This window comes from Geotrypetes seraphini, chromosome 4, assembly GCF_902459505.1.
Source record: "Geotrypetes seraphini chromosome 4, aGeoSer1.1, whole genome shotgun sequence".
In the NCBI taxonomy this organism is placed as follows: Eukaryota; Metazoa; Chordata; class Amphibia; order Gymnophiona; family Dermophiidae; genus Geotrypetes; species Geotrypetes seraphini.
The window spans coordinates 75,277,382-75,565,739 of record NC_047087.1 but is presented as its reverse complement, the minus strand read 5'-3'; the positions used below and the strand labels follow the sequence as shown (position 1 = coordinate 75,565,739).

Genomic DNA, 288,358 nt, shown 5'->3' with positions numbered 1-288,358 from the left:
ACATCAGATATTCACATTTTCCAAAGCTGTCATAATCCAATTTACTAAATGCATTTTTCATTGTTTTCTGGGGGGAGTTTTCCCAATCACTTTGCTCCCAGTCTGTTTTACAGCTATCTTCTGTTTGCCTTCTCTTAAAACTTTCTTTCCTGTGTCCCATGTCCATTTTCAATGTCTCCTTTCATCTTTTTCTTCAATTCTACCCCATATCTGTCTCCAACATTGATATTTCCATTTCAGCTTTTTCCTAATATTAGTGGACAGCTATTTTAAGTTAGTCCAATAAAAAGGTTCCACCTTATGTTAATGTGTGTGTGTGTGTGTGTGTTACAACATAGGATAAAATATTCCAAAAATACAAAAACATAAATACAGAAAAAGCATCCAAAAGATATAAAATACAGAAAGTTCTACAGAAATAAAATGGCCGTCCAATTTAATCAAATCCATAGTAAGAAGGAGAGAGAGGTGGTAAAATAAGAATAAAATACAAAGAAGATAAAACAGAAAGAAAATACTTAAGTGCATCTGTCTAAACTTTGTCTGTAGCAAGTTATAGCCCTAAACTGTAATTGGGAAGCAGATTGTATTCTCCAAGGAGTAGTGATTAAGTCAATGTTTAGGGGCTGTCTTTGGCCGTAACAAACAACTCCAACTGTAAAAGCTCCATAAAAAATTAATTACTACCAAGGAGTTTAATGGCACACTTACAACGAATCCCACAAGTAAATGGTCTGCCTAGGGAGGTATCTTGTGAATGAAAAGGAATAATTATTTTCCTTTTCCTCTGTGGCACGGCAAACATCTGGTAGACCTGGTGTTACATCCAAGAAACATAGGGCTAGATTCACAAAGCAAACCGATCATGTACTGATCGGTTTGCGAGCCCTTTGCAACCCAATTTCCCTCCAACCCGATTCACTAACCTGTGTAGTGATCCCATCCCGATCCGTGCATGCAAATGAGGGGAATTGGCATGCAAAGCAGGAAGGAAGCGATTCACTAAAATAAAAAAAGCAACACCGACTGGGCTGGCCGATCCAAAGTAAGCGACTGCTGAGGACCAGTCGCCGAGGTCCTTTCCGACTGCCCTGCCTTCTGCCGCCCTGCTTCTCTGCCCCAATCTGCTCTCTGACCCGTCTCAGCCTTGATCTCCTGCCTGCCCTGAATCTCTCCTGCTGCCCCGACTCAGCCCTGATCTGCTCTTCCCCACACTGCGAGCCAGTGGTTTTAACCTGCGGGTTTAAAGCGGGTTAAAACCATGGGCTCACTGGGCTGTTTAAAAAAGTAAAAGTAAAAAAAAAAAAAAGTTGCGGCTGCTGGTTTATATTACAAGGCTGGACCCCAACCTGTATAGCTGACTGTGGTATATGCAGTGAGAGTTATTTGGGGGGGGGGGGGGTTTGAGGTGTTATCAGTTTGAGGAGTCAGGGATACTGTCATTAATGTTTGAGCGTGTTCTGTTGGTAATTCATTTATCAGCAGAGAATCCTGTACGGTTGGTACTATAGCAGCATTGAGCTTGTATAGGTTTGTGCGACTCACAAATGGAAGATTAGATTAGATTTATATAACAACGCATTATACACAGGCTTAATAAGTACCTGCCTAAAACAGCTTATAATCTAAGCAGCTACCTGGAATAGGAAAGAAGGGAGGCAATTCGACAACAGAGTAGCACCATTTAGGAATCAGAGTAGTAATGAGTAGTGAGTAGGGTTACCAGATCTTACGTATGTAAAATCTAGACCTTCAGACCCGCCCCCAAGACCGCTCAGTTCCACCCATCTCCACCCTGTTCCACCCACACCACGCCCCATCCTCGCCCCTAGCCCCGCCCCCCTCAGCCTTCTCGTCTTGGTCAGGGCATCCGCACATGTGTGCATGCGACACGATGACATGGCCATACACGCATGCATGTGACTTCACCATGTTGCATCTGCGCATGCACGGATGCCCTTCCCGACGCAATCTACTTTTCAAAACCCGGACATGGGATTTTTCCTGCATATATTTGTACCAATTGGAACAGTGACCTTTGGAAACATCGAATAATTGTATCTTGGAATGTAAGTCTGGGATATTATGTAATGATGCAGGAGATGGGAACCTCGCAGTAAGACAATGATGCAGTTCTATCCACGATTTTGGCAAATCTCAGCACTTAGACCCTTGACCAACATACAGATCTTTACTTATAGTTTTCTGATTGACATATGTGTTTACTCTGTCCTCTATATCATATTATATTGGCATTTTAATGTCTGCTAACACTATAACATACCTACATGTACTGTTATTAGCATTCAATGTATAATACCATTCTCTTTCTTGACATACTTTCCTCATTCCTCTTAGTTATTTGTATATTTCATTTCCTTACGTATTTATGATTTGCATACATTGATGATTGTTATAATGTTTTCTGCTCTTATAATTTCTACTACTACCACCTCTACTTTGTAATTAGATATACATGATGGGTATCTTCACCCGGCTTAACCTGTGCTTCATTGGAAGCTCTCTTTTTGTTTTTGTATTGTTATGCTTTCTAAAACCAATAAAATTTTCTTGAACTAAAAAAAAAAAAATGTCAAAGTTCAAAAGTACAATAATATAATTCACTCAAAGATAAAATAATCCATATTGGAATAAAATAATCCACATAAAAACCTAAAGGACCTAGTCCACTGAAGGCATGGGACCAGTGGCGTACCAAGGGGTTAGGAATTTTCCAGACCTGTCCGGCTTTGCATCCCCCTAAGGCTGCACCCAGGGTGAAACCCCCCCGTACCCCCCCCCCCCTTGGTATGCCACTGCATGGGACCCTTCAGTTCCTCCATTCTCTTTGCGGGCGGTCTCTACCCCTGATCACAGTTTTCGCCTTGGGGCTTGGGAGTTTTTTGTTCTTTCACTGCATGGGACCCAACACGGTCCGTGTTTCAACAAAAAGTCATCTTCAGGGGATTATTGCTTTGGTTTCAAGCAGCGTTTTTCTCACGACTCTCGACATATCAGTTGTTGAAACACAGATCATGTTGGGTCCCATGCCTTCAGTGAACTAGGTCCTTTAGGTTTTTATGGGGATTATTTTATTCTCATGTGGATTATTTTATCTTTGAGTGGATTATATTATTGTACTTTTGAACTTTGACATTTTTAATAAAGTCCATTTTAGGAACATCGTCACTCCACAGGGTTTTTTGGTTTCTCCTGTTTTCTTCTCTGTGGATTTCCTGAGGTCAATTTTCTTTGCTTTGGCACCTTTTTCTTTCTAACATTTCCTAATTCATTTGTTTGTCCATTACTTCCAGTCACTACATACTTTTATTTCTGCTTCCTGTAGAAACAAAAAGTCAAAAGTGTGACCTTTCAGCGACATAAGGCAAGACACGTCAAGAAAGAAGAATGCTTCTAGCTCAGGGAAGAGAGTGTCCTTCTGAATAAGTCACTATAGATATTCGGCTGTAGGGCTGCATTTAACTGGCAGTTCAACAGAGGTACACATTGAAAATATGACATACCTCAAGCTTAAAAGCAGCAGCAATTTGCTGGATTTCTTCTCCCTGGATCTGTGAGATTGGGATCAGCCACTTAAAGGCACCAGAAGAGGAAGCACATATATGAGAAGGCAAAACGGGATTGTGCTACTTAGACCAAAACACCTCCTGATCTTAGAAATGACAAGTTCACTGTTGGAAATAATCAGATTTAGGCTTAGGTTTATTTAAACTCTCTCCCCCCACCTCCTTTTACTCAGCTGCGATAGAGTTTCTATCATGGCCCAGAGCGCTAAATGCTCTGACACTGCTCTAACACAGTGGCGTAGCGAGAGTGGGAGGTGCCTGGGGTGGTGGCACCCCCTGCACCCTCCTCTCCAACCCCCTGCACCTTCTGCACCAACTCTCCCCCATTCGTTCTATGCCAACCTCCCCTCCCGCTCTTTCTGTGCTCCCATGCCACACTCGCACCTTCCCTTCCCACCTCTATACCTCTTTAAAATTGTCACCACCATGAGCAGCTTCTCCAGCCTGCCGCTTGCGCTGGCATTGGCTTTCCCTCTGACATCACTTTCTGGCCCTATGAACCAGAAGTGATTTCACAGGGAGCCATCGTACCTTCAGTGTATGTAATGGTGGTTTCTTCACCACAGCCTTCCCACTATCGATTGGTGTACCTCAAGGCTCTGTCCTGGGACTGCTCCTTTTCTCAATCTACACTTGCTCACTTGGAGTGCTGATCTCCTCCCATGGCTTCCAGTATCATCTCTATGCTGAAGACTCCCAGATCTACCTCTCAGCACCAAATATCTCTACTGAAACCCACATTAGAGTCTCAGCCTACCTGTCCGACATTGCCACCTGGATATCTCACTGCCATCTATATGGCTAAAACAGAGCTGCTCATCTTCCTGCCTAAACCCACCTCTCTGCTTCCCTCATTCTCCATCTCTGTGGACAACACTCTCATCCTTCCTGTTTTGTCTGCTTGTAAACTTGGGGTTACCTTTGACTCCTCTCTCCTTCACTGCCCAGATACATAATGTTGCTAAAATCTGCCACTTCTTCTTCTATAATATTACTAAAATCCGACCCTTCCTCTCTGAGCACACTACCAAAACACTTATCCATGCCCTCATCACCTCGCGCTTAGACTACTGCAACTTGCTACTCTCAGGCCTTCTGCTTAGCCATCTCGCTCCCCTCCAGTCTGTCCAGAATTTGGCTGCATGACTCATATTCCAGGAGAGCTGCTTTATTCACGTTACCCTCTCCTAAAGTCACTTCATTGGCTTCCCATCCATTTCCAAATACAATTCAAACTCCTTTTACTTACCTACAAATGCACTCACTCAGCTGCCTCTCACTATTTCTCTTCACATATCTCCCCTATGATACCCCCCCCTCCGTGAGCTCTGCTAAGCTGGTAAGTCTCTCCTTTCTGTGCCTTTCTCTTCAGCTGCCAACTCCAGTCTCCATCCCTTCTGCCTTGCTGTGTCATATGCTTGGAACAAGCTACCCGAATCCCTACAGTGGGCTCCGTCTCTGGCAGTGTTCAAGGCCCAGTTAAAAGCCCACCTCTTTGAGAGTGCTTTCGACTCCAAACTCCTCTCACATTGGGTTCTGCATCCCCAACTCTATATGTCATGTCTGTCTGTCCAAGTTAGATTGTAAGCTCTTCCGAGCAGGGACCGTCTATAAATGTCAAAATGTACAGCTCTGCATATGTCTATCAGCACTATATAAGTGATAAGTAGTAATAGTAATGTATTCATCCCCTCTCAAGCATTAGAGGTGACTTGCTGGGAGATCCCAAAGCCACCATGCAGAGGAACAGGAGATAGAAATTTTTTGCACATATATCCTACATCTGCAATGACCAGAAGCCACCTTTACCAGGATGAATAATAGCTCAGTTTCAATTGTATGTCTCACTTCTATGTTCTATGTTCTGGTAGGAGGTTGAGGAGCTAGATATATGGACCAGATCTAGGACTAACTAACAAAGATATTTGAGTTGCATGGCATAGGAAGTTGGGTATATGTTAGCTCCAATTGCTGCCAAAATAGTGCAGTTAATGGAGAGACAAGTATGGCTATTGCTGGATCACAACGTCCTTACCACAACCTTCTTCTACAAAGAAAAGTAAACACCTTAAGATAGATACCATTGTCCATAGGGGCAGGGATGCCAATAAGGGGACCTGTCCACCAAGGGGGCCCCCTGGTGCTAGCTATATGTGACCATGGTTTAAAAATAATTTTAAAAGTTAAAAAAAAAAAGCTCACCAGTGTTCTCTCTCTTGGTTCTGGGCCCAGGGTGGGAAGTCTTTAGATAGAGCTCTGGTGCTGGGAAACTTCAGAATTAGAAAGAGGCTGAAGGGGCAGCTTGGAGCAACGACACAGGTCCTGCTGTTTTAGCACTTCAAGCCAGGTAGGAAGAAGGTTCCAGCTAATTTCACTGGCTGCTGTGGCAGTCATAAGTGCCATGTGGCGGCAAAGCTGTGCGGGGGCTCCAGGGAAGCAGCTAATGATGGTGGGAGTTGTGGGACTCTGGTCAGTTGGAGGATGGGTCCCAGGGAAGCAAGCTGGCCTGATAGGCTGTGGGGCTGCATGACTAACGTGACCATTTATTTTTTTCATCAAAACGGGACATCTATTAATATTCATTCCCGCCCCCAATCCCATCCTAGCCCCGCCTCCAATCCCACCCTAGCCCCACCCCAATCCCACCCTAGCCCCACCCCAATCCCACCCTAGCCCCACCCCCAATTTCTTCCATTCATTTTTCATGTACACACAATATCTTATTTCATAATGGTAACCATAAAATTAAAAAAAAACACAAAGCACCCTATACGCAGAGAAAATGTTAATTATCATTTATATTTGGGGGGGTTTCAAAGATGTCACCTCAGTAACTATAGAAAAATAGACAAATATAGTGCAAAATATAGACAGCAGATATAAATTCTCAAAACTGACACATTTTGATCACTAAATTGAAAATAAAATCATTTTTCCTACCTTTGCTGTCTGGTGATTTCATGAGTCTCTGGTTGCATTTCCTTCTGACTGTGCATCCTTTTCTTTCATTGTTTTCTGCACTCAGGCCCAACAATTGTCCCTTTCTATTCCCTCCCTCCTTCCTTCCTATGTCCTTAGTGTCCCCAGCACTTCCTTCCTATGTCCTTAGTGTCCCCAGTGCCTCCTTCCTATGTCCTTAGTGCCCCTTTCTATGTCCTTAGTGCCCCAGCGCCTCCTTCCTATGTCCTTAGTGTCCCCAGAGCCTCTTTCCTATGTCCTTAGTGCCCCCAGCACCTCCTTCCTATGTCCTTAGTGTTCCCAGCGCCTCCTTCCTATGTCCTTAGTGCCCCTTTCTATGTCCTTAGTGCCCCCAGCGCCTCCTTCCTATGTCCTTAGTGTCCCCAGCGCCTCCTTCCTATGTCCTTAGTGCCCCTTTCTATGTCCTTAGTGCCCCCAGATCCAGTGTCAGTTCTCCTTTGTTCCAGGTCTCCCTCTCTCTCCCTCCTCTGTTATGATCTTGCCTCTCTCTGCTCTTCCTCAGGGTCTCTCCCTCTCTGTCTGCACCTCCCAAAGTCCTGCTTCTGCTTCCTGTCTTTTCCCTTTGGTCCAGGCCTTTATCTCTCTAGTCTTTCTTCTACTTACAATCCCCCTACCTTCTCTGCCTCTTTCTCTCCTTCCATCATCCCTCCTTCCTATGTCCTCCTCACTGCCTTCCAGCCTTTGTCCCATCCCCTCCCAAAAAACCTGCCGGCCTACCTCCCCCAAAGCCAGCCTGCCTGCCTGCCTACCTCCCCCAGAGCCAGCCTACCTCCCCCAGAGCCAGCCTGCCTGCCTCCCCCAAAGTCAGCCAGTCTGCCTGCCTACCTCCCCCAGAGCCAGCCTACCTGCCTAACTCCCCCAGAGCCAACCTGCCTACCTCCCCCAAAGCTAGCCTGCCTGTCTGCCTCCCCCAAAGCCTGCCTATCTACCTACCTCCCCCAAAGCCAGCCAGCCAGCCTGCCTGCCTACCTACCTCTTTGCTGCGCAAAAGCCAGCTTGCCTGCCTACCTCCTTCCCCCTACCATAGTAAAAAAAGCCTCCCTCCAGGCCCGACTTAAACTTTCCTCTGGTCCACCGCTGCTGCTCCTCTGCTTACCTTCCTGCCTAATCGCGCCTAGAAGCCTTCTTCCCGATGTCAATTCTAACGTCGGAGAGGACGTTCGGGCCAGCCAGGCAGTGATTGGCTGGCCCTGAACGTCCTCTCCGACGTCAGAATTGACGTCGGAAGAAGGCTTCTGGGCGCGATTAGGCAGGAAGGAAAGCAGAGGAGCAGTGGCGGTGGACTGGGGGGAGTTTAAATCGGGCCGGAAGGGACACTTTTTTTTTTTTTGGTGCGGCAGGAAGGGACAGGAAGCGATCTCCTGTCCCGTTGTCCCCGCGCACAGCTTCGGGACGCTGTCCCTGAAAAGTTTCAAGTTTATTAAAAATTTGTTTGACCGCTTAATCCAATTTCGAAGCGATTAACATAATAAAATTACACAAAAACAGATTAAACATATTAAAACAGGGAAGATAAATGACTTACACAAACATACGGCGACAAAAGGACCTTACAATAAATATAGGATAGGTAAGTCATAAAGGCTAAAACAGTAGGTTGGGTAAAAAATTGTCGAAAAAGGAAAAAAAGAAAGAGGCCATTTAACAAAAAGCGTCTCGGAATAGAAATGTTTTTAGTTCTATTTTAAATTGTTTTATATCTAATTCGTTACGGAGATTTATAGGCAGTAAATTCCAAAGTGAAGGGGCAGTGACAGCAAAGTTGTTGGTGAGTAAAGTATTTATTGATTTTAATGATGGTATAACTAAAAGATTTTGAGAAGTGGAACGAAGAGATTTTGTTGTTATGTACGGGATTAAAAGACTGTTAATAAAATCAGGTTGGTTATTCATTTTAGTTGTAAATGTTAAAAGTAAAGTTTTATAATTAATTCTGTATTCGATTGGCAGCCAATGAGCGTCGACTAAAAGAGGGGTGACGTGATCATATTTCTTTGCCCCGCTAATGATCTTAATAGTGGTATTTTGGATGATCTGTAATCGTCTGATCTCCTTTTTTGTGATACCCTTATAGAGGGCATTACAGTAATCTAAACACGAAATAACCAATGAGTGAATTAAAGTTTTCAATGCGGCAGCTTCCAGTAACTTAGAAAGGGAATGAATCATTCTTAATCTATAGAAACATTTCTGGACGACTGTGCTGATATGAGAATGATATGAAAATTTACTGTCAAGAGTAACGCCTAAAAGTTTTAAAGTTGAAACAATTTTAATGGGAGTAGATTCAAATTTCAATGGAGCCTGAAGTGTTGTACCTTCTTTTAACGGAAAGATCATTAATTTGGTTTTATTGATATTCAATGAAAGTTTGTTGACGTCCAACCATGATTTAATTTTTTCCAATTTGTGATTAATGAGAGCTAAAACGGGACATTTTGGGGTCCCGAAGCTGTGTGTGGGGACAACGGGACAGGGGATCCGAAAACGGGACTGTCCCGTTCAAAACGGGACTTATGGTCATCTTATGCATGACTCATGAGCCACATGACAAGAAACAAAAAGAAGACCCAATACTCCACAGTGAGAACAATCCAACGATAAAAACAAAAGACTGTGGATGTAGATATTCTGAATGATAACTTTTTATTCACTCTTTACACAGCATAGTCACACTTGGTACTTTTTTCATCTTTTGGTCAAGTTTAGCCATCAACCTGCATGCATAAGGTTGATACTACAGCTACTTTTATGCTATTTATAACTTATTTATTTATTCAATTTCTATACCGTTCTCTCAGGGGAGCTCAGAATGGTTTACATTAATTTATTTAGGTACTCAAGCATTTGTCCCTGTCTGTTCCGGCAGGCTCACAATCTACCTAATGAACCTGGGGCAATGGGGGGACTAAGTGACTTGCCCAGGGTCACAAGGAGCAGCGTGGGTTTGAACCCACAACCCCAGGGTGTTGAGGCTGTAGCTTTAACCATTGCACCACACACACCCCATAAAAGATGCGCTGGGTGTTGAACTCACAACCTCTGCAAGATCAGCACAGGATTTTAACACCTTGAGCTACACCACTATTTATTTCAGTTCACCTCAATCCCCTTTAGGACCCCTGAAGAAGGCGTGTTCGCTGAAATATGGACCGTGTAGGGTTCGTTTGGAGTGTCATATATATACTATAGACTTATACTTGTATTTTAATGTTTTTATTGCGAAGAGTGAATAATAAATCTATCTACATCCACAGTCTTTTGTTTTTTTATTATGAGCCACATGTGCACGACTAGAATGCATGTGTGGGAGGAAGCTGAGAGAAGCAGGAAAGAGAAGCCAGGGCAGAGTATGCCCGAGTGACTGACAACTGTGAATGCTAGAACTGGCCTGAGAAGGGGGTTGGTTACTCAAGTAATACCTAGGTTCCAAGTGAAGAAGGACACATAAGAGCTACACCACAAAAGAAGTACTTACCTGCAAGTTTCTGATTCCTGTGGTCCTGGTTCCTAGTTTTGGTGGTGAGGAGGCTAGCCAACACAAGACAACAGCGAGGCCTGAAGAAAGAAGGTTTGTTTTTTTCAATTGATTTTTTCTGTTAGTGTGCAACTTTTATTTTGAAAGAACATTGGGCCCCTTTTACAAAGCCGCGGTAGAGATGCTGTTGCAGTAAATGCACCAAAGTCCATTCAATTCCTATGGGCTTTGGTGCATTTACTGCGGCTCTGTAAAAGAGGTCCATTGTTTTGGGGATTTTTTGTAAAGCTGAGTACTCAAGCTACTTTTAACTCAGAGACACTTCACTTACCTTGGGGTGCAGTGTCCATTCCTATTCATTCCTGGTACCTAGGGATATAACAGTGGGAATTCATTTTAGCAAAAAGCAACTTGTTCTTGATGCAAGGTTTGGGGATAAGTAATTTAAGAGTCACTTATCTAATAAGACATATTTGGTGGCTTGTCTCAGCTGGTTGGGCCTGAAATAACAGAGAACACATATATTTAGTACTTCTCACAGCAGTGAATTTTTAAAAGGTTTTAAATTGAGATGCATTTTAACTCGCTAAATAGCTTTTTAATGTTTTAGCTGCCATGATGCTGTTTTAATATTCACTGTGCAATAAAAGTTTGCTTATTTTTAATTGCAATTTGTGTGGAGTCTCTTCCTGCCTAGTCCTCACAAGATTTCACCACATGCCCAGGTTACAATACTGGTTTTAAACACCTGTAGTGAATTTGGGTGGAAGTGTGCCTTAACTCGGGGAAAACTGACTTATCTTCAGCCGCTGTGATGACCAGTGGCATTCTTGCTGCTGCTTTGAGTCAAGGTAGTGCTGAAGCCTAGAAAAGCCATCCTGGGATCCATGGTCCTGCATTTCTCTCTCCTCCTTCCCTTAACAAGCTTCTCTCTGAAGGAGTCATCAACATCAACTCTCACATGCTGCTTACAGTTGACCCAGATGCCTCCTCTCTGCAGCATCTTGCCCCCTTCTCATGTAACTTCCTGATGGGGCAGAGGAGAGGTTTCCAGGTTAGCTTCAGGCAGTATGTAAGAGATGCTGCCACCGCTGCCAGAAAAAGGGAGGCAGGATCATGGGGAGACAGGAAGGCAGGGAGGCCAGGGAAGGCAGGGATGTCAATATTGTTTGCTTTGGGCCTGGCTTTGTCTCTCAGTAGCCCTAACACTATTTTAACTTTGGAAGTGTGAGTAGGATATTTTTAGTGCCTCAGGATGAGAAAAGCTATTTGAAGCTAGGTATTGTTGGTTTGTTATAATGAACTTTTAGTGAAGTGGAAGACAGAAGGGCAGGGATAAATGAAGTCGTGAGCTAGAATTCATTTTATTGATCAAATGCTAAACTTACAGAATCTTTACTGGTGCATCAAATTTTGAAAACTGATACTCATTCTTTTGTTAAAACTTATCGATTTTTAGGTAATTAAGGCTTCTGCTTCCTCCAGTCAGCTCCTGTATGTGGCCTCCAATCTAAGGTTAAGATGATGCAGTATAAATTTAGATCAATTTTTTTTTTTTTATAAATCTTTATTAATTTTCAAATGTTAACAGGCAATACATATGTATCCAGATATAGAACAAATCAGAAGAAAGCACCTTTAACTTACAGATATTTAAAGTAATCATTTTCCCCCACCCCTTTTCCTTAATCAATGATATAAATACATTTAATCTTCTAATATCCACTCTTATTTAAAGTAGTAGATCAATTTTCTAATCTAATAAACTCAAGATAGAAGCCATATTATGAGAGTCTGTATATATGAAATCGATAGGATTAGGAAACACTCTAACTACATGTGTTGGGGATTGGCTGAGCGGTAGACTTCAGAAGGTGGTGGTGAATGGTACCCCATCCGAAGCATCGGACGTGATCAGTGGAGTGCCGCAGGGATCGGTCCTGGGCCCGATTCTATTCAACTTATTCATAAGAGATATGACGCAAGGACTTAGAGGAAGGGTATCACTGTTCGCCGACGACACCAAACTTTGCAACATAGTAGGCAGATGCTTATTACCTGATAATATGACACACGACCTACTGCTACTGGAACAATGGTCAAATACTTGGCAGCTAGGCTTCAATGCTAAAAAATGCAAGGTAATGCACCTGGGCAAAAGAAACCCGCGTAGAACTTATGTACTAAATGGTGAGACCTTGATCAGGACCACGACGGAACGCGATCTAGGGGTGATCATTAGCGAGGACATGAAGGTTGCCAATCAAGTGGAGAAGGCTTCCTCCAGGGCAAGACAAATGATGGGGTGTATCCGCAGAAGTTTCGTCAGCAGGAGATCTGAAGTCATGATGCCGTTGTACAGAGCCATGGTGAGGCCCCACTTGGAGTACTGTGTTCAGTTTTGGAGACCACACTACCGAAAGGACGTACTGAGGATCGAGTCGGTTCAGCGAACGGCCACCAGGATGGTCATGGGGCTCAAGGATCTCACATATGAAGAAAGACTAAAGAAATTGCGGCTGTACTCACTTGAGGAAAGAAGAGAACGGGGAGATATGATTGAAACGTATAAGTACATCACGGGACGCATTGAGTCAGAAGATGATATCTTCTGGCTCATAGGACCCTCAAGCACCAGAGGGCACCTGCTGAAAATCAGGGGAGGGAAGTTTCATGGCGACTCCAGGAAGTACTTCTTCACCGAAAGAGTGGTGGATCATTGGAACAGACTCCCACTCCAGGTGATAACGGCCAGCAGCGTGACAGATTTTAAGAAAAAATGGGATACTCATGTGGGATCTTTAAGGGAGTAAATTCAGGGGGGGGATACTTGGAATAGGCAGACTTGGTGGGCTATAGCCCTTTTCTGCCGCTTTTTTCTATGTTTCTATGTTTCTATATCCCTCCTGTTATGTATGCCCTCCTAATATTTATGTGTTCATGCCAGAAAATGGAGGTAAAGAGAAAAATTTTAACTGACTTCACCCCTTCTATCCGCAAAACAAAACAAAGAAAAAATCCAACAAGTCTGCAGTAAAAGGCGAATACCAAAAACAAGAAAAAAACTGCAGAATAGAATGTACAAGGTACAGGAATCTTTATTAGAAAAACATACAAAGTTGTAATCCTTAAAAAATAGCTCTCTTATACATGGAATAAGGACCCAACACGGTCTGTGTTTTGAAGAAACACTCCTTCCTCAGGGGTCCAGGATATCCAATGTAGAGAGTGATACAGAAAACAACGTAGTAATAAGATCATCAAAATTTTCAAATCGGAGGCAAGAAATTCTATTACTGAGCTGCCGCACAGGGTGAATCCAGCTGCGGCAGCTCAGTAATAGAATCTCCTGCCTCCGATTTGAAAATTCTGGGTCCGTATTCCATGTATATGAGAGCTATTTTTTAAGGATTACAACTTTGTATGTTTTTTTAATAAAGATTCCTGTACCTTGTACATTCTATTCTGCAGTTTGTTGTTTTTGGTATTCACCCCCACTATAACATTTGGCACAGCAAAGAAACTTGCCAATAAACCAATATCAAAGCTAATACATCTACAGCTATCTAATATTTCTAAAGTCAAAACATTTCCTTGCTCAACAAATGTCAGGCCCCAGACTGACCCAGACCTGTCTAAGAAGGGATAACCCCCCCCCCCCCCTAAAACAATCATACCAGCCTGCCATCAGGACTGATTATATACAAAATATTCAAGTGCTGCATCCATATGGTTAAATTCTGAACTTGTCTGATAGGAAAGGAAATTAACAGGTAGTTAGGCCTGTATATGAGGGTCTACTGAAAAGTTCTCAGCCCAACTAACAAAGTTGGGGCAGTCTAAATCAAGGACTATACACTTAGGGCTATGTAGAGTAAACACGGTTGCTAAGACCATGCGAGTCGCTGTTGATTGATTTTATTGCCAACTGTGGAACAGAGTTCGATGTTCCAACAAGTTTCCATACAAATGAATTGCATGGAGGTTCACCATAATCCTGACTGACCAATCATTCTGAGAGCGGCTTTTGACACCTGCGCAGTGCCGGTTTGAGGAAGCCCGAACAGCTGAGTGGCAGGGGAAGCCCCAAAGCAGCCTCCTGTCACTCAGCTGTTGGGGCTTTTTTCTTTTCTTTTCTTTTTTTTTTATGACATAGATGTTGTGCATGTGTCACACTTGCACCATATCTGCCCCATTAAAAAAAGAACCCCCCGATGAGGCCCCTCTGCCAACACCACAACACTGCCAACACAGTGATTGGCAGGAGGGATGCCCACTCCCTCCTGTTGACGGCCTCTAGTCTTCATAAACCCTCGACACCCCCCAAACCAACACCCCCAACTGAAGATCGGCAGAAGAGATACCCATTGCCTCCTGTCATGGTGACCTCCCCACGTTGGACTTAACCCCCATGCTAGGACCCCCCCCAACTGACCCCTCTCCTCCTCTGCTCCCCTTCATAAAAAGAAAAATATCAGCAGGAGGAATGCCCACTCCATCCTTTCTTCCCCCACCCTCCCCGATTACAGTCCCGCCACCACCACAAACCCCATGACATCGCCGACACTGCGATTGGCAGGAGGGATGTCCTCTACAAAATAGTGGCTCTTCCCCTTCCCTGTGCTTCCTGGCTCAGGAATTCTATGAGCGTCAGAGCAGCATTGGAGCATTTAGTAGAAACTTCTACCGAGGCTTAGTAAAAGGACGGAGAGGGGTCACTTCATTAGGGACTCTGCATCTGTTCTCTGTGCCTACATGAATTTATGTAATTAGGATTTCCTCCCAGCCTGTACTGCTGATGCCGAGAACATGTCCTTGAGTTCTTTTGAGATAAGAAAGGCTTTCAAGTGAACCTAAAAAATGGCTCCCCCACATCAAACTCTCACTTTATTTTTCCTTTTATTTGTTCAACGATTGAATTCAACAATGAGAGCAAAACAGGTTGCCTGCTTGTACACTAAGCACAAAGGCTGTTGCACAGTACTTTTCTAAGAGCTCCTGATAAGCCACAGAGTTACTGGATGTCTTCAGGAATATGCTTTAGTTCTTTCAAATAATGAGATTGATCATTTAAATAGACCCTCAAAAGCATTCTGCGTTGCTGTATTCATGTTATTTGTAGCACATTCAGTGCTAGTGGCAGGGTCTCATTTTCAATTACTGGGTGTAATTGGAGCTGTGGCGTTGCCTGAACAAAATACATCAAGCAACTGTTAGCCAGCTTGTGAAAGTCAGCATGTTAAATAGATTAATATTTTTTTTGTAGAAGATAATGGGACATATCAGGTAGAATTCTAATCCCACACATTTCAGAATGAAGCTGTCACCATTATTAATTGTATTGTGCAAATGCAGCGCTCATAAACAGTTTTCTTGCTCAGTGGCCCGAGTGGTTGTGTGTTTAAAGCCACTGGAAAGCACTAATTATGTGACAAGATGTATTTTTTGGCTGCTTGAGAGGTTCATGAGATGTTTAAGCACTAGTGGAAATCAGCATAAAATGTTTTGCACAAGTCATTTTAACTATAAAATGTCACATCGCCACATTGTGGTTATGATATCAGGAATTTTTGTTCAGGATAAGGGGGAAGGAAAGAAAATAACAGAGTTCAGGGTTCCAAAGTTCTTAGTCCAGAGCTCAGATATGCCAGTGGAGATTTTGATGTTCACTGAAAAAGTATTTATTATACAAGGGGCTGCTTAAAAGTTGTCAGCCATGCAAGAAGATAATGATGTGGAGCAGTGAAACGTACAAATTCTTCCACACTTTTCTTGGCACTTGTCGTCTCATTTCACATCATTCAAATGAAAAGTATCAAGAAAAGTGTGGAACAACTTGCAAGTTTCATGGCTCCACATTATTTTCTTCTTGATTGGGCTGAAAACTTTTCAGCGGCCCCCTTGTGCCAGCTACATAAAGGACTCCATTCCTTCATCCAGAACAGAAACACCAATAAGGGCAGACAGTCTGGTCACTATGGGTTAAGCTGACAGGAGGGGAAGGAGCTGACATCAAGTTAGGACTGTACTATCGCCCACCAGGACAGCCAGAAGCAAACGACCTGGACCTGGAGGCCAAACTGAGGCAGGTGTGCAAAAGTGGAAGGGTGGTGGTTATGGGGGATTTCAACTATCCGGGAATAGACTGGGACATTGGGCACTCAAATTGCACGAGAGAAACTAAATTCCTAGAGGCAATAAGGAACTGTTTAATGGAGCAGCTGGTCACGGAACCAACGCGAGGGGATGCCACTCTGGACCTAATCCTCAACGGGCTAGAGGGACCCGCAAAGGAAGTGGTGGTACTAGCACCATTAGGGAACAGCGATCACAACGTGATCCAGTACAAATTAAACATGGGAACATCAAAAGTGAAAAGAACCACAATGACAGCACTCAACTTCAGAAAAGGAAACTACGAGGCCATGAGGAAAATGGTAGGAAAAAAGCTCAGCAACAGCTCAGGGAAGGTGAAGACCGTAAAGGAAGCCTGGACACTGCTTAAAGGCACAGTGCTCGAGGCACAAGACCTGTACGTCCCAAGGTTTAGGAAAGGGTGCAAAAAAAAATCGAACTAGAAACCCAGCGTGGATAACAACTACAGTTAAAAAGGCGATAAGCGACAAGAAATCATCCTTCAAGAAATGGAAAAAGGAACCAACAAAGGAAAACCAGGAAGCGCACAAAAGACACCAGAAAAAATGCCATCGAGAGGTCAGGAAAGCAAAGAGTGAATATGAGGAAAAACTGGCAGGAGAAGCAAGAAACTTCAAACCCTTCTTCAGGTATGTAAAAGGGAAACAACCAGCCAGAGAGGAAGTGGGACCACTGGACGACGGAGACAGGAAAGGAGCGATAAAGGAGGAAAAAGAGATAGCTGACAGGTTAAACAAATTCTTCACGTCAGTCTTCACCAGAGAGGACACATCCAATATCCCAGAACCCGAGGTGATTATAAACGGAGAACACGACAAAAGGCTGGTACAACTAGAGGTAAGCAAAGAGGATGTCCTCAGACAGATAGACAGACTGAAGAGTGACAAATCACCGGGCCCGGACGGCATCCACCCAAGGGTACTAAAAGAACTGAGAAATGAAATAGCAGAGACACTTCACCAAATATGTAACCTCTCCCTAAAAACTGGGGAGATCCCAGAGGACTGGAAAATAGCAAATGTCACGCCCATCTTTAAGAAGGGGTCAAGGGGTGACCCGGGAAACTACAGGCCTGTGAGCTTGACCTCGGTTCCGGGAAATATGATGGAAGCAATGGTAAAGGACACAATCTGCGAACACATAGAAAACAACGGACAACTGAAGGCGAGCCAGCATGGACAACTGAAGGCTTCTGCAAGGGAAGGTCGTGCCTCATGAACTTGCTGTACTTCTTTGAGGGAATAAACAACCAGATGGATAAGGGGGAATCCATAGACATTATTTACCTTGACTTCCAAAAAGCCTTCGACAAGGTACCCCACGAGCGGCTACTTAAAAAGCTGTGGACCCACGGGGTACAAGGGGATATCTATCGATGGATCAAACACTGGTTGGCAGGCAGGAAACAGAGGGTTGGAATAAAGGGCCAATACTCAGACTGGCAATGGGTCACGAGCGGAGTTCCACAGGGGTCGGTGCTGGGACCTCTACTGTTCAATATATTTATTAATGATCTGGAGACGGGGTCAAAATGTGAGGTTATCAAATTTGCTGATGACACCAAACTCTACAGCAGGGTTAGAAGCACGGAAGACTGTGAAGACCTGCAAAGGGACCTAACAAGACTGGAAGACTGGGCAAAAAAGTGGCAAATGAATTTTAACGTAGAGAAATGCAAGGTCATGCATGTAGGAAAAAAGAACCCGATGTTCAGCTACAAAATGGGGGGAACACTGCTAGGGGTGAGTAACCTTGAAAGGGACCTGGGGGTGATGGTCGACACATCACTGAAACCATCGGCGCAGTGTGCGACAGCTTCAAAGAAAGCAAACAGAATGCTGGGCATCATCAAAAAAGGTATCACGACCAGGACGAAGGAGGTCATCATGCCGCTGTATCGCGCAATGGTGCGCCCGCACCTGGAGTACTGTGTTCAATACTGGTCGCCATACCTCAAGAAGGACATGGCGGTACTCGAGGGAATGCAGAGGAGGGCGACTAAACTGATAAAAGGTATGGAAAATTTTTCATACGCTGACAGGTTAAAAATGCTGGGGCTGTTCTCCCTGGAGAAGAGGAGACTTAGAGGAGACATGATAGAAACCTTCAAAATCCTAAAGAGCATAGAGAAAGTAAATAAGGACAGATTCTTCAAACTGTGGGGAGCCACAAGCACTAGGGGGCACTCAGAGAAATTGAAAGGGGAGAGGTTTAGAACAAATGCTAGGAAGTTCTTTTTTACCCAGAGGGTGGTGGACACATGGAACGCACTTCCGGAGGAAGTGATAGGCCAGAACTCGGTACAGGGGTTCAAGGAAGGTTTGGATAGGTTCCTGGAGGATAAGGGAATAGAGGGGTACAGATAGAACTTGAGGTAGGTTATAGAAGTGGTCAGAAACCACTTCACAGGTCGCGGACCTGATGGGCCACCGCAGGAGCGGACCGCTGGGCGAGATGGACCTCTGGTCTGACCCAGTGGAGGCAACTTCTTATGTTCTTATGTTCTATAGCGCTACCAGACACATGCAGTGCTGTGCATTAAATATGCAAGAAACAGTCCCTGCCCAATAGAGTTTACAATCTAATTGTGACAGACACAAAGGACAAAAGGGTGAATATGATACTGTATATGCTGCTCAAGTAGAGAATTAGAAGGAGAATGTTGAGGTGGATAGGATGGGGACTATGGAGGGAATGACTAGCAGAAATAGGTGCTTTACAAGTAGGCTAGGACCTAAATGCAGTTTCAAAAAAGTGGGCTTTCAGCTAAGATTTTAACACCACTAGAGACAAACTCCCTCTTTTACTAAGGTGCGCTATGCTATTTAGCACACGTTAAATATTAGTGTGCGCTAAATATGTGCTAAACGCTAACGCATGCATGTTATCCTATGGACACATTAGCGGTTAGTGCATGTGTTGAATTAGTGTATGCTAAATCCATGCTAAAACGCTTAGCGCACCTTTGTAAAAGAGGGCCAAAGTCTGACTCACTGAGCCAGGCATGTTGTTCCAGGCATTCGGCACCGCAAGGTAGAAGGGGCGGAGTCGGGAGTTGGCTATGGAGGAGAAGAGTACCGCCAAGAGATACCTGCCTGATGAATGGAGTTCTCAGTGCAGAACGTAGGGGGAGATAGAGGAGAGATACTGAGGAGCTGTTCAGTGAATACATTTGTAAGTCACTAAGAGGAGTTTGAACTGTAGGCAGAAATGGATGGGGAGCCAGTGAAGCAACTTGTGGAGAGGGGTAGCGTGAGCATAACGACACTGGTGAGTATTTGTTCATTCAAATACAGTGGTGCCTCACACAACGAACTTAATTCGTTCCAGGAGCAAGTTTGTTATGCGAAAAGTTCGTTATGTGAAACGCGTTAAGCGCAGTGACTAACGACTGCCTGCAGTGCCTGCGCGGAAGGATGCAATACATCGGCAGCGATCGTGGAAGCTCGGGCGACTTCGTTGTGTGAAACGAAGTTCGTTGTATGAATCATGACATGCGAGGCGTTCTTTATGCGAGGCACCACTGTAAATATTACTGAATTTCTACATACAGTATTTTAGCTGTGATTTAATGTAGGTAAGACTCACTTTAAGCAGTTTCTGAAGATGGCTTTAGATCCAGCATGCAAAACTGCATAATTTGATCACCAGTAGCTTGTAAAGTTTAAAAAAATAAAAATCTGCCCCTAAAATTAGCACACCCCAATGGACAAGAGTCCTATGGGTAGGTAGTAAGCCGAATTGTCGGAAGAATTTGATACATCTCTTTCCCTGTAATCAATTCAAACTCTTTTTAGTTAAACCCTCTCTCTTGTCTCCCTCACTGCTTTCCTTCCCCACCAATCTCATCCATATCACCCATTCCTTCAGTAACATCATCTGTATCAACAGTTATTTTCTTCTTCAATCATATCACTAGAAACATAGAAACATGATGGCAGATAATGGCCCGTCCAGTCTGCCCATCCACAGTAACCATCATCTCTTCCTCTCACTGTACCAGCAACATTTTTATAGTTTTTCTCTATGATGCTACTCCATCGAAAGTAGCATTATATATTTAGGATTGGTCTTCAGTGTTATCACTGTGACGACTAGCTATGATTTCTGAGCTCTTGGGCTCATATTTTATAAATGGCACCCTACCAGTGCCAAAGTTAGGTGAAAAACGCCATTTAAAAGATGGTTTAATGTGATTTTCAAGGCGTTTACCAGCACCTAAAAAAAAGGTGCCAGAATCGCATCTGTGTAGTGCTTTATGGCGCCTAACACCACTGTAGGCGTAGCTAACACCAGAAGTGACATCAGGTGCTATAAAGCACCTAAGTAGGCGCAATTCACATCAAAGGTAGGTGCTGGAAATATAGGCCTTAAAAACCCTGGCCTACATTTCTGGTGTCTACTTTTGTCGGAGGTGTGATTCTCTAAACGGCGCGGACACGTGATTAATATGCTATCAGTGGCCTCTTTTAAGGCGGCGACCGACAATGGTGCCGTTCAGAGAATCTGGGCCTTGCTGCCTTGAGTGGAAGAGTAGAAAGTCTCAGTCTTTCTAGTCATTTGTCTCAGGCAGTACAGTTAGCAATCCTGCGCTAGGACCAGTGGATAGGACGGGGGGTTTGAGGAGTGAGATTAAATTCAGCAGTTTTGATGTCTTTTTCATATACAGTGGTATCTTGGATTACGAGCATAATCCGTTCCAGGAGCATGCTCGTAATCCAAAATGCTCGTTTATCAAAGTGAGTTTCCCCATAGGAAATAATGGAAACTCGCTTTGATGCGTTCCCCCCCCCCCTCGAGAACCGGCATTGCTCCCCTCGAAGGCCCCCCCCATGATCAGGCACCCCCCCTGCGATCCGGCACCCCCTGCCTCGAACCAGCACCCCCCCGCCACGATCCGACCCCCCCCCGACACGATTGGGCACCCCCCAGCCACGATCCGATCCCCCCCAAAATGATTGTGCACCCCCCCGACACGATCCTACATCCCCCCCAACACAATTGGGCACCCCCCTGCCGCTTCTTACCCTCATCTGGGCACTCTTGAAAATCGGCTTCCTCCTCTGCTGGGCCTTGAGCATGCTCAGATGCTCAAGGCCCAGCAGAGGAGAAGGCCGATTTTCAAGAGTGCCCAGATGAGGGTAAGAAGCGGCGGGGGGGTGCCCAATTGTGTCCGGGGGGGTCGTATCGTGGCGGGGGGGGGGGTCGGATCTTGGCGGGGGGGTGCCCAATCGTGGCAGGGGGGGGTCAGATCGTGGCGGGGGTGCCCAATCGTGGCGGGGGGGTCGGATCGTGGCGGGGGGGTGCCGGTTCGAGTCAAGGGGGGTGCCGGATTGCAGGGGGGGTGCCGGATTGCGGGGGGGGGGGTGCTCGTAAATCCTTGATGAATTAATCCTGCCCTGGGGCCATGGTGCGCCCTCACCTGGAGTACTGCGTCCAGCACTGGTCGCCATACATGAAGAAGGATACAGTACTATTCGAAAGGGTCCAGAGAAGGGCGACTAAAATGTTTAAGGGGCTGGAGGAGTTGCCGTACAGCGAGAGATTAGAGAAACTGGGCATCTTCTCCCTTGAAAAGAGGAGACTGCGAGGGGACATGATCAAAACATTCAAAATACTGAAGGGAATAGACTTAGAAGAGAAAGACAGATTGTACACCCTTTCCAAGGTAGGAAGAATGAAAGGACACTCTCTAAAGTTGAAAGGGGATAGATTCTGTACAAACGTAAGGAAATTCTTCTTCACCCAGAGAGTGGTAGAAAACTGGAACGTTCTTCCGGAGTCTGTTATAGGGGAAAACATCCTCAAGGGTTTCAAGACAAAGTTGGACAAGTTCATGCTAAACTGGTAAGACTGGACTCTTTTGAAGCACTGGTCTTGACCTTGGGGCCTCTGCGTGAGCAGACTGTTGGGCAGGATGGACCACTGGTCTGACCCAGCAGCGGCAATGCTTATGTTCTTAACCCACTTTACATGCCAAAAGTTAGGTATGATCACGTACACCAGTGCTTACACCTAGATATGCCAATCAATGCATACAACTGTATTGATAAATAGTAGTAGTAGTATTCTATAAATTGTACGTGTTATTTGGTGACAATGACCGTGGTCTACCCATGCTCCACCTACATGTACATACGTACGTATATGCACATAGCTACCAATTATTGGCATCAATGAATCATACAAGTGGATTGTACTTCTCTGCATCTGCTTATAGAACTGCCCCAATGGTCTTTACCAGTTTTTTTGCTCCACAAAGAATCAGTCCCAGGGAGAAGGGGGGGAAGGGAGCAGGGATAGAGCTCTGTTTGTTCGGCCTTCCCAAACATATGTTCTGCTTTATTGTATTTCATAATGACAGATTTACTGTACAGTATATCAGGTTCACAGCAAATTCTGCCTTGTAAATTCTACTATATAAAGCTATTAGTGGGACTGTAAAACCTAAGGAAGGCACTGGGGGTAAAAGCAATTAACTCTGATTCAGAGAAGCTCCTGGGACTTGTGAGTCTAAATTATTCTCTTCCTTTTGACAGGTCAATTTATCTCTTTGTTGATCCACTTTCAATATAGAAATAATAATGTTGTCTCTTATTTTTAACGCTTAACAAAGTAAATTAAGCTGACATTTGAAATATTAAATTCTAAAAATCACTAGGAACCTTTTTGTACAGAGATATTGTATAAATACAAAGGGCTCCTGTTACGAAGGTGCGCTAGGGTTTTTAGCACACGCACAAAATTACCGCACACTATAGCGTGCGGTATCTGAAAATCTACCGCTTCCTAAAAAGGAGGCGGTAGTGGCTATTGCGCTCGGGAATTTAAAACGCGCTATTGCACGCATTAAGGCCCTAGCACGCCTTTGTGAAAGGAGCCCAAAATCATCATAGGTATGATATTCAAAAGCATTTATTTGAATACTGGTTGTCATTATCTAGATATGTGCCTTAGCCACCACTTTGTCAATATTCAGTGTCACTATCCAGAGAATCCTGCCGATTATCATTAACACCTCAGTACTAGATGGATAGTAGTGCAGGGTGGTAAAAGGGCAGAACAGGAAATTATCTGGTTAGCTGAATTATAAAGCCTGGGGGCTCATTATCAAAAAAATGCAGACATCCAAAATGGCAAAAACGGTGCCTCAATTGGCTGCAAATTTGTTTATCAGCTATGGATCTGCATTTGCCATAATGCATGATGACTTGAGACATCATTATCTGTCAGTCTTCTCTAATGAAGGCATCCGCCCTGTCACTGTGCTCTTGTGTGTGCGATGTTGATGGGCGACCAGAATGACCTTGGCCGGTTACAGAGGGAAAGCCAACGTTGGCATGAGCAGCAGGCGGAAAAGTTGCTCGCGCTGGTGAAGATTGAAAGAGATATGGTGGGAAGGGAGGCCACGAGTGCGGTGTGAGGGGTAAGTAAGGAGTAGGGGGACAGAGAGGAGGGAGTGGGAAGAGCACCACTACCCTGGGTGCCTCCTACCCCCGCTACACCACTGCCTGCTTACTATTCAAATGTAAAACACATAAGGTATATATACAATTATGCTTCAGCTCAGAGAAGAGATGATTGTACTGTATAGTCTCTTTAAGAATTCTCTGATACAATTAATGGTTCCTTCAATAATAGCAAGTTTTCTAGATCCTGAGACAGCAAAGCATCACCATGTTGTGGAACGCTGTATTTGCTTTACACAAGACATAATGGGGCCTGTGTTGTACGAAAAGTTCATAGTTTGACTCATCTGTCCATAGATGGCGTGTCTTTTTAAATGTGAGCTATTATTGCTATATTTGGGTTACTGCAATTCTATTTATTGTGGAACATTAGAAAAGTTTCTTACTAGTTTGAAGCTGTTTCATAATACAACTGCTAAACTAATCTTTTCAGTTAGAAACTTTTAAAGGGCTTCACCTCTTTTGGGTAAATCGCACTGGCTTCCGATTAGATACAGGATTAAGGGCTCCTTTTACTAAGCTGTGGTAGCGTTTTTAGCGTGCGCTGCTGATTAGCGCGTGCTAACCCCCACGTTACATGGAAAAATTAACGCTAGCGGCATTGTAGCGAGCGCTAAACCACTAGCGCAGCTTAGTTAAAAGGAGTCCTAAGTTTAAGGTATCATGTCTAGTACATAAAACTTTATATGGTAATGCTCCAAAACAATTAATATCTCTTTTATGCATTCCAGTTAATTGATTTACTACAGAGAATAACTGAAGCTTTAAACTTCACTTTCCAACTATTTTTTGAGTAGTTAGGAAGAGTCTACTAGTACGATTGTTTTCTTATCAGGTAGTTCAGATGTGGAACAGTCTTCCTTTAGAAATAAGAATCCTGAATTCATATAGTATTTTTTGTAAAGTTTTAAAGACCTACTTTTTTGATAAATATTCTTAATATTTTAACTTTTTGTACAATATTTTTTAAATATACATGCTCCCCTTACTATAGGGTTTTTATTCTTATAAGACTTCTGAATCTGAATTGAAAAATAGTGGAATATAGGACTACTGACTATAACACCTCAAGGATACTTTCCAAAAGATTTGTTCTAACCTATAATAGTTCTAGGAAGATGATCTAATAGAATTAAGCGGGTACCTGTTCCCCAACCTTCTGTGTCTTTGAACCTTCCCCTTGTTTTATTTTTACTTTTATTTTTTTAGAATTGTATTTATGTCAATTGCTGTCAACCGCCTCCCTCCTTACATGTATTACTGTATTAGTAGTGAATGTTATGTTTGTCGGTTTTTATTATTTTACTTAATTTTGAATTTATGTACATCGCATTGGATTTGGATTATGCAAATTAATCAAAGAAATTAAATAAACTTGAAACTTGATTGGATTGGTGTTACTATTGTGTATCAGCAACTTCCACCTTGCTAATGTCCCATGAATCTCATTTTTGTCCAATGTCTTATTGTGGAATCACGAACACTCACCTTAGTTACAAGGGGTGCTGAAAAGCTCTCAACCCAACCAAGAAGAGAATGATGTGGATATAGTTCAATCAACGGTCTAAAACAATGTCTAAACATAGAATTTTGTTTCTGCAAATTGGCACTTAACAAACTATGAAACCACTCTTTTCAGTTACAGTGGCAAAATAATACTCAAATTTAAGGAAGTTGGTTGGTTGGACAGAACTTTTCAGCACCCCTTGCAGTTCTTTGGATGTTCTTCTGGTGTGTTTTGTAATTTCTCAGTTGGGTTGTCACTATGTTCTTGGAGTAATTTTGACAAACCAGACCCTACTGGGAAGATTCACGATTGTTCAAAAGATTAAATAAGGAACTAGTGGAACCCTAAATCATTTACTAAATTAATTTAAACTATTTAGTGGAAATTAATTTAGTGAAAGATTCACGATTGTTCCAAGTCTTCTATATTTGCAGTTAACACCTCTCATTGCCTTACTGGAGTTTCAGAGCTTCAGAAAAGGCGTTGCAACCATTTTCAGACTGATGTATTTCACCACCTTTTTTTTCATAGCTTCTGGAATTTCCTTTGAGCATGGCATAGTGTTTTTGTAGAAACTTTGTAGTGAATACTTCACTTTCATGATAAGGCTCAGTATATAGTCAGGTCTAGATTAAACAGGATTGGCTGCAATTAAGCCTAACTGTGTTCAATCAGCTGAATCAAACTGAATAAAATTTGGTCAGTTGGTCAAATGAGTAACTAAGGAGACAGTTACATTTTCATATGGTGTTAAATAATTTTGTTCCTTAAATAAATGAAGTAATAATTTAAACTGTGTTATGTGTTTACTCAAGTGCCCTTGATCTAATAGTATTTTGTCTAAGGATCAGAAATCATTCAGTGTGACCTATATGCAATAATTTGGGAAACCAGGAAAGGGGATTAATGATTTTCACATCCCTATAACTATCAGGATAAAATTAGGACAGAACATTTACTATCATAACATACTATCATGGGATGGGCCTTTGGCATCTGGCCAATCAGAATCTTAGGCCACTCCCAATGCATCCCAGAATGCATTGGGAAGGAGACCTAAGACTCCAGTTGGCCAGGTACCTAAGGCCCCTCCCATGATAGTAAGTTATGATAGTAAATGTTCTGTCCTAATTTTATCCTGATAGTTATAGGGATATGAAAATCACTAATCCCCTTTCCTATGGTAGGGACCTTAGATGACTGGGACAATTGGAGCGTTAGGCCCCTCCCCAGTGTAGACCAGAATGCACCTGGAAGTGGAAGAGGTGAGCCTGCTGGCAGGAGGGAGTGGACATCCTTCTTGCTGGTCATCTCCTAAAGGTATAGGGTTCAGGAGGTGTCAGGGGGGATGTTGGGGTGTGAGGGAGTGTCATAGTGTGTTGGGGAATTTCAGGTGAGTGTTGGGGTGTGTTAGGGAGTGTTGGGGAATGTCCGGTGAGTGTCAGGTAGGTGTTGGGGAGTGTTAGGTGGGGTTGGGGATCAACGGGGCTGGTGTCAGGAAAGAGTGGGCATCTTTCCTGTTGAGGGACTTTGAGGGGGTTTGGGGGTGGTGCCAGGAGAGATTGTGAATCCCTTCTGTCATGGACAGTGTCAGGTGGGGGTTCGAGGGTGACGATGAGAGGTATTGGGCATCCCTCCTGCCGGCCAAGTTCACAGGGGATTCAGGGGTTCCCTGCCACAACTGCTCAGCTGATCACGGCAGGGGGATTCCCTTGCCACAATCAGCTGGTGGTAAGGGATCAGGCATGATTCTCTAACTGGCACCTGTGACATGGGTGCCTGATAAAGAATCGGGTCAGTAGGCAGGGTTAGGCATCTGTCCCTTAGGGCAGACACAACTCTGTATAGGACGCTGGTGTGTGATTCACAGCCGCTTCTTGGGCGTCCTATACAGAATTTCCCCCTAAATGCATAAGTATCATCTATTATTTCCTCATTACCAATATATTTCATGTTTTCATTCTTATTGTCAAAAAATAAGCATGCAGTCAATGCAATGGAGAGAAATCATCATCCATCAGCAGTTATTAAATGCTGAGAAAAATGTCATCTAATGAATGACAATATTAAAAGAAACAAAAGTCAAATCAGAAATGCATTTGTAAGATAGTGAAATCCAGATTTTGAGTCTGTATTGGTATTGTCTCATCTACCATGGGGGGATGGGAAATTTGCATCTGTCTATTGTTTGTATCTTATGTGTGCAACTAAAGGGCAAGCAGGATAATATGTAGTATGTAAGCAATGTGTTAACCGTATAGTTTTATGCAATATATAAATTGATAAATAAATAAATAAGATAGCACAAGAAGTCACCAGGATCTGATGGTATCTACCCTAGAATTCTGAAAAACTTCAAAAATGAAATTGTAGACATTACTAGTATTCTGTGAGATATATTTATAATCGGCTAGAGTACCTGAGGGTGGCTAATGTAACAACAATGTTTAAAAGAGAGCCTCAGGTTTGATCAAAAAAATTCTGAATATTTGAACTTCATGTTAATGATATTCTGAAAAACAAAATTGTGGGCCACAAGGATAGATATCCTTTAATGCAGCAGAGCTAACATGAATTTAGAAAAAGAAAGTCTTGCCTTACAATCTATTAGATTGTTGGCTTTCTTAATTGTTGAATAACATGTGAATAAGGGTAAACCAGTTAAAATCTATGTTTTCAGAAAACATTTTCAAAGTTCATATGAGATTCTTCAGAAAATTAAAAAGTTATGCAATACTATATTGTTCCAAGATGGTGACATTACACTCATTTGTGTGACTCTCCTTCCTACCAAGGATAAATGGAAAGCTGGATCATGTTTATATGCATCGATGCCTTATGAAGCCAGTGACATTGGGCCCCATTGGCCCAAACATCAGGCGGCATCTTTACTTAAACACCCCCCCCAAAAAAAAAAAAAAACCACCCAAAACATCAGTTGAAGCCATGATGACTGGAGCAGGACAGGTCGAGAGCCTAGCTTATCTCTTGAGGTGGTTTATCTTTTTCCCGGTGAGAGGGAACTTCTGGAGACACCAGCATATATGGGATTTTTGACACCCACTGGATTGACTGCTTCTGAAGATGTGCAGGTGTTACTCAAAAACAAAAGGAATGGAGGAACAAAAATTTAAGCTATACACCTCGTTCTGTAGGTTTTTTTTAAAAAAAAAACAGTGATGTTTTAGAAGCTGAGCCGTATGTTCTGCTCTCTTTATGCCTGAGGCTTTTTCCTCCATTAAAGTTAAATTGTTTGCTGTTGTAACTAAGCAGTGGAGTTGTATAGCTTGAATGAAGGTACATATGATACAGAACAGAGCAAGAGGTAGAAGAATGCCTTTTTGTTTCGGGATGCCAAAGCTCCACCCCCAGCCCTGCCCTTAGCTCCACCCTCACCCTCATCCCCTTTCCTACTATCCCATAGTCATTTTCCCATGCTGTTCAGTATCTCTCTCCTTCCTTCCCTTCTCCAACATCTCTATCCTTCCCTCATTCTCAACCCCCATGATCTCTAGAATCTCTGATCTTCCCTTTCTCTCAAATCCCCTCCAGCATCTCTGTTCTTCCCTACTTCTCAACCATCCCATGGTATCCAGCATCTTTGTCCTTTCCTCTCTCTCACTCCCCCATCATAGTCTCCAGCATCCTTCCCCATAGTCTCCAACATTTCTATTTTTCCCTATCTCCCTTCACTCCTCATGGCATTAAGCATCTCTCGTCTTCCCAAATTGAGACATCCAGGTTTTACTTCCATTGCTTTAAATGGAAGTAAACCCTGGATGTCTCAAACCATCCTCCTTTTTTCCAGAGCTATATGGTAACCCTAGCTGCTCTTCCCCATCCAAAATCTTGCTCTTTCCCTCCTCTCTTCAGCATCTCTTTCCTTCTTTCCTTCCCCATTTGCTCCTGGTGTCCAGCATTCTCTCCCCCTTTCATCTCTCCCCTAATCTACCACCCCACTGCAGCCAGGCATTTATTTCCTTACCTCACTCCCTTGGGGCAGTGATTCTATCAGCTGCATAAGAGGCATCATGCAGCTGATTGGTGTGGGGCCTTGTGCATGTGCTCATGCTCAAGGCCTGCCTGTTTCTGCCCCTTCCAAACTTCCTGTATCAGAGGGAACAGAATTCAGCCAGCTGTGTTTTGCCTTTTTTGCAGCTGATAGTTTCCACTCTCTCGGGGATTGAGGTAAGGGAATCAACATCTTGCCAAGAGAGAGGCAGAGAAGAAACATTTTGGGGGTGCCATGGCACCTATGGATCCTCCCGTTCTGACAGCTATGGGTCAGAGAACCCAGGAGCACTGCAGAGGCACTGAGGAATGCAATAGAAAGCAGTGGCCCTATGTTAGTGAGAGGATCAGAATATCTTGATGGGAGAACTTCAGTCAGGACACAGCCAGATGAAGTGAATGCTGGAACAATGAGTACTGTACCTTATTTTTCTCTTTATGATCCTGTTGCTGCATTAAAACAACCTTCTGTGTTTAAAATTGAAGCTTTTTGGTTATCATTCTATGAAATGCAAAATCACTATCTGGCTAATGGTGACTCCGATTTAAAAATGAGGTGATTCAGCTTAGGCAAAAAGTGGCTGTTTTAGAACACAGAGTTCAAAAATGAAGGACCACCTGATTATTCATTGGAAAATGCATTCTTTCAAAAATATATCACACAATAGGAACTTGAATACTTATAAGTCTCTTACTATTACTCCATATGACATGTTTACAAAGTATGTTCTGGAAATAGGAAACATTCCGGATCTTCACTTTCCCCAATTTCTAAAATATATGTGTTATTTACTAGTAAGAGGAGAGAGGCTAATGGAAGCAGTAATGTTTTCTGGGCAAGTTGACTGAAAAGACTTTTGTTCCTGCTACTTTATTTGTACAATTAGCTTTGGAGTCAGAGATTGCCTTTTGAAATTATTCTTTAAAGTGCATCATCTACAATTTTTTGGGTGCAAGATTAACTTTTATCAAATATTTCTAAGGAAACACAGAAAACTACAAGCATTTTGTTGTTGTTGTTAAGATTTAAAGTTATGCATCTAGGGGCTTCTTGTACACTTTGTTTTCCTTGTAAATGTATTATGATATAAAAATATTAGATATGTATTTTTGAATCATCACAGAAGACAGTGTTTAACTCCACCAGAACTGTGATTGTACCTACTGGTATTTCCTCCAGTGAGACACGATTACTTCCCTGAGATTATAAAGAGCATGTTATGGTGTTTGCCATAATTTTCTGTTTTGTTTATTTTTCATATTATTTACACCCTAGATTGTAGACTAAGAAAAAGAATTATAAGATTTCTTTGTTATGGAATATTGTTATTCTAATTTTAAAAAGTTATGAGATAAAAAGCAATATTCTACTGTAGATACGTATAGATAACTGTTTAGTTTTCTTGTGGAGAAGGATAAATAGTATAGTGCCCTGGGATGCATTCTGGTTATTTATATCATAGATATAAATGGTCTTGGAAAGAGATCAACAAAGTTATTCAAAGTTGTTAATCATAAGTAGATTGTGAAGAGAGTGGGACAGAAGGATTGTGCATCTAAATAGTAGAATAAATTTAGTATGAACAAGTACAAAGTGATGCTTATAGGGAAAACTATGCCTAACTACATATATAGATACAAAATTCTCAGTCCCATATTTGGTCTCCATTCAGAACTTTGAAATCATCATAGACAATACATTGAAATCCTCAGCTCAGTATTTGGTGCTGGTCAAAAAGACAAACTCAACATTAGGAATTATTTGGAAAGCAAAACATAATAAAACAAAGATTATCATAATGTTTCTGAATCAATCCAGAATATGACCACATCTTGAGTATTGTGTGCAGTTCTGACTCCCTCCAGCATCCCCCCCCCAAAAACAAACAAACAAACCAAAACAAAACATAGTGGAATGAGAAAAGTTAGAAAGTGATAAGGAGGATGAAGCAACTCCTATATGAAGAGAGGGTGGCAAAGAAATGGCTGAGGGGGTATGATAGAGATCTATAAACTCATGAATGAGGTAGAACATGCAATTAGAGAAAAAGGTGCAAATTCTATAAACGACGTCCCGACTATAGGCAGCGGTAGGCCCCTATGGGAGGGGCCTTAAACATCTGAGTCAATCAGGGCCTTAGGCTCCTCCCCGGTATATCCCAGAATGCACTGGGAAGGGGAAGACCCATCATTTTGCAGTGGTGGGCCTGCCAGCCAGAGGGTGTATGCCTCCCTCTGGCCAGACCTTCATTTTAAAAGTATGGGGGAGTGGGAGTTAATTTTCTTGTTAGGGGGGATACCAGGTGAGGTTTCCAGGTGGGCAGAGGGGGGGTCACCGGGTAGCCAGGGGATACTTCAGGGGAGGCAATGCTTTGGGGGTTGGCAGCAGGAGGAATTGGGCACTTTTTCTTCCGAGGAATGCTTCAGTTGGGGTGGTGTTTCGTGGGGTAGCGGCAGGAGGAATTGGGCATTTTTCTTGCCACAGGCAGTTGGGAAGGGTTTGGGGGTTCTGGTAGGAGGGTGTGGGCATCCCTCCTGCCAGCCAACTTGTGTGTGTGTGCGGGGGGGAGGGGATCAGGGGTTCCCTGCCGCTGCTGCTCAGCTGCTCATGGCAGGGAGATTCCCTTGCCATGATCAGCTCAGTGGCAACACAATTCTCTAAATGGTACCTGTGACATGGATGCCAGTTAGAGAATCAGGTTGGATAGGCGGGGTTAGGCATCTGTCCATTAGGAAAGAAGCATTTCTATATAGGATGCCTGTATGCAATTCTCAAAAGTCGCTTAGGTGGCTGCTGAGACTGGGTGTCCTATAAAGAATTAGGTCCAAGATCTTTAACTTTTTCAAGATGTCTCCTGGTTTTAATACAACTTTTTAAAGTAGTATTAAAACCAGGAGACATCTGATTAAACTAATACTCATATGTAGCACATTTTAAAGAAATCAGAAAACATATTTGTTCACTCCAACACACATTTAAGCTGTGGAATTTGTTGCTTGGAGATGCAATTGAGTAAATTAGAAAAGCTGAGCTTACAAAGGGTTTAACCCAGTTGCTCCCAAACCTGGTCCTGCAGGCACCCCAGCCAGTCAGATTTTCAGGATATCCACAATGAATATTCATGAGAGTGATTTGCATGCAGTGCCTACTGCATGCAAATCGCTCTCATGAATATTCACTGAACAACTTTAGGAAAGGTGGAGATAAATACAGATGGAGTCAAATATAATTGTGAACTTATATTACAACTTTAAGGGTACAGTTTTCCAAAAGGCCTTTTGCCACATAAACAGAATGCAGGAGCTGCTTTTGAAAACTGCTAGCAAAGGGTTTCAGTGCAACTGAAGGGCTTATTTCCAAAACCCTCTAAGTCCAATGCAACTAATATGGACTTAGGAGGTTTTGAAAATAAGTCCTTTAATTGCAAAAATCTTTCCCTTGAGGTTTAATGGAATAATAGCCACCAACTTTCCAGCAAATGCTAATGCATTTAAGACTTGAGTGATCTTCACTTTGTGGAGCAATCCTTTTATGACTTTGTACTCTTTTCTTTTATTTATTAATTTAATAACTTCAAAAACAAGCATACAATGCTTGAATACAGATTCATTTGAAACCACATAATCTTTACAGTGAACAAAGTCACCCAAAAACAGAAATTTTGATTATTTAGTCCACAATTTCAAAGAGACCAAGAATAAGAAAAATAATAAAAATAAATTTACATATTTGTTAAGAAGACAGTATTGGAGAAACAAAGTCAGCAGCTGGTACATATCAACCTATAGATGAAGCAATTAGTTCAATCATAATTCGAACCCCTTCTTTAGCCACAGTAAAGTCCAGCAATTGCTTTGGCTCAAAAAAAAAGAAAATTTTTACCACTTAGTGAAACATAGCATTTTGCAGGAAATTTCAATATAAAAGATGCTCCCAAAGCTTAAACCTTGGGCCTATAAGCAAAAAATCCTTCCTTCTTCTCTGTGTCACTTGAGACACATCAGGAAATAAACAAATTGATGAGCCAAGAAATCGGTCATAATATATCTGAAATAAGTACGAAGAATTAAATCTCTATCATATTTCAAGACAAACGTCACTATGAGAGTATTTCTTTCAGTAATTACTTCCAAGGAATTCTCCAGAAAGTTTGTTAGATTCATATTACCACCAACCCCTCTAGCCATATCAGTGGAGGTAGAACTCCCTAATTTGTTCTCAATGACTAGATATTGAGCTCTCAAAATAGGTGGCAAATTCTCTGTTGGAATCATCAATATCTCTCTCATATATATCCGTACCATTTCAATAGTTGATACAACTGAAGATTTTGGAAAATTTAACATTCTCAAATTAATTATTTTCCATTGCTTATTTTCAATGAATTCTAACTTTTTCTGGATATAAGGCCTCTCTTTAATAATTTCCACCTCTAAAGTCTTAATTTGATTAAGCTGTTCTTCATGTTTTTTAATACTCTAACTGTGTTCTCATAGTGTTTTGCCTTGAGTGTCCACAGTGATTTCACAAAATTGTCATTGTTTTCTTCAAGCTGGAATCCATGACTTCAATAGCTTTCCACAGTGCGTCCAAATTGACTACGGCAGGCTTTGTCATCTCTCCAAAACAGATGGTCTCACTCCCCAAAAAGTGAGTTTCTTTGGTTTCCTCGCAGGGTGCCGATATCCGGGCTCCAACAAGGGAAACCTCCACCAACAACCTTTCCCCTGCTATTCCTCCAGAGGTAGACGCTGTCCTTTTCTCTTGGCAGAACTGACTTGTCTGTCTTCCTGCTATGCTCTTGCTTTCTGGTTGGAGGGGAGCCTGCCCCTGATCCGGGCTCAAAGAAACCCAATCAATACTGAGGACCGCCAAATAACCTGGTGTTCCTCCCAGAGCTGACAATGCCTCCATCGCGTGTCATGTAACCGCTCCAACAATGATTATCTGAATAAGACGCTTCAAGTCCCCGGCTAGGAACTTCCTTTCTGCTTCCTAATGATGGAACAACCAGCCAAGAAAGAAGAAAAAAAACAAAGGTAAAGTTCAGCAAGTAGTCAAGCTTCCATCGGGGTGGGAGTTCAGCACAGTGCATCCAACTTCAATGCCATCTTAGTCTAACCTTCTGGTGAATTTCTACTTTTTATACAATTGCTCTATGCATTAAGGCCTTACATGAATCTATATTTCCCAGCAGCTCCAATGGCTAAAATGGCTGCTATAAATTCTAGCAATAGTGTTACAGTACCACTGCTAGAGGTCAGCCTTCCATATATGGCTAAAATAGCTTCCATTATAGCTGGTGAAGCAATAGGGTTAAACGTGAATGAGGATCACTCCTGCCCTAGATACCCCACTGGACTACCAGTTAAGTAAGGTAAACCTGGGAGGAGGGGGTTCTGATCATGGGGAGATTTAGGAGGTGGGTCAGACCATGCTGGGGAAAGCAGGAGGGAGGAGAGTGCATCCAGCTACCTCGACTTCTACCTGGAAACTATGCAGGTGCCAGCCCCCACATAGCTACTATAAGTGACCAAAATTAGGACTGCTATTTATGTGGTCCTATTTGACTGCTTAGCTATGCAGGCATTGGCACTAAGTATTGCTGGCACCCACAACTGCCTGATTCTCTCTGATTCCATTCGCAGAATACTTCTCTCTAGCTCATTTTGTAAATGACCAGTTAGGGCTAGATCCTGGAACCAGCGCCAGTATCGACTGACACTTCCAAAACTGGTGCTAGTAATGTATTAGAATCGCGGCCATGTCAAACATAGGTGCCAGAAATAAAGGCCAGGGTTTTGATGGCCTGCACTTCCAGGGCCTATGTTTGCTGTGAATTGCGGCTACGGAGGTGCCTGAGAACGCCTAAGTTTATTTCCGGTGTTAGTCACGCCTTCTTTGACCTTAGGCACCCTTAGGCACCTTTTTTATTTGAAAGCTTCTATACCACTGCTAATGACTGGTGGAGTCTATACAGAGAGGTTTGTATGAGTTTTGTAATGATGTTACAACACATGAGCTTCTGTAAAGGTGTTACAATAGAGTTTGCGTTTCCTGGGATGGTTTTTTGGCATGTAAGAAGTTAGAAGACGCTAACATGCCTACATTTTTTTCAAAGCGAGCTGCGCTTTTAGTTAGTAATTTATTGTTGTTTGTAAGTCCCCTGAAGAAGGCAGTTTACACTGCCGAAACTTGGATCTTAGTCGGGACCTTAGTTTGTGTATTCCATTTGACAAAATAAACAACTATGTAGAGTTCCTCTACACTCAATAAAATTTCCATTGGTTGACTTGGACATCTCACTCACCTTTTCTGTTCGGGTGCAATATTTCAAGGCAAGGTCTCTCCTTTACTGTTTGCTACATGGTTTCATAAGAACATAAGAATTTGCCTCCGCTTGGTCAGACCAGAGGTCCATCGTGCCCAGCAGTCCGCACCCGCGGCGGCCCATCAGGTCCATGACCTGTCATGTTAATTTGATATAGCCCTATAGCCCCTTGTTTTTATCTTTACTCTTTCCATACTCTTATCTACCCTTATCTGTATCCCTCAATCCCCCTATCCTTCAGGAATCCATCCAATCCCTCTTTGAATCCCCGTAGCATACAGATATTATTAAACCATAATCAATACATTATTAAACTTTAATTAATACTTGTGCTTTGCTTTATATGGTTCAATATAATAGTGATGAGCTTTTGCATGTGTGCTGAGCACCACCTCAAGAGGAATATAATGATGTATGCTCAAAAATAATTTCATATTCTAAGAAAAAAGAGCATCCATGATGGCACTCATACAGAATTATACATAGCAGTAATGCAGTTTACTCTGAACATCTCTTGCAATGGAATGTTCTTTAGTGTGCCTTTGAAAATCCATTGTGTTTATGTTGATTTAAGTGAACTGACAAATTAACACAAGTGAATACAAGTTGATTGGCCACAAAGAAACAGGAGATACTATCTTCCGAAAAGGAAAGCAAAAACAACAGCAAAGGTGACCTGGGATGTTCAATTCCTTTATTGTATATTGAAAATCGATACGATCGTGTTTCGGTCAGAGGCCTGCTTTACGAGTCTGAGTGTTTGTTTAGATGGTTTTGAGGAATATCACTTAAAATGTATGGCTGTAGAAATTTTGTGATTCATGTGAAGGTTGGCTGGGGATGGTTAAAAGTGGTAAGGTACTTTATAAATTTTGGCTAAAATTCTCACCAACTATAACAAACACCCCCAGTCATGATGTGTATGTCAGCATGCACATGAATCACATACTTTCTACAGCCATACATCTAAACAAACACTCAAACTCCTGAAGCAAGCCTCTGGCCGAAACACGATCATGTTGAGTCTCACCTTCACTGTTTTTTTACAAGTTCATTGGTGCACATTAAAACACTATAGCATATATTTGAAAATGAATGAAAAAAATTGTGGCCTGTGCATACTGCTATGTGATACATTGAGCCTCTTATATCAAACTGCGCTGTGGGGAGCCGTGCTGAATGGCCCACGCTGCTCCCGACATTCATAGAGTTCCTATGAGCGTCAGGAGCAGCACGGGCCATTCAGCTCAGCTCTCTGAACTAAAAACTGCTAGCGCAGGTTGATAGAAGAGGCCCTTTGTGAAGCCCATATATATTCTCTCCCCAACCCCAATATTTTGATCAGCATTACATTAAAGTGATAGCTATGGTAATTAACTATTTGGACCAGATTTTTGCTGTGCTATTTTTATCCAGAGAGTTATCCAGTTAGGGGACTGAATATTACCACTAACCCCCAAATTGTGTATATAACGACTTGTTTTGTATGCATTAATTGGTACATACAGCCGAAATGAATGCACAACTGAATTGTTCAAGACCGGCGCCAATAATTGGCAATTAATACCTCATAACTTACGGTAATTTGGCATTAATTAGAAGTAACACACACAACTTGGAAAGTGAAATTCTATAAAAGGTATGCACCAGTTCTAGTGCATGAATCTCAAAAGGGGGCATGGCTAGGGGAGGAGCATGAGTGGATCTTGGGCATTCCTAGAATTTATGCACAGTGTTATAGAATACGCCCAATGCATGCACAAGTTAGGCACAGATATTTAGGCCTGGTTTTCCCTGGCCTAAATGGGTGTGCCTAAAAATTATGCAATCCATATACAGTTATAAGGATCTGGATGTAAATATGTTTGAGTATAAATCTACCCTACACTGTATCTTCAAGGACGCCTCAGCCCCACCACTCCACCGCTGTGTGATTTCTCAAAAAAACTGCGGGAAGATTTACATGGTGCCTCATCATTTGGCTGCCCCACTTGTATATCAAGTGTTTTTCTCAAATAGCATTTTCCCTGTTTCTCTTATTTTTAAATACTTTCGTTTTATAGTTATTTTAAATATGATAAATATAATAAATAATATAAATATAAAGTGCAATTGTACTTAGCTTAATCACAGCCAAACCTGATTGGTGAGGCCCGACTTTTGTACAGGAAGAGGCGGTTGGAGCATACCATGAGTGATTTCCTTCACTCGTCGGCACTCCAGCTGCCCTCTCCTGCCTCCCCTTCGCGGTCAGAAAATACTGCGAATGACCGGGACTGCGAACCGTGGACTGCGAATGACCGGGGAAGCACTGTATATAGAATCAGAACCCAACTGGGTAACTGAAAAATCCATCCAGGCTCTGTCCTGGACCTCTATGACACTACCCTTTATATATAAGAGCAGAACAAAGTTTGGATAAATTTAAGAGTACCGTATTTTCACGCATATAACGCGTGCGTTATACGCGTTTTTACCTACCGCGCATACCCCTCGCGCGTTATACGCGTGAGCGCGGTATACAAAAGTTTTTCTACATAGTTCCCACCCCGCCCGACACCCGATTCACCCCCCCCCAGCAGGACCGCTCGCACCCCCACCCCGAACGACCGCTCGCATGCGCTCCCACCCGCACCCGCGATCGGAGCAAGAGGGAGCCCAAGCCCTCTTGCCCGGCCGACTCCCCAACAATATCGGGCTAGGAGGGAGCCCAAACCCTCCTGGCCACGGCGACCCCCTACCCCCACCCCGCACTACATTACGGGCAGGAGGGATCCCAGGCCCTCCTGCCCTCGACGCAAACCCCCCTCCCTCCAACGACCGCCCCCCCCAAGAACCTCCGACCGCCCCCCCAGCCGACCCGCGACCCCCCTGGCCGACCCCCCACGACACCCCCACCCCCCTTCCCCGTACCTTTGGTAGTTGGCTGGACAGACGGGAGCCAAACCCGCCTGTCCGGCAGGCAGCCAACGACGGAATGAGGCCGGATTGGCCCATCCGTCCCAAAGCTCCGCCTACTGGTGGAGCCTAAGGCGCGTGGGCCAATCAGAATAGGCCCTGGAGCCTTAGGTCCCACCTGGGGGCGCGGCCTGAGGCACATGGTCGGGTTGGGCCCATGTGCCTCAGGCCGCGCCCCCAGGTGGGACCTAAGGCTCCAGGGCCTATTCTGATTGGCCCACGCGCCTTAGGCCCCACCAGTAGGCAGAGCTTTGGGACGGATGGGCCAATCCGGCCTCATTCCGTCGTTGGCTGCCTGCCGGACAGGCGGGTTTGGCTCCCGTCTGTCCGGCCAACTACCAAAGGTACGGGGAAGGGGGGTGGGGGTGTCGTGGGGGTCGGCCAGGGGGGTCGCGGGTCGGCTGGGGGGGGCGGTCGGAGGTTCTGGGGGGGGGCGGTCGTTGGAGGGAGGGGGGTTTGCGTCGAGGGCAGGAGGGCCTGGGATCCCTCCTGCCCGTAATGTAGTGCGGGGTGGGGGTAGGGGGTCGCCGTGGCCAGGAGGGTTTGGGCTCCCTCCTGGCCCGATATTGTCAGGGAGTCGGCCGGGCAAGAGGGCTTGGGCTCCCTCTTGCTCCGATCGCGGGTGCGGGTGGGAGCGTGTGCGAGCGGTCGTTCGAGGTGGGGGTGCGAGCGGTCCTGCTGGGGGGGGTGAATCGGGCGTCGGGCGGGGTGGGAACTATGTAGAAAAACTTTTGTATCTCGTGGGCTCTTATTAGACTCTATGCTGTGTCTTCCAGAAGGGAGGATATTTAGTGGGCAAGCCATAAGCTTCTAATAAAAGCATTTATGAGGGGGCGGTCGGAGGTTCTTTGGGGGGGCGGTCGTTGGAGGGAGGGGGGTTTGCATCGAGGGCAGGAGGGCCTGGGATCCCTCCTGCCCGTAATGTAGTGCGGGGTGGGGGTAGGGGGTCGCCGTGGCCAGGAGGGTTTGGGCTCCCTTCTGGCCCGATATTGTCAGGGAGTCGGCGGTCCTTCGGGGTGGGGGTGCGAGTGGTCCTGCCGGGGGGGGAGGGCAGGGCGGGTAAACGGAGAGTCGGGACAGTGCACGGAGAGTCGGGGAGGGCGAAAGGAGAGTCGGGGTGGCCAGAGGAGAGTCGGGGCGGGCGAAAGGACAGTCGGGCAGCATGCGCGTTATACCCGTGAGCGCGGTATACAAAAGTTTTTATACATAATATCGTGGTTTCTGCGCGCTATACCCGTGTGCGCGTTATACACGGGTGCGCGTTATCTGCGTGAAAATACGGTAGTTTAAAATGCTTTCTCTTTAAAGATGCCTACAATTGATTTATCCTATGCCTTTTAATTTATTTTATTCTTTTATATACTAAACTTTTCCCCATCTTATCCTTTTGTGCTTATCCTTGTTTTATTATTTTAAGAATTGTAATTTTTCCCTTCTATCCTTTTGTTATTACCCTCTTCCCCCTCCCCCCCCCCAAATTAGTTTGTCCTGTATGGTATATGTTTATTGTTCATTGTTTGTTTCAATTTTAGATTTTATTGTACAATGCTTTGAAATTTTATATTAAGCATTTAATCAAATTTTAATCAACTATAAGATAATTGCACTAAAAACAAGTATGGACCCAGTAAGTGGCACATTTGGATAAGTGAATACAGACCTGAATCTTGCTAAGACTCACAAATAATAAAATAAACAAAAACATGTCAATATTTCTTCTGTTATTGTCATTCCTGATGTATGTTTTAAGTTTCAAAGCTTTTTTTTTTTTTCATTTTGTTTTCATTTTCCAGTCCAGTATTACAAATTTTCCTTGCTACCAGGCATGAAATTATGTCTGAAATGAGAGAACAGTGATACAGAGGCTAAAACAGGAGCCGACGGTGATGCAGCTTAAAATGCAAAATGAGAGAATTTCACTAGCCCCACCTCACCCCCCTTTTACAAAATCGGCGCACGTTTTTTTGCGCTGGCTGTGGCAGTAACAACTCCACTCCTCATAGAAATTCTATGAGCATCGGAGCTGTTACCACCACAGCCAGCGCTAAAAAAATGTGTTACAGTTTTGTAAAAGTGTATGTGTGTGTGTGTGTGGGGGGGGGGGGGGTTAAATCACTTAGGCAATATCTAGAAATAAAAAAATCAATGCATTTTATGATGAGCTTTTAAAGGTAACCCTTCTTCTTCAGATTAGAAATAAGCAAATGGAAACTATCCCTGAAATGCTTTCATGTTTTCCTTATATATACTATTTACCAACATTTGCTTATTTCTGATCTGAAGAAGGGTTACCTTTGAAAGCTCATCATAAAATGCATTTAGTCCAATAAAAAAGGTATTACCTTTGTTTTATTTCTATATATTACCTTAGAAAGTGGACTAACACGGCCAGCACACCATTTCACTAACCTGCCCTTTTATAAAACCGTAGCACAGTTTTTAGAGCCGTCCATAGAGGTATAAGCTCCAACTCTCATAGAAATCCTATGAGCGTTAGAGCTGTTACCGCCATGGCCGGTGCTAAAAACCGTATTACGGTTATGTAAAAAGAAAAAAGGGGGGTAAATCACTTGGAATCCATCTTCAGGGCAGCTCCACTGTGACTGGGAGCTGCCCCAGCTGACTACAATGGCTGCAGCCACAAAGGAAGGAGTTGGAGCAGGCGTGGGAGACAAACTCCGCCCCCGCCCCCCCCCCCCCCCAACATCCCTTGTGGTGCTACTTTTAAAATATTTTCATCTTCAGGGCAGCTCCACTACTATTGGGAGACCAGTGCCATTCCAGCTCTTCTGCAGGCAGAGAAAAGAGAAAAAAGTCCCTATTTTATCCACCCTTCCTCAGCCCGACACTACTCCAGACCACTTCAACCCTATTCAAGGGCTTGCGAACACCGTTCCAGCTCTTCCTGGCCCATCTTTGCTCTACAGCAACGCAGATCGGACTTAACCTAGCCCACCCCAGATCACCTGAATCCTCATCAGCTCCAATCATACACTCAATCACACTAAAATCCATTCATCTGCCACTAACAACCACCAAAAGAGAAAACTACATCCTAACCTCCAAATAAGTCATCTGCCACCTCACACCCAACCACCCCTTGCCTCCTATCTTTCACAATGAAAACAATACCACAAAAACAATTGCAAACTATCTTATTGATCACCTTGCGCCTAACAAGCCGGAAGACAGCAGCATACATCTCCCTAATACCAATTATTTTAACCGCAAACAGAGTTCATCACCCAGCCAGGAGAATCATTGCAGACAGAAACATACACTACCAGACCCAACATGGGGGAGAAGACTAACAAACCCACCCAGGACCAATTCACACCCACAACCAAGATCACTCATCCACCCAAAAATGACAAACAATACTCAAACAGAATACACCACACTATCATGTGCCTGCATAAACATCAGAGCACTAGGCCCAAAGACAGAACACATAAGAGACTGGATAGAAACTGAGAATCTAGACTGCCTCTTCCTCACCGAAACCTGGCTAACCTCAGACTCGGATCTCAGGATAACTAAAGTTTGCCCGCAGGGATACACGATAAATGTGGTCTGGCTAAAAGCCCACTTTTTTGAAGCTGCTTTCAACTCTTAACTCACTCACCATCAGTTACCTTTACCCAATGTATCATTCCTTCTGCTAGAAACACCCCAACCCTAAGATGTCCTGTATGTCTGTTCAACTTACATAGTAAGTTAAATTTAATCATTTTCCCCAGTAGTAATTGATATCATGTACAAGCCAGCCTTGAACCTGTGACTATTTAGTTGGAAAGTGCTCACCTTAGAGAAGCAACTATTCTACCTCATCAAAATTTAGTATAGCCAGCCCATGCTTAGCTGTGTCTTGTGTTTCTGAATCTTTCCTGACTGGCTCAGCAGGAACATCAGGACAAGTTTGGGCCCACCTCGGAAGGTGTTTCCTATTGTTCTTATCAAGTTGAGTCCCCAAAATATTTATTAAACAAAACAAACATTTATGAAAACAAAATGAAAAACCTGCAAATTAAACAAACCATTAATTTATTTGCCTGCACAATCCTATAAAATATTTTATTCTTGTATTTTCAAGTCAATATTCAAATGCTGCAATCAGCATGTTATTAACTGCTAGCCACAACATTTAAATTTAATCTATACATAGATTGAAATATGTCAGTTTTAACAATTTACATCTGCTGTCTTTATTTTGCACTGTTGAGGAAGAAATGCAGAGTCTGGCATCGTGGGTTCCAGTTGTGTATATTAGGACTTTTATTTTGTGGTCCTGTATTTGCATAGGGTGCATTGATGACTAAGGCCAGGTGTTCTAGTAGGAATGAATGTCGAGAAGCACTATGGGCATCATGGCCCCAAGTAGGAAGATATTTGTCATCTCTCCTTCAGCCCTCCCTTAAAAATTAATGAAGATCATTACTCTATAATAACCTCAAGAGTTAGAGCCATGAGGATCCCATCTTAAAATCAAACCTGTGGCTTTATGCTATTTATGTTGCTATTTGTCCATGCCCAAAATTAGATGTAGGACAAACCTCTTGACCTTTGAAAACATGTGTAAGTGAACACAAAAGCTGTTTAAAATGTTTATGTCTGCAGGAGCTGATTCAGCGTTGTGTTGATTTTGGGAACATTTTCTGATTTGAAATTTTGTGTGGTGGATGTTGTTCAATATAGTATTTAGGAAGATCGCAGGGAATTGCTACTTAAAAAAGAACAAAAGTGAATCTTTCATCTGGCCACTGAGGAACCTATGGGTCATAATGCTAAGCTTGAATGGCATCATTTTTATTAATATCTTTCTCGAGACAAAAAGTTTGATAGCTTATAAAATCATTTTTCATTACTTTATTGTTTAACACATCAATAAGAACTTATTTCTACTTGATGAGAATTGTAATAGTTTATATAACAACACTATTATGATTCTTTTTTTTTTTTTTCATTCCGGCAATAGTTTTTCGTGATTATATCTCAGTGAAAACATTACTTTGAAATTGTAAGCTCTTTATTTTACAATCATAAATATAAAGAGTCATTTGGACTGTATTTTTAATACACATAGACGTATGTGTATAGTTTTTAAGAAGTGGTACCCTTTAATTTTATGGCACCATTTTGTATGACGCTGCTTGTTACGCTGCATGCCATCAACAATAAAACCATACTTTCTGGACATTCAGCCCTCACTTGAAAATTAATGAAGACCATTGCTCTATAATAACCTCAAGAATTCAAGCCATGAGGATCCCATCATAAACATCAAACCTGTGGTTCAATAAAAGACAGAACATGAAGAGAACTGCCATGTTTGTCATACACATACAGTGAGTAGGATTGCTGTCTCGAAGTAAATTTTAACCCATCTAATTTCTTTGTTGTTTGAAATATTCATTTTGATTTTGATGTATTTAAACACCAGCAAGAATCCTTTTCACCCTGAAGCAGTTTTTGACAGCGAAACACTGGCCATCATTGGTATTTTTGGATCCCTCGATCCCTTGAAACATTCAAGATATTGAAGGGAATTGACTTAGTAGGGAAAGAGAGATTGTTCACCCTCTCCAAGGTGAAGAGAACGAGAGCACTCGCTAAAGTTAAAAGGGAATAGACTCTTAATACGAAGATGGAGGTAATGTTGAGAAAAGTTACTAATCAAGTTCAGGTTTTCTCCAAGGAAGTAGTAGATAAATTGGGAAATTTAGATGCCAACATTGGGAATTTAGACAAACGTACACTCTCTTAGGGAAAGCAGATAAAGAATTTACAGACATTTATGGTGGCATCTACAAAAGATTCTTTGAATATTCATTATAAGTTAGAAATGAGTGAAAATCAGATTAGAGCAAGGAATCTAAGATTGGTAAATTTTCCACTGACCCATTTGTTATCCCCTGAGATACTTTTGAGAAGGTATCTCAAGGAGATACTTGGGGTAACTCAGATACTATGATGTTCTCTAACTTCTTTTATATACCTGAAAAGAAAAAATTTCCAGTAGAAGGGGGAATGGATCAATTGAGTGCTGTAGATGTAGATTTAACAAAATTTCTAGAAGATTCTCAAGAATTGATCCAAACCCAGGCTACTTTGTTAATTCCCTGTGCAAATAAATTAGATAAAACTTTAATCTTGAAATTTATTTCCAAAATAGAGAAGCAAAATTCTGTGGAGATAAGGTCTTAATATTTCCTGATGTGGCAAAGGCTACTCAACATAGGAGAAAAGCCTTTTTGGCTTTGCGACCTAAAGTTCTTGAAATTGGTGCAACATTTTTTCTTAAATTTCCCTGTAAATGTTTGTTGCATATTCAAGACAAAGATTATGTTTTTTGGGACCCATTTCAATTAGAATTATTTCTTAAGGGAAAGAAACAAGACTAGTTATTAGCAATTCTCAGTGGGGTTATATATAAGTGTAGTGCCATATGAAGGTATATAGGCTGTGAAGGGGGGAAAGTTTATTTTCCTCCTTCTATTCCTATTTTTTTTATTTCTTTATGTTATCTGAATTATAAGTGTTGTCTTCCTTCAATTGTGGGCTAGATGGATAGTGGTTAATTTGATTTTGGATGATGTATAAATTACTTTGAAATCCATATCTTATTATGTTTAAATGGATGTAATATGTTGGAAATAAAAAAAAAAGGGAATAGATTTCGTACAAACATAAGGAAGTTCTTCTTCACCCAGAGAGTGGTAGAAATCTGGAACGCTCTTCCAGAGGCTGTTATAGGGGAAAACACCCTCCAGGGATTCAAGAAAAGGTTGGATAAGTTCATGCTGGAACAGAACATATGCAGGTAATGCTAGACTCAAATAGGGCACCGGTATTTGACCTAAGGGCCGCCACATGAGTGGACTGCTGGGCATGATGGACCACTGGTCTGACCCAGCAGCGGCAAATCTTATGTTCATCTTTTTGACATTTTCTTCAAATATATCAAGGAGCCTTGCGAGTATGTGAGGAATCAGCTGTTAAAAAGATAAGTGTTTTAACTATTTGATACAGCTTTGAGTAACAAATCTGAACATTACTTAAGATCTCCCGGCTCTTGGTAATATCATAGAAGGTTTTTTTTATGCCGATGAGGAGGCACATTTTATAAGCTTGTGAAGACAACTGAGTTCCAAGCTGTGCCTTGAGGCTTTTTCTGTCTCTGATGATAACAACTAGCAATTTATGATTTCTTAATTTTGAGTTTTGAATGATTAAATGTATGTTTTTGAGGCAAAATATTGCTGGCATTTTGATCCCATCTTAAACCCCATCTAAATGCTTTCCCAAAGGACCATAAGGAGCTCACACAATTTTCATGTAGAGAAGACTAATTTTAAATGCCTGTTTTTTATCACGTAAAACACTACAAAAGTTGTTTATGTACAGTAATATCTTTTCCTATTATTTAAAGGAAGAGATTTATCTGGTGAAAATATTGTTCCTGACAGATTGCAATACTATCTGAGCTGACCTGAATTTTACAACAAAGAAATCATTCTGTTCTTTTCTATAATCAATTACAATAAAGTAGGAACTTATGTTAGGAACAGCTGCAAAACCAGCAGAAGTGATCTATTACAAAAGCAACCTTTAGAATTGCTATGTAATGTTGTTTTGATTAGAACCATAATTCTATAATAGAACACTGTACTGCAAACAGTGCACTTCTGTTTTTAAAACCGTACCACTCCCCAGTCGGTAATATACACATATAATTCACACTGAACAAGAAGGAAAGCCAACAATATGTTTCGCTTTTTAAAGCCAAACTCAAGAGAGTTATCCATTTTGGATTCCAGGTCTATTTTCACTATTATCATTCAGTAAAAAAAAAAAAGAGTACAACTGAGCCCACATAAAGGGTAACAAAAAACACAAAACGGAGTGGAGGAGTAGCGCTCTGCATCCAGATAACTTTTATTATTAAAAGTCTTGATTTCAGATGTCAAAATATACAAAGAACTGGCCAAAGTAAAAACAATTAATGTATAAAGGACCTAACATGGTTTGTGTTTTGGCAAACAATGTCTTCTTCAGGAGTCCTTCTTCCAATGGCCCAGTAGGTCCTTTATGCATTGATTGTTTTACTTTGGTCAACTCCTTGTATATTTTGACATTTGCAATCAAGATTTTTAATAATAAAGGTTATCTGGATACACAGTGGTACTTCTTCCATTCCTTTTTGTTTTTTTTGGTCACCATTATCATTCAACAGGGTCTAAGGAGGTTAGATGATGTCATGAAGGTGGGGGAATTCAGTAAATGGTACTGAAAGTTAGCTGCTAGGCAGATCTGCGCTAAACTAGAATTCTGCAAAGGGCATTTTTCACGAAGTACCCTTTGAAGAGCGCCTAACTTTGGGAACCACACTAATGCCTGCTGAAACCTGGTGTAAATGCTAGAGTGCAGTTAATGATGGTTGGCAGTGGCATAGTAAGGGGGGGCGGATCACCCTGGTGCTGTCAGTGGGGGCATTGTCACCTCTCTATTCCTCTCGCCATGCTTGTGCCCTCCCTTCCCTTTACCTGTTTAAAATCTTCATCAATGTGAGCAACTCCTCTAGCCTGCTGCTCACACTGGCCTGGCTCCCTGTGAAATCACTTCCAGGTTGTGGGGCCAGGAAGTGATGTCAGAGGGAAAGACAGGAAGTGATGTCAGAGGAAAAGCCAATGTCAGCACGAACAGCAGGCTGGACGAGTTGCTTGCGCTGGTGAAGATTTAAAGAGGTACAGGAGTGGAAAGGGAGGGTGCAAGTGTAGCATGGGAGCATGGAAAGAGCAGGAAGGGCAGAGAGGAGGTTGCGGGGGGTTGATGTAGAAGAAGTGGGGTGCAGGGGTGAAGGGGGGCAACACCACCACAGGCACCTCCTACCCTTGCTAAAGCACTGGTGGTTGGGTGCACAAATTACACTATTCTGTAACTGTGCTTAAATTTTGGGACTGCCCATGAAATTCCATGCCTCATTTTGAATCGTATGCCATAAAATGTAGGGATGCATGTTGTAGAATAGGGCATAGAGCAAATAAGTGCCAATTAACACCAATTACTCAGTATTAATGACTCATTAATTAATCTACATATGAATCTCAGATCCATACCCAAATCTGCATGCCAAAGTTTGGATGATCTATGTAGTATCTGCGAGATAACATCTGCTCACTGTACACTCTGATGACTACCCAATATCACACTGCATCACCCTTCCAACTTTTCAACTACTGTACTTCTACTTCCTTGTTCTGGATTCCCAGAGTTTTTTTTAATAAAGTAGTATGGTGAAGGTAATAAATAGAAACAAAACAAAAGAAAGGAAAATAAGGTGACATTTTGTAATTAGACTAACAGTATATTTTTTATAAGTTTTTGAAGGCAGAACCTTCTTCAGATCAGATATGAGCAAAAGATGACTAAAATATAAGAAGAGGAGGAAGAAACCCCTATGGTTTTCATGAACAAAAGCAACCCTATTTCCAAACTGCAGATCTGCACACATGCCCCTGAATTCTACAAATGGAGCAAAAATACTGCACATGGCCACAGTGCACGTGGCCATGGGGTGTGCCCTAAAGGCCTGCCGATACAAGAGATATCTGGGCAGAACTCTTGCTTTCCAGGGAGGCCAACATCATTAAGCACGCCTCATCCTATCTTTAACTTTAGAAAACTAGTTAAAACAAACCTCTTCAATCGATTTGTAACCAAGAACTCTTAATGCCTTACCATGAACGCTTCCTACACCTACTCGTTGCTTCTACTCTATGCTTATCACTTGAATTACTCCCACTCTACTTGTAACCGCCCTTCTCCAATTGTACTCAACGACGTCTTTGTAATTTCTTTTCGCTGATTGTCCAGCTCTTTTTGTTGTAAACCGCCTCGAACTACCATGGCTTTGGCGGTATATAAGAATAAAATTATTATTATTATACCCAAAGGGGCATGCTTAGCCCCTTAGAAGCCCCTTAAGAGCCCAGGAAGAGCCAGAACCCTTGATCACATCTTTACCTATTCTGAAGTACTCTTTTTCTTCTTTTAATTATGATGAAACATAAAGCATCTGAAAACCTGGCTTTTCTCCAAAACGTAAAGCTATCTATTTAAAATGTAAAGCTAGCTATCCTCTTCATAATCTCTAATTTCTTATTATGTCCTTCCCTCATTTATTGAATTTACCTGTAAACCATGCCGAGCTCTATCTTAATGGAGATGATGCGGTATACTAACTTAAGGTTTAGTTTAGTTTAGTTTAGTTTAAAGTGAAGATACAGGGCACTAGTACTTCAAAGTTGAAAGGCCCTATAGACAAACATGTGCATTAAAAAAATCCATCTCCTGCCTTTGATGTCTGCTTCTGGTGCTTCATTAAGTGATGGAGATTGTTCCACTCCCACCCTTCCCTCTACCCCTTTTCTTCCTAAAGGGGCATAATCCCAAGATGGAGTTGTTCCTATAGGAGTGTTATCTACTAACTTGAAAACAATTTGGGCTAGATTCACTAAACAAACCGATCGTGTACCGATCGGTTTGCGAGCCCTTTGCAACCTGATTTCCCTCCAACACAATTCACTAATTTCTCCTCCAATCCGATCCCAATCTATGCATGCAAATGAGGGGAATTGGCATGCAAAGCAGGAAGGACGCGATTCACTAAATTTACCGACTGGTTGGCCGATCAAAAAACTAGCGACTGGTGAGGACCAGTCGCATGTGCTAAAACCCTGCTCTCTGCCCCGATTCTCCTACTCTGGCTGCCCTGCTCTCAGCTCTCTGCCCCAATTCTCCTGTTCTAGCCACACTGCTCTTTGCTCTCTGCCCCTACTCTCCAGCCCTTCCCCACAGTATGAGCCTGTGGTTTTAACCCACGGATTTAAAGCGGGTTAAAATCAAGGGCTCGCAAAGTTAAAAAAAATAGTTTTAAAAAGAAGAAAAAACAGGCATGAAGGACCACCAGTGCATGCGCAGACCATCTACAGTCTAGGAAGATGGTCTGCGCATGCTCAAGGATCGCTCTCCAGCGATCCATGCGGTAGATTGGGAGCGTGCCAATGATCACCCCCCATTTGCATGCAAGCCTTTAGTGAATTTGTTGGCCTGCATGCAATCGGGCACAGATCGGACACAGAAAGGAGGTTAGTGAATCTAGCCCTTTCTTCATTAGAACTTCAAGTTGTTTGTGTTCCGACAGCTATGGTTTGTCCTAACTTAGCCTAGGCTGCTAATTAACCTCAAGATATTACTTTGAAGAATATTTGACAAGTATTTGTTAGGACTGGAGTGTATAAAGTCAACTATACCTCAGCTTTGTTCATTTTCTCAGCAAGCAGTTGACAAATTTCTTGATTTGGATTCAAAGTATTGTCAAGTAATACCAAACTGATCCAGATTTCTTCTTCAATAATTCATTTTCAATCAACTTCTTCAGTTTTTATTAAGTGAAGAGCTAATCTGCAGAGAGCTGCAAGTGCTGCTGGGAGCTGTTCACTCACTCTGAGTGGATTGTAGTGCTGAAAAGAAAAGCTCCCAGCACAGAGAGCTCAGAAAATAAGAAGCTCATTTAGGAGTTGGGTGATCCTCAGGAGAATGAATGCTGGCTTTGGCCTAACTCTTGGTAGGGCCCGAAGGTCACTGTTGACTGGCACTGATAGGGGGCCTGTTGTAGTAGAGTAGAGTAGCCAGGTTGACAAGGGGGACTGGTGGTGGGAGGGTCCATGGGGACCTATACACCAGCAGGAAAAGGGGCTGGAGATATCCTGGAGTGAAGTCTGGTTGTGGTAGGGTCTGTGAAGACCTATACACTGGCAGGAAAGAACAGCATAGCTGGCCCAGTAGATCCTGCAATTGAGGAAGGGACAGGCTTGATGACCAGCAGTGGGACCAATGAAGACAGATCCAGATGGTGGGAACCCAAAAGGCCAGGGAGTAGAGGGCTAGTAGTGGCCCCTTGGACAGTGGGAAAAGCTGATAGAATCCTACGCTGAGGGGGTCAGGCAGCTATTCAGCAGTAGGACTTGCAGGTCCAGTGGTAATTAGTGGAGAGACTGGTGATGGCACTGATAGCTGTCAGAGAGGACCCCAGCGGAAGAATTCTGAGAGACCCTGGGAACATTGGCCAAGATCTAAGAAACATCTGGCGGAGGAATTGGCTGGGATGGTAACAACCGTCGGAGAGACCTTTAACGACACCAGAAGCTGCTGAAGATCTGGAAAGTCAATACAGGGTCGGAAGAAGGACTCAGGAGAAGCCTAGAGGGGATGGATCCTGGGAGGACCAGGAGAATGAGGAGTCCAGGGAGGACTTCAGGATAATGTGGAGGTTGGGAAGACCTGGTTATATGTTTTAAGAACTGTGCATTTAACCCTGTTATGTTGTGTGCAAATTTAATCACATCACTCGTCGTTCCAATTTACAAATGATGTGGAAATTGAAAGGACGAGTGAAGTGATTAAATTTGCACCTTCAAAAACTAAGAATTTTAAATTTAGCCAAAGTAGTTTTTGCAGGAAGGGTGTGATGTGGTCACACTGTTTGCATCCCCCAGCAGTCATGTTGCAGCATTCTGAATTAGTTGGAGCTGGTACAAATTCTTTTTGGTTTTGACCAATGTACGAGGCACTATAGTAGTCCAGTCATGACATTATCATGGCATGGGTCATTGTGGTCACAGTAATTGCCTTTTTCTTAAATGAAGAGAAATTTCATAGTTACTACAAGTGATTTTTTTAAAAAAAACAACCTATTTTTGAAGGTTCTTTGAATTTGCAAGATCAAAGTAAGTGATGAATCTAGTGGTATCCCGATTCCTAACCAGTGATTTTAAGAGGGGTTCATATGTCCCTTAAAGTACTTTGAAGTCAGGTAACTGTTTATTTGTTTTATGAACCCACAGAATCTTGATGGATTCAGGCAGTTTGTTATTTTTGTTGTTGTTATAATGGCAATTTACTCAAAGCCATGGGTAGATCTAGTTCAGTGGGTAGGAGCATCTGCGCATTATTGGCATAGATATAGAATTTTGTGTCCATCAAATGCAGCAGCTCAGCTAGAAGCTTGAGGCAGATATTAAATAAAACAGACAATAGTATGGATTCCTGTGGTATTCTGCAGTTTAGTAGTGATGCTATAGCATCACTTGTAAAACAGAGCAAAATCCACCAGAAGACATTAAGAAGGTAATTTTATAAGTGGGTGCCTCCATTTAGTTACCTCAGTGTCATGGAGTGTAGCCAGATCTATAATTGCATTTGGTTGCACAGTTTAAATAATAGGAGTATGTCTATTACAGGCATACCTGTTAATTAGTGCTTATTAACACCAATTGTTACTACTTATCTCCAAGTACCTAGATATTGCTGAGACAATCTCTCCTACATGGATAAGTTCTGCTGAGTAATGGTAAAGTGAGACTTTTTTTTCACTCAGAGAATAGTTAAGCTCTGGAACGCGTTGTCAGAGGATGTGGTAAGAGTGGATAGCACAGCTGGCTTTAAGAAAGGTTTGGACAAGTTCCTGGAGGAAAAGACCATAGTCTGTTATTGAGAAAGACATGGGGGAAGCCACTGCTTGCCCTGTATCGGAAGCCACTGCTTGCCCTGTATCGGAAGCATGGAATGTTGCTACACCTTGGGTTTTGGCCAGGTACTAGTGACCTGGATTGGCCATCCTGAGAACGGGCTACTGGGCTTGATGGACCATTGGTCTAACCCAGTAAGGCTACTATTATGTTCTTATTTTCTGCACACACTCATTCCATCCCCACCCCCCACCCCCACAATATCCAGCAGACATGCTGATCTCACCGGCTAAATTATCCAGTGATATTCAGTGCCGGGCCATATCCAGTACTGAATATTACTGGATAATTTGGGGCAGCTTGGCTGCCCGGAGCTTATACAGCTTAGTCAATATTCAGCTGGTGCCTCATAAGAGCTTTGCATCTCCGGCTGAATATCAGGACGGCCACATAAGTTTTTCTTTTAAATAAAAAAAAAAATTAATCCCCTGAGCCACTTGCTATCTCCCCCAACCCGACCCCCCTTAATTAATCCCCTGAGCCACTTGCTCTCTCCCCCAACCCGACCTCCCTTAATATGCCCCCTGCCCTCACCCCCTTGGCCGCTACAAGCCTCCCAAAAACCCATCCATGCTTAGGTAAGCCCCTGGGCCTACTTTTGTCCCTGGTGGTCCAATAGGGGTCATGGGGGTAAAAGCACAGCTCCCTCACTTCTGCCCCTTGCTCTGATTACCATAACCTCTTGTGGCAGCTGTCAGTACGGCAGCTGCCAAAGTTAGGCACTGAGATGATCCATAATAAGCTAGTATTCTGTCAAGTGTACTCTGCATGGAACAACCTTTACAGAATACCAGTTTAGCATGCATTTCAACCTAACTTTGGGCATAAGCAAAGTTATGTAAATCGCAGTATTCTATAATATTGTACCTAAAGTCTAGAAACAACCCTGAACCGTTCATACCCTTCCATGGCCACACCTAGGGTTATCATATTTTTCCTCTAAAAAAGAGGATGAGTAGCCCCATCCCATCCCATCCCATTCCGCCCAAGCCCCGCCCCATTCTACCCGTAGCCCTGCCCTGTTCCACCAACAGCCCTATCCCGTTCGGCCCCCCAGCTCCGACCCCACACAAACCTTGTCTCTTTGGGGCTGCGTCTGGAAGGCATCTGCACATGCGTGGATGCCACATGATAACATCATACATTGTGTTGCATCCAGACTCACTTAAATGCCCTCCAGATGCGGCCCCAATGCTGGGTTTTGAAAACCCATCTGGATGCCTGGACAGTCCTTTAAAAATAGGACATGTCCGAGTAAATCCAGACTTCTGTTAACTCTAGCCACACCCCCTTTGGAGTTGCACACTATGAAATTAGGCATGCATGTTATAGATATGGCATAGAGCAGATCTGCATGTAACTGCTAATTACTGCCAATTCAGTGTTTGTTAACACCAACTATTGATTATTAGAGCCTAATTAGCCTTATTAGTTTGCACGTGGATCCTAAATCTGTGCCTAAATTTTGGCAGCCTATACAGAATCTGGCAATTAATTTGCAATAGTTAATTGAATGGGAAACTATTGGAACACCAACAATTAAAGCAAAGGCTTTGTAATTAACATGAAATAATTTTGGTGATTAACATATGGTAATTGCAACATTCAAGGTACTTTAGGGAATAGACTTAGTAGATAAGGACAGGTTGTTCACCCTCTCCAAGGTAGGGAGAATGAGAGGGCATTTTCTAAAATTGAAAGGGGATAGATGCCATACGAACATAAGGAAGTTCTTCTTCACCCAGAGAGTGATAGAAAACTGGAACGCTCTTCCGGAGTGTGTTGTAGGGGAAAACACCCTCCAGGGATTCAAGACAAAGTTAGACAAGTTCCTGCTGAACCAGAACATACACAGGTAGGGCTAGTCTCAGTTAGGGCGCTGGTCTTTGACCAAGGGCCGCCACGCGAGTGGACTGCTGGGCATGATGGACCACTGATTTGACCCAACAGCAGCAATTCTTATGTTCTTAAAATCTTCCCACGCTTTAGTAAATACGGCCCATATCTGATTTAAACATCAAGTATCCCATTTCATTATGTAGAAGGAATATATATATATATATATATATATCTCAATTTGATCTCAAGATAGTCAATCAGATTCAGGTAGATTGAAAGTTTGAATCACATGCACTACCTATATGGGCACTACTTCCGTGCTGAATTTTCAGTGCAGAAAAGCATTCTAATGGATGCAAGGAGCCAGAATGGGGCAGAAGCAGCAGATCTGTGTGAAAACACACATGAGACGTCTATACCAACCACTTGTCACATTTATTAAAACAACATTGATTGTCCAACAAGTCCTTAATCAGGAAAATCAAATGGGACTTCATTTGATTTTCCTGATTAAGGACTTGTTGGACAATCAATGTTGTTTTAATAAATGTGACAAGTGGTTGGTATAGATGTCTCTCTTACCTCTCTTATTTTTTTTTTTTTTGCACTTTTGTCTTATTCCAAAGCTAGCCTCCTTCTTCTGCTTTTGTTTGAAAACACACATGATCATTTTTTAGAATAGCGCATAAAGCCCTCTTTTACAAAGGTGCGCTTTGCATTTTAGCACACGCTAAATCAACGCATACGCTAACCGCTAACGCATTCATAGGATAACATAGTAACATAGATGACGGCAGATAAAGGCTCGAATGGTCCATCCAGTCTGCCCAACCTGATTCAATTTAAATTTTTTTTATTTTTTATTCTTAGCTATTTCTGGGCAAGAATCCAAAGCTCTACCTGGTACTGTGCTTGGGTTCCTACTGCTGAAATTTCCGTTAAAACCTACTCCCGCCCATCTACACTCTCCTAGCCATTGAAGCCCTCCCCAGCCCATCCTCCACCAAAAGACCATATACAGACACAGACCGTGCAAGTCTGCCCAGTACTGGCCTTAGTTCAATTTTTAATATTATTTTCTGATTCTAGATCCTCTGTGTTCATCTCACGCTTCTTTGAACTCAGTCACAGTTCAAAGAAGCGTGGGTTGAACACGCAGCTCCTGATTGGTAAGGCCCGACTTTAGTACAGGAAGAGGCGGTCGGAGCATATAGCGAGTGACTTCCTTCACTCGCCTGTGCTCCGGTTGCCCTCTCTTGCCTGGTCATTCATGGTCGGAAAATACTGCGAATGACCGGGACCGTGAACCGCTGACTGCAATTTGCGGGGGAGCACTGTAGATCCAGGAAAGCCCATTATAGAATGCTGTTCAGCGTTGAATTTTGATTTTCATTTACTGAATACAACCCGTAGTTGTACAGGATGCTTCGTATGGATTTTGTACTATGGAACATCACCATCTATATAATGTGGTACTCGTTATTATAATTGAATGGACCATCTCAAATTGAACTTATTTGATTCATGATAGCCAATTAGCAGTCTTGTCTTGATTGTTTATATTTATATATCTACATCTGCAATATTATTTGATATGCTTTCATTACTCTGTAATTCTCAGTTGTTGACATACCTCTTCCTGTTTTTATATATTAATACTTTTAGGCTATTACTTTGTTTTATAAAACCAATAAAAATATTGAACTGAAAAATACAAAACAGAAGGTGGGGTTAAGTTATAACCATAGGTATCAGTTTTGTGGACACATTGGACACTTGAGCACCACCCCGTATTCAACATCCTTCTTTAGTATGTCTAGAGCAGGGGTAGGGAACTCCGTTCCTCGAGAGCCGTATTCCAGTCGGGTTTTCAGGATTTCCCCAATGAATATGCATTGAAAGCAGTGCATGCAAATAGATCTCATGTATATTCATTGGGGAAATCCTGAAAACCCGACTGGAATACGGCTCTCGAGGACCGGAGTTCCCTACCCATGATCTAGAGAAATGAAGTTCGTCTTGTTTTTAGCACTCACAATCATTTTGACAAGTTAGCTCTTCTGATGACAGTTGCATTTTCCCTGTAATAGCCTATGTAGGCAGAAGTCAGAAAAGGTTGGATTGTTCACTCGGCTATCTGTCCCCTCCTCGGCCACCCAAAGTTTTTTGCTTGCTGTTTTATTACAGTGGGCTCTTTCTCCTTTCAGGTACATCTCTTACTCCTCTACTATAATCCTTTTGTTGATTTCTCATTTTTGTTATAAGATGCATACAGCTTCTGCTTTTTTTGCCATAGTTGTATTTACAGCTTATAAGTCCCACACCAAATTTTGTCTGGCTTATATAGGTATCTTAACCATGCTAAATATCATATATCCATGCTTTCAATGTCATTATCAATAACATCTTTAAATATCAAAGGTCTAAATAATGTGATTAAAAAGCGGAAATTATTGTCTTATATTGATGATCTTAAATCAGATATTATTCTGCTTCAGGAAACTCATCTCAATGAATCTAGCTCAAGAAAATTCTTAAACAAGGCTTTTGTGCGCCATTGTTTTCCCCTGCTCTGAATGGAAAAAATGGTGTAATTACCCTAATTAAACATCATCCATCCATCTCTATTTTATCTAGCTCTCATGATACTTATGGTAGATGGGTTAGTGCCAAACTTCCTATATCCAATCGCACATTACGCATTTTAAATATATATGCACCAAATTTAGATTCTCCTGAATTTTTTCATAATTTGGCCAATCATATCTTACAGGATCCCGACACCCCTATTATTATTGGAGGTGATTTTAATCTTATTTTAGATCCTTCCAAGGACAGGAAATCACATGCCTCCTACAAGAAACCAAAATCATGGTATGCATTGCATGATATTATATCCCAGCTTCACTTAACAGATCCCTGGAGATTGCAGCATACCGCCCTTGATCAATTTACGTTCTTTTCAGCGCCACACTCGACTTACTCCAGGATTGATTACTTTCTTGCCTCTTCTTCTATCTTACCTCACATCACCACCTCTGATATTCACTCTATCACAATTTCTGATCATGCAGCTATTTCCCTGACTTGCTCTTACTTTTCTCTTACACCTCGCAGTAGGCAATGGCGGTTCAACTCTTCACTCCTTGCTGAAAACCAATTCTCTGAAAGTATTACTGCGGCCATCCAATAATTTTTTCATTTTAACATCCCCACTCAGTCCAATTGGATCAACACCTGGGATGCCTTCAAAGCTTTCATACGTGGTACAATAATTCAATTTACTGCTAGACTCCACTCCTCTAGAAAACGAACCCTACGAGACCTTGAATCTCGCATACGTGAAGCGGAAGCTACCCATATTTCAGACATTACTGATATTACAGCCCTGACTACTCTTCGTAACCTTAGAATCCAATACAACTCTTTATTGAGTTCATCTGCTGCCAATTCAGTCTTCGTCCAAGCGGCTTCGTACTACGCAGAAAATAACAAACCTGGACATCTGCTTGTGAATTATTTGAAAAAATCCCAGCATAAAACTACCATATCATCCATTAAGGACCCCGCAGGAATACTTACTACAGATCCTTCAATCATCTCATCCGCCTTCCATAATTTCTATCAAGATCTTTATTCTTCAGAAATCACCTCCTCTGAAGCTAATCTCAATTCCTTCTTATCTTTCCCGCACCCCACTCTTTCTCCTACGGATTCTCTCTCACTTTCTTCTCCCTTCACTTCCCAGGAAATCACGGATGCCATTAACTCCATGGCTCCGAACAAATCTCCAGGCCCGGATGGCCTTACAATAGAATTTTACAAAACCTTTCTACCAATTTTACTTCCACATTTGCTTCCTTTCTTTCACTTCTTGTGCAATCAAGGTCATTCCACAGGCTCCTTTACAGAAGCTAATCTCATTGTCTTTCCTAAACCGGGTAAGGACCCTCAAGAGGTCAAAAATTACCGTCCCATCTCATTAATCAATGTAGACGCAAAAATTTTCGCTAAGATCCTTGCTTCTCGGCTTCAAACCGTACTTCCTCTGCTCATTTCCTCGGACCAATCTGGTTTTCTAAATAATCGTTACTCTTCTAATAATACCCGACTTTTGTCTCACATTATCCATCACTCATCTTCTCACGCAGATAGACTGGTAATCATGGCTCTTGATGCCGAAAAAGCCTTTGATCGTCTAGAATGGCCCTTCCTATTTCATATTCTACGTTGGTATGGTTTTCCTGATCCCTTCTTATCTATGATTAAAGTTCTCTACTCTCATCCCATGACACGAATTATGATAAATGGACTTCTTTCCCAACCCTTCTCTCCATCCCGTGGCACGAGACAGGGTTGCCCCCTATCTCCCTTACTCTTCAATCTTGCTCTTGAACCACTTTTATCTGCTATACGGAATGATTCTCGAATTGCTGGCTTTCATTACAATGATTTTTCAGTTAAACTCTCAGCATATGCCGACGATGTTCTTCTTTATGTTCATCCAGAATCTATTATCTTTATCCTTGAACAAATTAATCGCTATTCGGCGTTTTCTGGATACAAATTAAACATCAATAAATCTGAACTTTTACCTTTAAACTGTATAGATATTCAATCTGATTCTTCCCAATATGGTTTCATATGGTCCCCTTCTAAGATCAAATATCTTGGATTGTATTTTGGGCCCTCTCTCGACTCCACCTCACGACTTAACTCTGACTATATCTTCTCTATTATTCGCTCCTGCACTTCCAGATGGTCCCCCCTTAATCTCTCCTGGTGGGGTAGACTATCTACAATACGTATGATGATCACTCCGAAAATTAATTACATCCTCAGTATGCTTCCCTTTCTCTTCCCTCACTCAATTTATTCTCGTATTGAACACTTACTCACTTCCTTTTTATGGCAAGGCAAACAGCCTCGGATTGCACTCCGTAAACTGAAATGTTCTAAGGAGCAGGGAGGAGTCAATTTTCCTAGCTTTCGCGAATATCACCATGCATTTTTGATGTCTCAGGGCTCCTTATGGCTGAATGTTGAGTCTATGCGTGTAAATCCTACGTGGTTACCTTTGGAACTCTCTTTAGTTGATTCTTATATATTGCATCATGCTCCTGCCATTCCTCTTCCTCAATTGGCAAAACAAAACCCGATTATGTTAAGTACTTGGCAGGCGATCAATTATATTGACTCCCTTTCAAATATGAAATTGGCTGATTCAGTATCTGCACCTATCTGGCATAACCCCAAACTCAAGATAGGCAACGCGGTGATGGTTTGGAAAACTTGGCAACAGCGAGGAATTTGGCATATTTCCCATCTTTTGACTAATGACAAATGGATTACTTTTTCAGATATCATGGCCAAATATAACATCCCTCCCTCTCAATATTTCAATTGAATTCAACTCTACCATTGCCTTTCTGCGAGGTATCCTTCTCCAACTTCTCTTCATACCACTTCAGACCTACACTCTATAGCTCTTTCCTTCTCTGCATCCCATGGACAATCATCTAATTGGTATAAATATATACATTCAAAATGTTTCCCTGCAATTTCGGCTTCCCTGACTAAGTGGGATTTGGTGTTGCAATCTCCGTTAACTGATCGTATGTGGACGGAACTGTGGATTAGGATTTTTAAATCGCTCCACTCGGCCTCCCATAGACAAACTGCGATTTTTCTGTATCATCGAGCCTTCTGGACTCCGTCCAAAACAACTAAAATTAAGAGATCCACGGATAGTTCCTGTTGGACCTGTAAATCCTCCGAAGGCTCCCTACGACATATGTTATTTGATTGTCCCCATTTACAGATTTTTTGGTCCTCTATCTGGAATGTGATTACCAAACTTTTTATTATTAATGACCTCTTCACATTGGATGTCTTACTTCTGGGATCCTCGGCACTGTCCTCACCTTTATCTTTGTATCATGATCGTCTTTTGACCCTTTTGTTATTCATAGCTCTTTAATTAATTTTACAAAATTGGAAAGACTTCTCTAACCTCAGCCTCACTCATTGGTGGAATTCAGTATGCCTACATGCTAAATACGAGAAACATATGGCAGAACGCTCTAAGTCACTATCCACTTATGATAATATATGGTCTATACCAGGGGTGTCCAATGTCGGTCCTCGAGGGCCGCAATCCAGTCGGGTTTTCAGGATTTCCCCAATGAATATGCATTGAAAGCAGTGCATGCAAATAGATCTCATGCATATTCATTGGGGAAATCCTGAAAACCCGACTGGATTGCGGCCCTCGAGGACCGACATTGGACACCCCTGGTCTATACTAATAGACCATTCTACTCAAGACCTTTGAAATAATGCTTATGAGATCATTTATTGATATAACATCACTCATCAATTTGTTTTAATCTTTCACACTTTTCATTGGTGTTCCTTATCTGATGTATCTCAGGAATCAATATGACCCTCTCTCCATTTATAATGCCAGATTCTATTAAGCTTTTGTATTCTCTATGGCTTTACATACTAGACTACATTATGATACTATACATAATTCATGGTCCTGCCATCCTATTTATGTATTTATCTTGCAATGTACTAAGACCAGAAGACTGTGTTAGTTTTCTCATTATTATTTGTTGCTTCTATCCTTGAGTATCGATAATATTTCTTATTGTGATATGATGTACTGAAGGGAGCTGTCACTTGGTTTTTCTTGTTAGGCTTCCTCGGAAGCCTTTGTTGTATATTTTCTATTATATATCTATGAAATCAATAAAAATATTTTGAACAAAAAGAAAGGGTTGGATTGCATTTTCTTATGCGGGCATACAATCTTATGCGGGCAGCCAGAGCGCCGGCGAGTGCAGGAAATCACTCGCTGTATACTCCGACCACCTCTTCCTGCCCTAAGTCGGGCCTTATCCAATCAGGAGCTGCTTTGACACGCAGCTCCTGATTGGATAAGGCCCGACTTAGTGCTGGAAGAGGCGATCAGAGCATATAGCGAGTGATTTCCTGCACTCACCAGCGTTCCAGCTGCTCTCTCCTGCCTCTCATGCTGCCCTCTCCAGTCTCCCCCATGAAAAAACGTATTCGCGGTTTTCAAGATTCGCGGGGGTTCCTGGAACGGAACCCCCGCGAATATCGCGGGAGTACTGTACTTCACTATCGTAGGTCTTTGATTATGATTCAGTTTTTGTTTATTTTTGTACACATCCAGGGAGGGGTGGGAGGGGGGGCTATGTCTGTCCTAATTTTGACCTTTGAGTATTTACACTTGGGGTGGGTGGGAGGTTGAGAGGATATTATTCATTTGAATAGGGTAAGGTTATTGGGAAAATTTATCATTGGGTGGGTGGGTGGGTGGGATAAAATGGTTGGTTATGTATATTTGTAAGTTGAAAGTGCTTTATTGACTTATTATATGTTATATATTTGAGTATTGTACTATTGAAGCTTGGAAAATCAATAAAGAATATTTAAAAAATAAAAAAAAGAAGTGTGATTGCCGTGTTTTGTAATGAAATGAAAAAAGAAAAAAAATCCACAGCATGCAGCCCATATTTTCGTACAAACTAAAAAAGACAAGAGTCCCCAGCTGGAGATGGTCCCTTGGTGTAATGTGCAGATTAAACACCATCAGGGTTTTTTCACACACAAATGGTGAAGAGAAAAGCAAGGCGATTGCACTCAATCAATCCACATTGACTTTTCGGGAAAGCAGTTTTGCTGCTGTGTGGGATGAAAATAGAACAAAAACAGTCATTTTTAAGCATTACTAATAACCATTTCAATTAAAATTAATTTCATCTCTGAAGGCTGTTTTAATATGGTAATGAACTGATTCTCTTGGGTAATTAAGTGAATGATCAATTGGCAGTTATTAAGAAAATGAAAAGAATGTACTGCTATATTTTTTGTTAAATGTTTTTCAGCCTCTATGTAGGAAGCAATGGTGAGCCTTATATAACGAGAGCGTGACCCCTGTGATTTTTGCTAGTTACAGTAGAAACAAGATGTGACTGAATTTGCCCTCTGCACAATACTTTTCTATGAATAAGCTAATATTTTATATCATTGAGAAATAAAACACATGCTTTATCATACACTTTAGAAAGGAAAGAGATGAAAAATGGAGAGAGATTATTATAGGATCCATTCTGCACAATTCATGAACCATTTTTTTCCTCATATTGCAAAAGGGATATTTGAAGAAGCTGAGGGCGGTATTTATCTCAGTCATGTACAGGTTTCATCAGCACATTTCTGTTCCACATTTTTGGGAAAATGACATGATTTTTGTTCATGACTAGTCTAATATAATAAAATGCTAGGCCGTGCATGCGCACTAAAAAATCGTGTTCCCTGATCCGTCACGAAAACACGATTGCGCATGCGCGGGTTTTACGTCACCACTTGCTTGCGGCGGCTTTCAAATAATAAAAAAAAAAATTACACAGCTGCGGCGGCCTTCCTCAACCCTGCCTCTCACTGTGAATGGTACCGGCTCCTCTCTCGAACTGCACCAGGATCGAGAGAGGAGCTGCAGTGCCGGCTTTCAACTTAAAACAAAACAAAACAAAAAACCCAACTGGAGATCGCCGCTCTCACCCGGCTCCCACTGTGCAAACCCCCCCAACTGGAGATCGCCACTCTCACCCGGCTCCCACTGTACAAACCCCCCCAACTGGAGATCGCCGCTCTCACCCGGCTCCCACTGTGCAACCACCTCCCCAACTGGAGATCGCTGCTCTCACCCGGCTCCCAGTGTGCAAACCCCTCCCCAACTGGAGATCGCCGCTCTCACCCTGCTCCCACTGTGCAAACCCCCCCCAACTGGATATCGCCGCTCTCACCCGGCTCCCACTGTGCAAACCCCCCCCAACTGGAGATCGCCGCTCTCACCCGGCTCCCACTGTGCAAACCCCCCCCAACTGGAGATCGCCGCTCTCACCCGGCTCCCACTGTGCAAACCCCCCCCAACTGGAGATCGCCGCTCTCACCCGGCTCCCAGTGTGCAAACCCCTCCCCAACTGGAGATCGCCGCTCTCACCCTGCTCCCACTGTGCAAACATCCCCCCAACTGGAGATCACCGCTCTCACCCGGCTCCCACTGTGCAAACCCCCCCCAACTGGAGATCGCCGCTCTCACCCGGCTCCCACTGTGCAAACCCCCCCCCAACTGGAGATCGCCGCTCTCACCCGGCTCCCACTGTGCAAACCCCCCCCAAATGGAGATCGCCGCTCTCACCCGGCTCCCACTGTGCAAACCCCCCCAACTGGAGATCGCCGCTCTCACCTGGCTCCCACTGTGCAAACCCCCCCCCAACTGGAGATCGCCGCTCTCACCCGACTCCCACTGTGCAAACCTCCCTCAACTGTAGATCGCCTCTCTCACCCGGCTCCCACTGTGCAAACCCCCCCCCCAACTGTAGATCGCCGCTCTCACCCGGCTCCCACTATGCAACCCCCCCCCCCAATTGGAGATCGCCGCTCTCACCCGGCTCCCACTGTGCAAACCCCCCCCCAACTGGAGATCGCCGCTCTCACCCGGCTCCCACTGTGCAAACCCCCCCCAACTGGAGATCGCCGCTCTCACCCCGCTCCCAGTGTGCAAACCTCCCCCAACTGGAGATCGCCGCTCTCACCCGGCTCCCACTGTGCAAACCCCCCCCAACTGGAGATCGCCGCTCTCACCCGGCTCCCACTGTGCAACCCCCCCCCCCCAACTGGAGATCACCGCTCTCACCCGGCTCCCACTGTGCAACCCCCCCCCCCCAACTGGAGATCGCCGCTCTCACCCGGCTCCCACTGTGCAAACCCCCCCCAACTGGAGATTGTCGCTCTCACCCGGCTCCCACTGTGCAAACCCCCCCAACTGGAGATCGCCGCACTCACCCGGCTCCCACTGTGCAAACACCCCCCCCAACTGGAGATCGCCGCTCTCACCCGGCTCCCACTGTGCAAACCCCCCCCAACTGGAGAGGCTTTCACCCGGCTCCCACTGTGCAAACCCCCCCCCCCCCAACTGGAGATCGCCGCTCTCACTCGGCTCCCACTGTGCAAACCCCCCCCAACTGGAGATCGCCGCTCTCACCCGGCTCCCACTGTGCAACCCCCCCCCAACTGGAGATCGCCGCTCTCACCCGGCTCCCACTGTGCAAACCCCCCCCAACTGGAGATCGCCTCTCTCACCCGGCTCCCACTGTGCAAACCCCCCCCCCCAACTGGAGATCGCCGCACTCACCCGGCTCCCACTGTGCAAACCCCCCCCCCAAGTGGAGATCGCCGCTCTCACCCGGCTCCCACTGTGCAACCCCCCCATGGGAGGATGCGCCGCAGCAAAGTGCTGCACAGGTACTGGAGGGGGAGAGACATATCCCTTCTGCACCGGTACAAACATCCCTCCAGCGTTGGCAGTCGCTGCACGTTAAACAGGCTTCTTCGGGCTTTCTCCTGCAGTTGAGTCCCTCTGCCGCGTCACCGATGACATCATCAATGATGCAACAGATAGACTCAACGGCAGAAGAAAGCCAAAGCAGCCTGTTTAGCGTGCTGCGGCTGCCAATGCTGGAGGGAGGTTTGATATTAAAGTCATCTTGCTGGGAGGGTTGCAGAGTCAGCGGGGGTTGGGCTGGGAGGGGAGAGAAGCGTCTGCCTCGGGTGCTTCAGGCAGCAGCAGCGTTTACAATTTGCTGCTGTTGCTGGCTTCAGGCCTTCCTCTCTGGCCGGTCCTGCCTACTTCCTGTTTTCATGAAGACAGGACCGGCCAGAGAGAAAGACCTGACAATGAATTGTGAATGCTGCTGCTGACCAATGAAGTAGTTAAATGAGGAAAGGGAGCAGAGGGGGAGAGAATGGCTTGGAGGGAAGGAGGAAGGTATGCCAGACCAAGGCAAAAGGAAGGAGGAGATGGAGAGAGGCCATATGGGAGAGAGAGAGAGAGATGGAAAGAGAAGAGAGGGCAGTGAATGGAAGGGGCAACATAGAGGGTGAACAGTATTCTAGCACCCGTTAATGTAACGGGCTTAAAGACTAGTTATAACATAAAACCTTGATAATAGACTTGTAGACTGTTTATCAAAGAACCCCCCTTATTAAGCTCAGATACAGGTTTCTACCACAGCCCAGAGTGCTAAATGCTCTAAAGCAGTGTTCTTCAACCACCGATCCATGGACCAGTGCCGGTCCACAAAAATTTCCTTCCGGTCCACAGGGCCAGCACGTGCTTCAGGCCCAAAACAGTGTTCTTCAACTGCCGGTCCACGGTGTGATCGATGCGGTGTTATCTTTGAGCCAGCTCCCTCTTCCTCACTGATTCAGTGCACAAAGCCACGGGCAGTGGCTCCTACGGGCATCCTGCGCCTGAACCGGAAGCCTTCTCTCTGACATTGCAGTCTGGGGTCTGGGATCCGGGGTGGAGATTGGGTAGAGATGGGCGGGGTCTGGCCCACGACTTAGCCCAGTGCTCTTCAACCGCCGGTCCACGCACCGATGCCGGTCCACAGAATAATTCTTTCATTTCTGCCGGTCCATAGGTGTAAAAAGGTTGAAAAACACTGCTTTAAAGCTCATAGGAATTCTATGAGCGTTGGAGCAGTTTCGGAGCATTTAGCAGGAGAAACCTCTATTGTGACTTAGTACAAGGGAAGGAAAGGGGAGGGGGTAAATTGACTTCAATAATGATCTTTAACAAGCTTATAATTGAAAAAAAATTTAATTGAGAGATAGGAGCATATCATCTTACTCCTGTTATTCTATCTTATCTATCTGTTCCATCTTTGCTTATACCCTATACTGTCTATTAAAATGTTTTATTGTGCATTATGTTGTCATTGTAATGTACTTTGCTATACATTGTATTGTTATTTGAATATTTTTGTTGCTGTAATTTTCTGTTGTTTAGGTTTGACTTATACTTACTGTACACCACCTTGAGCAAATTCCTTTAAAAAGGCAGTAGATAAAGTCTACTAAATAAATAAACCAACCATAATAGTCCTCTGCCCTAATGCTGCTAATAAAGTCATTATTAAAGGTAATTGTCCTGGGTCCCTATGCTACAGGAGGCCCCAAGCCTGCAAAAATCTGAAGGAGATATGGAAAGGCATTTTCTATATGACGTCTATATCCGAGTTTAGATGTTTTGCAGAACACACACAAAAATCCAGTCGTGAACATGACCATTTTCAAAACAGGGAGACCTTTCATCTTTTTATTTCATAAATGGCCATTCTCAGCTGTGTTTGGTTTTTGAACCATTTTCCAGGGGTGAAAAAAAAGTGCAACAGAAAATCACATAAAATAAGCCATTGGAATGTAGGAGGGGCCAGCATTTTTTTTTTTTTTTTTAATTTAAATTTTTATTTTTCAAAATAAATATACAAAGTATACAAATAATCACTATAAATTTGCAAATATACATATATGCAAATATACAAAAGATAACTTAAACATGAAACAGACTAGTTGTACCTATCACAGTTAATAAGCGGGAAGATAGTATTATTTATAAGTCAATACAACCAGTGTCTCATGTCAATCAAATCCAGCAAGGCCAGTACATATAATTTCAGCTGAGAATATACATGATTTAGAGCAGTGTTTTTCAACCTTTTTACACCTATGGACCGGCAGAAATAAAATAATTATTCTGTGGACCGGCATCGGTCCGTGGACCGGCAGTTGAGGAACACTGGGCTAAGTCGTGGGCCAGACCCCGCCCATCTCTACCCAATCTCCACCCCAGACCCCGCCCCTATAATAGTACTAATTGCACCTTGCACGACCCGTGCCTCATCTGGAAGCCTTCCCTCTGACGTTGCAACGTCAGAGAGAAGGCTTCTGGTTCAGGCGCAGGATGCCCATAGAAGCCACTGCCCGTGGCTTTGTGCACTGAATCAATTAGGAAGAGGGAGCTGGCTCGAAGATAACGCCGCATCGATCGCACCGTGGACCGGTGGTTGAAGAACACTGTGTTGGGCCTGATGCACGTGCTAGCCCTGTGGACCAGCAGGAAATTTCTGTGGACCGGCACTGGTCCATGGACCGGTGGTTGAAGAACACTGATTTAGAGCATTTTTAATAGACTGGCTACACAGACATCCCAGCAGAGCAGTGGGGCACTGTAGAGGGCACTGCAGTGAACTTTGCATAACAAGGCCCAGGTATACATCTCACCATAACCCTCTTATAGTGTATAGTGAGCCCTCCAAACCCACCCAAAACTTACAGGACCCAACTGTACACCACACCAATAGCCCATATGTCTGTAGATGTCACCTCACATATAGGTACAATGGAATTTCGGTGGATTTTGAAAGCCTCACATACTCCACCATAAGTGTAATAGAGTGGGATATGGGCCTGACTCCCCATCTCTGTGGCTGACTACACCACCCACGAGGCTACTCCAAGAACCTGCTTGCTGCTCTAATAGGACTATCCATAACATCTGAAGCTGTCATATAGGTATATACTATTCCATTCACATCTTTGGAGTGGGGGAGGTGGTAGGAGGGAGTCAGTGATGAGACAAACCTACTGCAATCCCAGGTTTTGTCACAGGAAAATTTAGCAAAACATACAAACCCCAGTGCAGGAGGGCAGACTAGGTTAGAACCCATGACAGAGAAATAGCTGACTACCATATGAGCAGTGAGGATGAGTTTGACACAGAATGGCAGGACAGCCAGAAGCAGGGAAGGTTTGCCTCACCTAAGGCAGTGCCAAAACAAAGCAGGAAACTTCTGCCCTGCTAATACCTTGTGCCTGTAAGACAGAAACCAGAAAGAAAGTTTTTTCTCAGAGAAACGTTACAGGCTGAGGAAGGAAAGCCCTTCCCCCCACACAAGCCAAGGGGGTCTGGTTTTCCTCAGCTTAAAGAGAAGTTGAGGAGAGAGCTAGGGGAGAGACAGGAAGAATCTCAGAATGGGATGGAGCTTCACACACACCAGACCGCTGAGGTGAACAGCCCTGATTGGGAAATGACAGAGGAGAAAGAAGAGGTTAGCTTGACTCCAGATTCCCTAACCTCAGAGCCATGTGAGGCTATGATCTTTGAGGAGAGTGGTACTGTAACAGAATCTTGGCCAGAACAAATGGAGGTAGCCTGAACAAATGTGAGTTTGCTGGATGTTTTTCCTTGCTGCCTTTTTCATGTATGCAGACTTGTGGGTGCTCCAATTGAAGTTACATTTTTGGACTGTAAAGTTTTCTGCATTATCTCTGTGCCTTAAACCTAAGGAACTGGTTCTTTTGTTAAGCAGAGCAGTGGCTAAAACTTGGGCAAACGGTGAGCAAGTAAACTCAACCTGTTTTGTTTGATAGCAGAACTCCATGTGCAGGCACCAGCTGCTAGCTGTTGCCATGGCAGCCTCTTTGATTGCACTGAGCCCGCATGCTTCTGAGCAACGTTCTGAAAATCTCTGGGGTTAAAAGCTTGCCTGTTTTCACTGATATGTTTGTAACAGCCCTGCTAACCACCATCCCATTTTGATGAACTTTACCTTTGAGAGCCATTCTCATGTGTCTGCTGCATGAATGCCATAGGAAATGTCTTTGTGCCTCAGCAAGAACATTTTTGCACAGACTTCTAAGCCTTCTGTATTGCTGGTGTATGAACTACTGCAGTAAAACTCAACTTGAAGTACAGGACAGGTTGCTGCTTCTTTTACCACTCTGTAAATGGTGGAAAAGTTAACAAAGAATTGTTCTGAGAAAGCTATAAACATTCGTGAAGTTAGGCTCTGGTGAAGAGAACTATAGGGGGCTTACCTGATAAAATCCAGAGCTCGTGGCTGAGTTAAAGCTTGATTTGATAACAATACAAAACTTTTCTTTTTGTTGTATTTCCATGCTGACATTGAAACCTGTTATGAAATTAGAGGGGGTAAACCTTGCTTAGTGCTGCACAAACTAAGCCAATGTTATGAAATTTGATTTTGAGGCCGGTGGCCAAAAAAACCCCTACATCTTTCTTTTGCCATCCTGACTGTGTGAACCATTCATTGGAAAGATCAGATCTAGGTTGTTGCCTAAGGTTAAAAGTCCTGAAGGGCTTCCCTAGTTCCAGGGGGAACATGCCAAACCCGAGCAGCGTGTCATGACCCTGCTGTCCGCCATGCTCTTTGGGGGCACAGATGCGACAGTGACTACTAGGGGAGTGTGAGGGGAGTCATGCCTTCATTCTTCCAGTGGGCATTTGGTCAATTTGGGCACCATTTTGGCACTTATTTGTTGTTAAAACAAGTCTATCCCCAAATATATGTGCCCTGGACATTTTTTTAAAATGTTGTATTATTGCAGAAAAGCATCTAAATCATAAGCCTGCTCTAGTCTTGCCCCAACTACACCTCACGCCCGCCCCCTTAAGATTTAGACATGTTGCAGATGAATAACATAGAAATCCGTCTACCAAATGGGTTTTGAAAATAGCAAATTGGAAAGGCTTGCCTAGAAAAATGTCCATTTGCTCCTTTATGCCCCTGCTTGGATATTTTTCTCTTTTGAAAATGAGCTCCATAGCCTGTTGGTGTAGTCCCATTTAAAATTTCTGCCCTTGGCCCCTGCATGCATTTAACTCCATTCCTGGCTGCTAACCAGGGCAGGTTACCCACAGCCATTTTTTTAGCACAGTGCTCATGAGCCAGCATGGAAACAATGTCCTCTCCCTACATTGGCTTCCTGTTACAAAAGAAACTCAAGTAGGAGATGCAGCCCTAGACTAACCATAAAGCACCAAGGGAAGGGGAGCAAGCACCACAGAATATTTTCTCCTAGCTATCGTGCCCTTAACTCTTTCACTGTCGTCTGCCATATGCCCACACCCACTATCCAACATGAATTTCAGTGTTTTGTATGATGTATATGTATGTGTTTTGTTTGATGTATGTATGTGTTATGAATATATGATGTTTTGTTTCTTACAATAATATTTCTCAGCATTTATTGAATCATAATGTCTTTTCAGTTAAGCAATGGAAAGGCCAAGGAACACCATTGTTGGGTTGTATTTAGGTATCAGTTGGCCTTAATCTGGCCCTGGGGAAATAGAGAATGGCTATACCTTTGAGCACAAAAACTCACTCATGGATCTCTTGCTGGCTTTTTCTCATTTAACTGCCATTGAAACACACAGTAGCTATAGACACTGGTCCTGGCTTGCAGCTACATGCCACAGCCAGTGTCCATTTCATAAGCCTAGCTCACTGTATCACAAACTGTGTGCTGCGGCAAGATTCCCAGGGTGCCATGAGACGCAGGTGAGGAGGAGAGGCACCAGCCGACTGCCTAAAGGACACACTTGCCTCTTGTAGCGAGAGGCACATTCTGTAGGCAGTCAGCCAGTGTCTCTGCTCCTCACTGGCACCTCTCCTCCTCCAGCACCCCACCCCCACCCCACTGGCAGCTCAGGACCCTGTCTGGAGGGCCTCTGCATGTGCGCAGACGTCGAGGTGATGACATCATGCATGCACGTAATATCATCACTTCGAAGTCCACATATTTTCGGATGCCCGCCAACCATGGCCCCAAAATTAGTGTGCCGTAGCTTCCTGAGAGTTTGCGAGACATTGTTATAGCTGATGGACTCTATTTTTCGCTGCTAATCTCCTGAGCCCTCCAGCCTCTATTTCCGTGCACCTTTCTCTTGAGTTCCTCAGTCCTGCAGTACCTTATGTTATGGTTTATTTTTTATTTATTTTTTTATAAGAGTATTAATTCTGACAGTTACAAGTGCCTTGCCTCTGGAGAACATACTTTGTTAAATTGTTTGGGGATCTCAATCCTCCTTGTTTTTATAGTATATCAAATGTTTTATTGTAGACCACCTAGAGCCACGAGAGATGGACAGTTTTGATTGCTTTCAAATAAATTGCTGCTCTCTGGATGACATAACACGGAATTGGAGCAAAGGCTTGAAGAAGTGATTCTATTATTACAGAGACAGCATATATCATCTCTATAATATGATAGCGCAGAATATGTCAGCCTTCAAGCAACATATTTCAGACGCAGACGTTTGTGCTGCTACAAGTGATCATGGATCATTATTTATGCTCCAAGTCTACTTCTACATTGCAGATGTGAAGTGAGAACAGAGTTTCAACAGCTCAAACATCAGAGGAAATGAGTGTCAACTTCAGTCACTCAGAAGTCTTTCCCACATTCAATTAAGAACTTTGCTTAAGTTCAAACAATGAAAGTATAAATTAATCAGACGACCTGTGATGATCATGTCTTATTTTCAGCTACTGACTGACAGGCATGGCATGTGTTGCTTTCAAAAGTCAACAAGTTAAAATTTCCAACTACTGGCCCAGTCGCATACTAAAATCCCTGGACCTATATAGATGCATCAGTTCTACATTCAAACAAGTTTCAGGTTTTGAGAGAAATTATTCTCATTCAATCCCATCTCAGGATTGGATTGAGTATTCTCTTTCTTCAACATGTACTCAAGGTGAGTTACAATTCAGGTATAATAAGCAGCTCCTTACCCTAGAGAGGATTCATAATCTAAGGATATCATTTACTAACATGTTGTCCACAATTAATTTGTATTAATAAGCTTAAGTACAGTTTACACCAATCAAAATTCAGCCAGCAGTGGTCAGAGGTTTTTTAAATGCTGACCATTGTGGGAAGAATTAAGTGCCAATATTCAATGTCGGGCAGTGACTGAGCACCAGCATTGAATACTGACATTGACCAGACTCAGGCCACCAGCTCTTATGCAGGACCCTCATAAGGCATTTTAGTGGATCATGCAGCGCCACCCAACACCAGCTTCAATGCCCTCACTCTCACACTCAGCAACAGCTCTGATCCCCCTCCCAACCCACCCCATGCACAAGGATCGCACCCCTTCAATTTAGAGGAGACCTCGCCAGCCTACCTGACTCAGTGGTGGTCCAGTGTGGCAATGAGGGTGGGTGTGAACACCACTCACTCCTGCTCCTTCAGCAGCTCCATAGTAAAAATGGCCACCCTCGTCTCTAGCAGGAGTCTAGCAGTACTAGCAGCACTATACTTACACCACTAAAATAATAGAACAAGCATTATTTAGCATATGTTAAATCATTTTAATACATGTTAATACCACTTAACACATATTCTTAAATGATGCAGGAGAGGGTAAAGAGACTTGGCCAAGGTCATATGAAGAATTAATGATGAGAGAAGTATGATTTGAACCCTGGCCTCCCTGGGTCTCAGTCTTCACAGGATAAAACAACATAAGAACTAATATAACAATTTATTGTGTATTCCACCATATACCTTCCAGTTCAACATGGATAACGATAAAAGAAAACTGATCAAAAAAACAGAAATTAGAGTAATCTATACTATAAACAGAAACAGCATCATTAATTTCTATTTTTAGGTAACAAAAATTTCCTAAAGAAACATATCTTAAGATGATGTCTAAAAGGTTTATAATTATAATCAATAAATGCTAGTAACATAGCAGCAATTTCCTTATCTATTTATGCAGCCTTAAAATAAAACAATTTGTCCACTTGTCTCCATGCTCATATAGTGCTCCAGTCCCTGGGTTCTACCTTTAATGATCCCACTCACAGGAAATTACATCCGAGGAGCGGGATGCAGCAGAGGGAATACCCAGAGCTGGGCAAAGGCAGCCTGTCTTTATGATGCAAATTCAAGCATCCCACATAAATATTATAGGACCATAACATAACAATCAGCTTATATACCGCAGGACCATGAAGTTCTATGTGGTTTACAAAAAATGAGATATACAGTTGAATGGAAGAATTAGTTAACCAGGTATTTGTCAGTAGGTATTTTTTTTAGATTTCCCTAAATTCTAAGTAGGTACTAGAAGTCATGATCAATCGATCCAAATCCTTACCCCATAGAGCCGCTTAATATGACAAAAGACGTTGGTGATTTCTTTTAAGTTTACAACTTTTTACAGGTGGATAGACAAGGTTCAAATGCGAGCTTCTCATATGTTTATTAGTGGCGAAAGAAAAAAGAACAGTTAAATATTTAGATGTAAGAGCAATCAATACCCTGTAACAAAGAAAACCAAACTTAAATTTCACCCACGCTTCCACCGGCAGCCAGTGCAGTTTTCAAAAAAAAAAAAAAAAGGTGATGTATTATTTTTTTTTTTAGATTTGTTCATCGCTTTGTATTAAGATTAAGCGATTTATAAAATTTTAAATAAAACTTGAAAAAAAAATCTTGAAACTTGATATGGTCAGACTTTTTCAGTCCAAAAATCAATCTAACCGCGGCATTCTGAATTATGCATAATCGCTACATATTTCTCTGAGATACTGCCAAATAAGAGCAGGGAAAAGAATGCTGGCAGACAAGCAGGACATTAGGACAGTAGAAGAGGGAGCAGGAGACCAGACCAGAGGGTGGAGAGAGAAGGGGAGAGATGCTGCTGGGCCCTCAGGGAAGTGGCAGGAGAAAAGGCTTAACCATTTGATCAGGTAAGGCGCTGTTGGTGACATAGAGACTGAGGATTCTGTTGCCCTTTAACACTCGTGCCTTAAGCCAGTGCTTACCTGGTCCAATTGTTGTCTGCACTGAAGGTAACACAATGCTCTCCACTCCCAGCCCTAGCTTGGTATTTAGGGTGGGCACTCTGCTATCTCTTGTGACAGTCCGAGACCACCTCTCCACAAATGCAAAATCAGAAGCAATTGAAATGACATGCTGATGTATTATGCAATTGTTAAATTTAGATTTTCATTATCTTAGTAATTTTCTTCTCCTTTTTACTCATTTTTGATTGTTGAAGGTACAGCTATTTTTGTTAATATTAATGATGGCTCTTCTCTTGATAGAATGTATTAACCCAGTCAAGTGTTGTACTTGAAACCTCTTTGTGATGGCAGAATTTCTTTTGTCTGGTTAATTAAACAAAATAAGTAGTAGCCATAGTAACTCTAAATTCAACAGCAACCATAATCAAGCAAATTCATGACACACATACAGTGAATGCATTTATAATAGTATCAGCCCTGTACCTCTAAGTAGACTTTAAAGTTGGAAACCTTTCACTCAATTTAAAGAGGTGCATCATATTTACAGAGAAAGCATAACTTAATTAAGCAGAATTAATTGAAGACATAGAGAATATCACTCTACGAGGAGAAGCTGTACTGCTAGGGGACTTCAATATGCCTGATGCAGACTGGAACTCATTTTCAGCGACAACCAGCGGTAGCAGGAGGCTCTTAACCTCCATAAAGGGAGCACGTCTCAAACAAATGGTAACGGAGCCCACTAGGGCCCAGGCGATCCTCGACCTGGTACTCACCAACGGGGAAAGCGTTTCAGAGGTCTCAGTAGGAGATACGCTAGCCTCCAGCGACCACAATATAGTATGGTTCAACCTTAGGAAAGGCTTCCCTAGATCAAACACGAAAACAAAGGTACTCAATTTCCGGGGCACAGACTTCGCACGCATGGGAGATTTCGTCCATCAGACGCTGCAGGACCAAGCGGAGACCGATGATGTAGAAGCTAAGTGGTTAACACTGAAATCAACCATACATGAAGCAACTAGCCGCTTCATAAAATCAGTAAATAAACGACAAAGAAACAATAAACCCCAATGGTTCACCGCAGAGATCTCGCACCTCATTAAGGAGAAGAAAAAAAGCGTTTCTCTCCTACAAGCGCACGGAGAAAAGAGAGGCAAAAGTAGAATATAGGACCAGGTCTACAGCGGTCAAAATGGCAGTTAGGGAGGCAAAACTTCGAGTGGAAGAAATTCTGGCAAAAAACATTAAAAAGGGGGACAAATCCTTCTTCAGGTATATTAGTGACAGAAAAAGGAACACAGGCGGGATAGTACGCCTTAGAAGACCGGACGGAAGTTACGTGGAAGCAGATTCCGATAAAGCCGAACTACTGAATGAATACTTCTGCTCAGTCTTCACCTGTGAGGCACCGGGACACGGTCCCCAGTTGAAGGCAACACAAAGCACAGAAGACCCGTTTCAGAATTTTGAGTTCACACCAGGTGAAGTTTACAGTGAACTGGCAAGACTCAAGGTGAACAAAGCCATGGGACCAGACAATTTGCACCCAAGAATGCTCAGAGAATTGAGCGATGTCCTGGCGAAACCGTTGGCTGAGCTATTCAATCTCTCCCTAAGTAAGGGGAAAGTTCCCCTGGACTGGAAATTAGCTAATGTCGTTCCTCTGCATAAAAAGGGTTGCAGGGCAGAGGCTGCGAATTATAGACCGGTGAGTCTCACTTCAATAGTGTGCAAACTCATGGAAACACTAATTAAAAGCAAATTGGACACGATCTTGAATGAAGGGAATCTTCGGGATCCCAGTCAGCATGGATTCACCAAGGGTAGGTCCTGCCAATCCAATCTCATCAGCTTCTTTGACTGGGTAACAAGAAAGTTGGACTTGGGAGAGTCTTTGGACGTCGTGTACCTGGACTTCAGGAAAGCTTTTGACAGTGTCCCACACCGCAGGCTGCTAAGCAAGATGGAATCAATGGGGTTAGGAGAGACACTAACTGCATGGGTCAATGATTGGCTGAGTGGCAGACTTCAGAGGGTGGTGGTTAATGGTACCCTCTCTAAAACATCGGAGGTGACCAGTGGAGTGCCGCAGGGCTCGGTCCTGGGTCCACTCCTTTTCAACATATTCATAGGGGATCTGACTCAAGGGCTTCAAGGTAAAATAACACTATTCGCCGATGACGCCAAACTATGTAATATAGTAAGTGAATGCAGTTTACAGAATTATATGGCGCAGGACCTGCTTACATTGGAAAGTTGGTCCTCAACCTGGCAGCTAGGCTTCAATGCTAAGAAATGTAAGGTCATGCACCTCGGAAGCGGAAATCCATGCAGGACGTACTTCTTGAACGGAGAAACTTTAACTAGGACTTCAGCAGAACGAGATTTAGGAGTAATCATCAGTGCAGACATGAAAACTGCCAATCAAGTGGAGAAGGCTTCATCTAAGGCAAGGCAGATATTGGGTTGTATCAATAGAAGTTTCGTCAGCCGAAAGCCTGAAGTCATAATGCCGTTGTACAGGGCCATGGTGAGACCTCATCTGGAGTACTGTGTGCAATTCTGGAGGCCACATTACAGTAAAGATGTGCGCAGAATTGAATCGGTTCAACGGACGGCCACCAGGATGATCTCGGGGCTCAAGGGTCTCTCATACGAAGAGAGACTGAACAAATTGCAGCTCTACACTCTTGAGGAACGTAGGAAGAGGGGAGACATGATCGAAACATTTAAGTACCTCACGGGACGTGTCGAAGTGGAAGATGATATTTTCTTTCTCAAGGGACCCTCGGCCACAAGAGGGCACCCGCTCAAACTCAGGGGCGGAAAATTTCATGGCGACACCAGAAAGTATTTCTTCACAGAGAGAGTGGTTGATCATTGGAACAAGCTTCCAGTGCAGGTGATCGAGGCAGACAGCGTGCCAGACTTTAAGAATAAATGGGATACCCATGTGGGATCCCTACGAGGGTCAAGATAAGGAAATTGGGTCATTAGGGCATAGACAGGGGGTGGGTAAGCAGAGTGGGCAGACTTGATGGGCTGTAGCCCTTTTCTGCCGTCATCTTCTATGTTTCTATGTTTCTATAACTTGAAGTTTTATGTTTTATCCAGTGCTTTAAGTTAACATGTACATTAATATATTCTAACCATGAACACATTAACTAAAAGCTGTACTAGAGGTGGGAACAAGACAGGTTATGGGCAAAAAAAAAAATGGGTCCTGAATGTACATTGCAATTAATGCACAACTTTGGCTTCATTAGTTCCGTGTGTCATTTGCAAGTTTTTTCTTCTTTTTTTTTCATTTTGCTTTTATATATTTTTGTTTCAGAGAATTGTTTAAATTAAGAGTTGACTGTGGCTGTTTATCCTTCCTCCCCACCCCACCCCTGTGATTATACAACTGCGATTATTCCATAATTCAGCGTTAATCCCCAACAACAAATTGCGAGTTGGCTCCTCAACTCGAGTTTCGCTAACATCAAGCTTCCTCAGGAGGGGACACTGTTTTGGCCCATAATTTCAGGGAGACTAACAAACTGATATCTGCTTTCCACCTTAAGATCATGACATACTATCACAAGGGTTCTTCACCCCCTAAACTTTAAACTAAACTGAACTAAACCTTAAGTTTGTATACCGCATCATCTCTATAAAGATAGAGCTCGGCACGGTTTACAGGTAATTCAATAAATGAGGGAAAGGTCATAATAAGAAATTAGAGGTTATGAAGAGGATAGCTAGATTTACAGTTCCCTAGGTTTTTGCAGCTCAAATACATGAGCTTGTGTTTGCATTTATTTTCTAGGTAGTAAAGGCTCACATGCTATCCACTTGCTAATCACTTAGCACATGGCGATGTTGTTGCGCTAACCAATTAGAGCATAATGGGGTCCTTTTGCTAAGGTGCACTAACCAATTTAGTGCATGATAATCAATTTAGAGCATGCTAATTGATTTAGCGAGCGCTAAAGATTAGTGCACACTAAATGCTAAGGCACCCATAGTATATAATGGGCACCTTAGCATTTAGCATGGGCTAATCTTTAGCGTGCGCTAAATCGGTTAGCATGCCTTAGTAAGAGGACCCCAATATGCCTACTCTCTGCCCCAGACATGTGCCTAGCGCTAAAAAAAAATTAATTCTTTTTTTTTAGTGCATGGGTAGCACGTGCCAATCCCAAAACCATTACAAGATGCCTAAGTGCACCCCACAGTAGTACTTTTTAATCTGCAGTAAGCATGTATTAGTACTTACCATAGCTCAGTAAAAGGTCCCCTATATGGCCAGTCCTGGTTTAAATTTTCATCTCAGAGCACTGTTCAAAATCTAGGCATGGCCCATAGTCTCTCTCCTGGAACTGCTCGAGAGACTTAATCCGGACTCTTCTTGTGTCATGTTCCTAGCACTGTAAGTTCAGGGAAAAGTATTCTGGAACTCTTGTTAAAATGTTTTCCTTGCTAAATTCTCAGATTTACAGTTCAGAAATTGTGTACAAGTTTTTTATTACTATTAGAGACGTTTACCAAGCTTAACACACACATTCTGGTTGTCCAATTAGTGATCCAGTTCAGAAATTTGATGACACCATCTCTAAAAAAGTATAGGCTGCACCTTATCTTGATGCATTATGGAACCTGCCTCATGGTTTTCAATGGATAGAATCAGGAACTATAAATCCCATGCTGCTTTGGGGTGTAAATTGAAAACAAGCATTAGCCAAAAGTTTATTCTCTGGAACTGGATAACTTGGCAGGTGTATTTGATAGATTCTGCATGAAGTGTTTCCAGTGGTTTTTGGCACACTCACAGTAGATTCTTATGGAGGAAGTCAAAGAGGGTTTCACTTACCTCTTCCACAAAAAAAAAAAAAATAAATAAAAAAAAAAAATATATATATATATATATATTTTAAACTGGTATACTTTTCTGTTGGATGAGATCATAAGAACATAAGAATAGCCTTACTGGATCAGACCAAAGGTCCATCAAACCCAGTAGCCTGTTCTCACGGTGGCCAATCCAGGTCACTAGTACCTGGCCAAAACCCAAGATGTAGCAATATTCCATGCTACCGATACAGGGCAAGTAGTGGCTTCCCCCATGTTTTTCTCAATAACAGACTATGGACTTTTCCTCCAGGAACTTGTCCAAATCTTTCTTAAAACCAGATCAGCCCATTGTGTGCAATTTGAAAAGTCTTGTACCTATTAGGATCCTTGTGTTTATGGTATCCACATTTGCTCCAAAGACTCCTAAATATGTGGCTTTCAGCTATGTTTCATAGTCACCTGTTTTAAGATTCTAACTCCTGGTAGTACTGTCTAGGGGTACATATACTTTTGCTTTAATGCAAGTGGACTAGAAATGAAGGAGGATTGGTTGTGCTTTGCCATTATACACTTAAGGGCCTGATTCTCGAAAATGCATGACCCAATGGCAGGTGGTAATAGGTATCCTATTGCCATCTGACAGCCAATTGGGATGCACATTTTAAAAAAAAAATTCTCTGAGGTAGAACACTCACATTGTAGGCCTCCAGAGTGCATTTACAGAGACACGCAGCACATCTGCCTAGTGATGCTTAAGCACGGCCAAGGTGGGGCGTGGACATGGATTCACCTAGAAGTGGGCTTGGGCTATGCATCTATGTAGACACGATATAGAAGCCATAAATGTAAGCCTGCAAACCAGGACTGTACATGTGATTCTCTTTTGTATGTCAATGTGTGATTAACATATAATTGGCGGCCACTTCTTGGGCGGCTGCCAATGTCAGTGTCCAAAAGAGAATTAAATGATATATTTGGCAAATGCCATTAGAAAGGGAGTTACAATAATCAAGCTGACTGGTGACAAGTACATGGATGGCATCCTTAGTTAAGAGAGATCAAATAGATCTGATTTAGTGGAGGGCAAAAGGCAGATTTTAATGCTGGAGGCAATATGAGATTCAAAGGTATGTTCCATGTAAAAGTGTTGCTTTAAGAATTTTTTTTTTTTTGGGGAGGGGGGTTAGGCAAAGCGGTAATCTCACACATAGTGGAAAGATGGCAGCATTAAAATGGCTACTTATTATTCACATGCCTTGTCATTGCTAGGATTAAGAACCTTCCTAGTAGATGAAAGTTAAGACTTGGATTCAAAATAGCAGAGTAACTAGATGGCAACTCTGCTAACCAGGCAGTTCTGCTTAAGTTGTTGGACTCATATTTAGTAGAGTCCTCTCAGCTTTTTCATTTAGGCAATAGAATCAATCTATCAGTATCCTTACAGAGTTTCTAATCAAGAGGTGGGCAGCTACTGGACAGGGACTCTCAAGGCTTAATACTAGACAAAACCAATATGAGAACTAGGATTGTTGAAGGCAATTTTTAATGTTACTATGGGGCTGATTTTCAAAGCACTTAGACACACAAATTGCCTTAGAAAACTACGGCACTGTGTGTATCTAAGTGCTTTGACAATAAGCCCCTATATCTTCATGAAGTGCATCCAACACAAAAGGGCAAATAAGGATTATTGAAAGCAAAAATAGGAATCAAGTGCATGGCTGGAAAATAAAACAAGATTGCAGCAGCAAGGAATAAGTCCAAAGCAGGGCAGAAATATCCAAGAATGCTCTGGGCTGCTCCCTACAGGGCCAATCAGGAAACAGGAACTATGTAAGATTACCAAACATACAAGACACAGCTGGGAATGAGCTGGTGAGAGACAGAGATCTAAGTGGCAAAATTACTATGTCTGGTTCTCCAATCCAATCCAATCCTGTCACTGGTTAAAAAGATTTCCCATTATGCATATCCTAGTGCACAGTATTTACCACACTCTATCAGTTATGCAGTTAGTATGGGTACAAGTACAGCCTCCCCAAAATGAAGTAGTAAATATATCCACATTAATTACAAATAAGCAATGCATGGTAAAGAACTTTTCTGTGTGGTAATTGTAAGGGACATGCTAGGAACCCCCCTAACAGTTACACTTTCATACTGAGTGTGTTAATTTATGCTGTAAGTACAAAAATGTACTACACTTTTTTTTAATAATTCAACAATAAAGTTATTGAAGAAACATTAATCTGTTTGACAAATAATTTTAAGACTCAATAACAGTTCACACAAGGAGAGACAATTTCACACATCAGAAGGAGTGATACATATTCTCAAAACTGTAAAGAAAAAGTAGGAAGTCATCCTCGATTATTGAATGGACCAATCAATAGGATTCACCTGGTACTCTGCAGAACTACCCCCTTTCCTTCTAAAAAGAATTGTAATTGGGAGGGCTCATAAAACACATAGAAATTTTGATCTAAATAGATCAGTTACAGGGATAGCATAACTGAAATTTAGCCCCCAATGATTTCACATCTTTTTTCATTTCAAGGAACTTTTTCCTTCTTGTTTCCAAGAAGGAAGTGTTCTCCCTGCCTAAAAAAGACGGAGTGCTTCCCTATCTTGTTGGAACACAAATGTCACAATGTAATAACTTCTTCTTGAGAACTTTTTAATATGTTTGAAAGATCCATAGGACTCAGAGTTGTTGCCTGAGGTTGAGTCTCAGGGTCAGAAGAGGAAGATTTTTTTTGAGAACGCCGACAAGAAGGATATTTTATGTAAAGGTGGAAGTCCTTCATCCAGATATTTAAACACTTCTTTCAGAAATTTATAAAATGTTTCCTTAGGTGACATTGTCAATATCTTGGGAAAGTTCAGTAACCTAAGATTCAATTGCTTTGTAAAGTTCTCAAAGTTCTCTACTTTCCTCAACTTATCCTGTAATATACATCCAGATGAGGCTTGCACTTTTTGAATTGTATTTTACAAGGATTTAATTAACTCTCCCTATGACTTTAATTCCTCTTCAAACTTGTTAAGTTTAGTAGTTTGAACATGAACAAGAGGAAAATTTCCTTCGCATACCATATAGAGGGAGTCCATCGCTGTCCAAATAAAATCCAATGTAATCTCAGCAGGTCTCGTAAGAGGTTGAATAACTAAAGCTGCACTTCTTTCCACTGAGTCAATTGTCTCTTCTCCTGCCGAAGATTCTCCAGCCGAAGATTCCTGTGGAGCCGGCACACCAATAAGCTCCGGAGGCTGCATTTCTTCCACCACCGAAGTCTCTGCCAAAATTCCACTCTCGGCTGCAGGGGAGGGGCTGGTCCAGAAGGGCTAAGCGAAACTTCGCTTCTCAAAGCCAACACCTCCCTCGCATTCAGCTCAGCAGATTCGCCCCGAGGTGGAGGAAGACACAAAGCCCATAAGAACGCACTGTCTCATCAAGGTAGGAGCAGGTTGTCAGGCTGAAACAGCCACTCTACCTTTTCTCTTAGGCATCACACGAAAAAATTAAAAGTGAAAAGCAGGAGCAGTTCTAAACGCGTCCTACTACCAAGACGCCATGTACTACACTTTAATAAACAGGCCCTGAAATTAAGTTTTGCTGTTCCTAGATTTGAAGACTTTCCAGTGGCCCATAGATAACCCTGGCCAACACCCATTATAGTGCCTTAAATGTTAGACCTGTTTTTGGGTATATTTGATCTGCTGATTCAAAAAATGACACAATTTTTCTCCTATCAGCTCTAGTTTTTGAGATACAGAACATGTGCCATATACCACTCTTCACTCTGCTCACCCATTTAAAAATCGGGATATTTTAATCTATTGTTTAAATTAATATATTTTAAGCATGAAAGAAACATATTAAAAATTAAAAGAAAAGTGTACAACATGAAAATCTACTTATTTCATACCAAAAGAACAAGTTTATGATACAATCTTTCCAGTTAATAGACACACAAAAAGTTCCTTTTGTAATACTTCCGAGAGTGCAATCTGCCAGAATAATCCTGCATAAGATTCCAACAATAGTCTGCCATCATGTGTGTATCCTATCTTCCATAGTATCTGGCTTCCATTTTTTTTATGTCTTGGTAAAATATTTCACCTTGTTCTTCGCTTAAGTCACCAAGGTTCTCTGGAAAGTGATCTAAGTCAGTGCTCACCAACCCTGTCTTGGAGGACTACCAGCCAGTCGGGTTTTCACTATAGCCCTAATGAATAGGCATGAGATAGATTTACATATAATGAAGGTGACAGGAATGCAAATCTGTCCCATGTGACTCATGACTCATGTTACATCCCTGCCTGTTGAAATGAAAGAGCATATCCACTACTAATTGTGTGTAGTTGTCTGCCTTCTTGTTGCCAAGGAAGTTTTCACAACAAGAACAAATGAAGACCAGGCACATGATTTCATTTCATTCATTCATTGATGCTATAAAATGTGGATCATTTATAACTTGATCTGTGGACCATTGAAAATTTCTGCCTTCAGTTTTTCCATGATAAGTTCAGCTAACATATGCGCTATGAGGTACATAATTGAAATGGAAATACATCTAAAAATCCACCTAAATCGGCACTTGGATGACCTAAAAGACAGGTCGTACAAGTGCCGATAATCGAAACGGGTTTTAGATGTATCTAGAGGCATTTTAGGCCTTTTGACTGCCGCTGTGTGTCCAGAGTGAAAAGGGGCATTTTATGAGGAGTAGTGAGGGTGGGAGGTGGGTGGGATGTGGGCTGACCAAACTTAGTCATCCTGTAGCGAGAATCGAAAGTTTGACTAGGCTGCCAAGACAGAACTTATACGTTGTGACTTAGGCGATCTAAAAACAGGTCTAAGTGCCCAGAAGGAATCCAAAGTGACCAGATAACCACTGCAGGGACAAAGTACAGACTCCCACACACTCCCCCAGTGATCACTGACCCTCCCCCACCCCAATACAAATTGAAATAAAAACATACATACCTTCCTCCAGAACATCTGCACCTATTATCAGAAAGCCAAGTAGAGTAGCACAGAGGTGGCTTAAGTAGTCTGGGGTGGGGGTGCTAGGGAACCATAGAGAGGAGGACCCAGGCCCATAAGCTACTCTAACCACTGCATTCATGGTAAAAAATGTGAGCCCATCTCCCCTACCCACAAACCCTACTTTACTGCCATATAAGTGCCACCTGCAGCCATAAGGACTATAGGGGTGGTAGACAGATGGGTATAGTAGGTTTTAGGGGTGTTTTCGAGGGCTCACCATGACCTGCAAGGGAGTTGTGGTAAGATGTTTATGTGACACCCTTTATGTGAAGTTCACAGCAGTGTCCTGTAAAGTGTCCCACTGCTCTGTTGACAAGTCTGGGTGGCCAGTCCATCACTTTTCTGCCCCCTCCCATGTCCAAAAGGTCTTATTCTAGGCATTTTGGATTTGGATGATTTTTTTGGATGATAATGTTGTATAAAGATACATGTACTAGCGGTCTGGACGATCAAACAGCTGGACTTATAATTAGATGATTCTCTAAAAAAAATATTTTGGACATATTTTTCGAGAATGGACTTTAGACGTTGCTGACTTTGGGCGACTAGCACTCCTAGACGCAAAATTGTCTTCATAAGATGCACTTTTTTTCCACCCAAAAGTGGGTGGAAATGTTGGTGTGTCTTATGCAGTGAAGATACTTTTTTTAAAACACCCCACCCATATCCCGTCGTACCTTTTTAAATGCCTGTGCCCAATATGGCTCTCCCTAGTGTCAGTGAGCACCTGGTTGTCTCAAGGTCCTTTTGAAGCCTTCTCTCTCTCTTCCCTCCCCCCTCTCGGTGTCCAGATCCAGCGTCCCGCCGGAGCCCTCACGATGGGCGGGACCTTACCTCCAAGCCATTTGCTGTACTCAGTGAGAGATCATCTTTCACGCTGTGACCACTGCTGAGATAATTACGGCAGCCTGCAGAGTGAACCTAGCAGGCTGCCGTTGGCCTCTGAAGCATGTTGCCTCTGCAGCGGTCCCGCCTCTGATGTCAGAGGAGGGGGCAGGACCATGACAGAGGAAACGTGCTGCGGAGGTCAACGACAGCCTGCTAGGTTCGCTCTGCAGGCTGCCATATTTAGCTTAACGGAGGTCACAGCCCAGAAAATGACCTCTCACTGGGTGCAGGAAGCATCAGAGGTAAGGCTACGCCCATCGCGAGGGCATCTGCGGGATGCTGGATCTGGACACTGGTGGGGGAGGGGGGGCAGAGAGACAGAGGGGGCAGAAAATTTCTCAAAGTTATGATCAACTGATGGAAGCCTGGGAGAAGAAAGTGGATAGAATTGAGAACAATCCTCGCCGGAAGGCCAAGGAAACCAAAACTAGAGAATACTATGAGAAACATTTCCCAGAAATTCGCAAACAGAGGGAGCAGCAGCAACGGTTTCAAAGGGTTGGTCAATGAGTGGCTGGTCTGTCTGCATCTATCGCTAGAAGTGAGCATGAGATCTCAGAAATCATTGATGAGCTTTCTGAACAGAGAACCATGAAAAACAGATGCAGCAGCTGTCTGTCATTCCTCCCATGATGTTTGATGCTGAGTTTATTAATATGAATGGATTGATGGAAGATCCCATGAAGGTTTATAAAGATAGGCAATTCATGAATGTTGGACAGACCAAGAGAAGGAGATCTTCAAAGGAAAAGTTTGGCCAGCACCCAAAAAACATTGGTTTGATTGCTTCCTACTTGGAAAGAAAGACAGAAAAGGACCTGGGGGAAGGGGAAGCGGGGAAGAGAAAGAGAGACAAAAGGACCTGGGGAGGGAGAGAGAAAGAGAGACAGAAAAGGACCTTGAAGAAGGGCGGGAAAACAGACTTGAAGACAGGGCAGATGCTGGACTAGAGGGGAAACACAAAATGTTAGCAGAAGGAAGAGAGAAGGAGAAATATGGAACAAAGGGGAAGCAGAAGAGAGGGGGGCAGATGTTGGACTTGGGGGTGTATAGAGGGAAGAGAGGGAGAGACTGCATAGAGGTGGAAAGATTCTGGACCAGGGATGGAGGAAGGAAGGAGAAAGAGAGAAGCAGAGAAAGACCTGAAAGAAAGGAGGACAAATGCTGGACATGGGGATGGGATGGGGGGTTGTAAGCAGAAGAAAGAGAGCGAGAGAGAGGCCTGGACCAAAGAGGAAAGACAGGAGGCAGATGCTGGACTATGGAAGGTGCAGACAGAAGAGACAGAGGGGGAGAGACCCTGAGGAAGAACAGAGAGATGCAGTATCATAACAGAGGAGGGAGAGAGAGGAAGACCTGGAACAAAGGTGGTGGTAGTTACAAAGGAGAACTGACACTGGATCTGGGGAGGGTAAGCAGAGGGAAAAGAGATAGAGTCCTGGAACCAAAGGGATGGGGCTGGATTGTGAAAGAAATGTTGGCTGCACAGTCAGAAGGAAGTCCAACCAGAAGCTAATTAAATCAACAGACAACAAAGGTAGGAAAAATGATTTTATTTTCAATTTAGTGATCGAAAAATGTAAGTTTTGAGAATTTATATCTGCTGTGTGTATATGAAAAATGAATGGAAAAAATTGCATTAGAATTAGTAAGGGAGGGGGCCAGGGTGCAGAACCTGGCAAGGAGTGTGGGGTTGGGTGTAGAGCCTGGTATATGTTAGTACACAATTTGGTTCAGAATGTTTTTTTTCTTGTTTTCCTACTTTAAATCTAGGGTGTGTCTTATGGTCAGGTGCGCCTTATGGAGTAAAAAAGACTTTATTATTATTATTATGCCGCTTTATGTATTCAATGCATGAACCGTCTTTATTCAAAGCCTTTACAAATTGTTTCATCAAGCCTAGCTTTATATGTAGTGGTGGCAGTATGATTCTATCTCTTTCATTGATTACATTTTGTCCTCCAACCACCTCCCAAAGGCATATCTACTATCCCATAACCGTATCTCAGAGCTGATGTGATCTATCCAACACAATTTTCAATATTTTCACAATCTTTCCTTATTGGTATTGCATTCATTCTACAATATTATGGTTTATGTTTTTTTTATTTATATCCCGCTTTATATAAAGCAGGTTCCAAAAACACATACATAATAAAAAGAACACACATTATAAAACACATACATGCAGGCATGGACTTGCCTAAACTGCCTTGTCCTACATAAAATACACATCAAAAACAATCCACCCCACCCTCACAAACAATACTCACCCCCATGCCACAAATACCCACCCCTGTCTCTTTATATCATTTATACATTCAAGTTGTAAAACTGTATTGTCTTTTCTCTTAGCACCCATATTTCATCTGACATAACAGGTAAAGTTTCAACAAATGTTTAAATGAAGTAATTAGTATTGATAATGAATTCATTTTATAGTAAATCAAATTAAGTCATCATTTCACTGATTGATTGGTAAAACAGATTTAATCAAATTATTTCTTCTCAACTTGGTCCCAGAGACATAGGGAGATGAAGAGATTTATCTAACGTTACACAGAAAGTTCTTAGTGGCAGCTAGTGCTAGGACTTATACTGAATCATAGGCCAGTGCTCTGACTACAAGGTCATTCAGACTTATTATAGGAAGAAGTTTGCCAAAAGGTTACTGCTCTGATTTTGCTGAAATGATGAACCAATTGTACATCTTTTATGTTTTGCTATGCATAGATTCTATATGAGGAAAAATTCAAATCTTTTAAAACTATCCCACTCTTTTACAAAGGTGTGCTAAGCTTTTTAGCGTGTGCTAAACACGCACTGAATGCTAATGCGTGCATGTTATCCTATGGATGCATTAGCGGTTAGCGCATGCATTGATTTAGTGTGCGCTAAATCTGCACTAAAACGCATTAGTGCGCCTTTGTAAAAGAGGGCCTATGTTAAAAACTTTTTTTTTTTTTTAGAAGCATTCAGACAAGATTCGATTCAATCTGAATTTACACTTGTTTTTTAAAATAATTTTGTGAGTCCTCAGTCAGCAATCATGTGAAATCATAATATTATTATTTTATTTAGGAGTGATCATGAAGGGCATAGAGAAGGTGGAAAGGGACAGATTCTTCAGCCTATTGGGAACTACAAAAACAAGGGGGCACTCGGAGAAATTGAAAGGGGACAGGTTTAGAACCAATGCTAGGAAATTTTTCTTCACTCAGAGGGTGGTGGACACCTGGAATGCACTTCCGGAGGCTGTGATAGGACAGAGTACATTAAGGGGATTCAAAGAGGGATTGGACAAGTTCCTGAAGGATACGGGGCTGGAGGGATATAGATAGAGGTAGAGATAGGATCATGGAAGAGTATAGATAGAAGAAAAATAGGGACTAAAGGGTTTTAGACAGAGGATCACTTACAGGTCATAGACCTGATGGGCCGCCGCGGGAGCGGACTGCTGGGCGTGAAGGACCCCTGGTCTGACCCAGCAGAAGCAACTTCTTATGTTCTTATGAATGTTTTCTTGTATGTTTGATGTTGCATGAGTTAGGTCTATTCTATCTACCAATGGAGTTCTTTTTACTTTATTTTTAAATTTTTATTTTCTACTTGATTCTATTATGCGCTTGGACCAGTAAAATAAACGAGTGGTATAGAAAGATTAATAAACCATAAACCATATGATGTCAAGAAGCCCCTGTCTATTTGATTTTATTATGGCCAAAATTGTTTTGGGTTTTAGTGTTAGTTTTATTTATTTTAAAGTTGTTACATTGATACACTGATATGTTTTTACTCTGTTTATATGCAGTTCATGCATTTTTATTGTTTGTTTATATTGTACACCACCAGAAATAGATTATTTATTTTAAAAAAATGTGTATACTGCACAAATTGATAAGAAGGGTACTTGTATTTAACATATTTAGAAATGGGATTTGCCCTCCCCTAATGCCTCCATGTTTGTTTGTATTGCACTGGTTAGATCTGGTTAGCAATGTGACAAGTGAGTGAACACTGCTTTCTCATTTCTTCCTTACAATGTGCAAGGTATTGCACAAGCAGGATCACACAGTATTTTTCCTGTGGCATGTTCCTATTTCTGACAGTAGACAAATGAGCCACTAACACAGGTTTCATCCGCGTCAGTTTTCTGCCTGGATCTATCCATTGTGCTGATTCAAGTATGTGCAGCACCTGTGTCTTTATGGTTCGTTAATAGCATTCTTCTGTCTAAACCAATGATTTTAAAAACAGTGCACTATAAATAGAAATGAGCAGTCATTGCTCTGTAAAGCTTGCTCACACGCAGTAAGTGATGTGGAACTGAAGGCTTTGCTACACCATTAATTAGAACAGAACAGTCCAGACAGACTGATTAAAATGACATGTAATAAAATCCAGAGGTTGACTAGAAGAATTCTAGGGAGACAATATTATCATTAGAACATGCATTAGTTTTAGGAACCTGGAACACACATACACATCAGTTTTTCACTGTCCCGAAATGTTAAATGGATGGCCCTATTTAGTTAAACCTTATTACAGAAGTTATTCAGAGCAGCAGCTCATCAAGGAAAAGGCAGAGATTAGTTGTCAAGATCTGTGGAGGGGCATAATGAAAACATACATCTAAGTCCAATTTGGGCATATGGCACAAGATGCGCAAAGGCAGCAGTGAGAAAATGCCCATTTTTGAAAAATACATCTAGAATAAATATATATATATATATATATATATATATATTATTTTTTTTAATTTAATTTTATTTTTTTTAATCGCCTATTTAGATGTCCAGGCTATTATTTGTCCAGACCGCCTGGATGTCTATCTTTATACCACATTTTTGACCAAAATTTCATCCAAGTCCCAACTGCCTAGAACAAGACCATTTGGATATGGGAGGGGCCAATCTTGTAATGGACTGGCCACCAAGACATGGCAGCAGAGCAGTGGAGCACCTTACAGGGTACTGCTGTGAACTTCACAAAAAGGAACCCACTATACTCATCTATATGACAATAGAGTAGGGTTTTGGGGGGGGGGGGCATTGGTGGGCGCACATATTCCACCATAAATGTAGTTATTAGAATGGCTTATGGGCCTGGGTCCTCCTCTCTATGGTTCACTAGCCCAGTGTTTTTCAACCTTTTTACACCCGTGGACCGGCAGAAATAAAAGAATTATTTTGTGGACTGAAATTTTAAAAAAACATTTCCACCCTGTCTCCGCAAGCTTGGTCCCCACAAACCATCTGATCCCATCCGCACAAGCCTCAGTTATGATTTTATATTGAATGTATTTTATTAAAGTATAAAAAGAAACAATATTCTGTACAAATGTCATTTTATAAATATGAATATACAGAGCAAAGACCAACAAAACCCCTGTCTCCCCTCTCCTTCACATATATCCCCTCTCTATCAAGAAAACTGAACAAGCCAAGTTATTACAGAATGCTACACAGAAATATCATGCTAACAGAATACCGCAGTCACAAATGACAGGAATAGTGTTAGGGGAGTGCCCCCTGGTCAGAGAGAGCCCTAAGCCAGCTGGAAGCTAAAAAAGCACTGCCTGGGCTTTGCAGTCCCCAGTTATGTCTCTAGCAGGATATATATTTCAAATCTGATATATTCTAATGACAAAATAGAAATAAAATTATTTTTTTCTACCTTTTGTGGTCTCTGCTTTCATCTTCTTTTCACTCTTTTCTTTCCAGCGTCTGCCCTGTCTCTTCAATCCAACATCTGCCCATTCCATCCACTGTCTGCCCTCTCCCCCTTCCATATGTATCTGACTTCTTTCTATGCCCCTCTCCCCTTTCCATCCAGCCTGTGCTTCCTCTCTCCTTTTTACATCATTCTTCCAGCTTCACTGTTTTCTTCATTTTTATCTCTCCTCCATTTCCAGCATCAATCTCTCTCTACTTTCTCATTCCTCTGTCTCTCCCCTTTACCTCATCTGATCTCTCCATTCCAACCTGACCCCTGACCCCTTCCCCTCCTATAATCTCCCTGCCAGCTGTTTTCTTCCTTTTTTCGTTCTCCCTTCCCTCCTCCCCCCTATCCAACATTAACTCTCTTCCCATCCCTTTCCCTCCTCCCCTCCCAGTAGCATTTTTCCTTCTACATCCCTCCAGGTCCAGTAGCAGCTCTCCCTTTATCCAGCAGCTTTCCAGCCTCCAACAGTGGCTTCCTCCCCTTCCAGCAGCTCTCAGTACTTGCCTGCAGCAGTGATTTTCTTAGGAAGCCTTGGGTCCGTTGCCACCTCTGAGGAAAGGGAAGTTGCCGAAGTGAATCACTGCCCTTGCAAGTACGAGAGATGCTGGGAGGGGAGACAGCCACTGTCGAAGGCTCCCCATGATCTTGCTCCCACGCACCCTGCACATTTGGGCCCCCCCCTCCAAGCCGCCACAGACAGGGTTGCACCGCAGGCCCTGCCACCCAAGATGAGCCAGAGGCCCATGGGCAGACTCTCAGCACAGACGCTACCGATGGCCCCAATCCACACGCTGACCCCCCGCGCACGCTGACCATCTCCCTTCTACCTGCACTTGTAGTTCTCTCCCTTCCATCTGCACCTTACCTGCGGCCCTCTTTGGCGACTCAGCAGGGGCAGCGATCAAGACAGGCTTACGATGTCGGGACCTTCCCTCTCTGAGTCCCGCCTATTTTGTTTCAACTTCCTGTTTCCGCATAGGCGAGACTCACAGAGGGAATGCCCGACGTCGGCAGCCTGTCTTGATCGTCTAAGGCTGGGAGGAACAGCAGATTTTCGCCAACACAACCGGGGAAGGAAATTTAACCGGGTTGATCTCGCCGGCCCTGTGCGGACCGGCAGGAATTTTCTGCGGGCCGGCACCAGTCCGCGGACCGGCGGTTGAAGAACAGTGCACTAGCCCACCCCCCAGGCTCTACTAGGCTTTCCTATACCAGGTGCTGATGTTCTGGAGACAGGTATGTACCTTTTTATTCTTATCTTTGTGGGGGTGTGAGGGGGTCAGTGAACACTGGGGAAGTGTATGGGGGGTCTTTACTTTGTCTTTGCAATGGATATTTGGTCACTTTGGATACCATTTTGGCACTTATACCTGTTTTTACATCATCTAACTCACAACATTTGATTATTCCTGCAGGATGACTAAGTCTAGGTCAGCTCCCATCCCACCCACATACTGCCCTAACCACTCCTCCAGATATGCCTCTTTCAGCTCTGGGCACACAGCGCCATTCAGAGGCATAAAAAGACCCACAATACGTGCAGAAAGTCAGTTTGATTATCGACCCTTGGACGACCTGTCTTTTAGGTCGTCCAAGTACCAACTTAGGCGGGTTTTTAGATGTATTTAATTTTTGATTATGAGCCCCATATTATGCAGACATATGCAAATTATGATGTCCAATCATATTTTGAAAGTTGAGCAAAGAGGGCCCGCTTTAACTCTATCTGGGACAAATAGAAGTAGGATCCCGTAGCATGACAAGGCATAAGGTTAGTAAACACCTATGAAACCTCTATCTCAATGTCCCACAAACTTTTTGACTTCACGACACACTAAGCTCGGGGCCTTGTCTGGAGGGCATCTGAAAATGCGCAGACATTGATGCGATGATGTCACGTGCATGTGTGATGTCATCACATCGAAATCCACACATGCCCGGAGGCCCTCCAGACGGGGTCCTGAGCATGCTATCCCTATGCTGATGGGAGGGGGGAGGATTGCTGGAGAGGAGGAGAGGCGCTGATGCCGGCTGACTGCCTACAGGATATGCCTCTCGCCGTGTGAGACGTGTCTTATAAGCAGTCAGCTGGCGCCAGTGCGCTCCTCCTCATCGGCATCTCGCAGCACACCCAGAATCTCACCGCGGTACACATATTGCGATACACTGCTCTATCTGCTTAAGAGAAAGACACAAGTAAAAGGAGGTACAAAAATTATGATTTTGATCTTTTGATCTTCCATTGTTTATTTTTAAGATAGGGGAGTGGTTAAAGGTACAGCCTCGGCACCCTGGGGTTGTGGGTTACAACCTGCTCTTTGTGACCCTGAGCAAGTCACTTAATTCCCCCCATTGCCGCAGGTACATTAGGTAGATTGTGAATCCGCCGGGACAGACAGGGAAAAATGCTTGAGTACCTGAATAAATTAATGTAAACAGTTCTGAGCTCCCTTGGGAGAACGGTATGGAAAATTGAATAAATAAATAAATCATTGGTGCTGCATGTGGAGGTTCTATACCATCATCTTTAAAAATTGAAAAAGCGAGACAGCACATGGAAAATTCTACATAACGGCAATCCTTTAAGCTGGTGCCTAAATTTGGAAGCCAATTGTGTGCTTCCTTTATAGAATTGTGGTACCTATGTGCGTCGTTGGTGCCAGTAATTGGCGGTTATGTACAAAAGTGCTAGGTGCTATTTTACAGTGTGTCTAAGGGCATTCTATAAATGGCATCAAGATTTTGACACCAGACAGAATCAGCAAGGTGTGCTATTCTATAAAAAGCACTCCAAGTTGAACGCCATACGTTAGAGCCCATTTCCACACAAAAAAGTTGGAATTCAACAGAAATCAGGCTGGTCCACAACCCTGTGTGCAACTACTAGGAATGTCCCTATCACTCCTCTGAGTTGAACACTAGTGGATTTAGGTGAATGGAGTTAAGTCTGTCCAACATTCGCTTTAGTTCTTCCAATGCTGGATTTGGCGCATTTTCCTTCAGTATTTTGCATACTCTCCTTCCCTGTAATCCCCGAGAAACACACACACTTTCTTTCTCTCCCCTTCCCTCCAGACACAGATATATATGCTTCATTCCAGGGCTGAGACCAAGGTGTTTATACTAATGCCTATGATTTATAAAATATGCAAGTAAAATAAACCAGGAAATCGTATACCAAACAGCAGGTGTACATGTGTACAGGTACTTTCCATGGGGAAATTTTCCATGCAAATAATTGGTGTAACGTGCTACGTGCATATCTAGTGCACAAGGCGTGTGGTCTGTTATAAAATTACCCTCATAATATCAATGTCATAATAATTACATGTAATATAAAAAATGTTACAGTATAACAGACAATAACAGGAAAAGAGCAATTAACCCATCCAGCTTGTCCTTATCTCTGTCCACAGTTTTAAGGATAAATCCCAGCTGCCAACCATAAAGCGCCAGGACCTGTGAGATAGCACTGCTTATCCCAAAGAGCTTTTGTTGTCTTTCTCCTTTGCTTTTTATCGTTATAGAATATAGCCAGCCAAATTACAGCTGGATTCCAACATAGGGCATGTTCAGATTGTCTAGAAATATTTATGTGGTTTGGAATCAAAGATTCTATTCCTGCCCTTTTGTGTGTATTCCTGGGTCACTTTATCATGCACAGAAACGTAGAAAATGACAGCAAAGGCCATATAGTCTATCCCAGTGTTTTTCAACTCGGTCCTGGAGTCCCCCCTTGCCAGTCAGGTTTTCAGGATATCCACAATGAATATGCATGAAAGAAATGTGCATATAATGGAGGCAGTGTATGCCAATCAAGTTTATGCATATTCATTGTGGATATCCTGTAAACCTGACTGGCAAGGGGGGGGGGGGGCTCCAGGAACGAGTTGAGAAACACTGGTCTATCCATACCAATAACCTAAACAATCCCTTCCTCTCCCTCAGAGAGCTTCTGTACTTGTCTCATGCTTTCTTGAGTTCAGATATAGTTTTTGTCTCCAGCACCTTCACTAGGGGGCTGTTTCATGCATCCACCACCTACTCCATAAAGAAATATTTCCTTAGATCATTCTTGAGTCAATTTCCTTCCATCTTCAGCATATGACCTCTTGATCCAGAGCTTTCCTTTGACTGGAAGAGGCTTACCACCTGTGCCTCTGTACATGGAAGTAGCTAAATATGTCTATCATATATTGTACAGTATATGCTTTATGATGAAGACCACTAACCATTTTAATAGTCATCCTCTAAAACAGGGGTGCCCAATACGTCGATCGCGATCGACTGGTCGATCGCTCAGGCAATCCCAGTCGATCGCAGAGCCGGGTTCCCTTCCCTTCTGTTTTTTTCCCCCCTGCTGACTGGCCCGCCTCTTGAAGAACGCCGGCCAATCAAAAGTCAGCTCGTTCAGTCCCCGCCACCCTCCAGGCCCCCCAGGCTGCTGCTCCTGGTGGAGGAGGAAGAGGAGTCCTCGACACAGAGCAGGCAGCAGAGGAGCGTAACGCACTCTCGTCCTTCTGGCAGTGGACGTGCTTGAAGGAGCAGGGAAGGGAGTCGTGTTTAGGTAGCAATCGGGAGGGGTGCTGGTCGTGGAGCCACTGGCCGGGGACATGTTGATGGAGTCCGCGCAGGGCAGCTTGCCCTCGTTGCTCTCCACGGAGAGTTTGGGGTTGGCCCCGTTGGTCCACATCTTGCTGTAGCCGTCGGCGACATCCGGCTTTCTCCCTGGCCTCCCGGTACTTTAGAAATTCTTGCAGGTTGCCATTGGCCTTAGGAGCTGTCTCCCTCTGCCACTGTCCCGCCCCTCCTCTGAGTCAGAGGCAGGATTGGGGCAGAGGGAAGACAGCTCCTGAGGCCTATGGCAACTTGCAAGGATTGCTAAAGTACCATCGATCCTCTCTGCAGGCTGCTCCCTGCAGGAATTAGGTTAAAGGATATGGGAGGGCAGGGAGGAACATGCAGGCCTTCCGTGGGGGTGGGGAGTGGGGGATGGCAGGGGCAGGCCTTCAAGGGGTAGTGCAGGCCTTCAGGGGTGAATGGGCTGGCCTTCAGGGGTGAATGTGCAGGCCTTTGGAGGGTGCAGACCTTCAGGGGGACAGACAGGCCTTCAAGGGGTGGGGTGCAAGCCTTCGGGGACCTGCTGTAGAAGTACACGGAGGGAGGGAGGGAAGGGGGGTTCAAAGAGATGTGCATATGCCGTACTTTGGGGGGAAGAAATAATGAGTCTAAAAACAGAGGAGTGGGAGAGAGATGGTGGATTTAGGGAGGGAAGGAACAGAAAGGGAGAGAAGTTGGACACAAGGGATGGTGTGAAGGGGGGAAAGAGATACTGAATAGGAGGGTAGATGGGAAAAGAAAGGGCGAGATGGTGGACCCTGGGGTGGTGGGGAAGGAAGGAGAGATGCTCAATGAAAGGGTAGTTGAGAAAGGTGGATCTATGGATGGAGATGAAAAAAAAGGTAAGATGCCAGACTTCCAGGGGAGGGAAGGGAAATGGAAGGGGAGGACAGAGATAGAAGATTTAAAGTTTGGAACTCAGTCCTAATGTCATATAGTTCCTTGTCCAATGTAGCTTGCAGAACTTGATGATCCTCTTGGAGGCCACTGATTTCAGCGCTGAGCAGGCTATTATGCTAGTGGGTGTTACTAACTAGGTCTATGATCGTATCTTCCTCCTATCCAAGGCCACTGATATCATGTTCTGACCTCCATCTTAAACCCCTCTTGGTAATATTCATTGCTTTCTGCTGTCTCCCCATAAGGCCCTCCTCATCCTATACATCCCCTTCCTGCAATGATATGTCTTCTAGTTCCTCAGATTCAGATGAATGATCTCTACCCTCTTCATCATGGTCTTCCTCCTCTCTAAGCTCCTTTGCAAGGTCTTCAGGTGCTGATCCTTCCAGGTTAGGGTCATCCTGCCTGCCATGTGATAGTGTTCCTTTTCTTGTGACTTCCTGAACATGAAAGAGATTGGCCCTCTCCTCCCTGTTGTACTCATCTTCTGCTTAGGGTCCTGCTGGAACCTCTAAGTGGTGATATTCCAACCTCCACAATATCAAGTATACAATCACTCATGCTTCCTCTGCACTTTCTCTAGTACAGTAGGTGACCAAGGTTGTCCTCTCAAGACTTGGCTAATGACAACCATAGCCCACTCCAAGGGGACAGTTGAAGAGAATTATAATAAGGCATAGAGGAAGACCAGAGCTATCATAAAAAGAACATTTGGCATCAAATTAATAATGATTTCCCCTCGTTTTTTATTTTTTTTTTTCAGATCTCTTACACCGTATACCCCAGCTTGTACATTCCACTCTTCCCAACAATAGCTCTTAGTTGTTCTGACTCACTGTTAAATTAGATCACATTTAACTGGAACTTCCTGATTCAATTCAAGGACCCATGCTTTGGAATTCAATTCCATTTGAATTAAGACTGGAGCTCTCCCCTACAAAAATTCAAAGCCCACTACTTTTCCTGTTTCCAATCATTCCTTGGAAAGAATTAATTTCAATTTGCATTGATTCCTGGTTCATGCGTCTTTAGTCAGTGACGTCATGGCTTATGTTTCTCTCCTTCTGTGGTCCTCCTCTCCTTATGAGTCATAGAGCAATTTTGTCCCCTTTCTCCCTTATCTTGTTTTACTACTATAAATCTGTAACTTATGCCTCTGCTCATGAATTTTCCTATCCCTTCTGAACAATTTCATTTATTGTCTCATGTAAACTGCTTAGTTGTTTTTATTATTTGTGATATATCAAATAAAGTTAAATGTGAAATGTATAGGATGGAAAACAGCAAGGCATTTATAAGGACCAAGCTTTGACAGTATAACTCTGGGTACACAATGTCTGGAGCTGTGAATCCCACTAGCAGGTAACAGGTTTAATGCTGTAGTGTGACAAGCTATACCTGATGAACTGATTGTATCCTTAGTACATCATTTTGCTTGACAAATGTTAATTTTCAGCATGTCTGCATCAGATATATAACAGCGATACAGACAGCATGGATTTGAATGGCTTAAATACCGATGCCTAAATTAAGTGCATACTGGCACCTAAGTTCAGTTTAGGCACCTACCTGCAAAACATGCCCAAGATCCACCCACAATCCGCTCTTAACCACACCCACTTTCTGGTAGGCACCTTGGACTAGGCACCTACCTGAAAGTAGTAGGCATTTACTGAGTTGGGCATCTACCACTCAATTTTAATTTTTACCAATTTTGAGCTGCTAATTGCTCAGTATTGATTGATGCCTATTAAGCTTTTTAAATAAAAATAATAAAGTTATCATTGTTAATATTTGCAAATTTTATTTACTTATCTTATAAAATTTAATAAAATATTTGAACTAAAAAAATAAAATAAAATTAGGTCCCTAGATCAGCTATGCTCGCCAACCTAGGCATCTAACCTTAGGCATATTTTATAGAGTCTGGGCCAGCGCCATTTTTGTTTCAGCAAACGTGAGCAAAGCTGTCCAATTTTATGCCTATTATCAGACCCCTGAAGAAGCCAAAAATACAGCGAAACGGGTCCCGTAGGGCACAGGCATTTTAAAAGATAAGTTTACACACAAAAGCACTTTATTGTAAGTTTTGCACATAGAAGTTGAGCTTAATGAAAGATACCATTAACCTGCATTAGCTGTTGGAACAATCTATTATGATTTGACAGCGCAGGTTTCTGAGAGCTCTAAGAAAGAATAAAATATAATTTGAGGGGTGTTAGCCAAAGATACAAAAACAAGCCTTTTGGTTTTGGATGTTGTTTTACACATAAGTGAGGCTTGTTGCCATTAAGACCAGTTTGAGTGGACATTAAATAAAGTAATTATCTTCACCAGAAGTTATTTTAGACTCATTTTTGGACCACCTCTGCCTTTTTTTTTTTTTTTTTCCGACTATTTAGTCTTGTTATATATTCCTGTGCCTGCCATTTTAGCACATACAACACATACATGTAGATATCTATGCACCCTGAAGTAGGCATGTACTTTCACCCCTGTATATGCACCTATATAAAATACACATCCACCCATTTGCACTTTTTAAAAGACAGCTGTACATTTGAGCATGCCCAAATATTTAGGTGCCCTTTATAAAACTGTCTTCCAGGCTTGAAAGGCCTAGAGATATTTTTATACATTTAGCAGCCATACAAAGCATGCAACTGCTGAGGCTGATCGAATAACCTCGTGGAAATCAAAAGAACAGGTCTTTGTGGCCTTTTAATACATTTTGCCTGTGGTTGCATGTGGAGCGTTTTTTTACATCAGTTTGTGTAAGTGAACTCTGACGCAGGCAATTTCTTGCCTAAACACAACTGTGTCAGTTCCTGTTATTTGTGTCACCGATCGCTGGATATAATAAATTGGTTTTGGCTCCATCACCCTATCATCAACACCTTGCTTTGCTTTTCCTTACAATTTGTATACTAGTAAATATAGGCCTTTTTCTACTACTACTTATCACGCACTGTAGGGCATACGCAGCACTGTACATTTTGACATTAAATAGATGGTCCCTGCTTGGAAGAGCTTAGTATCTAACTTGGACTGACAGACATGACATATAGGGTTGGGGAAGCAGAACTCAAGGTGAGAAGAGTTAGGAGTTGAAAGCAGTTTCAAAGAGGTAGGCTTCTAACTTGGGCTTGAACACTGCCAGAGACGTAGCCCGCCATAGAGATTTGAGCAGACATATAGTGCAGCGAGACACAATGTGGTGAAATCAGTTAGCTTAGAAGGGTTTAAAGAAGGCTTGGATAATTTCCTGAAAAAGGAGTTCATAGGCCATTATTGAAATGGCTTGGGGAAATCCACTGCTTATTCCTTGGATAAGATGCTAAAATCTGTTTTACTACTTAGGATCTAGCTAGATACTTGGGACCTGTGTTGGCCACTGTTGGAAACAGGTTACTGGGCTTGATGGTCCTTCGGTCTGTCCCAGTATGGCAATTCTTATGTTCTTAAGTTGGCAGAGGAGGAGAAGGGCACATCTAGGAGAGACTTACAGCTGAAAGGAGCTCACGGGGAGGGGGGAAGGGGGACATAGGTGAGATAAGTGAAGAGAGATAATGAGGGGCAGCCGAGTGAATGTATTTGTAGGTCAATAAGAGGAACATAAGAATAACCGTACTAGATCAGACCAATGGTCCATCTAGCCCAGTATCCTGTCTTCACAGAGGTCAATCTAAGTCACAAGTACCTGTCAAAAACCTAAATAGTAGCAACATTCCATGCCACCGATCCAGGGCAAGCAGTGGCTTCTCTCATGTCTGTCTCAACAGCAGTTTATGAACTTTTCCTCCAGGAACTTCTCCAATCTTTTTTTTTTGAAAACCAACTACATTAACCGCTAGTTCCAAATTGTATTTGGAAATAGATGGGTAGCCAAATAAGTGACTTTAGGAGAGAAGTAATGTGACTATAGCGGCTCTCATGGAATATGAGTCATACAACTGAATTCTGAACTGATTGAAGGAGAGAAAGGTGGCTGAGCAGAAGGCCTGAGAGTAGCGAATTGCAGTAATCTAAGCGTGAGGTGATAAGGGCATGGATAAGGGTTTTGGTAATATGTTCGGAGAGGAAATGTTGGATTTGGGGATTATTATAGAGGAAGAAGCAGAAGGTTTTAGTGATATGCTGTATCTGGGCAGAGAAGGAGAGAGAGTAAGCATTTTTCCCATAAAAAAAAAATAAAAAGAGCAAAAATCTTTTACAAATGGGCATGCAAAGGTTTAATGTTATATACATCCTTTCTTATTGAGAAGAAAGGATGCATAAAACTCACTACTCAATTCATATTTATTTCCAGTAATAAGGGACTTTCATACTGTTTTTAACTTGTATTGCATTTTAAGCTTTTGAACCATGAATGTGCCCTGCGGAAGCGGTTTTTAGCGCTGCTCCTGACGCTCATAGGAACTTTATGAGTGCTGGGAGCAGCTTAGAGCATTCAGTACGCCGGCCTGCACAAAAAACCACTTTCGCAGTTTTGTAAACAGGGCGGGAGGGTTAGATACATATATATTTCAGAAGTTTAATAACAAAGTTCACAGAGATGAAATTAAGAGGCTAATAGTATCATTACATGGAGTAATTCAATCTGCTAAATAATGATCGGTTTGTTGAAACTCTTTTAATGAAGGAAATTCTAAGATTGCATAGTTTATAATGGAAACAGCATGCTACAGTCATATATATTTTCACTCACTTGCTGTTTAATAACTATTCACTAGTATTAACATCAAGCCCTTGAAAATTAGTGAATAAATAATGAAGTCTTGGATTACAGCATATGTATAAGGACTGGATTTCTGAGTACAACAGACATTTAGAGAAGGGAGTCTGGTTTTAAGTTGATATATGAAGAGAAAAGGTCAACATTCAGCAACAGCACACAAATTTCCATCAAAAAATTCTAGATACCACCCCCCCACCCCTCTACCCCACTTATTCTTATTCCAGACTTCTTTTTCTTTTTTTGTGTATGTAGAATGGCTAACAGTGAATCGATTTTTTACACTTTCAAAAATTACAAAGAATGGGGTCAGTAAATGAACTTATGGTGGAGGATGTGGTAACAGTGGTTAGTGTAGCTGGGTTTAAAAATGGTTTGGACAAGTTCCTGGAGGAAAAGTCCATTGTCTGCTATTAAGACGGACATGGGGGAAGCTACTGCTCCTCCTGGAATCGGTAACATGGAATGTTGCCGCTATTTGGGTTTCTGCCAGACACATGTGACCTGGATTGGCCACTGTGGAAACGGAATACCGGGCTAGATGGGCCATTGGTCTGACCCAATATGGCTATACTTACAGCTATATTCATATGTGATATAGCTATCTATTTCAGTCATAAAGCCCCTAATTATGGCAATTCCTTTGTGGAAGACAAATCAGGATGGGCTGGAGTTAGCTATGACAGCAACTCCAGCAGTGGGGCCCTGAAAAGAGCATGGGCAAATCTAGCAAGCTTATGTCGTATCACATGCAACTTTATGAATTTATCTTTTTGAGCAGACTGGATAGACTGTACAAGTCTTTATCTGGTGTCATCTACTATATTACTATGTTATGGAAGTTGACTTTCACATCATGGTTGCTAATATCACTCAGCATTAGAGCAGGAAAATCCATTCCCTTAGTGTTACATGGTGATTAAGTTTCTCTGTTTTTCACAATGAAGGTGAATAAGATAAACGTATAGAGCACACAGCTGAGAGAGTTTAGGGGCCCATGCAGAAAGCTTGTGTTAGGCCCATGTGCCAATGACTGAGCTCAAGACTTCTAACAAAAACATAGCGCCCAATTTCTTGCTCGCTAATGCAGTAAGCCAAGCCTACTTCATTCTGGTCCCCAAGGTCCAAAGGCAGGCCAGATTTTCAGAATATCCACAATGAATATACGCGAGAGAGATTTGCATACAAGGAGGCAGTGCATGCACATCTCTCTCATGCACATTCATTGGGGATTCCCTGAAAACCTGGCCTGCTTATGGACCTCGAGAGCTGGAACTGAGTAGCCCTGCAGTAAGCTAATCATGTACAAGACTGATGCATGCAGAACTTGTATGCTAATCAGGGAGAACATGCTGGATACATTCGCATAAGGTTCTGCGCTTAGGGTAGTTAGTACTGTGTGCGTGTCTAAGCAAAAAGGTATCAGCACAGACCCGAGCATGTGCGCAAAAATGTCAGCATCACAAAATTCTACATATGGCACCCAATAAATTGGTGCCGGAAAAAGCGCAATTCTATAAGCCACACTTAAAGCTATGCACGGTTTATAGAACAGCACTTATACCCGGGAACCTTGACTCAATTTAAGCACAGCCATTTGTACCAACGAAAATGTGGTGCAAATGTCTGCTCCTAAATTTAGGTGTGGATGCCCTTATTCTATAATTATGCGTATATTATAACATAAAGGAATGCCCCGATCCGTCTATCACCAGCCCATTTCCACACATCCCTTTTTTACTCACGCTTAAAATTGCTATTCAATTAAATTGTGCATGCAATTTGAATACTCAACCAAAATTGCTCACACAATTTTTAGCGCTTCTTATAGAATTTGGGAGAAAATGTTTGTAATGTCAACAGTAGCGTAGTGAGGGTGGGAGGCGACCAGGGTGGCGGTGCCCCCACACTCCCTTCTCTGCCCCCCACTCTTTCCCTGCACCCCACTGAATGCACACACCACTTTCCTTCCACTGCACCTCTTTTAACTTATCTAGCACAAACAGCATCTCCAACTTGCTGCCCGCGCCGGCCTTGGCTCGCCCTCTGACATCACTTCCTGGTCCTGTGATGAAGAAGTGACATCAGAGGGAGAGCCGAGGCCGGCATGAGCAGCAGGTTGGAGCTGCTGCTCATGCCTGTGAAAGCTAGAGTTACAGGGGGGGGCGTGAAAGCACACAAGTGGCGGGGGGAGTGGTGGGAAGGAGCTGAGGTTAGAAAAGAGAGGTGCTGGAGCCCCCAAGACAACAACCGAGGTGGTCCAAGCCCCACCCCCTTACTATGCCATTGAATGTCAATATTTGTGTGCAGACAGCACCTAAGCAAATACAATTTTTTCTGATCAAACTTATGCGCAGAACCATCACCTCCCCCTTCTGTCTTACAAATTTCCAAGTACAGTTATGATCACAGAAAAAGAAGAAGCAGGTGTTTAATCCTCACAGATGCTACTGCAGAAGAACAAGCTAACCCTTCTAAGCCTCCTCAGACCTGGCATTCCAAGTTCATGTATGTGCTTGCCTTAAAATCTTTTATACAGTTCTCTGCATCGGGGTGGAATAGCAAATAACCTCATTAGCATTGTTTTTAGGTTTTGTGCAGGGCTAGCTTTTGCGCAAAACACTCTTTTACATTGTGCTCGCAGAATATTGGGCATAGACCCTGCATTAATCATATATTTTCATTATTTCTGAATCTGCTTGTTAGTTTGCATGTGTGGATGAATTAGCATGAGATTTTAATCAGTGCCTGATCCTCTGATATCTAGGCCTGAAGAATATTACTGAAGGATTGAAATGTCAAAGCTTATCAGCTAACGTAAACCTTGGGACCAATTAGATAAAGAAACAGGCAGCAAGACAGAGGAAGAAGGACATTGTGGAGCACATTAAACAACTTCAAGGAAAACACCTCCAGGGAAATTTTAAACCAGGAATATTTGGTTGGGAAATCTGTGCAGTAGGTGGCAGCAGAAAATCTAGTAAAGTCCAAAGAGCCTGTGCCTGAAGAAGAGAGGAAAGGAGCTTCTTTTCTGAGCTCCGTTTCCAGGCTCTCTTTCCAAAGGTTACCACAGCTTTTTTCATTCTCTTCCACATTCCATTTTCATTCCTTATTTGCTCGGGTCTGGGATACTTTAGAGCTTGCCATAACCTCCTCTTTTGTCCCAGTTCACATGCTGGATTAACTGGAGAGCTGCTTAGAAAGTGTGGGAAGCCACAGAGCTCTGGAAACTGGAACTGATCACGCTCCTCTGAAGCACGGAGGCAAAGTTGTGCTACTTTTGCAACATGGATCTGCATGGCTTTGGCACTGTCACCGAAGCAGGTGAGTGAGGGCTTTGAGAACAGTCTTGTTTTCTTGCTTGTTTCTACACAATATTTGCATGGCAAATCCTCACACAGTAAAAATCATTGTACCTGTCTTATTGAATTCTTACTATGCTCAAGCCCTGCTTTATGAATGAAAAAAAATATCAACTTTCTAGAATTACATTTTTTTTTTAATGCTACACAGGTGCTTTAAATTGGGTAATCTGTTTCAAATGGTTTGATTTTTTTTTTTCCCCCTCTCATGTTTTGTTTTGAATGTTGTATTGCTTCAGTTAGAGATTTATGTCTGTGTGCACTGGTGAATGTTGTCACATTGTAGCTCCAGCTATTAATATCAAGCCATTCAGGAAGACAGCTGGAAGATAGAAGAAGATAGAGATTGATTAGTTTAACAATTCTGTGTTTACAACTTTCTCCTTTTTTACATGGTTAATATAATATTGATCTTGGTGAATTTTGTCAGTACTGCTGTACTTTACTTTTCTTTACATATGTAAAAATAGAATTCCATAATATCATTTAACGCCTACCAGGTTAAAATTTTGATTGTCTTACTTTCTGAGGTATATGAAGGCAGCATGCACATGCTGATCATATCTTTATGATAAGACTCCCAGAATAAGCCCCCTGTTTTCTGGGATGTTCTTTGCAAGACAATGGCTTTGCAGTGCATGCATGCATACTTCCAACTTGCAAAGTGGATCAGCCATAAATACTCTTGCACACGAGTACACTGTGAGCATATACAGTATGAACTGTTTTATAAAGTATGAGTGTAGCTCACAGCTCCACTACAGCTCCTCCTAAATGCTGCTTCTAGGAATAACTACTGTACAAATGGATTACTCCTGGTGGAATCCTGCGCAACTGCGAAGCGCAGAATTTGCACTGAATTCTCCATCTGTGCAAAATTCTATGCAAACGATCTATTCTGCCCCTGTCCCCTCCTCCCCTGTTTGGGTCTGTCCCCCCTCCCAGTGAGATCAGACATACCTGTGGACCTCACAAGGATGCAGCAGTAAAGGCAGCACTGTGAACAAGCCATGTCATCACTTTCTGTAGATGACATGGCAAAGGAAAGTCCCTGGCAGGGCCAGTCGCAAGCAGCCTGTTCACAGTGCTACCTCTACCAGCCAACTGACGCTGCCTTAGGAGGCCCACAGGCATGTCTGATCTCTTTGGGGGGAGGGGGGTATCAGTTGGTCAGAGGGAGAGAGGCCAAACCTGTGTGGGGAAGAAGAGGGGACAAGGATATGGATGCTAGACTACACTTTACACAGTTTGGGAGGGGGAAGGGGATGGAGGGAACATGGATGCTAGGTCCAAACTGAGGGGAGAGAAGGGGTAATGTATCCTGGACTGCAAGTAGGGGGAAAGAAATGGGGACATAGATCCTGGATTACTAGTAGGAGAGGGGGAGAAAAGGGGACACCGTTTAGACATTTGTTTTGATAGATGGTATATCAAAAATAAATAAACTGGAAACTTGAACTTGACATGGATCCTGGACTGTAAGTTGGGGGGTAGAGAGGAGACAACAAGGATGTTAGACCTGAAAGGGGAGAAGAAGAGGGGAAGGAACATGGATGCTGCACTACAAGTGGGGAACAGAGGAGGGGGGATATTGATCCTGGACTACAAGTGGGGGGGGGGGGGGAGGAGGGGATATGGATGCTAGACCTGCAGGGAGAGAAGTAGAGGGAAGGGGACATGGATACTGGACTCTTAAATAAAGGGGAAAGTGGGTGCGAAGGAAACCCAAGCCAGAAAAGGGGGGGGGGAGTGAGAAGGGAGAGATATTTGACGATAGAGAGAGGGGAAGAGAGAGAGATGCCAGACCATGAGGAATAAGGAAGGCATTCAGTGGGCAAGTGAGAGAAGTGGTGGGTGGAGTGAGGGACATGGATGCTGGACCCACAAGTGGGGGTGGGTATGATAGAGAAAGGGAGAGTGACAAAGAGCAGAAAGGGGGAAGACTATGAGGAGCCAAGGAAGGGATTCAGAGTGCAAGTGAGAGAGGGTGGAATTTAGAGGGAGATAGAACTGCAGTTAGAGTGAGCGAAGGAACTGAAGAGCTGGAACCTGAGAAAGGAAAAGGCAGGAAGGAATATCAAGCCTCAAGGTAGAATTCTATACATAACACTACAAATAAACTTTGCAGAATTTTGAAATATTTGTGCAGAATTATCAAAAATTTTACATAAAATTTGCCAGGAATAATGGACCATACAAATGTGCTCATGCTTCTGTCAACATGCCTATTTGTGTGTGCGTATTGATGTAAGCCGCTGTCCAGGCCTACCTCGGTAATGAGACCTCGAACACTATATACTGGCTTCAATAAGTATATATTTATTTAGTCAATCAATAACAGCTTACAAGAATAGATCATATAGTATATAGTGTAACAGAAGGTGATACAGAAGGTGACCTCTAGGCCTAGAGGTCCTCTGATGTCTGTTCTGCCCTCTCCCTTCTAAAGGCCTGGTTTTTATACATTTCTTAGTGGCCAACACCACGTTGGTTTACATCACATGATACATCCTTATTGGTTATTTACTTATGCATTACTGCCTAACTACATTCATTTATTGGCTATTCTCACCTACGTCATGTTATATGTCTACTCTGTTTTCCGTAAAACCTACCTTTTCCCCGAAATGCCTGTTTCCCCACCATATTAGTATTTCCGAGCACAAGCCCCCCTCCCAACTCTAAACATCTCCGATACTTTCTATTAGGTGATTTTTCTTATGAATTCTTTCTTCTGAGAATTCTGTCTTCTGACCACGGTCTGTTTATCTCTTTATGGTATCTGGCTGGGTGGGCCTTGGTGTAAAACCACAGCTAGCCCACAGCCTCAGGACCTGTTGCTTTTTCTCTAGCTTTATTCCTACAGTAGCTAATTGAACTCATAAAACAGTGTATTTCTCCATCTTTGCATGCTCTTCAGTTAATGGTGAAATATCTTTCCATAGTTAATCTATTGTTTCTATCATCTGCAGAGATAGATAAGGTAGATGTCAGTTGCAGGGGGTGAGGGCAGTTTTTTCTGTAAAGAGAAAAGTGATCTTTGTCTTCTTTCCATCCCCCTTCACCTGTCCAATGCCAGGACTTATCTCGGGATGTATCCAAGCTTTATTCTCTCTCAGTATACATCCCTGCAATTTTATATGAGCCATTTTCTGCAAGTGAAATGTGCTTCACATGCAAAATAGATTGATAAAATTGCCTTTAGAGAATAAATTTTTTTATAACAGGCCTCCTAACTCTTGTGGCAGGTATACACATACAGTAAGTAGACACAGACATGAGGGAAGCCACTGCTTGCCCTGGGATTGGTAGCATGGAATCTTGTTACTCTTTGGGGTTCCAGAATCTTGCTACTATTTAGGATTCTGCCAGGTACTTGTGACTTGGATTGGCCACTGTTGGAGACGGGATACTGGGCTAGATGGACCATTGGTCTGACCCAGTAGGGCTATTCTTATGTTAAGTTACACCACTTTTCAAATGGAAAATATGTGCTTACCTCCAGTGGTGTTGTTTCTGGATATTCAAAGCTGAAACCTGTGGGGGGGTTCGGGTTTAAATATCTGGTTATTTTGAAGCCAGATAAGATGTGATGGGGTATTTTCAATAGAACATCTAATCCTGAGTTTGGATATTTTGGGAAAGACATCCCAAAATCCAGCAAGACATTCCAAAACAGCAAGACATCTTTTTTTCTTTTTTTTTTTTTTTTTGGGGGGGGGGGGGGAAATGACCTATGTAGGCGTTTTGGTCCTTAGTATGTCTATCTTTTTTGGCCACTCCCAAATACAAATGCATCCACATGAAAAACATACAAATGACAGTTTTTCAAACCTCAAAGCAGCCAGCATTCTGTTCACAGAGAACTGAGCACGGCAGAGTGGCCCTCTAGGGGATACTGCAGTGACGGTCACATTTCAAAGTCTCCGGCACACGTCACTATAAACTGCTTACATTGTATAGTGAGCCCTCCAAAACCCATCCAAAACTTATTGTACCCACCTGTACACCACAACAATAGCCCTTATGTCTGCAGATGTCATCTTAATGTAGGTACAGTAGGATTTGGAGGGCTCACCATACAATATAAGCAAGATATGGTGACATCTGTACCCGGAACATTTTTTTTTCTAACATTTCAAATTTACAATCACTTCAATACATCCATGATAATGAAATTTCAGTAATATTATAAAAAGAAATTACATTACATTACATTACATTAGAGATTTCTATTCCGCCATTACCTTGCAGTTCAAGGCGGATTACAAAAGAGTTATAAAAGGTGGGTTACAATATTGGATCATTGGTAAATTCAGGAGAAGTTGAGAAGGCGGGTTACAAAAAGAGATATAAATGGTGGAATACAGTAGATCATTGGTGAATTCAAGAGAAATTGAGAAGAACTGGTAGTATCTGTGGGGCGGGGTGAAGGCAGGAGGATGGAAGGTAATTGATATGCTAAGAGTGATTCAGTGATTTCTTGAAGAGTATCGTTTTTATTTTTTTTCTGAAGATCTTGTATTTGGGGGTGGTTATCAGGAAAATAACATCTTAAGACAGTCCACAATAGATCCAAGATGCATTGAAATAATCAATAAGGAAAAACAAAATACTTTCCCTAGAAGCTTTCCCCCACATCATTGGCTCAGCACACTTGCAGCATTCCTTTCCCATTGGAGAGTCGTACATCACCCTAATCTCCTCTTTGGCTACAAGAAAATCCAGTAGCTGTTTTGGGTAAAAAAAAAAGTAAAAGTTGAACCCTCTAGTAATACCATACATATACAGGAAATTTCAATACAAATTTGACTCCCAGAGCATTCACTCTTGGTTTATAAGCCAAGAATGACATGCGCCTCTTTTGTGTGTCTCTAGATAAATCAGGAAATATCAGAATATTTGATCCCATAAACTGCTGATTAATATTGCAGAAATATCAACTTTAAACATTATTGTGATCCGGTTCCAGAGCAAATCTTACAATTAGAGTTAATCTCTGGGTAACTATTTTGAGAGATGATTCTAGAAAGTCAGTTAAATTCACCATCGGGTCCGTCTATTCTTCCTGAGGTCCCAGCCCCTCCTGTTTCTTTCCCAGAAACATAGTGAGCTTTCACAATCGGTGGGAGGGCTTCATCCAATATCTTAAGGACCTCCTTTAAATATCATCTCACCAAGTCCACTGCTGATATTAAGGGGGACTTGGGAAAATTTAAAAATCTCAAGTAGTTCCTCAACTAATTTTCCAAATATTCAATCTTTCGTTGAGTTAAGATCTTATCTTTCACCATAGCTACTCCCAGATTTTGTACCGCCTCCACCTTCTCTTCCAAAGTTGTTATTTTCTCAAATTGCTGAACAGAGCTTTGGGACTAAGAAGCAATTTGTTCAGAAACATTCTTCATTTCACCTTCCATTCTATCCACTCTTCTCAAAAAAGAGGAATTTAAGTCCTGTATAGCCTCCCAAAGTACCTCTAAGGTTATAATGGCTGATTTCTTAATTTTCACACCTCTAGAACTGTCAGAAGGGTCTTCCCCCCCATATGCTCCACTCACAGTTTCAGCTGGATACAGAGTGTGTGGAGTGGACACCCTCGCTGCTAGACCTTGCTGTGGGGGAGAAAATTCTTTTGAGGAGAGATTCCCGGACCAGTCAGCATTCTATAATCTTCCATGGTAGTTTGCTTCTTCAGCGATTCTTGGCTAACTGCCGGGACTCGGACTTTCGCCATTCCCTTTCTCTTGCCCATTTTCCCAGCAAGAGAATCAACACGCTTAGCTCCACAGAGCTTCAGAGAAACCGACTTCACAAGCTTCTCAGCATGACGCCATCTTGGATTGCCCCCACCTGGAACTTTTAATGTGAAATTCACTGCAGTAACCCTTGGAATGCCCCACTGCTCTCTGAGCTCAAATGTCTGTGTTAACATCTGAAGCTGCTTGGGCTGAGAACTTTTCACCACCACCTTCAAATTTATTTATTTTTTTTACTTCTTTGGGTGGTAGGAAGGATCCCTCCAGTGGTCATCTGCTCAGTTTGGGCACCTTATTAGCATTTAGAGGCTTTTAAAACAGGCCTAGCTCCAAATGTCTTAAAAAAAAAAAAAAGTCCAGGACCTTTTGTTAAAGGTTTGATTATGCCTGGCGAGCGTCCAAATCCTAAGGTCACCCAAAACATGCCTCTAACATGCCCCCTTAAGATTTGGATGCACCGGAGACAAAACAACCAGAAAGAAGTCTAGAAAGTCTGTTTTGAGAATGCCTACTTGGACGTTTTGACTGGTAAGATGTGCAAGTGTTGTTTTATGCTGTCTTTTGGACATCTATCTTTTTTGAAAATGAGCCCCAAAGGTGCTTAAGTCGATTTTCAACACTTAAGTGGCCATCGGTGACTGCATAAAAATAGGATAGATTTTATGTGGTCCCATTTATGTGGTAAACCTGGCTACTTAAGCGGCTAAGTGCTGATTCTGCCCTGGAACACTCCCAACATAGTCAGCTTTCAGTTTGGCACCAACCATAATATTCAATGGCACTTGGCTGGCTAAATGTTGTTGAATATTAGTGGCTAGCCCTGACCAAGCAATTCAACTAGGCCCTGTGAGCTCTATGTACATTAGGCCCTATGTGCATAAGTCTAAACTATATCTCAAACTGAGCCTTAACAGTAGAGAAACCACATCCGGGGTCACGCCCCTACATGTGCATCCCTTGGTCAATCACAGCACTTAATAGTCACTTTCAAATAAATAGCTGTTTCTAACTTTCTCTCCTTTTGTATTTGTAATAAATATTACATTTAACTTGAGATGGGTCAGACAGAAGGGCTCTTGGTCTTTGGCCTGCATTGCTGAGCTCCTTCCCCAACAGTCAGTTCTCTCTGTTTCTCAGCTTTCTTCTTTTTGTGTGCATCCCAGGCCCAGTCAAGCTTGGTTTATTCTATCTACTGTAGATTGTGCAGATGCCTGAGGACATTTTGTATAAATTGGAGTCTCGCCTCTTCACATCATACATCTGTTAAGTGGCATGCTTAGTTGAGGTGCAGTTAAATCCAGGAGATAATTTACTCATTTCCAAACCAGACTGTGAGGTTTCAATCCTGTGTTAGTGGAAAGATTGTTTAATTAAGTGTTTCCGCTGTAAGCAATGTAATTGCTGAAGAATAGTGCGTGTAAATGTGCAGTATAGATGAAGGCAGAAACATATAGAACAGTGGTCTCAAACTGAAACCCTTTGCAGGGCTACATTTTGGATTTGTAGGTACTTAGAGGGCCTCAGAAAAAAATAGTTAAAGAAATGACAATTTTGCATGAGGTAAAACTCTTTATAGTTTATAAATCTTTCCTTTTGGCTAAGTCTTAATAATAATATTGTCATTTATAGCTAAAGAGACATATGATCAAGAAACTGTTTTATTTTACTTTTGTGATTATGATAAACATACTAAGGGCCTCAAAATAGTATCTGACGGGCCATATGTGACCCCCTGGGCCGCAAATTTGAAACCACTGATATATAAGGTTCTGACCAAAGGGAGTCCAGCACCCTAAAGTCTCCCACCTTACATTGTGCATGAATACTAAAATTAATTAAATAATCTCTATTGAATGTTTTATCTAAGATACAGGTATTTACATTTCCAAAGCATGTCTTTCAAAAGATGTACCTTGCATATTTTGCTTCAAATCTTTAATAGTTCTATCTTTGTTAGGGGATTAGGAATGCTTTCCAATTAGAGAGTGACATGGTAACCTGCGGTAATGGGGATCATGTTCAAAGAATACCCAATGGTATTGCTGTGGAAATGGTAACCGATACTACAGTAATCCTGTGATAATGGGGAACAGACCACCCTCCCCATAAGTAATTTAAAAACCAGATGGTCTAGTGGCCTCTTCAGGGATAGGAAAGATCTCCAGTCTTTCCTGCCCTCTACCACTACTGCACACACCGCAAATAGTTTCAAAATGGCTGCCGAGACTGCTCCAACTTTTTGGGTTAGGCTGAGAACTTTTCAGCAGCCCCTCATATGTCTAACTTGCAAAGTAAATCAGCCAATCAACATGTGCAGGCTTTCTTATTTTTTTCATTTTAGAAGGAACTCTATATCCAAGCAGGCCGTTCTCCCACCTCTTGCTGGGGATTCATTCTGGAGAAAAGCATAGGAGAGGGAGAGAGACAGAATATTCTTGAATAATAAAACCTGCATCAGGTTTGGCAGATCAGTCAATGTGTACTTGAGAACCAGATGCAGTCACACACCATTATTCCTACCCAGACTGCCCACTATGTTGTGTGTGTGTTTCTATAGCACAATGCTAGCAGTCATTCATTGGCTCAGATTCATTGAGCTATACAGTCAGAAAAAAATATCAGGCTTCAGATGTGCACTCACTTAGGCCGGATTTGAAACGAGGTGGCTTCCAGGGCAGGCCGGCAGCAGCAGGCTTACCTTATTGGTGTTGCCGGCCGCCCGAAGATTCAGTTACAGCGGCCGGACCTGGGGAGGAGGTAGGTGGGGGAGTAAGAAGAGCCGGCTAAACCTGTACAGACTTCCCCAATTTTAAAAAACCATCCTGGCACCTGGACAGTCCTTGAAATTGAGGACATGACTGAGTTTTCCCAGACGTCTTATAACCCTATCATGAGTGACATCATAATGAAAACATGACCCCTACTTCTAGGAGTGCTATTTTGTGGCTAGGGCCAGACTGGGCAGGAGTTACTGGGCATTGCTCCTACCCAAAGATCCCCTCTCTAGGATTACCAGATTTTCCGTTTGAAAATTCCAGACCCCCTAGACCCGACCCAGGTCTACCCAGTTCCACCCATTCCTGCCCCGTCAGGCTCCAGTCTTGCCCCCAATCCTTCCCCAGCCATGCCCTCCACTGCCTGCTCGCATCGGGGAGGAGGTCATCCATGCATGTGTGGATGCGCCGTGATGACATCACATGCATGCGTGTGACATCATCGTGTGGCGCATGGATGATCTCCTGCCCGACACAATGTGGAGGAAAGCTTCAACCAGGACAAAATGCCAGGTTTTGAAAAACCATCCGGACCATCCGGGGAAATCCAGACATCTTGTAACCCTCCCCCAACCACCAATGCTGAAAAGTTAGACCTTCGAGGGGTTGAGGGACATCTTAGAAGTAGGAGGTTACTAGATGTCTGGGAAAACCCTAACATATTGTCTTTTTAGAGGACTGTCTGGGTGCCTGGATGGATTTCCTAAACCTGGCAGTTTTTCCAAGTTTTGGAAGGCCCTAAGCTCAGGGCCACGTCTGGAGGGCCTCTGAGCATGCTTGGATGTGACACAATGACATCACACTCATACATGTACTTGGAGGCCATCCAGACGCAGCCCCAAGCTTGGGGAAGAAGAGATGAGGTCCGTGTGGGGGCAGGACTGGGGCAGAATGGGGCAGAGCTGAAGACGGAACGGGACATGACTTGGGACAGAACGGAGTAGAACCACAAAGAAATCTGGTAACCCTAGGCATGGACCTTGTGGATGGATGAGTGGGCTTGAGCCACAGGGGAGTGTGAGCCATGGGGGATTGTGCTCTCTCGCCCACAGGAGCATGAAAAATCAATGTGCACTAAAAGGTGATCTTTTACTGTATATTTATAACTATCCCCCTTACAGTCTATTTGGGATATTCCACTAGTGTTAGGCAAATGGGACTAAATTCTATAAGGTGGCAAAAAATCAGCACCGATAAAAATTAGTGTCATGCGCTATTCTATAAACAGCAATCAGGCTCGAATTCTCTAAAACAACAACAACCGCCTCTAAAGCGGCCACCGATCACATATCAATCATGTACAGAATCGTACCTCGGGGCCATATAAAGAATTGTACCTCCGGGGCAGATAAGCACTGGAAATTTAGGCCAGGATTTTCCAGGCCTACCTTTCTACTGACCATGAATCATACCTATGTACATTTCTCCCTCTGTATCCATGGGGGTTAGAGGCAGAGCTGGCCCACAAATATTATAAAACTGCGAATAATATTTGGGCCGGCTCTGACCTGCCCCCTGCTTCCCCCCAGCCTTACCTGGTGGTCTAGCGGGTTTTCGGGGCAGGAGCATAGGAAAATCACTCCTGCCCTGAAAACCCGCTAGATCACCAAGTAAGGCTTAAGTAGGGTCTAAGAGGGCTTAAAAATAGCCCGAAAAATGAAAATGGATCTAAAAAAAAAAAAAATCGCGAATAACCGAATCCGTGGATGCTGAAACCGCAGATTTAGAGGGAGAAGTGTAGGTGCTTTATGGCGCCTAATGCCTCTTTTGGCATTAGCCATGCCCATAGTGGTGTTAGGCACCATAAAGCACCTACATAGGCACAATTCCGATGCCAATAGGTGCTTTAACCTTGCTGTTTTTTGCCATTTCTAATGGCATTTTTCAATTAACTTAGGCACTGGTAGGGCACCTACTAGCGCCGGTTTTAGAATTTTACCCTCAGAGTCGGGTGCCATTTATAGAATAGCATTTGACTCAGGTATTTACATAAACTGAAACCTTGTGTAATTCTCACATCTATATTGCGCACGGATCTCCTTTATTCTGTAACAGTGCACACAAATTCTAGGAATTCTCCTGATCTGCCCATGCCCCTTTTCAGATCCAGACGTAAATCCGGGCAACTAAAAATCGTCACATAAATTTATATTACTGCGCATGTCTAGTAGCGCTATAGAAATGATTAGTAGTAGTAGTTGTAAATGGTTGGTTTGGAAATTAAATTGTATGTGCAACTTGGGTGCAATGCCAAATTTCCACACGCAATTTTAAGCATCATATGTAGAATTAGAGGGGATATTAGGCTACTGAACTGGACCATTTGCTGTAAGAAAATTTTCTTCTTTGCCTTTGCCTGTAATCGAAAGAAGCAATTCATATCTGCTAGCCGAAAAATTACTGCCTGCTTAAAAGGAGTCGGTAGCGGCTAGTGTGCATGGCATTTTAGTGCACGCTAAATAAAAACCGCTAGCACACCTTTGTTAAAGGAGACCTTGGGTGTATGTGTTTTCTTGTTGTCCCTCTTAATAATGAAGGTTGACATGCAAGGTGCTGTATAATATCTAAATGATACTTGTTTTAAAATATGTATTCCACCTTTGAATTATTCAAACTTTAATTTCTGGAGTAAAACACAAACATTTTTGAGGTTTGTATGGAGAGGGGGGGGGTTCTGTTCTTTTTTTTAGCAGAGTGCAATTCTGTTGGAAGGAAGTTTTAAGTCCATCAGACAGAACCATTTCTCAACTTTATGAACCACTGAATATTCTCAGATCCTGTAAATAGAGTGCTCATCCAGGTCAAGACATGTTCTCCCTACCTGAAAATATATCAGACTAGCAGTAGAACACAGGAGGGCAATGAAATTGAAAAGACAAAAAACAGATGGTGAGGTATTTGATTTGTTGCTATGATTTTCAGTACTCATTCCTCAGTCACATAGCTGCACTTAAGAAGCTTTACCTCAGTGATAAGATAAAACTCAATTTAATAGAGGACAGCGGGCTTAGAGCAATGCCAGCGTTAGGATACAAACTGAATATAAATCTGTAAAGCATGAGCCAGAGCCAGTCCTAATGGTAGAATTCTGATAAAACTATGATTAAGCTTTTATGGTTTGATGCAACCTTTTTTTTTCTAAATATCTATATATATAAAATCGGAGGTATGTATGTGTGTATGTGTGTGTGTATGTGTGTATGTGCCGCGATCACGCAAAAACGGCTTGACCGATTTGAACGAAACTTGATACGTGGGCGGAGCTACAAACAGAAAATCAGATTTCACCCATTCACGTCAATGGAAAAAATGTAAAAAGCTGTGGGACCGATTTGAACGAAACTTGGTATGCCGATCCCTCACTACCTGGGGTGATATATTCTGGGGGTCTCGCTGCCCACCTGCACACGTGGGCGGAGCTACAAACAGAAAATCAGATTTCACCCATTCAAGTCAATGGAAAAAATGTAAAAAGCTGTGGGACCGATTTGAACGAAACTTGGTATGCAGATCCCTCACTACCTGGGGTGATATGTTCTTGGGGTCTCGCGGCCCACCTGCACACATGGGCAGAGCTACAAACAGAAAATCTGATTTCACCCATTCAAGTCAATGGGAAAAATGTAAAAAGCTGTGGGACCGATTTGAACGAAACTTGATATGCAGATCCCTCACTACCTGGGGTGATATGTTCTGGGGGTCTCGCTGACCACCTGCACACGTGGGCGGAGCTACAAACAGAAAATTAGATTTCACCCATTCATGTCAATGGAAAAAATGTAAAAAGCTGCCATTCTCACAGTAATTCCAACTACCTGGGGTGATATGTTCTGGGGGTCTCGCGGCCCACCTGCACAAGTGGGCGGAGCTACAAACAGAACATCAGATTTCACCCATTCATGTCAATTGAAAAAAAGTAAAACGCTGCCATTCTCACAGTAATTCAAAAACGGCTTGACCGATTTGAACGAAACTTGGTATGCAGATCCCTTACTACCTGGGGTGATATGTTCTAGGGGTCTCGCGGCCCACCTGCACACGTGGGCGGAGCTACAAACAGAAAATCAGATTTCACCCATTCATGTCAATGGAAAAAATGTAAAAAGCTTCCATTCTCACAGTAATTCCAACTACCTGGGGTGATATGTCCTGGGGGTCTCGCGGCCCACCTGCACACATGGACGGAGCTACAAACAGAAAATCTGATTTCACCCATTCAAGTCAATGGAAAAAATGTAAAAAGCTGTGGGACCGATTTGAACGAAACTTGGTATGCAGATCCCTCACTACCTGGGGTGATATGTTCTGGGGGCTCGTGGCTCACCTGCACACGTGGGCGGAGCTACAAACAGAAAATCAGATTTCACCCATTCAAGTCAATGGAAAAAATGTAAAAAGCTGTGGGACCGATTTGAACGAAACTTGGTATGCAGATCCCTCACTACCTGGGGTGATATGTTCTGGGGGTCTCGCAGCCCACCTGCACACATGGGCGGAGCTACAAACAGAAAATCTGATTTCACCCATTCAAGTCAATGGGAAAAATGTAAAAAGCTGTGGGACCGATTTGAACAAAACTTGATATGCAGATCCCTCACTACCTGGGGTGATATGTTCTGGGGGTCTCGCTGACCACCTGCACATGTGGGCGGAGCTACAAACAGAAAATCAGATTTCACCCATTCATGTCAATGGAAAAAATGTAAAGAGCTGCCATTCTCACAGTAATTCAAAAACGGCTTGACCGATTTGACCGAAAGTTGGTATGCAGATCCCTCACTACCTGGGGTGATATGTTCTGGGGGTCTCGCGGCCCACCTGCACACGTGGGCGGGGCTACAAACAGAAAATCAGATTTCACCCATTCATGTCAATGGAAAAAAATGTAAAAAGCTGCCATTCTCACAGTAATTCCAACTACCTGGGGTGATATGTTCTGGGGGTCTCGCGGCCCACCTGCACAAGTGGGCGGAGCTACAAACAGAACATCAGATTTCACCCATTCATGTCAATTGAAAAAAAGTAAAACGCTGCCATTCTCACAGTAATTCAAAAACGGCTTGACCGATTTGAACGAAACTTGGTATGCAGATCCCTTACTACCTGGGGTGATATGTTCTGGGGGTCTCGCGGCCCACCTGCACACGTGGGCGGAGCTACAAACAGAAAATCAGATTTCACCCATTCATGTCAATGGAAAAAATGTAAAAAGCTGCCATTCTCACAGTAATTCCAACTACCTGGGGTGATATGTCCTGGGGGTCTCGCGGCCCACCTGCACACATGGGCGGAGCTACAAACAGAACATCAGATTTCACCCATTCAAGTCAATGGAAAAAATGTAAAAAGCTGTGGGACCGATTTGAATGCAAATTGGTATGCAGATCCCTCACTACCTGGGGTGATATGACCTGGGGGTCTCGCGGCCCACCTGTACACGTGGGCGGAGCTACAAACAGAAAATCAGATTTCACCCATTCACGTCAATGGAAAAAATGTAAAAAGCTGTGGGACCGATTTGAACGAAACTTGGTATGCCGATCCCTCACTACATGGGGTGATATGTTCTGGGGGTCTCGCTGCCCACCTGCACACGTGGGCGGAGCTACAAACACAAAATCAGATTTCACCCATTCAAGTCAATGGAAAAAATGTAAAAAGCTGTGGGACCGATTTGAACGAAACTTGGTATGCAGATCCCTCACTACCTGGGGTGATATGTTCTGTGGGTCTCGCGGCCCACCTGCACACGTGGGCGGAGCTACAAACAGAAAATCTGATTTCACCCATTCAAGTCAATGGTAAAAATGTAAAAAGCTGTGGGACCGATTTGAATGCAAATTGGTATGCAGATCCCTCACTACCTGGGGTGATATGACCTGGGGGTCTCGCGGCCCACCTGTACACGTGGGCGGAGCTACAAACAGAAAATCAGATTTCACCCATTCACGTCAATGGAAAAAATGTAAAAAGCTGTGGGACCGATTTGAACGAAACTTGGTATGCCGATCCCTCACTACATGGGGTGATATGTTCTGGGGGTCTCGCTGCCCACCTGCACACGTGGGCGGAGCTACAAACACAAAATCAGATTTCACCCATTCAAGTCAATGGAAAAAATGTAAAAAGCTGTGGGACCGATTTGAACGAAACTTGGTATGCAGATCCCTCACTACCTGGGGTGATATGTTCTGGGGGTCTCGTGGCCCACCTGCACACGTGGGCGGAGCTACAAACAGAAAATCTGATTTCACCCATTCAAGTCAATGGTAAAAATGTAAAAAGCTGTGGGACCGATTTGAATGCAAATTGGTATGCAGATCCCTCACTACCTGGGGTGATATGTCCTGGGGGTCTCACGGCCCACCTGCACACGTGGGCAGAGCTACAAACAGAAAATCAGATTTCACCCATTCACATCAATGGAAAAAATGTAAAAAGCTGTGGGACCGATTTGAACGAAACTTGGTATGCCGATCCCTCACTACCTGGGGTGATATGTTCTGTGGGTCTCGCGGCCCACCTGCACACGTGGGCGGAGCTACAAACAGAAAATCTGATTTCACCCATTCAATTCAATGGTAAAAATGTAAAAAGCTGTGGGACCGATTTGAATGCAAATTGGTATGCAGATCCCTCACTACCTGGAGTGATATGACCTGGGGGTCTCGCGGCCCACCTGTACACGTGGGCGGAGCTACAAACAGAAAATCAGATTTCACCCATTCACGTCAATGGAATAAATGTAAAAAGCTGTGGGACCGATTTGAACGAAACTTGGTATGCCGATCCCTCACTACCTGGGGTGATATATTCTGGGGGTCTCGCTGCCCACCTTCACACGTGGGCGGAGCTACAAACACAAAATCATATTTCACCCATTCAAGTCAATGGAAAAAATGTAAAAAGCTGTGGGACCGATTTGAACGAAACTTGGTATGCAGATCCCTCACTACCTGGGGTGATATGTTCTGGGGGTCTCGTGGCCCACCTGCACACGTGGGCGGAGCTACAAACAGAAAATCTGATTTCACCCATTCAAGTCAATGGTAAAAATGTAAAAAGCTTTGGGACCGATTTGAATGCAAATTGGTATGCAGATCCCTCACTACCTGGGGTGATATGTCCTGGGGGTCTCACGGCCCACCTGCACACGTGGGCGGAGCTACAAACAGAAAATCAGATTTCACCCATTCACGTCAATGGAAAAAATGTAAAAAGCTGTGGGACCGATTTGAACGAAACTTGGTATGCCGATCCCTCACTACCTGGGGTGATATGTTCTGGGGGGTCTCACTGCCCACCTGCACACGTGGGCGGAGCTACAAACAGAAAATCAGATTTCACCCATTCAAGTCAATGGAAAAAATGTAAAAAGCTGTGGGACCGATTTGAACGAAACTTGGTATGCAGATCCCTCACTACCTGGGGTGATATGTTCTTGGGGTCTCGCGGCCCACCTGCACACATGGGCAGAGCTACAAACAGAAAATCTGATTTCACCCATTCAAGTCAATGGGAAAAATGTAAAAAGCTGTGGGACCGATTTGAACGAAACTTGATATGCAGATCCCTCACTACCTGGGGTGATATGTTCTGGGGGTCTCGCTGACCACCTGCACACGTGGGCGGAGCTACAAACAGAAAATCAGATTTCACCCATTCATGTCAATGGAAAAAATGTAAAAAGCTGCCATTCTCACAGTAATTCCAACTACCTGGGGTGATATGTTCTGGGGGTCTCGCGGCCCACCTGCACAAGTGGGCGGAGCTACAAACAGAACATCAGATTTCACCCATTCATGTCAATTGAAAAAAAGTAAAACGCTGCCATTCTCACAGTAATTCAAAAACGGCTTGACCGATTTGAACGAAACTTGGTATGCAGATCCCTTACTACCTGGGGTGATATGTTCTAGGGGTCTCGCGGCCCACCTGCACACGTGGGCGGAGCTACAAACAGAAAATCAGATTTCACCCATTCATGTCAATGGAAAAAATGTAAAAAGCTTCCATTCTCACAGTAATTCCAACTACCTGGGGTGATATGTCTTGGGGGTCTCGCGGCCCACCTGCACACATGGGCGGAGCTACAAACAGAACATCAGATTTCACCCATTCAAGTCAATGGAAAAAATGTAAAAAGCTGTGGGACCGATTTGAACGAAACTTGGTATGCAGATCCCTCACTACCTGGGGTGATATGTTCTGGGGGCTCGTGGCTCACCTGCACACGTGGGCGGAGCTACAAACAGAAAATCAGATTTCACCCATTCAAGTCAATGGAAAAAATGTAAAAAGCTGTGGGACCGATTTGAACGAAACTTGGTATGCAGATCCCTCACTACCTGGGGTGATATGTTCTGGGGGTCTCGCAGCCCACCTGCACACATGGGCGGAGCTACAAACAGAAAATCTGATTTCACCCATTCAAGTCAATGGGAAAAATGTAAAAAGCTGTGGGACCGATTTGAACAAAACTTGATATGCAGATCCCTCACTACCTGGGGTGATATGTTCTGGGGGTCTCGCTGACCACCTGCACATGTGGGCGGAGCTACAAACAGAAAATCAGATTTCACCCATTCATGTCAATGGAAAAAATGTAAAGAGCTGCCATTCTCACAGTAATTCAAAAACGGCTTGACCGATTTGACCGAAAGTTGGTATGCAGATCCCTCACTACCTGGGGTGATATGTTCTGGGGGTCTCGCGGCCCACCTGCACACGTGGGCGGGGCTACAAACAGAAAATCAGATTTCACCCATTCATGTCAATGGAAAAAATGTAAAAAGCTGCCATTCTCACAGTAATTCCAACTACCTGGGGTGATATGTTCTGGGGGTCTCGCGGCCCACCTGCACAAGTGGGCGGAGCTACAAACAGAACATCAGATTTCACCCATTCATGTCAATTGAAAAAAAGTAAAACGCTGCCATTCTCACAGTAATTCAAAAACGGCTTGACCGATTTGAACGAAACTTGGTATGCAGATCCCTTACTACCTGGGGTGATATGTTCTGGGGGTCTCGCGGCCCACCTGCACACGTGGGCGGAGCTACAAACAGAAAATCAGATTTCACCCATTCATGTCAATGGAAAAAATGTAAAAAGCTGCCATTCTCACAGTAATTCCAACTACCTGGGGTGATATGTCCTGGGGGTCTCGCGGCCCACCTGCACACATGGGCGGAGCTACAAACAGAACATCAGATTTCACCCATTCAAGTCAATGGAAAAAATGTAAAAAGCTGTGGGACCGATTTGAACGAAACTTGGTATGCAGATCCCTCACTACCTGGGGTGATATGTTCTGGGGGCTCGTGGCTCACCTGCACACATGGGCGGAGCTACAAACAGAAAATCAGATTTCACCCATTCAAGTCAATGGAAAAAATGTAAAAAGCTGTGGGACCGATTTGAACGAAACTTGGTATGCAGATCCCTCACTACCTGGGGTGATATGTTCTGGGGGTCTCGCAGCCCACCTGCACACATGGGCAGAGCTACAAACAGAAAATCTGATTTCACCCATTCAAGTCAATGGGAAAAATGTAAAAAGCTGTGGGACCGATTTGAACAAATCTTGATATGCAGATCCCTCACTACCTGGGGTGATATGTTCTGGGGGTCTCGCTGACCACCTGCACACGTGGGCGGAGCTACAAACAGAAAATCAGATTTCACCCATTCATGTCAATGGAAAAAATGTAAAGAGCTGCCATTCTCACAGTAATTCAAAAACGGCTTGACCGATTTGACCGAAAGTTGGTATGCAGATCCCTCACTACCTGGGGTGATATGTTCTGGGGGTCTCGCGGCCCACCTGCACACGTGGGTGGGGCTACAAACAGAAAATCAGATTTCACCCATTCATGTCAATGGAAAAAATGTAAAAAGCTGCCATTCTCACAGTAATTCCAACTACCTGGGGTGATATGTTCTGGGGGTCTCGCGGCCCACCTGCACAAGTGGGCGGAGCTACAAACAGAACATCAGATTTCACCCATTCATGTCAATTGAAAAAAAGTAAAACGCTGCCATTCTCACAGTAATTCAAAAACGGCTTGACCGATTTGAACGAAACTTGGTATGCAGATCCCTTACTACCTGGGGTGATATGTTCTGGGGGTCTCGCGGCCCACCTGCACACGTGGGCGGAGCTACAAACAGAACATCAGATTTCACCCATTCAAGTCAATGGAAAAAATGTAAAAAGCTGTGGGACCGATTTGAACGAAACTTGGTATGCAGATCCCTCACTACCTGGGGTGATATGTTCTGGGGGCTCGCGGCTCACCTGCACACGTGGGCGGAGCTACAAACAGAAAATCAGATTTCACCCATTCATGTCAATGGAAAAAATGTAAAAAGCTGCCATTCTCACAGTAATTCCAACTACCTGGGGTGATATGTCCTGGGGGTCTCACGGCCCACCTGCACACATGGGCGGAGCTACAAACAGAACATCAGTTTTCACCCATTCAAGTCAATGGAAAAAATGTAAAAAGCTGTGGGACCGATTTGAACGAAACTTGGTATGCAGATCCCTCACTACCTGGGGTGATATGTTCTGGGGGCTCGCGGCTCACCTGCACACGTGGGCGGAGCTACAAACAGAAAATCAGATTTCACCCATTCAAGTCAATGGAAAAAATGTAAAAAGCTGTGGGGCCGATTTGAACGAAACTTGGTATGCAGATCCCTCACTACCTGGGGTGATATGTTCTGGGGGTCTCGCGGCCCACCTGCACACATGGGCGGAGCTACAAACAGAAAATCTGATTTCACCCATTCAAGTCAATGGGAAAAATGTAAAAAGCTGTGGGACCGATTTGAATGAAACTTGATATGCAGATCCCTCACTACCTGGGGTGATATGTTCTGGGGGTCTCGCTGACCACCTGCACACGTGGGCGGAGCTACAAACAGAAAATCAGATTTCACCCATTCATGTCAATGGAAAAAATGTAAAGAGCTGCCATTCTCACAGTAATTCAAAAACGGCTTGACCGATTTGACCGAAAGTTGGTATGCAGATCCCTCACTACCTGGGGTGATATGTTCTGGGGGTCTCGCGGCCCACCTGCACACGTGGGAGGAGCTACAAACAGAAAATCAGATTTCACCCATTCATGTCAATGGAAAAAATGTAAAAAGCTGCCATTCTCACAGTAATTCCAACTACCTGGGGTGATATGTTCTGGGGGTCTCGCGGCCCACCTGCACAAGTGGGCGGAGCTACAAACAGAACATCAGATTTCACCCATTCATGTCAATTGAAAAAAAGTAAAACGCTGCCATTCTCACAGTAATTCAAAAACGGCTTGACCGATTTGACCGAAAGTTGGTATGCAGATCCCTCACTACCTGGGGTGATATGTTCTGGGGGTCTCGCGGCCCACCTGCACACGTGGGCGGGGCTACAAACAGAAAATCAGATTTCACCCATTCATGTCAATGGAAAAAATGTAAAAAGCTGCCATTCTCACAGTAATTCCAACTACCTGGGGTGATATGTTCTGGTGGTCTCGCGGCCCACCTGCACAAGTGGGCGGAGCTACAAACAGAACATCAGATTTCACCCATTCATGTCAATTGAAAAAAAGTAAAACGCTGCCATTCTCACAGTAATTCAAAAACGGCTTGACCGATTTGAACGAAACTTGGTATGCAGATCCCTTACTACCTGGGGTGATATGTTCTGGGGATCTCGCGGCCCACCTGCACACGTGGGCGGAGCTACAAACAGAAAATCAGATTTCACCCATTCATGTCAATGGAAAAAATGTAAAAAGCTGCCATTCTCACAGTAATTCCAACTACCTGGGGTGATATGTCCTGGGGGTCTCGCGGCCCACCTGCACACATGGGCGGAGCTACAAACAGAACATCAGATTTCACCCATTCAAGTCAATGGAAAAAATGTAAAAAGCTGTGGGACCGATTTGAACGAAACTTGGTATGCAGATCCCTCACTACCTGGGGTGATATGTTCTGGGGGCTCGTGGCTCACCTGCACACGTGGGCGGAGCTACAAACAGAAAATCAGATTTCACCCATTCAAGTCAATGGAAAAAATGTAAAAAGCTGTGGGACCGATTTGAATGAAACTTGGTATGCAGATCCCTCACTACCTGGGGTGATATGTTCTGGGGGTCTCGCAGCCCACCTGCACACATGGGCAGAGCTACAAACAGAAAATCTGATTTCACCCATTCAAGTCAATGGGAAAAATGTAAAAAGCTGTGGGACCGATTTGAACAAAACTTGATATGCAGATCCCTCACTACCTGGGGTGATATGTTCTGAGGGTCTCGCTGACCACCTGCACACGTGGGCGGAGCTACAAACAGAAAATCAGATTTCACCCATTCATGTCAATGGAAAAAATGTAAAGAGCTGCCATTCTCACAGTAATTCAAAAACGGCTTGACCGATTTGACCGAAAGTTGGTATGCAGATCCCTCACTACCTGGGGTGATATGTTCTGGGGGTCTCGCGGCCCACCTGCACACGTGGGTGGGGCTACAAACAGAAAATCAGATTTCACCCATTCATGTCAATGGAAAAAATGTAAAAAGCTGTGGGACCGATTTGAACGAAACTTGGTATGCAGATCCCTCACTACCTGGGGTGATATGTTCTGGGGGCTCGCGGCTCACCTGCACACGTGGGCGGAGCTACAAACAGAAAATCAGATTTCACCCATTCATGTCAATGGAAAAAATGTAAAGAGCTGCCATTCTCACAGTAATTCAAAAACGGCTTGACCGATTTGACCGAAAGTTGGTATGCAGATCCCTCACTACCTGGGGTGATATGTTCTGGGGGTCTCGCGGCCCACCTGCACACGTGGGTGGGGCTACAAACAGAAAATCAGATTTCACCCATTCATGTCAATGGAAAAAATGTAAAAAGCTGCCATTCTCACAGTAATTCCAACTACCTGGGGTGATATGTTCTGGGGGTCTCGCGGCCCACCTGCACAAGTGGGCGGAGCTACAAACAGAACATCAGATTTCACCCATTCATGTCAATTGAAAAAAAGTAAAACGCTGCCATTCTCACAGTAATTCAAAAACGGCTTGACCGATTTGAACGAAACTTGGTATGCAGATCCCTTACTACCTGGGGTGATATGTTCTGGGGGTCTCGCGGCCCACCTGCACACGTGGGCGGAGCTACAAACAGAACATCAGATTTCACCCATTCAAGTCAATGGAAAAAATGTAAAAAGCTGTGGGACCGATTTGAACGAAACTTGGTATGCAGATCCCTCACTACCTGGGGTGATATGTTCTGGGGGCTCGCGGCTCACCTGCACACGTGGGCGGAGCTACAAACAGAAAATCAGATTTCACCCATTCATGTCAATGGAAAAAATGTAAAAAGCTGCCATTCTCACAGTAATTCCAACTACCTGGGGTGATATGTCCTGGGGGTCTCACGGCCCACCTGCACACATGGGCGGAGCTACAAACAGAACATCAGATTTCACCCATTCAAGTCAATGGAAAAAATGTAAAAAGCTGTGGGACCGATTTGAACGAAACTTGGTATGCAGATCCCTCACTACCTGGGGTGATATGTTCTGGGGGCTCGCGGCTCACCTGCACACGTGGGCGGAGCTACAAACAGAAAATCAGATTTCACCCATTCAAGTCAATGGAAAAAATGTATAAAGCTGTGGAACCGATATGAACGAAACTTGGTATGCAGATCCCTCACTACCTGGGGTGATATGTTCTGGGGGTCTCACGGCCCACCTGCACACATGGGCGGAGCTACAAACAGAAAATCTGATTTCACCCATTCAAGTCAATGGGAAAAATGTAAAAAGCTGTGGGACCGATTTGAACGAAACTTGATATGCAGATCCCTCACTACCTGGGGTGATATGTTCTGGGGGTCTCGCTGACCACCTGCACACGTGGGCGGAGCTACAAACAGAAAATCAGATTTCACCCATTCATGTCAATGGAAAAAATGTAAAGAGCTGCCATTCTCACAATAATTCAAAAACGGCTTGACCGATTTGACCGAAAGTTGGTATGCAGATCCCTAACTACCTGGGGTGATATGTTCTGGGGGTCTCGCGACCCACCTGCACACGTGGGCGGAGCTACAAACAGAAAATCAGATTTCACCCATTCATGTCAATGGAAAAAATGTAAAAAGCTGCCATTCTCACAGTAATTCCAACTACCTGGGGTGATATGTTCTGGGGGTCTCGCGGCCCACCTGCACAAGTGGGCGGAGCTACAAACAGAACATCAGATTTCACCCATTCATGTCAATTGAAAAAAAGTAAAACGCTGCCATTCTCACAGTAATTCAAAAACGGCTTGACCGATTTGAATGAAACTTGGTATGCAGATCCCTTACTACCTGGTGTGATATGTTCTGGGGGTCTCGCGGCCCACCTGCACACGTGGGCGGAGCTACAAACAGAACATCAGATTTCACCCATTCATGTCAATGGAAAAAATGTAAAAAGCTGCCATTCTCACAGTAATTCCAACTACCTGGGGTGATATGTCCTGGGGGTCTCGCGGCCCACCTGCACACATGGACGGAGCTACAAACAGAACATCAGATTTCACCCATTCATGTCAATGGAAAAAATGTAAACAGCTGCCATTCTCACAGTAAATCTAAAACGGCTTGACCGATTTGAACGAAACTTGGTATGCAGATCCCTCACTAACTGGGGTGATATGTTCTGGGGGTCTCGCGACCCACCTGCACACGTGGGCGGAGCTACAAACAGAAAATCAGATTTCACCCATTCATGTCAATGGAAAAAATGTAAAAAGCTGCCATTCTCACAGTAATTCCAACTACCTGGGGTGATATGTTCTGGGGGTCTCGCGGCCCACCTGCACAAGTGGGCGGAGCTACAAACAGAACATCAGATTTCACCCATTCATGTCAATTGAAAAAAAGTAAAACGCTGCCATTCTCACAGTAATTCAAAAACGGCTTGACCGATTTGAATGAAACTTGGTATGCAGATCCCTTACTACCTGGTGTGATATGTTCTGGGGGTCTCGTGGCCCACCTGCACACGTGGGCGGAGCTACAAACAGAACATCAGATTTCACCCATTCATGTCAATGGAAAAAATGTAAAAAGCTGCCATTCTCACAGTAATTCCAACTACCTGGGGTGATATGTCCTGGGGGTCTCGCGGCCCACCTGCACACATGGACGGAGCTACAAACAGAACATCAGATTTCACCCATTCATGTCAATGGAAAAAATGTAAACAGCTGCCATTCTCACAGTAAATCTAAAACGGCTTGACCGATTTGAACGAAACTTGGTATGCAGATCCCTCACTAACTGGGATGATATGTTCTGGGGGTCTCTTCACCAAAGAATTTATATGTTCTTGCTCCTGGAGGTGAAACTAAAAATGTTGTTTATAATCAAGTTTTGTGTTAGTTGTATTGTATTCATTTTGTCAAATATTTCACATTATAATTTGAATATTGTACTTTTTATAAAGCTGTAAAAAAATAATTTCATTCACCACTATAAAGTATCTTTATTTGAATCTATTTACAGTGTTATTGATATAATTAAATACCCTTGCAATGCCGGGGCATCAGCTAGTATTCTATAAAGGCTCAGTTTGAAAAATAAAATTAAATGTTCTAACATTGATATAGGTCCACGACAAAAGAAACACCAACAAAATCCACAGGAAACCAAGACAAAACCAAAAGCAGTACTGTGGATGCGAAGTACTTTTTTTTTTTTTTTTTACTTTATTAATTTTTCAAACCAACAAAAGTACAGAACAATATATATATATTCAATCATTAATCCACCACAGTAAGCACTTATAATCTGTCAATAATAATACATAAAGAATACCCCTCCCTTCCCTTCTATAACCTGTAGACATAGAACATAACAAAGCAAAGATATACCTTCATCCCAACTTCCCACCCTACCCTGGATGTGTGTGTAATTCCACAAAAAACTAAAGATTAAAGACAATTATAATGAAGTAATAAAAGACTTCAATAGGCCCCAAATCAAATTAAATAATGTGCTATGCCCCAACATATCAGCATTCATTTTCTCATACCTGTAGCAGAGTCATAAATTTGCCCACCTAAAAGGAAAATTAAGGCAATCGCAATTTTTCCAATTACGAATAAACCAACTTTATGCGAGGTACTTGATGTCAATGTTTATTGTGATAATACTTTGCAAATACTCCAAATGGTGCAGGTAATATCAATCCATATACAACACACATCAATGAATTGTGGTGCGGACTGAACCCGGTCCGTGTTTCGGCTAGGATTGCCTTCTTCAGGGGTCCAAATTCCAAAAACCACAAAGCTTAGTTATGCCGTGAGGCATACAATGGTATATCAATAGGAAAAGAGTCGATAGAGAAGTGTTTGAGCAAATGCTCATCTGCCAATAGTATTGTCTAGCGATCTAATGGATGGATGGGGGGGATGATGTTCATTTGCGGGCTGTTTTACTCATGAGAGAGCAACCAGGCAGTAAAATCAGTCGTCTCTTCTTGGGATCTCAGTGGTTGGCAGGGGGCATAGATTTGTAGTTTTGTTGTCATTTAATGCTAAAAAATGCAGAGTCATGCACTTGGGCTGCAAATATCCAGGAGAACAGTATAGTATAGAAGGCAAGGAATTTCTGGGCACGGAAGAAGAGCAGGACTTGGGAGTAATTGTGTCTGATGATCTCAAGGTGTCAAAACAGGTAGAAAAGGCAAATGTCAAGCTAATGGCAAGGGATCCCTGGATCAGGCAGGCACGATTCTCTAACCGGCGCCGGTGGCATGGACGCCGGTTAGAGAATCAGGGGGTTAGGTGGAGTTAGGCATCTGTCCTTTAGGATGCTGTATAGGATGCCAGTGTGTGATTATTAGCCATTTCTTAGGCAGCTGCTGAGACCTATACTGAATCTGACCCTTTGTGCTCAATTTCAAGCGCCAGTATTTGCATTTACTATTGGGTATTCTATTGCATTGCACCTAACTTCTAGGAACATCCTCTGATCCATCCGTACCCCTCCAATGGCCATATCTCTTTTGAGTTGTATACTAGAAAAGTTAGAACAGGTGTTATAGAATAGCAATAGGTACAAATCGAAATTGTTGCCAATTATCTAATTAATTTGCACGTGCATCTGATCTTGGTGTTCAAATTTAGGCAGTTCAGTTTGAGTGGCCTATATAGAATCCAGGGGTTAATGCTGCTAAAAATGTGCATAATGTTTAGTGCTCTGTTGTTGCTGAATATTGCCTTGTGGAGTGTAATTAGAGCAAATAGGTGAAAATATTGTGTCTATTTCATAAAGAGCAACTAATAAATACCATTCCTTGCTTGAAATTTGTTATTGAAGTGGGAGCATCAGAAGGTGTGTTTATAAGAAACTGTGGTCTTAAAGCTATCACCATAAATCTGAATAGATCCTCTTTTAAAAAAAATGTAACTATTTTTTTCAGTTTCTCTATTGTTTATATATAAATATAGAACATTTTTCTCCAATTATAATAACTTGAATGTAACACTTATCCCCTCTTTTGCTAAGGTGTGCTAACCGATTAGCGCGCTAAATGCTAACACGTCCATAGACTAACATGCACGCATTAGCGTTTAGCGCACACTTAATTGATTAGTGCACGCTAATCGATTATCGCACTTTAGTAAAAGAGGGCCTAAATGTCCATCGGTGATAAACATCAGGCAACATGCCCCTCCCTTGACAGGACCTCCCGTTTCAAAATACTGTGTAAGGATATAGGTTCTTGCAGTGATAATGCAATAAATATCTAAATATCTTTATGATTGTCTTAAAGCAAACACATTTTGACACATTTATAATACCTGAGCAACGATCAAATTTCAAGTCACTCATTTCTTAGCTTGATTCATTTCAATGTGGCACCAGCACTTGTCATCCATTATAACTTCTTATTAAGTTCCTGAGGTATTACCATAGTCAATTCATATATCCCTCTCTGCTCTTTAAAATGTGGATATCAGTCATAGTCCCCTTCTTCCCATCCTATTTCTATCATGTCCAACCCTTATCATGTTAAATCAGAAATTGCTGGTGTTTGGTTTTTTTTGTGCTAATGTGACATCAAAGCGGCTGTCTCAGTGCCTTCCCTAATGAGAGACTTCTGTTCATCTAACCACAATTAGATCAGGTATGATGTCTTATTACATAGCAAAGATCACAAGGACATTGAATTAAATATATTGCATAGTCAGTATCACAGGAGGAAAAAGCTTTTAATTTATAATGTCATCCCTTCTAGGGTCATCCAAGTCACTCCTTTCATTGTTAGTGGACAGCATTGACATTGTCCACACTCCCTACACTTTTACTTGATGTTAAAGATAAACGTTCCCCTATAGTGGTACTTTTTTGTAATGCAAAAATAGGCTTCATAAGTGAAAGAGATAACATGCCTGATATGTAGTAGATGATAAAGTTAGAATAAGGTAATACAAATGTCAGAATCTCCTCCTGGGTCTTCTGTCAATACTTTATGAATAGATCCTATTGGGTATATTGAGCCCTCACATATGCTCTTTTTTACTACCTCGGCAGGAAAAAAAAAGATGACAATCCTGTACATATGACAACGACAGAAAAACAGCATTGTAAAATTCCAGCACAAGGGTTTTTATTTAAAAATGACCCAATGTAGATCCAGGGCCGGCGTTATGGAGGGGTGGGGGTGGAAAGAGTGGAGGGGGCAAACAGGGCAGCTGCCCTAGACCCCACAGCTTCCCTCCTTCTTCTCACTTTTAGGCACAAAAGGCCAGATTATGTATAGTACGACCAAAGTTGCACACGCAAATCTGTGCGCATTGCCACTGTGCACATTGCCAATTTGCACCTGCAACTTAATTGTTTACTAAGCCAATCAGCACTGATAATTGGCAGTTAACAAGTAATAATTGGCCCTAATTAGAATTTTTGCACACAACTTTCTAAGCATATTTTATCAAGTGGTGTGCGAATCTTAAAAGGGGCATTGGCTGGAGAGGCGCATGGGTGGGTCATGAGTAGAGGTCTGCATGGGAACGGGGATCGTGGGAATCCTGCGGGTCCCGCGGGGGTCCCACGGGAATCCCCCTAACCCACGGGACTTCCACTTGGACCCCCTTCTAGCTAACGGGACTGCCACGGGGATGGAAGGCTTTGGAAGCAGAGTTCATCCATATAATATAATGGACACGCCAGCCTTAGTAAAAGAGGGGGTTTATAAGTTAATTACCTGAACAGAAAACAAAAAAAGGGTTCCACCAAAGAGATTCCACAAGGAAAATAGCAGTGCAAACACAAAAGAAACTGTGGAATTATGATCCTGTCAGAAGTAATTGCTGCTTTTTATGGGGACGGGCGGGGATGGAGGTAATTCCTTGCGGAGATGGGTGGGGACGGAGAGGATCCTGGTGGGGACGGAAAGGATCCTTGCGGGGATGGGTGGGATTTCTGTCCCCGCGCAACTCTCTAGTCATGAGTGTTCCAAAAAATTAGGTGCAATGTTAAAGAATGTGCCCAATCCACGTGCAATGTAGACACAAGTATTTTGGCCTGATTTTAATTGGCTTAAATGGTTGTGCCTCAATGTTAGTCATATTAAACAGGCGCTACATGTGATTCTATAAACTGCCTAATTTCCGAGGTGTTTCCTAGAATCGCACTAAGCACTGTCCTTGTCAGTGCCAATTTTTTAGGCATCATATATAGAATATGGCCCAAAATGTGCACTAAACTAGCAATGTATAAAGGTTGTTCTGCCATTTGCAGACTACCAGTTTAGCGTGCATCATCCCGGAGCCTAACTTTGGGTGCCATTATTGAATTCACAGAATCCAAAAATAGTCAAGCTGTGGACTTCAAAATTCCCCACAGGACTCAAAAACCAAACACACACCCACAGAAGGAAGGAACAAATTTTCATATGTGGAGGAAAAGACCTCAAGAGCTCAGTGAAACAGAACCGCGAAGCCAGATAGCTTTCATGTACTGATCACATACTTGGAGCTACCATTGGTCAGAGAATCCGCCATCATTATAAATGGAAAACTCCCCTTTCATATGCCTTTAATATATTCTTTCACCTTATCTTTTTTCTGGTTATGATCATTTCTTAGTATCAAATATATTTATGTCCATGTCAATACAATATATTAGAGACCTTCCACTTGACAGGAAACCACGGAAGTGTAAACAAAGTCCACTCAAAATATAAAGATAGTCACTTAGCTGAAGAATACAGTTGATCCAGCAAACAGAACAGTCCAATGTGCCATACAGTTGTAAATCCAATGCTCAACGGAGCATCTCCGTTTCACTCATTGTTAAATGAGCTTCATCAGGAGCAAGGCACATAAAATGCAAACTATAGAAAATCAACATAAGACTGGTGCCTTAAAGAGAATCTTCTTTGCCTATCATACAGTAATATAAACATATGGCTCAATCCCAAAGCAATTGTACATAGATTATAAAGAAAGGGACAAGAAGTGCACAGCTCAGAGGGAACCAAGGACAGGTACAGGCTCCCCACAATCGAAGCACAGACTTACAGAGAAGAAGCCTGCTTAAGGAAAATACATTTCAAACAGAATAAAATTATTCATGAAAATGCTGCATCTGCTTGCCCAAATGCAGGAAAACCCAACGATGAACAGCAAAACAGGGAGGTGTAGTATTCTTCCTCTCTCAATACCTCACTAATCGTTTTCTATTTTATGTGCATAAATATGCATCCTGTAGTGGCAGGTCAAATGCACGCAATCGTGCGCAACACACTAGCACGCAAGACCATCGCGCACATGACAACTCAGCGCAATTGCACGCATGACAAAACAGGTGATAGCGCATAACGTAAATGCACATACGCATACCTTGATGTTATGCGCGTGAGCGACAAATATATGTATCGCATCCTGTCCACATTCTACCCAAAGTTTGTCTGTGTTAATTTCCACCTGTAAAATGAAGGCTATGTGAAATACACCTGTATTTATAAAATTGTGCTTAGGTGCACAACTGGCACACACATACACAGTGGTATAGCAAGGGTAGGAGGGGCAGTGGCGCCCCCCACATCCTCCCCTCCACCCCTCCACTCCTCCTGCTCCTTCCATGCCAACCATCCCCCCATGTCCTCCTCTCCATCCCCGCTCCTTCTGCGCCTCCACGCCACACTCGCACCCTCCCTTCCTACCCCCGTATCTCTTTAAATCTTCACCAGGGTGAGCAACTTCTCTAGCCTGCTGCTCATGCTGTCAGCTTTCTCTCTGATGTCACTTCCTGGCCCCACAACCTGGAAGTGATTTCAGAGGGAGCCAGGCCAAGCGCAAGCAGCAGACTAGAGTAGTTGCTTGTGCTGGCAAAGATTTTAAAGAGGTACGGGGGGGGGAAAGAAAGGGCATGGAGGGGGCTGGAGAGGTGTGGCACCTTCACCAAGATGGCACCCAGGGCAGTCTACTCTCTCCCTTACTAAACTACTGCACGTACATGTATTCTAAACATTTATAAGTTTCACTGACCTGTATAGTAAATGTTAGTGCCTATTTTATAGACCTACCTCCTAAATTTTTTAAGGTGTGCTAAGGAAGCAAACGTGTGCAACTGAATTCATATTTCTACTGTGCATATGCTACTTTCGCTGGACTGAATGGAGGCAGGGTTGGGAAGGGGTTTATACAGTCTTTGTAAGTATACTTTTCAAAATTCAGTTGCATGAACATAAATTAACCTAGAAAATGTGTGCATGGTAAAGAGCAGGTGTAGATGTAAATGAATACATTGCTTGGAGTAATTTCAAAAATAGAAGTATGTGCCTGCTATTGATTTAAAAATTCAATACAACCTTTACAAGGAAGGGTATGCATATGCTTTTTTTTAACCTTATCTCACAGTTACAAAATTACCTTCGTGTTGGACAGTCCCTACTCATTGGACCTTGCAAGACAGACAGATAATGCACACAGCAGGAAATAAATAGGAGGCTTTGAGTTAAGATCATAAGGCCTGAAAGGTTTAATGTAGGTGAGTTAATTGGGGATTTTGATTACTATCAGATGTGATGTTGGGACTATAATATGTAATACAGAATGCTGGTTATATGCATGTTTGTTCTGTTAAATTGCCCCATTCCAGAAGGGTCACTTTTTGGCCCCAATCCTGACCTTTTAATCTATATAGTTCAAAGCAGTGTGACTGTTGTAGTCTCCAATCCTGTCTTTTGAAACTGATGTCCCATGTTTTACAGTGCATTAAGACATGATTGTTAGAAATAGCCTAACATCTCCATCCTGGAACTGGGGTAACTTGGAAGCTCTTTGATCATCCTATTCTTATGTAGTGGAAGCAGGTCTTGAATTTGATACAACAGGTAAATTCTACCATATTCAATGCTGAACTGCAGGAAACATGACTCAGATGAACCTTATAAATAGAGCTGATTTCTTGCCAGATCATACAAGGGCACCAACCTGGAACCTTTTGAATTCCATCACGTTCTTTTCATTTTCCCATTGAAGCAGTAGTTCAAGGCAGAAATAGCCATTGGCCCTGATCTGGTACTTCTCCTATTTTCTTTAAAGAAAAACGTCATTGTTTATAAGCCTAACAACAATAACTTTTTCCACCTTTAATTTGGAAAGATGTTTCATGGACCCTAGTTATTAGTTAGCTTATACCCAGTGAATTTTTTTTCTAGCAAAAAAAGGTGCCATGCTCCTGTAGGGGTGTTTCCTTATTTGCACCTGAAGGTTAGGCCTATCTGACATCATCAAGCCTGAACCATTATTTGCAAGAAATCATTCCAGCCTAAACCTAGCAAGAAGATAAAGAAAAATACATCTTTGCTGTTTCTGCCTGATGCATTCTGGGTATGTAACAGAACTGTATTCTAGTCAAGGACATCCAGCTATGCCTACATGCTCTGCCTATGTGAATCTTGGGGGAGTTATTGTTCCTTTGCTTCTTATCTAACGAAGGCGCCTCTGTCTCCCAGATTGTACGAGACTCTATACAGAAAAGCTATTCAACTAAGTTCTGTTTCTGGATTGGTCCGAGGAGGCCATCTGACTTGATCCAAGTGAAATGTGCTAATTATAATCTAGTCTGTGTTAGGATGTGGGTGAACTCACATCTTATCATAGGTGTTCTCCATGCACTTCTTTTATAATAATTAAGACCCGAAAAGTTACCTCTTGTGATTAGCTCTCATCCAGGGAGTGAAGGAACAGGACTTTTATCCAGACCTGGTTTTCATATCACTTAAGGAACTTTGCTGCCAACCTAAGCTACAGCTTCTCCAGTGGCTGACAAACTCTTGTTCCAGTACCAAAATAATTTTTATCTTCAGAGCTGAGTAGAGGATGTTTTCCCTTTCACCTGATTTTGTGCCAAGGCCTAATTGGATGATGAGAATATGGAATTCTATTATCTTATCAGCTGGGGTTAGATAAATGAATCCTATTGTAGTTCGGGATAAGGAGAAGTGAAGCTACTCTTGGTGATAATCAGGAATTATTATTATAAGGAATTATATAGAGTGTAAGAATTAGTTTTACTTATTTATCTAGCAAGTGTGTTGTAATAATTATGTACTGAGTTTCATATATGTAATCGGATATTTTGTGAACAATAATTAGTTATTGCTGCTGGCTTATGAATTATATTTTTCTATTTTCATAATAAAAGTATTTCTCATTAGCCTGGGTCTGGTGTCATGTAAGTAGGCAAAGATAGCTGAACCTGGATGAGATATTATGGTCTTCCCTAGAAAACTAACAGGCACGTATTTGTTTATGTAACTGATTAGTGCACCATAAATCTTTCTACACTCAAATACCAAGCCATTCTTCAGGAGTGGGGTGATCACCAAAGGACCCACCCCACAGTAGCCAAGCCCCCTACAACCAGCCTCAGTATCTCAAAGTAATCCCTCAAAAAAGCCCTGCATATACTTCTCTAATAGTAGTTCAAGGTAAGTTACATTCAGATATTTCCCTTACCCTGGAGCAGTGTCTCTCAAACTGTGAGCCCTGAAGAGATTCCGGGTGTGCCACGAGAGATTCCAGAATTTTACTTTATTTTTTTAAATTCCCTTCATAAGTGTACATTAGAATAGATGGCAGGTATGTCGCATACGCAAGTCTGTCAGTATTATGAGTGTCTATGTGCATAAGGATACAACCGCTCAGACAAGCATCATTCTTTGACATGATTGGTCCTTGAAAACTAACGGCAAGCAATTTTAATTTTAGTTTTAGTTTTAATGCAGTAGTTATCCTAACTTGAGCTACAAAGCAATCAAGGATTTGATACCGTTTAGATCTTCTTATCTTTGAGAACTTGGATTTTCAGCTCTGACAGAAATTAAATCGAAAAAGAGAATGACCGCAGATGGTGGATGATGAAATGCATGTTTGCTTGTTGACTATCGAGCTGTTTTTGAGTTAAATTGTACTCAAAAATAGAGAATGACACGGTGAAAAAATTGTTCCCCGTCACCGCCCCGTCCCCGTCTCACCATCCCCGTCCCCGCCCCGTCCCCGTCTCACCAACCCCGTCACCGCCCCGTCCCCGTCTCACCATCCTCTTCACCGCCCCGTCACCGCCACTGCCACCCCATTCACCGCCCCGTCACCGCCACTGCAATCCCATTCACTTTTCTTTATTTACGTATAAAGGAAACATTCTTTAAAACTTTAAAACTTAGTTAAATATTAGTTAATAACTATACAAAAACAAAACACGCAGAGAAAAAATTAATTAATAAAAATTCTCAAAACTGACACATTTTGATCACTAAATTTAAAATAGTTATTTTTCATACAGTTTTTCAATCACTAATCTTCCACCACCCCTGGGGCTAGCAATGCAAAAACAAACACGACATGTACTTTAAATGCTGCCGTGATTAGCATAGTGACCGCGGCTACGGCTGCAAGTCTCCCCTCCCCCCAGCGATCACGGCAGGAGGGCACCCAACCCCTCATGTAGACCCCCCCAACGGCCCTCCCGACAATCGCAGCAGAAGGGTACCCAACCCCTCCTGCCGGTCCTCCCAATGGCCTCCCCTAAGATCGCCGGCAGGAGGGTACCCAACCCCTCCTGCTGGACCCCCCCCAACGAACCCTCCCACCCCGGAACCCCCTTAGTCTTACTTTTCAAGTTGGACCGGACAGCTCCTCGCTCGTCTGGCCAGCAGGCCTGCCTCCGTCCAAATGAGGCGGGCCCGCCCCTACCCTCCCCTCCCCTGCCTCCCAATGGCCTCCCCTAAGATCGCCGGCAGGAGGGTACCCAACCCCTCCTGCTGGACCCCCCCCCAACGAACCCTCCCACCCCGGAACCCCCTTAGTCTTACTTTTCAAGTTGGACCGGACAGCTCCTCGCTCGTCTGGACAGCAGGCCTGCCTCCGTCCAAATGAGGCGGGCCCGCCCCTACCCTGCCCAACCCACAGGATCCTAGGGCCTGATTGGTCTAGGCACCTAAAGCCACTCCCGCTATAGGAGGGGCCTTAGGTGCTTGGGCCAATCAGGCCCTAGGATCCTGTGGGTTAGGCAGGGGAGGGGAGGGGCGGGCCCGCCTCATTTGGACGGAGGCAGGCCTGCTGGCCAGACGAGCGAGGAGCTGTCCGGTCCAACTTGAAAAGTAAGACTAAGGGGGTTCCGGGGTGGGAGGGTTCGTTGAGGGGGGTCCAGCAGGAGGGGTTGGGTACCCTCCTGCCGGCGATCTTAGGGGAGGCCATTGGGAGGCAGGGGAGGGGAGGGGCGGGCCCGCCTCATTTGGACGGAGGCAGGCCTGCTGGCCAGACGAGCGAGGAGCGGTGAAACACAGGTAAATAGCGGTTCCTAGAAGGGGGTACATTGGCCCGCGGGGACAAACCTGTTCACCGTTTCCGCGGTCGGTGAATGGCCTTGTCCCCGTCACCGCAGCGACTGCTAGTTTTCTTCCCCGTTTTCGGCGGTGACCCGCGGCTTAAATGCGGTGGCCGCGGGTAAACCGTCACCGTGTCATTCTCTACTCAAAAACAAGCGCATCCACTGATTAGCAATTCAATCTACTATTGTTAAAATTACCCATACATAGCTTAAAGCACTTTAAATAAATAACTCTAATTTTTGTTGCTTTTGCAGTTTTATAATTTCAGTTATAATGTGCTGTGAAAAAAAACATTTGCTACATTTAGGATGCTGGAACTAAAAAAATTTGAGAGACACTGCCCTGGAGTCCAGATTTACTCAGACATGTCCTCCTTTTTGGAGGATAAACATGTATTAAAGACCATTTTTAAAAAAATAAAAAATGAACACTGATTCTAAATTTACTGAAAGAATCTCAACTTTTCATTAAATTTATTTAGCTAGAGTATTAAACTTTGATCAAGTTAAACTAATTTAAATTCAACGGGGACAAGCCTCAGACTTAGAAGTACATATTTCCCAAATTGGGATTACTTCAAGAGAAGAGTGAATTATTCTCTTGCCTCCTTATACCATCAGCGGCTATTTACCCCACCTCCCTACCAACTAATTTAATTTATTAAATACTTAATTAACTTTTTAAACTAATCTGCATTACTTTTTTCAAATAAATACTTATAAACTTTATTCCTACTCTTTAAATAATTTTAACCCTTAAAAACTTATTAGGTTTAAAAAAACTACATTTATTATTTTGGTATGGAGTACACAAATATTTCGGATAAATCAGCATGCCATCTTTGAAACTCAAGACCAACTCATGCTAGATCTTCTCAATTCATCTAATCATGCTCCTTCAAGATTATCTCCTCCAAAATCCTTCTTCAATTTCATTCCATTTCATTTCCTCACATTTCAAATTTCTAAACATATCATTTTCTTTGTTAATTCATATATCGAACACCTCCTTCCATTTCATCAACGGTTGAAAAGTGCTTATAGTGCTTGAAATACTTAAAGTGCGTAGTGGAAAGTGCTCAGATGTTGTAAACACTATAAATACTATGAAAATGCTATAAAACTTTCAATAATCCATTTCTTCAATTCAAACTAAATTCATTTTAAAACATTCAATTTGTTTCAACTTGTAGCATTCAATTTAGTTTCCATCAATGTTTTATAAGCTTTTTCAATAGTTCATTTTAAAAAACGTTCAATTCATTTAAACTTGTAGCGTTCAGTTTGGTTCAATCAATATTATATATGCTTTTTCAAATACTTACCTCTCCTGCCCTCTTCCCCGCTGCACCTCCTACTGGCATCTCAGGGCCTGTCTGGAAGACCTCTGCGCATGCACAGATGTCAATGTGATGATGTCATGCATGCGCGTGATGTCATCACAGCAACGTCCGTGCACTTCTGGGTGCCTTGAGCCACTACCTGCAGCCCTTGCTACATTTTCCGACTTCGTTTCACCCCTAGATCATTTTTGAGTTGTGCAGGCCTGTCTTAGATGGAAGTGTTCTTCATCCTGTATAAGTTGTTGGTTTTTTTTTTCTTTTGTGACATAGCTTACTTTTGGACCCGTTTCAAAATTTGTTATCTTTACTTAGTTTTAAGATCCTACTGTTGTGTGTAACCTCATTAGTTTCACACTGCTGTCACTGACAGGAGCAGCTACTTCAGCACTTACTGTCAAGTGAATGATAGGACTATTATGGATTGGAATTAACCTATAATTGCTGTAATAGTTCTGCTAATAGCCTTCAGTACCCAGCAATTAGTGGCTGCTTAGGCACATGAAATATCATTTGATACATTTAATGATCAAGATGACTCCTGAAGAATGAGATGGGGCCCTGTTTTGTAGACTTTAACCATAGATACAGAATTGCAAGCACCTGTGGAAAACAGAATTCCAATAAAAATGGCCATATAGTTTGTATAAACAGCAGAAAAGAAGGTAACAAGCCTCGGATTAGAACAGAACAATGAAAGAAGAGGCACAGGAGGTCTCAAAACCAACCTTCAGTTACATATACTTTATTGGTAATTTTTCAAAATCCAAAATCAAATCCTTAACATGCAAAATGAATGTGGTCCCAACTCAGATCCAAGTTTCGGCTGTTGTGTCGCCTTCCTCAGGGGACTACAAAGGACTGCTCAACTTAGAGGGAACATAGGTGTCCAGTTTTGGAGAACAAGGACTTAAGGCAATTCAGAAGAAGGCTATGAAAATGTACATTGCTTGGAGAGAGAGAGGAGGGCAACATTGTGCGCGTATACATATTCAAGTCCATCCAGTCTATTCTCATACATCATATGGTACAAACCCTGTACCATTTTCATAGCCTTCTTCTGAACTGCCTCAAGTCCTTGTAAAGATATGACCTCCAAAACTGGACACCTATCTTCCCTCTAAGCTGAGCAATCTTTTGTAGTCCCCTGAGGAAGGTGACACAGTCGCCAAATAATTTGTATGTCTTATTTATGGGTATGCCAATAATGCAGCCAGTACTACATTAAAAATATCTAGGCAGTTTCATGAGTCAAAGATCTCTGTTTGCTGTGAAGCTCGTGTACAACATCCATGGATTAGACAGACAGAAGTGTCTTTCCTATAGTCTGAAGGAGGCATATTCTGGACTCCTTGTACCTGAGTAGAGCTCTAGACAGGATGGTACAATTGACAAGTGACTGCATGTGCCGACTTGGGCAGGTTTTTAAGATGTATTTTTGTTTTATGATCCCCCAGTCTATGCAAATGTCATCTCATACATTTTCATTGTGGATATATCAGCTGGCTGTGGGGTCACAGGACAAGGAAGCCCAATAATAATTGTTCCATTCCTTTACTATGTTTACCCTATTTATCTCAAGTAATTGTACTACAGTGCTAGCCATATTATGGATTTTATAACATAAGTTGTTTTTATTGAAAATGACTCATATTTCATTACAAAATATAGAAAAGTATAAAATTTAACAGCACATGTTTTAGTACATTAAAATGAAACTCATAACAATTGTTAGAACATTTCTCAAATGTTATATAGAATTTGGATATCAGTCGGCATAATGTCAATACCTTGTGCCTTTATCATTTTATACGATCTAGTATGCCTTCAATCATATTCCTTGCACACTTTTTCAAGTTATCATTGTGAAACCATTCTTTTATCAGTCAGTCCATTAGTTGTCACTTGTTTGTGACAATTGCATTTACAAGGGCACCTTAGAACACCTAAGTCAAAGTAGGCGTGTCTAATGTCAGAAATGACTTTAGGCGTCCTTAGGCACCTGTGTAGATACGATTCACGTCAAACATAGGTGCTAGAAATGTAGGCCTCTAAAATCTTGGCCTATATTTCTGGCACATATATTTGAGGTAGCTGCAATTCTACAAATAGCACTGATGCGTGATTGATACACGATCGGCGGCTGTGTTTCAGGCGGCCGCCAATACTGGAGCAGTTTCTAGAATCCGGCCCTATATAACTGTTCTAAATAAATAAATATCTGTCTTAATCTGGGAATTATAATTTATGGAATTTTGGATTGATTTTTCTGAATCACCACTGTGCATAAAATCGTATAGTTGTGGAGGAATTCATGGAAAGGGTGGTGGATGCTTGAAAGGGTGGTGCAGTGGCAACTAGTATAAAAATTTAGAAACACATAAGATAGGAAGCGAGCATCCTTACCTGTAAAGGAAATGTCAATGACCAACCGGGTTCAGTGACTGCAACAGGAAGCAAAATGGGACAAACTAAATGGGTCCTTGCCTATCCTCATATTGTTTCTACATTTGAAAAGACTTGAACTTGATGGTGTGGTGCTTGCATTCAAGATGTTTGAGATCATTGCCTAGGGAAGGCGTTTTAGGAGTCTTGTTTTGCTTCCATGTATATCACTCTTCTTCCTTCATGTGGAAGTAGTCCCATCTGCTTCTTACTTTAGAGATTACCCTTTTGATTACTGTATGTTAAATCTTTGAGTAACATATTAATTAACCTCTCCTTTTATCAAGCCGCAAATGCTCCAATGCTCGTAGGAATTCTACGGCCTGCAATAAAAAACCCTAATGTGACTTGATAAAAGGAGTGGTAAATGTATATGCCAGTCAACAGTAGGCATTCTCAACAGCTGTGGCCTATAATATTTCCTTTCTTTGAAACTGCCTATGTATTTTGATTAAGCCTGTTGATCAAATCGGGAAAGATTCCAGAGGACTGAAAGGTGGCAAATGTTATGCCGATCTTCAAAAAAGGTTCAAGGGGAGATACAGGAAACTACAGACCGGTGAGTCTGACCTCGGTACGGAGAAAGATGGTGGAGGCGCTGATAAAGCACCGCATCATTGATCACCTTGACGGACACGGTCTGATGAGGACCAGCTAGCACGGTTTCAGCAAAGGCAGATCTTGTTTGACAAACTTGCTGCACTTCTTCGAGGGAGTAAACAGGTAGATAGAAAAGGACGACCCGGTCAACATTGTATATCTGGATTTTCAGAAGGCATTTGACAAAGTTCCGCATGAACGACTACTTTGGAAAATTGCGCGCCATGGAATTGAGGGTGAAATACTCATGTGGATTAAAAACTGGCTGGAGCATAGGAAATAGAGAGTGGGGGTAAATGGACAATACTCGGACTTGAAGAGCATAACCAGTGGGGCCGCAGGGCTCGGTGCTTGGATCCATGCTCTTCAACATCTTTATAAATGATCTGGACATAGGTACGATGAGTGAGATTAAATTTGCGGACGATACGAAGTTGTTCAGAGTAGTGAAGACACAGGGGGATTGCGAAGATCTGCAACGTGACATAATCAAGCTCGAGGAATGGGCTTTGACATGGCAGATGAGGTTCAACGTAGATAAGTGTAAAGTGATGCATGTCGGTAACAAAAATCTCAAGCACGAACACAGGATGTACGGGGCGATACTTGGAGAGACCTCCCAGGAAAGGGACTCGGGAGTTTCGTTTGACAAGTTGATGAAGCCGAAAAGGGCAAACAGAATGCTAGGAATTATAAAGAAGGGGATCACGATCAGATCGGAAAAGGTTATCATGCCGCTGTACCGGGCCATGGTGCGCCCTCACCTGGAATACTGCATCCAGCACTGGTCGCTGTATATGAAGAAGGACAGGGTACTACTTGAAAGGGTTCAGGGAAGAGCGACTAAAATGGTTACGAGGCTGGAGGAGTTGCCGTCCAGCGAAAGATTAGAGAAACTCGGCCTTCGAACAGAGAAGATTGAGAGGGGACATGATTGAAACATTCAAGGTACTGAAAGGAATAGACTTGGTGGAAAAGGACAGGTTGTTCACTCTCTCCAAGGTAGGGAGAACGAGAGGGCACTTTCTAAAATTGAAAGGGGATAGATTCTGTACGAATATAAGGAAGTTCTTCTTCACCTAGAGAGTGATAGAAAACTGGAACACTCTTCTGGAGTCTGTCATAGGGGAAAACACCCTCCAGGGATTCAAGACCAAGCTCGACAAGTTCCCGCTGAACCGGAATGTACGCAGGTAGGGCTAGTCTCAGGGCGCTGGTCTTTGACCAGAGGGCCGCCGCTTGAGCGGACTACTGGGCACAATGGACCTCTGGTCTGACCCAGCAGAGGCACTGCTTATGTTCTTATGTTCTCTTAGTCTTTCACCTATGGCTTTGTCCTTTCCAAGTACCCCTTTTACCCCTTGGTCATCTAGTGGTCCAACAGCTTTCTTGCTTCTAATATAGCTAAAAAAGTTTTTATTGTGTGTTTTTGCCTCCAAGGCAATCTTCTTTTCAAAGTCTTTCTTTGCCTCCTTTATCAGCACTTTGGTTCCGATTCTATAAAAGCAGTTGCCATTAGGCACTTAGATTGGCATGTGTAGCCTATCTAGGCACCTAACTTAATTTTTTAATTGGTTCAGTTGGTGCTGTTAATTGAAGGGCGCCATTAAAAAAACAATTTAAAAAAATTAATTTTCAGGTAGGAACCTAACTCAGTAGGTACCATGTAGGTGTTTACGAGTACACTGAGGTGCCTACCAACATCTACCTGAAAAATAGGTGTAGTTAGGGGGCAGAGTTTGGGAGTGGTATGAATAAGGCACCAGTAGGTGCCTACCTTAGGTGCTAATATTTTAGGCCAAGAGAACCTTGGCCTAATACACCAGTGTCTAAGTCAGAGGTGCTGCTAGGCGCAATTCTATAAATGGCACCTTTGATGACATGCAGTAGATGCCATTTCCATAGGCATCTACTGATTTAGGCACCGTTTATAGAATCAGGCCCTTTTTATTTGACTTGTCATTTCTTATGCTGTTTCCTATTATTTTCAGTCGGATCCTGAAGGGCATAGAGAGAGTGGAGAGGGACAGATTCTTCAAACTCTCGAATAATAAAAGAACAAGAGGGCACTAGGAAAAGTTGATAGGAGACAGATTCAAAACAAATACTAGGAAGTTCTTTTTTACCCAACGTGTGGTGGACACCTGGAATGCGCTTCCAGAGGACGTGATTGGGCAGAGTACGGTACTGGGCTTCAAGAAAGGATTAGACAAATTCCTACTGGAAAAGAAGATAGAGGGGTATAGATAGAAGATTACTGCACAGGTCCTGGACCTGCTGGGCCACCGCGTGAGCGGACTGCTGGGCACGATGGACCTCGGGTCTGACCCAGCAGAGGCATTTCTTATGTTCTTATGTTCCACTGAAAGATTTTCTTTTAGCTTCCTTCACCTTATTTTTTTTAACTATGATGGTTGTCGTTTGGCCTTCCTCCCTTTTTTTTTTTTTTTTTTAGATACATGGAATATATCTGATCTGGTCTAACAGGATGGTATTTTTGAACAACATCCATGTCTGGTGAAAATTTTGACCTTTGTAGCTGCTCCTCCAAGTTATTTATTTGACCATTTTCCTCATCTTATCATAGTATCCTTTTTGAAAAGTAAATGCTAACATATTGGATTTCCTATGTGCACTTACCCCAGTTATAAAATCAAAGCTGATCAGGTTAAGATTACTGATATCAAGTGGCTCCAGTTCTGTATCTCAATCTTTCTCTACACTTTATCCCCTTTCTCCTACCTTTTTCACACCATTCTCCCAGCCCATCAACCTACCCACATTCATACCATTTGCCAAATACGGTTCTCATTATTCCCTCAAAATTCCCACTCTTTCTCTCCCATCCATAATTCCCTGCTCTGCTCCCCATTATTTTACTTTGGCATTCACTATAGACTGATTATACAGCACTGGGGAGGATGGTGTGCCTGCCATGGGTTCAAATTATCTAGCTATTTATGCCCCCTTTCATTAAGTTGCATTAGGGTTTTTTATCGCCTGCCGCTGCAGTAAAAGTTCTGACGCTCATAGGAATTCTGTGAGCATCAGAACTTTTACCGCAGCTGATGATAAAAAAAAACCCTAACACGGTTTGATAAAAGGGGGCCTTAAATAACTTGTAGCCCGCCTAAACCTAGGCGGATTAAAAAACAAACATACATATTCTCTGAGACGTGGAGGGGTACAATTAAAAAAATCAAAAAACGTCTAAGTCCCCTTTTGGCCTAAACGCTGAAAGTAGCAGCAGGGAAAATGTCCATTCAAAAAAAAACCAAAACATCCAAAATGAGGGGTTTTTTTGCGAATCGCCTACCTCTACATTCAGCAGTTTAATCGCCCAGACCACCACTACATCTAACCTTAGAACACATTATCAACCAAAAAATTGCTCAAGTCCCAAACGCCCAAAACAAGACCTTTTAGACGAAGGAGAGCCAATCCTTTGCCTAAAAGTTGGATTCTGTAACTGGCGTCTTTCAAAAACAACACCAGTTACAGAAAAAAAAAAATCCACAATGATCACGGCAGGAGAGATGCCTAATCTCTCCTGCCACAATTGCAATCCCCCCCCCAACATGGGCTGGGTTGGTCCATAAGGGTTGGTGCATAAGGTAGGCCCAGATACCTAAGGCCCCTCCTATGGGCAGGGCCTTATGCGCCTGGCCCAATCAGGCCCTAGGCCCACCATTCGGAGGATGGCGGGCCTGCCAGTCGGACGGGCTTGGGACCCATCCAGCCAGCCAACTTAAAGTAAGTTGAGTTGGGGTGTTAGGGTTGGAGTGTCGGGGGGTTGCGGGGTTAGGGAGTGCCATTTGGGGGTTCATGGGGTGATAGGGGGTTTGGGGGTTCGATTGGGTGGTCACAGGGGGGTGCGCCATGGGCAGGAGGGCCTGGGATCCCTCCTGCCTGGATTTGAGGGGGGTGGGGGTTCACCTTCCAGCAGGAGGGCTTGGGCTCCCTCCTGACACTATTTTTGGGGTGTGGGGTCACTGGGGACTTGCGCCTTGATAGGAGGGGTTGGGCTCCCTCCTGCCGATATTGTCGGGATTCGGGGGAGGGGTGGATCGCAATTGTGGCTGGAGAGATTGGGTATCTCTCCTGCCACGATTCGCAGCAGTTCGGGGGGGAGGGTTATCGCATTGCGGCAGGGGAGATTAGGCACCTCTCCTGCCGCGATCGTTGCGGTGGAGGGTGGGCAGGTTGCCGGGATTGCTGAGCTGATCGCGACAGCCGCTTAGCAGCCTCTGTTTGGAACGTATACCTGTTTTGACTTGATCTAAGTCAAAATGTATAAGTTCCGACTGGGCAACCTTGTTAAAGTTTTAATTATACTTGCTGTATGGCTAAGTCTAGGTTGGCCCACCTCCCACCCTTTCCTCTAAAAACGCCTCTTTTCACTCTAGGCGTTTAGAGGCAGGGTAAAGGCCTAAGCTGGTTTTAGATACATCTAAAACAATGGTCTCAAACTCATGGCCCAGGGGCCACATGCAGCCCACCAGGTACTAGTTTGAGGCCCTCGGTATGTTTATCATAATCACAAAAGTAAAATAAAACAGTTTCTTGATCATATGTCTCTTTAGCTATAAATTACCATATTATTATTAAGACTTAGCCAAAAGGAAAGATTTATAAACTATAAAGAGTTTTACCTCATGCAAAATTGTCATTTCTTTAATAAGACATTAACTATTTTTTCTGTGGTCCTCCAAGTACCTACAAATCCAAAATTGGCCCTGCAAAAGGGTTTGAGTTTGAGACCACTGATCTAAAACCAGCTTTGAGTATCGGTACTTGGACGATCTGTCTTTTTGATCATCCAAGTACCAATTTAGGTCACTTTTTGAACGCTTTTTAAAAATTATTATGAGCCCCATACTGTTTTCTACTCTGTTTCCTTTATTCTATTAAATTAATTTGTGCTCTTTTCCAGCTATTTTTAGCCTGTAAGCTGTAACACTGATAAGTAGATAGTAAATACCAATGAGCAATAAAAAAAATATACATACTAAAACCGAGATGACAGAGGGGTGGCATAGCATTTTATAGTGGTGGCACTTGTCATCTGTAGCAACACTTATGCTCCTCAGATTCTACAAAATGAAGAGACTGGGGGTCAGAGTGTGAATGCTTGAATTGGTTTAACATTTAATATTTGGTTTATACAATAGAATATGAAGTTACAGTATCTGAAAACTCCTATTAACCACAAAAATTTGTTGACTTCAGCCCAAGTTATTTGGAAAAATTTCTATTAGTAGTTGTGACAGGGTGAAGTCCCTGTCATAGGCTAGAAGAGGGAAAAGAAAGCTCAGGTGCATATGAGATCCTGCACAGGCACCTGGGAGATGTCCACTCACCCTGAGTGGAAAAGGGTGCTGAAAAGTACAGTTCAAGAGCAAAGAGCTAAGAAAAGCAAGAGCTCCTTTGGGAGCTAGGTGATCCTTGAGGAAGGAATGCTGGCTTTAGTCTGATCTTGGTAAACCTCTCTAGACCAACCTATCCAGTAGAACTTGAAATGACCAGCGAGGACTCAAGCTTGACAACTGGCAGAGAGGGCCTGGTGGAGCAAGTGTGACTAACAAAGAGGTCCTCAAGGAGAGTGACCAACTGGGAGAGTCCTCAGGGAGTGGAGATTGAGCAATTGGGAGAGTCCTTGAGGAGCAGTGGAGTAACCAGAGGGCCCAGTAGAGCTTGGAGTGACTAGAGAGTAAAGCTTGACAACTGGCAGAGGGACTGCTGAAGAATGTCCAGGACTGGTGGAGACCCAAAAGGCTGGTAATTCAAGTGACAGGCAGTGGCCCCGGAGTGACTTGGTGGGCAAACAGAAGAAAGCTGTTAGAAGAGTTCTATGGGGACTAGTGAGTGACCGGCAGAGGGACTGGCATGGCTGGTGTCAACCAGGAGAGAGACCAGTATTGGTACCGGGAACTGTCAGAAGACCCAGAAGGAAGAAGCCTGTAGACCCAGAGAGCATTAGCCAAAGGTGGCTGGCGAGGTTCCAGCAGGGCCAGTAGTGACTAGTAGAGAGACCAGTAATGGTACTGGAAGCTGCCCAAAGACTTGGAGGGCCGATGAGGGCCAGAGAGGACCCAGTGTTGATTGCATTGCCTGGTGTAGTAGAAGTGTGATAAGCATGTGAGTTGTGTGAGTGGTAAAGAAGACTTGAAGTGATGGGTGATGATCGCTTGGCCCGATCACAGTATTCAAAGATTAGTTCAACTTCTATTTCCAAAAATTCTATTTCCAAAATGGAGTACTGCATCCAGCACTGGTCACCGTACATGAAGAAAGACACGGTACTACTCGAAAGGGTCCAGAGAAGAGTGACTAAAATGGTCAAGGGGCTGGAGGAGTTGCCGTACAGTGAGAGATTGGAGAAACTGGGCCTCTTCTCCCTTGAAAAGAGGAGATTGAGAGGAGACATGATCGAAACATTCAAAATACTGAAGGGAATAGACTTAGTAGATAAAGACAGGTTGTTCACCCTCTCCAAGGTAGGGAGAATGAGAGGGCACTCTCTAAAGTTGAAAGGGGACAGCTTCCATACAAACACAAGGAAGTTATTCTTCACCCAGAGAGTGGTGGAGAGCTGGAACACTCTTCCGGAGTCTGTTGTAGGGGAAAATACCCTCCAGAGTTTCAAGACTAAGCTGGACAAGTTCCTGCTAAATTGGGACGTACACAGTTGAGGCTGGACTCATTTTAGAGCACTGGTCTTTGACCTGGGTGCCACCGCGTGAGCAAAATGCTGTGCGCGATGGACCACTGGTCTGACCCAGCAGTAGCAATTCTTATGTAGCTGGAACTTCAGTTATCTGGAACAAATTTAATCCAACCATTGAAGATAAAAAATTTAATTTACTCATAAAAGGTAAACTTTCTCTGCTATGTATTTATTTTGTACCAATGATGCACAGCAGGCAGGTAAAGAGCCATAAGCAGTCTGGTATCCTTTTTAAGTCTAAATCACTTAACATACTAGTATATTCACTGATAATATCCAAGATCAATTACTGTAAAGCACTATTCAAGGGAATCACTCAAAAAGAAATACGATGCTTACAGATTATCCAAAACTTATTATGAAAGCAAAGAAATTTGACCACATCTTGCTTCTTTTAAAAAAATCTCACTGGCTTCTGGTTGCTCATCGAATAACCTTCTTTCCAAGGCCCCCACATTCATTGATTGACTTCTTATCCCATATGCCTCCGCAAGAATACTCAGATCCAATGATTAACATTTATTGACAGTTCCTTCTCTTAAAATTATTAACACACGCAGGCAATACATCTTCTCAATCACAGCACTACAAACATGGAATTCCCTTCCTACCCACTTATGAGAAGAAAGCTTTTGGGATAGATTTAAGAGTAACTTAAAAAGTTTTCTTTTTAGAGATGCCTGTGATCTGTAGCTCTTTAAGTCAAGACCTCTCCATGACATTCAACCTTTCCTTTCCCTGCAATTACTCTTCCCTTCTTTTCTCTTCTTTCTAATTCCTTCACTTCAGTTCCAGTTGCTTTCCTCGCCGCTTTCTGTTGATTCCTATTTACCCATCCTGTTGTCCTCCCCCTACTTGTCTACTTTCCTATCCGATATTGTAATTCTTACACTCCTTTCCCTTTGGTACAGTAAGTCCCGTTTGTCTTTTCTACATTTGACTTATGGTACCCTCTGATTGTTGTAAATTTTTAGCCATGCTCATCGCTTAGAAGATTGATTAAGCAACTCATCAAATTTTAAATAAAACTTAAAACTTGAAAAACTTTCAACAGAACAGCACTACGTATATCGAGTATAGTGTATCGCAAACTGTGTGCCACAGCGAGATTCCACGTGTGCTGCAAGATACTGGCGAGAAGATGAGTTGCCGGCTGACTACTTACACAACGTGCCTCTTGCATCTGCGCATGCATGGATGTCGATGTGATGACATCATGCATGGGGGTGATATTATCACGTCGATGTCTGCGTATTTCCATATGCCCTCCAGTCAGGGCCCCAAGTTTAATGTGACACGGCTTCGTATAGTTTGCGGGACACTGATCTAGTAGCACTGTAGAAATGAGTAGTAGTAGTTGAAGAACAATTCCTTGTTTCCAGCCATGATCTTCACAGACCTGAGAAGTCTGTGAAGTGTCTGAGAGTGCTCATGTTTTGCTATGAGAGGACACATTGTCTTTCTTTTTTTTTTATTCTCTGCCAGCTAAAAGAGATTATTTGTCTTCCTCTATCAAGTGAAATGTAGTGTATGGGAATGACAATAATACCAGAAATGTAGAGTCTATTCAGCCTTCAGGGAACTGAATTTAAGTTGTTGAAGGATGACTGGATGTGGAGAACTTTTTCACAAATGGGGATGGAATTGTTAAATTTTGAACAATCGTAATTCTGTGGCGCTGTAAAGTACCCCAGTCTCTCCGACTTGCAAATTTTCTCACTCATTTTGCAGTGAAAAAGGCGATAAGGGACAAGAAAACATCATTCAGAAAATGGAAAAAGGACCAAACCAAGGACAATCAGAAGGAGCCCAAAAGACACCAAAAGGAATGTCACCGAGTGGTTAGGAAAGCAAAAAGAGAATATGAAGAGAGACTGACGGGGGAAGCAAGAAACTTCAAACCATTCTTCAGATATGTGAAGTGGAGGCAACCGGTCAGGGAGGAAGTGGGACCATTGGATGATGGAGACAAGAAGGGAGTGGTAAAGGAGGAAAAAGAGATAGCTGACAGGTTAAACAAGTTCTTCTCGTCAGTCTTCACGAAAGAGGACACATCCAGTATTCCAGAACCCGAGGAGATAATAAGTGGGGATCAGGATGAAAAGCTGGTCCAACTAGAGGTAAGCCAAGAGGATGTCCTCCGACAGATAGACAGACTGAAGAGCAAAAAATCACCAGGTCCGGACAGCGTCCACCCAAGGGTACTAAAAGAACTGAGAAACGAAATAGCGGAAACACTTCGCCAAATATGTAACCTATCCTTAAAAACTGGGAAGATCCCGGAGGACTGGAAAATAGCAAATGTCACGCCCATCTTTAAGAAGGGATCAAGGGGTGACCTGGGAAACTACAGGCCGGTGAGCTTGACCTCAGTTCCAGGAAAGATGATGGAAGCACTGGTTAAGGACAGCATCTGCGAACACATAGAAAATAATGGACAGCTGAAGGCGAGCCAACACGGCTTCTGCAAGGGAAGGTCGTGCCTCACAAACTTACTGTACTACTTTGAGGGAATAAACAGCCAGATGGATAAAGGGGAATCCATAGACATCATTTACCTTGACTTCCAAAAAGCCTTCGACAAGGTACCCCACGAATGGCTGCTTAAGAAGCTGTGGAACCACGGGGTGCAAGGGGATGTCCACCGATGGATCAAACACTGGCTGGCAGGCAGGAAACAGAGGGTTGGAGTAAAGGGCCATTATTCAGACTGGCAATGGGTCACAAGCAGAGTTCCACAGGGGTCGGTGCTGGGACCACTTCTGTTCAATATATTTATTAACAACCTGGAGGCGGGAACAAAATGTGAGGTTATTAAATTTGCGGATGATACCAAACTCTGCAGCAGGGTTAGAACCGCGGAAGATTGCGAAGACCTGCAAAGGGACCTAACGAGGCTAGAAGAGTGGGCAAAAAAGTGGCAAATGAGCTTTAACATAGAGAAATGCAAGGTCATGCATGTAGGGAGAAAGAACCTGATGTTCAGTTACAAAATGGGGTGGGATCATTGCTAGGGTTAAGCAACCTTGAAAGAGACCTGGGGGTGATGGTGGACACAACATTGAAAGCATCAGCACAGTATGCGACAGCCTCAAAGAAAGCGAACAGAATGTTGGGTATCATTAAAAAGGGTATCACGACCAGGACGAAGGAAGTCATCATGCCGCTGTATCGTGCAATGGTGCGCCCTCATCTGGAGTACTGTGTCCAGTACTGGTCGCCGTACCTCAAGAAGGACATGGCAGTACTTGAGGGAGTCCAGAGAAGAGCGACTAAACTGATAAAGGGTATGGAAAACTTCTTATATGCTGATAGGTTGAAAAAGCTGGGGCTATTCTCCCTGGAAAAGCGGAGACTTAGAGGAGACATCATAGAAACCTTCAAAATCCTGAAGGGCATAGAAAAGGTAGACAGGGACAGATTCTTCAAACTGTGGGGAACCACAAGTACAAGGGGGCACTCTGAGAAATTGAAAGGGGACAGGTTTAGAACAAACGCTAGGAAGTTCTTTTTTACCCAGAGGGTGGTGGACACAAGGAACGCGCTTCCGGAGGTTGTGATAGGCCAGAGCATGCTACAGGGGTTCAAGGAAGGTTTAGATAGATTCCTAAAAGATAAGGGGATTGAGGGGTACAGATAGAAGTAGAGGTAGGTTATAGGAATAGTCAGGGACCACTTCACAGGTCATAGGCCTGATGGGCCGCCGCGGGAGCGGACCGCTGGGCGCGATGGACCTCTGGTCTGACCCAGTGGAGGCAACTTCTTATGTTATGTTCTTATTTAAAACAGAACAACAACAAAAACTTCTTAAACACAACTGGCTTAAAGTTGACTGTTGAAATTTTAATTTAGGAGTCCTTGAACAAAGCCACAGTAGCATATAGGCTTAGTGCATGGTAACAAAGCACTTTTCTAAGCCCATTCTACCACAGCCATGAAATTGCCATTTTCCTATGATTTTTTTCAGGCTATGCGCTAATGTGAGCATTAGCGTGTAATGCAGGCACACTTACTGTCTCCTATTTAGGAGGAACTAAGGGCCTGATTGTAAATAGCCTGCCTGAAAAAAACTTGGCACTAACTAGTACAATGCTAAGCACAATTCTATAAAACATAAAAACAGCCATAGTGAGTCAGACCATTGATTCATTTAGCCCAGTATCCTGTTTCCACAGTGGCCAATCCAGGTTAAAAGTAACTAGCTAAAACCCAAATATTAGCAACATTCCATGCTACCGATTCAGGGCAAGCAGTGGCTTTCCCCATGTCTGTCTCAATTGCAGACTATGGACTTTTCCTCCAGGAACTTGTCTAAACCTTTTTTAAACCCATCTGTGTTAACAGCTGTTACCACATCCTCTGGCAGCACGTTCCAGGGAGCAACTATTCTCTGAATGGAAAAATAAAATTCCTCCAATTGGTTTTTAAAAGTATTTTCCTGTAACATCATTGCGTTCCCCCCCAGTCTTTGTAATTTGTGATGGAGTAAAATATTGATTCACTTGTTCTACACTGCACTGTACAGAATCATGCTTAGCGCTACCTAAGCAGGCCTAGGCATCTCAACTTTAGATGTACCCAGTTTATGCCCAGGTTTTCTTTGCTTAAATACCTGTGCCTAAGTTAGACGACTAAAGGCACCAAATTCCGAGGCGCCTAACTCAAAAACATGCCCACAATCTGCCCCCTAACCATGCCCACTTTTAGGTAGGCACTTTGGACTAGTGCCTATTTTTTATAGAATTGTGTTTTTCAAGTTAGGCACTTAACTTTCAAATTCAATTAAAGCCAATTATTAGATGTTAAGTACCAACTGATGATTATGACTATTAATTAATTAAATTAGGCACCTATATAAGTTAGGTTTATCAAAATAGGCACCTAACTTTAGGCGAACTACAGTATATAGAATTTGCCAGGAAGTGCTTACATGTTAAGTGCTCAGCACAATAATCAGACAAAAGTAAAAGAAAAAATAATTAGCACATGAGTACCACATGCTAATGGCCACACAAATGCAGGATACTTCATCACATCAACCCCCTCCTTTACTAATGTGTAGCGTGGGTTTTAGCGCTGGTAGCGGTGGTAACTGCTCCAACGCTCATAGGAAATCTATGAGCGTCGGAGCAGTTACCGCTGCTGCCAGCTGCTGGCGCTAAAATCCACGTTGCAAGTGTGCATTAGTACTTAATGTGTTTTATTTAAAGGGTTCCTTAATTTAGTATCTGTAGTCTGCTTAACCAGCCAGCCAATTCAAGGCTGTTAAAACCATAATAATAATAATAATATCAAACAATAAACATTATTGAAAATCACAAAACACCATAAATAGCACATTCTACAAAAATTACAAAATAAAATGTTTTTATAAAACACTAAGATACAATATTTTTAATGGAGAAACCTGAATCTACTCACACCATGTGCTACACAGAATAATCTTTGAAGACATAAACTAAAAGGTTAATAAACAGGAGCCTTTTTATAAACTACAGTAAAAATTGCACTTACCGGTACCTCATGGTTAACACAAAAATGGCCATACAGTAATTGCAAATGCTTTGCAGTAAATGCGGGAGGTATGCTTACATCCGTTCTACATTTATCACACAGGGCAGTCATCACAGAGGAACCGCGTTGCATGGCTGGGCCAATAGAGTGATCACTCTGCTACTGGCAAAGGCATGAAATGCAGGCCTTGGTGCTAACTATGACACCGCGCTGGAGCAGCACGTTTGGTATGTTGTCCACCTTCCATTTCCCTGATTTCATCCAGCACCCTCCCAATAGAGGCCCCTTCCTCTGATCCCCCTCCCCCAATCACAAACCCAAACAATGTACAATTGTGATCCTCATTCATACTTTCAAATCTTTATCTTTTAAAACTCCGGCCTTTATCTATAATCTTCTAATCCCTTACATAACGAATAGGACTCTTAGATCCACTGATCAACATCTGTTAACAATTCCATCTCTTAAAATTATAAATACACGACGTCAATACATTTTCTCTGTTACCGCACCCCAAACCTGGAATTCTTTACCTTACTATTTAAGACAAGAATCTAACCTAGATAAATTTAAAAGTAATCTGAAATCTTTTTTATTTATTGACGCCTTTATAAGTCAACAATAATTTCACCTTAAAATAACTTCAAGATCATGTTCTCTTCCCTGCCTTATGTACTTTCCCTAAATGTTTTACCCATCTTTTTATGAAAATGTAACTTCTATCCCTCCCTTACCATAACTGTTTCGAGTATTGTCAAATAAGTTTTGTTTGTTTTGTCCACACTCTTAATCTGTATTACTTTTAATTTGTAATTTTACTTTGTACATCGCTTTGAATTAATATAAAGCGATTAATCAAATCCAAATAAAACTTGAAACTTGAAACTTGAAACATAACTTCCAGTCTTGCCCTGACCTCCTACCTGCTTCAACCTGCCCACCCTCATCAAAAAGGTTCATTGATGTCATTTTCGGATCAGATGCTGACCTGGACAGTAGCAGAGGAGGATCCCTGCCACTTGGCACACTGCACCACCTAAGCAGGGGGGTAGAATGGGGGCAGGGATGGAGACAGAACAGGGCAAGGTTGGAGAAAAATTTGATAACCCTAGTCATGAAACATGCAAGTTATTCCACACTTTTTGTTTCATGGCTCCACATCATTCTCTTCTTGGCTGGGCTAAGAACTTTTAAGCTGTTTCTCGTATAATGTGGTATCCATGCACTGATTGTGTTCCCTCTGCAGTAAATGCAGAACCGATGCTGGACACAGCTCTTGCATTTACTGCACAGACTTTGTACTTACCATGCACAAGGATTTGCACCTACCATGTAGTAAGTGCAAGCAGTTAGAGAATGACATGGGGACTGTTTCTCGCGGCTAACCCACAACAACAGGGAAAAAATGTGGCCATTTGTCATGGGTATGGGAACAAGGCTTTTCACCACCCCATGAAGCAGTGAATGGCCTTGTCCTCACAGTGAAGGATCTGCCGCGAGTTGCCTCTCTTCCCACCCCTCCCGGCAAGCAGCTCCCCTCGTAATCGTGGGTCCAGCAGCCTCTGTCATGATCACGGGTCCAGCAGCCCCCATCACTATTCCAGCAGCCCCTTTCCCTCCCTACCTTTTACAGATCCAACAGCCCACACACACACACACACACACACCTTCCCCAGTGAACCGGAACTTACATCAGAAGGAGGAACTCGGCTGGAAGAAGGTCCCGGAGCAGCTCTGCATGCGATGTTGCCTTCCTCTTAATCCATAAAGCTTCTGAGAGGCTGGTAGGCCCACCACGGGAGGCACAAAGAGGCCAACCCAGAGAAGTCACTGGGGTGGTTTTTTTGCCGTTTTTGACCCATGATTGCGAGCAAGGGAGGGGGCAGTTGGCTCCTTGATAGGGAGGGGAGCTGCTGCTGCTGCTGCTGCTGCATCCACAAAGGGGGGAGAGGGTTATTTGGGCTGCTGGACCAGCTGGAGCTGAAGGGAAGCAAGACAGTTGCTGGATCTGATCTGGGAGAAAGAGGTGCTGGGCCCATGTGGTGGGTGGAGTGGTTATGGAGGGAAGGGAGAGGTGCCAAACCCACACCTGGGCACTGAAGGGAGGGAATAGAGGTGTTGGAACCATGGGAACGGAGCTAGAGAGAAAGGAGAAAGGTGCAGATCCTGCAGGGAGGAAGAGAGATAAGAGAAGGGAAAGAGAAAAAATGAACCAAGGGAATGAAGGAACAGTGAGTGAAATATTGAACATAGCGGAGGGAGGGAGAAAAGAGAGAGTGTGAGAGACACATTGGTGTAAGGGAGTAAGAGACGGGAGAAGCTGGATATAGGGAGATATACAGAAAGAGGAGATGGATGGGAGGATAGGAACAGGGTCAAAAAGGGGAATGCTGCATGGGGGTGATATATGGACACAGAGGGGTAATGATAGACATGGGGTATAGGGATATAGAGGAGTGGCACTGTGCACAGGGGAAGGGGATCATAGAATGGTGAGATGATGAAGGCAGGGAGATGGTCACAGGGAAAATACTAGAAAGGTACATATAGGATACATAGAGAAGGGAGATTCTGAACATGGGAGAAAATACATACACAGAGATAGAAAATGGATGGTGAGCATGGAGAAAGAAGAAATGTCAAATGGTCAGGAGACCCTGGCAAATGAGTTAAGAAAACTGAAGACTAGCGCCTGAGACCAACATAATTTGGAGAATAAAATGATGAGACAACAAAAGGTAGAAGAAAATAATTTTATTTTCTATTATGTGATTAGATTAGATTTGAAGTATGTATCCTGATAGAGCTGGTGTTAGGCATAACTGGGTAACGCAAAGCCCAGGCTTTGCTTCTTTAGCTTCCAGCTGGCTTAGGGCTCTCTCTGACCAGGGGGAAGTTGTGCTAATTGAACTCCCCTAATGCTATTCCTGTTATGTGTGACTGACTTCAGTTTTCCGTTAGCATGATTTTTCTGTGTAGCATTCTGTAGTAATTTGACTTATTCAGTTTTCTCAGTGGTGGAGGGGATATTTGTGAAGGGGAGGGCAGGGGAGACAGGGGTTTTGTTGATCCTTGCTCTGTATTATTTGTGTTTATAAAATGACAATTTTGCAGAAGATTGTTTCTTTTTATACTTTAATAAAATAAGTTCAATGTAAAATCATAACTATTTGAGGCTTGTGCGGATAAGATCAGATGGTTTGTGGGGACAGGGATCCAGCTCAGGGGGACAGGACAGAGACGAGGACCAATCTCGCAGGGACTGAGCTCGCGGGAACAATTTTTTTTCCCTGTGTCATTCTCTACAAGCAGTTACTGTACTTTAGTAACAGGGCTTCTATATTTGAAAAAGTACCACCTTGACTCTGTTATATACCCAGCCTTATAACATTTTAAATGGTGGACTAATGTCACCCTCTGATTCTCCTGATTTGTGAATGAAAACCAAGTAGAAAAATTTAACCTGGAGTTAACTTCAACACTTAAAGCAATGACTTATGGTACTGTTAAGACTCGTGGTCTGTAATAGAACCATGTTGTAGGCTATTTCCCATTAGTTTGATATTAAAACTGAGAAACAAAACACAGATACAGGAAAGAAAAATATAGAATTTATTTTTTCATGCCCCTTCTTGTAGTACTGATTAATCAAAGCCTCCCAGCATGTTCACTGTCTCTATATTACTAAGAGATCACAGATTCATGATAAAATATGCACGCCACCATTTTCAGTTTACCATGTAAATCACCTACTGCTTTCGTTCCCATTTCTAATTTTAGCAGCAGTATAACAAATAAAAAGAAAGTCCATCCTAAGTAATCAACAGTTTAGAAGAAAAAAAGACTCTTCAACTCTTTGTACAGCTTATTCAATAACTATTTGTCTACAAATAGAAAAAGGGGAAAAGTCCTTTTGGAATAAGACCAAACAGCTCTTGAGGCTTGACTAATCTCAAAATTACATATTTACTCCCTGCCCCATTTTCAGGTAATAAGTCCTCTGTAACAGACCACCTGGAGTGGCAGGCTGCCCTGTATTTTTGGGAGGGTGAAGACACAGAAACCACACCACAGTGGCATAAGAACAAAACGCTTTTCATTTCTGTGCACTTAATTCTTACAAGAAGTTGGGCTTACTTCAGCCAAATGCTGTGTCTAGCTCAGACCTCTCCTTTCCCCATGGACCTCCCTCTAACTGAGTCAAGGCTGGGCAGAAATACTCCTCCCTAAGACCTGCCCCTCTTTCTTAGCACTGAGCCAAGCAGTGCAGGGCACTCTGGGATCCGTAGTCCTTCTCAAATACATGGTGTCCTCTGCTACCCAGTGGCATAACAGCAGTCCCAGAGAAGGAAAATCCCTCACTCTGTCACACCTTCCCTCTCCCAATAAGGTAAAACATAGAACAGGACAGAAAGGGGAAGAAAGTTCTTCAAGGTTATGTGAAAGGCTGAGATTGAAATGAGTAGCTTGAAAATTTTCATGTTGTGTCCTTCCCCGTGTTTACAGGAATGTTCATTTTATTTGGGTGTTTTGGCATTTTTTTTTTTTTCATTACAGGAACGCTCCCTTTGGTATACAGCAAGCAATTCTATTAATGTCTGCCAATAGCGTTGAACCTGGCTATTCAATGCTGGGCCATATCTGGTTGCCGATATTGAATATCTAGGTTTTTTAAGCTGGCTAGTGCATGCCGAGTTAAGTTGATATTTAGAGCTAACCGGCCATTTGTTAGCGTATAGAGATAGGACTGCTATTTCTGCAATCCTATTTATGTGGCAGCACTAACCAGTTAGCTTTGAATATGAGAGCTAACCAGATTGCACTCTCAAAATACCCCCCAAATATCCCTGAAAGGTCCCTGATACAGCCGACAAATTTTGGTGCTAACTGGTCAATTTCAGCGAAGAAAACCAGTTAAGTGCCATTGAAAATGACCTGATAGCCACCAATAAGCAAGTCAACCGGTCAGCAGCCATTCCCAACCGGTTAACTAGTTTTGCATATTGGCTGGACTGTCTTTAAGAGTGTGCAATCATTTGTTTCAAACAAATGCACAGTCTTAGGATAGGAAGAGGTGGCAGGCTAATCTATGCTAAATGCTGAGATCAGTAGTTTCTATCCAGTAAAGTTTTTATTCTGAAACTCTGTGTATGTGTGTGTGTGCCTCATCTCTTTACATTTATTTACTCAGTAGTTAACTTATACTGCTGACTATTCTTAGATATTTGCTTCCCTCTTTTACCTGACCCCCAAGTTTCAAGTTTATTAAAATTTGATTAATCGCTTTACATAAAGGCCCAAATTCTGTAACCAATGCCTAAAGTTAGGCACCTATTTCGGAGGCGGCCAGCTAGATAGGTGCCTATCGAAATTGAAGAACAAGCTCAATTAAGCTTTTTAATCAGCACTGATTGAAACTTTGGCGCCCTTCAAAAAAGCACGATTCTGTAACAAGGCGCCTCTAAAAATTTAGGCGGCCTTCAAAAAAATCGGCGCTATGCATGTTAGGCGTGGGCGTGGCCATGTGTTAGGCGCCTTTTTACAGAATCGCTGCACTTAAGCGTGCTTAAGTGCTCACATGGGCGCCTAACTTTTAGTTGCGCCTAGAACTAGCCTATTTATTGGGCGCCTCCAAAATAGGTGCCCAAATAGCTGCCACTCAGCGCGATTCACTAAACAGCACCCAATTTTACTTGAATCACGCTGAACAGTGCCTAAGTAGGCGCCAAACTTTTGGGCGCTTCTTATAGAATTTGTCCTAAAATGCTAAGTGATATACAATTAAAATGAGGGAAAATCAAGTAATTGCCTAAAATATAAAAAAGGGACAAAGACTGTAATCTACGAACTGATACATTAGGAAAAAGGATGAACTACAATTTGTATAGGAAAGAGAAAAAAAAAGGTTGAACGAGAGGGCAGGGAAAAGAACCTTGAGAGAGAGAAAAGAAAGAGTTTAATGCTCATTGCCAAAGATACGGCGATACCAAAAGTTCAGAGATGAATCGAATTTAAAACTCAAACGCATCTTTAAAAAGAAGGCTTTTAAGGGCTCCTTTAAATTTATCCCTTAAAAAAGCAGGCAATGAATTCCAAGGGTTGCCAGATTTCCTTGTGGGAAAAAAAAGAGGGTGCCTGGCCCCACCCTGTTCAGTGCCGCTCCATTCTGCCTCCAGCTCTGCCCTGTTCCTCCCCCAGCCCCACCCCCCACAAACCTCACTGAGCTCAATGGATGCATTTGGAAGCCTTCACGCATGCACGGATGTCGACGCAATGATGTCACAAGTATGCGCGTGCGCATATGATATCTGACGTCATCACGGTGACAGCCGTACATGCACAAAGGCTTCCAGACACGGTCTCCGAGCTCAGGATTTCCAAAACCTCGACAAACTGCTCAGACAGCCCTCTAAAAAGAGGAAAAGTCCGGGTTTCCACGGACGTATGGTAAGCCTACCCCACCACCACTGCATCACATGCACATGGTACCATAGTTGATTATGTGAAACAAGTTATCTAACACAGCAGGGGAATTGCCTCACTGTTGCCATGGGAACCTGCCATAGTGCAGTTTGTTGGTGCTTCATTTGGTTTACCGCAGTGGTCTCAAACTCAAACCCTTTGCAGGGCCACATTTTGGATTTGTAGTTTATGTCTTATTAAAGAAATTTTGCATGAGGTAAAACTCTTTATAGTTTATAAATCTTTCCTTTTGGCTAAGTTTGTTTATTGTTTATTTAGTTATTTGATTAAACGCTTTATCGATTCTACAAAGCGTTGTACAGAGTAAAAATTTTTTCCTATAGACAAACAATATTACAATTAATACATACTTTCTAAAAACTACAAGGCGAACAATAATACATGCAAAGTTATTGTGGACGAACGAACAAAAGACACACAAGGTGAAGAGGGAGGAAATACAATAGCTATAGTAAATGGAAGAAACATTAATGGCAAGTACAAAAGGGCAGGGAGTTAAAAAGTCTTAATAATAATATTGTCATTTATAGCTAAAGAGACATATGATCAAGAAACTGTTTTATTTTACTTTTGTGATTATGATAAACATACTAAGGGCCTCAAAATAGTACCTGGCAGGCCGCATGTAGCCCCCGGGCTGCGAGTTTGAGACCACTGGTTTACCAATATTAGATTTATTGCTTAACATTTTTAGACCGCATAGGATCATCCGAAATACAGACATTCAGAAATACATTTATGAGACATTTTACTAAGCTGCAATAGCGTTTTTAGCGCACGCAGAATTTTAGCGTGTGCTAAACCCACGCAATGTGGCTAGAACTAACACCTGCTCAATGCTGGCGTGAGCGTCTAGCGCGGGCTAAAAACTGTTATCGCAGCTTAGTAAAAGGAGCCCTTAGAAACCATCCCAATATAGTAAGGGCTTGCCAAAAAATGAGTGCAGGAACGGAACTTAGCAGGACTGTTATACATTTTACTTACCTGCAAATCCGGAACAGGATAAAGACTCTTGTGGCTAGTCTTATGTCCATGGAACCAGCAAGCGCTTTGCCATTTGCAAGAATTTTCATTGTACTCATTTTTGTTTGGCCATGTCGTCATTTTGTCAGTTGTCGGTAACAGAGCATACTCTTTACATGAAAACATAAGAATTGCCATATTGGGACAGAGTGAAAGTTCATCAAGTTAACCCAAGCACAGTACCGGGTAAAGCTTTGGATTCTTGCCCAGAAATAGCTAAGAAGAAAAAAATTTTAAAAAAAATTTTTTTAATTGAATCAGGTTGGGCAGACTGGATGGACCATTCGGGTCTTTATCTGCCGTCATCTACTATGTTACTATGTTACTATCAAGCCCAGTATCCTGTTTCCAACAGCGGCCAAACCAGGTCCCAAGTACCTAACTAGATCCAAGTAGTAAAACAGATTTTATGCTGCTTATCCTAGGAATAAGCAGTGGATTTCCCCAAGCCATCTCAATAATGGAACTAGTGAGCACTATGTGGAAAGAGGGTTCATACTTTTCCTGATCAGGAACCCATGCACGGACAAATCTGAGCACACACACTAGTTCATATACGTGTGGTGGTTCTACTATTGGGAAATAGTGCTCTCTCTTTCTGGTGGATAAAAATGCATTTGTCCCACATATTGCACACTATTTCCTAGAGTGTTCACTATTATCAGCGAAGAAAACATTCATTTGATAATGATATGCAGTGGCATAGGGGCCGCTGAAAAGTTCTCAGTTCATCCAACAAAGCTGTGGGCAGTCTGCATCAAGGGCTATACCAAGTTTCAAAGTTTTATTAAAATATGATATACCGCCTATAAATTGTCAAAGCGGTTATTCATATTCTAAAATTTTAAAATTTAGGGGGAACATAATTAAGACTGAGCACTAACAGGACTTAAAGAAACAATTGGAGTAGGGTGGGAGAAGTACAATATATAATAGGAAAGAAGAAACGAAAGGTTAGTATATGAGGGGGAAGGGAGGATGCTCTTCCTTCGGTCATTTTATTCAATGGGGGGAGTTACATATTGTAGGCGTCTATAAATAAGAAAGTTTATAAGTTTATTTTAAATCTGTCAGTATGGGTCTCTTCACGTAAATGCAGGGGGGTAATGAGTTCCAGAAAGTTGGTGATTAATCCGGTGATTTTCCACTTTTTTTGTTCCGCCAGAAAAATATGAAAAGAGTGGAAAATTGCTGGTCTAAGTGTATAGCCCTCGATAGAGACTGCCCCAACTTTGCTGGTTAGCTGAGAACTTTTCTGCGGCCCCTCGTATGTCATCAAAAACAACAGCCCAACCCTTATTCAGAAACTCTGGATATAAACCATCTTAACAATAAAATTTCTCTTTTTTAATTTTACCAACCTACTCTTCAGCAATACAGATAAAGCCTAATATACACTGAAATAAATTGTTAATAAGATGTTAATCAATTCACTGCTTCAAAAGAAGATGAGTCATCCTGAATGAGGTTGTTTGTTTGTTTTTTCAGCCTTATCAGATGAAAATGTCACATAATTTTGCTAGAGTGATATAACATCCACCTACCTTTGCAGAAACTGTATTTCTAATACCTGTATGCCATCTGCAAAGAAATGTTATAGTTTTACTTTTTCAAGCTTAACTTAAGGGTTTTCAACCCAAATGTTTGATGAAATGCCTTGCCCCTCAACATTTTTTATTTTTGGAAACGTTATCTTCTATTACTCCTGAAAATGATGTTTCCCTAACCACAAAATAGAAAGTTCAGAGGTGAAACTCGTATTGGGGCTAGAAAGCTCACAACCTTCTCTCTTTCTATCGTAAAAAAAAAAATAAAAGGTGCCGCATCAGTTGTAGTGTGACAAATGAGAAGCTTTGGGAACACTGCGTTCCAATATTTCAGCGAAGGAGCTGAGTTTCCCAAAGAGTTCCTCAAGAACAACACCAGGAACCAGGACCTTATGCTAGAATGAGCTCTCCCTCTACCCCAGTGTCGCAAACTCTGTGCCAGGGCACACCAGTGTGCCTCCTGAGATTTCAGGTGTGCTGCAACACACTGGTGAGGAGGAGAGGCACGTCTTGTAGAAAGTCAGTCGGCACGGATGACTCTCCTCCTGGCCGGTGTCTCTCCTCCTCTCCCCACACCTCCCGGATCCCTCCACCGAAGTGGGTTGTGGCCAGATGGGCCTCCGTACATGTGCGGACATCAACGTGATGATCTCACACATGCGTATGATGTCATCACGTTGACATCCGCGCACTTCCAGGTGCCTTCTGGCCAGGGCACTGGATTTAGTGTGCCGCTGTCCGGAAAGTTTGCGAGACACATATGGAAACAACAAAGAGTACAGTTAGCAGAGACAAAAAAAGAGGATATATAACATAAAAATGGTTGCTACCTTTGCAAAAGAAATATTTATTTTAAAAATTTATGAATCGCTTAAATCTAAACGATGTACAAAACATTTACATCCACAATTTCAAGCACAAACATAAAATGCAGTAAACAAATGTCTTCCCCACAAATCTCCTCAATACAGAATTCTTTAAATCTAAAACAAATAATAACCACAGAGTTAAAGAAAGGCATCCACAAATAATTGTATTTGTAACATTTTCTTAAAAGACACACGATCTTTGCCTAATCTCATTATACCTGGAATTGAATTCCAGAGATTCTTACCAGCAAGTGAGAAAATCGATATTCTAGATTTAACATAACAAATCCCATTTTCTTTTAACTGATGAGCAACATCCCTCCCTCAGATCTCAAACATCTTGTGCAGGGGTGTCCAATGTCGGTCCTCGAGCGCTGCAGTCCAGTCGGATTTTCAGGATTTACCCAATGAATATACATGAGGTCTATTTGCATGCACTGCTTTCATTGTATGCTAATAGATCTCATGCATATTCATTGGGGAAATCCTGAAAACCCGACTGGATTGCGGCCCTCGAGGACCGACATTGGACACCCCTGATCTTGTGGGTTGATAGATTCCCCACAAGCTTTGAAAACAAGTAGAAGAGGAGTACAATATTTGATGAACGACTGACAGAGCTTTATAGTCAGTATGTAAAGGGCTTTTAGTTAATGAATATACATCAAATAGTGTACACCAGTGGTTCCCAATCCTGTCCTGGAGGACCACCAGGCCAATCGGATTTTCAGGCAAGCCCTAATGAATTTGCATGGAGCAGATTTGCATGCCTGTCACTTCCATTATATGCAAATCTCTTTATGTATATTCATTAGGGCTAGCCTGAAAACCTGATTGGCCTGGTGGTCCTCCAGGACAGGGTTGGGAACCACTGGTGTACAGTACAGCAGTAGACAATAATCTGTTTTTTAAAAACTTACGGATTTGAGTTTGACTAAGTCTGAGCCCAAACATACTTATCAGAAGAGCGGATCTCTCTCAACAAATTTGGCTGGCTTCTGAGATATGTGTGAAAGTCTTTGTATGACATATGCTTAATGGTATGCCGAACAACAAAATTCCTTTCACAGATTCAACCAGCAGGAAAACAGAGAGATCATCAATGCCTTTCTTGCTCTTTAGCACCCCCCATGTATCCAGACTGACTAATAGGCCAGGGATGGTTTTTCTCATTATGCAGGTAAGTGTGCTAGTCGTTGGCACATAAAAGAAAAAGAAGATATTTTCGCAAAAATAAAAACTGGATGACATATCTGAAGAAGCCCAAAAGGAGGCCATGTCCTCTTAAAAGGATGTATAGTAACCCTAGCAAAGAGGTCTCCTGTACTCAGATTTCCTGATGGAAAGGATGCTGGCTCACTCTCTTGTCCTCACATTCCATTTGTGTAATTAGAATACAGCTTATTCCAACAATATTGAAGCTCAATTTATCTTAGAGCATCTGGGTTGAAAATAAAATGGCCAAATTGTGACATTCATAATTTCAGCCCTTTTTCCGAAAGAAATAGGGCAATGGGAATTCTTCCTAAACATGCAGTGATAGAAAGCATCTAGGAAAATACATGTGTACAAAGAAAGTGGCATGACTGGGTGTCTTATGTATGTAAACAGAAGTATTATTCCAATGGAAAGAGAAATTAAAGTGGAAAATCGTTGGACTAAGGGCTCCTTTTACTAAGCTGTGATAGCGTTTTTAGTGCGCGCTGAATTGCCCCGTGCGCTAAACCCACACTACGTGGCTAGAACTAATGCCAACTCAATGCCAGTGTTAGCGTCTAGCGTGCGTGGCAATTCAGCGCGCTAGACGCTAACACCAGCACTGAGCTGGCATTAGTTCTAGCCATGTAGCATGGGTTTAGCGCACGCGGCAATTCAGCGCACACTAAAAATGCTATTGCAGCTTAGTAAAAGGAGCCCTAAGTGTATAGCCCTTGATGGAGAGTGCTCCAACTTTGTTAGTTGGGCTGAGAACTTTTCAGCGGCCTCTCGTATTTATGTAGGTGGTGATTTTTCACAGCTTAGATGTGTCAGCACTTAGATGTGTCTTGGCACCACATTCACAAAATTCCACATTAAAGAGCAGCCAATTAAGGAATCTTTTTAAGGACATTTTACATAGCAGAGGATAAGGTGCACTTGCCCCTTGAATCATTTTTCTAAATCCTTGTCTGAATTCTACAGTTTTCTTACACTTCTGTGTACTTAACAAAAGCCAACAAGGAAAATTTTTTTTAAAAATATACCTGTACTTCTATGCAAAAATAAGCAATACTCACATAGTCTTCCACTGCAGGTAATTCAGGCCAGCAGCACGCTGGACTTCAAGAGAAAATGGGATAAGTATGTGGGATCACTTCAGGGAAGAATTTAGGGGTTGGGTCATTAGAGTGGGCAGACTTTTTGGGCCGTGGCCCTTTTCTGCCGTCATCTTCTATGTTTCTATATTTTTTTTGCAACCCCCCTCCCTCCTCTAATATATCCCTTTAAAGGTACTATGTTCTGTAGCATCTGTATGTATAAAAAGCAGTATTGCAAAATCAGCATTCCCATGTGCATATATTGGTATTTACATGTATAAACGACACATGTAAAATGATCTCCTTAGATTAATATCAGCTGGTACGCTCCAGTAAGCTAAGCACCTGGAATGGCAGACATCCTTATCTTAACTTTGCAAATTTCATCATTCTTCTTTCTTTTGATAATATTTTTAGGGCTTGTGCACTGTTTATTTTAAACTTCTTCTCAGCAGAACACTTGTTTATTACTCATTACTTAATTTTACATCATTGTTGCTTGTTCTCTCCTGTTTTCTCCTTTACCCTTTTACTTCTCTCTCTCCTCTGCTTACTTCTACTATGTATTTCATCCTCTGATCACAGTCTCTGCCCTCCCCCTTTCCAGAGGTTCTCATTCCAGCCTTCAGAACACACCCAGTCTGTTGAATCTTTGGCGTTTTCACTATGAAAATGTATGAGGTAGATCCATGTGTAAAGCAGAGGTGGTGATTGATCTCATGCCTATTCATTGCAGGGATCCTGAAACTCCAACTGACAGGGTGTGCCCTGAGGACTAAGTTGAAATCCATTGCTCTGGTCTTTCTCCCTCCTCTGTCTCCAATTCCTCCTCTCCTTTCTCTCATCTACCCCCTTCCCCCTCCCCCAAGCCTGCTATCACTTTTCTTCCAATTATGCCTCCATTTCTTGCCTCTCACATACCATTTTTGCCACCTTCCCTCCTCCAAATACCTCCAAAATGCTGAAGAACTTTTATCCTCTGACTTTTCCTGACAATAGTATGAGGGCAATTCTATAATTGGGCATCCTGAGGGTAGGAACTTATTCTATAATAGAACCTAGGTGCATAGGTTCCATTATAGAATTGTAGTGCAACTTGGTATAGAAACATAGATACATGATGGCAGATAAAGGCCAAATGATCCACCTGCAGCATCTACTCTCTCCTCCTCTTCCTAAGAGATCCCACATGCTCATGAGGTATAGGTGTACTAACTGGTTCATCTTTATTACAGCACACCATGTAGCTGGAACAGGAATGGCCACTCTCTGCCCCTAACGTGCTGCCTGAAAGAAACAATTTTAGCACATGTACATTTTTTGATGCTACCCCAAGATGCTAAGCACATTCTGCAGTACTCTGTTTTTAGTTTAGTAAAAGGACTCCTAGGTTGTTACTGGTATAGCATAATCACATAGCAGATAGGCAACTGGAGACAATAGTGGTCAAAGGGATTGTGGTTCTCAGCTTCAAGATTGTTACTGCAATGATCAAACTAGAAACGGTGGGAAGATTTGCTAAAATGAGGGAAAATCCCCGGTTAATTGTGAATAAAGGGTCAGAGAGTGAGAAACACAACAATGGATCCAACTGAAATAGATTTAAAAAAGAAAGGAGGAACTAATGGGCCAATTTTTTAAGTAGCATTCAAAATTTGTGTATGAAATAGTCCCTGCAGCGATAGTGACCTCCCTGCATGTTAGAACAGCTCTTCCTGGAAATCCATCAAGAGCTGTATATGTGATGAACTATGCATTGACAATTTCTCTCCTCCTCCTCTTCCTTGCTAGGCATTGAAGGGTAATTGCTTGCAATTACCAGGTAGCTGTGTAAAATTGGCTACTAATTGCTGTAGCATTTCACACACTCCTATCTCCATTACATTTGATAGGACCTGATTTGTCAACACTTTGCTATGGAACAAATGGGTTAGAAATATCATTATTCATCTGCCAGTCAAAATACTACTAATAATAATAATTTCTGAAGCACTACTAGGCATACGCAGCACTGTAAATATAAAAAAAGAATAGACAGTCTTTGCTTACAATCTAGTTATGACAGACAAACTGGACAAAAAGGTGCATCTAATACACAGTGATCAGATGGGGAATTGCAAAGGGAGCGTAAGACAGATGGGTGTTAGCAGATGGGTTGGAGTTTGGAATTGAAAGCAGCTTCATAGAAGTGGGCTTTGAGCATGGATTTGAAAACTGCCAGACGGAGCTTGATGTACTGAATCAGGCAACTTGTTCCAGGCATACAGTGCAGCAAAGTAGAAGGAACGGAGTCTGGAAAGACTTATCCGATGAGCGGAGTTCCTGTGGAGGAGTATAAGGAGAGAGGAGAGATACTGAGGAGCTGTGGAGTGAATACACTTGTAGATTAGTAAGAGAAGTTAGAACTGTATTCGGAAACAGATAGGGAGCCAATGAAGTGACTTGAGGAGAGGAGTAGTGTGTACATAGTGGCATTGGTGAAATATGAGGTGTGCAGCTGAGTTCTGGACAGATTGAAGGGGAGAGAGATGGTTTAGCGAAAGACCAGTGAGAAACATGTTGCAGTAGTCTAGGTGAGAGGTGATGACGGTATGGATGAGGGTCTTAGCAGTGCCCTCAGAAAGGAAGGGTCAGATTTTAGCGATGTTGTAGAGAAGGAAATGACAATTTTGGTGATCTGTTGAATTTGAGAAGAAAAGGAGAGGGATGAGTCAATGGGAGAGGAAGGATGTGAGCTGACAGGAAAGGGAGTCTGAGGGCATTGTCTACAGAAATAGAGAATGGGGGTAGAGGAGAGGTGGATTTAGGTAGAAAGATAAGCTTAGTCTTGGCCATGTTTAGTTTTAGATGGCAGTGAGACATCCAGGTAGTGATAGCAGACAGGCAGACTGAGACTCGGGTCTAAATGTCTGTAGAGATTTCAGGTGTAGAAAGATAGATCTGTAAGTTGTTGTCTTAGAGGTGATACTAAAAAAAAAACCATGGGAGGAGATTAGAGCACCAAGGGAAGAAGTGTAAATGGGGAAAAAAAATGATCCAAGGATAGAGCTCTGAGGTACCACAACCGATAGCAGAATGGTGGTGGAGAAGGATCCACCAGAGCATATGCTAAAAGTGCGATGAGAGAGATAGGAAGAAAACCATGAGATAACAGAGGTCTGAAGGGAGCATCTGAAACCCAAGCGAGGACACCGTATGGATGAGTAGGCAGTGATCTACCATGTCAAAAGACACAGATACCTGTAGATCAAGGAGAATGAGGATGATGTATAGGTCTTTGGATTTGGCCAAGAGCAGGTCATTGGAGACTTTGTAGAATGGAGAGGGTGAAAGCCCAATTGAAGTGGGTCAAGGGAAGCTCAAGATTAGAGAAAGTCATGAAACGGTGGTGAAGAGCACATTCAAGTTGCTTGAAAAAGAAGGGGAGGAGGGAGATAGAGCAATAGTTGGATGGGCAGGTAGGGTTCAGCAAGGATTTTTTTGAAGAGCAGCATAACAATAGCATGTTTTAAGGTATTGGGCACAGTTGCGGTGGAGAGTGATAGGTTGAGGATATAGCAGATAGAGGGTATGACAGCAGGCATGATAGTGATAAGTAGATGGGTGGGGATGCGATCATAGGTACAAGTGGTGAGTTTGGAAGAGGAAAGAAAATGAGCAGTTTCCTCTTTGGTGATTTCAGGAAAGGAAGATAAGGTGGCGAGGGATGAGTTGGGGGGGGGAGGAGTTGAAGGAGCAGACTAGGGGAAGTGGCTTGGTTGAGAACTCAAGATTAATTCTGTGACCTTGTCATAGAAATACTTAGCCATAGTCTGGTGAAGAGAGTGACGGAGGGGTTGGAGGTGTAGGGACCTTGAGTAATGAGTTTTGTGTGGCAAAGAAATAGTGAAGGTTGGAGCTGAGAGAGTCAGCTTTTAGTAAACTTGTTTGGCAAGTGAGAGAGCAGACTGGAAGGAGGTCTAGAGTAATTTGAAGTGAATGAAGTCAGAATGAGTGTAGCATTTAAGCCAGAGATGTTCAGCAGATCTGGCACAGGAGCATAGCATGTGGATTTTAGAATTTAGCTAGGGTTTGGTTTGGCATGCCTTATAGAGGATGGGGGGGGAGCAAGGGTATTTAGAACAGAGGAGAGAGTGGTATTATAGGAGGAGACAACCTCATTTACCAACTTGTATAGAATAGTGGTAGAGAGGAGAAGCAATACGATGGTGGATAGAGTGCAGGGGTCAATGGCCTGAAGAGTCCTAAATGTACAGGTGGAGATCAATTGGGACAGGGGTTGGAGGGTGATGTATTTGGAAAGTTATTAGATGATGGTCAGAGAGGGGAAGGACTGTGAAGGAGAAATTTATAATAGAGCAGTTAGAGAAGAGGATGAGATCAAGGCAGTTGTTTGGGTGGGTGGGTAGCACAGCTGAAGATTGAATGAGGAAGTTAGGGCTACAAATCTAAAATCATGAGTCAGAGGAGTTGCTGCATGAATGTTAAAATCACTAAGAATGAGGGAGAGAGATGAATGTTCAGAGAAGAAGGAAAGCCAGAAGTCAAAATCAGTGAGATGAAAAAGAGGGATCTATCAGAAGTCACTAAATGACAGCTGTGCAGAGGGGTAGGGGAGCAAATAGATGGATGGAATGGACTTTGAAGGAAGAATAGTGGTGAGATTGAGGTGGGAGAAGGAATTGAAATTTACAGGAGGGTAAGAGCAGCATCCCAATGCCACCTACACATCCAACCGGGCAAGACTTATGGGAGAAAAGGCAGCAGCTGAAGTAAAGTCATCAGGGCAGATCCAGGTCTCAGTTAATGCAAGCAGATGGAAAGACTGAGAGATAAAGAGACCATGGATGTAGGCAAGCTTGTCAGAGACAGAGCACATGAGAAGGGCAGGGAAGAGGGGTAGGAGATGAACAGAAATAAAATTGGTGACATTGCGGAGTAACCCACAAGAGTAGGGTAGGAGTTGGTTGGGAGGACCAGGGTTGGGGTCGATTTCCCCAGCAGAGAGCAAAAGAAGGAGCAAGAAGATATGGGAGAGAGTGGGGGAGACATGGAGGGGGCCTGCTGTGCTGCAGACAAGGTGCATACAGCGAGAGTGGGGATGGCTGAATCAGAGGGCGAAAGTGTTGAATCTGTAGAGCTAAGAGAGAAGTGGAAAAAAGGGAGGGTGAGGTAATGGATTCAAAAAGCAAGGGCTTGGTGTTGAGGAGTTTGGTGGTTTGGGGTGAAGGGAGAGATTGGGAAAAGTCAACATCAACAGGAGACGATATACATAAGCCATAATGGTAGGAGGAGAGAGGGGAACACTGGGAGGAAACTGGCTGTGGGCTAGTTTTAGGGCATAAAGGGTACCAGGAAGGTCACGCATGAAAGGCTTAGTTAAGTGGACAGTGAAGGCTTGCAAGTCCATAGGACGGATTGACAAAGAGGGTCACATGGCAGCAACCAAAATTAATAACAAAAAGTGCCTTTAGTAGTTGCCCAAAGGATCAGAGAGAGTGGTTTTACTGCTAATACTCTGATAAATATGGTTTGTGGAGTTTTGTATTGTTTTAAAATATTGTGCACAGAGGCCCAGATTGTATACATAGTGCCAGGATTGGCAACTACCCACAAAAGCAGCGCTGATTCCATGTCAATTATGTGACGACGCCATTTGTAGAATCATGGCCATGTCACAGATAGGTGCCCAAAATGTAGGCTTTGAAAAACCTGTCCTACATTTCCGGCACTTATCTGTGATGAGAGTCACGATTACGGATGCCCCTACTGACGCCTAAGGGTACTTCCAGCATCAACCATGCCTATTTTATCCTTAGGTGCCTCTGTAGTCATGGTTCCTGCTCCATTTCTGGAGGCGCCATCTTTAATTTTTTTTTTTTTACGGCAGTTTAATTGTTTTTAAAAGACACGATTAATTATTGCATTGATTAGAGGTAATTAAACCAACTGAGCTAAGCCACGATAGGGCAGCTGTTGTAGAATCCAGCCCAGAATTCTTTTTTTAGTGCAGAATTCCCTTGCAGTATTAAATGTTACTGTTCTGTCAGTTCTTCAGCAGGAACTGGGCAATCTATCTGAATGTGAAAGGCACAAATGTTTTTAGGCAGTGGCCAAAGGTATGATTAAGCTACCCTGCAGCAAAATTATTGGGCAAACTGGAAGAAATATGCAGATCTTCATCTGCTATCATGTCATTATCTTACTATGTTCAATTAGGTTTGCTCTTCCTATGCAGTGTAAGAACAGAAAACAGACACAGTTTCAAACATTTAGGGATCCTTTTACTAAGGTGCGCTATGCTTTATAGCGCACGCTAAATATTAGCGTGCGCAAACCATGCACTAAACCCAAACGCGTGCATGTTAGTCTATGGACGCATTAGCGGTTAGCGTACGTATAGATTTAATGCTCGCTAAACACGCGTTAAAACACTTAGTGCACCTTAGTAAAAGAGATGCAGCAATTAGTCTTGGAGCTATACCGAATAGCACACTCCCCCCCCCCCCTTTTTTACTAAGCTTCAGTAGTAGTTTCTACCACAGCCCGGAGTGCTAAATGCTCCGACGCTGCTCCAATGCTCTTAGAATTCCTATGATCATCAGAGCAGCATCGGAGCAGTGTCGGAGCATTTAGCGCCCTGGGCTGAGGTAGAATCTCTACCGTGGCTTACTAAAGGGAGGCCTTTATTCTTTGGCCAAATAGAAATAATGAAAAATATTATTTGGTTGAATACAAATACCGAATACAAATAATGGGCATTAAGTTTTAACCTAATAAATAGTAAAAGAAAAAGTGTGAAATTAGAGATTAAGTGTTGTTTAGCACATAGATCTTCGGATTATTCACATTCGAATGTAAATCAAGTTTCAAGTTTAATAGAGATTTGATTAATCGCTTAATCATAATTCTAAGCGATGTACATAATAATAAAATTACAAAGTATAGGGAACAATACAATGCATAACAAAAACAAGGTCCAACAGGACTATTGATAAACATAACAGAACTAAGAACACAGGGAGGAAAGGGATAAGAACTACAAATTATTTGAAAGTTAAAGGGACATACAAGGAAGATACATAAGGAAAGGGAAGTTAAAAATTACTTCAGAGCACTATTCTGATTGGCCCAGGTGCCTCAGATCCCACCTGTGGGCGGGGTTTCTGCCACCTGGGCCAATCCGGCCCCATTCTGGACCCAGCTGCCGGACGGGCGGGCTTGGCACCCGTCCATCTGGCCAACTAAAAGGTACGGGGAAGGGGGATGAGGGGGTCGTGGGGTTGGCCAGGGGGGTCGCGGGTTGGCGGGGGGGGGTAATCAGGGGTTCTGGGGGCGGTCACTGGGGGGACGGGGGTTGTGTCGAGGGCAGGAGGGCCTGGGATCCCTCCTGCTCGTATTGTAGTGGGGGGTAGGGGGTCGCCAGGGCCAGGAGGGCTTGGGCTCTCTCCTGGCCCGTTGTGTCGGGGGGGGGTCACCAGGGCCAGTAGGGCTTGGGCTCCCTCCTGGCCATATCGAGTCGGGGGGAGAGGCACGATCGCCAGGGCAAGAGGGCTTGGGCTCCCTCTTGCCCCGATGTTGTGTGTGTGTGTGGGGGTGATGCATCGCGGCAGGAGAGATGCCTCATCTCCCTTACCGCGATGCCATCACTCCTCTACCCGAACTGCCGCGACCCACAGCAGGAGAGATAGGGCATCTCTCCAGCCACGGGTCGCGGCAGTTCGGGTAGAGGAGTGATGGCATCGCGGTAGGGGAGATGAGGCATCTCTCCTGCCGCGATGCTTGCGGTGGAGGGGTAGGCAGGTTGTTGGGGCCGCTAAGCTGATCACAGCAGCCACAATCAGCTCAGCGGCCCCTTTTTCGGCACTTAGTCCTGGTTTGACTTCGTCTAAGTCAAAAAAGATTAAGTGCCGACTAGGCAACCTGTAAAATGTTTTGGTTATACCTGTTGTATGCCTAGGTGTAGGTCGGCCCTCCTTCCGCCCACTGCCCGCCCTTTCCCCTCCTCTAAACACGCCTCTTTTCTCTCTGTGCGTCTAGAGGCAGGGGAAAGGCCTAAGCTGTTTTTAGATTAGTCTAAAACCAGCTTTAGTTATGGGTACTTGGACGATCAGACTTTTTGATCGTCCAAGTAGCCATTTAGGACACTTTTTAGACTTTTTTTTTTATTATTATTATGAACCCCATATTGTATAGCATTTTTGGCTGCTTTGAAAACTCAATAAAGTTAAAAAAAAAAAATCCTGCATTTGTACATTTCACCAAAACCTCTACTTTTCAGAGAAAACTAAACAGAAACTTAACATTTACATGCTTGTATTGTTGTTGGGAACATAGGCCCTCTTTTACTAAGGTATGCTAACTGATTTCACGCGCTAATCGATTTAGCGTGCGCTAAACGCTAATGTGTACATGTTAGTCTATGGATGCGTTAGCATTTTGCACATGCTATTTCGGTTAGCACCCCTTAGTAAAAGAGGGGGATAGTTTCATAGGTATATGTGGTTTTTACATATGAATTTAAAAAAATATAAGAACAGAACTTTATTTTATTTACCCCCTCCCCTTTTACAAAGCTGTGATAGCAGTTTTTAGCACAGGCCAGTGTGCTGAATGCTCTACGCTTCTTCCCAATGCTCATAGGACTCTTTGAGTGTCGGGAGCAGTGCAGAGCATTCAGTGCGCCAGCCTGTATTAAAACCACTATTACGGTTTTGTAAAAGGGGGGTGAGTTATTTATTTATTTTAAAGTATTTATATCCCGCACAATCAACAACTCTGGGTGGGTTAGAACAACACACACATAATAGTTAAATAAGAACAATAACAACATACATTCAAATTCAACAATCAAAAATAAATATGCAAACCATATAAAACTGTATTGCATCTAAGTATGCTGTCAAAAATCATATCAATGAAAGGCTGACCATGTTGAGAGAATAAATGGGGCAGCTATTCAAAACGTTTTGTGTGCTTTTATTAATATAAATCATTAGGCCTGATGTTCAAAGTACTTATGCTGTTAAAATTGAGGTGCACACTATTTCAACAAAAGGGTACATCATTAAAAAGAGTAAACACTCAAAATCTATGTAGGCGCCTGAAGCAATGAGAGTTAAATGATGCCCCAGGTCAGACATGGGATTTGAACTTTTGTTTGACTAGGTTGTAGCCATTTCTCTAATCACTAGGCTACTCCTCATCTGAAGTGAATTGAAAATGTTAGTCACCCTGCATATTTGTTTAAACTGAGCAGAGATAGCCAGGAAGTCAGAGTGCAGGCAAAAATGTACTGTAAAACTAAAAGTGGCCTTACCACCAGATGGAGACAAACATAAATATTTCTATGAAATATTCTATGAAATATTCTACGTACTTCTCTCCTTTCCACTCCTTCCTGCCCTCCATAGTCCGCCCTACCCTCTTCTAACCCCTTCCTCCGTAATGTCGCCTAGAGCTTGATAGGTATGTGCGACGTACAAATGGAAGAAATAAAATAAAATAAATAAAACTCATAAATGAGACTGATACTACTATACTATAACAGTGAGTAGCAATTTTTTTGGGGGGAAAATTGTTTAGAGGTTTTTTGGGGTCTGGTACACCAAATTGTTTTAAATGTACAGTTATATTTTAAGCAACTGATAAAATAAAATAAAAAATTAATGACTGTAGCAAAAGCAAGGATAGAGAACTGAATACTCATAGTATTTGAAGACCAAGAGCAACTATTTCACAAATATTTTTCTTTCTAATTCTATACCATTTTCTAAACAAGAGAATCCAACAGAGTTTATATCCTAAAGGGAAAACATAGAAAAAAAAACCCCCAAAAAACAATATAGTGCAATAGAACAGAGCAGTATGGTTTTAATACGTTTTACCCACTGGAATAAATGGTGCTGACAAGAGTGCATGTTGGCTGGTCATAGACCCTATTGTCCTAAGTCTAGCTAAGAGACAAGAGCTTTCCAACTTCAATTTCAGTCTTCACTGTGCCCTGGGAATAAGTCTTAAATCAGCAACATAACCAGGAGTTGCAATGCTGAAAATATTGAAAACTTCAATTGGAAATCCTGTATTTTAAAAAATAACACCAATGCCCATTTTGCAACCACCGCAGTATGGATTTTTTTGTTATGTTCATTCTTCTCAGTGAAGCAACATTTACAGACTTGTTACTTTGCCGTGCTCATTTTCAACACTTTATCAGTTCCACTGGAAAAAAATATATAACAATGTGAAATAATTGGGATGTGTGTGCCTTTCTGTCTTCTAACTCATTGTCTCTCTAGCCAGGACAGAACAATAATCACCGCTGAGTATAGGTTGTATGTATTACCCACCTACAGAAAGGACTGTCAGCCATTCTTGTCATAAAAGGAATAGCGCTTAAGAACTGTCAATCCTGTCTCCTAAGTGCGAAAGAGCAGATTAGGAATTTAGTAAATGCAAAATGGGAGAAGTTCACATAAAAACATACTCTGTAAATATATTTGCCTTCTTTCTCTGTTTCTGCATATTAAAAGATTAAGTAAGAATGTAGCAGCTATTGATCCTTAAGAGAAGCTGAGGCACTAAACTTATGCCTTGTCCATTGCTTCCCTTGCTGACTCAAAGCAAATGGATGAGGTGAGGGTCACTATTCACTCTAAGATGAGTGGAAATCCTCCACCTGCACAGTTCTTCTGGGAGGGTGGTGATTCAATATTGTAGTCCTGGAGAGACTCCCTATCCCTATCCTATCACCATTGAATATGTGATAGTGAACAACCCCCCATTGACAGGACTGAAAGTGAAGGATTCCAGCATAGAATGAACAGTAGTGGGATTGTTTGGGGCATGACACCCAGGGCAGGTTTCCAATGTTCCTGCTTGCTGGATTTTTAGCTCCTGGTAATCTGTGCAGACTTGTACATCCTTGACATCTGTACTACATTTTTGCTTGGCACACAATCCCATGGATTCTATAAAGGTCACTCACAGCTGGGTGTCCAAAATTGGATGCAACCCCAAGATGTATATGATCAAACTCATTCAAATATGACAGCCACCTCCAGTTTCCATGGATGGAGTTATTGAACTAAAATGTAGACTCTTGTATTAGATTTCCTATGTTAATCTTTAGAATGGCCTATAACAAGGTACCTGAGTTGAAAAATGGGCATCATGAATCTTGCTGGTTGTGGGGATATGACCCGCATCAAGATTCTGCTGACTGGGAGCCTAACCAGTCCTCCAGTTATGGTGGTGCCCAAGAATGGACCAGGGAAGCAACACATTGCTTCTACCTCCTCGTTCTCTGTTCCCCCTCCTCCCCCCTCCCCCCACACACATACATGTGACCCATACCTTTGCTGGATGGAATGCCAAGGCTCTGCCAGCAAATAAATACAATGCCTCTATTCCCTTCCTCTTCACGCTTCTTCCTTAAGGCAGAAGACATCACATGCCTTCAACTCTACCTTAAAGAAGCAGTGCAAGAAGGAGGAGAGTGGCAGCACTGTATTTCTTTGGCTGGCTGGGCTTCAGCCAGCAAAGGAAAATGGGTGCTGAAGTTCCGGAGATTGCCCGGGCCCAAAATGGAGGGAGAGCCCAGGTACCTAAGACCCCACGGCACGGTGACAAAATTCATCACCATTCCTGTCCCCATGGATAACCGTGGGAAACCATCTCCATGTCATTCTTTAAGGAGGGAGGGAAGAATCAGAGTATGAATGGGTACAACCACTAACCCTCAAGCCTTGCAATGAAGAATGCTGGTATAGAAGGATTGAGGTTGAGATAAACACTAAAGAATGTGGTTTTTTAAATTGATTTTAAACATACAATATCAATAATTAATCTTGTATAAAAAAAAGAAAGTATTAGCTAAGAACAAATAATACATATTCTATAGCTAGAAAGAAAATATATAGGTTAATCCATCTCAAGTTCACATAATAAATGAGATCCTTGATTGCTAGAACAAAGAAAACCAAACTTACAAAATTCTTAGGAAAACAAGGTTCTAACATCTGAGCCAGAATTTAATCTCTAAGAGTTCAAAAACTTCAAACCCCTTCGAGATGCTTTAGGGACAGAAATGCAGTTAAGTGTGAAGGTTCAAAAAAATACGTATTTCAGGGATTTATATTTAATCACACATTTACAAGGGTATCTTAAATAAAAGCAAAACTCCCTATAAGCAAAACTCCAGGTTTTAACATCAAGAATTGTCTTCTTCGCTTATGAGTCTCACATGAAACATCTAGGAAAATCTGAGTTTTTAAACTCAAAAACTCTTTCCCCCTCTTTTACTAAGGTGCGCTAACCGATTAGCGAACACTAAACGTTAATGTGTCTAACATGCACGTGTTAGCATTTAGCATGTGCTAAATTGATTATCGCACGCTAATCGGTTAGCGCACCTTAGTAAAAAGAGGGCCTTTGTGCCTATTTTTGGAAGAACATCTTCATTATCCAAAATTTATCAGGTAGAAAGGCAACTGAAGCTACTAAAGCAGATGGTTTAGCAACTTCTTTATCGGAAGTCTGTAATATGGTTGAAATGTCTAATAAATCTACTTTTGGATTTTGATCATTAGTTTGCTGGTCTTGTAATTTTTTTCTGTGTGTGTGGTAAATAATAGAGTAAGGAGAAAGGGGGAATTGATGTCTTTGGAATCAACAAAATTTCTAGGAAATACAGCACATAAATTTGATATACTGCTCCAGCTTTCAATAGATCTAAGTGGTTAACGAAATTATAAACAATTAAAACAAGAAAAGAACTCCATAAAATTAAAGGAAAGACCTAATCCACTCATACATATTACCTATTTAAGAAAAAAGTAGCTTGCCATTGTTTCTGGTGAAACTCACTGTCGGTTCAGATATCATAAATTAATAAATATGATCGTTGGTAGGTATCTCTTTGCCAAAAGCTTGGGGGGAAAAAGTATCCTTTAAGTCAGTGGTCCTCAACCCTGTCCTGGAGGACTACCAGCCAGTCAGGTTTTCAGGATAGTCCTAATGAATATGTATGAAAGAGATTCGCATGTAATGAAGATGATAGGAGAGCAGATCTTCTCCATGCATATTCATTAGGGCTAGCCCAAAAAACAGGACAGGGTTGGGGACCACTGCTTTAAGTAACCTTTTGAATGTCATGAAATTAGATTCCAATTACAAATAATTTGGTAATTGATTCCATAAACTAGGACCTAATAAAAAAATGGTTTAGATCTAGTATTTTCCCATTTTACCTTTTTTGGCGCTAGTTTCACTAACCTGTTATCTTGTAATGATCGAAGGCCATCTTTTACAAAGGCGCACTAAGGGCTCCTTTTTACTAAGGTGCGCTAGCGTTTTTAGTGTGCGCTGAATATTAGCGCGTGCAAACCATGCGCTAAATGAAAAATACTAACACAAGCTCTATGGAGGCGTTAGCGTCTAGCACGTGCGGCATTGTAGCGTACGCTAAGCGTGCACTAAAACCGAAGTGTTTTAGCATGGATTTAGCGCACGATAAATCAATGCGTGCACTAACCACTAATGGGTCCATAGGATAACATGCACCCATTAGCGTTTAGCGCATGTTTAGCACGCGCTAAAAAGCTTAGCGCACCTTTGTAAAAGAAGGGGTAAGTGTTCGAGAAGGAGTATATGGTATAATCAATGAATTCAAGTAGGTCGGTTCTTGATCATATAATACTTTCCCCCTCTTTTACAAATAATTTTTTTTTTTACATTTTCTATTGTACATAGGATAAAATACAAATTACTTACACTTATGCACAAACCCCCTCTTTTATGAAAGCATAGCTTGGGTTTTAACGTCATAGGAATTCTATGAGCGTCGGAGCAGTTACTGCCGCTGCAGGTGCTAAAACCCATGCTATGTTTTCATAAAAGAGGGGGTTTTTGCGTAAGTGTAATTTGTATTTTATCCTATATACAATAGGAAATGTTTAAAAAAAAAAATTATTTTAGCTTTCCGGTATGTTTGCTACATAATTCAACTAAAATAGATTTAGTCCAAAAACAAGATGGTTGCAACTCGGTCTCTCTACTGTATTCTTGGGTGGAACAATCAGGGAGGAGCAGTGTGAGGAATGATGAGCCCTACTTCCAATTTATCAACAACTAATTTGAAGCTAAAAGATCCAAAGGTTCATAGGTTGAAAGCAAACCTATAGAAGACAAATATCCTCACTGCCCCTGGAGCTTATCAGAAGGATGTGGGTTTTTTGTACCTGAAGCTTAAATGAAGTTGTGCCCCTATGTGTTGACCTCTTATCTCCGTGTGTCTATTACTATTCATTGCGGCAACAGGATCTTTGTCTGACTGGGTTTAAATCTCAACACCTTGTGCATATCCCTCCTCTAGGCTTCAAAGCAGATACTGCAAGACTCACACTGTCTGCTCTTATTCTTTAAGAGTTGAATTTCCTGAAGACAAATGAGAAAAAAATGAAGACTGGCATTGCTTCAGATAAGAAGGATTGATAATCTACCAAAGCAGTTTGACACCATTACAAAGGCACAGCTACTCAAGCATCAACATCTATTTTTATATCATAGTGTTATTTTGGGGATAATGTTCCTTTTCTTTAAGTCTAGTGTGATATTGTCTTCTCTATGCTTTCTACAGGAGTCTGATTTTCTAAAGCTTTTCGACCAGCTCTGTACCAATAAGAGGTTAAAATCCTTCACAACATCCTGATACATTTCTTTAGAATTAGAAAAAAAAAAAAAGAACATGCATTTGTGTACATATAATGATGTCATCTAACAGACTCTCCCACAATCTAAATAATGAAGTTGGTACAGAGATATAAAGAATATGCTAGTATTTTGATAAAGAACATAAAATTGAATGCATAGGGATAATCAGTCTTACTAAATTAAGTGCCCCCAAACTGATAGGCTCAAGGCCAATCTGATTAGCATTAGAACTAACATAAGCCAGTTGGCACCACTGCAAAATCTTGCCTGGATGCATCATTCTTGAACTCATTAAAAACAAAAAAAAAAGCGCATTGCAACTGGAGCAAGTAGGCATATGATCCTGATGAAGCCGATAGGAAGAATCATTCCTATTGCAAAATCACAACACAGTGGAAAGCTTAATATTAGCACGTGCAAAATGCTAACGTGTCCATAGAATATAATGGACGCGTTAGCATATAGCAGACGCTAAAACGGCTAGCGCACCTTAGTAAAAGAATGCCATTATTTTCTTAACTCATTTTTTAAAAACAATTTTAATGAGAGAACAACAATTACAATAAGGAACGAGAGGCATAAGGATACAAGTTTTTGAGTGTCAAGCAGAGCAGATTCTAAGGGAAGAATATTCAATTAGCAGTGGTAAGGGTTTTGCAGACCACCGCCAGTGTTATTCCTGGATATTCAATGTCAGGCCATGCCTGGGCTTTGGCACTGAATATCTGGTTTACGTGGGGTTGGCTAACGCATAGCCATTAAACATCCAGAATCAGCCCACACTAGCTGAATTTAAGAAAGTCGTAGACACCTATTTGTTTTGCTAGTGCTTTGGTGTATGACTAATATCTCAGAAACTCATATGCTGAAGGATAGGACAGGCAACGTAAGGAGAGTTTCAGAATCAGACGATTTTATAGTTTGTTGGTTTTATTATTTTAAAATGTATTTTTTGTTCTTTGTTAATACTTATGCAATTTTGTATTGTGCTTTAAAGTGTGTATTTTTGTAAATTGCTTTGAGGCCTTTTGGGGACAATGTGACTGTATATAAAATGCTAATAAAAGATAAACATAAGTCAATATTCAGAACTTGGGTATCGCATGTTTCATGCTGTTCTATTTTGCGGTTACCCTGGCTGGTTAAGTGCTAAATATTGGCACTTAACTGGCCAACAGCTGACTCTAAATACCCCCCCCCCCAAAAAAAAAAAAAAAAAAAGTTTCCAAAATAGCTGGTTTTTACTTACCCCCTCTTTTACAAAGGTGCGCTAAGCTTTTTAGCACGTGCTAAATGCTAACGCATACATGTTATCCTAGGGATGCATTAGCAGTTAGCACATGCGTTGATTTAGTGTGCGCTAAATCCACGCTAAAACGCTTAGCGGATATTAGTAACTTAGGGGTCCTATTACTAAGGTGCGCTAAACAATTCTATGGGCCTATTATATTCTATGGACGATTTAGCACGCGCTAAATTGGTTAGGTTGTGCTAAATCAATTAGCGCGCCTTAGTAAAAGGACCCCTTTGTAACATAGTGGTATATCCAGTCTGCCCAATAGTCACATTCATTTGAACCAGCAATCAAGTAATTATTAATTTTACTTACTAAGTAACACTATAAGATGTCTTCTCCTTCCTTAAAGATAGGCAAAACCTGTACCCAGACAATATAGGGCTCATAATAAAAAAATATAAATATTCAAAAAGCATCCTAAATCAGCACTTTGTGAGACCACAGGAACTCACAGCCCGGGTACACAGCACGGCTCTGCATGTGGCAGGAGTGTAGGAAGATCGCTCCTGCCCCGCATCACCGCTAGACCACCAGGTAAGGTCCGGGGTGTGAGTCAGTCGGCCCAAAAGTTATTCGCAAATTTTCCTTATTCGCTGGCTTGTAACCCCCGCGATGGAGGAGTGTACATCATTTTCCATTGGGCCCTTGAGGAAGGCTTGTTAGCCAAAACATGGCCTGTGTTGGGTCCGTTTTACCATCTATATATCAGGGGCACAACTTCAGCCCTCGCCAGGCCAGGTTTTCAGGCTTTCCTCAATGAATATGCATGAGATCAATATGCATACAGTGGAAGCAGTGCAGGCAAATAGATCTCATGCAAATTCACTGGGGAAATCCTGAAAACCCAACTGGATTCAGCCCTCGAGGACCAGAGTTGTGCACCCCTGCTATATATGATCCATGTGGACAAGTTTTATTTTGCTTGAAAACGCATTTGAAGAAATAAAAGGAAAGTCAAGAACATTGTGTTTTCCACAGTTTGGTTTTCTTTGGATTTCTCTAAATGAGGTCTCACCAGAGTCTTATACAGGGGCATCAATACCTCCTTTATCCTACTGGCCATACCTCACCTTATGCACCCTAGCATCCTTCTAGCTTTCGCTGTCACATTTTCAACCTTTTGGCCACTTTAAGATCACACCCATGTCCCACTCTCTGTCGTGCACATAAGTTCTTCACCCCCTAAACTGTATCATTCCCACTGGTTTTTACAGCCTAAATGCATGACCTTGCATTTCTTAGCATTAAATTTTAGCTGCCAAATTTCAGACCATTCTTCAAGCTTCGCCAGGTCTTTCTTCATGTTATTCACACCATCCGGCGTATCTACTCTATTGCAGATTTTGGTATCATCTGCAAAGAGGCAAATCTTACCCGAGAACCCTTCAGCAATATCGTTTATAAAAATGTTAAAAAGAACATGCCCAAGAACAGAACCTTGAGGCACACCACTGGTAACATCTCTTTCCTCAGAGCGATCTCTATTGATCACTACCCTCTGTCGCCTTCCACTCAACCACTTCCTGATCCAGCCCGTCACTTTGGGATCCATCCTGAGGGCACTGTTTATTTATTAGACATCTGTGTACAAGACTGTCAAAGGCATTGCTAAAATCTAAATGCTCCACATCTAGTGCACCACCTCTATCTAATTCTCTGGTAACCCAGTCAAAGAAATTGATCGGATTTGTCTGACAAGACCTACCTCTAGTGAAACCATGGTTCTGTAATCCACCGGATTCCAGAAACTTCACCATTCTCTGTTTTAAAAGTGTTTCCATTAATTTGTTTACCACAGAAGTTCGACTTACTGGCCTGTAATTCCCTACTTCTTCCTTACTTCCTTTTTTGTGGAGATGAACCCAGTCTGCCCTTCTCCAGTCCTTCGGTACCACTCCTGACTCTAGAGAAGCATTGAAAAGGTCAGTCATTGGAGCTACCAGAACTTCCTAAGTATCTTTAGCATCCTTGGATGTACACCATCCGGCCCCATTGCTTTGTCTAGCTTTAATTTAGCTAGCTACTCATGAACACAACCCTCTGAAATCAATCAGGGTCTACCACTCCTCCATCCCTATTCACATTTGTCTTCTGCGGTCTCGCTCCCAGCGTTTCAGCTGTGAACACAGAAAAAAAATCTGTTAAGCAATTCAACTTTTTCTTTACCAGCTTCTACATATTTCTCCCCTTCACCTTTGAGTCTCACAATGCCACTTTTGCACTGTTTCCGATCAGTGATATCTATATATATAAAATCGGAGGTATGTATGTGTGTATGTATGTGTGTGTGTATGTGTGTATGTGCCGCGATCACGCAAAAACGGCTTGACCGATTTGAACGAAACTTGATATGCAGATCCCTCACTACCTGGGATGATATGTTTTGGGGGGTCTCACGGCCCACCTGCACACGTGGGCGGAGCTACAAACATAAAATCAGATTTCACCCATTCATGTCAATGGAAAAAATGTAAAAAGCTGCCATTCTCACAGTAATTCAAAACCGGCTTGACCGATTTGAACGATACTTGGTATGCAGATCCCTCACTACCTGGTGTGATAAGTTCTGGGGGTCTCGCGGCCCACCTGCACACATGGGCGGAGCTACAAACAGAAAATCAGATTTCACCCATTCATGTCAATGGAAAAAATGTAAAAAGCTGCCATTCTCACAGTAATTCCAACTACCTGGGGTGATATGTTCTGGGGGTCTCGTGGCCCACCTGCACACGTGGGCGGAGCTACAAACAGAACATCTGATTTCACCCATTCATGTCAATGGAAAAAATGTAAAAAGCTGCCATTCTCACAGTAATTCAAAAACGGCTTGACCGCTTTGAACGAAACTTGGTATGCAGATCCCTCACAACCTGGGGTGATATGTTCTGGGGGTCTCGCGACCCACCTGCACACGTGGGCGGAGCTACAAAGAGAAAATCTTATTTCACCCATTCATGTCAATGGAAAGGATGTAAAAAGCTGCCATTCTCACAGTAATTCCAACTATAAAACACTTTATATGACACTATAACCACTAGGGACATCTTTTCTATTCTACCACGGACACCATAAATATATAGTTTGTATGTTCTAACTGTGTTTGTAACTGTTTCCTTCATGCACCCCAGTTCATAATGTTATTACATTACATGAGTACTCACATATGCTGAACTAGGCATACAGGTTCCATTCTGAACCGGGAAAAAACTGCATGGAGTTTCTTTTCAACCTGAGTTTCCACATATTGAGTTGTTTAAATCAATACTGAAACTTTTGGATGCCACTTATTCCAACAGATCTTCCTTTTAAGTTTAAGAGATTGCTAATTCCAGTGAGACTTGCATTCATTCACCACTATAAAGTATCTTTATTTGAATCCATTTACAGTGTTATTGCTATAATTAAATACCCGTGCAACGCCGGGGCATCAGCTAGTATCTAATAAAAGTCTTGTCTCCCCATTTTACCGTGTCAGCTATTTTTTCTTCCATTTGTATCTTTGCTTTCCTGACTACACAACCAGCCTCTCTTAACTTTTCCAGAAATTTTTGCCTGTCTTCCTCTTTCTGTGATCTTTTGTCGTTTATGAAAGCTAACCTCTTATTCCTTACCTTCTCGGATACTACTTTTAAGAACCAAAGCAGCCTTATTTTCCTCTTACTTTTAATTAATTGCCTCACAAAAAGGTTTGTTGCACTTACAATAACTCCTTTCAGTTTTGCCCACACCATATGGAGGTGGAGGGGAGGGTGAAATGGTGCATGTGGAGATGGCATGTTAATTATGAGTGGTGAGGAGGGGGAAAAAGGAAAATTGTTGCAGGAGGGATGAGAGGTTGTGAGAGAAAGAGAAATGGACATGGGGTGGAGGAGAGGTAGAAATGGGGAGACAGAATGTTAGTTATAAGTGGGGTTGGGGAGAGATGGATTGGGGCATGAAGGAGGGATGTCACACTCGAGGGAAGGGGTGAGGAAAGAGAGAGAAAGCGTGTTAGACTCATGGAGAGAGAGATGTTGGATGAGGAGGGAAGGAGAAATGTTACACTCAGGGGAAGGGAGGGGAGAAGGCAGAGTGAAAAGTTGGATTCGTGGAGGGATAGAGAGAGATGATAGTTAAAGGAAGGAATGAGGACTGGAGGAGAAGAAGCATGTAGGAAGCAGAGAGAAAGAAATGGACTGGTGGAGGGAAAGAAGGGAGAGAAGCTCTGTTAGTCGCTCATTGGTTGCAACATTCACATACAGTGGATGACCTGTGCTAAACTGTCCTGGAAATGGCCATTAGCATTAGAAGAGGGGACGTAGCTCACATTTTATGGCAAAAAGAACAGCAATGAATCCATGCACTGTGCACCCTTCATCCTAATGGACTTAATAATGAAATAGAGTATCTTACCTTCCTTTAACATCTCCTGGAGGTTTCCCCCTTTTTCAATATCACATTACAACATCTGGTTGACTCCTGTATGGCTGGGTTATATAGTTGAAGGATATTTCAATAGTGATGTCATCACACCTACGTATCTATTTAGCGTTCCCAGTCATTTACTCTGCTAGCGCCTGTGACGTCAGCTGTAGGGCGTATGTTCACCCTTGTAATCTCCCTCTTTTTAAAGACAGATTGCAGCAGTGTTTTTTGTTAATTGCAAACCGCCGAGTCTTGAAGTACATTTTGACTTTCTACATAATCTGGTATGTATGACTTCAGCTCCCTCCCCAATTTGCCTTTAAACAGTTTTTACTTTTGCTTTAAAAGATTGCAAGAAATCTCATGAAGGTCTTTTCCTGTTGTTTGCATAAATGTGAAACATGCCGAGCTACATGAAAGGTTTGCGTCAATGACTTTTGCCTAGGTGTTAAGAAGTGTTGGAATCCACACAAGAGGATCTCCTGAAGCAATTTTCAAAACGGGGCCACATCAGGACCCCTAACCGTACTTTAGATAAGTAACGTTTGTCACTTCAGCTTGATTACTCTGGGCATATATTCATTTCAGTCAGGCTATGCGATTATTTATACAAGATTAAAAAGCAGCTCACTGAAAGGAAAATATTGCAAAGCAAAAAGAAACAGTATAAGGACTAGAAATTTGAAATTAATCAGCAGAGACTGATTGAACTAGCATTCACATATGCAATGACTGAACTTCAAGCTCTGTGAGGGGGGCAAACACTCCCCATTCCAGCTTACCACCTCTGAGCATATGGAAATCAGATCATTCAATAGCTGGTTTTAAACCTTCCTGATTCTTAGAGGATATTGTGTGTATATTTGTTGAAAGATGGATGTAGGGCAGAAAGTGAAGAAGAGAAAAACAGCCAATGGATAAGAAGGCCCTGGAAACACAGTTAAGAGCACAGTCAGAAGGAAATGCAACCAGAGACTGGGAAAGGATGATTAGAAAAATAAAATCACCAGGGAACAGGGAAATTGATTTTATTTTCAGTTTAGTGATTGAAATGTGTCAGTTTTGAGAATTTATATCTGCTGTCTATATTTTGCACTATATCTGTCTATTTTTCTATAGCAGTTACTGAGGTGACATTGCATATTTTAAAGTCATCTGCCTCGATCTCTTTGAAAAAAACAGAATATAAATGATAATTACATTTTTTTCTTTGTACAGTGTGCTTTATGTAGTTTAATTTTGTGGTTACTATTATATATTGTTAGTAAGGTTATATTGTGTGTATATGAAAAATGAATGGAAGAAATTGCATTACAATTAGTACTATTATTATGAGGGTGAGGTCTGGGGCAGAGCTTGGTGGTTGGGGCCGGGGTACTCAGTTGAAATTTGTTAGACTTAGGGGGTATTTGACTTAAAGAGTTGAGAAACACTGTTCTATCAACAGCAGGCAGTGGGGGCGGGGCTAGAGTGGGGATGGGTGAAACTGGGCGGGCCTGGGGGCAAGTCTAGGAAAATCTGGCAACCCTACCCACATTGCTTCTTCAGTTAGCCAGTCAAATAAATCAATCAGATTTGTTTGACACAATTTCTTCCTGGTGAAAACCATATTGTCTCAAATCTTGTAACCCACTGGATTCCAGGTAGCCCTGTACAAGTAACGTAACCAATCAGCAGGCATTTATATGAATTGTCTCTTTCCTTCTTTCTGCATATCCAACAAACAGCCAGATCCTGTTGTTTCTTTCTCTACAACCGTCACTAAAATCTGGCCTTTCCTCTCTGAACTTGCTCCCAAGACCCTCACCCATGCTTTCATCACCTCTCGCCTGGACTACAACTTGCTTCTGGCAGGTCTTCTGCTAAGTCATCTCTCTCTCCTTCATTCTGTTCAGAATTGTGCTGCACGTCTTGTATTCCACCAGTGTTGTTATGCTCATGTTACCCCTCTCCTCAAGTTGCTTCATTGGCTCCCCCTTTGTTTCCACATACAATTCAAACTCCTCTTATTGACTTACAAATGTATTCACTTTGCAGCTCCTTGGTATCTCTCCATATACTCTACCCCAAGAACACTGTTCATTGGGCAAGTCTCTCTTAGCGGTACCCTTCCTCTCTAGGCCAACTCCTGACTCCATCCCTTCTGTCTTGCCATATGCCTGAAACAACCTGCCTGACTCGGTACGTCGGGCTCCGTCTCTAGCGGTATTCAAATCCAGGCTGAAAGTCCACTTTTTTGAAGCTGCATTTAGGTCCTAACCCAACCAACTTGTAAAGCATTCATTTCTGTTGGTCATTCCCTCCTTAGTCCTCTTCCCTATCTGCCTCCTCATTGTCCTTCTAATTCCCTACCTGATCAGAGTAAATAGATTCACCCTTTTGTCCTGTGTGTGTGTCATAATTAGATTATAAGCTCTATCAGGCATGGACTGTCTCTTGCGTTTTATTGTACAGTGCTGCGTGCATCTGGTAGTGCTACAGAAATAATAAATTGTTGTTGATTTCTGGCAGTTAAATTGTACAATAATCCTACATCCATCTCAGAGGTCCCTGTTCTGAAAACAGACAGATATTTACATATCCTCATGATCATGTTTTTAGTGATAGCAGCACCCAGTTTTAAAAATAATCAGCATATGTGGCTTGTAGCAAAACAGTCAAGAAGAAATCAAAACAAAGAAAAGGAGTAAGACAGAAATGTGTTAAATCTTGGAACTGCGATCCCTCAGACTCCTCAGTTTGATTACTCTTCCAATCCAACAATGTTAAAATTCCTTCCAGCTAAGTTGCCCTCTAGCATCCACTCTCGCCAAACACTATAAAGTAGAGAAAAAAAAAATCAAGTATTGCTTTCTGTCACCAGAAGAAAAGGTCGCCAGCCATTGTTTTGGGGGTAAGGAAGTTGTCTTTAAGAAGAAAAATCTTTTCTACCCTGTAGAATTTCCAAATGAATCTAATCCTGAAGTTTCGAGTTTCATAGGTTGCTATTGTATAACGAGCTGATACCAGTAAATAATTCTGAGCTGGTTTTTATGCTATGTTTGCATCTAAGTTTATCAGTATTCAAGTCTAGCAGGAGCAGCCCAAGACTCAAAGGCAATTGGAGACCCATAGTAGTGTAAACCAAAGACAATATCTTACTCCAAAAAACCTGAATTTAGTCCATTTGCATTATCTGCACGTTTGCGATATGTGAATTTGCATATCCATAGTTGCATCAATTGCAACTGATATTCCCCATTTCTGCCACTGTGTTTGCGCATTCGTGGACTAGCGCCCCCCTCCCCCAGCCAAACCGGGTGATCTTCCTCCACCATCAGCGTGCAACCCCAAAAAGAATAAGCAGCGTTCCCACTCCTTTCCCAAAGAGACACCACCATCCCCACTTCTGGACCCAGAGGAAATACACCAGGCCTACCTTATTTCCATGGTGGTCTAGCGGCACGTTGGGGTAGGTGCAAGTCCCATTCACTCCTGCCCATGATCTTTTAGCAATGAAAATGGCTGCTGAGATTTCTAGCCGCAGGAAAACTAATTTTTCACTGTCTTCCTTTTAGAAAAAATTGCAGAAAGTTATTTGACTGCTACTACTGTGCAAATATAGCCCTACAATTAAGATCCTGGCAGGAGATTGAATTTTAATGGAGGCACAGTACATGAAGGTATTATGTGGCAGCTTGCTCAGGTTTTGAGTGATTATTTCCACTGTGTGTTTGATGTCACCTGGTTAAATGCACTGAAGGATCCAGTCGACTCCTTGGCCTCCTACTAGGTGACCCCTCCCTCCAGCCTGACTCCATAACCCCTATTCCACACACATGGCTCCCCTCTCCTAGCCCCAGTCTGAATATGGACCAACCATTCTCATTTCTCCCTCCCACCTAACCTGACTCATCCCACACAAACTTCCCTTTTTCTGTTCTGATATGTGGTTCTGTAGCTACCCCATATTTCCTCCCTTTGACTTCTTTGCACCCTGTACCCTGTACCTATTGTGAGCCTTTTGGCCTTATATCCTCTGCAGTTACATGAAGGAGGCATTTGCATGCTAGCACATGCATGCACACCTCACTGGGTCCCAGCAGACTGATGCCCCACATTTAGGGATACCAGATATCTGGATTTCCCCAGACATATCGTCCTTTTGAGGACATGTCTGAGGTTCCAGATGGCTTTTTAAAACCCAGCACTTTCTCCAGGTTTTGAAAAGCCTCTTTAATCGTGTCGGGCAGGAAGGAAGTCCGTGCATGCATGGACTTCCTCCCTGCCTGACAAGAGCAGGCAGCAGGGGGGGGGGGCAGGGCATGGCACATATTGCATTGCATCAGTGATGTAGTAAGTGGGGTGGGGGAGCAGACCACCCCAGTAGCCATCTTGCTGGGGGTGCCTGCACTTCTCTGACCCCCTCCCATGTCAAGCTTGCACCCTCCCTTCCCCACTCCCCTGCCTCTTTAAAATCTTTGCCAGCATGAGCAACTATTATAACCTGCTACTTGCACAGGCCTGGTTCCCTCCAAAATCACATCCAGGTCACGGGACAAGGAAGTGACATCAGAGGGAAAGCCAGCATGAGTAGCATGCCGGAGAATCTGCTCACACTGGCAAAGGTTTAATGAAGTACGGGGTGGGAAGGGAGGGGGCAAGTGTGGTGTGGGAGCGTGGAAAGAGCAGGAAGCGGAAAGGAGGGTGAGGGGGTGCCGGGTGCCCCTCTCACCCCGGGTGCCTCCTTCCCTTGCTATGGCATTGCATTGCATTTAAAAAATGACAACTTTCCATCTGGTAATTCTTGTAATTTTCTTCAAGCTGTCTTCCTTAAAATCATTTCTGTTTCCTCTATTTTACCAATTTGTCCAAAGTGAGGGTTGACAAGAATTAAATGCTTTTTAGCTGAATGATAGTTCGGGCACCGAAAAGTCACAAAAAGTAATTGCTAGGTTGTGGAATATGAAAGTTTCTTTTCCTAAATCTCTCCCACTCTTAGCGTATCCTGCTGCTCTCACTTTCTGTTCTTGCATTTTTGTTCCTTATTCATTATGTTAATTTCTGAAATGGTCGGCATCCTTAAATGTGCATTAAGGATCTGATAATTAAAGTGCGATGAATTCTTTTAGCTAATCTAATGAGTGACTTTGTGAAGCTGCAGCTCTGCGTCATTTGAAGGGCCAGCCCAGCCATTAGGACTAACTAGGCAGTCATGTAGGGAAGCAGCTTCTTGGGGTGTAGCAAAGCTTTAACAATAGGTTCTGAGAGCCACATAAGCTCAAATTGTAACCTGGCAAATTGGGAAATTGTAACCTGTAACCTATCATGAGCTCTTTGGGGAGGACAGGATAGAAAATGAATTAAACAAATAAAACCAGCACATGCTTTAATCTGGATTTTTATATGATGTCTGTGGGATAGGGTTAGCAGACGTCCGGATTTCCCCGAGCGGCTTTTCAAAATCCGACACTTTGTCCGGGTTTTGAAAAGCTTCTATCAAATCGCCGTTGGGCAGAAGCAGATAGCAGGGGGTGGGGCTAGGGTGGGACTGGGGCATTATTGGGTGGGGATGGGTGGGGCTAGGGACCCTACTGTGGGATGATCATGCTTGCAGAGTATAATTATCAAAATCTTGGGGCTTCTGACGAAGAGCCTGATAGTTAATTAAGGAAGGGGAGATAGTAGTGTGGCAAGGGATGTCAGTGCTTCTCCTCCTGTCCGTCCTCCGAATACTTCTTGAAACGTTTGCCAGTATGAGCTGCATTTTCCACCTGTAAAGGAAAGAATGCCTTGGGTTGCAGTGCCCAGTATATACCAGGGAATCACTACTGAACTTCTCGTGTCTGTTCAATATTGTGAAAAAAAAAGGCACTACACTTCCCCCTCCCCATTCGCGATTTCTGCACTCGCGATTTCACATAATCGTGATTTTTTTCTGGGGAGGGGGAAAATAAAAAAAAACATATTTTTTACCTCCCTGCCGCCTTCCCGGCCTTACCTGGTGGTCTAGCGGGATTTCGGGGCAGGAGCGATCTTCCTACGCTCCTGCCCCGTGCAGATCGCCATCAGGAAATGGATGTAGGGAGTTCCCGTCGTAGTCTCGAGAGACAGCTATTTCCTCATGGCGATCTGCACGGGGCAGAAGAGTAGGAAGATCGCTCCTGCCCCGAAAGCCCGCTAGACCACCAGGTAAGGCCGGGAAGGCGGCAGGGAGGTGGGGGTGGGTCAGAGCCGGATAATCGCGGTTTTTCGCCATTCGCGGTCTGGCTCTGCCTCTGTCCCCCGCGAATAACGAGGGAGAAGTGAATGACTATGTGATTCACCAAAGCTTTCCTCTCATTTTGCGTCGGTGAGAAATCTGGTTCAAAAATGTTTATTGTAGTAGTGAAAAAAAACCAACAACAAAGTGGAATTGTCCCAATCAGAAAGGTGAGCACTAGAAAAGGTGTCCTTCAACTCATCTGATAAATTCAAATGCCTTTATTGGTTCAGAATCTTGTGTATATATCCAAAGACTCAATGACCCGACATGTACTGTTGATAAGAAGAGATTTCACGCAGTGGCGTACCAAGAATTTTCCGGACTTGGCCGGCTGTGCACCCCCCCTAAGGCTGCACCCAGGGCGGCACTCCCCCCCCCCTTGGTATGCCACTGCGTGAAATCTCTTCTTTTCAACAGTACTCACTTGTTGAGGTTGTGTGCAACTTTGTATTTCACATGATTCTTGCATACACCCGTTAAAGACTTATGACTCCTGAGGCAGGCCGGTTAGGCCGAAACATGTGCATGTCGGGTCGTTGAGTCTTTGGATATATACACAAGATTCTGAACCAATAAAGGCATTTGAATTTATCAGATGAGTTGAAGGACACTTTTTTTAGTGCTCACCTTTCTGATTGGGACAATTCCACTTTGTTGTTTTGCTTTTGAGTTTGTGGTTTTGTTTCCCCTGTTTTTTTATTGTAGTAGCGAACCTAGAGAGACAAAGGACTCCTTTTACAAAGGCGCGCTAGCGGCTTTAGCGTGCGCTTAGCGCGCGCTACAATATCGCAAGCGCTAAATGCTAACGCCCCCATAGAGCTTGCGTTAGTAGTTTTCATTTAGCGCGTGGTTAGCGTGCGCTAAAAACGCTAGCACACCTTAGTAAAAGGAGCCCAAAGTGGTCTGTTCTAATAGACAATAAAAAATGCCTGTATAGATTAATCCTTGATGTTTAGCAGTATGCTGGGCCCTATGGACTTAGAAAATTGATAGGCCAGATTTACTTAGCTATTCCTCCCTCCCCCTTTCAGTAAGCCGCAGTAGAGGTTTTTACCGCGGCCCGGAGCGCTAAATGCTCCAACATTTATAGAATTCCTATGAGTGTCGGAGCAGCAATGGAGCATTTAGAGCTTCAGGCTGCGGTAGAAACCTCTACTGCAGCTTAGTAAAAGAGTGTCTAGAATTGGATTTTAGCCACATCAATTTATCCTCTTAAAATATGGTCCCTTTAACAGCTACCTTTCAATAATTATTATGTTATGTTCTGCTTACATGTTGCTTTTCTTCAAAACTAACTTGAAATAGTTAAAAATAAAAAGAAATTACAATAACATTGTCTGCCTTGAATAGATTATAAGCTCTATTGAGCAGGGACTGTCTCAGGTGTTTAATGTACAGTGCTGTGTACATCTAGTTTTGAATATAGAAATGATAAATAGTAGTAGTGGTAATCTAGTTTTGAATATAGAAATGATAAATAGTAGTAGTGGTAATATTAAATCAATGTAATTACTCAATTGTTGTGAAAAAAATTCCTCATTTTTATAGTTATAAAATGCTTGACTGCTCTGTTCCCTACTGCTACTATGCAGGCTGTTGTAATGAGTGTGTTAGAAATCTATGTTAGATTTTTAACACTAATTTTTCTTTCTTTTATACTTCTGCATTAATATTTTCTTCCAAAGTAATAACATCATGATATGTAACCCTCTATGTGGGGTGGGAGTACACCAGAGAACTTGGCCCCGTCTTTATCTGGGATGGGAGTCACATCAGGGATGGTCATTTTGTGTGTTTGAGGTGGTGGTCGTTCAAGGTTTGTGTGTTTGAGGTGGTGGTCGTTTTATGTGTTTTCTGTCAATTATCAGACCTGTAGTGTGTCGCTCTGTACCTTGAACTCTAAAGGATTAAAGCAAAAATTCTATGCTAAACAGTAAGGTTACACAGGGCTGAAAATTTTAGCATATTATAATGCACTGGAAGTAGTTTCATATGCGGCTTATTGGCATGCATCGCCATGCTTTATGTGCTAAAATTAGCACAGTGCTTTACTCCTCACTCAGCAAAGATTTTTCATTACTAAAACCTTTGCTGCTTCAGAAGTTATCTTAGCACTCAAAAAAAAATCTGCTATAGTCAGGAAGTATACCACCAAACTAAGAATAGCACGCATTTATTACAACGGCCTGAAAATGAGAAACATAATTTAGTATATCAGGCATTCTAACAGTTCTAAGGAAAAGTTTGTGAAACCCTCCCCCTCCACAAATGATCTGCATTTTAGTATAATTTACAGTGAAAATACGATTATATCCAAATTGAATCCATAATGAGAGACAACTCCCTACTGAATAAGTAATTCGTATTTTGATTATTTATTCACAAAGTGGCACATTTTCAAAAAAAGAAAAATGTCCAAAAAGGGGCAGATGGACATTTTTCTTGCCAAACCCTTCCAATTTGCTATTTTTGAAACCTATTTTCTAGATGGGCATCTATGCTGTCGATCAGTAGTTTGTCTAAATCTCAAGGGGGCATGTTAGAGGCATGGTGTAAGTGAGACTAGAGTAGGCTTATGGCTTGGACATTTTTTGGCCATAATCAAACAGGGAAGTGTGTGGAGTTTGGAGCCTTTCCTCTAAGTGCTAAAGCGCCATCTAGTGGATTGACTCCTTCACCCCGAGGCAGGCTTCCTGTTGGAGGTTGAAACACGGACCGCGTCGGGTCATAAATGGAAAAGGACTTTATATTCAAGTATTATACATGTAATTAGTTCATATCTGTGTTTTTAATCAATAAAGCTCATTGTCTCCAAGGCTGACATGTACAGTCCCATTTCCCACTTGGTGCATGTTTTGGTTTGTTTGACATGGGGTTATTTGACCTTATTTCTGTGGTTTGCGCAGTGGTTAGCACCACAGCCTCAGCACCCTGAGGTTGTGGGTTCAGATCCCATGCTGATCCTTGTGATCCTAGGCAAGTCACTTAATCCCCCATTGCCCCAGAGTGTGAGCCTGCCAGGACAGATAGGGAAAAATGCTTTGAGTACCTGAATATACACCACTTAGGTTATAAGTGGTATATAAATACTAAAAATAAATAAACAAATTTAAGAATACATTCAGGGCATAATTTGGATGTATGGGGCTAGACCTGTTTTAATAACAAAAATAAGTGCAAAAAGGTGCCCAAACTGACCAGGGGATCACTAGAGAGATGAAGGCTTGACTCCCCTCCTCCCTCCTCCCCCCCCCACACATATACTCCCCCAGTAGCAGGGCCGGATTTAGATGAAAAGAGGCCCTAGGCTATTCCACTTATGAGGCCCTTTCACCTCCCATTTTCAAGTTTGTAAATTAAATGAGAGATAATAAAATACATCATTACTGTGATATATATCAATATGTTAAATGAAACATGTTGTTATTGGTACTAACCTTTATAAAAAAATGTGACGGATAATAAATAAAAAAAAGTCGAGAACACTTATTTGGACATTTATTCTCAGCACCATATATAGTACTTGTAACAATAACTAAACAAACATAACACACAACATTGCCCCTTCCTATGTCCATAGTGTCCCCAGTGCGTCCTTCCTCACCTCACCCCCCCCTCCGTTGCCCGCCTGTCTCCCATCCCCCTTCCATTGAACACCCCACATGCCATCCTGCCTGCCTGCCTTCCATTAAACCCCCCACCCCTCCTCCGATGCCAGTCTGCCTGCCTCTCATCCTCCTTCCACTGAAACCCCCCCCCCCAATGTGAGTCTGGGCTGCCTTGTCCTGACGGATCCATGTTTTGCCTCTCTCCCCGCGTGGCTGGGCTTTGCCCAGCTGTTTCCGGACTGACGTCTTTCCCTCCCCGATCCTCCTCCCAAGGCGAGAATAAGAAAGGGAGAAGCCGAGTCGGTGCTCCGTTGCGGCCGGAGCCGGTTCCGATCCCGAAGCATAGAAATTCTCCTTATTTTTGGTTCAGTGTTTTAGTGTTCACTGTTTTTAGAATAGTGTAATTTTAATTTTGCTAACAATTTGAATGTAGGCCTCTCTTGATCTTGGGCCCTAGGTTGAAGCCTAGTTAGCCTATAGGAAAATCCGGCCCTGCCCAGTAGTCATTGACCCTCTCCCACCGCCAAGGATGTAAATGAAACAGTGCATACCTGCCTTTATGCTAGCTTCAGATGTTATGGGTAGTCCTATTAGAACAGCAAGCAGGTTCCTGGAGTAGCCTAGTGGGTTGTGTAGTAAACCATAGCGATGGGGACTTAAACCCAAATCCCACTTTACTACACATGATTAAATAAGTGAGCCTTCCACAACCCACCCAAATCCTACTGCAGGTATAAGGGCCATTGGTGTGATGTACAGTTGGGTCCAGTAGGTTTTGGGTGGGTTTTGGAGGGCTCCCCATAAGCTATAAGGGGGTTGTGGTGAGATGTGGACCTGAGCCTTAAGTGCAGTCCACTTCAGTGCCCCCCCCCCCAGGTGCCCCACTTCTCTGCTGGGGTGTTAGTGTGACCAGTCTACTAAAAATGCTGGCACTTCCTACATTCTAATGGTTTGTTTTGTGCATTTTTCTTTTGGGTGTGGTTTGTTTGTTTTTTTAATGGTTTAAAAAGATAGACAAACATCTGAAAAATGGCCATAAAAAAAATCAAGAAGAAGATAGAAGTTTTTGCAGTTTTGAAAAGACAAACATGTTTTGTACTGGATTTTTTTTTTTTTTAATATTCTTTATTCATTTTCAAGATTACATTAAGTGTTAAAAATATTCATTCACATTATCAATAAATTCATCACTTACAAACAATCATTGATACATTACATAGATTTTTATCCCTTCCCCTTTCCCATCCCTCCCACCCATATATTCCATTCTCATATAAAACATATAATAATAATATTCCCCCCTCCCTACACCTTAAATTGATAAAATATAAGGGAAACAATTTCAATTAATCCTTACAATACTTTGTTAATGGTTTCCACACATCCTGGATTTTTGTGTATATTTTGTAAAACATCTAAACTCGGATTTAGACACCCCCTCAAAAAAAAAGTTTTTGTTTGTGAACATTTCAAACTTGCTATAAGATATCTGAGCTCTATTAGTGCCTAAAAAGCGTATCTGAAAGAACTCCTAACCCCCCCCCCCCCCCCCCTTTTATAAAACCATAGTGCGGTTTTTAGTGCCGGCCACAGTGGTAACGCTAAAAATCATGCTAAGGTTTTGTAAAAGGGGGTAGGTTTTTGTGCCTGGAGCACTGGAGGGTTAAGTGACTTGTCCAATGTTACTAGAACCTCATTTTCCACAGGTTCTCCACCCAGTACACTAACCATTAGGTTACTCATCTGCTCCTACTGGCAGAGCATTTTATATGAAAACTTTTTTTTCCCCAGTGGTTAAAGGTCAAAATTGACCCACATAGGTCTGTTTGAAAGGGTAAAAACAAATAAATAGATGTACAATTTTTTTATTTTTAAATAATCTAGAATGCTGAAGGTTATTTAGATGTAAAAACAGTGGGCATTCCTTGGGGGGTTGTGGCAATTTTTTATAAAGACGTTCAAACAGGAGAAAACTCCGGGGTGCATTGTGCAATTTCCACATACAAATAAATTTCTGCGGATAATGATCATTTGTAAATACTTCTTTCGAAAGGTTGCACGGAAGGTCCCAGGGCAATTTACTGTTTTCTTGTCTTTGAAGAGCGATCACTGCAATAAACAAAGAGCCAGCTTGCCTGAGTACTGCATCCTAACTCCTAACGGATGTTGTTTTAAAGTTTTTGGAAACTAAATTCTTTGAGTTGTCTTAACAAAAATGATACTTTTCTAAAATACTGCCATCAATTAATCTTAATTTACAGCAGGTAATTTTTCCTTGGAACTATTAATCGTGCATATGCCTCATTAAAATTCAGTCAACTGGTGCTCCATATTTTAATGTTTTCTTCGCTTCATCACTGCTGAGTGGGCCCTCCTGGGCCTGCATGCATGTCCTTAGCTGCCATCACACTGATATGGAACTGGTACTTGCGGTGGAACCAAAATGGCAGCAGAAGGGACAAATATTTACCTGCTAGTGAGGAATGAAGCACGCTGGGCCTGTGTGTGTGACATTAAGCTGACATTGCCTTATCAGTCTCTCTCAAACAGTTTTTACCTATACATACTGCACACAATTTGATCTTTCTGTCTTAGAATGGATGGAATCTTCCAATTAATATCAGTGTTCTGATATTGGCTTCAGCTGACTGAAAAATGATGTTACGTTACATAGGTGAAAAGCTTGTTGTGGATTTTGTTGCCTTAACAATAGAAAAGTAATGTTTTAGAGTTCCATCAATTATGCAGGGTAAAATTGTATAGATATAATTGATATTTTGAGCCTGCTTGGGGTGTATAGTGCTGGTAGTTAAAATGATGGTGGTGGGGGGGGATCTAAGCAGGTTCCATATCTAACTGTGACTTGTAGCAGTTAGAGTTACAAAGTGGATGAGCTTTTGCTGTGTGAATGTGAGCCTCATGGGTTCAGAATCAGTGGAAGTTTGGAAATTCTAAAGTAGAGCTCATTTTTTTGTTTCCTGAATTCTCACACACATCTTAGAAAATACTGTTTGTGTGTGCTTCATGGTGCCCTTAAGCACTTATTCCTGCCATTGACTTAGCATAAGTGATCGTATCTGAGTTTTGGGGCACCAAAGCCACTCAGGCACCCCTATTAATTGCATTTTTAGAGTTGCGTGTGTTATTTAAAAAAAAAAAAAAAGTATGGTTCCTTCCGATTATTTGGTAGTGTGCTCAGAAAAGAAAGGTCGGATTTTGGTGATATTAAGGAGGAAGAAACAACAGGCTTTAATGATCTGATGGATTTGTGCAGAAAAAGAGATGCTTCATAGTGTGAGTGGGTTCATAGTCATTTGCGCGCGAGTCATCAGCACACCGACATTGGAGCGCAGAGAGTTCAGCGTAAGACACCAGCATGCCGCAAGAAAACTTACTTTGAAAGAGCTCCGACGCGGGGTATGAGTGGGGAACCCCCCAGTTTACTTCATACTCTTCGCACTGCCGTTGGGGGGGGGGGTTCAACCCCCCACATTATAGAGAAAACTGAACTTTTTCTGATTTTTTAGGAAAAAGTTCAGTTTTCTCTATAATGTGGGGGGTTGCACCCCCCCCCCCCCCTGCAACGGCAGCGCGAAGAGTATGAAGTAAAGCGGGGGAAGTTCCCCCCACTCCATGTCGGAGCTCTTTAAAAGTAAGTTTTTCCGTGGCACGCTGGTGTCTTGCGCTGAATTGTCTGTGCTGAAATGTCGGCGCGCTTTTGTCCCGTCACCATGTGAGTGTGTGTTCCATTTTTGTGTGTGTGAGAGAGAGATGCTCCTTAGTGTGAGTGTGTGTCCCGTGCCTAACAGCTGCATGGGACACACACACATACTCACTCACATAAAACATCCACAAACAGCTACCGGCAGCTCCAGACCTGCTGGAAGATTTTACATGGTAAGAGGTGGGTGTTCCCTTGTGTGCCTTACAAGGAGTGCTCATTTTAATACTAATGAACTCCTTGTAATGCATTTGCATAGGGTTCTCGTTGGATGCTACTGTGATTGGTTAAAAGCTCCAGCGAACTCTTTTGAGCATCGTAGGCTGAGCTGCCTTGCAAATAACACTGGCTACAACCAGTCTTATTTCCACGGCAAGCTTTTGAGCATCTCCCCCCAAGTTAGAAAACAACAGATGCATATATTTTCAAACCAGGTGGCAAGCACAGTAACATATGTCTTGGAAACTTGTGATTTATAATATGCTTAGTATTAAATACATTTGCATATCAATCCGCAGGTGAATGAGTTTGTAATAATAATAAAAAATCCATATTTGTATAGAAGTTGGCAGAAAAAAAGAAATTGGTGGCAGACACTGGATTGAATGGAGTGTGCCTGCATACAGCATGTGCAGGTGGCTGTCAGTAATGAATTGGAAAACCTTTGCAGAACCTGTCTGATTTGAATAGGCAAAGTTTATGTGAGTGGGAGTTCTGCTGCATGTTGGAGCATTGACAGAGCAAGTTAAATGTAAATTACTTGGAAGGAGGTGAATTCTAGTGACTGGATCACTGAGCTAGGAGTTGGGATTCTTCTACTAGATGAGCATAAGATTCACAGATAATTTGGTGCTTGAACTTCTGAAACTGTATAGGTCCCTTTTTCAAACGGGCCTAATCTTGCAGAGAAAAAGCTTTCATCTACAATACTCCCCCGATATTTGTGGGGGTTCCGCTCCAGGAACCCCCGCGAATCTCAAAAACCCACAAATATGATTTTACATGGGGGAGCCTGAAGAGGTAGCGGGAGAGGGGAGCAGGAGAGCAGCTGGAGCACCGCGAGTGCAAGAAATCACTCATGGTATGTTCCAACCGCCTCTTCCTGCACTAAGTTGGGCCTTATCCAATCAGGAGCTGTGTGTCAAAGCAGCTCCTGATTGGATAAGGCCTGAGTTAGTGCAGGAAGAGGCGGTCGGAGTGTACTGCGAGTGATTTCCTGCACTCGCGGTGCTCCGGCTGCTCGCTCCTGCCTCTCCCGCTGCCCTCTCCTTGTTGGCAGTTCGCAGTCAGAAAATACCGCGAATGACCAGGACCACAAACCGCCGACCGCGAACGACCGGGGGAACACACTTTTTATAGCAGGGGTGCCCACACTTTTTGGGCTTGCGAGCTACTTTTAAAATGACCAAGTCAAAATGATCTACCAACAATAAAAAAAAACAAACAAACCACAAAGCACACTGTACGAAAATGTTAATCATCATTCCTATTCCAGGGTTTTTCAAAGAGGTCAAAGCAGATGACTCTATGCACTGTCACCTCACTAACAATCATACAAAAACAGACAAATACCCCCCTCCCTTTTTACTAAACCACGATAGCAGTTTTTAGCGCAGGGAGCTGCGCTGAATGCCCAGCGCTGCTCTCGACGCTCATAGGCTCCCTGCGCTAAAAACCTCTATTGCGGTTTAGTAAAAGGGGACCACAGTGTAAAACAAAGACAGCAGATATAAATTCAGATACATTTTGATCTCTAAATTTAAAATAAAATCATTTTTCCTACGTTGTCTGGTGATTTCATGAGTCTCTGGTTGCACTTTCTTCTTCTGACTGTGCATCCAATCTTTCTTCCCTTCTTTTAGCCTGTATGCTTCCTCTCCTCCTGACCTCATCCCCCCCCCCAACGTTTTCTTCCTCTCTCCCTGCCCTCTCTTTCTTTCTCTCCATGCCCCCTTTCTTTTTTAGTTTCTCTTCTTTCCTTCTGTCTCCCTGCCTGCCCTCTTTCTCCCTCCCTGCCCTCCCCCAAGCCACTGCCATAGGATAACAGGCCGCCAGCCAAACTCTCCCTGCTTCGGGCCCACCAGTATTCCTCTCCCCGATGTCAATTCTGCCATCGGAGAGGAAGTTCCGTTGGCCAGAACTTCCTCTCCGATGGCAGAATTGACATCGGAGTAAGGCTGATGGCCCAAGATTGACCTATTGGAAAAAATGCTGCCGGGTCCTGCCTTTGAGGAAACAGAAAGTAGGCAGGACCTGGCAGCAAGAAGAGCAAATCGCAAGCTTAACTGACCTGTCTCCCGCTTTAGCCCGCGAACGGGGCTCTAACATGTGCGTGCCGGCTTCCCTTCTCTCCCCCCCCCCCCCCCGGACATAACTTCCGGTTTCAGAGGGAAGAGAAGGGAAGCCGGTACAAGCACACGTTAGCCCCCGGAGCATAAGCTCTTCAAGCCGTTTTTTTTTAATGTTGAGCAGCGGTGGCAGCAGCAGAATTCAGGAGCGGGCTAGTCAGGAGGGGAAAAAAAGAGAAGGGAAGGGTACCCGCTCTGCGATCGACTGGGGTCACCTGAGCGAGCGACCTGTCGATCGCAATCGATGTATTGGGCACCCCTGCTGTATAGGGTTATCAGATTTTACAATTATAAAATCTGGCCACTTGGCCCCACCCCCTAGGCCTGCCCAGTCCCACTCAGCCCCGCCCTGCTCCGCCCAAGTCATACCCCATTATGCCCTAGCACTGCATCCTCCCCAACCTCTTCTTGAGCTCAGAGCCGTGTTTGGAGGGCCTCTGAGCTTGAGCAGGTGTGACATTGCCGCATTGCATTCGCACATGCTCAGAGGCCCTCCATGTACGCGGCCACGAGCTTGAAGCTTTTCACAACTCGGACAAAGTGCCAGGTTTTGAAAAGCCGTCCGAATGCCTGGACAGTCCTCTAAATAGAGGACATGTTCAGGTAAATCTGAATGTCTGATAACCCTTTCCATCTAGGTCACACTCTCCAGGTGATTTTGAGCATGTTGTTATAGTGCCCAGTGCCTAAGAGAGGAAATTGGGTGATACTGATTATGGGCCCAATATTTAACCACGGCAATCAGCCATTAAATAAAACAGCAGCCACTGTGGTTAAAATAAAACTGAAATTCAGCATCAGATACTGGCTGGTGGGGTATACCCAGTTTCAGTGCTAAACAGGAAGTATTATCTAGTTAGAAGCAATATTCCTACCACTAACTAGACAGCTAATCCAATAAAGTTAGGACAGCCTCTTTGAATGAAAGGCACTTTGGCCCTGATTCTAAAAAAAAAGACACCTAACTTCTAGGTGCCACTCACTAGACACCATTTATAGAATCATGCATAATGGCGCTTAAGCGGTCTTAGGTGCAGGTAGGCACTGAAACCTTAAGTGTACTCCCATTTATGCCAGGCTTTTCTTAGTCTAAATGAGTGTGTCTAACTTAAACCATACCCCCAAAACAGCCCAGAATCTACCTCTAACCACACCTACTTTCTGGTAGACACCTCAGGGTAGACACCTACCTTGAAGTGGTAGGTGCCTACCAGCTAATAAATGTTGTAAATTGCTTTTTAATAGTGCTTTTCAATTAAGCCTAATTGAATTAAGGCCCCCTTTAACAAAGCAGCGCAGCCGAGTGCCATGCAGCAAATGCTCCGATGCCCATTCAATTCCTATAGGCATCGGAGCATTTAGTACACCAGCCCGCGCTGTCAGCTTTAGTAAAACAGGGGTAAGTTAGGCACTTGGATTGACTACGCACACTGATCTAGGTGCCTTATGCATATATTAAATTATTATAACAGCTTTGAATATCCATTATAGGCACAAAAATCCAACACTGTAGATCAGGGCTGCTCAATTCTGGTCTTCGAGATCTATTGTAGATCATCTTTTAAGTATAGCAACTTAGTACTATAAATAACGTGGAATCTTTTCAGACAATAACTTGCTTTTCCAGTCCAGCACTTAAGGGACTATTTCCTATAAATACAAATTTTGAAAAAATCTACAATAGATGAGATCCAGTATACTGTATGTATGTCACTATTCTAAATCCTAATATTTTGGATAAACTAAAAACAGAAAGCCCAATGCCCACCATCCTAAAAATATGCAGGCTTCTTTTCACAAACTTCTTGTGTCCATCTATCGAGGTCAGGGGGCGGGGAGGGTTTTCTACCAGTAAGCACATTTTAATGCTTGTGTATTGGCTTCAACAAGAACCACGCAAGGTAGGGATCATCTCAGAGCACTGGGAAGTCTAAAAGATGCTCACCACAAACACCAGTCACAGATCAGGTAGCCTCAGAGTATCCCAGGGGAGCAGTACCCTCTTTCATTTTAATTTATCAGAAAGCTGATGTGCGAATTGTGACATGAATTCCTGGAATCCTCAGCAGTTGTCTTTCACTTGTTAATATAGTTTCTGTGGAATATTGATCTTAGCTGTCATCCTGCATCAGTCAATTAGAACCATACAATGCATACTGTTAGCTTAATAGGAGAGACCTGTTGACACACATTGTATTTCAGCTGTCAGTAAAGAACCAAAGTGATCAAATTAAAGAAAACAGTGTAAGAGAAGCCCTTGGAGAAACCTGTTTATTACAAGTTTCAAGTTTATTAATTTCTTGATATACTGTCTATCAAACATATCTAAATGGTTTACAATAAAATTGGTCATATAAAATTTAGATCTATAAAAAATTATAAAAACAACATTATAAAAACTACAGAACAGACATGAAACCAAGAGGATGGAGGGGGGAAGAAATATATAGTGTTTGAAAAAGGAACAGGGAGGAAGAGAACAAAAGGTAGGGAATAATATTTTTCTCATTAGAAATGTACAGTTTCGTGTGTTGAATGTGTCTTTAAACAGGAATGATTTAAATTTTGACTTGAATTTTATTATGGAGGATTCTGTCTGAGATCTTGAGGCATAATGTTCCATAAGGAAGGAGCCATAATGTGCCAATATATGTGACAAGTTCTTAAGGAAAAAGGCAGTCAGAAGATGGTGATATTTGCTTGCCACTGAGGTACAGCAACCTGAGGTTGAAAACCATAGCGTCAGAAGAATAACACAGAATCAACCATGCAGCATGGGGGTAGTGGATATTAGAATACAATCTATATATGGTGAGCCAATATAAGTGTGGAGTACTAAACCTAGAATTCCTGATTGTTGTCCATGAGGAAATTTACTACTGAAAAAGGCATGTACTAACCCTACCACCACCACCTTTCTTTTCTCCCTCAGTGGCACAGAGGGAAAGGTAGAAATATACCTCCTGCACCCTAGAGTAAAGTGAGAGCTGCTAGACAGAGCTAATAGCATCTTTTTTCAGTAATATCAGAATGGGCATGTGCTTCAGATCGAGAAACCAGATTACCTTGTAAGAAAAAGTGCATTCTATCCCTGCTCAGCATCTTCCAAGCAACATCTGTCACTCTTCTGATCAGGAGCACTTTTCTGCCTGCTCAGAAACAAAGGGGCAAATTATATACCTTATTTTTCGCTCCATAAGATGCACCTGGCGATAAGATACACCCTAGATTTAGAGGAGGAAAACAAGAAAAAAAACATTCTGAACCAAATTCTCCCTGCCAACTCCCTCCCTGCACCCAACTCCACACTCATTGCCAGGCTCTGCACCCCGTCCCCCCTCTCCCGCCCTGCCAGACTCTGTACCCTGTCCCCCCTCTTGTGGTCTAGTGGCAGATGGGGACAGGGCACAGGGCAGGCAGGGAAGTCTTTCTGTTTCCTGCTCAGCTTTGGAAAATGCAGATCTCTGATACCTTTACATTTTTATTTCCCCCCCCCTTTTTTTTTTTTTTTTTTAAAGCAATTCACATGTCCAGCACAAGGCCTCTTGCCTCAGCTCTACATTTGTTGTAAATTTAAACAAGTGATGATCTCATCAGCCATGTGACACCTCCAAAGGAAATATTTTGTACCAGGAGTTGAAAAACTAGCCATCCTCAACTTCTATTTATGATATGAAGTCTCCTGATTCATTTAATTCTAGCAGGAGAGCCCCCTTCCTTGGTACCTCTGCAGGGTACCTTTCTGCAGGGCTGGGAAGCCTCCTGATTAATTTAGTTCTAGCAGGACGACTCCCTTCCCCAGTACCTTTCTGCAGGGCCCTCCCTCCCTCCCCCCAGTACCTTTCTGCAATCCCGGCGGTCCAGTGCTGCATCATCAGGCTCCCCCGCTGGATGGCCACCCAAGTCTCCATCTGCCACAGCAGTGAGAGGCAGGCGTGAGCTCCGAGCATGCCTTCCTGGTCCCACGCCACTGCCCGAATGGTGCCGTCAGCTCCTGCCAGTCTCGCAAGAACCAACGGCATCATTCCTCCTGCCACCACCCTGCTGAGACATCCACAGACAAGACGGATGCCCAGTTCCTTCTGCCGGAACCCCCCCCAAACATCATCCAGCACTCTGCACCCCTAAGCCCACTGGACCCCACCAGTACCTTCTTCAGTTGGCCAGCCGGAGGGATGCTTACTCCCTCCAGCCTACAGACCCGCCTCCACTGAATGGTGGGCCTTCCCCATCCTGGTGCATTGTGGGATGCACCAGGGAGGGGCCTAAGGCCCTGATTGGCCCAAGTGCTTAAGGCCCTTCCTATAGGAGGGGTCTTAGGCACCTGGGCCAACCGGAATCTTAGGCCTCTCTCCCAGTGCATTCTGGGATGCACTGGGAGTGGCCTAGGATTCCAATTGGTCAGATCCCTTAGGCCACCCCCACCAACTGTCGCGAACATTCAGGAGGGGCAGTTTTGGGAGTTACGGCAGGAGGGACTGGGTATCCCTCCTGCCGGTAGTTTTTGTGGGGGTGGGGATGGGTTCTCAGCCACAGCCACTAAACTGATCACAGCATGGAGATTCCCTTGTCACGATCAACTCAGCGGCAACCCGATTTCTCTAACTGGCACCTGTGACATGGACGCCGGTTAGAGAATCTTGGTGTTAGGCGGGTTTAGGCATCTCTCCATGAGGACAGACATGATTCCATATAGGACACCAGTGTGTGATTCTCAAAAGCCACTTAGGAGGCTTCTAAGACCGGGCATCCTGTACAGAATCCGACCCAAAATGTTCAGCCCAAGCTCAGGCTATGGTCAAAAAAGAGATAGGTAATGAAATGAGACCAAGGTGACCATGGTCATCAAGGAAGCCTAACGAGACCCATTCAGGCATACTGAGCACATCAGATATACAGTACAGGTGATTGGACATTTTATACTTACAGTGTAGAGTAACTTTAAAGTATAGTGTTTTTCTACACATATTTTCAGGAGTTATGAAATAAAAATCTATTTTATGCTTGTCACTATAAAATCACCTTCTGGAATGTTTGTTACAGTAATTGCTTTAGCAGCAGGATATGATCTTAGCTATCTCTTCATCATCCTTTGCATTTTCAAGCAGTATAAATATAGAGACGGTTCTGTAGATATTCCCAGTACTTGATCCATTGTCCTTTATGATTTTGGAACCACCTGGGAACACTGTAGGAACAGAGCATTTTTGCAGTAAGAATTGTTTCAGTGGAAAACAACAGGTGCAACGTTTGTAAAGATAAGTCATTTTAAAATACGTATTCAGGTACGTGAAAGGGAATAAACCCGCAAAAGAGGCGGTGGGACCGCTGGACGACCAGGGAAGGAAAGGGTACATCAAAGATGACAAGCAAATCGCAGACAGACTAAATTCCTTCTTTGCATTTGTCTTTACAAAGGAAGACACTGCAACAATTCCAGAAGCAGTGAAAGTGTTCAAGGGAGCAACAGAGGACAGCCTTACCACAGTGGAAGTGGACATGGATCAGATTTACCACCAGATCGACAAATCTCCTGGACCGGACGGAATTCATCTGAGTCTTGAAAGAGCTAAAAGTGGAAATTGGTGAACTATTGCAAAAACTTGCCAACCTGTCAATCAAAACAGGACAGATACCGGACGACTGGAAGATAGTGAACATCACGCTGATATCACTGCACAACAATTTTTTGGTTAAGTCTTGATTCCTGAAAAGTTTTTGGTGATTATGACAGGTACCAACTTGGTATGCTCAAATATGGTTTTGGTTTTACTGCATCACGTAAGAACTATGAGAAATAGACATTTTTATGTTTACTGACAATAAAATATATAGTCAAGTTTACGTTTCGCACAAGCGACTAAATGAAACAGAATTAAAAGTGTTTTGCTCCCGAGTTTCTTTTATATTCAGTGTCTGGTGCATCACGTTGTAGCATCCAACAATAGTCGGCAAGCATTGACGGATTCCAATTGCCCTGGTATCGTTTCTCCATCGTAGCTATGTCTTGATGAAACCTTTCACCGTGCTCGTCACTCACAGCACCGAGATTTGCGGGGAAGAAGTCCAAGTGTGAATGGAGGAAATGAATCTTGAGTGACATATTGCACTTCATTCTCTTGTATGCTTTGAGAAGTTTGTCTACCAGCTGAATGTAGTTTGGGGCTCTGTAATTGCCCAGAAAATTGTCAACAACGTCTTTCAAGGCTTTCCAGCCAATTTTTTCCGGCCCAACTAACAGATCTTCAAATCGCTTGTCACTCATAACATGTCTGATCTGGGGGCCAACAAAAATACCCTCTTTGATCTTGGCATCAGTTATTCTTGGGAACATCTGTCTTAAATAACGAAAACCTTCCCCTTCCTTGTTCATTGCTTTCACAAAATTCTTCATGAGTCCCAGTTTAATGTGAAGAGGAGGCAAAAATATCTTTGTCGGGTCAACAAGCGATTCATGTGCTACATTTTTCTGTCCTGGAACTAACTTTTTACGGAGTGGCCAGTTCTTTCTAGAATAGTGCGACTCTCTGTCTCGGCTGTCCCATTCGCAGATGAAACAGCAGTACTTTGTATAGCCAAGCTGCAGTCCTAGTAACAGAGCAACGACTTTGAGGTCTCCACAGATATTCCAGTTATACCTGGTATACTGGACATACTTTAGTAACATTTCCATATTCTCATATGTTTCTTTCATATGTGCTGCATAGCCAACAGGTACTGAAGGATAAACGTTGCCATTGTGCAACAGAACAGCTTTCAGGCTTAACATTGACGAATCAATGAAAAGACGCCACTCTTCCGGGTTGTGATCACAACCAAAGACCGAGAACAATCCTTCAATGTCACAACAGAAACAGAGACTGTCGACTTGTGCAAAAAATTTGGTTATATCATGATGCCGGTCTCGAAACACAGAAATTTTCGTACCTGGTGATAGCAAACACCATTCCTGCAGTCTCGAACCTAGCAGCTCAGCTTTTGCTTTTGACAGACCCAAATCTCTGACCAAATCGTTCAATTCGGACTGTGTTATCAGATGTGGATCGCCTGATGAGGATGGTTCAAAATCCGGGTCAATGTCACTGTTAGAACCCTGCACTGCAGTTTCTTCATCTGGTTCGTCTAAGGTCCAATCCTCTGGTGGTTTCGGAACTGGAAGACTGTCATCATGTGGCATGGGTCTCATTGCTGAAGGCAGATTAGGATATTCAATTGACTTCTTGTTTTTGGCAGAGAAACCAGACACATTAGTCAAACAGAAATAACAGTCCGTCACATGGTCTTTCTGTTCTCGCCATATCATCGGAACAGCAAATGGCATCGTCTTTCGAGTACCTCTGAGCCAGGCTCTCAGACTAACAGCACATGTCGCACAGCAAATGTGAGGCGCCCATTGCTTGTCTTGATCACCTATTTTGCAGCCAAAATACAGATGATAGGCTTTCTTTACAAGGGCAGTCATCGAACGTCTCTGAGGCGTAAGTGTATATTCCCCACAGATATAGCAGAATGTGTCGCGGCTGTTACGACACCGACGAGACATATTGCCCGACACCAAAACGTCTATAGCATCAAGCTTACTTACTGTTATATTGCTACAGCTACTATACTACTATACTTTACTATACTGATACTATATACACACACGGACTATCTATATTAACCAAATGAGCAGGATCGGTGTATGGAAGCCACCATTATAGCATGGTGAGACAGCGCAAGCTCGTTCAGACCTGCCCAGACATGCCCAGGATGTCATCTTCCATAAAACAGCTTCCAACCTGGCTAGATTTTATGCATGGACATACCCAGGCGGCACAAACCGTTGTTGATAAGACACTTATGGGAGAAAAAATTGTTTGCATCCAAATATAAGAAAAAATCACGACAAAATTGAAGATTTCTCTGAAATGGTACGTGATGGGTAATTTTTGATGTAATATTCATGATCAGCACCCAAAATTCTATAAGAAACACCCAGCAGTGTTCAGGAAGCAAAAACTTTGTTGTGCAGTGTATTTAAAAAAGGACCAAAAGGAGTACTGGGGAACTATGACCTGTGAGTCTCACGTCGGTCCCTGGGAAGATGGTTGAGGCGCTGATCAAGGACAGCATGACCCGGCACTTAGACACCCACGACCTGATGAGAGCCAGTCAACATGGATTCAGGAAGGGAAAGTCATGCTTGACAAACCTACTTCAATTTTTTGAGACAGTGAATAGACAAATTGATAGTGGAGTACCGGTGGATATTGTATACTTGGATTTTCAGAAAGTGTTCGACAAGGTTCCACATGTAAGACTCCTCAGGAAACTGCAAGGCCATGGAATAGAAGGAGACATACTAAGATGGATAGGCAACTGGCTGGAGAACAGAAGGCAGAGAGTGGGCATAAATGGGAAATTCTCAGACTGGGAGACTGTGACTAGCAGTGTGCCCCAGGGCTCGGTACTTAGGCCCATCTTATTTAATATTTTCATAAATGACCTGGAGGATGGAACATCTAGTGAGCTCATCAAGTTCGCAGATGACACAAAGCTATGCCGGGCAATCAAATTACAGAAGGACAGTGAGGAACTCCAAAGCGACTTGAGCCGATTGGAAAATTGGGCAGATAAATGGCAGATGAAGTTTAATGTGGAAAAATGCAAAGTCATGCAGTTAGGCAGAAAAAAAAGGAACACAAGTACAGTATGTTGGGTGCAACTCTAGGAAAAACCGAACAGGAAAGGGACCTTGGCGTATTAATCGATAGGACCCTGAAGCCGGCGGCGCAATGCGTGGCAGCAGCGAAGAAGGCAAATAGAATGCTAGGCATGATAAAGAAGGGATTCACGAGTAGATCGGAGAAAGTAATACTACTGCTATATAGAGCGATGGTCAGACCACACTTGGAATACTGCATCCAGTATTGGTCTCCATACCTAAAAAAGGATTTAAAAGTATTTGAGAGGGTGCAGAGACGAGCAACGAAGCTAATAAAGGGCATGGAGAACTTGGAATATGAGGAACGACTTAAGAGACTGGGATTGTTCTCCCTTGAGAAGAGGAGACTGCGAGGGATATGATCGAGACTTTCAAGATACTGAAAGGAATCGACCAAATAGAGCACGATAAAAAATTATTTACAATGTCCAATGTGACACGGACAAGAGGACATGGACTGAAGCTAAGGGGGGACAAGTTCAGGACAGATATCAGGAAGTTCTGCTTCACGCAACGAGTGGTGGACACCTGGAATGCTCTCCCGGAGGAGATAATTGCGGAATCCACCATTCCAGGGTTTAAGGGTAAGTTAGATGTACATCTCCTTATGAGTGGCTTAAGGTGACATAGGTAAGGTTAAGCTAGATGCACATCTCTTATGAGAAGCTTAGAGTGATATGGGGACTAATACTATGCCAGGGTACACCTGACAGGGCCTCCGCGTGTGCGGATCACCGGACTTGATGGACCTAGGGTCTGTTCCGGAGATGGCACTTCTTATGTTCTTATGTTAGAGGAGGAATGGCCCAGACAGTGCAAAACTCAAATCCTTAGTTTAGAGCAGGGCTGCCCAAGTCCGGTCCTTGAGATCTATTGGCAGGCCAGGTTTTCAGGATATCCACAATGAACATGCATGAAAGAGATTTGCCTGCACTGCCTTCTTGGTATGCAAATCTCTCTCATGCATGTTCATTGTGGATATCCTGAAAACCTGGCCTACCAGCAGATCTCGAGGACCAGACTTGGGCAGCCCTGCTTTAGAGTTATAAGATCTTATGAACAAAGATATCTAAGGGCTGGTTCACCATCGGGATGAATGGGTTTGATTCTTAGCAGTGGCATAGTAAGAGGGTGGGGCGGGGGGCAGTCTTGGTAAAACACCTGTCTATGATACAATTTTTCCTAGGATCCCTGAGGAAGAAGTGTTTTTTGAATCACGGACCGTGTCGGGTCCGGTCCACACGAATACTAGGACCAATTTTTGGATACATTTATTACATTTATTTTATGTATGCTATACATGTTTTTATGATTTTTATTGAATAAATTCCTGCACCTTGTACATTCTACTGCAGTTTTGGTTTGTTTTTTTTACTATACCATACCATATAGTTTCTTATATCCTGCAATTTTCTGCTAGGAATCATTGAGGTTTCCAATTTAGTTACAAGGGCATACTGTTGACATTACAGCAAAGTTTTTAGATCATAGATAGGTAGGTTTCAAGGGGTTGTAGGGAAAAAAAGACATGTTTTTAGCATTTTCCTGAAACTGTAGTAGGTGGGGAGTTGTCTTAGGTCCAGAAGTAGGCAAACCTATGCCTTTCCTCCACTGTACACTCCCATGCTCTTCTTGAATGTAATGCAACACTGGAGGGAGAGAAACATCTTGGACATTCTCCCCCCCCCCCCCACCTTTTGTACCACTCCTGCAGGCAGAACCCTTCCCAGACAGGATCTCCCATGCCCTCACTGTGCACCTGATACCCCTCTCCTTGGTCTCTTATGCACACGCCCTCCCACAACTGCTGCACAGACTTAGACACCCCACATGACACATATGTAAGCCCCGCCCTCAAACCTTAGACATCCCCACATAATTCTATTGTCCCCCCTACATACCCCGCAGATACCATCCTTTCCAGACCCAAACCTGCTCTATCCCAGATACCCTCAAATACCCCACCCTCTGTTCCCATTGTTCACTGACTGCAGTACTGAAGGGGACCTGTTCCCAGCCTCCAGTACTTTGGGAAATACGGCATCTTAGGTGCTCATTTTAAATTTTCCACCTGAGGCACAATCAGTCCTAGCTGCGTGACCACCCTGATGCTACAGTTTTCTTTCTTTTAGAAAAGTTTTGCTTCCTGTGTATTAATACCATTCAAGTATTTAAACATCTGCATCAGATCTCTTCTGTTTCTCCTCCTGGGTATAAATTAAGGCTCACAAAACTCATCTCATATGTCCTTTGGTGCAGATCCTGTGCCATTAGAAATGAAATATTACCCAAAGCATCCACTCAGCAGTCATTTTACAGATGTTAATTTGGGCACACAAAAATGATTGATTTATGCATGCATGGCCTGCGCATTAAACAGCATATATGCCAAAAAGGGACCTCATCGCAACCAGTGATGTACTGCTTGCAGGGTGTGAATAGCATTTACTGAATGTGCTCAGAATGAGCTGATTTTCTTTAAAAAAAAATTCTCAAAAGTCATTGAGCCATGATAGAGCTGATCCACATGAAGCTGCATGTATATTTGTCTTCGACAGGCAACTGCATAAAACCTGAAATACAGTAATGCTAGCACTTTAAAGAGCCTCCTGTCACCCACTGAGCTCCGTGTGGATCTGCAGCATTTCAGCAGTTAACTTTTAAGCAGCCTACGATACCAATTAAATTTCCAAGTCTTTCTAGAGCAGGGATAGGGAACTCTGGTTCTCGAGAGCCGTATTCCAGTCGGGTTTTCAGGATTTCCCCAATGAATATGCATGAGATCTATTTCCAAGCACTGCTTTCAATGCATATTCATTGGAGAAATCCTGAAAACCTGATTGGAATATGGCTCTCGATGACTGGAGTTCCCTACCCCTGTTCTAGAGTAAGGGCTGTGACTAGGAAAACAGTGCCCTGGGCATTTGGGTAGGTGGGATCTCCAACTGTGTCATGGCTACACAGAAACCTACTTCCACTGCTCTAAAGACAGAAGTTATCATGGTGCTCTGATTTCTTTACTCCTAAAAGCCATCTGTCATGCCCATCCCTTTTGACAGCCCTGTCTAGAATCACAGTGGTTACTGGAAATTCATATTGTCACCTTTCAGGGCTTCGCAGAAATGACCAGACCTATTAAATTATCTAGCAGTTTTCCCAAAGAGACATTTCATTCAACTTCAGCCCATCATTTTGATTGTTTATAACTGGAATCTAGTGTTTAGTGTTAGTAATAAGTATATGTAACAAACCTCTCTTGTATTAGTGCTGAAGTGGGTACATAATCATTACAGTAAGGTTTGTGGCCAAAAATTTGCTTCAGTGCTCCTAATTTTCTCTCTCAAAGCAATACAGGCTAGGAAAAGGTCCCCTGCTAGTAAGGTTAATATATTAGACGGAATAGCAATTAGGCACGGTAAATTCAGAAGAAAAAAAAAGGACAAGACTGATATGGCTTTAAACTAAAAACTGCTATTTGATGGGCACTCCAGGAATACAAAGGAAGAATTTTAAACCAAAAGACAAAGAGTCCATAAAAGCAAGGAAAGATTGTTACAGCATCATGAGACTGACTGTACTTAATTGCTTCTGCACTGAATTATTCACCTCAAACATCAATATCACTCATGCTTCTCCACAGACTCGTGGTGTCTTTATGCTCCTCAATGCCACTCCGGAGTCCATATCTCCTTTCACATTTGGTATATTGGTTTTAGGCAAAGATTAAGCCCAAACTGTCTCCTCTTTCTCTCTTGTGTATGTGTTGCAATAGTTCGGTGCTTTGCTTCTTTCGGGCTCCCTCTAGCTTTCCTTTGTGACTTTAAGTTCCGTGGCTGCTCTATTTTGTCTTGTTGAACAGGTTAGTTGGTAAGACCCTGGGAAGGTGTTGTATTCCCTGCTGCTGGCAACTCCATTGCTTCCAGTTTTGAGGTCCTTTCCCTGATAAGGACTGTCCAGAGAAAAAAGCTTCACTCATTCATTCTTAGTCTACTACTACTATTTATCATTTCTATAGCACTGAAAGGCATACACAGTACTGTACATTTAACATACAATAGACAGTCCCTGCTCAGAAGAGCTTACAATCTAATTTTGACAGACAGGACATCTCAGGGTTGGGGAGATTAAGGTAGAGGAAATGATAAGGTGGGTATAGGTATCTGACAGTAGTGAGTGGGATTTAAGAGTTGAAAGCAGTTTCAAAAAAAAGTGGGCTTTTAGCTTGGATTTGTATACTGCTAGGGATGGAGCATGACGTATTGATCCAGGCATACGGTGCAGCAAGAAAGTAGGGACTGAGTCTGGAGTTGGCAGTGGAGGAAAAGCGTTCAGATAAGAGGGACTTGCCCAATGAACAGAGTTCATGGGGAGGAGCATAGGGGGAGATAAGTCAAAAGAGATATTGGGGGGGGGGGCTTCAGAGTGAATGCACTTATAAGTCAGTAAGAGGAGTTTGAACTTTATTCGGAAATGGATGGGGAGCCAACGAAGTGACTTGAGGAGAAGGGTAATGTGAGAATAGCGGTTCTCACGGAATAAAAGTCGTGCAGCAGCATTTTGAATGGATTGAAGAGGTGAGACGTGTGCGCAGGAGAGCTGAGAGAAGTACGTTGCAGTAGTCTAAGCGTGAGGTGATGAGAGTGTGGATAATGGTTTTGGTAGTGTGTTCAGAAAGGAGAGGACGGATTTTGTTAATATTATAGAGGTAGAAGCCACAGAGGATCAGGATCAAATCTTCCTAATGACATGACCCCTCTTCTTTCAGGCATTCTGTGCCTTGTGGTAGCTGTGGTTCAGACTGGCAAGCCCTGATCAGTTCAGTCAGTAGGGGAACTTATTTCTCCTTTAAGCACCAGAGGACACCTGTGAACCAAATGGCAACCCCAGTGCTCCCCCCCCCCCCCCGAACAAAAAGTTCCCTGAGTAGCATAACCTACTTACTGCTGTTCCACCTACTTCTAAATGGACAAAGCTCCTTCTTCAATTCAGAGTTTTATACTTCCCTCAAAAAGCTCAAGCTTTGATGCTATGGTTCCACTTCTTCAGAATGGACTTCCTCCTATTCAAATTCGATTGGCACCTTCCTGGAGCAGGGGCTCGTAATGTTCTTCCTGCTACTAAATAGAAATATGTAGATGACTGGATGCATCTCCATTTACCTATGTAATCTGACCTGCAATAGAATTACATTTAAAAGTGTTTTATTTGCAAAGCTATTCATTCATAATCTCTGAACTTCTAGTCCACAGTGTTTCCCAACTCGGTCCTGGAGTACCCCTTTGGCAGTCAGGTTTTCAGGATATCCACAATGAATATGCATAAACTTGATTTGCATATACTGCCTCCATTATATGCAAATTTCTTTCATTCACTGTGGATACCCTGTAAACCTGACCGGCAAGGGGTACTCCAGGACTGAGTTGAGAAACACTGACTCTAGTGCAATAGGTGTGCCATTCTGGATGGTGTAGAAAGATTTACGGTCCACTAATCTATTACATAAACAAATACGTGCCTGTTAGTTTCTAGGGAAGACCATAATATCTCATCCAGGTTCAGCTTTTTTGCCTATTTACACAACCAGACCAAGGCTAATGAGAAATACTTTTATTATGAAAATAGAAAAATATAATTCACAAGCCAGCAGCAATATCTAAATATTGTTCACAAAATATCCGATTACATATATGAAACTCAGTACATAATTATAACAACACACTTGCTAGATAACTAAGTAACTAATTCTTACACACACTAAACAATTCCTTATAATAATAATCCCTGATTAGCAGCAATCTATTACAGTTATCACCAAAAGTAGCTTTACAAGCCTTATCCTATATCACAATCGGATGCACTTATCTAACCCCAGCTGATAAGATAATAAGTTCCTTATCCTCACCATCCAATTAGGCCTTGGCACAAAATCAGGTGAAATGGAAGACGTCTCTTCTCAGCTTAGCAGATATAGAAATCCTTCTGTTATAGGAACAAGAGTTCATCAGCTACTGGTGCAGCTATAATTTAGGTTGTCAGCAAGGTTTACTTGATGTGATGGAATTCAGATCTGTTTAAGGTCCGATTCACTTTCTCAGACAGAGAGTCACACGAGGTAACTGTTCAGGTCTTAATTATTATAAAAGAGGTGCGTGGAGAATACCTGTGATGAGATGCGAGTTCACCCACAACTTAACACAGACTAATTATAATTAGCACCTTTTCACTTGGATCTCGTCAGATGACTTCCTTGGACCAATCCAGAAACAGAACTTAGATGAATAGTCTTTCTGTGTAAAGTCTCATACAGACTAGGAGACACAGGCGCCTTTCGATAGATAAGCACATCATAGGAGTATAACTCCCCCAAGATTCACACAGTCTAAGCATGAAGGCATAGATGGATGTCCTTGACTAGAATACAATTCTGGTACATATCCAGAATGCAACAGGCAGAAACAGCAAGGATGTTTTCTTCTTTCTCTTCTTGCAAGGTTCATGCTGGAAAGATTTCTTGCAAATGATGGTTCAGGCTTAAATGATGGTTCAGGCTTGATGATGTCATAGAGGCCTAACATTCAGGTGCAAATAAGGAAACACCCCTACAATGGGCGGGTTATATCCCAATACCTCTGAGCCATGCAGAAGTAATCCACTCCAGTTGTTTTTAATTCCTTCTATTTCACAGAGTGCTCCACTGCCCCTATAGTTTTTACCTTCTGCACATGAGCCAGAAGGAGTGTTTCTGCTCTGCTGATTTCTATATTTTTCTTCGGTATTTTCTTTTTGTTTGAATAGCAATGTAAAGCTCACAACACAAACATGTCAATAGCCAGAGAACCCCCATGTTAACTGAAGGGGCATATATTCTTTGTAAGTTTTTCTATTCTTGCTTCTGTAAAAGGAACTGCTGAAACAGTTAACATTTTGCCAAGTTAAAAAACCACAAGGACTTTTCTTTTTATGTTCTGAACTCTGCGTCTCCATTGTGTTCTGTAATTCTTGTTTTGATAAAAAACATTTGTTACAAGAAACATTGCTAGACCTTAGACAGGACAGTATTATATGCCATAATGGAAACTTCCCACTATTTCCCCCTCCCCTTATGTTTGCTACCTTTTTCTAGTTGCTTGAATCTATAGACCAGACTCTTAAATGTCAGCAATTGTTTTGTCTGTGGTGGGACCGGTATGGGAGAACACAGTTGGATATGCTAGACCTGCCTTCACAGAACCTCTCTTTCACGTCAGCCCCACGACTTCCACTGTGGGCCTTGCAGACTTCCAGAAACTAACATTATCTTATGACATAATTCCAATTTTTTATAGAAAGATTTTATATAAAGAAATACCCCACACCCACACCCACAGTATTTTCTTGAATTTTTCCTCTTTTTCGGTGCTGAGATCTCCCCTGGTCGAGGGTCCAGCTCCGCCTGTATGGAGGAGAAGCAGATTGAAGTCTGCAGCTGACAGGCCAATCTCTTGTGGTACCTGTTGGTCAGTCTATAGAAGCCTTTTTGGAACTTGAGGCCATTCCTCCGGTAGCATGGCTCACATACTGCTTTGCAGGGGCTTGAGCATAGACAGTTAGGCATCTATAGGAGGTTCAGTGGAGTCTTGCAAGGTTCTGGCTGTGTTTCACCACACCCATTTCACATCCGAAGGGATTGGAGGTTCAGTCAGATACTAGCCTGACTAGCAGCCTGAAGGTTCAGGCTTGGAAGGTTTGTGGCCCCAGATTGGCAGCAAAAACCATGGTATGCAGATCCAGTTCCTCTTCAGACAGGTTCCAGACTTACTTTCTCAGGGACCAGTCATCATAGAAGATCAATTTGGGGTGTTTTTTTTAAATTGGACTCACTGATTCAGGCACTGATTTGGGGGGAGGAGTAGTCTACCCTGGGTGCAAACCATAAGGGGGTGCTCCCAGGGTCGGTGGCCAAATCTCTTCCCCTTTCAACGGCAGCAGCAGCAGCCTTCACCCAGCATTGGGCTTTCCTCTCTTTTGGGTCCTTCCTTCACAGAAACAGGAAGTAGGCGGGACCAGCAGAGAGGAAAGCCCAATATTTCAATGTAAGAGTCTACACCAGTCTACACTAGGGACACAATTCAAAATTGTATCATACAACATTGGCCAATACAAGTTAAAAAGTATCTTCTCACTAGGACTAAAGAGCTATTGGGTGTGGTGTTTTTGTAACACTGAACTTTCTGAATTATACACCACACTTTATTGCCCATTGTTTTGCTTCAGATTTGAGGTCACAGACAGAATACCATCCTATGCATTGTTGTGCAATGCTCGTCTTGCTGTGTCACACCGTGCCATGTCTGTCATGTTATATTTTACCAAGCTTTGTTATGCATATAAACTTGTAACCCGTTCTGAGCTCTCTTAGGACGACGGGATACCTCCCAGGAGAGCACCTGATAAGATACCCTAAATATCTTTATCAAGGCAAACCTATACTACTGTCATCTTAAAGGCTTCCCTGAAAAGTGTGACTGGGATTTTTTATTTTTGGGCGCTTTTTTGGATTTATTTTTTATTGTTTTAGTTGTCCAGGCCAGTAGGACTGATGTTTTAGCCATTATGCTGTGACTTTCTTCAGCACACCCTGAAGAAAGCCACAGCATGATGGCTGAAACGTTGGTTCTACCTACCCAGACGTGGCAAAACCTGCACAACTGCAACAGTCATGACGCCAGCCGTGGAAATCTATGAGAATGCTTTTTTTTTTTTTTTTTTTGGGAGGGGGAGTATGCTGAATCCTGGATATAGCATAAACAACTGAGAATTGTTCCTGTTTCTAATTAGATGCCAGGAGTTGTTGGTAAGAGCTGAGGGAGGAGTGATATTGTGAGTTGAGTAAGTCCAGGGTATGGGAACTATTTGTTGAGAGAGTGAGGTGACAAAGAAGGGGGTCTATTGGCCATAAGTTAGGGGAATCTTTTGTGGTCAGGAATGGTAGGAAGAGTATCAGAAGGTCTGGGCAATGGGGGTCCTGATATTGTGGCTGCAGCTGTTCTATCAGCAATGTACTTTTAATGAGAGTTACCAATTAGCCATTCAGGTCTTTATCTGCCGTCATCTACTATGTTACTATGTTACTATGTTACTATATGCAGGAGATTTTGGAGCAACTGATGGCCACACCTCTAAAATTTGCTAAACAGGCTTTGTAGTTACACATATTAACCCACTCTTTTTTTTTTTTTTTTTACACAACCGCAGTGCGTATTTTTGGTGCCGACTGCGGTGGTAACAGCTCCGAAGCTCATAGGAATTCAAAGAGCATCGGAGTTGTTACCGCCGTGACTAGCACTAAAAACACTAGTGCGGTTTTGTAAAAAGGGAGGGGGGGATTAGTTTTGCAACTAATGTGCAGCAAGTGCAAAAGCTTATTGCACTTCATTAAACAAGACCCAAATAAGCCCCAGAGATCTCTTGTAGCAGTCTTGCTGAAGGACACCTCTTAGATCTCAGAATCTAATATAATAAAACCCTAAGCCGCGTATGCGCACTCCCACTGCATGCGCCTGTTTTCCGTGAGCTGTAGGAACCCGCAAGTAGGAGTGCGCATGCGCGCTTAGGGTTCTGTTTTTCATTCTGTTTTTCGGTCTGGCCTGCTCCCTGCTCGCCTTGCCGTATTGTATTTTTTAGTTCCGACGCAGGTGGGAATCATGAGAGGAGCCGCCGCCGCGTCTTTCAACTAAAAAATACAATATGGCAAGGTGAGCAGGGAGCAGGCCAGACCAAAGCTCCGACTTGAACTGCCAGTTGGCCAGCTCCCTTGCCGGAGTTATTTTTCAGTTTAAAGGTGCCACCGCGGCTCCTGTCACGAGCCGCACCTGCTTCAGAGAAGACTTCTAATGCAGGCGGGGATCGTTAGAGGAGCCGCCATGGCACCTTTAAACTGAAAAATAACTCCAGCAAGGGAGTCGGCCAGATCACCACGGCAGCCACTCCCCCCTCCCCCGCCCTCTCTCTGTCTGCCGAAAAAAAACAACAAAAACCCCAACAATCGCTGGCATGTAGGAGGAAAGGGAAGCTTGCAACAACAAAAACTCCCAATGCCCGCAACTGTGACCCCCCCCAAAGTAAACTCCCCTGGAGCAAGGGGGGAGAGGGAGATCATTCCCATCTGTCCAAAGAAGGAACCGGCAGGTTAGACGGTCAGCTGGGGGCAGGAGCAAGGGAATCAATCATGAGATGAGGACAAGGAGGAGAATGATAGTTGGGTGGGGGCGGAAAGAGATGCCTGATTGGGAGTTGGGGCCTGGGTTGGTGAGGAGAAGAGAGACATGGGATAGCCACTAGAGAGAGAGGCTTTGGGCTGGTGAGAGAAGCAGGCATTTGGAGTGCAGGTAGGAGAGAGAGAGTGCATAGATGGGGTGGCCCACCACCACCTCAGCAAATGAGAGCTAAAGGAACCCATCTCCTCCCCCGCCAGGAGTGTGCAGGCAACTGACCACAGCTGGATTGAGGAAAGGGCAAGGGATCCCTTAGCTGGCACCACTGGAAGGCGGCTTCAGTGAGGGTCTGGGCAGGGAGAGCGACAGAAAGAAAAAAAGATAGAAAGAAAGAAATAAAGATAGGCAGCGGGAGGGAGAAAGAAAAATAGAAAGAAATAAAGAAAGATAGACAGGGCAGGGAGAGAGACAGAAAGAAAAAAGATAGACGGGGCAGGGAGAGAGAAAGAAAGAAAGGAAGAAAGAGACAGGGGGGCAGGAAAGAGACAGACAGACATCTATTCTAGCACCCATTAATGTAACGGGCTTAAACACTAGTTTTGCAATAAATGCTGTCATCATTTCAGAGTCATAAGATCCAAAATGCAGTCATTTGCTTTTGATTATCACTGGTCTAAAACTAATTTGGTGGAGAATTTTACATAATAAGATGTTTAAATGAAATGGAAAATTAAATTACATTTTCTGCTTATACTGGAGAATGTGTTATTCTGATTTTGGCTTCATATCATAATCCCTCGAGGGTGGTTTGAAAAGGTTGGTAAAAAGCAAGTTAAACAACGTAGAGCTGTGCACTTATCATTTATATAGCGTCACTAGATGTATGCAGTAATGTACACTAGTGATCTTCAACCTTTTTACACCTATGGACCGGCAAAAATAAAAGAATTATTTTGTGGACTGGTAAACTACTAAGACTGAAATTTAAAAAAACACAAAACATTTCTGCCCCGTCTCCACGAGCCCGGTCCCCACAAACCATCTGATCCCATCCGCGCAAACCTCAGTTATGATTTTGTATTGAACGTATTTTATTAAAGTACTAGCTGATGGCCTGGCGTTGCACGGGTATTTAATTATAGCAATAACACTGTAAATGGATTCAAATAAAGATACTTTATAGTGGTGAATGAAATTATTTTTTAACAGCTTTATAAAAAGTACAATATTCAAATTATAATGTGAAATATTTGACAAAATGAATACAATACAACTAACACAAAACTTGATTATAAACAACATTTTTAGTTTCACCTCCAGGAGCAAGAACATATAAATTCTTGGGTGAACCCACCCTTGAGCAAGCAACATAGAGTTGTCCATGGGAAAAACAGGGGGATCTTAAATCCACTCCACAGTATGTAATAGTCTGTCCCTGTGATTTGTTGATTGTGATAGAGAATGCAAGTCTCACTGGAATTTGCAATCTCTTAAACTGAAAGGAAGATCTGTTGGAATAAGTGGCATCCAAAAGTTTCAGTATTGATTTAAACAACTCAATATGTGGAAACTCAGGTTGAAAAGAAACTCCATGCAGTTTTTTTCCCGGTTCAGAATGGAACCTGTGTTCCTAGTTCAGCATATGTGAGTACTCATGTAATGTAATAACATTATGAACTGGGGTGCATGAAGGAAACAGTTACAAACACAGTTAGAACATACAAACTCTATATGTATGGTGTCCGTGGTAGAATAGAAACGATGTCCCTAGTGGTTATAGTGTCATAGAAAGTGTTTTATAGTTGGAATTACTGTGAGAATGGCAGCTTTTTACATCCTTTCCAATGACATGAATGGTTAAAATCTGATTTTATGTTTGTAGCTCCGCCCACGTGTGCAGGTGGGCCGCGAGACCCCCAGAACATATCACCCCAGGTAGTGAGGGATCTGCATACCAAGTTTCGTTCAAATCGGTCAAGCCGTTTTTGAATTACTGTGAGAATGGCAGCTTTTTACATTTTTTCCATTGACATGAATGGGTGAAATGTGATTTTCTGTTTGTAGCTCCGCCCACGTGTGCAGGTGGGCCGCGAGACCCCCAGAACATATCACCCCAGGTAGTGAGGGATATGCATACCAAGTTTCGTTCAAATCGGTCAAGCCGTTTTTGAATTACTGTGAGAATGGCAGCTTTTTACATTTTTTCCATTGACATGAATGGGTGAAATGTGATTTTCTGTTTGTAGCTCCGCCCACGTGTGCAGGTGGGCCGCGAGACCCCCAGAACATATCATCCCAGGTAGTGAGGGATCTGCATACCAAGTTTCGTTCAAATCGGTCAAGCCGTTTTTGCGTGATCGCGGCACATACACACACACACACATACATACATACATACATACATACACACATACATACCTCCGATTTTATATATATAGATAAAAAGAAACAATATTGTGTATAATTGTCATTTTATAAATACAAATATACAGAGCAAGGACCAACAAAACCCCTGTCTCCCCTCCCCTTCACATATAAACCCTCTACTAGCAAGAAAACTGAACAAGCTGAAAGGGGTGATAAAAATGGCTAAGGACTTTATGTGACGAAAATCAATAAAAACAAGAGAAAAAGGAAGCCAATATGGTTCTCCAACCTAGTGGCTGAGAAAATAGAGTTCATGAAATATAAAAAAAACCCAAGAAGAGGAGAGCAGAAAGGACTACAGTGTGAAACTGAAAGAAGCCAAGAGAGATACGTTTGGCGAAGGCACAGGTGGAAGAACAAATGGCTAAAAATGTAAAAAAGGGAGATAAAAATTTTTTCAGATATATTAGTGAAATGAGAAAGATAAAAAATGGAATTGCTAGGCTAAAGGATGCTGGGAACCAATATGTGGAGAGTGATGAGGAGAAAGCAAATGTGCTAAACAAATACTTCTGCTCTGTGTTCACAGAAGAAAATCCTGGAGAAGGACCGAGATTGTCTGGCAAAGTTACACAAGAAAATGGAGTAGATTCTGCGCTGTTCACGGAGGAGGGTGTTTATGAGCAACTTGAAAAACTGAAGGTGGACAAAGCGATGGGACAAGACGGGATCCATCCCAGGATACTAAGGGAGCTCAGAGAGGTTCTGGTGAGTCTTATTAAAGACTTGTTCAAAAAATCTCTGGAGACGGGAGTGATTCCTTGGGATTGGAGGAGAGCGGATGTGGTCCCTATTCATAAAAGTGCTCACAGGGATGAAGCAGAAAACTACAGGCCGGTGAGCCTCACTTCAGTTGTTGGAAAAATAATGGAAGTGTTGCTGAAAGAAAGGATAGTGTAATTCCTTGAATCTAATGGGTTACAGGATCTGAGGCAACATGGCTTTACAAAAGGTAAATCGTGCCAAACGAACCTGATTGAATTTTTTGATTGGGTGACCAGAGAGCTGGATCGAGGACATATGCTAGATGTAATTTACTTGGATTTCAGCAAAGCCTTTGATACAGTTCCTCATAGGAGGCTGTTGAACAAACTTGAAGGGCTGAAGTTAGGACCCAAAGTGGTGAACTGGGTCAGAAACTGGCTGTCGGACAGACGCCAGAGGGTGGTGGTTAATAGAAGTCGCTCAAAGGAAGGAAAGGTGACTAGTGGAGTCCCTCAGGGTTCGGTGCTGGGGCCAATACTGTTCAATATGTTTGTGAGTGACATTGCTGAAGGGTTAGAAGGAAAAGTGTGCCTTTTTGCAGATGATACCAAGATTTGTAACAGAGTAGACACCGAAGAGGGAGTGGAAAATATGAAAAAGGATCTGCAAAAGTTAGAGGAATGGTCTAATGCCTGGCAACTAAAATTCAATGCAAAGAAATGGGGATTAATAATAGGAAGGAACCGTATATGCTGGGAGGAGAGAAGCTGATATGCACAGACGGGGAGAGGGACCTTGGGGTTATAGTGTCCAAAGATCTAAAAGCGAAAAAACAGTGTGACAAGGCAGTGGCTGCTGCCAGAAGGATGCTGGGCTGTATAAAGAGAGGCGTAGTCAGTAGAAGGAAGAAGGTGTTGATGCCCCTGTACAGGTCATTGGTAAGGCCCCACTTGGAGTATTGAGTTCAGTTTTGGAGACCGTATCTGGTGAAAGACGTAAGAAGACTTGAGGCGGTCCAGAGGAGGGCAACGAAAATGATAGGAGGCTTGCGCCAGAAGACCTATGAGGAGAGACTGGAAGCCCTGAATATGTATACCCTAGAGCAGGGGTGTCAAAGTCGGTCCTCGAGGGCCGGAATCCAGTCGGGTTTTCTGGATTTCCCCAATGAATATGCATTGAAAGCAGTGCATGCAAATAGATCTCATGCAGATTCATTGGGGAAATCCTGAAAACCCGACTGGATTCTGGCCCTCGAGGACTGACTTTGACACCTGTGCCCTAGAGGAAAGGAGAGAGAGGGGATATATGATTCAGACGTTCAAATACTTGAAGGGTATTAACATAGAACAAAATCTTTTCCAGAGAAAGGAAAATGTTAAAACCAGAGGACATAATTTGAGGTTGAGGGGTGGTAGATTCAGGGGCAATGTTAGGAAATTCTACTTTACGGAGAGGGTAGTGGATGCCTGGAATGCGCTCCCGAGAGAGGTGGTGGAGAGTAAAACTGTGACTGAGTTCAAAGAAGCGTGGGATGAACACAGAAGATTTAGAATCAGAAAATAATATTAAATATTGAACTAGGTCAGTACTGGGCAGACTTGCACGGTTTGTGTCTGTGTATGGCTGTTTGGTGGAGGATGGGCTGGGGAGGGCTTCAATGGCTTGGAGGGTATAGATGGGCTGGAGTAAGTCTTGACAGAGATTTCGGCAGTTGGAACCCAAGCACAGTACCGAGTAAAGCTTTGGATTCTTGCCCAGAAATAGCTAAGAAGGAAAAAAAAAAAAAATTAAATTGAATCAGGTTGGGCAGACTGGATGGACCATTCGGGTCTTTATCTGCCGTCATCTACTATGTTACTATATGTTACAAGCCAAATTATTACAGAATGCTACATAGAAGTATCATGCTAACAGAACAGCAGTCACACATGACAGAAATAGTGTTAGGGGAGTTACCCCTGGTCAGAGAGAGCCCTAAGCCAGCTGGAAGCTAAAAAAGCACTGCCTGGGCTTTGCAGTCCCCAGTTATGTCTCTAGCAGGATATATAGTTCAAATCTGATAAATTCTAATGACAAAATAGAAATATAATTATTTTTTCTACCTTTATTGTCTGCCCATTTTGTTATGCTTTCTTCTTTCTTTTCTTAATTTTCTTTCCAAGGTCTTCAGTCTATCTGCCACTTCTGTCCCTTCCTGTCTTCTATTACTCCAATATCCAGAACCTCCTTTTTCTTCTTACTGCACCCACCCCGTGTCCAGCAGCACCCATCTGTCTTCCTACTCAGTCAAGTCTGCTTTTTTCCTTCACCCTACAACCTCCATGTCCAGCATCTTCCTGAGTTTTTTTTTCTTCCCGTTGCTGAGCCAGCCAGCCAACCCACCATCTTCCCCCATCCAATTCCAGTACCTCCCCTCTTTTCCCCATCTTAATCCAGCAGATACCTTCCATCACCCTACTCCCTCCATTCCTTATTCAGCATCTTCTCCTTGTCTCCCTATTCCCCCTTCACCATGTCCAGCATATCCCCTCTCTCTCCCTACTCCCTCTACCGATGTCCAACACTTACTTCTGTCTTCATACTCCACCCTCGTGTTCAACATTTTCCATGTCTCTCTGCCCCTGCAAGGTCCAGCATCTGTCTTTGTATCCCTATTCTTCCAACTCCCACCTAGTTCCAATAACTATCCTCCCCCAAGGGGATCCATCATCTCCCTTCAGTCACACCAATCCCCCCCCCTGGGTCTACCATCCCCTTCCCACAACACATATATCACATTTTTCCCTCTCTTCATAATCCAGCATCTCTTATTCCCTCCCTTGGCTGCTGGCCCCAGAGTGACTCCAGTGTCACAATGGCTGGTCTCACCATAACTGACACTAAATAGGAAGCAGCCTGGTTCTTAACTCACATCAATTTACTTGCAGTTCCCTTGCCCAGAACTCTGGAAGCAACTTGAAAGGCTTGTTCTTCATTCAGAGTTAAGCCCATTAATGCTGCTGTCTGCCTCCCTTGCTCGCTGGGACTTGCCTCAGGCAAGCGCTGAACTGCAGTGGTGGGGCAGCCACCCATTCCATCGAGTCTCTCCCAAACTCGATTGCTATCATCCCAAACTCTATTGCTATCAATTGTGGTCTCGCTAAATCAGATGGCTAGAAGGATGACGGAAGCCGCGGGACCTTTCCTCTTGACTGCATTGCTAGTCATTATAAGCTCTGCCGGTCTCAATCCTGCCCCTCAAACACAGGAAGTCACTTCAGAGGGGGGGCGGGATCAGGATCGGCAGAGCCTATAGCGATGCAGGCAAGAGGAAAAGTCCCGCGGCTTCTGTGTTTCTTTTTGACGTCTGTTGTAGCAGTACTGCAGCCGATCCTAACACCAGCCCTGGAAGGGAAAGGGGAAGAGATGCCCGACAGGAAATTTAATTGCGTTGATCTCGTCGGCCTTGTGTGGACCGGTAGGAATTTTCTGCGGACCGGCAGTTGAAGAACAGTGCTGTACACTCAGTGGCTTAGCGAGGGTGAGTGGTGGCTGGGGCAGTGGTGCCTCTCCCCTGCCTCTTCTCAACCCCTGCTCCTTCCTGACCCCCCTTCCCCACCGCCATAAGCGCCCCTTCCCTTCCCCCGTACCTTTTTTAGTTTTCCCTGCAGAGCAGCATTATGATCTTGCTGCCCGAGTTGGCTATCCCTCTGATGTCACTTTCTAGGCGAAGGGCCCGGAAGTGACATCATAGAGGGGCAACACCGATGCAGGCAGCAAGTTCGCAATGCTGCTCATGCAGGGAAAATTAAAAAGGTACGGGGGAAGGGGCCTTTACAAAGGCCCTTTACAAAGACCACGCCTGGGGAGCACAGCTTCCCCGCACCTCCCTCCCTTACTATACCACTGTGTACACATATGCGTTGAATGCTCTCTACTGCTGTGATGGTCATAGAGTTCCTATGAGTATCAGAGCAGTGCAGAACATTCAGCTCACCGGCTGGAGCTAAAAACCTCTTGCTTGGTTTTGTAAAAAAAGGGTGTGAGGGAGTTAGTACAACGAGTTTCCAGTTTGTTTTGTAAGCTATTTGTCCTATGATGCACAAAAACAGGAAACTCACTGGACTAACCCCCTCTTTTACGAAACTAATTGGCAGTAAGAGCACACATGAAAGGGATTTGTAAAATGCCTCAAAGCAGTTTATATATAGGTATTTCAAACATTTTCCCTATCTGTCCCAATCTATCTAATGTACCTGAGGCAGTGGAGGATTAAAGGACAAATTCTAGAAGAAGCGCCAAAAGTTAGGCACCGATATAGGCACCGTTCAGCGTGGTTCAAGTAAAATTGGGTGCTGTTTAGTGAATCGCCCTTAGCAGCCCAGGGTCATAGGGAGCAGCATAGGGTTTGAACCCATAACTTCAAGGAGTTGAGGCTGTAACTCTAACTACTATACCACAACATTAGCGCATGGCCATTAATTTTTTTAAAAAAAGAAGCCATTTTTACAGCTGTAGAAAGATCTGTGCACGTGCTCACTAAGGCCTCTTTTTTACTGCGGTATCATAAAAAGACCCCATTAATACCCAAAGGGGAAAAAAAAGACATGAAAACACAACAAACTTCATACCAAGTCTTTATTAGAGACAGAAAGAAGCTTATGATCAGAAAATATAATACTAAAGAGAAATTAAAAAGTCAACTCCCAAATACTGCATCTGCTCAATAACTATAAATCCTAATACACCTTTATAAGCCCATAGCAAAAATAAAGGAACTAAACTCGAGAACTGTTATCCAAAATTAATTCTTCCACATAAATCAGGTCCATAAAAGTATAAGCAAGCTTTTGAGAAGTATTTCAACACTTACATTACTTCCAAAACCTAAACCTTTGCCTTTAAGGAGCAAAAAGACTTCCTTCTTAATTGCGTCACCCTTGCAACATCTGGGAAGACCTAAAAGTTTTGACCGCAATACAACTAATCTTGCTTCCTAAAATAGGCTTTCAAGATTCTCTGCTTTAACATCTCTGAAAGAAAGAACTCATGAGGGTTGCATATATGGAAATCTCCTAGGATGTTTAAAAAAAAAAAAATAAAAAAGCTGCTTCTTTGGTGCTTTTTCTAGCTGCTTTTTTAAACTTCAGATTCACTACTTTGTCAAACCTCTGTTTACCCAGGGGGCACTGTCCTTCATATTCTTCTGCATTCCTTTATCATCAGTTGACTCAACTATTGCAATGCTCTCTATTAAATGCTGCTCTTGCCTCTGATATCAATCCGTTGCAAATAGTACAAAACATGGCCTTAAAATTGACAACCTGCTCTAAGTAATTTGATCACTAAGAACATAAGAATTGCGATACTGGGACAGACTGAAGGTCCATCAAGTCCAGTATCCTGTTTCCAACAGTGGCCAACCCAGGCTCCATGTACCTAGCTAGATCCGAAGTAATAAAACAGATTTCATGCTGCTTATCCTAGGACTATGCTGTGGATTTCCCCAGGCCATCTTAATATTTGCCTATGGACTTCTCTTTTAAAAAAAATTATCCAAAGTTTTTTAAACCCCGCTAAGCTAACTGATTTCACTACATTCTCCGTAAACAAATTCCAGAGTTTAATCATACATTCCAGAGTTTAATTCCACAAGGAGCATTGGCTCCCGGCCATCTAAATAGCACATAGCTGGCTATCTCACCTTGAATATCTGTCTCTGGATTGGCTGGTGACTGCCTATGTCGTGTGACATAACCAGTTACCATCAATATTCAGTGGCTCACCCACTAAGGGCAAGATTCTCAAAACTTTAACACGGTCGCTAAACTGTTTTACGGTGGTTTAGCCTGCACGCATTGTAGTGGCGGATTATCAAAACGGATTATCTCTGTCTTTAGCGAGGTTTTGAGCAGTCTCCGACAATGACATGCAAATGTGCTCTTCAACATTGAAATAAGCCCTCCGCTGGATTCTTAAAAATCGCTGAAGCATTTTTGAAGAGTGGCGTCGGCTTTTGGTGACAAACAACAGCGACTGGTTCGGGATTGCCGTTACAGTGCCAGCACTTGTGTTTTGACTGTGGCTAATGAAAAAACAAAATGCGTATCTATATATTTTAAGTGGAGGGTAGTAAAATCATGCTTCTTTTGAGTTTTGGGGAGCGACAGGCATGTTTCATGCGCGCTTGTTAAAAGCCATTTCTTCTTGAGCGCGTGTATGATACCCTTGTCGTGTGTTTCTGGCTGTGGGTCTTGATTAAATTTTACATTAAAAACAAATTACAAGATTTACCTGCATTATACTAGTTTCTTGGAGAGAAACGCATGTTTTATGTGCGTTTGATAAAAGTTGATGTTGCTTCTCCCCTCCTCACCCATTCATCCAATAGTGAAGCAGGAGAGTGTGTTTTGGGTTTTTTAATGGTGTTTTTCTGCACATGGGCACATGCAAATGTAGAAAATCTTCGCTGCTGTCCGCCGATCTTATTTGCATGTGCAATTTTTTAAGAATGTCTTGGGTTTTTAGATTCGGTATCAAAAACGACTGTGTTAGCAGACCGTCGCTTTTTAACGCAGGTTTTTGAAAATCCTGGTCTAAGTTCAGTATCCAGAGACAACTGCCTTAAAGGGTGCTATATCACTGGCTGTTCAGACTTAGTTGAAAAGCCACTGAATATTGGCATAGCCGATGTCCTGGCCAGCCAAAAAATAGACAGGAAAATTCAATGCTGTGGCCATGTGCGGCACCAGCATTGAATTTCCATTATCACCGTGGACTGTGGGAGATTGCTGGTTATCTCCCATGGTCTGAATATGAACCTGCTTATCCCCGGTAAACTGGGTTCAATTCCTACTGCAGGTCCTTTGAGATCCTGGGCAAGTCACTTAACCCTCTGTTGCCCCAGATACAGAACTTAGGGCCCCTTTTACAAATTTGTGGTAGTGATTACAATGCGTTAAATGTGAAACAGCCCATTCAGGCCTAGATGCACTAAAGAGGATCGGTAAGACCGTGTTGGTCTGCTTTGATTTGATTTTTGGCTCTGTCCAAAAAAGCTATTTATGCACTAAAAAGTTTGCATGCAAATGATTCATGCAGATGTTCATCATAATCCCCAACTCTACCATCCGATTGATTGCTGTGAGAGCCACTTTCACACATAGGCAGAGCAGGCAGAGGAGGCCCGAACAGCTGAGAGGCAGGGGAAGTCCCGAAAGCATCCTCCTACCACTCAGCTGTTCAGGGGAAGAAACCTTTTTATTCTTTTTTAATGGGCACAGATGCTGTGCGTTTTACACACGCACAAAATCTGCCCCATTTTTTATAAAAGAAAAAAGCCCCCTCCTCACTGCCGATGAATGCCCCCCCCCAGCGACCCCTGATGAAAACGGCACCGGGAATCCCCCCCCCAGGACTAGTGAAAATCAGCAGAAGGGATGCCCATTCCCTCCTGCCATCAAAGGCCCACCCCCGCACCAGGTGCCCACCCCAAACATCACATACCCTCCCCCCCCAAAAAAAAAGGCAGGAGGGATGCCCAATCACTCCTGCCACTACTAGACACGCAGCTCCTGATTGGTGAGGCCCGACTTTAGTGCAGGAACAGGCAGTTGGAGCATGCCGCGAGTGATTTCCTTTACTCGCCGGTGCTCTGGATGCTCTCTCCTGTCGCTCCGGCTGCCCTCTCCTGCCCGGTCATTCGCGGTCGGAAAATACCGCAAATGACTGGGACCGCGAATTGCCAACGTGAATGACCAGGAGAGCACTATACTCACAGAAAGGTGATATATCAAATAAATGACCCATCCCCATTTTTTAATGATAGATGGGAACCATCTTTGCTCGGTGCCTCTTCCTCTCATTTCTTTAAGGTGGTTTGTGCTTCTTTTAAATCTCTAACATGATTTAATTTTGTATTAAATTTTGTTAAAAGTATTATTATTATTATTATTATTTTATTAAAGAGTTCTGACCAAATGTAAGGGGAAAAAAGTCCTCCAAGCAGCCTGTGTGTTTTTTTAAAGACATTTTTGTAAACTAAGAACCCCTTCTCAGGAGATTGTGTCCTTTCTTATTTATTTTGGTTTTATATCCCGTCCTCCCAGGACAGCTCAGAATGGGTTACAAGTTTACATACTTAAAGCTTGGTAAAATATAACATGACAAATATGACACGGTGTGACACAGCATGACAAAACATAGGATGGCATTCTGTCTGTGACCTCAAATCTGAAGCAAAACAATGGGCAGTAAAGTGTGATGTGTATAATTCAGAAAGGTCAGTTCAATAAGTTCACCCAAAAACTCTTTAGTCCTAGTGCGAAGATACTTTTTAACTTGTATTGGCTACAATGAAATGTAGGATGTAGGAAAACTATGCCACCTACGCCTAATTTTTGGTCTAAAGAAATATGATCATATTAGTTATTTTTACCAACAACTACACTGGTTGCCTTTTGAGGCACGGTCCTTTTTAAATTTGGGTGTTTTTGTTGTAAGGCTCTCTTGGTTTGGCCCCAAAATATTTATCCTCTTCAAGTTTTATAGCTCAGTAAAGAATACTCGTAATGAATTCATGTTTATGTATCCTACTATTAAGTCATGTCGTTTCAAGAGATTTCTTAGCAAAATAATTGCCTTTCAATTAGGCAAACAGAATTCCTTTGATTTTTCAAAATCATTTGTATATTGCTTTTAGAAAGGTTTTTAAAACACATTTGTTTGGTAAACTTATTACATAATCATTTTTCATTGTTTTAATTGTACTACCTTTTTAATGCTACTTTGTATAATCTTATTGTTTTAATGCTAATGTTTAATCTTATTTTATTTATGTTTATTTATTTAGTTATGTTTATTTATTATGTTATGTTTAGTTATGTTTATATATTTATGTTTATTTATTTAGTTATGTTTATTTATTTTTATTTATTTATGTTTAACTGGACAAACATCACTGATTGTCCAGTTCTTCTTCGCTGTGAACCGCCCGGATCCTCTTTGGGTGGGCGGTATACAAGAATAAAAGTTATGTAAGTTATGTTATAGTTGTGCACCAATTTTATTTATTTTTTTTTTAATCTTGGTTTTGCTAGGATAACTCCAGTCTATTTGAAGTCTAATTCTAACCCAGTCACAATCCTAGATAAATAGTTTTTTTGAAGGAGACAACACACCCTTCACCAGGTTCCCTCCTCCTCTACCCTGTCTCTAGACACTGAGGGCTCCTTTTACTAAGGTGCCCTACATTGCCACGCACGATAACCCCGCGCTACGCGCCAAAAACTAATGCCAGCTCAATGGAGGCATTAGCGTCTAGTGCACGCGGCATTGTAACGTGCGCTACTCTGCGCGTTAATGCCCTAACGCACCTTAGCAAAAGGAGCCCTGAAAGGCTAGTTCGGCCTTTTCGTCTGTGAAATGTCCCTTTTTGTGATCAGTGAGTTTAGAAATCTCCCCTGTATGATAATAAAGCATTAAATAGATTAAACCACGCTCACTACGTGAGGCAGCTCTAATCCTGTAGGGTGGGGGGTGGAATGGAGAAAAGGGAGGGAGAATATCTATTCTCTCTTTTTTTTCCCCCTTTTAAATTCATTTTACAGATTAATAACCCACTCAGCAAAATATCTAATACAGGTTGGGTCTAACAGATAATGTGCAATTTAAGGGCTCCTTTTATAAATCCGCAGTAACAATTCCCCCGCGGCAAATGCACCAAAGCACATTTAGTTCCTAAGGGCTTTAGTTCTTTTACCATGTGAGACTCTCTACCATGGCTTTGTAAAAGGGGCCTTAAGTAGGGGGATCAGGATACATACTATTACAAGAAAATAACTATTGTAGTATTAAGCATGAAGGGGTATAAACAGATACCGAACCTTTCATATTTATAGGGAGAATATCTATTCTATGGGAATCAATACAAATTGAAATTATTCCTTCAAGTTATTATTGGCTCTCTTTTTCTGACCACACCTTTTTCCTCAATATTTTATCTGTACCCTTCTCCTCCACTGCCAACTCCAGACTAGAGGTCTGCACGGGAACGGGAATCGCAGGAATCCCGTGGGTCCCGCGGGAGTCCCGCAGGAATCCCCCCTAACCCACAGGACTCCCACGGGGACCCCCCTCTGGCCCACGTGACTCCCACGGGGACCCCCCTCTAGCCAACGGGATTCCCACGGGGATGGAAGGCTTTGGAAGCAGGGTTCATCCATATAATATAATGGACACGTCAGCCTTAGTAAAAGAGGGGGTTTATAAGTTAATTACCTGAATAGAAAACAAAAAAGGGGTTCCACCAAAGAGATTCCACAAGGAAAACAGCAGCGCAAACACAAAAGAAACTGGAATTGATGATCCTGTCAGAAGTAATTGCTGCTTTTTATGGGGGACGGGCGAGGATGGAGGTAATTCCTTGCCGGGACGGGTGGGGACAGAGAGGATCCTGACGGGGATGGGTGGGGACGGAGAGGATTCTGGTGGGGACAGGCGGGGATGGGTGGGATTTCTGTCCCCACGCAACTCTCTACTCCAGACTCCATCCATGCTGTATGCCTGGAACAGACTGCCTGAATCAATACGTCATGCTCCATCTCTAGCAATCTTCAAATCCAAGCTAAAAACCCACTTGTTTAAAGCTGCTTTCAACTCTTACCTTCCACTCACTGTCAGATACCTATACCCATTGTATCATATTCTCTACCAGAATCTCTCCAACCCTGAGATGTCCTGTATGTCTGTCCACATTAGATTGTAAGCTCTTCTGAGCAGGGACCGTCTATTGAATGTTAAATGAACAGTGCTGTGTATGCCTTTCAGTGCTATAGAAATGATAAACAGTGGTAGTAGTAGAAAGGCTAATTGGTGACAGACTTAATTGTTCCTTTTGGTCGGGATCTTTATGTTCATGTTATAAATATGAAAAAATGAACTCAGAAATATCATGTCATAATAAGCTATTTAAATTAATATGGGGGTCCATTGACAAATTTTGTTAATTCTGATTAGTTGAATTATGCCTTTTTTTTTATTTGCACATCTGGGGGGGAGGGGAGTAATATATTTTGTAGTATTCATCGATCAAATGTAAGTGCTGTTTTCGGATTTTATAAGTATGTATAATTTAATGCACTTTGTTCTGTTCTTGAATTAGGGTGGGAGGGAGGGGGAAAATATTTTGTAATATTCTTTGTTTGATTGTAAGTGCTGTTTGTGAAGTTAATTGTATGTATATTTAATTGCACTGTTCTTGAATTGAAAATTAATAAAGATTTATTTATTTTTTTTTTTTTAAAAGGCTAATTGGTTTTAATTCCTAGAGGTAATGTTGAGTCCATAATATTTTTTGAATTCTTTACAGATGGCTGTGTTATCCTTTGTAGAAAGAAAAGTTACCTCCCTTTTACAGAACCGCGCTAGAATTCTATGAGCATCGGAGGTGTTACTGCCATGGCCAGCACTAAAAATGTAGTTTGGTTTTGTAAAAGGAGGGGGGTTAGGTTTTTAGGTTTGGCAAAGTATTGCTAACAAATCTTTCTACATGAGCTTGATGGACTTTTTTTGTAATCTGTGAGCTTTGTGGGACTGCCCACCCCTCTCCACACACAGCTCAAAAAATATTTGAGACAGCCAGATTAAAAAGTCTATAACTGTCAAGTGCCATCATGGATAATGGTGCTTGACAGGGCAGGGGCTGAAGCGGCTAGGCTGAGCGATTAGCATGCTTAGAAATACAGCTTTCAGCTCCTAATCAGAAAATCATAACCTTCCTCCAGAATGATAGAAACTTCAACCTGCAATATTAAGGGCCTTCACTGCTCTGTGATATCTCTCACATGAGTTTCTATAGCCCAGAAAGGCAAATACTAGCTATGATTTATCTTACCATGCAATCGCGCCTCCAGCCTTGAGAAAGGCTTACCGGTAGTCTATCATAAAAAAAAGATGTGTAACCCATGAATATGAAGAGACAGTGCTGCATTCAAAACAGAGAGTTGAACAAAGCAGGTACTTTAAAAAATGTTTCAGTACTTTGTTCTATTTTATGACCTCTCCCCCCCCACCCACCCCTCCCCCACACATATACATACATACACATTCCTGCAAAAGGAATGTGTCATATTTATTTGAACCCATGGAGGGGCATAATCAAAAAAAACGTCTAAGTCCTCTTTTGGCCTAAGTCCTTAAACGTTCAAAGCAGAAGCAGGGAAAGTGTCCATAACCAAAACAAACGTCCTTGTTTTGATTATGGCCTGCCTCTACTAAACGCCCAGATCATCACTACATCTAAAAGTACACCCCCAGGACGTCTACACTTTTTGGCCATAATGAATCAAAAAAACGCCTAAGCCCCAAACATCCAACAGAAGGGCTTTTAGGTGAAGGAGGAGCCAGTCCTTCGCCTAAAAGCTGAATTCTGTAATCGGTATCTGTCAAAAACAACACCGGTTACGTAACCCCCCCCCCCAACAACGATCCAGGCAGGAGGGTGCCCAAGCCCTCCTGCCATGTCGAACTGCGACACCCCCCCAACAACATTGGGGAAAGAGGGAGCTCAAGCCCTCTTGCCCCGCCGACTCCCCGCCGATATCGGGGCAAGAGGGAGCCCAAGCCCCCTTGCCCCGCTGATTAACATCGGGCCAGGAGGGAGCCCAAGCCCTCCTGGCCCCGGCGACCCCATACCCTCCACCCTCCACTACATTACGGGCAATAGGGATCCCAGGCCCTCCTGCCCTGGATGCAACCCCCCTCCACCCAATGACCGCCCCCCCCCAGAACCCTCAATCATCCTCCCCCTGCCGACCCGTGACCCCCCCCGGCCGACCCCACGACCCCCCCTACCCCCACCCCCCTTCCCCATACCTTTTAAAGTTGGCCGGACGGACAGGTGCTAAACCCTCCCGTCCGGCAGGCAGCCGACGCCAGAATGGCCCGGATTGGCCCAGCTGACCCAAAGCCCCGCCCACAGGTGGGGCCTAAGGCACCTGGGCCAATCTGGCCCGGGAGCCTTAGGCCCCTCCTATGGGCGGGGCCTTAGGCGCATGGGCCTCATCTCCCCTACCACGATGCCATCACTCCTCTACCTGAGCTGTCGCGCCCTGCGGCAGGAGAGATAGGGCATCTCTCCTGACATGGGTCGCGGCAGTTCGGGTAGAGGAGTGATGGCATCGTGGTAGGGAAGATGAGGCATCTCTCCTGCCGCGATGCTTGTGGTGGGTAGGTTGCCGGGCCGCTGAACTGATGGCGCCAGCGGCCATCAGCTCAGCGGCCCCTTTTTCAGCACTTAGACCTGGTTTGACTTCGTCTAAGTCAAAAAGGTCTAAGTGCCGACTAAGCAACCTGTTAATGTTTTGGTTATACCTGTTGTACGCCTAGGTGTAGGTCGGCCCACCTCCCGCCCACTGCCCGCCCTTTCCCCTCTTCTAAACACACCTCTTTTCTCTCTGTGCGTTTAGTGGCAGGGGAAAGGCCTAAGCTGTTTTTAGATACGTCTAAAAACCAGCTTTGGTTATGGGTACTTGGACGATCAGGCTTTTTGATCGTCCAAATAGTCATTTAGGACACTTTTTAGACTTTTTAAAAAATTATTATTATCCCCATTGTGTTCTATGAATATAGAAAGGGGACCCATTATTCTATAACATTGCATCCAAAATTCACAGTCCCACTCATGCCTCTCCCATGGCCATGCCCATTTTGGATTGCATATTATGAGATTTAGGTACCCGGAGTTATATATGCCTCAACCAGATGCCTCTGCAAATCCTAATTGATGCAATTTAATATCAATAATCTATTCTTAGCATCCAGTGGTTGACTGCTCGTTAGCCAATTAAGTTGTACGCCCATCTCAGTTATGCCCAAATCTGAGCACCATATAGAAAATCTAGGGGTTATTTCATGTGTATGTTAGTATGTGTTGATGGGTCCTCTTCTGCTGCTACCCCACTAGCGGTTGGTGTACCCCAGGGTTCTGTCTTAGGACCTCTTCTCTTCTCTCTCTACACCTCTTCCCTCAGTGCCCTGATCTCCTCCCATGGCTTCCAGTATCACCTATTTGCTGATGACTCCCAGATCTACCTCTCTACACCTAAAATTTCACCTAAAGTCTAAGAAAATGTCTCTGCTTGTTTGGCTGACATTGCTGCCTGGATGTCCTGCCGTCATCTGAAACTAAAAATGTCCAAGACTGAGTTGCTCCTCTTTCCTCCTAAACCCTCTGCTCCTCCTCCTCCTTTCTCCATGTCAGTAAATAATACTGTCATTGTTCCGGTCTCCTCTGCTCGCAACCTTGGAGTCATCTTCAATTCCGACCTCTCATTTTCTATGCACATCCAACAAGCTGCTAAGACCTGTCGCTTCTATCTCTTCAATATCAGCAAAATTCACTCCTTCCTCTCTGAGCACACTACCCGGACCCTTGTCCACGCTCTTGTAACCTCACGCTTAGATTACTGTAATCTACTTCTAACTGGTCTTCCGCAGTGTCACCTCTCCCCCTTGCAATCTGTGCAAAACTCTGCTGCACAACTCATCTTCTACCAACCTCTCTGCATTCATGTTACCCTTCTCCTTAAGTCACTTCACTGGCTCCCTATCTGCCATCGCATACAGTTTAAGATCTTATTGCTGACCTACAAGTGCGCTCATTCTGCTGCCCCTCAATATTTCTCCTCTCTTCTCTCTCCTTATACACTTCCCAGAGAACTCCGTTCCTCAGATAAGCCGCTCTTAGCTGTACCCTTCTTCTCCACTGCCAATTCCAGACTTTGTTCCTTTCATCTAGCTGCCCCTTATGCCTAGAATAAATTACCCAAGTTTGTCCGTCAAGCCCCTTCCCTTTTTTAAAAGCAGACTGAAAAACAACCTTTTTTATATAGCCTTCAATCCTTAACCCTACTCCTCTGCCCTCCAACCCAGCCAGCTGATTAACCCTTCCCCTTAACTATATCCATGTCATCAGCAGCATCATATAAGACTAACTAAAGCAGCATACAAGCAAAAATTAGCAAAAAACAAATTACTTATCTTCATTGCTGTTTTCACAAACTTGTGCTGCTTTCAAATTACTCTAATAGATAACGAACCCAATAAAAAAAAAGTTTTTGAAACTGTATAAAGAGAGTTTCTTTCAAAAATGAGCTCACAGTGCGACTGCTCCCAAAAAAGGAGGCGTATTGCTCCAAAATGGAGCTCTGTAGAGCATTTTGATTATCCAGCACATTATGAACAGTCAAAGACAACACTCTTGGAGATAAGTACATCCGTTTCAATTAATGATTCATATATGATAAATGCTTTATACCATGGAATCACCAAGAAAGAACTAAGACTCCTACAGATAGTTCAGAATAGTGCCGTTAAAATCATTTATAAAGCCAAGAAATTTGACCATGTAACTCATCTTCTAATTAAAGCTCATTGGCTCCTTATCAATCATTGAGTTATATATAAAACAGTGGCGTGCCAAGGGGGGAGACAGGGGGGGGAAATCCGCCCCGGGTGCACGGCCCAAGGGGGTGCACAGCTGGCCACTCATTGGGGAATAGGCTACGCCAGGGAAAGGCTGCCACTGCTGTCATCAGGAACAAGCCAGCATCGAGATCTCCCTCCCTGCTTCTCTTCCCCGCGAGCTGACCAACTCTAGCCGTCCGATGTCAATTCTGACATCGGAGAGGATGTTCTGGGCCACCCAATCGCTGCCTGACTGGCCCAGAACGTCCTGTTCGATGTTAGAATTGACGTCGGGCAGCGAGAGTTGGTCGGCCCGCGGGGAAGAGAAGCAGGGAGGGAAAACTCGGTGCCAGCCTGTTTCTGATGGCCAGTGGCATCCTTTCCCCTGCGGCGGTGGCAGCAGCATGTTTCCCAATGGCGGTGGCATGGTGGAGGGCAGGGAGAAAGAAAGAAAGGGGGGAGACAGGGAGCCAGAAAGAAAGAAAGGGGGGGACAGGGATCCAGAAAGAAAGAAAGGGGGCAGGGTGAAACAAAGAAAGAAAGAAAAAAATGGGACATGTGAAGAGAGAGAGAAAGACAAACATAGAGAAAGAAAGGGGGCATGGGAAGAGAGAATGAAAGAAGGGGGCAGGGTGAAAGAAAGAAAGAAAGAAATGGGGCACGGAGAGAGAGAGAGAAAGACATACATACAGAAAGAAAGGGGGCATGGAGAAAGAAAGAAAGAAAGAAGGAGACAGGATGAAACAAAGAAAAAGTTGGGGGAGGGAATGAGGTCTGCAGGAAAGGAAGCATACAGGAGGCTGAAAGAAGGGAAGAAATATTGGATGCACAGTCAGAAGAATAAAGTGCAACCAGAGACTGATGAAATTACCAAACAAAGGTAGGAAAAATGATTTTATTTTCAATTTAGTGATCAAAATGTGTCCGTTTTGAGAATTTATATTTGTAGTCTATATTTTGCACTATGGCCCCCTTTTACTAAACCGCAATAGCAGTTTTTAGCGCAGGGAGCCTATGAGATGAGCGTCGAGAGCAGCGTGGGGCATTCAGCGCAGCTCCCTGTGCTAAAAAACGCTATCGCGGTTTAGTAAAAAGGGAGGGGGTATATTTGTCTATTTTTGTATAGTTGTTACTGAGGTGACATTGCATAAAGTCATCTGTCTTGACCTCTTTGAAAACCCGCGGAATATAAATGATAACATTTTCTCTGCGTACAGTGTGCTTTGTGTTTTTAAAATTTTATTGTTGGTAGATCATTTTGACTTGGCCACAAGGGAGGGAGGGGAGCTGCTGAAAGACATCTAGTAATCCTTGCAGGCTTGACTGTGCAGGGAATTATTTTTGTAAAATCATGTTTTGTTATATGACTGGCATTATTTAGACTTTAATTTCTATGAATGAATAGAATGAAAATGATATAAAATTACTTATTTGGGGCAGAGAGTAGGTGTCCTGCTGCTTCCTCTTGGCGGTCCCGGCCCTTCTGTGAGCCCTGCGTCTGTGCTGCTTCGTCTTCCGGCGGTCCCGCCCTTTCTCTGACATCAGAGAAAGGGCGGGACTGCCGGAAGACGAAGCAGCGCAGACGCAGGGCTCACAGAAGGGCCGGGACCGCCAAGAGGAAGCAGCAGGACACCGGTAGGAGCTTCTACATGATGAGGGGGGGGTCGGGAGGCTGTGGGGGTGCGAGCGGTCCTTCAGGATGGGGGTGCAGGTGCGGGTGGGAGTGGGAGTGCGTGCGAGCGGTCCTTCGGGGTGGGGGTACGGGTGCGTGTGAGCGGTCCTTCGGGGTGGGGGTGCGAGCGGTCCTGCGGGGGGGGGGTGAATCGGACGTCGGGGGGGGGGGACTATGTAAAAAAAAATTTGTAAAACGCGCTCACGCGTATAACGCGCAAGGTTATGCACGGTTTGTAAAAACCGTGTATAATGTGCGCGTTATATGCGTGAAAATACGGTAGTTAAAATTATTGTGCTCTAACCTCTCTACAGTACAATACTGATAGATTAATTCCCTAATATCTATCTATTCTTTGTCATCATTTGTTCTGCATTAACTACAATAGTTTTGCTTATACTGCATTCATTAAACCTAGATCAAGATCCATGGGCATAAATATTAATAATAGTATTTGATCTGAAATGCAAGGGAATTGAGCTTCTGCTCTCTGTACTGTAATCCAACTTTAATTAACCAATGCCCAACTGGATTGTTTTCTGGAAAGTTCTGAACTGTAATAGATTCCAAGCTTAGAACTGGCCTGCATCTCAACATTTACCCGCCCTGCCAAAAGCTGTAACACTGGCATTTCAATCATGCACTGCAATATTAAATACCAATAAAGCAATCCCTTTTCAAAACATTTATGCAATTTTACAGTTACAAATCAAGTATATCTTATATAGAGAAAAAGGGCACAAAAAAAAAAAAAGAATTGCAATGAAGAAATGTTTTAAACATTACAAATTCAATATAGACATTTAAATACTTGAAAGGCATTACACTTCTCCCTCCGTATTCGCTGTGATAGGGGATTAACAGACCCGCGAATACAGAAAAAACGCAAATAACTTTTTCATATGCTAGTCGTGGTTTTCTATTAAAAACCATCATGAATATGGTGAATCCGCGAATAACATGGTGAAAGACCTGGCTTGTTCCTGAAGGAGAGATAAAAACATGGTGAAGAAAGTACTGGGAATCAGCGATTTTATCTGTAAATGCTTGGATTTCTCTATGCAAGCTGATGTAATTGGGGGGGGGGGGGGGGGGGAGAAGCCAGCAAGCTAAAAAACACAAATAATCATTCCTGGCATTAAGGCCAAGAGTCCTTGCTCTGGAAGGAACTTTTTTGTTGAAATTTCCTGTGAAATGTTTTATTACATATCACACAAAGAACTTCTTATTTCTGGAGCTGTTAGAATTTGTAGAATCTAGGGGGTGCATTATCTGTAACTTAAAGATATGTAACTTGTCATAATACTGGCTGTAGGATTAACGGGGTATTGCTGTTTTCTTGTTTGATTACATATATTTCCTTTTCAATTCTTTTTTTATTTCCCGTTGTCCTCTCTCAAATTATTGTGGTCTATATGAATGAATAGATATTTATTTTTCCGTTTTTCTTCCTTTTCCTTTGGAAATTATAGATCTGATTCAAGTTGTAATTATTATACTTGATTGTAAATAAGAAATGTGATAAATAAAGAGTTTAACACCCCCTCCCCCGAATATGGAGGGAAAAGTGTAATATGCAAATGAGCATTTCCAGAGAATTGTAAGAGATAGAACTAGAGCAGGCCTGCACAACTCCGGTCCTCGAGGGCCGAATCCAGTCGGGTTTTTGAGATTTCCCCAGTGAATTTGCATGAGATCTATTTGCCTGCACTGCTTCCATTGTATGCATATTCATTTGGGAAATCCTGAAAACCTGGGCTGGCAAGGGCCAATGTTGTGCAGGCCTGAACTAGAGAATATGAACTGAGGTTACAGGGGAGTCAACTTAGAAGTAAATTTAGGAAGTACTTTTTCAAGTATGACCTCCCACAGGAGGCAGTAAAAGTGTGTGTGGGGGGGGGGGTCTGCTCCAGGCATCGTCTTGGTGGGTGCACTGGCACCCATCCTCCTCTCTGCCCCCATTCCTTCCCACTCTTCCCCCCACCATGCGTGTGCCACCCACCATACATCTAGCTCTTTGCTGGCGCGAGCAGCAACTCCAACCTGCTGCTCGTGCCAAAGTTGGCGCTGCAAGTTGGCAATGCTGCTCATATCGGGAAAGTTAAAGAGGTATGGAGAAGTGAAAGGGCATGCGCACAGGGCAGTGGAAGGGGTGCTACTGCCCCAGGCACCTCTCACCCTAGCTATGCCACTGACAGAAGGTGTGGAAATGAAAACAGTAATGGAATTCAATAATAGATGGGATAAGCACAAAGGATTCCTAAGTCAAAAGAGAATGAAATCAAAACGTAGCTGTGCTTTTTGTGGCAAATTCAATAGCTAGGCTTTTACTCCCTCAGGTCATTAAGAGCGGTAAGATATCTATTTGACAAAAACTGTAAAAGAGGGGGTTAGCCTTCAGCTCAGATGCTCCCCAAATTGATCACATTTATTAACAAAACAATACAAACTTCAAATGGTATCATATACACAAAATATGAAACTATTGAAAACCATTTGCACAATATAAAAAATGGACACTACTTCTATAATCCAACTTATTAATTAGATTTACTACTTAAGTAATTGGGTTTAATAGTATGACTGTTGAACTACAAATGAACTTCCTTCTTTTCATTTGAACCTTTTTCAAAGCAAACTCAATTTTTGCTAATGAACTTTTTTTAAATGAATGTTTGAAGAAATGTTTAAAACTTTGATAGGAAAGTCATTGATTTAGTGAATTTAAGATTGTCGCAGAGCATTTTTTAATGTATTTATAATATTGAAGCACTTTCACTGAGCACTTTATATTATGCACTTTAAGTATTAGTAACATTGTTAAAAATTTTGTAGTAATTAGTGAAATATGTAAGATACATGAAATGATGAAAACAATGGGATGAACTATAATTAACATTAAGAGGAAATGAATTGCAGTGAAATTGAATAAGAATTTGAGATGAGATATCTTGATTGAATTTGATTAGATAATATATATGGTTTGATATGAGTTGGTCCTGAGTTTCAAAAATGGCATGCTGATCTATTTCAAGCAATATATATCCCATAGCAAAATAGTTTTTGTAGTTTAAATTGAATAAGTTTTTAAGGATTCAAATTAATAAAAGAGGAGACATAGTATTTAGAATTATTTATTTATAAAAATTAATGTAATGTATTTTTAAAAAAATAGAGAATTAGAATAAAATAATTAATTTATCTATATTGGTAGGGAGGTGGGGTAATAGCCGGTGATGTTATAAGGAGATAAGAGAGTAATGTGTTTCTCTCTTTAAGTAATCCCATTTTGGGAAACATGTTCTCCTAAGTCTGAGGCTTGTCCCCATTAGAAGCTAAATTAATGTAATGTGATTTAAAAAGTCAAAAAGTCAACAGTCATACTATTAAATCCAATTACTTAAGTAGTAAATCTAATTAATAAGTTGGATTATAGAAGTAGTGTCCATTTTTGATATTGTGCACATTTATTAACAAGCCATAGAGTCATCTTTTTATATAGTAGACTCTTAAGAAGGTATATAAGCACTCATATATATATTTTTTTTTTCTTGTATGATTGAATAGGTCTTTCCTGTATATCATGGAATTCCTTTTCTTTATTATGAATTTGTTTTTAATGTTAGCCACTGAGAACTGTTGTAAGCTTCGGCAGGATATCAAATTTTAATAAACAAACATAAAGCTATTGCTCGGCAGACTTCTACAGTAAGGGCCCAATGCTATAGGTGCCATAGGCATTCTACTGCTGCTTGGCAGTCAATTGGGTCACAAGTTGTTTTAAAAAAATGTTTGAGGATAGCGCCTACATTTTAGGCGTCTGAGGCACATCTACGAGACGCATAGGGACACTTAAGCATGCACATTTATATAGATTATACTGTAGAATTGTACAATCTACATATGTGCTTTTGTAATTTGGGTGCAGTAATTTACGAGTGTGGTTTGAAAAGTTTGGTAAAAAAGCAGATTAAACAACTTTAGTCCAGCAAGTTTCCAGTTTTTTTTGTCATATTGTAGGAAAAATAGCTTATGAAAAAATAAAAACTTGGAAACTGGTTGAATTAAATGTATAGCCCTTGATGGAGACTAGTTTAACTTGCTTTTTTACCAAACTTTTCAAACTACCGTTTGTACATCAACTCTATAGCTGATATGAGTGATTGTGCCTTAATGCTAAGAGTGTGTTCATGTTTGCTGGTATTCTATAAAGAAAAGTATGCACATATTTTTCTCTGTGGAATAGACAAGTAGGCACTCTGAAGGCACTTAAATGTAAGTACCCCTTGAAATAAAACTGTCCTCAGAATGCTTAGGGTGAATACAAAGAGCCCCAAATGATACTGCAGAAAAATACTAATGTTCATTCCATAACATTGAACCTCAACACAAGTGCAACTGTTTTTTCTTGGGGAGTGATGAAATAGCTCAGATCCTGCAATGGAGGTTCTTTGAGAATCTGCCTATAAGGAGTTAAGAGTGTTTCCATTCTTGGTTTTAAAAGAGATCAGCTGCCACTTTCGCTAATGCTGATGATACCAACAACAACTTCTGCTGGGTGAGTTAATGGAAACAGGATGATTTTCTAACACTAATGGAAACATAGGATAGTATGCAACTACAATTTTCCCTTCAAAAAATGTATGTGTATCCTTCTATCTCAGATTAGATATTCAGAATAAAACTTGCTTATAATATCTACAGCTCCTAAATTTGTATGTTCCAATGATTTGTATAGGTGTACTTTAATATCATTTAATAAAATGCAATCATAACACTCAGAGCTGTTCAGTAGCAGAGAGCATATTTTTCTTAGAATGGAAGCTTTGTTAAATTTATCTGCCATTATAAATTTCCACAATGTGTTATCACGAAACTTGGATGGAAAAATGTCAGTCCCTCCTACTTGTTCTTCCATTTTACATTGAAATCGACTCAATCCATTGCAGTCTCTAAATTTATCAGCTATAATGTGTTGTTTTTCTTTTTAATTCAATTGCTTTCTTTTTATGCGGTACATTACAAATCAATATGTGCTTGCTCTCACAAACAAAGGCATGCTTATGACCTTTGTTTCTGTTAGCGGTATTTTTTCACCATGAATGTTCTGAATCTGCCCCATCAGATCATACTAACAGTGAAAATGGAAACTCTGTAGCCTGGCAAGCCCGTGGAAGAAGAGCATGAGGTTCCAGTGGCATACCAAGGGGGGGGGCAGTCCGCCCCGGGTGCAGCCTTAGGGGGGGGTGCACAGCCGGCCCAGTCCCTATCGCGATTCCTCCCTCCTTACTTAAGGTGACCAGTGAGTAACACTTCCGACACTCTCAGCAAGAGCAGCAAACCTCTCTGCCGGGTCCTGCCTAATTCCTGTTTTCATGAAGACAGGACCCGACAGAGAGGAAGGCCTAAAGCCGGCAACAGCAGTGAATTGTGAATGCTGCTGCTGCCCGATGAAGTTCAGGACACCAGGCCTTAGGTGACAGAAGGAAGAAAGGGAGCAGAGGGGGAGAGAATTGGGGAGAGTGTTGCTATACCCAACTGGAGGGAATAAAAGGAGATGCCAGGGCTTGGAAGGAAGAAGAGACACCAGGGCATGGAGGGAAGGAGGAAGGTATGCCAGACCAAGGGAAAGGGAAGGGGGAAAGGAAGGAGGAGATGTCAGAGCATAGAGGGGGAGGGAGAGATGGAAGAAAAGGAAAGGAGAGAGATGTTGGGAATCAGGGAAAGGATGATGCCAGACCATGAGGTGGGAAGGAAAGAAAGGAGAAGAGAGAGATGCCAGAGCATAGGGGAGGGGGTGGTGACAGAGAGAGAAAAACGGAGAGGTGACAGAGTTGAAATTAATCATGTACAAAGGAGAGGGGCACGGGATAGATGGAAGGAGCATAGAAAGAGGGAAGATGCCATATGGAAGAGAGAGAGAGAGGGTGGACACTGGATGGAAAGAGCACAGAGGGCAGTGAATGGAAGGGGCGAGATAGAGGGTGAACAGTAGATGGAAGGGGTAGAGAGAGGGAAACAGACACTGAATGGAAGTGTGGGAGAGAGGAGGGACAGCTGCTGAATGGAAGTGAGAAGGAAAGGGGGAGCAGATGCTGGAAGGAAGTGGGGAGGAGAAAGTAAAAAAGGGCACTTGCAGGATTGAGGGAAGAGGATAGAGTTAGTTACTGGAAGGGGTGAGGGAAAGAGGTGGCAAGAGTGAAATTGAGGACTGAATAGTAAAAAAGAATTTAGACAGAGGCAGAAAATAAACTGAGAAGGAAGACCAGGGAAGAACAGGAGGAAGAGAGCGGAGAAAGAGATGCCAGAGCAGGGGGGAAGGAGAGGAGACAGATACCATACCAATGGGGGTGAAAGGAGAGATGGAAGGGGAGGCATACAGTTTCTGGAAGGGGCATAGAAGGAGAGAAGATGCCATATAGGGGCAGAGAGATGGCAGACAGTGGATGGAAGGAAGAGAGTAACAAGAAGATGAAGAAAGCAGAAACCAGAGAAGACAAAGGTAGAACAAAAATTTTCTATTTATTTATTGCTTTAGGAGACATATCACTGTTTCTGTGGTGCATTGTATGTAGAGTCCAGCTTCTTGCTGGTTCAATTTAACCTTTGTCTATATATTTCTATTTTATCCCCCCTTTTACAAAACTGTGGAGCGTTTTTTAGCACCAGCCGTGGTGGTAGTAGCTCTGAGTCGTGGTGGTAGCAGCGTCAGAGCTGTTACCACCGTGGCTAAAATCCACACTACAATTTTGTAAAAGGGGGAGGGGTTAGTTTGTGATGACATTCCATACTAGGCGAAGCTGTTTTCTGTGTTCTGTGTGTTCGAAAGACATGGTTTTCTGTTAGGATTGACTGCAGGATTGATCTGTACTAGTCTGGCTTGTTTAGTTTTACAATGGGTGTATTGCTGTTGTACTTCTCACTGTAGTATGTAAGATGCTGTCTTTTCCTAGGTACTCATGTATGACGTTTGGCTTGCTACTAAAAATCATGGTTTTCGTACAGAAGGGGGGGGTGCCAAAAAATGATGGGCCCCGGGTGTCACATACTAGGTACGCCACTGTGAGGTTCCCTGGCTTTCTTCCTGAAGGCTGCAGCAAACAGATTTTATACAGCTGGAAACTTATTGTGCCATTTGTTTTTATCATTATTATTATTATTGATAGGCCCATATGTGCTTAAAGAAAAAAAAAAAAATCTTGCTTGCCACTAACAGTTAAAGTTGAGTTTAATTACCGTTGGGATCCGAGAGCAAAAAAATTAATTTCCTGCTTCAGTGCTGATGCACCTGGATAAGCAAAAGTTTTGCATGGATTGTTATTTATTTTTATAGTCTGAAAGGCGGGCAGTCATGCTTGGCGAGTGAAAATTCACCGTATGGGGTATAGCACTTTCCTTTTATGTCCTTTTCTAAGTGGCTTAAAACGGTACAAAAATCAGATACGTGTTTGTTTGTAGCCATGGCAAAGGGCTTCATCCTCAGAGGGAGTATGGTTAAGATATCTTCATCGAGACAGCGCTGATCTCCCTTGGTCCTTCTGATTTCTTGTCACTGACTGCCACGTCCTGATTATTTCGCTGCTGCTTTGAATTGTGTGGCTGGGCTTTGGGGTATTTAATACCAGCTGCGGACTGGCATAAATAGAAGTGTAAGAGCTCTGCTTCTTATCCGAAACAGAGGGATGCCATGGAATGAAAGCGAAGGGGAGCGGCACTTTGTTCCTGTATCATTAGGACTGTGATGGGATGTGACGGTGGATGATCTGTGTGGGCAGAATGAGTTTGCAGGGGAATCCGTGGGAGCGCTGTGTGGTATTAAATTCGCCTACAAAGAGGAGGGGAAGATAATGACGATGCTGGAAGTTAACTGTATATACTAGCAGCATCCCGGCATGCAAGCAGCTCAATGTTAAAATGTGCAGAGTTCAAGTGGGATTCTCTAATAAAGGAGAGAAAGGTATCTACCAGAATAAAGAGGAGTTTTTTCTCCTGCAGAGTAGCTGAGACTAGAGAATGACACGGTGACAAAATTCATCACCGTTCCCGTCCCCGCGGATAACCGCGGGAAACCATCTTCATGTCATTCTTTAAGGAAAGAGGAAAGAATCAGAGTATGAATGGCCACAACCACTGACCCGCAAGCTTTGCTTTGAAGAATGCTGGTGTAGAAGGACAGAGGATGAAATAGACACTAGAAAATGGCATGGGTTTATTTCCCGCAGTTATCTGCGGGGACGGGAACGGTGATGAATTTTGTCACCGTGTCATTCTCTAGCTGAGACTCAATCCAACGCAAAATCCTCTCAGAGATACTGCAGTGTGCATGCTTGCATGACAACTGGAAATAGCCACTGCCCTGTTTTCAGTAACAAATCAGGGCTACAGGGGCCGCTGAAAAGTTCTCGGCCCAACCAAGAAGAGAATGATGTGGAGCCATGAAACTTGCAAGTTATTCCACATTTCTCTTGATACTTTTTCATTTCAATGAGGCAAATGCATATAGCAAAAGGGCACAAGTAACTGTATAGGGAAACCAAGCCATTGTGACATCACCGATGAGGCTGGCTCTTAGGCATTGGTAGAATGAGGCATTATGACATCACAATACGAGGGGCCACTGAAAAGTTCTCAGCCCAACCAAGAGAATGATGTGGAGCCATGAAACTTGCGAGTTATTCCACACTTCTCTTGATACTTTTTCACTTTATTTCACACCATTGAAATGAAAAGTGTCAAGAGAAGTGTGGAATAACTTGCAAGTTTCATGGCTCCACATCAATGGCATAGTGAGGGTGAGAGGCGCTTGGGGCAGGGGTGCTCCACTCCCCACCCTCCCCATGCTCCTTCCTCGCCCTTTCCTGCCACGCTTGAATTCGCCACCTCCCTTCCCCTGTACCTCTGTAATGTTCCTGGCGCAAGCAGCAACCCCCAACCTGCTGTTGCGCCAGCATCGGCTCTTCCTCTGATGTCACTTCAGAGGAAGAGCCAATGATGCTGGCATGACAGCAGGATGGGGGTTGCTGCTCACACAGGAACGTTACAGAGATACGGGGAAGGGAAGCGGTGCACACACATGGCAGTGGAGGGTGGGGAAGGAGCAGGGGTGGGGGCCGGGAGGAGGACATCCTCACCAAGATGATGCCTGGGGCAGACTGCCTCCCCCCCCCCCTACTTACTATGCCATTGCTCCACTTCATGCTCAATTTTGGTTGCGCCGAGAACTTTTCAGTGACCCCTTGGTAGATTTTGTGGTAAAAAAATTAGATAGCAAAAATCTGTACCAATTCTGTAGAACTGCTGAATATACAGTATTTGCATCTGTAGCACTGCTGAATATACAGTATTTGCTATATAAATTGGCTTTGCATAGCAATAAAGTACAGTGTTTCCCTGCGATTTTGTGGTTCGCGAATCGCGGACTTGCTCATTCACGATCTGCTCCAATCACCTCTTCCTGTAGTAAAGTTGGGCTACACCAATCAGGAGCTGCATGTTAAAGCAGCTCCTGATTGGTGTAGCCTGACTTTACTACAGGAAAAGGCAGTCGGAGCAGACCTCAAGTGACTTTCTTCACCCGCAGGTGCTCCAGCTACTCTCTCCTGCCTCCCCTGCCTTTTGACAGGCGAAAAACTGCATTTGCGGTTTTTCAAAATTCGTGGGGGTTCCTGAAATGGAACCCCCACGAATTTCAGGGGAGTACTGTAGTTCTATAATCAAGCTTGTATGTCTGTATAATTTATTTTATTGTTTTGAGATGTTTATGGGTGGCAGAACTGGAGGATTTTGGGCACAGGAGAAGGAAGGGAAAAAACCTCATAGATGGAAGGGGAAGGAAAAAGGAGAGGGGATTAGTGATGGAGAAGAGAAAAGGAGAGAGAACTACATAAGATGAAATGAAAAGAGAAGATCAGTGAGAAGGAAGGAGGCTTAGGGAAGGGAAGTCAGTTCTGGGATTAGTGCCTGGAGAAAAGGTTCATAAAATTATAAGCCAAAAAGACTGCAGAGACATTCTTTTTGGATTGGCTCTTGGAAATAAGATGCCAAGTTCAAAGTGCATCTTGGCTTATCCTATGGTTTCATGTCATGACCGCTAACGGCATAGCTGTGATGAATGATGACTTTAGTTGGTCTTCTCCCAGTAATATTATTCAGTTGCCTGTTTATTGCCACATGGTTTTCTTTTCTCAGCAAACACTGTTTGGGGATGATTTTAGAAGAAAGGTGAGTATGTAGAACAACATTTTACATGCTCATTTAAGAGTTTATAAAACTGCTTGGGCAGTCAGAAGCATGGCCCTTGTTTCTAGACATTCATGAGGCACAGAATGGGCGGAATAGGAGGAGGAGTTTAGCCTTTATGTATGCATTTGGAAAACTATCTGCATATGAACCAATTCTAACTAATATCTACTGCAGTGGTTTCAAACTCGTGGCCCGTCAGGTACTATTTTGAGGCCCTCAATATGTTACCATTGTTCTGAAATGTTGCCCGCCTCACTGCTGTAACCTCATGCAAGCGCTTTCCTGCATCTGTATGTGATTGTGAAGTGGAGAGGACAATCGCCTACAGATGCAGGAAAGCGCTTACATAAGGTTCCAGCAGTGAGGTGGGCAACATTCCAGAACGTAAGGTAACCATTGGAGGCATTGCAGCTTGTGCATGTGTACATAATCTCGCGAAATTCGGCACCTCTCCTGGTGGTGACTGCTTGATGTAAGATGGCGGTTGTGTCCGGTGCTGGAGGAGGTGAGAGCTGAAGGCGGTTGCAGACACAACTACCGGACACTTAAGGCAAAAGTTTTCCAGGCACAAGTCGGATATTGATTTTCCCCTCTACAAAAAAGCCTAGAGGACTACACCAAAATCTTATCTCTTTCAGTTGGTACTTTAGAATCTAAATCACAATTTTGCATGAGGCAAAACTCTTTATAGTTTATAAATCTTTCCTTAATTGCTTCTGATAATTTCAGCTATACACAGCTGAAAGCAATGCAACATGCAGAAAGTGAAAAACTATCTAAACTTCACTTTCTGCATGTTGCACTGCTTTCAGCTATGCATAGCTGAAATTATCAGAAGCAATTAAAGAAAGATTTATAAACTATAATGAGTTTTACCTCATGCAAAGTTGTCATTTCTTTATAAGACATTAACTATTTTTTTCTGTGGCCCTCCAAGTACCTACAAATCCAAAATGTGGCCCTGCAAAGGGTTTGAGTTTGAGACCACTGATCTACTGTATACTTGCCTTGGAGGCACTTGAATATAAGTCTACCCAAGCATAAGCCGAGTTAACAGGTTTCCCCTAAAAGGGGTTGGGCCCATGTGCCTCAGGCCCCGTACCCAGGAGGGGCCTAAGGCTCCCGAGCCTATTCTGATTTGCCCTGGCGCCTTACCCCCCACCTGTGGGCGGGGCTTTGGGACGGCTGGGCCAATCTGGCCTCATTCTGCCGGTGGCTGCCTGCCGGACAGGTGGGTTTGGCTCCCATCTGTCCGGCCAACTGAAACGAAGGTACGGGGAAGGGGGGTGGGAGTGGGTGGGTCGTGGGGGTCGGCAGGGGGGTCGCGGATCAGCTGGGGGGCAGTCGGGGGTTCTGGGGGGTGGCCATTGGGGGTAGGGGGGGTTGCGTCGAGGGCCTGGGATCCCTCCTGCCCGTAATGTAGTGCGGGGTGGGGGTAGGGGATCAATGTGGCCAGGAGGGTTTGGGCTCCCTCCTGGCCCATTCAAGTAGCGGCGGGGGGAGGGGGGGTCGCCACAGGCCAGGAGAGCCTGGGCTCTCTTCTGGCCCACTCGATTCAGGGGTCGCCTGGGCCAGGAGGGCTTGGGCTCCCTCCTGGCCCGAATGAGTCGGGGGTGTCGCGGTTATCCAGGGCAAGAGGGCTTGAGCTCCCTCTTGCCCCGATATGTCAGGGGGTGCCGCAGTTAGCTGGGGCAAGAGGGCTTGAGCTCCCTATTGCCCTGATATGTCGGGGGTGCCGCGGTTAGCTGGGGCAAGAGGGTTTGAGCTCCCTCTTGCACCGATATGTCGGGGGTGCCGCAGTTAGCTAGGGCAAGAGGGCTTGAGCTCCCTCTTGCCCTGATGTTGTCGGGAGGGGGGGAGGGTCGCGGTTTGACATGGCAGGAGGGCTTGGGCACCCTCCTGCCTGGATGGTTGTGTGTGTGTGTGTGGGGGGGATTCTGTAACCGGTGTTGTTTTTGACAGACACCGGTTACAGAATCCAGCTTTTATGCGAAGGACTGGCTCCTCCTTCGCCTAAAAGCCCTTCTGTTGGACGTTTGGGGCTTAGACATTTTTTTGTTTCATTATGGCTGAAAAGTGTAGACGTGGTATGGGTGTACTTTTAGACGTAGTGGTGATTGGACGTTTAGGCAGAGGAAGGCCATAATTAAAACAAGGACGTTTGGTTTGGTTATGGACACTTTCCCTGCTTCTGCATTGAATGTTTAAGGACTTAGGCCAAAAGGGGACTTAGACGCTTTTGTTGATTATGCCCCTCCACGTCTATTCCCTTCATTATCTTGAATGTTTCGATCATGTCCCTCTCAATCTCCTTTTTTCAAGGGAGAAGAGGCCCAGTTTCTCTAATCTCTCACTGTACAGCAACTCCTTCAGCCCCTTAACCATTTTAGTCGCTCTTCTCTGGACCCTTTCAAATACTACAATGTCCTTCTTCATGTACGGCGACCAGTGCTGGACATTGTATTCCAGGTGGGAGCGTACCATGGTCCAGTATAGTGGCTTGATAACCTTCTCCGATTTGTTTGTGATCCCCTTCTTAATCATTCCTAGCATTCTGTTTGCCTGTTCTGTCCTTAGAATTCAGCACTCCTTGGGCTTTGGAATTGAGTTCTATGCTAAAGATGCTCTGAAGTGTGTGAATAAGAAACAAGGCAAGTTAGAGAGAAAGAGATAATGGTTATTGCAGATGGGCAGACTAGATGGGTCATTTGGGCTTTATCTGCCATCATGTTTCTATGTATGAAACTAGTATTCTGTAGAGAGCACCCTTGTTGAGGGGCTGATGAAATGTTCTTAGCCCAACCATCAAAGTTGAAGCAGTCTCCATCAGGACTTTACCTAGTCCAGCGATTTTCCACTTTTTTCGTTCTATATTTTTTTCCTACAGAATGAAAAAAGTGGAAAATCACTGGACTAAGTGTAGAGCCCTCAATAGAAACTGCCTCAACTTTGATTGGTTGGGCTGAGAACTTTCCAACAACCCCTTGTACAGAATACTAGCTTAGAGCATATCTTGTGCCCGACTTTGGGTGGGAGTATAAATGCTGGCGTGCAACTAATGTCAGATTGGCAGGTACTGTAAATGAACCTAAACTCTGAGAATGCTCATGAGTCACCCATACCTCTCCCAAGGTCAGGTCCCTTTTGAGTTGTATGCTATAAAATGTATGCATCCATTTAATAGAATAGGCAGGACTGGCTTAAGGGGCTATGATGCCCTGAGCCAACTTTTGCATTGGTGTCTCCCCCACCACCACAACAATGTGATATCTCTCTCTTTCTCCACCTCACCCCCCCCCCCTCCCATGATCCAGTATCTCTCCCTATTAAGAGTCCTTTTCCTGCTGGACCAGGTGAGGCACCGACGATAAAGGGTGCCAAAATACCAGTCCAGCATCTATCCCTCTAGAAGTCTGAAAATAGACCAGAATGGGATTTTGTCATCCTTTATCACTGGCGTCCTGGACAGGGCCTCACCTGGTCCATAGGCAGAGCTGGCTAGGGCAGGGCACAGGGCAGATCCATGGGTAAACCCTAATGACTGCCAATGAACACCAATTATTGATTGTTAGTGGCTCAATAACTAATTAGTTTGCTTGCATATCTGGGCTCCTTGCCCAAATTGGGTGATCAATATAGAATCCAGGGGTAAGTGCTTCTTGTAAAGCCTTTTTAACAGGGGAAAAATCCCTCTAGAATTTAGAAGAATGGGAGATAATGGGTAAAAGAACACAGGCGTGTCATATGGAAAAATGGGAGATGAGAACTATGAATAAAACTGGCATTATTGTTCTTTGCTCAGGGGCATTGTGACATGCTCACTTTTTGGAATCACTCAGCTATACTTTCTAGTCTTTGTTTCCTGAGCATCCTAAGAATCTAGTCTGTTTATTGTCACATAATGCCATCTACTGGTTACTTTTCAGTTCATAAATGACTAGGAAAACCAACCCAAGAAGTGTAGCAACCAATTAACACCTCTACAAAGCAATAAATGTAAGGCCGTATAACACTCCTTAAATCTCACAGAAGGAATATTCAAAGAATGAGTGTTCAAGCAAAGAATGTCTATAACTATTGATAGAGTGAATCATTCTAACAATTGCAAGGCTCATTTAGTCCACACAGGATAAGATAGGGAGGAAAAAAACCTCAAAGCCTCACCACTCCCCTACCTGCATGTGGTGACTGGAGATTACTGCAGGGAGGTCATTGCTGGAGGTGGGACCAGTGGAGGCATGGTTGATCGTTGCTGGTTGTTGCCTAGGATGGGGCGGCGTCTGCTCTCTCATGGTGGTGGTGTCTCCGGATCCGTGGAATGCGACTGTGCCATGGACTCCTGCTCCTGGTTGTCCAATGGAGGCAGAGTGTTGTATTCTTCGGGAGCTGACCATGAGCATCCGCCGCCCACCGAGAGCAGTGCGGCCTGGCGCTGGATTGTTCTATCTGTGCATCTTCTGCCTGGAAGTGATGAGTCAGGTCTGCAGCAGCTGGAAAGCCCAAGCCGATATCTGTCCCGTCTGGACTGTTGCCATTGGGATTATTTAAAATATGCTGAGGCAACAGAGCTGCTTCAGGAAATTGGACTTCTGCCAGACTTATTTGATTTTGTTTTTCAATTTTTTCTTCCAGTTTATGAATTATTTTAAATTTTACCCCTATTATTTTTATTTTATTAACTGAATTCTATTGTTTAACGGTTCCTCCCTTCTATTCCTTTTTACATATTATTTTAATTCATTTAGATATCATTTACATAGATGGTGCTCCTATCTGTAAAGTTAGGAATTTCTATGAAATATTCTACATGCTTCTCTCTTCTCTACTCCTGCCTGCCCTCCATAGTGCTCCCTACCCTCTTCTAACCCCTTCCTCTGTAATGTCACCTAGAGCTTGTATAGGTATGTGCGACACACAAATGGAAGAAATAAAATAAATAAAAATAAATAGTGTGCAATCGGGGTCAAAAAAACAGCATTGGCAAAAAAATTCCCGTCCCTTCTTAAAGTAGTGAAATAGGTTAGCCTCGTGGAATGCAAAAAAATACAATCAAAATATTTTATGTCGTGTTAATCAGGCACTAGAGGAACAAAAATTACTTATGCCGGGGAATGCTTGCAAATGTTGTGAAGGTTGCATTGAGTGTTCACAAATTCAGAACAGAAATGTAAAGTATTGCATGTGGGAAACAGAAACCCAAGGTACAACTATACGATGGGAGGGAAGTTATTGAATGAGAGTACCCAAGAAAGGGACTTGGGGGTAATGGTGGACATGACAATGAAGCCGACGGCACAGTGCACAGCGGCCGCTAAGAAAGCAAATAGAATGCTAGGTATAATCAAGAAGGGTATTACAACCAGGACAAAAGAAGTTATCCTGCCGTTGTATCGGGTGATGGTGCGCCCGCATCTGGAATACTGCGTCCAATATTGGTCGCCGTACCTTAAGAAGGATATGGCGTTACTCGAGAGGGTTCAGAGGAGAGCGACACGTCTGATAAAAGGGATGGAAAACCTTTCATACGCTGAGAGATTGGAGAAACTGGGTCTCTTTTCCCTGGAGAAGAGGAGACTTAGAGGGGATATGATAGAGACTTATAAGATCATGAAGGGCATAGAGAGAGTAGAGAGGGACAGATTCTTCAAACTTTCTAAAAATAAAAGAACAAGAGGGCACTCAGAAAAGTTGAAAGGGGACAGATTCAAAACGAATGCTAGGAAGTTCTTCTTTACCCAACGAGTGGTGGACAACTGGAATGCGCTTCCAGAGGGCGTAATAGGGCAGAGTACAGTACTGGGGTTTAAGAAAGGATTGGACAATTTCCTGCTGGAAAAGGGGATAGAAGGGTATAAATAGAGGATTACTACACAGGTCCTGGACCTGTTGGGCCGCCGTGTGAGCGGACTTCTGGGCATGATGGACCTCAGGTCTGACCCAGGAGAGGCATTGCTTATGTTCTTATGTTCTTAGATGCCACAGGGGTTTTGATTTCGGCTCATCTCTTCTTACTTACATGACTGTGAATCATGAATCCTCTTTAGAGATATGTACTCAGTGCACATTTGGAGGTTCTTTTACTAAGCTGCATTAGGTACCAACATGCACCTACCTATTGCAGCTTAAATGGTATATCATGGGATGCATTTGGGCATCCTGCAATAACTCCAAAACGTGCATTTGTTAACTGATAAATATTTTTTCTTTTTTCTTGGAGGGGTGTATCGGAAGGGAGTGGAGGGTGAACTTCCTGTGCTAATCAGTTAGCATGTCTATATCACAAAGCACTAACTGGTTAGTATAGAATTACTATGTCAGCCCTTGCCGTTCATAAGTGCATATGCGGTAAATGTTTTCAACGACCATGTGCTCAAGGCAACATTAGTAAATGATTGACCAAACAGCACAATAGTTCAAGTTAAAGTATGACCACAAGTTTTAAGCTAAGTATTTAAACTATTAAAACACCATGGTGGAAAAAAGTATTTATAAATTGAATAGCAAAGTATGGAAGATCACACAATTAATTTTTATGAGTGCTAGGTGGTACTTCTGAGGATCTATAATTGTTGTATTATTCACTGTGAAGAGAGTTAAGAGGGGTAAGAGAATATATACCCTTCCAATCTGAAGTTTGGAACATTAGTAAATGGCCATTTTACTGCTGTGGTAAAAATGACCTTAGCAAGCAGGAAAAATCAGCTCAAAAAGTGTCTTAAAGGCCAGTTTTTGCCACAGCTTAGTAAAAGGACCTATTGGTTTGTTAGCGCACCTTAAAACATGTGGAGGGGAATTTTTTATATAATGTCTAAACCCGAGTTTAGACATTTTCAAAGTGCATCCAAAAATTGGGTAGAGAAAATGGTCATTTTAAAACAGCAAAAATATATTTTTTTTCCTCAAAAATGACCTTTCTAGAAAAGTTCATCCGTAGTGAATCTACATTTTTTGACCATTTTCAAAAAACAAAAAGAAAAATACGCAAAACATGCTATTGGGATGTAGGAGGAGTCAGCATTTTTAGTAGACTGGCCACACAGACATCCCAGCAGTGTAGTGGGGCAGCTTACGGGGTACTGCAGTGAACTCCACATAGAGGGTCTCAGGTATACATTTCACCATAATCCCCTTACAGTATATGAGGAGCCCTCCAAAACTCACCCAAAACCTACTATACCCAACTGCACACCACCTAATAGCCCTTATGCCTGCAGCTCTCACCTATATGGCAGTACAGTGATTTTTGGTGGCTCACACTTTCCACTACACTAGTTAGAATAGGATATGGACCTGGGTCCTCTCCTCTGCAGTCCACTGCTCTGACCACCAGGCTACTCCAGACACCTGCTTGCTGCACTACTAAGATTGGCCATAACATCTGCTGCTGCCATATAGACAAGAATGTACTATCTCATTCATATCTTTGGTGAGAGCCAGCAGTGGTCAGCATGCTTAAAGCTTGCCACCAGTGCTGACCCCAGATACTCAATGCTGATCCATTTCCAGTGACCGGCATTGAATATCTGGGTTTTAAAAAAGGCAGCTAGCTGATAACCACTTAGACGATGTTCAGCAGTAACCAGCCATCCCACTAGTCCGTAAAGACAGGACCGCTATTTATGCGATCCTATATGCTAAACTGGCTGGTTAGCACTGAAAATTGGGGCTTACATCAGACCCACCCCCACCCCCAAATGGCTCCAGAATACCCCCAGGATTACCAGCTAGCATTTTAGTGCTAATTGGTGATTTTCAACCAGGATAACCAGTTATCTCCCACTGAAAATCACTGGTTAGCTGCCAAGACACTAGTTAACCAGTTGGCGGCCAACTGGTTAATTCTTTCTGAATATCAGGGGGAAGGGGTTGTTTTTCCCACATACCACATCTGACACAGGTATTCAGTAATATATGCATACAGTATATAAAACACAACACATGTTGATCAGTTGATAAATTGTCATAGAACATAGGGGTAATTCTGAATGCTAGGATGCTGCGCATTAAACACAAATGCTGTCATCAGCAATTATACATGTAAGTGCTTGTAGGAGACTGGACAGGTTCCTGAGGTAAAACCTGGGCATACACACACCCTGGGCACTCTTGTAAGATATAATGAAAAGTCTTTCTTCATTCACAGACTTGAGCCTGTTTCTTCAAAGGCTCAGAGAAGGCAAAACTATACTCTTAACTTCTATATCTCAATCTGATTAAGCAGTCTTTATTCTTTAGGCAGTTAACAGAGTCTCACATTCAGCTTAGCAATCCGTAGTCTTTGGTCAATTAACCAACTCTCACAGTATTCATGTAATATAGTCGGCTTACCTCAGTCAACCAGACATCAACCATCACTTTGACACTCACACACTTTTCACTCATTTCCAGAAATACTCTTCAGCCCACAGCTAGGAAAATCTCTCTTTCTTTTTAATATGCTTAATTGGCATGGTAATTGGCCACACCAGTTTTCATCCAATCAAAAAAAAAATAAGTAAATAAATAAAATGATCAATTGAGTTCAGCATTGAACTCGTAGGATGCCTAGCAACGCCTACATGGAGGCACCCTCCAATGTCTACCTGAAAAGTAGTAATGGTTAGGGATGGAGAATAGGCATGGTTGACTTAGGCATCCGAGTTAGGTGCTGGTAAATTAGTTCAAGAAATATACTGGTACCTACTGCTAGAATGCCTAGCAACACCTAAGCCAAGGCTGCCCCAGTCCGGTCCTTGAGATCTACTGGCAGGCCAGGTTTTCAGGATATCAAGTTTCAAGTTTATTATAAGATTTGATTAATCGCCTATTCAAGGTTCTAGGCGATGTACAGATTTCGGGTAAAAAAATACATATTTATAACAACTTAAAACAAATCAGAATAGTCTGAAATACTTAACATGCATGAGAGAGATTTGCATACCAAGAAGGCAGTGCAGGCAAATTTCTCTCATACATATTCATTGTGGATATCCTGAAAACCTGGCCTGCCAGTAGATCTCGAAGACCGGACTTGGACAGGCCTGTACCTAAGCACATCTAGACACTGCAAGGTGGGATTCTATAAGTGGTGCCTAGCGGTTGGTTGACAACCAAGCCAATCAGTACCTAAAATGTAGGCTTGCTTAAGCTTCCTTTATAGAATCTGGCCCCGAATGCTGCTGGCTGAATATTGATCTCTAAATGTTTAAGAGACACAGCTGGTATCTCTTGTTGCAAGGTGCCGAGAACAGAACCTTGGAGCATTAGGCAGTGGTGATTTCTGATGTATACCTGATCGAGGCATATTAGTGTGCAGTGGCAGACTATGTTTCACACTTGTGTGTGCATTCTCTTTCTGTTTCTCTCTCTTTACGTATATAGATAGATAGATGCTGGTCATTTTAAATCAACAGCCTGAGACAGTAATGTATCTTCTCCCTTCAGCACAAAAATTTTTAAAGACATCTTGACACATTCTCATTCTAGAATGTCTTTCTTTCAGGTTTGAAAAATTAATTAACCTTGGAAGACTAACAAGCAATCCCTCACTCCTGAAATGACTGCTTCTACAGGAACTGTACAAAGAGCCATCTGCAGAAATGACAGCAAAGACACCTTTGCGTTATTCAATGATGTTTGCAATTCAAGTGAAAGATGAAGGTGGGTTCACATGTTACTGCCACTGGCAATGGTTCTGCTTTCTCGCAGACAATCTTATAATTACACAAAGTTGTAAAGAAAAAGTCTGCATGCCAGGCTTTCTTGGTCCATGATGGTCATTTTTAAGCAGTATCTGGCTTTCCGCATGTTTAAAGCATTGCCTTGTAGATGATGTAACCAGAGTGTTACAGGAGGCAGACTGGAGTCGAAGGGCAGAACCAGAGGAGAGAGAGTTGGGCCCGTCAGGAAAAGCCCAGGCCTTTGCTGATGCCTGGGGCTGTGGTGATTCTACCTGAGATACTTGTGGGTCATCAAAATAACATTCACTTCTAATAATTAACCATTTTCCAGATTTCTTTGCAATTATAGACTTTTCAGATACAATCTTAGATTCACTAGAGTAACTCTTCTATTACATTCACTTGTCATCGCTAAGCTAGATTATTGCAACTCGTTATTGTTAAACATCACTCAAAAGGAAAAAAAACGTTTACAAATAATTCAAAATACTGCAATTAAAATTATTCATAATGGAAATTTGATCATGTAACTCCCTTTTTAATAGACTCACATTGGCTTCCCATTAATCAACGTATAATCTATAAAATATTGCTTTTAGTATTTAAAACACTATCTACCAACGAACCTCAATTTATAGATCGGTTACTAATCCCATACAACACGACACGCTCTCTCCGATCCACAACTCAGGGGTTGCTAATTGTTCCTTCTTTGAAAATTATTGGAACTAGACGCCATGATATATATTCAGTAATGGCCCCTTTAACCTGGAACGCCCTGCCTTTATATATAAGAGAAGTTAAAGATCTCAGCAGATTCAAAAATAATTTAAAAACTTTTCTCTTTAAAGACGCATTTAATCTTTAAATAATCCATTTTTAATCATCTTAATCCCACTCCTCATGTTCTCTCCTTATTTGGCTTTTTCCTTTCTTTTCAAATGAATAATATTAATTTTGTAACTGTTTCCCTTTCTTTTTTCCTTCCCTTATGTATCTGAGTCTGTCTGTTTTTATCCCCTTTTAAAATTGTATAAAGAACTCTAGATCTATCTTATATTTTACTGTTACTCGCTTAGTATGTAATAAGCGATTTATCAAATTTAAATAAACTTGAAACTTGAAAATTTATTTCTGTATTATCTATTTCCCAAGGAATTAATCTAATTTGGTTCCTATGTAACCAGGAATTTTTCTGATAATTTAAGATTTGTAGCACACAATTTGATTTTCAACACACGTTTAGAGTTCCTTTTATGAAGGTGCGCTAGCATTTTTAGCACGTGCTACAATGCCACACGCGCTAGACGCTAATGCCTCCATAGAACTGGCATTAGTATTTTCCTTGTAGCATGCGCGGCAGTGCAGAGTGCTCTAAAAACGCTATTGCACCTTTAAGGTAAAAGGAGCCCTTAGTCCTAGCCAGGTTCTCTTATATTCTGATTTAAGAGTGGCTAGTGTTATTTTTTCTGAGATTCCTCCTTTTCTGGCCAGGTGTTGGGCTGAGCCACTCGAATACCACGACTACTGAATAGAATCCAGGGGGGTTGCGGGGGATGGGGTGTTACAGTAATCAACAGAAAAGGAATACAGCAGAACTATCACACATTGGTAATAAAAACTACTTTCAAGGAAAGAAACACAAAGTGACAATGTGAAAATGAAGGAAAAAAGATCTAAGAGATTTAAATGCCCTAAAGCAGGTATATCAATTGCAGGATTTTTGAGCAATGATGGAGATAACTTAAAATGAACAAAAGACACTGTGGAGTGGTCAACGTCACAAGGACTGTCCTAACTTCCATAGCAATGGACCTAGGTACCACAAAACCCCTGAATTGTTCAAAAGCAAACAATGTGGAACCAGATTCCGGACTTCCAAGAGTTAAAATGGTGGAATTCTTTATGTTTATGCTATAAATATGAACAAATGAATGCAAAAACTTCATGGAATAAGATATTTAACTTAACGTGGAGTCCATTGACAAATTTTGTTAACACTGATTACCATCCCCTTATTTCCTATTTGATTTGCACATTCGGGGAGGGTGGATGGGAGGGAGGGGGGTTATTATATTTTCTTGTATTCATTGACCAAAGGAAAGTGCTGTTTATGATTTTAATTGGATGTATGTAGTAATGCACTGTCTTTGTTCTTAATTTAGGGTGGGGAGAATGTTTTGTAGTATTTTTTTTTTAATCAATTATACGTGCTGTCTTAATGTCAATGGTATATATAAGAAGATAAGAAATGCCTCTGCTGGGTCAGACCAATGGTCCATCTTACCCAACAGTCTGCTCACGCGTCGGCCCCAAGGTCAAGACCAATGCTCCAAATGAGTCCAGTCTCACCAGTTTAGCATGAACTTGTCCAGCTTAGTCTTGAAACCCTGGAGGGTGTTTTCCCCTATAAAAGACTCCAGAAGAGCGTTCCAGATCTCCACCACTCTCTGTGTGAAGAAGAACTTCCTTATGTTTGACGGAATCTATCCCCTTTCAACTTTAGAGAGTGCCCTCTTGTTCTCTCCACCTTGGAGAGGGTGAACAGTCTGTCTTTCTCTACTAAGTCTATTCCCTTCAGTATTTTGAATGTTTCGATCATGTCCCCTCACAGTCTCCTCTTTTCAAGGGAGAAGAGGCCCAGTTTCTCTAATCTCTCACTGTACTGTTTTCGAATGGAAAATTAATAAAGATTTTGATTTTTTTTTTTTTTTAATATCTATTTCAAATTCAAATATCACAATGTAGTAAAAGCCACACACATTTCAGGGAAATAAAGTCATTTGCTGCAATCTGATGGATCAGACCTTTGAAGAAGTTATGATGGCCATTTAAATCTCTCAGGTCTTTTCCCTCCATTTTCATATTGTCACTTGTCAGTGCTTCCTTGACAGTAGTTTTCCTTATTCTCTTAATAGACTTTCACTGGAACATGGAAAACTGATCATCCACTGAACAGATAACTCAGTTACACAGTTATTATATGAGTGGATAGTAACTTCTTGTCCTGCCCAGTCTGTCTTTGTACTGTCTTGACTGGACACTACACCATCTTCTGTTATTTCTCTCCCATAGCGTTATCAGTTTCTAGGTGTAGTATTTCCAAATGGGTACATTTTGTTCATATCACGACCAGTGGTAAGGGTGAGCGGTGCCCTTCCCCCTGACCTCGTCCCCACCTCTCCCTGCCACACATGCACCCCCTTTCCCTTTTTAACTTCTACAGTATGAGCAGCCTGCCCACATCGGTGTCAGCTCACCCTTTGAAGTCACTTCCTAGGTGCAGGTCCCGGAAGTGATGTCAAGAGAAAGCGTCGATGTTGACGCGGGCAGCAACCTCGTGCCAGGGAAGTAAAAAAGGGTATGGGGCGCACAGCAAGGAGAAGGGGGGGGATGGAGAGGAGGGGGTGCTGTGCCCTTAGGAAGACAGCCCCCGGGGTGGACCGACCCCTTCCTTACTGCACCACTGACCATGACTGGAGTGAACTGCTCTCTTACATGAGGGTGGGCTGGAAATTCTCTCAACCTGTTAAATTTGCTGCTAATGTTCCCTTCAACATTTGTATTGCTCAAAAGAAAGCCTTCTTTTTGACATTCATAGAGTGTAATATGTGCTATGGACGTGCAGCCCTCAAATTTATACTTCATTGTTGTTCCCGTATAATTTACAGCAGTGTTTCTCAACTTCTTCAAACCAAGTACTCCCTAAGTCTAACAAATATCAACCGAGTGCCCCTGCCCAAGCTCTGCCCCTGTCCCTGCTCCCATAAGTATGAATTGTAATGCAATTTATTCCATTCATTTTTCATATACATGCAGAGAAAATGTTGATTATCATTTATATTCTGTGTTTTTAAAAAGAGGTCAAGGCAGATGACCTTAAAATATGCACTCTCACCTCTGTAACAGCTACAGAAAAATAGACAAATATAGGGCAAAATATAGACAGCAGATATAAATTCCTAAAACGGACACATTTTGATCACTAAATCTATATATATATAAAATCGGAGGTATGTATGTGTGTATGTATGTATCTATGTGTGTGTGTGTGTATGTGCCGCGATCACGCAAAAACGGCTTGACTGATTTGAACGAAACTTGGTATGCAGATCCCTCACTACCTGGGGTGATATGGTCTGGGGGTCTCGCGGCCCACCTGCACACGTGGGCGGAGCTACAAATAGAACGTCAGATTTCACCCATTCATGTCAATGGAAAAAAAGTAAAAAGCTGCCATTCTCACAGTAATTCAAAAACGGCTTGACCGATTTGAACGAAACTTGGTATGCAGATCCCTCACTACCTGGGGTGATATGTTCTGGGGGTCTCGCGGCCCACCTGCACACGTGGGCGGAGCTACAAACAGAAAATCAAATTTCACCCATTCATGTCAATGGAAAAAATGTAAAAAGCTGCCATTCTCACAGTAATTCCAACTACCTTGGGGTGATATGTTCTGGGAGTCTCGCGGCCCACCTGCACACGTGGGCGGAGCTACAAACAGAAAATCAGATTTCACCCATTCATGTCAATGGAAAAAATGTAAACAGCTGCCATTCTCACAGTAAATCAAAAACGGCTTGACCAATTTGAACGAAACTTGGTATGCAGATACCTCACTACCTGGGGTGATATGTTCTGGGGGTCTCTTCACCCAAGAATTTATATGTTCTTGCTCCTGGAGGTGAAACTAAAAATGTTGTTTATAATCAAGTTTTGTGTTAGTTGTATTGTATTCATTTTGTCAAATATTTCACATTATAATTTGAATATTGTACTTTTTATAAAGCTGTAAAAAATAATTTCATTCACCACTATAAAGTATCTTTATTTGAATCCATTTACAGTGTTATTGCTATAATTAAATACCCGTGCAACGCCGGGCCATCAGCTAGTTGAAAATAAAATCATTGTCCCTACCTTAGTTATCTGGTGATTTTATTTTTCTAATCATCCTTTCCCATCTCTGATTGCACTTCCTTCTGACTAGAGGTCTGCATGGGAACGGTGATTGTAGGAATCCCATGGGTCCCGCAGGAATCCCACCCTAACCCACGGGACTCCCACAGGGATCCCCCTCTGGCCCACGGGACTCCCACAGGGACCCCCTCTAGCCAATGGGACTCCCACAGGGATGGAAGGCTTTGAAAGCAGGGTTCGTCTATATAATATAATGGACACATCAGCCTTAGTAAAAGAGGGGGTTTAAAAATTAATTACCTTAACAGAAAACAAAAAAGGGTTCCACCAAAGAGATTCCACAAGGAAAACAGCAGTGCAAACACAAAAGAAACTGTGGAATTGATGATCCTGTCAGAAGTAATTGCTGCTTTTTATGGGGACGGGCGGGGATGGAAGTAATTCCTTGCGGGGATGGGTAGGGACAGAGAGGATCCTGACGGGGACGGGTGGGGACGGAGAAGATCCTGGCGGGGTTCTGTCCCCGTGCAACTCTCTATTTCTGACTGTGCAATTATTGACTGTGAAACTATTGATTGTTTTTCTCTCCATCTTCACTTTCTGCCCTCCATCCATCTTAGGCATTAATTTTAACATTCAACTTTTTCCATTTTTCTGCTTTCTTCTCAAAATCTACTTTTCCATCTCTTACCTTCCCATCTCTCTCCTTTCCCATAGTCTGGCATCTCTCCTTCCTACCCTCCACATTTCCATGGTCTGACATTTCTTTCCTTCCCTCCCTCTTTCCAGTGGTCTGACATCTCTTTCCTTCTTGTCCCCCTTCCCCTAGTCCGGCATCTCTCTCTCCCATCCTTCCCTTCCATTCCCTGGTCTGATATCTCTCTTTCCTTCCCTCCACCTAGTGGTCTGACAGAGTGACATGGGGACAAATTTTTCCCCATCCCCGCGGGAACTCATTTTGCCATGCTGTCCCCGCCCCATTCCTTCAAGTTCTGTCCTCATCTGCACAAGCCTCAAACACTTTAAAATCATGTGTTTGAGGCTTATGCAGTTAAGGCAGAGCTTACAGGAATGGGGCAGGGACAGCAACAAAACTCAGAGAGAGCGAGAACTAGATGGCCTTGAGCATGTGCAGATGCTCAAGGCCCAGCCCAAGCAAGAGGGAGGATCTTCAGGCACCGGCATGTCCTGTGCATTGGTGCTGGTGCCGGTGCCAGATAGGGGTAAGCGATTGTGTTTGGGTGGGTGATGCCGGATTGCGGGGGGAGGGGGAGGCTCGCAAATCAAGTCAAGCTCGGTTTCCAAGGTGCAGATTGTGCAAATGTTTTGCTCATCTTGCAAAACACTTGCAAACCGCGGCACTCGTAAACCAAGGTTTGACTGTATCAGCAAAAATTCAAAACTTCCAATGCACTGCAAACAATAGACTTTCCACAAAGCACACAGATCAACTTTGTAGCCTTTGATCAGTTTCTACCCAAATGCTGGCTTCTGTCACTGGTTTTCCTTGGCTTCCTTTGAAGTCTCAGGCCTGCACCTGCCACAGTGTTGTCCCCTTTCAGGCACACACTGCCTCTAACCAGACATGCTCAAAATACTCCCCTGCTAACCGTCTCTTGCTAACATTAGCACTGGGAATTTTTTTTTTTTCCCAGGGGCTTGTTAAGCTGGCTCAAACAAGTTCCAGGTTTACCAGAAATTGGAGCTGTTCCAGACCTGGCTTTGAAATTCTTCTGTCCCTGGCCTGATGGGACCCTTTCTTTTCTATGTTTCACAGCAAAAGGTAAACAGGTCTGCAGCATTACTAACTCCATTTGCACACCATTTTGCAAAGGAATTTTCTTTATAGTCAGTGTCCTAGGTGGAACCTTGGGTCTTTTTAAGATTAGTCCTTGTGTCAATTCTCTAATTTTGTCATCAATTCCTGGGCACTGCAAGGGTCCCTTTGCCCTCACAGGGGCTTCCCTGTGACAAACTGCACATTCACCCTCACAAGTGCTAATATTTTGTAAATTTAAAGTGGTTAAATGTAGGATATTAACATAGTGCCACTTTAATGGGCACCCAATACCAACTCCACAGGGCAGAAATGTGTAAATGCGAGTTTACACCTAATGTGAAAAAGGTTTTAAAATGCGTGTATACACTCTGGCCCTGATTCTATAAATTCCGCCTAAAGTTTAGTGCCAATATCAGCACTGATTCTGTAAAACTTAGGCACCCATTATAGAATCATGCTTAACATTTAGGCGTCCCCAATTTATGTCAGGGTTTTCTATGCCTAAAGTTGGGCACCGATATCAGAGCCCATGATTCACCTCTAACCATACCCACTTTTAGTGCAGGCGTTTTGGACTAGACAATGGTGTAGCAAGGATAAGAGGCACCCGAAGGCGCCCTCCTCTCCACTTTCCTCACACTTTTTCTGCAGCCCCCACCCCCACAACACTCATACCCTCCCTTCCCAACCCCATACCTCTAAATCTTTGCCCGCACATACAGCTTTTTCAGCCTGCTGTTCACACTGGCATTCCCTCTGATGTCACTTCCAGGCCCAGTGACCCGGAAGTAATTTCAGAGGGAGCCAAGCCGGTGCCAGCAGCAGGCAAAGATTTTTAATGAAGTACGTGGGGGGCAGGGGAGAGCATGAGCATGGAGGGGGGGAGGGCAGAGAGGTGCTGGCTCCCCCACCAAGATGGCACCCAGGACAGTCACCCCCTTTTACCAAACCATGGGGTTTAGGCACCTACTTTTTATAGAAACAAGTTTTTGAAGTTAGGTGCCTAACTTTCAATTAAGACCTATTCTAAGGTGTTGAGTGCCAATAGCAGCACCAACCAATTAAAGTTAGATGCCGATATTGGTGCCTAACTTTAGGCGGACTTTATAGAATCAGGGCCTCTATGTATACAGGTACACTCAGAGTTTATTAAAATCACTGGTTATAACCCAGTAGAAGAGGGAGCCACTGTTAGTGGTCTCAGGTCAAGGACTGTCAGTAAAATGACCGGACTGAGCCAGGCAATATAAAATGGAGGGGGGGGAGGCTGATAGTTGGAAGCGAAGGCACACATTGCTGAAGCTGATTAGAAGACTGTTTTGACTGAGCCTGAAGCCTAAAGGCGAGAAAGGCAAAAAGAAAAAAGCTCAGATCATAAACAGCGGGATGGCAATTGGAATATGTCAGAATGAGTTAGCCAACTGTGAGAAGAATCAGACATTATTAGTTTTGACATTCGAGCAATCTACCCAGGCAGAATGGTTCAAGTAAATGTGATGACAGTGTGATTGCTATAGTTTCAATTATAGCAATCAGATAGAATCTACGCCAGTGACTGCCAAGTATCATCAGTGGCATTAACTCAACTGCACAACAATTAAGCAACAAGATAAAATGATTGGTAAGACTGTTGAGGATTGTGTCAAATACACGGCTGACCTCTTTTAAAAACTTTACCATGTCACCTGAATACCTGGAGCACTTTTGAGTTAGTACACCGTGATCTCCATTGTCTAATCTCCTCCTAGAAGCCTCAAAACTCCCAAACACATTGGAATGTGTGGTGCAGTAGTTAGAGCCACAGCCTCAGCACCTTGAGGTTGTGGGTTCAGATCCCACACTGCTCCTTGTGGCCCATCTAGTCTGCCCATCCCCAGTGACCATTGTCTCTTTCTCTCTCCGAGAGATCCCACGCGCCTAACCCAAGCCCTTTTGAATGCAATAACTATCCTATTCACTCTACCATTAAAATATTGGAAGTGATTCTGGATCAGAGTTTAACCATGAAAGATCAGGTGGATGCTTTGGTATAGAAGGATTTCCACACATATAAACATATCTTGATGTTTCATCTTTTAGATTATTGGTTCAATCCTTGGTTCTGAGCCAGATGGATTATTTAATATTGTCTACTTTGCTGGTTACCAAACAAAAAAATAATCTATGTAGATTGCACATTATTCAGAATGCTGCCATTTGACTGATCTTTAATCTGAAAAAGTTTGATCATGTCACCCCTTTTATTCATGAATTGCATTTGTTATAAGGTATTGTTCGGCCTTGCTCCTAATTATCTTGTGAATGTGTTTACATTTGTTAAATCGAAGCACTCTGGACGCACACATGCTGCATTTACTTTCCTTCAGTCAAAGGTTGTCAGTATAAAAAATATCAATGTCTGTCATTTCAAGCTGCAATATGGGATAAAGATCTGAATTCTCTAATAGCGACCTCTTGCTCATATCAGCATTTTAGGAGACAATTGAAAACATACTGCTTAGGAAATTAATATACGTATTACATTCAACTCTATATGTGCAGTTTTTAAAATTCCATTTTGTAAACTGCATAGAACATTGTGCATAGGACATTGTGGAATAGAAATACATTTTTAATGTTATGTTAACCTGGACATGCCAAGTTCCAGATCCAAATACAATGCCCATCTTTTTTGAATATGGATGTCCCTTCTCCTTTTGAAATCAAAGTTGGGATTCTATCTTTTGACCTCCCTTCCTAATCCCATCCAAAATATACCCACACCATGCACCCTTGCCATATGGGTATATTGAAGTTTTGGATGTCCATGCAGATGTCCCACACAGGAATAGAGCTTCTATAATAACCATATAATTCACCTCTCTAGGTTCCAGACTAGATCATTTTTGCAGGTGGCAAGTCAAATACACACAGACATTTGGGACCAGACAATCGCATGTAGGACAAATGTGCGCTGCACTAATGAGTGTGAAACAGTCACACGCACAATAAATGAGCGTGAGAATCACACGCATGTCAAAAAGCGCACGAGACAATCACGCGCAATATAAATGCTGCATGCGCGTCAGAAATGTACGGATGACGTAAGCATGTCCTAGGTTTACAGACATAAAGGGATATGTTGCAACGTTACACAAGTGCATTTTTCGTTACTGTGGTTATGTACGTGACTTTTATATCGCTGGGTCACATGAGTGCATTTTTGTTACTATGGTTACGTACGCTGTTTTTATATGTGCTGAGAATAGCACGCACTTCTTTCTCTGCATGACTTTGTCTGTTGCAGGTATTGGTCTTGATGAGTGTTATCTCGCTAGAACTTTGTCTATAGCAGGTATTGTTGATGGTGAGAACGCTACAACTTTTACATTTCTACATTGCCAGATATATTCATATTATAATAGTCTTAATTTCTCTTCTTCAGAATTACAGGGCTTTGGAATAACCTTACTACCCCAATGCGGACTCAGGTTTCCTTCCAACTATTCCGTAAGCACCTGAAAACCAGTCTTTTCACAAAAACGTAATGCTCTCCTCCCCCTCTATTCTCAATCCACCAAACTCAATGTGCTACTCTTTTCCTTTATTAAGCTCTTGTAAACCGTGCCGAGCTCTATATTCATGGACAGGATGCGGTATATAAACTTAAGGTTTAGTTTAGTTTAGTTTAATTTAGAGTGTGGCTTAATGTTTTAAAGTTATGTAATATGCATACTATAGCTTCTGTTAAGAGGGGCTTACTAGTGCACCGCTAAATAAGCACAAGATAAACGCATGTAACAACAATAGCGCGCTGTGTAAAAGCGCGAATGGAGGTATATTTATATCATATTTTTAATTTAGGTAGTACATAGAGGGGCTTGTGGGTTAAAGCTCTATACCAGGGGTGCCCAAATGGTCGATCACATTTCCTTTGCGATCTGTTCTTCCTGCTTCCCCTACGCCAGGCCTGGCCCGTACAAGCGCCAGGCTCACAAGCCTCCCCCCTCCATTAATTGCTGCCTGGGTGGGACGGAACTTCCTCTCCGACGTCGGGGGGGGGGGGGGAGGGAAGGCTTAATTGTCCTGCACGCAAATGTCTGCACGAATGTGACTACGCACATTTGTCTATTACCTTTTTGTATAGAGGATGTCCTTGAGGCCTAGGAAATGTTTGATTGCTGCCAAAGTACAAGATTTTGACAAAACTATTTCAGGTAATAAAATCTGAAATAATTTAAAAATGTGACAAGAAAAGTTTTAAATGTGTGAGCAGAAGAATTTCAAATTGTTATGCTTGAAAGCCAACACTATACCTTCAAGTTTGAAGTTTATTTTTAAATTTGATATACCATCTATCTGTCTAGACCAATGGTCTCAAACTTAAACCCTTTGCAGGGCCACATTTTGGATTTGTAGGTACTTGGAGGGCCTCAGAAAAAATAGTTAATATCTTATTAAAGAAATGACAATTTTGCATGAGGTAAAACTCTTTACAGTTTATAAATCTTTCCTTTTGGCTGAGTCTTAATAATAGTATTGTCATTTATAGCTAAAGAGACATATGATCAAGAAACTGTTTAATTTTACTTTTGTGATTCTGATAAACATACCGAGGGCCTCAAAATAGTACCTGGCGGACCGCATGTGGCCCCCGGGCCATGAGTTTGAGACCACTGGTCTAGACGGTTTACATTTAAAATAAGTATATACATATATTAAAAAAGGGTAAAAACACCAACACAAAGTACGTAAAAAGAATGACTAGATACAGAAGGGAGGATGGAGAAAAATACATTTCCCCCCCAAAAAAGGGCCTCATGAATCGGAGGGGGTAAAACAAATGTTTTGAGATTTGATTTAAATTTTGGTAAATAGGTTTCTTGTCTAAGATGACTAGAGGGTGCATTCCATAATATAGGTGCAGTTACAGAAAAAATGGTTTTACGTATGGTGTCGTAAACAATATGATGAATTGATGGAATCGAAAGAAGATTTTGCTGAGTGGAACAAAGTGATTTAGAAGTAGTGTAAGGAAGAAATAATCTATTGATAAATGCCAGAGAGTGCTCTAGTTTTGTTTTGAAAATGAGAAGTAAGATTTTTAAAAGTGATACGGTGAGATATGAGCAGCCAATGAGCATTTTTTTAAGAGTGGAGTGACATAATTGTATTTTTTGGTCTTATAAATAAATTTTCACAGCTGTGTTTTGTATAAGTTGTAGTCTTCAAATTTCTTTTTGGGTAACACCTTGATAAAGAGAATTACAGTAGTCCAGATGAGAAATAACTAGTGAGTAAGTAAGGATATTGACAGATTTTTGTTCCAAGATACCCGAGATAGAGCAAATCATTCTTAGTTTGTAGAAACATTTTTGAACCACTGAACTTATTTGCTGATGATAAGTAAGTTTATCATCTAGGATTATACCAAGCAATTTAATGGTAGAGACCATTTTAAGTGGTGTTGATCTTATGCAAATTGGAATTTTTAAGTTTCCATTTTCATTACAGGGGAAAAGCATGGCTTTGGTTTTAGAGATATTCAGCGAGAGCATATTATTGTTAAGCCATTGGCTAATTTTGTCCAATATTTGATTGCTTTCTTGGATTTCTCCTGAATCAAGCTTTTGGACAGGGTGTATGAGTTGTATGTCGTCAGCATATGAAAAGACTGTGAAACCTATTGATTGAGCCAGGGTTAATAATGGTGATAGAAACAGATTGAATAGTATTGAGTATTGAACCCTATGAACACCAAAGCTGTTGGTGTACGATGTTGATGCAGAGTTTTCAAGATTAACCTTATAGGAACTTTCTGAAAAGTATGACAAACCAATCTAGGACTATTCCCGAAATAGATAGTGGCCAACAGTATCAAATGCTGCTGTCAGATCTAGAGAGACTAAGGGCTCCTTTTACAAAGCCGCGCTAGGGCCTTAATGTGCGGAATAGCACACGCTAGATTGCCGCATGCGCTAGCCGTTACGGCCTCCTTTTGAGCAGGTGGTAGATTTCCGGCCAGCACATGCTGGTGTGTGCGATAAAACTGCTAGCGCAGCTTTGTGAAAGAACCCCTAAAAGTACAGATTTTATATTATCTAAGTTGTATCTGATCAAAGTTATGAGACCTAGCAATGAAAGTTCAGTAGAATGATGATGTCAGTCGTTATTTATCAGTAGAGCACATCTCCCATCCATAATAAACAGGTAAAGAATGATAGCAATAATGGTGGGTTTTCACATAGTTATATTGACTATTGATATACTTCCTTGTTTTTTCCAGGTGCCCAATTTGCCTTGTGAATATTAATATTATAAAGAAGCATGGATTTAGTAAACTCAACTGATAACAACTGCACTTCAGAAGAGTTAACAAAAGGGTTAACCATGAAGATTCTTACTTCACTTGCTCTTTCCATCTTGGCACTGATCACAACTGCCATCAACTCTCTAGTGATTGCAGCAATAATTGTGACCCGGAAGCTCCACCATCCTGCCAACTACTTAATATGCTCCCTCGCTGTTACTGATTTCCTGGTAGCTGTCTTGGTGATGCCCTTTAGCATTGCCTACATTGTGAAAGAGACTTGGATCATGGGACAAGTGGTCTGCGACATATGGCTAAGTGTTGATATAACCTGCTGCACATGCTCAATTTTGCATCTTTCAGCAATTGCATTGGATCGGTATCGCGCAATCACAGATGCTGTAGAGTATGCCACGAAAAGGACACCCAAGCATGCAGGATTCATGATAGCTGTGGTTTGGGTCATATCCATTTTTATCTCTATGCCACCATTATTTTGGCGACACCAAGGGAACAACAGGGATGACGAATGCATTATCAAACATGACCACATTGTTTCCACAATTTATTCCACCTTTGGAGCCTTCTACATTCCATTAGCCTTGATACTTATCCTTTACTACAAAATATACCGGGCAGCAAAATCATTGTACCATAAAAGGAATGCAAGTCGGGTGGCCAAAGAGGAGCAAAATGGAGTAGCTCTTTTGGAAACTGGCAAGAGTTCCAAAATGAGTTCTACCTTGTGCATAGCAGAAAAGTCCTTCTCTGATCCCTCCACTGACTTTGACAGAGTTCATATTACAATAAGGAATCCAAAATTTGAAAACAGGCAAGAGAAAATATGGAAAAAGCAGAAAATCTCTGGCACAAGGGAACGAAAGGCAGCAACCACTCTGGGCTTAATTTTGGGTGCATTTGTGATCTGCTGGCTCCCCTTCTTTGTTAAAGAAGTCATAGTTAATATCTGTGTCACGTGTTACATTTCTGATGACATGTCCAATGTTCTGGCCTGGTTGGGATACCTTAACTCTCTGATCAACCCGCTTATCTATACAATCTTCAATGAAGATTTTAAGAAGGCATTCCAGAAGCTCATGCGATGTAGACATTATCTTTGAAAAAACACTATTGAATACATTTAAGAAAGCACTGCAATATTAATGAGGACCTTTTTTAAAAAAATGATAAACATATATTTCTACAGGTTAAATTATATAAAGCAGATATTTATTGTATTTATGAACCAGCCCTTAATTCCATGCTTTGAGACTTAAATATAATTTTGTAAAAGAAAAAAAAAGATTTAAGTTCAGTATGATTGAGTTTTATGATAACATTAGACAAAAGGATAATATAATTTTATTCCAGAAACAGACATGAAATGAGTATTGATTGACTCCCTATAAAACACAGTCCTTAGATTTATTTCCCTGAAGTGAACTTCAAATGCTTTTACTCAATTGTATTTGCAAGAGAAATGGAATGTATCCAAAACTCACTTGATGGATATAAGGGCTGTGTTTAAGACACAGACACATATATAGGGCTCCTTTTACTAAGGTGCGCTAGCATTTTTAGTGCATGCAGGAAATTACAGCACTCTATGCTTCTAGTACTAACGCCAGCGTTAAGGTCAAGCGTGCGCACCAATGTAACACACGCTATTCCGCACGTTAAAGCCCTAACACGGCTTAGTAAAAGGAGCCCATAGTCTCTGAAAATAATTTTTTCCAATAAACTGAGTTATTTTCTCACGTGATGCACTCAACTTAAAACCTGGCAATGTATTTTGGGTTAGGTTTCATAGAACAAAATAACGTGAGCTGATCCTGTTAAAATGTTGTTGTTGGAATATCTGGTTTAAAAAGCAGCAGTTTCAGGGCTAGATTTTCAAAACTTTAATGCAGTCGCTAAACTGGTTTCCGACGGTTTAGCCTGCATGCATTTTAGAAGTGGATTATCAAAACGGTTTATCTCGGCATTTAGCAAGCTTTCTAGCAGTCTCTGACACTGTCATGCAAATGGGTTCTTCAATATTGAAATGAGCACTTCGGTCCATTTTGAAGGGGAGGGCCCTGCTGGCCAGAGGAAGTAGGCATCCCTTCAGTCAGCTATCTAAATCAAGGTAAGGGGGAGAGGGTGCATGCACAGGGGGAGAGTTGGAGGCATGGGGGGGGGGGGTGTTGCATGGCAGCGGGAGAGATTGTTGCCGGGGGTGTGTTGGTTGGCAGCAGGAATGGACATCTCTCCCAATGTTCTGTTGTTTTTTTTTTTCTTTTTGCATTTATTCTGCGCATGTGCTCATCACTATCATCAGTGATGGGCACATGCAAATTTAGAGTGTCTTCGCTACTCTCCGCCAACCTCATTTGCAAGAGCAATTTTTGGAGAATGACTCACTTTTTAAAAAATTGCTATCAGAATGGCTGCAATAGCAGCCTGGTTTTTATTTTAAAAAACGTGATTTTTTGGGAATCTAGGCCTCAGTGACTAGGTGGGTGTGTCTGTGTGCAAGTACACATATGCTAATAAGTCCTTTCAGTGATGTCACTTATGACAGGACAGTTATGGCAGTAAGAACCATAAAATTTTGAGAAGTTATAAAGTCCTATCTTCTCTTCCTCTTCCTTGGGTAGAATGGAACAGGAGCATAATGAAATTTGGGACAGATTGTTTTTAGTCAAATGTGATCTAATTTGCTATTTACTCCCAGGTTCTTGTTAATCACCTCGCAGTCTCAAACATAGGCTTTGAAACAAATATTGCAATATTAATGACCATTTATAGGTCACAAAACTTTTCAAAACCAACCACCAACTTTTTTTTTTGAGGGGTGGGGGGAGTGGGAATAGTGTGTGTTAATTCTCCTCTATATGTGAGACAAAAAAGCTGATTCTGTATCCCATAAACAGTACAATAACATAAGAATTGCTGTACTAGGACAGACCAGTCCAGCATCTTGTTTCCAACAGTGGTCAGCCCCAGTCCCATGTACCTAGCTAGCTCCCAAGCATTAAGACAGATTTTATTTTGCTTATCCTAGGAATAAGCAGTGGATTACCCCAAGCCATCTCAATAATAGGTTATGAATGTTTGTTTTAGGAAATTATCAAAGCCTTTTTTAAACCCCGCTAAGCTGATTTCACCACATTCTCTGGTTTGTTATAGATCTGTGAGAAAAGATACTATCATACCAGTATGACATGTAGCTACCAAGGCACTCAAGTGGCATACTAATGGGCAATCATCTGACTTGTCCCTATGCTACATTAAGAATTCTTGTTAGGAAAAATATGATTAATTATTATATGTATGGGGCATAGCAGATATATATAGGAGGTAGGGTATCATTAAAAATGTATATTTTATAAAGACAAGATCATACATTACTCATAGAACAGTTTGCAGTTTCATCTGATTATTGGTCCAGTGTCTATTTCACTTCATGACACCTTTTTAAAGTACCATATTTTTCATTCTATAAGACACACTTGGCGATAAGATGCACCCCCCTATAGAGGAGGAAATACCAAGGGGAAAAAAATTTTGGTTCAGAATTTTTTTTCTTGGTTTTTCCTCCTCTATAGGGGGGTGCGTCTTGTGGTCTGGTGCTGGGAAGCCCGCAGCCCCCGGTACCTTTTTTTAACGGGGTGGAAAAAGTGCATCTTATAGAGCAAAAAAAAAAAATGTCTTGGTGAAATCTTTCACCTTGCTCTTCACTTGTCACCAAGGTTCTCTGGAAACAGATCTTAGTGATGATGCAGATAATGGACTTCAACACTTATGTTACAGCCAAGCCTGTTGAAATGAAAGGGCATATCCTCTACTAATTGTGTGTAGTTGTCTGCCTTCTTGTTGCCAAGAAAGTTTTTCATAAGAACAAATAAAGAACAGGCACATGATTTGATTTCATTTATTGATGCTATGAAATGTGGGCCATTTATAAGTTGTCTGAGCTGCGGACCATCAAAAATTCCTGCCTTCAGTTTTTCCATGGTAAGTCCTCAGCAGCATGTTCCCTCTGCCACAATCCTGCCCCTGACATCAGAGGAGGGGTGGGACCGCGGCAGAGGGAACATGCTGTGGAGGCCGATGGCAGCCTGCAAGGAATGCTACAGCACCGGAGATCCTCTCTGCAGGCTGAGGTAATTAGCTGAAACTAAGACCGGGAGGCCAGGAGGTAAGCTGGAGGATGCTGCAAAGAAGGAGGGAACATGCAGGCCTTCAGGGGGTGGGGGAAGATTTATAAACTATAGAGTTTTACCTCATGCAAAATTGTCATTTCTTTAATAATACTAACCAGCTCAGTTTCTATTTTCAAGACTCCACTTCAAACTATCACCATAAATCACATGTAGAGTCTTATTTGACTTATTTATCTTGTTTAACTTATATACCTCAGTGGTACCGCCTCTATGCCACTATATTTTTAGATCATACAGTATTCAGGCACCCCTAGTCGTCATCGGTCTCAATAATACATACTTTAGATATTTTAAATCATTTATTTTAAATAGTTAAATAAGTAGAAATACTCATCTTCATCTACGCAGGTAGGCACTCCGACATAGATCTATGTTTCGTCCAAAGGGCTATATCAAGGAAATCCCCCTTAAATCAAACAGCTCATGTTCCCCGCGTTTGTAGATTTAACCAGCGGGAAACATGAGCCATTTGATTTAAGGGAGATTTCCTTAATAAAGCCCTTTGGGCGAAACATAGATCTATGTCGGAGTGCCTACCCCCACCCACGTAGATGAAGATGAGTATTTCTACCTATTTCTTTAACTATTTAAAATAAACGATTTAAAATATCTAAAATATATATTATTGAGACCGATGATGACTAGGGGTGCCTGAATACTGTATGGTCTAAAACTATAGTGGCATACAGGCGGTACCACTGAGGTCTATAAGTTAAACAAGATAAATAAGTCAAATAAGACTCTACATGTGATTTATGATTTCTTTAATAAGACATTAACTATTTTTTTCTGCGGCCCTCCAAGTACCTACAAATCCAAAATGTGGCCCTGCCAAGGGTTTGAGTTTGAGACCACTGATTTACAATTAGTATTAAAGCTTGCTTTACTTTCATAACCATTACGAGGGGGCACTGAAAAGTTCTCAGAAGAGAATGATGTGGAGCCAGGAAACGTACAAGTTATTCCACATTTTTCGCTTCATTTCATATCTTTGAAACAAAAAGTGTCAAGAGAAGTATGGAATAACTTGTACGTTTCCTGGCTCCACATCATTCTCTTCATGGTTGGGCTGAGAACTCTTCAACAGCCCCGCAAACTTGGAGATCTTTATGAGGAATCCTTTGTTTTCTATTATATAGCTGCACCAAGAGCATTTTTTACATGCATTATATTAATTTGTAAATTTTGGTTTATGAGTTGTCTTAACAGCCAAAATCCCCATTTCCTCAATAACTCATCTATGCTAGAACATTATTATAAAGGATTCCTGAAATTTTTTTTTTTGAAAATCATGTTTTATTGGCAAACAAGATGCAAGGAACAGGTAGCCATACAAAGCAGAAAAAAGAAAGAGTTGGGTGCCAAATAGCGCTTGTCCTGGCCAGGAAGTTCATTTTACAACCACTGGGTGGGAGATTGGCTTCCTTCCTTTGGTCACTGGAAGAATCTTATGTTGCAGATGGCTCGCTGGGAGCGGGAACGCATTGCTAATTCAGGGCGAGGCACTCATATAGCATATTGTGAACTATGGCGTCACTTTGACTCCTTACTCAGATTCCTGAATTTTTTTTTAAAATGACATTATATGCCAGAATTTATATAAAGATTCAACAATATGAAAAATGCCTAATGTATATGACAAGACTCATGTCAATTTATTTGTAAGTTCTTTCTCTATATAATTTAGCTCACTTATGTGTCTATATTATTTGTTGGCTGCTTTATATAAATTGATCAGTCATTGTTAGCTTTATTCTTGTGAAGTGGGGAATAGTGTATCAAAGTCTCAGGACCTAATTGCCAACATGTTTTTAGTTTATAAGGATAATGACTTTCAAATTACAAATAATTATTTCTATCCATTTTCTTTTGACACATAGTAGAAACTAAGAGCTCCTTTTACTAAGCTGAGCTAGCGGTTTTGGCGTGCGTTTAGCACGCGCTGCATTGCCCCGTGCGCTAGACGTTAACACTACCATTGAGCTGGCATTAGTTTTCACGCGTAACGCGGGGTGCAGCGTGTGCTAAAACTGCTAGTGCACCTTAGTAAAAGGAGCCCTAAGGATTCTTGTTTATTTATCCTAATTTCCAAAAATTAAATGGAAAATGAGACATTTATTAGTAAATTGTAGATTCATCTAGCTGGCAAATCTATCCAAGTCATCTTTTGTTTTATTCTCTATAAAATACATCATCCAAAAACCATCACCATATCACTCCGTTCAAAACTTCTGGCATAGGATATAATCAATCTGTCTTCAAAACTGGCAACATGTGTAATGTAATTAGGGAAGGAGCCAATGTTGATTCTTTACTATGCCATAAGTTAGCTGAAAGCAATTTACTAGAAAACAAATTTTTTAAAAATATACTTCGTCATTATTTTGGGCCCCTTTTTCAGAGCCACAATAGTGATTCCCATGTGGCAAATGCAATGCAGCCCATTTAGTTCCTATCGGTCGTGTTGCATTTTTGTACCGGGACTCGCTACCGCAGCTTTGCAAAAGGGGCCTTATAGGAGCTGTGAAAAAAAAGTCAACTACAAATTGGTCAGAAAGGCTTTCCATTAATAAAGTTTTTATAATAGTGTTCATTACTTCATTCTGCAGTATTTGTGCATGTAATATCTGAGACAACCAACAATCCCCTTCTTTTACTAAGGTGCACCAGCTGTTTTAGCGCACGCTAAATACTAATGCGTCCATAGAATATAATGGGCGTGTTAGCATTTAGCGTGCGCTATTTAGTTAGTCAGATTTCTATGGTCTGATTAAGATATTTATTTTATATCACATTCAAAAGAGACTACGAGGAAAAAATAGCCAAGGAGGCGAAGAACTTCAAGCCATTCTTTCGATATATTAAGGGGAAACAACCCGCAAAGGAAGTGGTGGGACTGTTGGATGACCATGGAATAAAGGGAGCACTAAAGGAGGACAAAGCAATCGCTGACAAACTGAACACATTTTTTGTATTTACCGAAGAAGATGTACACAGAATACCGGAACCCATCAGGCTATATGCTGGAATCAAGACGGAAAGCTAACAGGATTGACTGTCAGTCTAGAGGAGGTATGTAGGCAGATTGATAGGCTTAAGAGCGATAAATCCCCGGGACCGGATGGCATCCATCCGAGGGTCATCAAGGAACTGAAAGGGACCATAGCTGAACTGCTTCAACTAATAGCCAATCTGTCGATCAAATCGGGAAAGATTCCGGAAGACTGGAAGGTAGCGAATGTTACACCTATCTTCAAGAAAGGTTCGAAGGGATATCCGGGGAACTACAGACCGGTGAGTCTGACCTCTGTACCAGGAAAGATGGTAGAGTCACCGATAAAGGACAGCATCATTGATCACCTTGACGGAAACGGGCTGATGAGGACCAGTCAACACAGTTTTAGCAAAGGCAGATCGTGTTTGACGAACTTGCTGCACTTCTTTGAGGGAGTAAACAGACAGATAGACAAGGGCGATCCAGTCGACATTGTATATCTGGATTTTCAGAAGGCATTCGACAAGGTTCCGCATGAACGACTACTTCGGAAAATTGCAAGCCATGGAATTGAGGGTGAAATACTCACGTGGATTAAAAACTGGCTGGAGCATAGGAAACAGAGAGTGGGGGTAAATGGACAATACTCAGACTGGAAGAGCGTCACCAGTAGGGTGCCGCAGGGCTCGGTGCTTGGACCCGTGCTCTTTAACATCTTTATAAATAATCTGGACATAGGTACGACAAGCGAGGTGATTAAATTTGCGGATGATACGAAGTTATTCAGAGTAGTAAAGACGCAGGGAGATTGCGAAGATCTGCAATGTGACATAATCAAGCTCGAGGAATGGGCATCGACATGGCAGATGAGGTTCAACGTGGATAAGTGTAAAGTGATGCATGTCGGTAACAAAAATCTCATGCACGAATACAGGATGTCCGGGGTGGTACTTGGAGAGACCTCCCAGGAAAGGGACTTGGGAGTTCTGATCGACAAGTCGATGAAGCCGTCCACACAATGTGCGGCGGCAGCAAAAAGGGCAAACAGAATGCTAGGAATGATAAAGAAGGGGATCATGAACAGATCAGAGAAGGTTATCATGCCGCTGTACCGGGCCATGGTTCGCCCTCACCTGGAGTACTGCGTCCAGCACTGGTCGCCGTACCTGAAGGACACGATACTACTCGAAAGGGTCCAGAGAAGAGCGACTAAGATGGTTAAGGGGCTGGAGGAGCTGCTGTACAGTGAAAGATTAGAGAAACTGGGCCTCTTCTCTCTCGAACAGAGGAGATTGAGAGGGGACATGATCGAAACAGTCAAGGTACTGAAGGGGATAGACTTAGTAGATAAGGACAGGTTGTTCACCCTCTCCAAGGTAGGGAGAACAAGAGGGCACTCTCTAAAGTTGAAAGGGGATAGATTCCGTACAAACGTAAGGAAGTTCTTCTTCACCCAGAGAGTAGTAGAAAGCTGGAATGCTCTTCTGGAGGCTGTTATAGGGGAAAACACCCTCCAAGGATTCAAGACAAAGTTAGACAAGTTTCTGTTGAACAAGAACGTGCGCTGGTAGGGCTAGTCTCAGTTAGGGTGCTGGTCTTAGACCAGAGGGCCGCCGCGTGAGCGGACTGCTGGGCATGATGGACCACTGGTCTGACTCAGCAGTGGCAATTCTTATGTTCTTATAAGTGTCTCAGAGGGGAGAAGACATAAGACTGGTGGAATGAACATGGGTTGTGATTAGCTCTGAAGACTTGTACATCAGGAAATTAAAACCCTCACTGATGCTATGGTTTCTACTATTATAGTCAAAAGCTCAGTAAAATGTATTTGTAGATCATAAATTACACTTCTTCTTCTGTATTCGTGGTTTCCGTATCTGCGGATTCGCTTATTTGTGATTTTTTTGGCTGCTGACTCTGCGCCCCCAGATTACATCATCATTACTTTTTCCTTTTACTGTATCGTACTGAACCGATAAAAAAAAGTTTATTGCTTACCATTAACTCTGAAAATCACTGCTTATAAACTTTCTCCCACAAATTCGCTGCTTCCATGCTTCCCAGTGTGCACTGAGAAAAATGCTGCTTTCCAGCATCCATAGAAAGGCTTCTTCCCAGCATGCATGGAGAAAATCACTGCTTGTCTGCATGCCTGCCCAAGCCCTGAATTCTCTTTGAATTGCTGGTAATCGCTGCTTGCCTGCTCCTAGCCCTTTATTCTTTGTGAAATCGCTGCTTGTCTGCTCCAAGCCCAGAAAATTGCTGCGTGCTTGCTCCAAGCTCAGAATTTCAATACTGTAGTAGTAATAGTGGCTTGTTTCCAAAAACCTTGAATAACATTAGAAAAGTTATTCGCGGTTTCAAAACTAAAAAAACGACAGCTTTTTCTAAAAACCGCAAATAACGTTTAAAAAGTTATGAATATGCTAAATGCAATATGCTGAGCACATATTCTATAATGGCATGGCATATGGGTGCCTAGTTTCTATTACAGAATACTTGTAAACCAATGTTTTGTGTGCTAACTTTTAGGCACACCCATTTAAGCCATGTTGATAGCAGGCTTTAAATGCAAGTGCCTAAAAATTCTATCTGGGCGTGTAAACATTTGCCGTAAGCCTGAAGTCATTATGCCATTGTATAGATCCATGGTGAGGCCCCACCTGGAATCCTGTGTGCAATTCTGGAGGCCGCATTACCGTAAGGATGTGCTGAGACTGGAGTCGGTCCAGAGAATGGCCACCCGGATGGTCTCGGGACTCAAGGATCTCCCGTATGAGGAACGGCTGGATAAGTTGCAGCTGTACTCACTCCAGGAACGCAGAGAGAGGGGTGACATGATCGAGACATTCAAGTATCTCATGGGCCGCATCAAGGTGGAAGAAGATATCTTCTTTTTCAAGGGTCCTGCGGCAACAAGGGGGCATCATGCCATCGCTATTGATGTTTTGGAATGTTGTTACCCAACAAGAAACACCACTGATGGAGTGCAAAATTTCTTCCCCTATTGGCTTTAATTGAATCAAATGAAACAAAAACAAACAAAACAAAGGCTTTCTTAATCTGAAAATGAACTGAACCATAACTTTTTTTTTCCTATGCAAATCCTAGCAAAGATTTCTGAAGTGTCCATGCTTGATGTTTCTGATCTTCTCATCAATTAAGTACTGATTAGAGAACCTGTCAAAATGCATTAGGTGTAAAGAGATGCTTTCAGCTGGAAAAAGAGCTAAACATAACTGGGTTTATGCAACTAGAAACAACTGTGGAGATAGCTGACAGAGGTTTTCCCATCCAGCTTTGTCAAGTCACATGAAGTGCCGCTGCGTTTACACAATATTAAATACAAAGCTAGATCCAAACAAAATCCAGAACTGACAAAACATGTCCAAATAATTACTTCATTGTTCTTTAATCACACACACTGGTGTTCTAGATTGAATTTTAGATCAGAACATTCCAATATTTACTGTATAATCACTGATCCAACTAATTGTGTTTCTGTTCAAATGTACCAAATGAAAAACCAATTAATCTATGCGAAAAAGTCAATGTAAAAAAAAAAAAAAAAAAAATCTTCCAAACACAAATTCATTTGCATATACTTGTCATGATTTTTATATCCAATCCTTTCCATTAAGGGGTAGATTCAAGAAACTGCAACAAAAATTAGGCAAGAAAAATTTGGGTGCTAAGCACCAATTCTTTAACAGCAATTTTATATGAAACTACCAATAAAGAATAGAATATACGTTAGCATGCATATGACATCTCAAAGGATGCTGTAAATAGTCACGCCTAAAGTTGACATTGCACATATTCGTATTCTATAACATATGTGCACAACTGCAAGTCATGCCCCTGATCCATTCATGTGCACTTCCCCTTTGTACTCAGCTGCTACAGTATTTAGGTGTTAAATTTATAGAATAGCACATACCGGTGAATCATTTATTCACATACCACCACATTAGTGGGCATTGGTACATAAGACCAATTGGTGCCTAATTAATTTAGGCACGCAACTGGCACTGTTCTATTACTTGCATGCTGGTTGGAAATTTGGGCACCCAACTTTAAAGAATCTGGCTCTATGTGTCCGACACATTGGGCTCCTTTTACTAAGCTGCGCTATAGGTTTTAGCGCGCACTGCAATGCCCCTCACGCTAGACGCTAAAGCCTCCATTGAGCTGGTGTTAGTTTTTCCGTGTAGCGCGGGGAGCAGCGCGCGCTAAAAACACTAGCGCACCTTAGTAAAAGGAGCCCATTATGTTTTAAATTCTCTTCTGCTTTAGTGACTTCCCAGAGTCTATATTAATCAACAGCATTATTTCCATTTCATATGCTGGTACCACACTGGTAGGAAGCAGACACAAACCCACTGCCTTGTCCCCCTTTAAAATATCTTCTGCTAGTGTACTTTTCCTCACTCAGAACTCCGACTACCCAATTTCATAAGCTTACACAACTTTGGTCTAAAGGCTAAATATTTGTTAACAAGTAACACCATTTTTTGAGTGGTTCTCATTTCTAATGTTTCTCAAATCATTGTTACATTTTGGTTTTTCAAGTTAAGGAAGTTTGCTGCCTCTATCTGGTAACTCAAAAGAACTGCAGAATGAAACCTGAGATTGTAAAGGTTTTTCCTTCATCAAAACTCTTTAAATGAAATAAATATGGAATAGAGTATGCAAATGTTCCCATAAACAAAAAGACTTTTGCTATTTCACATTGAGAAAGTGTGGGAGGCTATGACTTAAGTGGGATTTTTAAAATATCATAACCACATACTCGTACTGATTTATTTAATAAATATAATACCTATCATGGGAAAATATGAAGACACTGCTGCACCATATTCCTTCTCTATCTGTCAAACTGAAATTAGATATTGTGCTCACTGTTTATACTGTGTGCTATACTCCCATTTATTAAGCCAACCTTCTTACCTCCTCCAGTAAGGAAGCCACTCAGCGCCAAATCGCACTCCTGCTTGTGCCACTCAGCCAAAGAAACTGAATCTGTGCAAGTGGTTAGCAGCAGGGCAGGAGTTCAGAAAGCTTGCTCCTGCCCACTGCACCTCCACCAGGGATCGGCAGAAGTAGGAGGATAGGAGAAGGAGGGGGACAGGGGGCAGAGCCAGAGCCTGGGAGGGAGAGAGAATGCAGAGTCTGATAGGGGAGGGAAGGAAGGATGCTGGGTGCAGAGCCTGACAGGGGAGGGAGGGAAGGAAGGGTGCTGGGGGCAGAGACTGACAGAGCAGGGCACTTGAATATTAAGCCGTCTGACATATTCGAGTCATCCATTTTTCCTCCTTTTGGGGGGGGAAAGGAGGGGTCTTGACTTATATTCAAGTATATACGATAAATCTGTCTTTTAAATGCAGGATCAAATGGTTTTATAACATGCTTAAACAGATCACTTTCACACACTAAGTCCATTTACCACAGCTGTAAAAAATAATGTGATTTCTTATTTATTTCATTAATGGCCATGTACTAATGTTCCCATTAGCGTGTGGCCATTTAAAAAGTTACTGCATGAGTACTTCCCACCACCTATTTTATAGACAATAAGGGCTCAGGTGTTATCTGTGCACTAACCAATTACCCCCTCTTTACTAACACGTAGCACGGGTTTTAGTGCCAGCAGCGGCGGTAACTGCTCTGACGACCAAAGGTATTCTATGAGCATCTGAGCAGTTACCGCCGCTGCCGGCGCTAAAACCCATTAGTAAAAGAAGGGGTTAAGTTAGCAATAATTCAAAATGTGTTAACTGAATAATGTAGGGGGCAGGATAACGCGATGGAATTGCCTGGGGTGGAGGGAGAGAGAGAAGAGGGCAAACGGATGTTAGCTGAGACAAGAGGGGAGAGCAAATGCTGAATGGAAGAACACATAATGAATGGAGCAAATGCTGAATGGGGAAAGAGCACAC

The 288,358-nt window shown here is 42.7% G+C and overlaps 1 protein-coding gene across 1 annotated transcript; it reads left to right on the top strand.

The window, feature by feature from the left end:
• The first annotated feature begins 103,001 nt into the window (after positions 1-103,001).
• HTR1F (5-hydroxytryptamine receptor 1F) lies at positions 103,002-277,181 on the top strand. Its single transcript, XM_033942821.1, has 3 exons — positions 103,002-103,502; positions 262,047-262,204; positions 275,193-277,181. The coding sequence occupies exon 3, from the start codon at positions 275,234-275,236 to the stop codon at positions 276,335-276,337; it is 1,104 nt and encodes a 367-aa protein (XP_033798712.1). The 5' UTR covers positions 103,002-103,502; positions 262,047-262,204; positions 275,193-275,233; the 3' UTR covers positions 276,338-277,181.
• The last annotated feature ends 11,177 nt before the right edge of the window (positions 277,182-288,358 follow it).

Coding starts and splice junctions, on each gene's coding strand:
- HTR1F (XM_033942821.1), top strand. CDS start 275,234: ATGGATTTAGTAAACTCAACTGATAACAACTGCACTTCAGAAGAGTTA.